This window comes from Pristiophorus japonicus, chromosome 9, assembly GCF_044704955.1.
Source record: "Pristiophorus japonicus isolate sPriJap1 chromosome 9, sPriJap1.hap1, whole genome shotgun sequence".
In the NCBI taxonomy this organism is placed as follows: Eukaryota; Metazoa; Chordata; class Chondrichthyes; family Pristiophoridae; genus Pristiophorus; species Pristiophorus japonicus.
In genome coordinates, this window is record NC_091985.1 from 217,969,626 (window position 1) to 218,257,983 (window position 288,358).

General features: G+C 47.2%; 10 protein-coding genes, 1 long non-coding RNA gene and 3 pseudogenes across 18 annotated transcripts; 7 read left to right on the forward strand and 7 right to left on the reverse strand.

The window, feature by feature from the left end:
* Window positions 1-2,969: 2,969 nt before the first annotated feature.
* On the forward strand, window positions 2,970-3,282 carry LOC139272832 (uncharacterized; annotated as a pseudogene).
* Window positions 3,283-4,161: 879 nt separating this feature from the next.
* LOC139272833 (histone H3) lies at window positions 4,162-4,572 on the forward strand. The gene has a single exon (XM_070888950.1). The coding sequence runs from the start codon at window positions 4,162-4,164 to the stop codon at window positions 4,570-4,572; it is 411 nt and encodes a 136-aa protein (XP_070745051.1).
* A 39,304-nt stretch (window positions 4,573-43,876) lies between these two features.
* Window positions 43,877-44,111, forward strand: LOC139274244 (U2 spliceosomal RNA; annotated as a pseudogene).
* Window positions 44,112-58,361: 14,250 nt separating this feature from the next.
* Window positions 58,362-58,673, reverse strand: LOC139272835 (histone H4-like). The gene has a single exon (XM_070888951.1). The coding sequence runs from the start codon at window positions 58,671-58,673 to the stop codon at window positions 58,362-58,364; it is 312 nt and encodes a 103-aa protein (XP_070745052.1).
* Window positions 58,674-59,502: 829 nt separating this feature from the next.
* Window positions 59,503-60,162, reverse strand: LOC139274140 (histone H1-like). The gene has a single exon (XM_070891183.1). The coding sequence runs from the start codon at window positions 60,160-60,162 to the stop codon at window positions 59,503-59,505; it is 660 nt and encodes a 219-aa protein (XP_070747284.1).
* A 7,571-nt stretch (window positions 60,163-67,733) lies between these two features.
* On the forward strand, window positions 67,734-82,118 carry LOC139273701 (zinc finger protein 436-like). The gene is made up of 4 exons (XM_070890725.1): window positions 67,734-67,816; window positions 68,590-68,679; window positions 74,433-74,609; window positions 77,401-82,118. Exon 4 carries the CDS (start codon window positions 77,865-77,867, stop codon window positions 78,681-78,683), a length of 819 nt encoding a protein of 272 aa, XP_070746826.1. The 5' UTR covers window positions 67,734-67,816; window positions 68,590-68,679; window positions 74,433-74,609; window positions 77,401-77,864; the 3' UTR covers window positions 78,684-82,118.
* Window positions 82,119-84,999: 2,881 nt separating this feature from the next.
* Window positions 85,000-178,952, reverse strand: LOC139273703 (zinc finger protein 436-like). Of its 8 annotated transcripts, none has more exons than XR_011595304.1 (6): window positions 178,884-178,952; window positions 178,033-178,198; window positions 136,534-136,619; window positions 117,799-117,889; window positions 113,579-113,667; window positions 85,000-85,509 (listed from the first exon to the last, which is right to left on the reverse strand). XR_011595304.1 is itself a non-coding variant. In XM_070890732.1 (6 exons), the coding sequence occupies exon 6, from the start codon at window positions 107,146-107,148 to the stop codon at window positions 106,390-106,392; it is 759 nt and encodes a 252-aa protein (XP_070746833.1). In that variant the 5' UTR covers window positions 107,149-107,492; window positions 113,579-113,667; window positions 117,803-117,889; window positions 136,534-136,619; window positions 178,033-178,198; window positions 178,884-178,952; the 3' UTR covers window positions 100,104-106,389. The 8 variants fall into 8 exon arrangements, 6 of the variants coding, with proteins under 6 accessions (XP_070746833.1, XP_070746832.1, XP_070746834.1 ...); XM_070890732.1 differs by lacking the exon at window positions 85,000-85,509 and adding an exon at window positions 100,104-107,492 and having other exon boundaries at window positions 117,803-117,889; XM_070890731.1 differs by lacking the exon at window positions 85,000-85,509 and adding an exon at window positions 100,104-107,492.
* Window positions 120,713-125,139, forward strand: LOC139274142 (histone H1-like). The gene is made up of 4 exons (XM_070891184.1): window positions 120,713-121,156; window positions 121,250-121,434; window positions 124,617-124,734; window positions 124,978-125,139. The coding sequence occupies exons 1-4, from the start codon at window positions 120,713-120,715 to the stop codon at window positions 125,137-125,139; spliced, it is 909 nt and encodes a 302-aa protein (XP_070747285.1).
* Window positions 128,031-128,254, reverse strand: LOC139274339 (U2 spliceosomal RNA; annotated as a pseudogene).
* Window positions 178,953-179,300: 348 nt separating the features above from the next.
* LOC139273709 (zinc finger protein 271-like) lies at window positions 179,301-233,410 on the forward strand. Its single transcript, XM_070890752.1, has 4 exons — window positions 179,301-179,490; window positions 216,051-216,106; window positions 217,044-218,267; window positions 233,133-233,410. Exons 1-4 carry the CDS (start codon window positions 179,467-179,469, stop codon window positions 233,329-233,331), a joined length of 1,503 nt encoding a protein of 500 aa, XP_070746853.1. The 5' UTR covers window positions 179,301-179,466; the 3' UTR covers window positions 233,332-233,410.
* A 15,409-nt stretch (window positions 233,411-248,819) lies between these two features.
* On the reverse strand, window positions 248,820-249,776 carry LOC139274143 (zinc finger protein 235-like). Its single transcript, XM_070891185.1, has 2 exons — window positions 249,624-249,776; window positions 248,820-249,374 (listed from the first exon to the last, which is right to left on the reverse strand). The coding sequence occupies exons 1-2, from the start codon at window positions 249,774-249,776 to the stop codon at window positions 248,820-248,822; spliced, it is 708 nt and encodes a 235-aa protein (XP_070747286.1).
* A 13-nt stretch (window positions 249,777-249,789) lies between these two features.
* On the reverse strand, window positions 249,790-258,283 carry LOC139273713 (uncharacterized). The gene is made up of 4 exons (XR_011595319.1): window positions 258,212-258,283; window positions 257,345-257,435; window positions 255,407-255,521; window positions 249,790-250,416 (listed from the first exon to the last, which is right to left on the reverse strand). It is a non-coding gene; the product is annotated as an uncharacterized lncRNA (long non-coding RNA).
* An 8,637-nt stretch (window positions 258,284-266,920) lies between these two features.
* On the forward strand, window positions 266,921-267,232 carry LOC139273706 (histone H4). Its single transcript, XM_070890749.1, has one exon. The coding sequence runs from the start codon at window positions 266,921-266,923 to the stop codon at window positions 267,230-267,232; it is 312 nt and encodes a 103-aa protein (XP_070746850.1).
* A 9,705-nt stretch (window positions 267,233-276,937) lies between these two features.
* LOC139273707 (histone H4-like) lies at window positions 276,938-277,249 on the reverse strand. Its single transcript, XM_070890751.1, has one exon. It carries the CDS (start codon window positions 277,247-277,249, stop codon window positions 276,938-276,940), a length of 312 nt encoding a protein of 103 aa, XP_070746852.1.
* Window positions 277,250-288,358: the final 11,109 nt, after the last annotated feature.

A 288,358-nucleotide genomic window follows, 5' to 3' on the forward strand; every position in this document is an offset into this window, starting at 1 on the left:
GGCAAGCAGGGTTAAATATGGGACCTTGTTTCTCTCACTCTCTGACACTGTCCCGCAGTGTGGGATTAATAATGTGTTTGTCTGTGGTACAATATCAGTGAGAGAGGGGACTGCATCTTCTGTCTCTCCAATGGGATCTTTCAGGATAAAACCGGACCTCACAGATCAGTCTGGAACTGATACTGTGCATGTTTCTGTGTCTCACCGCCCTGCCTCCCCTGTCTCTCTCTCTCTCAGCCCACTCTCTCTCTGCCGCTATCCCCCTTTCTCTTGAACTGTCTGTTAAGGCGGGATTCTGTTATTTAGCGCGATGTGGAAACACTGTTGGAAGTACAACAGTGAGAATGTTTCTGTTTCTCTCTCTGGTGCAATACATGACGGTGTGGCACTGTGACTGAGCGTAATATGGAGACACTGATATACAATGTAAGACTGATACTGTGCCTGTCTCTCTCTCTTTTCCGCTGATGCTGTACATGAATGTGTGATAGTATCATAGAGCGTAATAAGCAGACACAGTTAGGGAGTTTAAGACTGGTACTGTGTCTCTGTCGCTCTCTCTGATAGCCATCTCTGGATGTTGAGTATGAGATGGATAGGACACCAGTTACAGTTAAATGTCCCTCCGTTTAGGAGGAGAGAGACACACACAAAGAGGCTGGTGCGACGGTGAACACATAATTTATATTTTCACGTTAAGCAAACATATTTCTGCGTGCGAACAATACAACAACTTAACAGCAGATATGGGTTAAGCCAGCCTCTGCTGTGATTGGCTCCTGCCCCTGAATCTGGAACAGGCACTGTGAGGAGCGCTAGTCTCAGAGTGTTTAACACTTAGTGAGCTGGGAAACTACAACTAATCCCGAGAATCGGCAGCACAGGCCGAGCGGAGAGGAAACCCTGTGCTGGGAGCTGTAAATCTGGGACAGTTTGTGTTGTGAATGTGCAGATTGTGAACATTGTGTGAGCGAGAGTGTGTTAAAGGGACGGCCGGGTGAGACTAATTTCACTGTGTTTGTGTGTCCGTCTCATCGCCGGATTCCAGAGTCCCTCTTTTGTAAAATTCAAAGATTTCCCTGTCACAGGATCGCCCTGCTGCCCTGCTCAGGTCTAAAGTGGGAATTAAACGTCAAGTTTGATGTGATTTCAAATTTTAGTCGAAAAACAGAGAAAATGTCCGCGATCGGGTGAGAGAGCGCGATCAGTGCAGCAATGAAACGGGTTTAAATCCAAATTGCTGCCTTCAATTCGGATGAAACTTTTTCGACAACAAACATCCCGGTCTTCGGGACAGAAAGAGACCAGTCTGGGACTCTGGAGGGCCCGGGTTGAATTGGAATCGGACAGTTAATGAGGAGAGAGAAACACAGAGAGGCTGGAGGGGCGGGGAGCTGACAGCAGGATGTCTCCGCCCCGTCCGCTCGCTGCCTTTAAGTTGCTCTGTGCCGCCGCCTCCCGTTTCATTTCTGACCGATCTCTTGACTGTCAGAGAGATTTTCCACAGAGTCGCGGACATGACTGACACTGCAGCCGCCGAAACGGCTCCTCCTGCCGCCGCTGCTCAAACCAAGGCTCCCAGTAAGAAGAAGAAGGCGGCTCCCCGCTCCAAGCCAGCCGGTCCCACGTTGGGCGAACAGATCCTCAAGGTTGTGGCCGATGGCAGCGATCGCAAGGGGATGTCCCTGACCGCGATAAAGAAGGCTCTGGCGGCCAAAGGCGTGGATGTGGAGAAGCGCGGGTCCCAGATCAGGTTCAGTATCAAGAGGAATGTGACAAATGGCTTCCTGGTGCAGACCAAGGGCACGGGCGCCTCGGGCTCCTTCAAAGTCGCTAAGAAGGAAAACCAGGGGAAAGTGGGAAGGAAGGTGAAGAAACCGGCAGCCAAGAAATCTCCAGCCAAGAAACCAGCAGCCAAGAAATCTCCGGCCAAGAAACCAGCAGCCAAGAAATCTTCGGCCAAGAAACCAGCAGCCAAGAAGGCGCTAACAGTAAAAAAGACACCGAAAGCGGCGGCTGGGAAGAAGTTGGTGACGAAGAAGGCCTCAGGCGCAAAGGTAAAGGCGGCCAAAAAGGTGGAAAAACCGAGGGCCAAGGCCAAATCAGCAAAACCCAAGAAAGCAGCGCCCAAAAAGTAAATAAAAAGTGCAATTTGTAAACATCTGAACCCAAAGGCTCTTCTCAGAGCCACACACGCCTCTCAGAAAAGAGCTGATCCCCGAATCAAATGATCCCTGTCCCGGGGCCGGGCTCAGATTTCAGACAGAAATCATTGAACATGAAGCCAGGATACCTGGTGACTCGCTGATATTGGCTGCACCCACCCCTCCCCCCAGTGTCTGCAATAAAACCCACAGAATGGGATGTCCGGCCCGGGCCTCACTGTAACTGGGGATGTGTTCGGCTCCAGTCTCAGTTTCTGGTCATTGTCATTTCACAGATTCAATGGGAGAGTCTGAGACGGTGATACTGGCGGAGATACCCCTCCTCACAACTCAAACCCCAAACACCACATTCTCCAAATCAGCTGGAATAAGGTGTTTGTAAACTGCTGAACCCGTCTCTGAGAGGAAGTGTGGGGAGATGAAATAAGGTCTGAGATTGACAGGGAAGGGGCTGTATATAGGCGGGAATATTCGCGATTGTTAATTGTAACGGGACTTTATTTAAAAGCTTCTGGTTCATGGAAGCCTTGAAGATGAATTCCGAGTCTGTAAGGGTTTGTGCGGAGCGCTGTGTTTCGGTTCTATTGTGGGAAAACGGTTTGAAATTGGCGGCTGCAGAAAGCTGGAGGCGGAGCTGGAAGACCAGAGGCCGCTCTCTGCTCTGTCTGTCAATCTTGACTCTGTCTCCTCCCCTTCCCGCCTCTCTCACTCTGCGCTTTCTCAGTCAGGTCGGCTCCGGCTCTATAAAATGGAGCCGGGAGGAGCTCGCTTCTCATTCAGCGGCTGTCTGAGTGAAGAATCATGATGTCTGGTCGAGGTAAAGGTGGTAAAGGACTGGGTAAAGGCGGAGCAAAGCGGCACCGTAAAGTGCTCCATGATAACATCCAGAGCATCACCAAACCAGCTATCCGCCGCCTGGCTCGCCGTGGCGGTGTCAAGCGGATCTCAGGCCTGATCTACGAGGAGACCCGTGGGGCGCTGAAGGTTTTCCTGGAGAATGTGATCAGGGATGCGGTCACCTACACTGAGCACGCCAGGCGCAAGACGGGTCACTGCCATGGATGTGGTGTACGCTCTGAAGCGGCAGGGCCGCACTCTCTATGGATTCGGCGGCTGATTAACTCGACCCTTCTCCCCCAAACACAACACAAAGGCTCTTCTCAGAACCACCCACCGCCTCACAGAGAGACCAGTGACCTGGGGATGGGAGCGTGGACAATTTGGTTGGGAAATGGTTTTGGCTGTTTAATTAATGGAAAGAAATATTTGGATTTATATAGTGCCTTTCACGACCACCGAACGCCTCAAGACCAATCAAGTACTTTTGGAGTGTAGTCGCTGTAGGAATATGGGAATTATTAAATATTTTACAAGTATTGTAAATGTGAGAGATCAGAAATTTCGGCTGACAGTCACAATTACCGGGTGGGATACACAGTCCCCTTTACCCAGACATTACAGTCTTCCCTCACGGATAATTCCTGTCATGTGAGGTTTCTGTGAGAATCGGTTAAATGGGACGGCACTGGCGGGATCGATGCGGGACTTTATGTTTACAGGAAGCAGTGACCGGGGATTTATTCCCGCCCGGTACAGACCGATTAGGGAATGGAACAGAATTCAAACCGGAATGTTACAGAGAAATGGACTTGGTGACTTATAATGGGGCACAATCGCCGTTATAAAGAGCGGGATTTTTAAATTGCTGGCGGGAAATTAGAGTTTCTTTAATCTCTGTTGGTTGATACTGTGAAATTGGCGGGCTTTTTGAAATTGACCAACTGTCAGTTTCAGTTCAGCCAATCAAGGCCCAGTAATCCCCGCCCTTCATTTTCACTCTCGGTGCTTGGTTCAAACTTGATTGGCGGTCGGGCTGCAGCCAATCACAGCCCTTGGGGCGGACCATCACACACTTTAAAAGGAGGCCCCAGAGGAGGCTCCGCATCAACAGTCCTTGTGTCCCAGATTTTATTTTGTGTTGAGATCCGTTCAGAAAATGGCCAGGACCAAGCAGACAGCGCGCAAATCCACCGGAGGGAAAGCTCCTCGCAAACAGCTAGCGACCAAAGCGGCCCGGAAGAGCGCTCCGGCCACGGGCGGAGTGAAGAAGCCTCATCGCTACAGACCCGGCACCGTGGCTCTGAGGGAGATCCGCCGATACCAAAAATCCACCGAGCTGCTGATCCGCAAACTTCCCTTCCAGCGCCTGGTGCGGGAGATCGCTCAGGACTTCAAGACCGACCTGCGCTTCCAGAGCTCGGCCGTCATGGCCCTGCAGGAGGCCAGCGAGGCTTACCTGGTGGGGCTCTTTGAGGATACCAACCTGTGCGCTATTCACGCCAAGCGAGTCACCATCATGCCCAAAGACATCCAGCTCGCCCGCCGCATCCGCGGGGAGCGCGCCTAGACTCCCCCTGCCTCGGCTCGAAGCTTCAGCACCAAGTGCAACAACGGCTCTTTTCAGAGCCACCAAATCAGCAAAGGAAAGAGCTGCGATTTCCTGTAACCAGAGCTTCGTGTTGTTCATTAACCCATTGTAGGGACGGGCAGAGGGTGAGGGACTGATTACAGATCGTGTGTTTATATACCAGCTCCGTTCACATAGGAGTTATTGACGATTAACTAATGAACCCTTTAATATTTTCAGAAACTGACATCGGCTTTGCGTCGCTCTGACCTCGAGTTCCCCGGGGCAGAGCACAGATTTCCCCATTCGGTGTTGCCGGAGAATGGGAACAGGCAGATCTGGGAAGCACTGCAATTGACCCAGGTCGTGTGTGTACATCGCTCGCTGCTCCAGTGCGGTCTAAACTGACTGGCTTAGTAGAGAAATACACAGCCCAGGAACGGCCGGAGCTCCCGAGAACAGAAGCAGCATTCAAACTATCTCAAACCAGACCAAAATTAAACTAGGCCCTTTTATTACTACATTAATTCATCACCGCCGACTCTCTAATTTTCAGATAGACTAAAGAATATTTAAGGAACCGGTGGCGGTATTTATACAATTGTTGAGTGACAACTGTAGTTCAATTATTCGCTGTTAACTGGAAGAGTGTATCTGTGAGCAGAGAACCGTAATGCAGAGACTGGGAACTGAAAACTCCCCCATACGGATAAGTGGTAAGCCATTTAGGACTGAGATGAGGAGAAACTTCTTCACTCAGAGTTGTTAACCTGTGGAATTCCCTACCGCAGAGTTGTTGATGCCAGTTCGTTACATATATTCAAGAGGGAGTTAGATGCGGCCCTTATAACTAAAGGGATCAAGGGGTATGGAGAGAAAGCAGGAAAGGGGTACTGAGGTGAAAGATCAGCCATGATCTTATTGAATGGTAGTGCAGGCTCGAAGGACCGAATGCCTACTCCTGCATCTATTTTCTATGTTTACAGGTCTAAAACAGACCAATCTCTAGGTACATGAATTAAAGGGCTCTGACTCCATTAAGACAGTAAGCAGCCCTTTCACAGATACTGTGGGTGGCTCTGAAAAGAGCCTTTGGGTTATTAGATTAAATCTTGTCCGCTTTATTTGGTCTTGGACGAAGTGGTGGTTTTCTTGGGCAGCAGCACAGCCTGGATATTCGGCAGCACTCCACCCTGAGCGATGGTCACCTTTCACAGCAGCTTGTTGAGCTCCTCGTCGTTGCGAATGGCCAGCTGCAGGTGTCTGGGACTTTGTGTTGTCGCGGGCCGCATTGCCGGCCAGCTCCAGGATTTCAGCGGTCAGATACTCGAGCACAGCAGCCATGTAGACCGGGGCTCCGGCACCCACACGCTCAGCGTAGTTCCCCTTTCGCAGGAGCCTGTGAACACGGCCCACAGGGAACTGCAGTCCGGCTCGGGAGGAGCGAGACTTGGCCTTGGCCCGAGCTTTAGCGCCGGTTTTTCCTCTTCCAGACATTTCCACAAGTTCAGACAAAGAATGAGAAACTCCTCCCACATCAGCCCTTCTTGTAGCTTCTGGAGGGATGCAGAGAGCAAACCTGTGATTGGTCGCCCTGAAGTGGATTTCATTGGTCTTTTCCGCTGACCAATTACCATCTGTTTAGCCCGCCAATGAAAAGAGGGCGAAAATTACTGTTCGACTTCCAACGAATCTTCAATTTCAAAAACCCCGGCAATAATTTTTACAATGCGGATTATGTTAATAAATTCACCATTAGCCAAAGATTTCCAAACACTTTTTATTTCCTTTTGTCGTATTCCATATTGCTTCCAAATTCCAGGATATTACAATTAAGATGAAATTCGGGCCCAGTTTCAAACGTTCTGTAACGGGACACATTCCAGCTCAATCTTTGTACAATTTGGGAATCACAGATCATGGATCGATCCTCCGCACAGGCGGGAGTGAGACCAGAACTGGGAGTTCTTCTGTGAAAAGAGAAGAGGGACAGAGTGTTCTGGTCTCTGTAAGAACTCCCAGTCTGGGCCGTTGCACTCGGAGTCTCGGATTAATAAGCGGGTTGAGCCGAACTAGATTTTTTTTATATATATATTTAAAAGGGCTTGAGAGAGAATGAGGGGACTAAAGTCTGAGTTTCACCTCCTAAAATATCATAATTCATTGGCAGGCGACCACGGACAGTGTGTGCAGTTTACTGGGAGGGTAATTCATCAGCGAAGTTAAGATTGAACCGGACAGTAAAACCGCTTATCTGAGAATTCAAATCTAAATCTACAGCTGGAACTTTAAATGTTGTCAAACACACTTGCTCAGGAAATAACTACAGTAAATTGAGTTTAAAGGGTGATGTGTTTGTGCAGCTCTTTCAGAGACGTTGTGGGTGGCTCTTAAAAGAGCCGTTGTGTTTGGGGTTTGTTCTGTCAGGACAGCGTGGAGTTTTACTTGGAGCTGGTGTACTTGGTCACCGCCTTTGTCCCTTCCGAAACGGCGTGCTTGGCCAGCTCCCCGGGCAGCAGCAGGCGCACGGCGGTCTGGATCTCCCGAGAGCTGATGGTGGATCGCTTGTTGTAATGGGCCAGGCGGGAAGCCTCACCCGCGATGCGCTCGAAAATATCGTTCACAAAGGAGTTCATGATGCCCATGGCCTTGGAGGAGATGCCGGTGTCGGGGTGAACCTGCTTCATCACTTTGTAGATGTATATGGAGTAACTCTCCTTTCTCGACTTCCTGCGCCTCTTGCCGCCCTTCGGTGGCGTTTTCTTGATCACTTTCTTGGCGCCTTTCTTGGCAGTAACTGATTTCTTCTCTTCAGGCATCGCCTTGTTCAATCCGACCCAGACATGACGTAAACTCAGCTCGGAGCTCGCATTATATAGGCAGCCCCACACTCCGCCCACAGCCCTATGCTAATGAGGGATTGGTGAAGGCAACGATTGTGATTGGTTCATTCGCTGCGTTGTCAATTTCCATTGTTCTGTAATTCTCGGATTGGATATTTAAAGAGACCAATCAGATTTACTGCTCGCCACAATCTCAAATTCTTGAATTAGGTCATCAGTTACATCCCCTCCCGAGCCATATTCTGTTATTTATCGATCTAGATGTCTACATGTTCGACAGACATTGACCGGTTTGTATCCGAGATTGCTTGAGGGTCACTTCTGGTCAGGTCTTGGGAGTCCTTCTGTGAGGGCAAAAAACCCTCACTGTCCTTCCGCCCTGATGCTGCCTTCCTCCCACACCTTTCTTATCTGTCACTGCTGTAACTATATTAGTTGTTTCAGTATTACCTTCACTGGAATATGCCGTACCTTCTGTGCTGTAAACGGCCTATTTCCCTTAGCACAAGGGAATTAAAGTAATTGGCAGGTTTAGAGGGGAAATTTCTTCACGCAGAGGGTGGGGGTCTGGAACTCACTGCCTGAATGGGTGGTCGAGGCAGAAAACCCACCCACCCGAAGACCACCTAATAAGACTGTGTTCTTCTGCCATCTGGGGAGTGCACCCCAGCAAAACACCCACCCAGCACTGTGAGGGGAGACCTGCCCTCACAGCTTCCCTCTTTCCCACCCCCTCACTCTCTCTCTCTCTCTGTCTCTCCCCTCTCTCCGAGAGCACTTTCCTCCTAATTAAAAAATCAAGGCAACTGAGCAGAGGGAGCAAGGTCCCTCCCCAATCGTTAACTAGGGGAGAGGTGTGCCTCATTAAGAGCTCCCTCTGCTCACATATTTAACAAGGCCTATTAAGACAATTAAGGTCTGTGACTCTGGGGTAAGTGTAGCCCTTAAAGGGACCCCGTGATGGCGACCCCATCCACGTCGGTGGCAGGGCCAGTTAAGACTTACGCGCAAGCGGCATCCGTAGCCACGGCGCTTCCTACGCCTCCTGCTGCCCTGCCACCATTTAGATTAATAACTAAAAAACATGGGGTCAAGAGCTACACTCACCCCACTATGAGCATCAAGGAGTGCGTGCGGGCGATGGCTGGGGTAGTCGGCCCCTCGGCCATAGTCGTGGCCTCCATGATGTCCGGGAAGGCTGTGTTCTTCCTGGGGTCGGAGCGGGCGGTGTCCCTGGCCCTGAAAAGGGGCTCATGGTGGGCGGGACATTCCAGCCGGTGGACCCTCTCGAGGCCACCGCGCAGAGTGTCATTCTTTCTAATGTCCCGCCCTTTGTTCCTGCTGAGCTCCTGCTCCCCCACCTACATCAACTGGGTGAGGCAAGGTCGGGGATTAACCCGATACCGCTCGGCCTCAGGGAGACCAGCCTGCGTCACGTGTTCTCCTTCCGCCGCCAGCTTTTTGTCCGGCTGGCGCGGGAGGAGACGACGGAGGGCACCTTCAACGTGGTGCATGAGGGGACTGCCTACCGCGTCTTTTGGATGTCGGACGGCGTGCAGTGCCATGCCTGTAGGGAGGTGGGGCATGTTCGTAAGAACTGCCCCACTTCCAAGGTTGCCAAAACACCAAAGGCGGCCAAGGCTGGCGCCGCCGCCACCCCTCCCCCTAGTAGCCTCCGCGTGGGTGCGCGGACATCGTCGGAGGCCTTTGTCTTCATGGCCTCCGGCGGGGGGTAGGGTGAGCGTCCGGGCGGAAGGAAGGCATGGAGGAAGGTGAAATACCTCGAGACGGGTCCCCTCAGTGCGCCGGACAGCCCGATCACCACGCTCGGCCTACCCGTCGTCACCGGCAAGCGACCAATTCTGCAGAGAGGCTCGGGCGCGGGCAAGAAAAACAAAAGGGGGGAGCAGAGCGGGAGGCCTCGGCACACATGGAGGTCTCCCTGCCTCCGCATCCCCCTCAGACAAAAAAGGAGGCGCCGCTCCAATGAGGCAGAGGGAGAACAACATCCCTCCACGGAGAAGTCGATGCCTGCCGCATGTCCTGCGTCCCCCACCAGCGCCCCCAAACCGCACCGTAGGCGGGGGGAATCTGTCCCCAGGGAGGGTCAGACAGTCGAGGCTGCCCAGCCTCTGCCTCCCAGGGATGGCGAGGAAGATCTACCTGTTGTGGGGGCCTGGGGCCGGCGGAGGGACTGAGGCGGGCGGGGCTGAAAAGGCCGAACCTGAGCCCGCCCAGCCAATATACAACATTTCCCGGGATCTGCTCGATCTGGCAGATAAAGAAAATTTTTATAATTTTAAAGAACCTACACACGCTGGGCTGGGGGCTGGCGGGGGGGAAGGGGGAAGAACACCAACCCTCGCCCCCAACTTTGGAGCTGGGGGACTTGGAGGACCTGGAGCGGTTCTTCAACCAGGTCTCTCCATGTTCCCCGGTGCCTTCTGCTGCCGCTTCCTGACCCAGCATTACAATTAAAAGAGCCCAGTAGGGACTCCTCTGCCGACGATCCTGGGGGTGGGATCGGGGCTGAGCCAGGGGCTGATGGAGTGGCCGGGCCATTTGCTGTACCTTGGGTGGTTGATGGACCAGCTGCTGGCGGCGACCTGCTGGAGGGGGATGGGGACTCGGTGGAGGGCGCGGGTGAAGATCTGGAGTCCATCGCCAATGAGGTGGTGGATCTCCTCGTGCCCGCTGCTGAGTACCCCCTCATTCCTGTAAAGGAGCTCCGGGACTTTATGATCCAGAGCCAGGGTCACCGCAACCGAGCCCACCTGCCCCTGGAAAAATGGTCCGAGCTGGCGCTCCTCATCAGGTCCGTCCGCGCTGCCGCTAAAACCATGGCTGCGGGTGGGCCCTTATCAAAGGCGCAAAGCCTTGAGCTGCGCCAGTTCAAAACGTTCCTCGCTGGGCTGCTGAAGGAGTGGAGGTCAACACATGACTCCATTCCCCCGCCACAATAGATTAAGTAAAGGTTGCACTATGCTTTTGTCATGAAGATAACCATAGCCAGCCTCAACATCAATGGCGGCAGAGAGGCACGCCGTAGATTTAACAAAATTTTGCTCCTGCGGGAGGGGAAATATGCGGTGTGCGTTCTGCAAGAAACCCACACCATTCCGGGAAACAAAGCCACGTGGCTCCTGGAATGGCAAGGAGAGGTCCGCATGAGCCACCTCACTGCCACTTCTTGTGGGGTGGCCAACTTGCTGGCCCCGCATTTTCAGCCGGAGATCTTGGGGTCGAGGAGCACGTACCAGGCCGCTTGCTGCACGTCATGGTTCACCTGGGGGACGTGCCGCTCCATCTCCTGAATGTGTACACCCCTCAGCCTGGCCCGCAGCAAACGTGCTTCTTCGAAGGTTCGCGTACTGGCATTTTAACAACCAGCTGCTGGAGGATGAGCGGTTCCAGGACTCGTTCCATCTTTTCTGGGCCGACTGGAGAAGGAAGCAGGGGGGCTTCCCCTCCTTGAGGTTATGGTGGGACGTGGGCAAGGCTCACGTCCGTGTATTCTGCAAAGAGTATGCGAGGGGGTCGACCAAGGGTCAGGCGCCTAGAAAAAGAGGTGCTCGACCTGGAATCCCGTGTCAGTCACGTCGTCGAGGACCCGGCCCTGCGGACGGTGTACGAAGCGAAGAAGGCCGTGCTGAAGGACCTGCAGTTCCTCGGGTCCCGAGGCGCATTCGTGAGGTCGCGGATCTGGTTCCTGCGGGATCTGGACCGCAACTCCCACCATTTCTACTCACTGGAAAAAAGACAGGGTGTCCGTAAGCAGCTCTTGACGCTGCTGGCCGACGACGGCTCTCTCGTCTCGGATCCGGAGGGCGTCAGCAACAGGGCCCGAGAAAATTGCGGGGCTCTGTTCTCTCCGGAGCCGTCCAATGAGGAAGCGCATCGAGTTTTTTGGGAGGACCTGCCGAAGGTCGGCCCAGAGGAGGGCGAAAATCTGGAAGCTCCGCTCAGCCTGGCAGAGCTGACCGGCGCCCTCGACCAGCTCTCGAGGGGAAAAGCCCTGGGGCTGGACAGGCTGACTGTGGAGTTCCACAGGGCGTTCTGGGATGTCCTGGGGGGCGACAACACGCGGGTCCTGGGGGAAAGTCTGGCGACCGGGGAGATGCCCCTCTCTTGGTGCAGGGCAGTTATCGTCCTGCTGCCTAAGAAGGGTGATCTCCGCCTACTTAAGAACTGGCGCCCAGTCTCCCTTCTCAGCACGGACTACAAAATCTTCACAAGGGTGATGTCTGCTCGCCTTAGCGCCGTGCTGGACCATATGATCCACCCCAACCAGTCCTACACGGTCCTGGGCCGGACAATCCACGATAACATACATATGGTCTGGGACATCATCCATCACTCCCAGGAGGCTGGTCTGTCGGTCGCCTTCCTATCTCGTGACCAAGAGAAGGCGTTCAACAGGGTGGATCATGACTATCTTTTCGGAACTCTGCACGCTTTCGGTTTCGGGACGCATTTTGTCACCCGAATCCGACTTTTGTATGCCGCCACGGAGTATCTGATTAAGGTTAATGGGTCCTTGACGGCACTCCTTCGCTTTAGGAGAGGGGTGCGCTAGGGATGCCCCATGTCCGGCCAGTTATATGCCATCTGCGTGCAGCCTTCCTGCGCCTCCTGCGGACGAGGTTGATGGGACTGGCTCTGCAAGGGCCGGGCATGGAGGCCGTCCTCTTGGCTTATGTCGATGATGTGCTCCTCATGGTAGAGCATCCCGTTGACCTGTGGAGGATGCGTGAGTGCAAGGAGATTTACTCGGCCGCATCCTCCGCCAGGATCAACTGGGAGAAATGTTCCGGACTCCTGGTGGGTCAGTGGTGGGTGGATTTCCTGCTGGAGGAGCTCAGGCCTTTTGCCTGAAGCACGACCCATCTCCTCTATCTGGGAGTCTACCTTAGCCCCGACGAGGAAGCCTGGCCGGCAAATTGGCAAGAGCTGGAGGCCAAGGTCACCGCTCGCCTAGAGCGCTGGACAGGACTTCTCCAAATGCTGTCCTACAGGAGTCGACTGCTAGTCATAAACCAGCTGGTGGCCGCCATGCTGTGGTACCGGCTGGTCACTTTGACCCCTCCCCCTGCGTTTGTCGCCAGGATACAGAAGAAGCTGGTGGACTGTTTCTGGAACAACAGGAAGCACTGCGTCTCTGCGGCGGTCTTGAGTCTCCCGCTTAGGGAGGGCGGTCAGTCGTTGGTGTGCGTCAGCACCCAGCTAGCGACTTTCCATCTTCAGACTCTGCAGAGATACCTTCACGTTGAGCCCCCTCTTAGGTGGTGTGCGCTGGCGACGTATTTCTTCCGCCAGCAGCACAGCCTCAACTACGACATGCATCTCCTGTTTGTGAGCTTGGGGGGCATCAGGACCGGCTTCCAGGGGCTGCCTGTCTTTTACCAGGAACTCATCAGGGTCTGGAACAAAGTCTCCACCAAGCGCAGCTCTCCACCGGCTGGAGTGGCGGCTGTCCTGCAGGAGCCGCTGCTCGGGAATCCGTACCTCCACGACCGAGGTTTCAGGTGGCAGTCCGACAAGAGGGCTGCGGCTGGCGAGGTGACCAGGGTCAGGGACCTGCTCAATGGCGGAGGAGTGGGCTGGATGGCACCAGACATGCTGGTACGGCGCCTAAATTCGGCCGACGTCCACCGCGCGGCCGATGCCATCGAGTCGCTAAAAACAGCTCTGGGCCCTGACTCCGTTTGGTGTGTTGAGGAGGCTCAAGCACGTGAGGAGATCCCGTCCGAACTGACCCCAGTCCGGACGGAATTCCTCATCGGCGCCAAACCCCGGAACCTCCCTCGGGAGCCGGCACCTCACAACTTGAGCCACCTCGGGGAAATCCCCTCCGTTCCTTTCAGTTCTGCATGGAGGGGGTCCTGTACGGGCTGCTCCTGCACACTCTCAACCTTGCCATCCTCGTCTGCTGTCCGGACACGCCATGGCGTACCATCTTGCTGTCCGGAGGAGGCGGGGGTCCCCGATGGAGTGCACTCTATGCGGGAGTCCTCCCATTATTTATCGGGGACTTGGCCTGGAGGGTGGTACACGGAGCAGTCCCATGCAATAAATTTTTAAGTCGGTTCATGGGCTCCCAGGCCGCCTGCAATTTCTGCAGTCTGGAAGAGTCCGTGTTCCACGTTTTTAGTGAATGCACGAGGTTGCAGCCCCTGTTCCATTATTAAAAGGGGCTGCTCCTCAATTTCTGGCTGCACTTCAATTTCACACTCCTGAACTTTGGGCACCCTGTGCGGAGGGGAGCGGGTAGGTCCGAAGGCCTCCTTGTAGGACTGCTCCTGGGCACGGCCAAGGGTGCCATCAGCCGGTCCAGGCAGCGGGCGGTCGTTCAGCCTGACTGGCTGCCTCTCTTCCGTGCTTACATCCGGGCCAGGGTGTCCCTTGAGATGGAGCACGCGGTGTCCACCGGTACACTCGCGGCCTTCCGCGAGAGGTGGGCGCCGGAGGGACTGGAGTGTATTGTCACCCCCGGCACCAAATTTTAATATGATTTTATATGTTTTAAAGTTTAATTTGTTTCAATTGCTGGGTTTTAGAGTCCCCCTCCCCTTTTATAGGGGGCACTTGTAAATTATGGTTTTTCTGCCCAAAAAAAACCCCACAAAAATAACCAAAAAAAAAGGGCACGTGAAAAGTGTTTGGAGTGTCCCCCAGATCAGGGGGCACTTGGATTAATTTATTATGTTTTCCCCAAAAGAGTTGTGCCATAAACGGCCTATTTCCCTTAGCACAGGGGACATAAATTTAAATTAATTGGCAGAAGGTTTAGAGGGGAAATTCTTCACGCAGAGGCTGGGGGTCTGGAACTCACTGCCTGAATGGGTGGTCGAGGCAGAAACCCTCACCACATTTAAAACTACTTGGATGTGCACTTGAAGTGCCATAACCTGCAGGGTTACGGACCTGGAGCTGGAGCTGGAAAGTGGGATTAGGCTGGATAACCTTTTGTTGGCCGGCACGGACACGATGGGCCGAAGTGGCCTCCTTCCATGCTGGAAGCTTCGATGATAAATGTCTATAATTCTGAAACTAAAAGGATACATCATCCATCGTGCATATGCGGATTTAAAACATATAGACCTTGGCGAAAATATCTATCTATACAGAACAAAATATAAATCAACGATATCTCCCTCCACCCCAGCCCCCTCCCCCACTCCCTGTGAGGCGGTGGTTGGCACTGAGACGAGCCTTTGCTTTGTGCTTGGGGGAGAGGGTCGCGTTGAATCCATAGAAAGTGCGGCCCTGCCGTTTCAGAGTGTACACCACATCCATGGCATTGACCGTCTTGCGCTTGGCTGCTCAGTGCAGGTCTAAACTGGCCGGCTAAAGAAGAGAAATACACAGCCCGGGAACGGCCGGAGCTCCCGGGAACAGAGCCAGCATTCAAACTCTCAAACCAGACCAGAATTAAATTAGGCCCTTTTAATAACAGCCGACTCTCTTCATACAGTTTTCATTGATAGACTAAAGAATATTTAAGGAACCGGTTGCGGTATTTATACAAGTTTTGAGTCTCTGACAACTGTAGTTTAATTATTAGCTGCTAACTCGAACAGTTTGGGTGAGCAGAGAACCGTAATGCAGATACCAGGAACTGAAAACTCCCGCATACAGGTCTGAAACAGACCAATTTATCGGTACCTGAACTGAAGGTCTCCAATACTACAGTAAGCAGCCCTTTCAGATACTGTGAGTGGCTCTGAAAAGAGCCTTTGGGTTATTAGATTAAATCTTATCTGCTTTACTTGCTCTTGGAGTGGTGGTTTTCTTGGGCAGCAGCACAGCCTGGATATTAGGCAGCACCCCGCCCTGAGCGATGGTCACCTTTCCAAGCAGCTTGTTGAGCTCCTCGTCGTTGCGGATGGCCAGCTGCAGGTGTCTAGGGATGATGCGGGTCTTTTTGTTGTCGCGGGCCGCATTGCCGGCCAGCTCCAGGATTTCAGCGGTCAGATACTCGAGCACAGCAGCCATGTAGACCGGGGCTCCGGCACCCACACGCTCAGCGTAGTTCCCCTTTCGCAGGAGCCTGTGAACACGGCCCACAGGGAACTGCAGTCCAGCCCGGGAGGAGCGAGACTTGGCCTTGGCCCGAGCTTTACCGCCGGTTTTTCCTCTTCCAGACATTTCCACAATCCGCAGGTTCAGATAAAGAATGAGAAACTTCTCCCACATCTGCCCTTCTTATACCTTCTGGAGGGATGCAGGGAGCGAACTTGGGATTGGTCACTCTGTCGTGGATTTCATTGGCCTTTTCCGATGACCAATCACAGCCTGTTTAGTCCAACAATGAAAGGAGGGCGGAAATTACTGGTTCCCAACAGTCAGAATCTAACGATTTTTAAAATTCAAAAATCCCGCCAATAATTGTTAAAATTGCGGATTATGTTAGTAACTTCACCATTAGCCATATATTTCTAAACAATTTGTTTCCTTTTATCTTATTCCATGTTTGCCTTGCAAATTCCAGCCTGTTACAATCAAGATTAAATTCGGCTTCAGCTTCAAACTGTCTGTAACGGGCGGGACACAGTCCCCACTGATTCTGTAACGGGACACATTCCAGCTCCATCTTTGTAAAAGTGAACTTGTTTTCACAGGAGCTGCTGTGGGAGTGAGACCAGAACGGAGAGTCCTTCTGTGAAAAGAGAAGAGGGACAGAATGTTCAAACTGCCCCTGTTCTAGTCTCTAAGAACTCCCATTCTGGGTTGTTACACTGCGGGGAGTCTCGGGTTAATAAACAGACTGAGCGCAACGGAATAAAACAAAACGTGAAAAGGGCTTGAGTGAGAATGTGACTGAAATCGGAGTTTCCTCGCCCCCCAAAATAAATTCGTCGGCAGGCGCTGTGAATGAACGGGTCTGAGAACAAAGGGAAAGCGACCAGGGACGTGTTTGTAGTTGACTCTGCAGGAAATTCCAGCGACACTAAGGTCGAACGTCAGTGAAGCTGCTTATGAGAATTCAAATCTGCAAAGGTTCTCACACAGTTGTTCGGGAAATAATTACAGTAAATTCAGTCTAAAGGGAGATGTGTTTGTGCAGCTCTTTCAATGATGTTGTGGGTAACTCTTAAAAGAGCCGTTGTGTTTTGGGTTTGTTGTCAGGACAGCGTGTAGTTTTACTTGCAGCTGGTGTACTTGGTCACCGCCTTTGTCCCTTCCGACACGGCGTGCTTGGCCAGCTCCCCGGGCAGCAGCAGGCGCACGGCGGTCTGGATCTCCCGGGAGCTGATGGTGCGGCGTTTGTTGTAATGGGCCAGGCGGGAAGCCTCACCCGCTATGCGCTCGAAAATATCGTTCACAAACGAGTTCATGATGCCCATGGCCTTGGAGGAGATCCCGGTGTCGGGGTGAACCTGCTTCATCACTTTGTAGATGTAGATGGAGTAACTCTCTTTCCTCGACTTTCGGCGCTTCTTGTCGCCCTTTGGTGGTGTTTTCTTGATAACTTTCTTGGCACCCTTTTTCGAAGCTGGTTTCTTTTCTTTTTTTAAAAATTCGTAGCCAATCGTTCCAATTCTTTGTCAAATCACAAACGCCAGAGGTCACCTTGCACACGCCAAGGATCACTCTGCGCCAATGCTCTTAGCCAAAAGGCCGAGAGCCACTGCACCGTTCCTGGAAGTACTGCAATACCAGGTTCGTGCCATGGAGGTGGATGGGTCAGGTCCCCCACACACCTCCGTGGAGGTGGATGGGTCAAGCTGGTTTCTTTTCCTCAGGCATCGTCTTGTTCAGTCGGGCACAGATATGAAGGAAATTCTGCTCCAGGCTCGCATTATATAGGCAGCCCCACACTCCGCCCACAGTCCTATGCTAATGAGGGATTGGTGAAGGCAATGACTGTGATTGGTTCATTGGCTGCGTTGTCAATTTCCATTGTTCTGTATCTCTCTGATTGGTCTCTTTAAACATCCAATCAGATTTATTGCTCACCACAATCTCAAATTCTTAAATGAGGTCATCAATTGCATCCCCTCCCGATTTGTACTCTGTTCTTTATGTTTCTGTTCTGCTCTCAGGTAAAAATGGTTAATGACGGCCGGACTTATGAGCAAGTTTCATTTACGTTTTTTCCTATATATATATCTGAACAGCAAACTCGCTGCTGTGTTTGTCGATCTAGATTTTTATATGTTCGAGACATTGACCGGTTTGTAACCGAGATTGCCTGAGGGTCACTTCTGATCAGGACTTGGGAGTCCTTCTCTGAGGGCAAGGGGCCCTCACTGTCTTTCCGCCCTGATGCTGCCTTCCTCCCATCGTTTAATTCAAAGCCTTTCTTATCTGCCACTGCTGTAACATGGATGTAACAGCATGAATTTATGAAGGGGAAGTCACGTTGGACAAATTTGCTGGAATTCTTTGAGGATGTAACGAACAGGGTGGATAAAGGGGAAGCAGTGGATGTGGTGTATTTGGACTTCCAGAAGGCATTTGACAAGGTGCCACATAAAATGTTACTTACTGCACAAGATAAAAGTTCATGGGGTTGGGGTAATATATTAGCATGGCTAGAGGATTGGCAAACGAACAGAAACCAGAGAGTCGGGATGAATGGTTCATTCTCACGTTGGCAATCAGTACCCAATGGGATGCCACAGGGATCAGTGCTGGGACCCCAACTATTTATGATCTATATTAACGACTTGGAAGAAGGGACCGAGTGTAACACAGCCAAGTTTGCTGACGATACAAAGATGGGAGGAAAAGCAATGTGTGAGGACACAAACATTCTGCAAAAGGACATAGACAGGCTAAGTGAGTGAGCAAGAATTTGGCAGATGGAGTATAATATTGGAAAGTGTGAGGTCATGCACTTTGGCAGAAAAAAATCAAAGAGCAAGTAATTATTTCAATGGCGAAAGATTGCAAAGTGCTGCAGTACAGCAGGATCTGGGGGTACTTGTGCATGAAACACAAAAGGTCAGTATGCAGGTACAGCAAGTGATCAGGAAGGCCAATGGAATCTTGGCTTTTATTGCAAATGGGATGGAGTATAAAAGCAGGGAAGTCTTGCTACAGTTGTACAGGGTATTGGTGAGGCCAAACCTGGAATACTGCATGCAATTTTGCAAAAGGATATACTTGCTTTGGAGGCAGTTCAGAGAAGGTTCACAAGGTTGATTCCAGAATGAAGGAGTTGACTGATGAGGAAAGGTTGAGTAGGTTGGGCCTCGACTCATTGGAATTCAGAAGATTGAGAGGTGATCTTATCGAAACATATGAGATTATGAGGGGGCTTGACAAGGTGAACACAGAGAGGATGTTCCCACTGCTAGGGGAGACTAGAACTAGAGGGCTTAATCTTAGAATAAGAGGCCGCCCATTTAAAACTGAGATGAGGAGAAATTTCTTCTCTGAGGGTTGTGAATCTGTAGAATTCGCTGCCTCAGAGAGCTGTGGAAGCTGGGACATTGAATAAATTTAAGACAGAAACATACAGTTTCTTAAACGATCAGGGAATAAGGGTTTCTGGGGCAGGAAAGTAGACCTGAGTCTGATCGTATTAAATGGCGGAGCAGGTTCGAGGGGCCGTATGGCCTACACCTGCTCCTATTTCTTATGTTTTTATGTTCTTATGTTCTAACTACATTAGTTGTTTCAGTATTACCTTCATCTGGAATGCCCCGTAAATGTCTATGATTCGAAAACTGAAAGGATATTCTGTCCATCGTGTACATGCTGATTTAAAACACCTAACACCACAATATAGATTTTGGCAAAAAACATAACTATGCAGAACAAAATGTAAATCAACTATCTCGCCCCCGTTCCCCAGGTCACTGCTCTCTCTGTGAGGCGGTGGGTGCCTTTGTGTTGTGCTTGGGGGAAAGGTCGCGTTGTTCAGCCGCCGAACCCATAGAGAGTGCGGCCCTGCTGTTTCAGAGCGCAGACCACATCCATGGCAGTGACCGTCTTGCGCTTGGCGTGCTCAGTGTAGGTGACCGCATCCCGGATCACATTCTCCAGGAAAACCTTCAGTATCACCTTCTCGTAGATCAGGCCCGAGATTCGCTTGACTCTGCCTTTACCCAATCCTTTGCCTCCTCATCCAGTCATGGTGATTCTTTACTCAAACCGCCGCTGAATGTTAATCTCTCGCCTTACCCATTGTCAGTTGAGACTACCAATGAAACAAGGGCGGAAATTCCTGTCAATAGTCAGGCCTCGAACGATTTTTAATTTCAAAAGCACCGCCAATAATTTTTTTAAGTGCGGATTATGTTAATAAATTCACCATTAGCCAAAGGTTTACAAACAGGTTTTACTTCCTTTTATTTTATTCCATATTTCCCTTACAAATTCCAGGCTGTTCCAATCAGGATTAAATTCGCGTTCACTGTCAATCTGTCTGTAACGGACGGCAATCAATCCCCACTGACTCTGTAACAGGACACATTCCAGCTCAAACTGTGTAAAAGTTGGGAATCACAGATCATGGATCGATCCTCCGCACAGGGGGAAGTGAGACCAGAACTGGAAGTCCTTCTGTGAAAAGGGAAGAGGGACAGAGTGTTCACACTGCTCCCGTTCTGGTCTCTGTACGAACTCCCATTCTCGGTTTTTACACTGCGGGGAGTCCCGGGTCAATAAACGAATTGACCCGCAACAGGAATTGAAAAATAAACTCGAAAAGGGCTTGCGAGAGAATGAGGTGACTGAAATGTGAGTCTCATCCCCTAAACAAGCTCCTAATTCCTCGACAGGCGCTGTAAATGGGAACGAGCGACAAGGAACCGTGTTTGTAGCTTGAATGGCGGGAAATTCAACAGCGGCCTAACGTCGAACCGGACAGTGAAGCTGCTTATGAGAAATCAAAACTAAATCCACAGCTGGAACTGCAAAGGTTCTCAAACACACATGTTCAGGAACTAATTACAGTAAATTGAGTCTAAAGGGTGATGCGCTTGTGCAGCTCTTTCAGAGAGATTGTGGGTGGCTCTTAAAAAAGCCGTTGTGTTTGGGGTTTGTTGTCAGGACAGCGAGGAGTTTTACTTGGAGCTGGTGTACTTGGTCACCGCCTTTGTCCCTTCCGACACGGCGTGCTTGGCCAGCTCCCTGAGCAGCAGCAGCAGGCGCACGGCGGTCTGGATCTCCCGGGAACTGATGGTGTCAGATTCTGGTATGTGAGTGTGTATTTAATTCTGTACCTATCTATCTCTGGTATATGAGTGTGGCGTTTAATCTGTACCCGTCTGTTACTGGTATACGATTGTGGCGGTTATTCTGTACCTCTCAGTTTCGGTTATGTGATTGTGGGTTTTAATCGGTACCTGTCACTCTCTAATATGTGAGTGTGGTGTTTATTCTGTACCTTGTACATGGCCTTCTTCGACCTTACAAAGGCCTTTGACACTATCAACCACGAGGGTCTATGGAGCGTTCTCTTTTGTTTCGGATGCCCCCAAAAGTTAGTCACCATCCTCTGTCTGCTCCACGGCGAGATGCAGGCCGTGATCCTTCCCAACTGATCCATCACAGAGCCAATCCATGTCCAAACTGGGGTCAAACAGGGCTGTGACTTCACCCCAACCCTCTTCTCAATCTTTCTCGCTGCCATGCTCCACCTCACAGTCAACAAGCTTACCACTAGAGTGGAACTAAACTACAGAACCAGTGGGAACCTGTTCAACCTTCGTCAACTCCAGGCCAGGTCCAACATAAGAACATAAGAATTAGGAACAGGAGTAGGCCATCTAGCCCCTCAAGCCTGCGCCACCATTCAACAAGATCATGGCTGATCTGGCCGTGGACTCAGCTCCACTTACCCGCCCGCTCCCCGTAACCCTTAATTCCCTTATTGTTTAAAAATCTATCTATCTGTGATTTCAATACATTCAATGAGCTAGCCTCAACTGCTTCCTTGGGCAGAGAATTCCAGAGATTCACAACCCCCTGGGAGAAGAAATTCCTTCTCCCAGAGGGTTGTGAATCTGTGGAATTCTCTGGAGAATTCCTTCTCCCAGAGGGTTGTGAATCTGTGAAATTCTGTGTCTGGCATGCGAATCCAAGATCACCCCAACCTCTGTCATCAAGCTACAGTTCGCAGACGACGCCTGCATCTGCGTACATACAGAGGCTGAACTCCAGGACATAGTCGACATATTCACTGAGGAGTACGAAAGCATGGGTCTTACACTAAACATCCACAAGACAAAAGGTCCTCCACCAACCTGTCCCCACCGCACAGCACTGCCCCTCAGTCATCAAGATCCACGGTGCGACCCTGGACAACATGGACCATTTCCCATACCTCGGAAGCCTCATATCAACAAGAGCAGACATTGATGAGGAGATTCAACACCGCCTCCAGTGCACCCGTGCAGCCTTCGGCCGTCTGAAGAAGAGTGTTCAAAGACCAGGCCCTCAAATCTGCCACAAAGCTCATGGTCGACAGGGCTGTAGTAATACCCGCCCTCCTGTATGGCTCAGAGACATGGACCATGTACAGTAGACACCTCAAGTCGCTGGAGAAATATCACCAACTATGTCTCCACAAGATCCTGCAGGTCCCCTGGGAGGACAGACTCACCAACGTTAATGTCCTTGACTGGGCCAATATCCCCAGCATTGAAGCACTGACCACACTTTATCAGCTCCGCTGGGCAGGCCACATTGTTCGCATGCCAGACACAAGATTCCCAAAGCAAGCACTCTACTCAGAATGTCTTCATGGCAAACGAGCCAAAGGCGGACAAAGGGAATGTTACAAGGACACCCTCAAAGCCTCCCTGATAAAGTGCAACATCCCCACTGACACCTGGGAGTCCCTGGCCAAAGATGGCCCTAAGTGGAGCACCTCGAGTCTCATCGCCGAGAGCATGCAGAAATCAAGCACAGGCAGCGGAAAGAGCGTGCGGCAAACCAGTCCCATCCATCCTTTCCCACAATGACTATCTGTCCCACCTGTGACAGGGACTGTGGTTCTCGTATTGTATTGTTCAGTCACCTAAGGACACATTTTTAGAGTGGAAGCAAGTCTTCTTCGATTCCGAGGGACTGCCTATGAATAAATATTCTGTACCCGTTAGTCTCTGGTATGGCTGTGGGGTTAATCTGCACCTGTCAGCTGCTTTGTGAGTATGGATTTTATTCTGTACCTGTCAGTCTCTGGTATGTGAGTGTGTTCTTTTTTTCTGTAACTGTCAGTTTATGATATGTGAGTGTGCATTTTATTCTATACATTTCAATCTCTGGTATGCGAGTGTGGGGTGTAATCTGTACCTACCAGTTTCTGGTATGCGAGTGTGTATTTTATTCTGTACCTGTCAGTTTCTGGTATATGAGTGTGTATTTTATTACCTGCCCATCTCTGGGATGTGAGTGTGTGTTTAATCTATATCTGTCAGTTTCTGGTATGTGAGTGTGTGTTTTAATTTGGACCCGTCAGTTTCTGGAATATATATGTGTATTTTATTCGATACCTGTCAATTTCTGATATATGAGTGTGCCGATTAATCTGTACCTGTCAGTTTCTGATATGAGTGTGAGGTTTAATCTGTACCTGGCAGTTTCTGGTATGTGAGTGTGCATGATATTCTGTACCTGTCAATTTCTGATATATGAATGTGGGTTTAACCTGTACCTGTCAGTTTCTGGTATATGAGTGTGCGTTTAATCTGTACCTGTTAGTTTCTGGTATATGAGTGTGTGTTTAAAATGTACCTTTCAGTTTTTGGTAAATGAGTGTGTGTTTAATCTGTACCTGTCAGTTTCTGGTATACGAGTGTGGGTTTAATCTGTACCTGTTATTTTCTGGTATTGGAATGTTGGTTTTATCCCATAGCTGTCAGTTTCTGGTATATGAGTGTGGGTTTAATATGTAACCATCAGTTTCTGCTAAAAAGTGTGTGGTTTAATCTGTACCTGACAGTTGCTGGTCTATGAGTGTGGGTTTTAATCTATACCTATCAGCTTCTGGTGTGCAAGTGTGGGTTTTATTCTGTATATTTCAGTATCTCGTATGAATCTGATCTGTTTCAATGGTGAAACAGCATAGGATCCTACCGCTCCAGTGGCCGTAAGATTCACAATGTAACTCAGCCACTTCGGATCACTGTTGGAGTGACAGCTTCTGCTGTCTGTGATAATAGGATTGAGGCCAGTTCTGTGTCTCTGTGCTCTGTGAGTGATAATGCACTCACTGTGAGAAGGAGCTGCTTGCACTTTTCCTTGTATTCCAGGTGAAGGAAATATCAGATTTATACTGGCTCAATGAAGTATTTTGCTTTGAGAATAATACCAGAAAAATATTAGTTATGATATGGACAACTGAGGCAGAGAATATAAAATAAAGTTGTAATGAATGGAAATGTTTATAATAAAGTAAAGTATCTGGAGAGAGGAAACCATGATACAAACAGTGTCCTTGTCACAGTTAACTCAGAGACTAGGGTCCTGAACTTAAAGATAGGTAACTTCGATGGTATGAGACGTGAATTGGCTAGGATAGACTGGCAAATGATACTTAAAGGGTTGACGGTGGATAGGCAATGGCACACTTAAAGATCGCATGGATGACCTTCAACAATTGTACATCCCTGTCTAGCGTAAAGATAAAATGGGGAAGGTGGCTCAACCGTGGCTAACAAGGGAAATTGGGGATAGTTTTAAAACCAAGGAAGAGGCATATAAATTGGCCAGAAAAAGCAGCAAACCGAAGGACTGGGAGAAATTTAGAATTCAGCAGAGGAGGACAAAGGGTTTAATTAGGAGGGGGAAAATAGAGTATGAGAGTAAGCTTGCTGGGAACATAAAAAGTGACTGAAAAAGCGTCTATAGATATGTGAAGAGAAAAAGATTAATGAAGACAAATGTAAGTCCCTTGCAGTCAGAATCAGGTGAATTTATAATGGGGAACAAAGAAATGGCAAAACAATTGACCAAATACTTTGGTTCTGTCTTCACGAAGGAAGACACAAATAACCTTTCGGAAATAGTAGGGGACCGAGGGTCTAGCAAGAAAGAGGAACTGAAATAAATCCTTATTAGTCAGGAAATTGTGTTAGGGAAATTGATGGGATTGAAGGCCGATAAATCCCCAGGGCCTGATAATCTGCATCCCAGAGTACTGAAGGAAGTAGCCCTAGAAATAGTGGATACATTGGTGGTCATTTTTCCAACATTCTATTGACTCTCAATCAGTTCCTATGGATTGGAGGGTAGCTAATGTAACCCCAATTTTTAAAAAAGGAGGGAGAGAGAAAACACGGAATTATAGACCGGTTAGCCTGACATCGGTAGTGGGGAAAATGTTGGAATCAATTATTAAAGACGTAATAGCAGCGCATTTGGAAAGCAGTGACAGGATCGGTCCAAGACAGCATGGATTTATGAAAAGGAAATCATGCTTGACAAATCTTCTATAATTTTTTGAGGATGTAACTAGTGGAGTGGTCAAGGGAGAACCAGTGGATATGGTGTATTTGGACTTTCAAAAAGCTTTTGACAAGGTCCCATACAAGAGATTAGTGTGCAAAATTAAAGCACATCGTATTGGGGCTAATATATTGACATGATAGAGAACTGTTTGCAGACAGGAAGCAAAGAGTAGGAATGAACGGGTCCTTTTCAGAATGGCAGGCAGTGACAAGTGGGGTACCGCAAAGTTCAGTGCTGGGACCCCAGCTATTTACAATATACATTAATGATTTGGACGAAGGAATTGAATGTAATATCTCCAAGTTTCCAGAGGACACTAAGCTGGGTGGCAGTGTGAGCTGTGAGGAGGAAGCTAAGAGGCTGCAGGGTGACTTGGACAGGTTAGGTGAGTGGGCAAAAGCATGGCAAATGCAGTATAATGTAGATAAATATGAAGTTATCCACTTTGGTGGCAAAAACAGGAAGGCAGAATATTATTTGAATGGTGACAGATTAGGAAAAGGGGAGGTGCAACGAGACCCGAGTGTCATGGTGCATCAGTCATTGAAAGTTGGCATGCAGGTACAGCAGGCAGTGAAGAAGGCAAATGGCATGTTAGCCTTCATAGCGAGAGGATTTGAGTATAGGAGAGAGGTCTTACTGCAGTTGTACAGGGCCTTGGTGAGGCCACACCTTGGGGGGGGGGCATCAAACAGGAAATTAGGGGTGCGTGCAATAAAGGTGCAGCAGTTATTATGGGTGACTTTGATATGCATATAGATTGGGCTAACCAAACTGGAAGCAATACGATGGAGAAAGATTTCCTGGAGTGCATAAGGGATGGTTTTCTAGACCAATATGTCGAGGAACCAACTCGGGGGGAGGCCATCTTAGACTGGATGTTATGCAATGAGAGAGGATTAATTAGCAATCTCGTTGTGCGAGGCCCCTCGGGGAAGAGTGACCATAATACGGTGGAATTCTACATTAGGATGGAGAATGAAACAGTTAATTCAGAGACCATGGTCCAGAACTTAAAGAAGGGTAACTTTGAAGGTATGAGGTGTGAATTGTATAGGATAGATTGGCGAATGATACTTAAGAGGTTGACAGTGGATGGGCAATGGCAGACATTTAGAGACCGCATGGATGAACTACAACAATTGTACAGCCCTGTCTGGCGTAAAAATAAAAAAGGGAAGGTGGCTCAACCGTGGCTATCAAGGGAAATCAGGGATAGTATGAAAGCCAAGGAAGTGGCATACAAATTGGCCAGAAATAGCAACGAACCCGGGGAATGGGAGAAATTTAGAACTCAGCAGAGGAGGACAAAGGGTTTGATTAGGGCAGGGAAAATAGATACGAGAGGAAGCTTGCAGGGAACATTAAAACGGACTGCAAAAGCTTCTATAGATATGTAAAGAGAAAAAGGTTAGTAAAGACAAATGTAGGTTCCCTGTAGTCAGAATCAGGGGAAGTCATAACGGGGAACAAAGAAATGGCAGACCAACTGAACAAGTACTTTGGTTCGGTATTCACTAAGGAGGACACAAACAACCTTACGGATATAAAAGGGGTCAGAGGGTCTAGTAAGAAGGATTTCCCTCAGTTCCTCCTTATTAGTCGGGAAATTTGGTTGGGGAAATTGATGGGATTGAAGGTCGATAAATCCCCAGGGCCTGATGGTCTGCATCCCAGATACTTAAGGAGGTGGCCTTGGAAATAGCAGATGTATTGACAACCATTTTCCAATATTCCATAGAGTCTGGATCAGTTCCGATGGAGTGGAGGGTAGCCAATGTAACCCCACTTTTTAAAAAAAGGAGGGAGAGAGAAAACAGAGATTTATAGACCGGTCAGCCTGACATCGGTAGAGGATAAAATGATGGAATCAATTATTAAGGATGTCATAGCAGCGCATTTGGAAAGAGGTGACATGATAGGCCCAAGTCAACATGGATTTGTGAAAGGGAAATCATGCTTGACAAATCTTCTGGAATTTTTTGAGGATGTTTCCAGTAGAGTGGACAAGGGAGAACCAGTTGATGTGGTGTATTTGGACTTTCAGAAGGCTTTCGACAAGGTCCCACACAAGAGATTAATGTGCAAAGTTAAAGCACATGGGATTGGGGGTAGTATGCTGACGTGGATTGAGAACTGATTGGCAGACAGGAAGCAAAGAGTAGGAGTAAATGGGTACTTTTCAGAATGACAGGCAGTGACGAGTGGGGTACCGCAAGATTCTGTGCTGGAGCCCCAGCTGTTTACATTGTACATTAATGATTTAGACGAGGGGATTAAATGTAGTATCTCCAAATTTGCGGATGACACTAAGTTGGGTGGCAGTGTGAGCTGCGAGGAGGATGCTATGAGGCTGCAGAGTGACTTGGATAGGTTAGGTGAGTGGGCAAATGCATGGTAGATGAAGTATAATGTGGATAAATGTTTATTTTTACCACCAAAGTGGATAACCTAAGAGATAGATTATTATCTGAATGGTGACAGATTAGGAAAAGGGGAGGTGCAACGAGACCTGGGTGTCATGGTACATCAGTCATTGAAGGTTGGCATGCAGGTACAGCAGGCAGTTAAGAAAGCAAATGGCATGTTGGCCTTCTTAGCGAGGGGATTTGAGTACGGGGCAGGGAGGTGTTACTACAGTTGTACAGGGCCTTGCTGAGACCACACCTGGTGTATTGTGTACAGTTTTGGTCTCCTAACTTAAGGAAGGACATTCTTGCTATTGAGGGAGTGTAGCGAAGGTTCACCAAACTGATTCCCGGGATGGCTGAACTGACATATGAAGAAAGACTGGACCGACTAGGTATTCACTGGAATTTAAAGAATGAGAGGGGATCTCATAGAAACATATAAAATTCTGACAGGATTGGACAGGTTAGATGCAGGAAGAATATTTCTGATGTTGGGGAAGTCCAGAAGCAGGAGTCACAGTCTCAGGATAAGGGCTAAGCCATTTAGGACCGAGAAGAGAACTTCTTCACTCAGAGAATTGTGAACCTGTGGAATTCTCTACCACAGAAAATTGTTGAGGCCAGTTTGTTAGATATATTCAAAAGGGAGTTAGATGTGGCCCTTACGGCTAAAGGGATCAAGGGGTATGGAGAGAAAGCAGGAATGGGGCACTGAAGTTGCATGATCAGACTTGATCATATTGAATGGTGGTGCAGGCTCGAAGGACCGTATGGCCTACTCCTGCACCTATTTTCTATGTTTCTATGTTTCTGACCTCACTGCAGTACAGCGGCACTCAGATTTTCCACACCAGGTGTGTAGGATGGTTTTATAGAAAGTTATCAGCATCCAGACACAATACAAATCCGGCACTGGTTCATGAATGGGATTACCCGATTGATACAGTCGAGATTTATAACTTCCTCTCCCACAGGACTACCTGTAAAATTCTGAATCGCTTTCTGGATTATAACTACAGGTACCTGGGCTGTACCACAATTGTTCTCAGTCTATTGGAACCAAGTTAAGGGCCTGTGCAGTCAACAGAATGTATCTTAGGGAGCGACAATGTATCTCTCGATCACCTTCAACACGGTTCTGGAGAACTCAACGCACCGAAACAAAATTACCAAATTTGAAATGTCCACTTTCACACTTCTGTCTTGGTGCCTTCAATAGATGCACTTTGTGATACTCCTCACATCCTCACTGTCAAGCTGTGTTTCCACTGTTCAATGTCCAAGAAGAGCAGACACGTTGAGATTGGGAATCAGGAACATTTACTACTGATTTGGTGAAAGAAAGCAGCAATGACTTGAAAGAGTGCGGCAATTAACTTTCTCTGTTGCCTTACACTGTACACACACAACCCGGGATATCTCCGCTCCCTTCCCCCACTCACTCCATATTCCCAAACTACTTCCTGCTCCACTCTGCCTCTTACAAACAGCCCCCGATACCCCGACACAAAGCCCATTTACGGACACAGTCTCTATGGATTCGGCGGCTGAACAACGTGACCCTGGGGCAGTTTGACTATTTTTCTGATCATTTTCTCACCAGATTGACAATCATAGAATCGTGGAAATTTACAGCACGGAAGGAGGCCATGTCCATGCCAGCCAACAGGAGACTATCCGACCTAATCCCACTTCCCAGCTCTAGGTCCGCAGGTTACAGCGCCTCAAGTGCACATCCAAGTACTTTTTTAAAACGTGGTGAGGGTTTCTGCCTCAGCCACCCTTTCAGGCAGTGAGCTCCAGGCCCCCAATACCGTCTGGGTGGAGAAATCTCCCCTCAAATCACCTCTAAACCTTCTACCAATTACTTTAAATTTATGCACCTAGTTGTTAACCCCTCTGCTCGGAAATAGGCCCTTTCTATTCACTATATCTAGGCCCCTCATAATTTTATACACCTCAGTCTCCTCTGTTTCAAGGAAAACAAACCCAGCCTATCCAATCTGTTCTCATAGCTAAGATTCTCCACTCCTGGCAACATCCTCGTAAATCTCCTCTGTACCCTCTCCAGTGCAATCACATCCTTCCTGTAATGCGGTGACCAGAACTGTGGCCTAACTAGTATTTTATACAGTTCAAGCATAATCACCCCTGCTCTTGTATTCTATGCCTCAGCTAATAAAAACAAGCATTCCGTATGCCTTCTTATCCACCTTATCTACCTGGCCTGCCAGCTTCAGGGATTTGTGGACATGCACTTGCTTTGTTCTTCTACACTTTTCAGTGACCTACCATTTAATGTGTATTCCCTTTCCTTGTTAGCCCTCCCCAAATGTATTACCTCACACTTCTCTGGATGGAATTCCATTTGCCACTGTTGTGCTCAATAAGATCACCTCACATTCTTCTAAACTCCAATGAATATAGGCCTAAACTGCTCAACCTTTCTTCATAACCCCCTCATCTCACGAATCAACCTCGTGAACCTTCTCTGAACTGCCTCCAATGCAAAGAGACCAAAACTGTATAAAGTACTCCAGGTGTGGTGTCACCAACACCCTGTACAGTTGTAGCAGGTCTTCCCTACTTTTATACTCCATCCCCCCTTGCAAAAGAGGCCAACATTCCATTTGCCTTCTTAATTACTTGCTGTACCTGCATGCTAACTTTTTGTGTTTCATGTACAAGGACCCGCAGATCCCTCTGTACTGCAGCATTTTCTAATCTTTCCCCATTTAAATAATTTGCTTTTATATTTTTCATACCAAAGTGGATAACCTCACATTTTCCCACATTATACTCCATCTCCCAAATTTTTGCTCACTCACTTAGCTTATCCATATCCCTTTGTAGATTCTTTGCGTCTTCCTCACAAATTGCTTTTCCACCTATCTTTGTATCATCAACAAATTAAACTACATTACTCTTGGTCCCTTCATCCAAGTCATTAATATAGATTGTAAATAGTTGAGTTCCCAGCACTGATCCCTGTGGCACCCCACTAGTTAGTTTGTCAACCTGAAAATGACCTATTTATCCCAATTCTGTTTTCTGTTAGTTAGCCAATCCTCTATCCATGTCAATATATTACTCCCAATTCTGTGAGCTCTTATCTTGTGCAGTAACCTTTTATGTGGCACCTTATCGAATGCCTTCTAGAAATCCAAATACATGACACCTACTGGTTCCCCTTTATCCACCCTGCTCATTACATCCTCAAAGAACACCAATAAATTTGTCAAGCATGATTTCCCTTTCATAAAACCAAGCTGACTCTGCTTGACTGTACCATGATCTTCTAAATGTCCTGCTGCTACTTCATCAATAATGGACTCCAGCATTTTCCCAATGACTGATGTTAGGCTAACAGTTTCCTGCTTTCTGTCTCCCTCCTTCTTAAATAAGGGAATTACATTTGCTGTTTTCCAATCAAAAATCCAGGATCCAGGGATTTTTGGCAGATTACAACCAATGTAGCCACCATCTCTGTAGCCACTTCTTTTAATACCAGAGAGAGAAACAGTGTCTGACCTATCAAGAAAGACTGGATCAACTGGGCTTGTATTCACTGGAGTTCAGAAGAATGAGAGGGGACCTCATAGAAACGTTTAAAATTCTGACAGGGTTAGACAGGTTAGATACAGGAAGAATGTTCCCAATGTTGGGGAAGTCCAGAACCAGGGGTCACAGTCTAAGGATAAGGGGGAAGCCATTTAGGACCGAGATGAGGAATTTCTTCACCCAGAGAGTGGTGAACCTGTGGAATTCTCTACCACAGAAAGTTGTTGAGGCCAATTCACTAAATATATTCAAAAAGGAGTTAGATGAAGTCCTTACTACTAGGGGAATCAAGGGGTATGGTGAGAAAGCAGGAATGGGGTACTGAAGTTGCATGTTCAGCCATGAACTCATTGAATGGCGGTGCAGGCTAGAAGGGCCGAATGGCCTACTCCTGCACCTATTTTCTATGTTTCTATGTATTGCTTCCAGCTTGGTTAGCCCAATCTATATGCATATCAAAGTCACCCATAATAACTGCTGCACCTTTATTGCATGCACCCCTAATTTCCTGTTTGATGCCCTCCCCAAGGTGTGGCCTCACCAAGGCCCTGTACAACTGCAGTAAGACCTCCCTGCTCCTATACTCAAATCCTCTCGCTATGAAGGCTAACATGCCATTTGCCTTCTTCATCGCCTGCTGTACCTGCATGCCAACTTTCAATGACTGATGCACCATGACACTCAGGTCTTGTTGCACCTCCCCTTTTCCTAATCTATCACCATTCAAATAATATTCTGCCTTTCTGTTTTTGCCACCAAAGTGGATAACTTCACATTTATCTACATTCTACTGCATTTGCCATGCTTTTGCCCACTCACCTAACCTGTCCAAGTCACCCTGCAGCCTCTTAGCTTCCGCCTCAAAGCTCACACTGCCACCCAGCTTAGTGTCATCTGGAAACGTGGAGATATTACATTCAATTCCTTCGTCCAAATCATTAATGTATATTGTAAATAGCTGGGGTCCCAGCACTGAACTTTGCGGTACCCCACTTGTCACTGCCTGCCATTCTGAAAAGGACCCGTTCATTCCTACTCTTTGCTTCCTGTCTGCAAACCAGTTCTCTATCATGTCAATATATTAGCCCCAATACAATGTGCTTTAATTTTGCACACTAATCTCTTGTATGGGACCTTGTCAAAAGCTTTTTGAAAGTCCAAATACACCATATCCACTGGTTCTCCCTTGTCCACTCTACTAGTTACATCCTCAAAAAATTCTAGAAGATTTGTCAAGCCTGATTTCCCTTTCATAAATCCATGCTGTCTTGGACCGATCCTGTCACTGCTTTCCAAATGCGCTGCTATTACGTCTTTAATAATTGATTTCAACATTTTCCCCACTACCGATGTCAGGCTAACCGGTCTATAATTCCGTGTTTTCTCTCCCTACTTTTTTAAAAATTGGGGTTACATTAGCTACCCTCCAATCCATGGGAACTGATTGAGAGTCTATAAAATGTTGGAAAATGACCACCAATGCATCCACTATTTCTAGGGCCACTTCCTTCAGTACTCTGGGATGCAGATTGTCAGGCCCTGGGGATTTCTCGGCCTTCAATCCCATCAATTTCCCTAACACAATTTCCTGACTAGAAACATAGAAACATAGAAAATAGGTGCAGGAGCTGAATGTAATGGCTGAACCTGAAACTTCAGGACCTGCCTCCTGCTTTCTCGCCATACCCCTTGATCCCTCGAGTAGTAAGGACTTCATCTAACTCCCTTTTGAATACATTTAGTGAATTGGCCTCAACTACTTTCTGTGGTAGAGAATTCCACAGGTTCACCACTCTCTGGGTGAAGAAGTTTCTCCTCATCTCGGTCCTAAATGGCTTACCCCTTATCCTCAGACTGTGACCCCTGGGTCTGGACTTCCCCAACATTGGGAACATTCTTTCTGCTTCTAACCTGTCTAAACCCGTCAGAATTTTAAACATTTCTATGAGGTCCCCTCTCATTCTTCTGAACTCCAGTGAATACAAGCCCAGTTGATCCAGTCTTTCTTGATAGGTCAGTCCCACCATCCCGGGAATCAGTCTGGTGAATCTTCGCTGCGCTCCCTCAATAGCAAGAATGTCCTTCCTCAAGTTAGGAGACCAAAACTGTACACAATACTCCAGGTGTGGCCTCACCAAGGCCCTGTACAACTGTAGTAACACCTCCCTGCCTCTGTACTCAAATCCCCTCGCTATGAAGGCCATCATGCCATTTGCTTTCTTAACCGCCTGCTGTACCTGCATGCCAACCTTCAATGACTGATGTACCATGACACCCAGGTCTCGTTGCACCTTCCCTTTTCCTAATCTGTCACCATTCAGATAATAGTCTGTCTCTCTGTTTTTACCACCAAAGTGGATAACCTCACATTTATCCACATTATACTTCATCTGCCATGCATTTGCCCACTCACCTAACCTATCCAAGTCACTCTGCAGCCTCATAGCATCCTCCTCGCAGCTCACACTGCCACCCAACTTAGTGTCATCCGCAAATTTGGAGATACTACTTTAATCCCCTCGTCTAAATCATTAATGTACAATGTAAACAGTTGGGGCCCCAGCACAGAACCTTGCGGTACCCCACTAGTCACTGCCTGCCATTCTGAAAAGTACCCATTTACTCCTACTCTTTGCTTCCTGTCTGACAACCAGTTCTCAATCCACATCAGCACACTACCCCCAATCCCATGTGCTTTAACTTTGCACATTAATCTCTTGTGTGGGACCTTGTCGAAAGCCTTCTGAAAGTCCAAATATACAACATCAACTGGTTCTCCTTTGTCTACTTTACTGGAAACATCCTCAAAAAATTCCAGAAGATTTGTCAAGCATGATTTCCCTTTCACAAATCCATGCTGACTTGGACCTATCATGTCACCATTTTCCAAATGCGCTGCTATGACATCCTTAATAATTGATTCCATCATTTTACCCACTACTGAGGTCAGGCTGACCGGTCTATAATTCCCTGTTTTCTCTCTCCCTCCTTTTTTTAAAAAGTGGGGTTACATTGGCTACCCTCCACTCGATAGGAACTGATCCAGAGTCAATGGAGTGTTGGAAAATGACTGTCAATGCATCCGCTATTTCCAAGGCCACCTCCTTAAGTACTCTGGGATGCAGTCCATCAGGCCCTGGGGATTTCTCGGCCTTCAATCCCATCAATTTCCCCAACACAATTTCCCGACTAATAAAGATTTCCCTCAGTTCCTCCTCCTTATTAGACCCTCTGACCCCTTTTATATCCGGAAGGTTGTTTGTGTCCTCCTTAGTGAATACTGAACCAAAGTACTTGTTCGATTGGTCTGCCATTTCTTTGTTCCCCGTTATGACTTCCCCTGATTCTGACTGCAGGGGACCTACGTTTGTCTTTACTAACCTTTTTCTCTTTACATACCTATAGAAACTTTTGCAATCCGCCTTAATGTTCCCTGCAAGCTTCTTCTCGTACTCCATTTTCCCTGCCCTAATCAAACCCTTTGTCCTCCTCTGCTGAGTTCTAAATTTCTCCCAGTCCCCGGGTTCGCTGCTATTTCTGGCCAATTTGTATGCCACTTCCTTGGCTTTAATACTATCCCTGATTTCCCTTGATAGCCACGGTTGAGCCACCTTCCCTTTTTTTATTTTTACGCCAGACAGGAACGTACAATTGTTGTAATTCATCCATGCGGTCTCTAAATGTCTGCCATTGCCCATCCACAGTCAACCCCTTAAGTATCATTCGCCAATCTATCCTAGTCAATTCACGCCTCATACCTTCAAAGTTACCCTTCTTTAAGTTCTGGACCATGGTCTCTGAATTAACTGTTTCATTCTCCATCCTAATGCAGAATTCCACCATATTATGGTCACTCTTCCCCAAGGGGCCTCGCACAATGAGATTGCTAATTAATCCTCTCTCATTACACAACACCCAGTCTAAGATGGCCTCCCCCCTAGTTGGTTCCTCGACATATTGGTCTAGGAAACCATCCCTGATGCACTCCAGGAAAGCCTCCTCCACCGTATTGCTTCCAGTTTGGCTAGCCCAATCTATGTGCATATTAAAGTCACCCATTATAACTGCTACACCTTTATTGCATGCACCCCTAATTTCCTGTTTGATGCCCTCCCCAACATCACTACTACTGTTTGGAGATCTGTACACAACTCCCACTAACGTTTTTTGCCCTTTGGTGTTCTGCAGCTCTACCCATATAGATTCCACATCATCCAAGCTAATCCTAACTATTGCATTAATCTCCTCTTTAGCCAGCAATGCTACCCCACCTCCTGTTCCTTTTATTCTATCCTTCCTGAATGTTGAATACCCCTGGATGTTGAGTTCCCAGCCCTGATCATCCTGGAGCCACGTCTCCGTAATCCCAATCACATCATATTTGTTAACGTCTATTTGCACAGTTAATTCATCCACCTTATTGCGGATACTCCTTGCATTAAGACACAAAGCCTTCAGGCTTGTTTTTTTAACACCCTTTGTCCTTTTAGAATTTTGCTGTACAGTGGCCCTTTTTGTTCTTTGCCTTAGGCTTTTCTGCCCTCCACTTTTCCTCATCTCCTTTCTGTCTTTTGCTTTTGCCTCCTTTTTGTCTCCCTGCATTGGTTCCCATCCCCCTGCCATATTAGTTTAACTCCTCCCCAACAGCACTAGCAAACACTCCCCCTAGGACATTGGTTCCGGTCCTGCCCAGGTGCAGACCGTCCGGTTTGTACTGGTCCCACCTCCCCCAGAACCGGTTCCAATGCCCCAGGAATTTGAATCTCTCCTTGCTGCACCACTGCTCAAGCCACATATTCATCTGCGCTATCCTGCGATTCCTACTCTGACTAGCACGTGGCACTGGTAGCAATCCCGAGATTACTACTTTTGAGGTCATACTTTTTAATTTAGCTCCTAGCTCCTTAAATTCGTTTCATAGGACCTCATCCCTTTTTTTTTACCTATGTCGTTGGTACCAATGTGCACCACGACAACTGGCTGTTCTCCTTCCCATTTCAGAATGTCCTGCACCCGCTCCAAGACATCCTTGACCCTTGCACCAGGGAGGCAACATACCATCCTGGAGTCTCGGTTGCGGCCGCAGAAACATCTATCTATTCCCCTCACCATTGAATCCCCTATCACTATCGTGCTCCCACTCTTTTTCCTGCCTTCCTGTGCAGCAGAGCCAGCCACGGTGCCATGAACTTGGCTGCTGCTGCCCTCCCCTGATGAGTCATCCCCCCCAACAGTACTCAAAGCGGTGTATCTGTTTTGCAGGGGGATGACCACAGGGGACCCCTGCACTACCTTCCTTGCACTACTCTTCCTGCTGGTCTTCCATTCCCTATCTGGCTGTTGACCCTTCTCCTGCGGTAAGACCAACTCACTACACGTGATACTCACGTCATTCTCAGCATCGTGGATGCTCCAGAGTGAATCCACCCTCAGCTCCAATTCCGCAACGCGGACTGTCAGGAGCTCGAGGCGGATACACTTCCTGCACACGTAGTCGCCAGGGACACCGGAAGTGTCCCTGAGTTCCCACATGGTACAGGATTTACTTCAGTTCCTCTTTCTTGCTAGACCCTCGGTCCCCCAGTATTTCCGAAAGGTTATTTGTGTCTTCCTCAGTGAAGACAGAACCGAAGTATTTGGTCAATTGTTCTGCCATTTCTTTGTTCCCCATTATAAATTCACCTGATTCTGACTGCAAGGGACTTACATTTGTCTTCATTAATCTTTTTCTCTTCACATATCTATAGAAGCTTTTTCAGTCACTTTTTATGTTCCCAGCAAGCTTACTCTCATACTCTATTTTCCCCCTCCTAATTAAACCCTTTGTCCTTCTCTGCTGAATTCTAAATTTCTCCCAGTCCTTAGGTTTGCTGCTTTTTCTGGCCAATTTATATGCCTCTTCCTTGGTTTTAAAACTATCCCTAATTTCCCTTGTTAGCCACGGTTGAGCCACCTTCCCCATTTTATATTTATGCTAGACAGGGATGTACAATTGTTGAAGGTCATCCATGTGATCTTTAAGTGTCTGCCATTGCCTATCCACCGTCAACCCTTTAAGTATCATTTGCCAGTCTATCCTAGCCAATTCACGTGTCATACCATCGAAGTTACCTTTCTTTCAGTTCAGGACCCTAGTCTCTGAGTTAACTGTGACAAGGACACTGTTTGTATCATGGTTTCCTCTCTCCAGATACTTTACTTTATTATAAACATTTCCATTCATTACAACTTTATTTTATATTCTCTGTCTCAGTCGTCCATATCATAACTAATATTTTTCTGGTATTATTATTCACAAAGCAAAATACTTCATTGAGCCAGTATAAATCTGATATTTCCTTCATCTGGAATACAAGGAAAAGTGCAAGCAGCTCCTTCTCACAGTGAGTGCATTATCACTCACAGAGCGCAGAGACACAGAACTGGCCTCAATCCTATTATCACAGACAGCAGAAGCTGTCACTCCAACAGTGATCCGAAGTGGCTGAGTTACATTGTGAATCTTACGGCCACACAGAGCGGTAGGATCCGATGCTGTTTCACCATTGAAACAGATCAGATTCATATACGAGATACTGAAATATACAGAATAAAACCCACACTTGCACACCAGAAGCTGATAGGTATAGATTAAAACCCACACTCATAGACCAGAAACTGTCAGGTACAGATTAAACCACACACCTTTTAGCAGAAACTGATGGTTACATATTAAACCCACACTCATACCAGAAACTGACAGCTATGGGATAAAACCAACACTCCAATACCAGAAACTAACAGGTACAGATTAATCCCACATTTTTTTTTTACCAGAAACTGACAGATACAGAATAAAACCCACACTCATATACAGAAATGACAGTTACAGATTAAACCCACACTCGTATACCAGAAACTGACAGGTACAGGTTAGACCCACACTCATATACCAGAAACTGACAGGTACAGATTAAACACACACTCATATACCAGAAACTGACAGGTACAGATTAAACACACACTCATTTACCAAAAACTGACAGGTACAATTTAAACACACACTCATATACCAGAAACTAACAGGTACAGATTAAACGCACACTCATATACCAGAAACTGACAGGTACAGAATATCATGCACACTCACATACCAGAAACTGACAGATATAGATTAAACACACACTCACATCCCAGAGATGGGCAGGTAATAAAATACACACTCATATACCAGAAACTGACAGGTACAGAATAAAATACACACTCGCATACCAGAAACTGGTAGGTACAGATTAAACCCCACACTCCCATACCAGAGATTGAAATGTATAGAATAAAATGCACACTCACATATCATAAACTGACAGTTACAGAAAAAAAGAACACACTCACATACCAGAGACTGACAGGTACAGAATAAAATACACATTAATATATCAGAAACTGACAGGTACAGAACAAACACGCACTCATATACCAGAAACTGACGGGTACAGAATAGTAACCCACACTCATATAGCAGATACTGACAGGTACAGATTACACCCTACACTCATATACCAGAAACTGACAGGTACAGATTAAAATACCCACTCGCATATTAGAATCTGATATGTACAGATTACACCCCACACTCACATACCAGACACTGACAAGTACAGGTTAAAACCTATACTCACACATCAGATACTGACAGGTACAGATTAAACCCACACACATATGGCAGAAACCGACAGTTGCAGAATAGAAACCCACACTCACATACCAGAAACTGACAGTTCCAGATTAACCCCACAGTCATACATCAGAAATTGACAGGTACAGATTAAAGACCACACTCGCATACCAGAAACTGATATGTATAGATTAAATCTCACATTCACATATCAAAAACTGACAGTTAGATATTAAACCCACATTCATATACCAGAACCAAGAGGAACAGAATAAAATCCACACTCACAAAGCAGCTGACAGGTGCAGATTAACCCCACAGCCATACCAGAGACTAACAGGTACAGAATATTTATTCATAGGCAGTCCCTCGGAATCGAAGAAGACTTGCTTCCACTCTAAAAATGTGTCCTTAGGTGACTGAACAATACAATACGAGAACCACAGTCCCTGTCACAGGTGGGACAGATAGTCATTGTGGGAAAGGATGGATGGAACTGGTTTGCCACATGCTCTTTCCGCTGCCTGCGCTTGATTTCTGCATGCTCTCGGCGATGAGACTCGAGGTGCTCCACTTAGGGCTGTCTTTGGCCAGGGACTCCCAGGTGTCAGTGGGGATGTTGCACTTTATCAGGGAGGCTTTGAGGGTGTCCTTGTAACGTTCCCTTTGTCCGCCTTTGGCTCGTTTGCCATGAAGACGTTCTGAGTAGAGCGCTTGCTTTGGGAATCTTGTATCTGGCATGCGAACAATGTGGCCTGCCCAGCGGAGCTGGTAAAGTGTGGTCAGTGCTTCAATGCTGGGGATATTGGCCCGGTCAAGGACATTAACGTTGGTGAGTCTGTCCTCCCAGGGGACCTGCAGGATCTTGTGGAGACATAGTTGGTGATATTTCTCCAGCGACTTGAGGTGTCTACTGTACATGGTCCATGTCTCTGAGCCATACAGGAGGGCGGGTATTACTACAGCCCTGTAGACCATGAGCTTTGTGGCAGATTTGAGGGCCTGGTCTTTGACCACTCTTCTTCAGACAGCCGAAGGCTGCATGGGTGCACTGGAGGCGGTGTTGAATCTCCTCATCAATGTCTACTCTTGTTGATATGAGGCTTCCGAGGTATGGGAAATGGTCCATGTTGTCCAGGGTCACACCGTAGATCTTGATGACTGAGGGGCAGTGATGTGCAGTGGGGACAGGTTGGTGGAGGACCTTTTGTCTTACGGATGTTTAGTGTAAGGCCCATACTTTCGTACTCCTCAGTGAATACGTCGACTATGTCCTGGAGTTCAGCCTCTGTATGTACGCAGCTGCAGGCGTCGTCTGCGTACTGTAGCTTGATGACAGAGGTTGGGGTGATCTTGGATTCGCATGCCAGACACAGAATTCCACAGATTCACAACCCTCTGGGAGAAGGAATTTCTTCTCCCAGAGGGTTGTGAATCTGTGGAATTCTTTGCCCAACGAAGCAGTTGAGGCTAGCTCATTGAATGTATTCAAATCACAGATAGATAGATAGATTTTTAAACAATAAGGGAATTAAGGGTTACGGGAAGCGGGCGGGTAAGTGGAGCTGAGTCCACGGCCAGATCAGCCATGATCTTGTTGAATGGCGGAGCAGGCTCGAAGGGCTAGATGGCCGACTCCTGTTCCTAATTCTTATGTTGGACCTGACCTGGAGTCGACGAAGGTTGAACAGGTTCCCACTGGTTCTGTAGTTTAGTTCCACTCTAGTGGTAAGCTTGTTGACTGTGAGGTGGAGCATGGCAGCGAGAAAGATTGAGAAGAGGGTTGGGGTGAAGTCCCAGCCCTGTTTGACCCCAGTTTGGACATGGATTGGCTCTGTGATGGATCTGTTGGTAAGGATCACGGCCTGCATCTCGCCGTGGAGCAGACAGAGGATGGTGACTAACTTTTGGGGGCATCCGAAACAAAGGAGGACGCTCCATAGACCCTCGTGGACCCTCGTGGTTGATATTGTCAAAGGCCTTTGTAAGGTCGAAGAAGGCCATGTACAAGGTACAGAATAAACACCACACTCACATATTAGAGAGTGACAGGTACCGATTAAAACCCACAATCACATAACCGAAACTGAGAGGTACAGAATAACCCCCACAATCATATACCAGTAACTGACGGGTACAGATTAAACGCCACACTCATATACCAGAGATAGATAGGTACAGAATTAAATACACACTCACATACCAGAATCTGACACCATCAGTTCCCGGGTGATCCAGACCGCCGTGCGCCTGCTGCTGCCCGGGGAGCTGGCCAAGCACGCCGTGTCGGAAGGGACAAAGGCGGTGACCAAGTACACCAGCTCCAAGTAAAACTCCACGCTGTCCTGACAGAACAAACCCCAAACACAACGGCTCTTTTAAGAGCCACCCACAGCCTCTCTGAAAGAGCTGCACAAGCGCATCACCCTTTAGACTCAATTTACTGTAATTATTTCCTGAACATGTGTGTTTGAGAACCTTTGCATTTCCAGCCGTGGATTTAGTTTTGATTTCTCATAAGCAGCTTCACTGTCCGGTTCGACGTTAGGCCGCTGTTGAATTTCCCGCCATTCAAGCTGCAAACACGGTTCCTTGTCGCTCGTTCCCATTTACAGCGCCTGTCGAGGAATTAGGAGCTTGTTTAGGGGATGAGACTCACATTTCAGTCACCTCATTCGCAAGCCCCTTTCGAGTTTATTTTTCAATTCCTGTTGCAGGTCAATCCGTGTATTAACCCGGGACTCCCCGCAGTGTAAAAACCGAGAATGGGAGTTCGTACAGAGACCAGAACGGGAGCAGTGTGAACACTCTGTCCCTCTTCCCTTTTCACAGAAGGACTTCCAGTTCTGGTCTCACTTCCCCCTGTGCGGAGGATCGATCCATGATCTGTGATTCCCAACTTTTACACAGTTTGAGCTGGAATGTGTCCCGTTACAGAGTCAGTGGGGATTGATTGCCGTCCGTTACAGACAGATTGACAGTGAACGCGAATTTAATCCTGATTTTAACAGTCTGGAATTTGTAAGGGAAATATGGAATAAAATAAAAGGAAGTAAAACCTGTTTGTAAACCTTTGGCTAATGGTGAATTTATTAACATAATCCGCACTTAAAACATTTATTGGCGGTGTTTTTGAAATTAAAAATCGTTCGAGGTCTGACTGTTGACAGGAATTTCCGCCCTCGTTTCATTGGTGGTCTCAACAGACAATGGGTAAGGCGAGAGATTAACATTCAGTGGCGATTTGAGTAAAGAATCACCATGACTGGATGAGGAGGCAAAGGATTGGGTAAAGGCAAAGTCAAGCGAATCTCGGGCCTGATCTACGAGAAGACCCGCGTGATACTGAAGGTTTTCCTGGAGAATGTGATCCGCGATGCGGTCACCGACACTGAGCACGCCAAGCGCAAGACGGTCACTGCCATGGATGTGGTCTACGCTCTGAAACAGCAGGGCCGCACTCTCGATGGGTTCGGCGGCTGAACAACGCGACCTTTCCCCCAAGCACAACACAAAGGCTCTTCTCAGAGCCACCCACCGCCTCACAGAGAGAGCAGTGACCCGGGGAACGGAGGCGAGATAGTTGATTTACATTTTGTTCTGCATAGATATGTTTTTTTGCCAAAATCGATATTGTGGTGTTAGGTGTTTTAAATCAGCATATACACGATGGACAGAATGTCCTTTTAGTTTTCGAATCATAGACATTTACGGAGCATTCCAGATGAAGGTAATACTGAAACAACAAATGTAGTTAGAACATAAGAACATAAAAACATAAGAAATAGGAGCAGGTGTAGGCCATACGGCCCCTCGAACCTGCTCTGTCATTTAATACGATCATGGACTACTTCCCTGCCCCATAAACCCTTATTCACTTATCGTTTAAGAAACTGTCTGTTTCTGTCTTAAATTTATTCAATGTTCCAGCTTCCACAGCTCTCTGAGGCAGCGAATTCCACAGATTCACAACCCTCAGAGAAGAAATTTCTCCTCATCTCAGTTTTAAATGGGCGGCCTCTTATTCTAAGATTAAGACCTCTAGTTCTAGTCTCCCCTAGCAGTGGGAACATCCTCTCTCGTTCACCTTGTCAAGCCCCCTCATAATCTTATATGTTTCGATAAGATCACCTCTCAATCTTCTGAATTCCAATGAGTCGAGGCCCAACCTACTCAACCTTTCCCCATAAGTCAACTCCCTCATTCCGGAATCAACCTTGTGAACCTTCTCTGAACTGCCTCCAAAGCAAGTATATCCTTTTGTAAATATGGAAACCAAAATTGCATGCAGTATTCCAGGTGTAGCCTCACCAATACTCTGTACAACTGTAGCAAGATTTCCCTGCTTTTATACTCCATCCCATTTGCAATAAAAGCCAAGATTCCATTGGCCTTCCTGATCACTTGCTGTACCTGCATACTGACCTTTTGTGTTTCATGCACAAGTACCCCCAGATCCCGCTGTACTGCAGCACTTTGCAATCTTTTGCCATTGAAATAATAACTTGCTCTTTGATTTTTTTCTGCCAAAGTGCATGACCTCACACTTTCCAATATTATACTCCATCTGCCAAATTCTTGCTCACTCACTTAGCCTGTCTATGTCCTTTTGCAGAATGTTTGTGTCCTCACACATTGCTTTTCCTCCCATCTATGTATCGTCAGCAAACTTGGCTGTGTTACACTCGGTCCCTTCTTCCAAGTCGTTAATATAGATCATAAATAGATGGGGTCCCAGCACTGATCCCTGTGGCATCCCATTGGGTACTGATTGCCAACGTGAGAATGAACCATTTAGCCCGACTCTCTGGTTTCTGTTCGTTAGCCAATCCTCTATCCATGCTAATATATTACCCCCAACCCCATGAACTTTTATCTTGTGCAGTGAGTAACCTTTTATGTGGCACCTTGAAAATGCCTTCTGGAAGTCCAAATACACTACATCTACTGCTTCCCCTTTATCCACCCTGTTCGTTACATCCTCAAAGAATTGCAGCAAATTTGTCCAACATGACTTCCCCTTCATAAATTCGTGCTGTTACATCCATGTTACAGCAGTGGCAGATAAGAAAGGTGTTGAATTAAACGATGGGAGAAAGGCAGCATCAGGGCGGAAAGACAGTGAGGGCCCCTTGCCCTCAGAGAAGGACTCCCAAGTCCTGATCAGAAGTGACCCTCAGGCAATCTCGGTTACAAACCGGTCAATGTCTCGAACATAGAAAAATCTAGATCGACAAACACAGCAGCGAGTTTGCTGTTCAGATATATATATAGGAAAAAATGTGAATGAAACTTGCTCATAAGTCCGGCCGTCATTAACCATTTTTACCTGAGAGCAGAACAGAAACATAAAGAACAGAGTACAAATCGGGAGGGGATGCAATTGATGACCTCATTTAAGAATTTGAGATTGTGGCGAGCAATAAATCGCTTCTCGGCCTTTTGGCTAAGATCAAGTGTAGTACCGTTTCTGACCAGCCACCATGACCTCATGGTGGTTCCTCCCTGGTCAGGAAGGTACATGCTTGCATTTTTGGAAACAGGAGGTGGGTGGGGAGGGTTGACCCATCCACCTCCACGGAGGTGTGTGGGGGACCTGACCCATCCACCTCCATGGCACGAACCTGGTATTGCAGTACTTCCAGGAACGGTGCAGTGGCTCTAGGCCTTTTGGCTAAGAGCATTGGCGCAGAGTGATCCTTGACAGGTGCAAGGTGACCTCTGGCGTTTGTGATTTGACAAAGAATTGGAACGATTGGCTACGTATTAAAAAAAAAAAAAAAATCTGATTGGATGTTTAAAGAGACCAATCAGAGAGATACAGAACAATGGAAATTGACAACGCAGCCAATGAACCAATCATAGTCATTGCCTTCACCAATTCCTCATTAGCATAGGGCTGTGGGCGGAGTGTGGGGCTGCCTATATAATGCGAGCCTGGAGCAGAATTTGCTTCATATCTATGCCCGACTGAACAAGACAATGCCTGAGGAAAAGAAACCAGCTTCGAAAAAGGGTGCCAAGAAAGTTATCAAGAAAACACCACCAAAGGGCGGTAAGAAGCGCCGAAAGTCGAGGAAGGAGAGTTACTCCATCTACATCTACAAAGTGATGAAGCAGGTTCACCCCGACACCGGGATCTCCTCCAAGGCCATGGGCATTATGAACTCGTTTGTGAACGATATTTTCGAGCGCATCGCGGGTGAGGCTTCCCGCCTAGCCCATTACAACAAGCGCCGCACCATCAGCTCCCGGGAGATCCAGACCGCCGTGCGCCTGCTACTGCCCGGTGAGCTGGCCAAGCACGCCGTGTCGGAAGGGACAAAGGCGGTGACCAAATACACCAGCTCCAAGTAAAACTCCACGCTGTCCTGACAGAACAAACCCCAAACACAACGGCTCTTTTAAGAGCCACCCACAACATCATTAAAAGAGCTGCACAAATACATCTCCCTTTAGACTGAATTTACTATAATTATTTCCCGAACAACTGTGTATGAGAACCTTTACAGTTCCAGCTGTAGATTTAGTTTTGAATTCTCATAAGCAGCTTCACTGAGTGGTTCGACCTTGGTGTCGCTGGAATTTCCTGCAGAGTCAACTACAAACACGTCCCTGGTCGCTTTCACTTTGTTCTCAGACCCGTTCATTAACAGCGCCTGCCGACGAATTTATTTTGGGGGGCGAGGAAACTCCGATTTCAGTCACATTTTCACTCAAGCCCTTTTCACGTTTTGTTTTATTCCATTGCGCTCAGTCTGTTTATTAACCCGAGACTCCCCGCAGTGTAACAACCCAGAATGGGAGTTCTTAGAGACTAGAACAGGGGCAGTTTGAACACTCGGTCCCACTTTTTTCACAGAAGGACTCTCCGTTCTGGTCTCACCCCCACAGCAGCTCCTGTGAAAACAAGTTCACTTTTACAAAGCTGGAGCTGGAATGTGTCCCGTTACAGAATCAGTGGGGACTGAGTCCCGCCCGTTACAGACAGTTTGAAGCTGAAGCCGAATTTAATCTTGATTGTAACAGGCTGGAATTTGCAAGGCAAACATGGAATAAGACAAAAGGAAACAAATTATTTAGAAATATATGGCTAACTGTGAAGTTACTAACATAATCCGCAATTTTAACAATTATTGGCGGGATTTTTGAATTTTAAAAATCGTTAGATTCTGATTGTTGGAAACCAGTAATTTCCGCCCTCCTTTCTTTGGTGGACTAAACAGGCTGTGATTGGTCATCGGAAACGGCCAATGAAATCCACCACAGAGTGACCAATCACAAGTTGGCTCCCTGCATCCCTCCAGAAGGTATAAGAAGGGCAGATATGGGAGGAGTTTCTCATTCCTTGTCTGAACCTGCGGATTGTGGAAATGTCTGGAAGAGGAAAAACCGGCGGTAAAGCTCGGGCCAAGGCCAAGTCTCGCTCCTCCCGGGCTGGACTGCAGTTCCCTGTGGGCCGTGTTCACAGGCTCCTGCGAAAGGGGAACTACGCTGAGCGTGTGGGTGCCGGAGCCCCGGTCTACATGGCTGCTGTGCTCGAGTATCTGACCGCTGAAATCCTGGAGCTGGCCGGCAACGCGGCCCGCGACAACAAGAAGACCCGCATCATCCCCAGACACCTGCAGCTGGCCATCCGCAACGACGAGGAGCTCAACAAGCTGCTGGGAAAGGTGACCATCGCTCAGGGTGGAGTGCTGCCTAGTATCCAGGCTGTGCTGCTGCCCAAGAAAACCACCACTTCGTCCAAGAGCAAGTAAAGCGGATAAGATTTAATCTAATAACCCAAAGGCTTTTTTCAGAGCCACTCACAGTATCTGAAAGGGCTGCTTACTGTATTATTGGAGACCTTCAGTTCAGGTACCGATAAATTGGTCTGTTTCAGACCTGTATGCGGGAGTTTTCAGTTCCTGGTATCTGTATTACGGTTCTCTGCTCACCCAAACTGTTCGAGTTAGCAGCTAATAATTAAACTACAGTTGTCAGAGCCTCAAAACTTGTATAAATACTGCAACCGGTTCCTTAAATATTCTTTAGTCTATCAATGAAAGCTGTATGAAGAGAGTCGGCTGTTATTAAAAGGGCCTAGTTTAATTATGGTCTGGTTTGAGAGTTTGAATGCTGGTTCTGTTCCTGGGAGCTCCGGCCGTTCCCGGGCTGTGTATTTCTCTTCCTTAGCCGGCCAGTTTAGACCTACACTGAGCAGCCAAGCGCAAGACGGTCACTGCCATGGATGTGGTGTACACTCTGAAACGGCAGGGCCGCACTTTCTATGGATTCAACGCGACCCTCTCCCCCAAGCACAAAGCAAAGGCTCGTCTCAGTGCCAACCACCGCCTCACAGGGAGTGGGGGAGGGGAGGAGGGGCGGGGAGCTGGAGGGAGATATCGTTGATTTATATTTTGTTCTGTATAGATAGATATTTTCGCCAAGGTCTATATGTTTGAAATCAGCATATGCACGATGGATGGTATATCCTTTTAGTTTCAGAATTATAGACATTTATCATCGAAGCTTCCAGGACGGAAGGATGCCACTTCGGCCCATCGTGTCCGTGCCAGCCAACAAAAGGTTATCCAGCCTAATCCCACTTTCCAGCTCTAGGTCCGTAACCCTGCAGGTTATGGCACTTCAAGTGCACATCCAAGTAGTTTTAAATGTGGTGAGGGTTTCTGCCTCGACCACCCATTCAGGCAGTGAGTTCCAGATCCCCACCCTCTGCGTGAAGAAATTTCCCCTCTAAACCTTCTGCCAATTAATTTAAATTTCTGTCCCCTGTGCTAAGGGAAATAGGCCCTTTACAGCACAACTCTTTTGGGGAAAACATCATAAATTAATCCAAGTGCCCCCAGATCTGGGGTAGACTCCAAACACTTTTCTGTGCCCTTTTTCTTTTGGTTATTTTTGTGGGGTTTTTTTGGGGCAGAAAAACCATAATTTACAAGTGTCCCCTATAAAAGGGAAGGGGGACACTAAAACCCAGCAATTAAAACAAATCAAACTTCAAAACATATAAAATCATATTAAAATTTGGTGCCGGGGGTGACAATGCACTCCAGTCCCTCCGGCACCTACCTCTCGCAGAAGGCCGCGAGCGTACCGGTGGACACCGCGTGCTCCATCTCTAGGGACACCCTGGCCCGGATGTAAGCACGGAAGAAAGGCAGGCAGTCAGGCTGAACGACCCCCTCGACCGCCCGCTGCCTGGACCGGCTGATGGCACCCTTGACCGTGCCCAGGAGCAGTCCTACAAGAAGGCCTTCGGACCTACCCGCTCCCCTCCGCACAGGGTGCCCAAAGATCAGGAATGTGGGACTGAAGTGCAGCCAGAAATTGAGGAGCAGCCCCTTTAAATAATGGAACAGGGGGTGCAACCTTGTGCATTCACTAAAAACGTGGAACACGGACTCTTCCAGACCGCAGAAATTGCAGGCGGCCTGGGAGCCCGTGAACGAACTTAAACATTTATTGCATGGGACTGCTCCGTGTACCACCTTCCAGGCCAAGTCCCCGATAAATAATGGGAGGACTCCCGCATAGAGTGCATTCCATCGGGGACCCCTGCCTCCTCCAGATGGCAAGATGGTACGCCATGGCGTGTCCGGATGGCAGACGAGGATGGCAAAGTTGAGAGTGTGCAGGAGCAGCCTGTACAGGAAACCCCTCCATGCAGAACTGAAAGGCACGGAGGGGATTTCCCCGAGGTGGCTCAAGTTGTGAGGCGCCGGCTCCCAAGGGAGGTTCCGCGGTTTGGCACCGATGAGGAATTCTGTCCGGACGGGGGGCAGTTCGGACGGGATCTCCTCACGTGCTTGAGCCTCCTCGACACACCTAATGGAGTCAGGGCCCAGAGCTGTTTTTAGCGACTCAATGGTATTGGCCATGCGGCGGACTTCGGCCGAATTTAGGTGCCAAGCCAGCATGTCTGGCGTCATCCAGCCTGCGCCTCCATCATTGAGCAGGTCCCTGACCCTGGTCACCTCGCCAGCCGCAGCCCTCTTGTTCGACTGCCACCTGAAACCTCGGTCGTGGAGGTACGGATTCCCGAGCAGCGGCTCCTGCAGGACAGCTGCCACTCCAGCCGGTGGAGAGCTGCGCTTGGTGGAGACTTTGTCCAGACCCTGATGAGTTCCTGGTAAAAGACAGGCAGCCCCTCGACGGTGGTCCTGATGCCCCCCAAGCTCACAAACAGGAGCTGCATGTCGTAGTTGAGGCTGTGCTGCTGGCGGAAGAAATGCGTCACCAGTGCACGCCACCTAGGAGGGGGCTCAACGTAAAGGTATCTCTGCAGGGTCTGAAGACGGAAAGTCGCTAGCTGGGTGCTGACGCACACCAACAACTGACCGCCCTCCCTAAGCGGGAGACTCAAGACCGCCGCAGAGACCCAGTGCTTCCTGTTGTTCCAGAAGAAGTCCACCAGCTTCTTCTGTATCTTGGCGACAAACGCAGGGGGAAGGGGTCAAAGTGACCAGCCGGTACCACAGCATAGCGGCCACCAGCTGGCACTCGACCCCTGTAGGACAGCACTTCGAGCAGTCCTGTCCAGCGCCCGAGGCGAACGGCGACCTTGGCCTCCAGCTCTTGCCAGTTCGCCGGTCAGGCTTCCTCGTCAGGGCTCAGGTAGACTTCCAGATAGAGGAGATGGGTCGTGCTCCAGGCAAAAGGCCTGAGCTCCTCTGGCAGGGAGTCCACTCACCACTGACCCACCAGGAGTCCGGAACATTTCTCCCAGTTGATACTGGCGAAGGATGCGGCTGAGTAAATCTGCTGGCACTCACGCATCCTCCGCAGGTCAGTGGGATCCTCTACCGTGAGGAGCACATCATCGGCGTAAGCTGAGAGGACGACCTCCATGCCCAGCCCTTGCAGAGCCAGTCCTGTCAACCTCGTCCGCAGGAGGCACAGAAAAGGCTCCACGCAGATGGCATATAACTGGCTGGACATGGGGCATCCCTGGCGCACCCCACTCCTAAAGCGAAGGGGCACCATCAAGGACCCATTAACCTTAATCAGACACTCCGCGGTGGCATACAAAAGTCGGATCCGGGTGACGAAATGCGTCCCGAACCCGAAAGCGCGCAGAGTTCCGAACAGATAGTCGTGATCCACCCTGTCGAACGCCTTCTCTTGGTCGAGGGATAGGAAGGTGACCGACAGACCAGCCTCCTGGGAATGATGGATGAGGTCCCGAACCAGATGGATGTTATCGTGGATTGTCCGGCCCGGGACTGTGTAGGACTGGTCGGGGTGGATCATGTGGTCCAGCACAGTGCCAAGGCGAGCAGACATCACCCTGCCAAAGATTTTGTAGTCCGTGCTGAGGAGGGAGACTGAGCGCCAGTTCTTAAGTAGGCGGAGATCGCCCTTCTTAGGCAGCAGGACGATGACTGCCCTGCATCTCCCCAGTTGCCAGACTTTCCCCCAGGACCCGCACGTTATCACCCCCCAGGACGTCCCAGAACGCCCTGTGGAACTCCATGGGTCAGCCCGTCCAGCCCTGGGGCTTTTCCCCTCGATAGCCAGTGGAGGGCGCCAGGCTTAGCGGAGCTTCCAGATTTTCGGCGCCCTCCGGGCCGACCTTCGGTAGGTCCTCCCACAAAACTCTACGCACTTCCTAGCTGGACGGCTCCGGAGAGAACAGAGCCCCATAATATCCTCGGGCCCTGTTGCTGACGCCCTCCAGATCTGAGACAGAGAGCCATCATCGGCCAGCAACGTCAAGAGCTGCTTACGGACACCCTGTCTTTTTTCCAGCGAGTAGAAGAAGGGGGAGCCGCGGTCCAGATCCCGCAGGAACCGGATCCGCGACGTCACGAACGCGCCTCGGGACCTGACGAACTGCAGTCCTTCAGCGCTGCCTTCTGCGCTTCGTACACCATCCGCAGGGCCGGGTCCTCGACGACCTGACTGAGACGGGATTCCAGGTCGAGCACCTCTTTTTCTAGGCCCGCACCTTGGTCGACCCCCTCGCATACTCTTGATAGAAGACACGGACGTGAATCTTGCCCATGTCCCACCATAACCTCAAGGAGGGGAAGTCCCCCTGCTTCCTTCTCCAGTCGGCCCAGAAATGACGGAACAAGTCCTGGAACCGCTCGTCCTCCAGCAGCTGGTTGTTAAAATGCCAGTACGCGGATCCCGTCCTCGCGTGGAGCGAAGCGAGCTCCACCCACACCAGGTGGTGGTCTGAACACGGCACCAGCCGCATGGAGGCCGCCGGAACACAGGAAACGTATGCCCGAGACACGTAAAGGCAGTCGATTCTGGACCATCCTCTTCCAGGCCTCACCCAAGTAAAGGCGCTGGAGTCGGGATGGTGATTTCGCCAGACGTCCACCAAGTCGAAGGACCCGACCAGGTCCCTCAACTTCTCGATCACCGTCATGCTCTGCGGGGCACCGGAGCGGTCCCTCACCTCGAGGGTGCAGTTGAAATCCCCTCTGAGGACAATGCAGTTGCCGACAGCGACAGAGCCAAGAAGAGCGGACACTTCATCGAAGAAGCGCGTTTGCTGCGGGCCGGGCTGAGGTGCGTACACATTCATGAGATGGAGCGGCACGTCCCCCAGGTGAACCGTGACGTGCAGCAAGCGGCAAAATGGCCACCCCACAAGAAGTGGCAGTGTGGTGACTCATGCGGACCTCTCCTTGCCATTCCAGGAGCCACGTTCGTCTCCCGGAACGATGTGGGTTTCTTGCAGGAAGCACACCGCGTATTTCCCCTCCCGCAGGAGCAAAAAATTGTTAAATCTACGGCGTGCCTCTCTGCCGCCGTTGATGTTGAGCCTGGCTATGGTTATCTTCATGACAACCTCTACTTAACCTATTGTGGTGGGGGGGTGTGGAGTCGTTTGTTGACCTCCACTCCCTCAGCAGCCCAGCGAGCAATGTTTTGAGCCGACGCAGCTCAAGGCTTTACGCCTTTGATAAGGGACCACCCGCGGCCATGGTTTTAGCGGCAGCGCAGATGGACCTGATGAGGAGCGCCGGCTCGGACCATTTTTCCAGGGCCAGATGGGCTCAGTTGTGGCGATCCTGGCTCTGGACCATAAAGTCCCGGAGTTCCTTTACAGGAATGAGGGGGGACTCAGCAGCGGGCACGAGGAGATCCACCACCTCACTGGCGATGGACTCCAGATCTTCTCCCGCACCCTCCACCGAGTCCCCATCCCCCTCCGGGAGTTCACCGCTAGCAGCCGGTCCATCGACCACCCGAGGTGCGACAAACGGCCCGGCCACTCCATCCGGCCCTGGCTCTGCCCCGATCCCACCACCATGATCGTCGGCAGACGAGTCCCCACTGGGCTATTTTAATTGTGGTGCTGGGTCAGGAAGCAGCAGCGGAAGGGGTTCCTCCTCAGCCCCAGGCACCGGGGAACATGGAGAGACCTGGTCGAAGAACTGCTCCAGGTCCTCCAAGTCCCCCACCTCCAAAGTTGGGGGCGAGGGTTGGTGTTCTTCCCCATTCCCGCCGCCACCCCCCAGCCCAGTGTGTGTCGGTTCTTTAAAATTATTAAAATTTTATTTATCTGCCAGATCGAGCAGATCCCGGGAGATGTTGTATATTGGCTGAGCGGGCTCAGGTTCGCCCTTTTCAGCCCTGCCCACCTCAGTCCCTGGGATGCCCGACCCAGCGGCGACGCATTCCTCCGCCGGCCCCACGCCCCCCACAACAGGCAGATCTTCCTCGCCATCCCCGGGAGGCAGAGGCTGGGCAGCCTCGACTGTCTGACTCTCCCCGGGGACAGATTCTCCCCCACCTATGGCGCGGTTTGGGGGTGCTGGTGGGGGACGCGGGACATGTGGCAGGCACCAACTCCTCCGTGGAGGGATATTGTTCCCCCTCCACCTCATTGGAGCGGTGCCTCCTTTTTTGTCTGGGGGAGGGGGCGCGGAGACAGGGAGACCTCAATGACTGCCGAGGCCTCCCGCTCCACTCCCCCCTTTTATTTTTCTTGCCCACGCCCAAGCCCCTCTGCGGTATTGGTCGAGGGCTTGGGCACGGGCTCAGGGCAGGTGACAGAGGTAGGCCGGGTGCGGTGATGAGGCTGTCCGGTGCTCAGGGGACCCGCCTCGAGGTATTTCACCTTCTTCCATGCCTTCCTTCCACCCGGACGCTCTCCCTCACCGCCGGAGGCCATGAAGACAAAGGCCTCCAACGATGTCCGCGCATCCACGCGGATGCTACTAGGGGGAGGGGTGGCGATGGCGCCAGCCTTGGCTGCCTTTGGTGTTTTGGTGGCCTTGGAGGTGGGGCAGTTCTTACGAACATGCCCCACCTCCCTACAGGCATGGCACCGCACGCCGTCCAACGTCCCCTCGTGCACCACGTTAAAGGTGCCCTCTGTCATCTCCTCCCGCGCCAGCCGGACAAAAAGCTGGCGCTGGAAGGAGAACACATGATGCAGGCTGGTCTCCCTGAGACCGAGCGGTATCGGGTTAATCCCCGACCCCAGTTGATGTAGGTGGGGGAGCAGGAGCTCAGCGGGAACAAAGGGCGGGACATTCGAAAGAATGATCCTCTGCGTGGTGGCCTCGAGAGGGTCCACCGGCTGGAATGTCTGACCCACCGTGAGCCCCTTTTCAAGGGCCAGGGACACCACCCGCTCCGACCCCAGGAAGAACACAGCCTTCCTGGACATCTTGAAGGCCACGACAATAGCCGAGGGGCCGACTACCCCAGCCATCGCCCACACGCAGTCCTTGATGCTCATAGTGAGGTGAGTGTAGCTCTTGACCCCATGTTTTTTAGTTATTAATCTAAATGGTAGCAGTGCAGCTGGATGCGCAGTGGCTGTGGAAGCCGCCTGCGCGTAAGTCTTAACTGGCCCTGCCACCGACATAGATGGGGTTGCCATCACGGGGTCCCTTTAAGGGTTACACTCACCCCAAGGTCACAGGCCTTAATGGTCTTAATAGGCCTCGTTAAATGTGGGAGCAGAGGGAGCTCTTAATGAGGCACACCTCTCCCCTAGTTAACGATTAGGGAGGGGCCTTGCTCCCTCTGCTCATTGTCTTGATTTTTTAATTAGGAGGAAAGAGCTCTCAGGGAGAGAGGGGAGAGACAGAGAGAGTGACAGAGTGACAGAGAGAGAGAGAGGGGGGGTGGGAAAGAGGGAAGCTGTGAGGGCAGGTCTCCCCTCACAGTGCTGGGTGGGTGTTTTGCTGGGGTGCACTCCCCAGATGGCAAAATAACAGTCTTATTAGGTGGTCTTCGGGGGGGAGGGGTTCTGCTTCGACTACCCATTCAGGCAGTGAGTTCCAGACCCCCACCCTCTGCGTGAAGAAATTTCCCCTCTAAACCTGCTAATTACTTTAAATTTATGTCCCCTGTGCTAAGGGAAATAGGCCGTTTACGGCACAGAAGGTACAGCATATTCCAGTGAAGGTAACACTGAAACAACTAATATAGTTACAGCAGTGACAGATAAGAAAGATGTTGAATTAAACGGTGGGAGGAAGGCAGCATCAGGGCGGAAGGTCAGTGAGGGTCTTTTGCCCTCACAGAAGGACTCCCAAGTCCTGACCAGAAGTGACCCTCAGGCAATCTCGGATACAAACCGGTCAATGTCTGTCGAACATGTAGATATCTCGATCGATAAAGAACAGAGTATGGCTTGGGAGGGGATGTAACTGATAAACTAATTCAAGAATTTGAGATTGTGGCGAGCAGTAAATCTGATTGGTCTTTTTAAATATCCAATCAGAGAATTACAGAACAATGGAAATTGACAACGCAGCGAATGCACCAATCACAATCGTTGCCTTCACCCATCCCTCATTAGCATAGGGCTGTGGGCGGAGTGTGGGGCTGCCTATATAATACGAGCTCCGAGCTAAGTTTACGTCATGTCTGGGTCGGATTGAACAAGACGATGCCTGAAGAGAAGAAATCAGTTACTGCCAAGAAAGGCGCCAAGAAAGTGATCAAGAAAACGCCACCGAAGGGCGGCAAGAGGCGCAGAAAGTCGAGGAAGGAGAGTTACTCCATCTACATCTACAAAGTGATGAAGCAGGTTCATCCCGACACCGGCATCTCCTCCAAGGCTATGGGCATCATGAACTCGTTTGTGAACGATATTTTCGAGCGCATCGCGGGTGAGGCTTCCCGCCTGGCCCATTATAATAAGCGATCCACCATCAGCTCCCGGGAGATCCAGACCGCCGTGCGCCTGCTGCTGCCCGGGGAGCTGGCCAAGCACGCCGTGTCGGAAGGGACAAAGGCGGTGACCAAGTACACCAGCTCCAAGTAAAACGCTGACGAAACAAACCCCAAACACAACGGCTCTTTTAAGAGCCACCCACAACCTCTCTGAAAGAGCTGCACAAACGCGTCATCCTTTAATCTCAATTTACTGTAATTATTTCCTGAGCAAGTGTTTTTGACAACATTTAAAGATCCAGGGTAGATTTAGATACGAATTTTCAGATAATCGGTTTTACTGTCCGGTTCAGCCTTAGCTTCGTTGATGAAGTTCCCTCCCAGTAAAATATAAACACTCCCTGGTCGCCTGCCGACGAATTATGGTCTTGTTTTAGACTTTACTCACCTCATTCTCTCTCAAGCCCTTTTTCAAAAAAAAAATCTAGTTAGTCAACCCGCTTATTACCCGGAGCCTGCGTGTGCAACAACTCAGAATGGAAGTTCTTACAGAGACCAGAACGGGGCAGTTGGAACACTCTGTCCCTCTTCTCTTTTCACAGAAGGACTTCCAGTTCTGGTCTCACTCCCGCCTGTGCGGAGGATTATCCATGATCTGTGATTCCCAAATTGTACAAAGAATGAGCTGGAATGTGTCCCGTAACAGAATGTTTGAAAGTGAACCCTAATTTAATCCTGATTGTAACATCCTGGAATTTGGAAGGCAATATGGAATAAAATGTGTTTGGAAATCTTTGGCTAATGATGAATTTATTAACATAATCCGCATTGTAAAAATTACGGGCGGGGTTTTTGAAATTGAAGATTCGTTGGAAGTCGAACAATAATTTTCGCCCTCTTTTCAGTGGCAGGCTAAGCAGATGGTGATTGGTCATCGGAAAAGACCAATGAAATGCACCGCAGAGCGACCAATCACAAGTTCACTCCCTGTATCCCTCCAGAATGTATAAGAAGAGCAGATGAGGGAGGAGTTTTGCATTCTTTTTCTGAACCTGTGGATTGTGGAAATGTCTGGAAGAGGAAAAACCGGCGGTAAAGCTCGGGCCAAGGCTCGTTCCTCCCGGGCCGGACTGCAGTTCCCTGTGGGCCGTGTTCACAGGCTCCTGCGAAAGGGGAACTACTCTCAGCGTGTGGGTGCCGGAGCTTTGGTCTACATGGCTGTTGTGCTCGAGTATCTGACCGCTGAAATCCTGGAGCTGGCCGGCAATGCGGCCCGCGACAACAAGAAGACCCGCATCATCCCCAGACACCTGCAGCTGGCCATCCGCAACGACGAGGAGCTCAATAAGCTGCTGGGAAAGGTGACCATCGCTCAGGGCGGGGTGCTGCCGAATATCCAGGCTGTGCTGCTGCCCAAGAAAACCACCACTTCGTCCAAGAGCAAGTAAAGCGGACAAGATTTAATCTAATAACCGAAAGGCTCTTTTCAGAGCCGACCACAGTATCTGTGGAAGGGCTGCTTACTGACTTAATTGAGTCAGAGCCCTTTAATTCATGTACCGATAGATTGGCTTATTTCAGACCTGTAAACATAGAAAATAGGTGCAGGAGTAAGCCATTCGGCCCTTCGAGCCTGCACCACCATTCAGTAAGATCATGGCTGATCTTTCACCTCAGTACCCTTTTCCTGCTTTCTCTCCACACCCCTTGATCTCTTTAGCCATAAGGGCCACATCGAACTCCCTCTTGAATATATCTAACGAACTGGCATCAACAACTCTGCCGTAGGGAATGCCACAGGTTAACAACTCTTGAGTGAAGAAGTTTCTCCTCATCTCAGTCCCAAATGGCTTACCCCTTATCCGTATGGGGGAGTTTTCAGTTCCCGTTCTCTGCATTACGGTTCTCTGCTCACACATACACTCTTCCAGTTAACAGCGAATAACTGAACTACAGTTGTCACTCAACAATTGTATAAATACCGCCACCGGTTCTTTAAATATTCTTTAGTCTGTCTATGAAAACTAGAGAGTTGGCGGCGATGAATTAATATAGTAATCAAAGAGCCTAGTTTAATTCTGGTCTGGTTTGAGATAATTTGAATGCTGCTTCTGTTCCCAGGCTGTATATTTCTCTGCTAAGCCAGCCAGTTCAGACCGCATTGCATCAGCGAGCGATGTGCACACACAGGACCCGGATCCATTGCAGTGCTTCCCAGATCTGCCTGCCCCCATTCTCCGGCAACACCGAATGGGGAAATCTGTGCTTTGCCCCGGGGAACTTGGGGTCAGAGCGACGCAAAGCCGATGTCAGTTTCTGAAAATATTAAAGGGCTCATTAGTTATTAGTCAATAACTCCCATATGAACCGAGCTGGTATATAAATACACGATCAGTAATCAGGAACCACATACCTGCCCGTCCCTACAATGGGTTAATGAACAACACGAAGCTCTGGTTACAGGAGATCGTAGCTCTTTCCTTTGCTGATTTGGTGGCTCTGAAAAGAGCCGTTGTTGCACTTGGTGCTGAAGCTTCGAGCCGAGGCAGGGGAAGTCTAGGCGCGCTCCCCGCGGATGCGGCGGGCCAGCTGGATGTCTTTGGGCATGATGGTGACTCGCTTGGCGTGGATGGCGCACAGGTTGGTGTCCTCAAAGAGCCCCACCAGGTAAGCCTTGCTGGCCTCCTGCAGGGCCATGACGGCGGAGCTCTGGAAGCGCAGGTCGGTCTTGAAGTCCTGAGCGATCTCCCGCACCAGGCGCTGGAAGGGCAGTTTGTGGATCAGCAGCTCGGTGGATTTCTGGTACCGGCGGATCTCCCTCAGAGCCACGGTGCTGGGTCGGTAGCGATGAGGCTTCTTCACTCCGCCCGTGGCCGGAGCGCTCTTCCGTGCCGCTTTGGTCGCCAGCTGTTTGCGAGGAGCTTTCCCTCCGGTGGATTTACGCGCTGTCTGTTTGGTCCTGGCTATTATCTCAACACAATCTTGGACACACTTTAATGCGGAGACTCCTCTGGGGCCTCCTTTTAAAGTGTGTGAGGATCCGCCCCGGGGCTGTGATTGGCTGCAGCCCGGCGCCAATCAAGTTTGAACCAAGCACCGAGAGTGAAAATGAAGGGCAGGGATTACTGGCCCCTGATTGGCTGAACTGAAACTGACAGTTGGTCAATTTCAAAAAGCCCGCCAATTTCAGAATATCAACCAACAGAGATTAAAGAAACTCTAATTTCCCGCCAGCAATTTAAGAATCCGCTCTTTATAACGGCGATTGTGCCCCATTATAAGTCACCAATCCCACTCTCTGCAACATTCCGGTTTGAATTCTGTTCCATTCCCTGATCGGTCTGTACCAGGCGGGAATAAATCCCCGGTCACTGCTTCCTGTAAACACAAATTCCCGCATTGATCCCGCCAGAGTCCCGTTTAACCGAATCTCACAACATGACAGGAATTATCTGTGAGGGGAGACTGTAATGTTTGGGTAAAGGGGACGGTGTATCCCGCCCGGTGGTAATTGTGACTGTCAGCCGGAGTTTTTGATCTCTCATATTTACAATAGTTGTAAAATATTTAATAATTCCCATATTCCTACAGCGACTACACTCCAAAAGTACTTCATTGGTCTTGAGACGTTCGGTGGTCGTGAAAGGCGCTATATAAATCCAAATATTTCTTTCCATGAATTAAACAGCCGAAACCATTTCCCAACCAAACTGTACGCGCTCCCATCCCCAGGTCGCTGCTCTCTCTGTGAGGCGGTGGGTGGCTCTTAGAAGAGCCTTTGTGTTGTGTTTGGGGGAAGGGTCGCGTTATTCAGCCGCCGAATCCATAGAGTGTGCGGCCCTGCCGTTTCAGAGCGTACACCACATCCATGGCAATGACCGTCTTGCGCTTGGCGTGCTCAGTGTAGGTGACCGCATCCCTGATCACATTCTCCAGGAAAACTTTTAACACCCCGCGGGTCTCCTCGTAGATCAGGCCTGAGATCCGCTTGACACCGCCACGGCGAGCCAGGCGGCGGATGGCTGGTTTGGTGATGCCCTGGATGTTATCACGGAGCACTTTACGGTGCCGTTTGGCTCCGCCTTTACCCAGTCCTTTGCCTCCTTTACCTCGACCAGACATAATGATTATTCACTTAAACAGCCGCTGAATAAGACGGAGCTGCTCCCGGCTCTTTTTTTTTAGAGCCGGAGCGGATCTGACTGAGAACGCGCAGAGTGAGAGAGGCGGGAAGGGGAGGAGACAGAGTTAAGATTGACAGACAGAGCAGAGAGCAGCCTCTGATCTTCCAGCTCCGCCTCCAGCTTTCTGCAGCCGCCAATTTCAATCCGTTTTCCGACAATAGAACCGAAACACAGCGCTCCGCACAAACTCTTACAGACTCGGAATTCATCTTCAAGGCTTCCAGGAATCAGAAGCTTTTAAATGTCCAGTTACAATTAACAATCACGAATATTCCCGCCTATATACAGCCCCTTCCCTGTCAATCTCAAACCTTGTATCATCTCCCCACACTTCCTCTCACAGACAGGTTCAGCAATTTACAAACACCTTATTCCAGCTGATTTGGAGAATGTGGTGTTTGGGGTTTGAGTTGTGAGGCGGGGTATCTCCGCCAGTATCACCGTCTCAGACTCTCCCCCTAAATCTGTGAAATAACAATGACCAGGAACTGAGACTGGAGCCGAACACATCCCCAGTTATAGTGAGGCCCGGGCCGGACATCCCATTCTCTGTGTGTTTTATTGCAGACACTGGGGGAGGGGTGGGTGCAGCCAATGTCAGCGGGTCAAAAGGGATCCTGGCTTCATGTTCAATGACTTCTGTCTGAAATCTGAGCCCGGCCCCGGGACAGGGAGCATTTGATTCGGGGATCAACTCTTTTCTGAGAGGCGTGGGTGGCTCTGAGAAGAGCCATTGGGTCCAGGTGTTTACAAGTTGCACTTTTTATTTACTTTTTGGATGCTGCTTTCTTGGGTTTTGCTGATTTGGCCTTGGCCCTCGCTTTTTCCACCTCTTTGGCCGCCTTCACCTTTGCGCCTGAGGCCTTCTTGGGGCCCTTGGGCTTCTGCGCCGCTGCCTTCTTCCCAGCCGCAGCTTTCGCTGTCTTTTTTACTGTTGGCGCCTTCTTGGTGCTCGTTTTCTTGGCGGGAGATTTCTTGGCTGCTGGTTTCTTGGTCAGAGATGTCTTGGCTGCTGGTTTCTTGCCTGGAGATTTCTTGACTGCTGGTTTCTTCACCTCGCTTCCCACTTTCCCCTGGTTTTCCTTCTTAGCGACTTTGAAGGAGCCCGAGGCGCCCGTGCCCTTGGTCTGCACCAGGAAGCCATTTGTCACATTCCTCTTGATACTGAACCTGATCTGGGACCTGCGCTTCTCCACATCCACGCCTTTGGCCGCCAGAGCCTTCTTTATCGCGGCCAGAGACATCCCCTTGCGATCGCTGCCATCGGCCACAACCTTGAGGATATATTCGCCCAACGTGGGGCCGACTGGCTTGGAGCGGGGAGCCGCCGCCTTCTTCTTACTGTGAGCCTTGGTTTGAACGGCGGCGGCAGGAGGAGCCGTTTCGGCGGCAGCAGGAGCCGTTTCGGCGGCTGCAGTGTCAGTCATGTCGGTGACTCTGGAAAATCTCTGACAGTCAGAGCTCGGTCAGATATGAAACAGGAGGCGGCGGCACAGAGCAACTTAAAGGCAGCGAGCGGACGGGGCGGAGACATCCTGCTGTCAGCTCCCCGCCCCTCCAGCCTCTCTGTGTTTCTCTCTCCTCATTAACTGTCCGATTCCAATTCAATCCGGGCCCTCCAGATTCCCAGACTGGCCTCTTTCTGTCCCGAAGACCGGGATGTTTGTTGTCGAGAAGGTTGCATCGGAATTGAAGGCAGCAATTTGGATTTAAACCGGTTTCATTGCTGCACTGATCGCGCTCTCTCACCCGATCGCGGACATTTTCTCTGTTTTTCGACTAAAATTTGAAATCACATCAAACTTGACGTTTAATTCCCACTTTAGACCTGAGCAGGGGAGCAGGGCGATCCTGTGACAGGGAAATCTTTGAATTTTACACAAGAGGGACTCTGGAATCCGGGGATGAGACGGACACACAAACACAGTGATATTAGTCTCACCGGCCCGCCCCTTTAACACACTCTCATCACACTCTGAAAGTGAGTTGTTAGGTGACTGAACAGTCCAATACGGGAATTACAGTCTCTGTCACAGGTGGGACAGTTAGTCTTTGACGGTAAGGGAGGGTGGGACTAGTTTGCCGCACGCTCTTTCCGCTGCCTGCGCTTATTTTCTGCATGCTCTCGGCGATGAGACTCGACCGCTCAGCGCCCTCCCGGATGCACTTCCTCAACTTCGGGCGGTCTTTGGCCAGGGACTCCCAGGTGTCGGTGGGGATGTTGCACTTTATCAGAGAGGTTTTGAGGGTGTTCTTGTAACGTTTCCTCTGCCCACCTTGGGCTTGCTTGCCGTGTAGGAGTTCTGAGTAGAGCGCTTGCTTTGGGAGTCTTGTGTCAGGCATGCGAACAATGTGGCCTCTGTCATGTATCTCACATTACTGTATATAACTGTATCTTACCATGCTATACATGACTGTAACTGGATATGACCTGTAACAATAAGCATACCTTACCACCAGGGGTGCACTTGCAGGAGACACTCCATACCTGTCCCACTGAGGTATATAAAGGGAGGTCTCAGGCATGTGCAGCACTGGAGAGCTGTGAATTAAAGGTGCAGGTCCTGAGTGACCTTGACTTCAGCATGCGTCTCGTGCAAGTCAGTACATTAGAGTCAGGACTTAACAGTGGCGACGAGTTACGGGATCACAGAATCCACAGAATGGCTACCAACAGCTCAGATGAGAAATACAATGCTGGAGACAATTGGGATGACTTTATAGAAAGGCTCCAGCAAAGCTTTGTGACCAAAGACTGGCTGGGCGATGATAAGGCAGACAAGAGAAGAGCCCACCTCTTGACCAGCTGTGGCTCGAAAACATATGCTTTAATGAAAAACCTGCTGGCACCCAAGAAACCAGCAAGCAAGTTGTTTGAGGAGTTGAGCACACTGGTGCAAGACCACCTGAAGCCAGCGAGCAGCCTACACATGGCCAGACACAGGTTCTACAACTACAGATGCTGTGTGGACCAAAGCATACCCGACTTGGTGGCGGAACTTCGGAGGCTGGCTAGTTCATGTGAGTTCCCTGATGAACTAAGGAGAGAAGTACTGAGAGACTTTTTTATTGAAGGAATAGGCCATGCAGGCATATTCCGAAAGCTTATAGAGACTAAGAGCTTGACTCTAGAGGCAGCAACACTGGTCTCATAGACATTCTTGACAGGCGAAGAAGAAACAAAGCTGATCTATACTTCGGGTAGTACAACCAACGAGGCATCGGAACAAGGGATTCACATTGTGAAACAAACTGCTACCCCCACACACAGACAAAGGCATGAGAGCAGGCCTTCAACAGCAGACAGTGGCGCCAGAAGCCATCAAAATCAAGGGCCACTTGAACGGCCGATCACACCTCATCAACCCACAATGCAAGCAATCAACAACAGATTGAGAGAAGCTCAAGGGAGATCAGTCAGACGCAGCTCATCCTTCGGAAACAATGGAAACGTCTGTGTTGGAGATGTGGGGGAAGGCACTCAACCAGGGTGTGTCGATTTCAGCATGCCGTTTTCAGAAACTGCAACTACATTGGCTTGCATGTCAGAAAAACAGCAGCTCAGCTGGTATGCAAATTGGAAAGGTCGAAAAGCGGACCAGAAGATGGTTGGAAAAGTGCACATGATGCCGAGATACAGCGGGTTAACATGATCAATGTCCACTGTTCTTACACCAAGTTGCCTCCAATTATGATGAGGGTTCTACTCAATGGGATACCCGTCAACATGGAGCTGGACACAGGGGCCAGTCAATCCCTCATGAGCGTTCAACAATTTGAACAGCTGTGGCCGCACAAAAGCAACAGACCAAAACTCACAAAGATCGACACCAAACTAAGGACCTATAGTAAAGAAATCATCCCAGTCCTTTCCAGCGCCATGCTCTCGGTCACACACAAAGGGATGGTGAACCGACTTTCCCAGTGGATTGTCCCCGGGGATCTCCCAGCCTTGTTAGGGAGAAGCTGGCTAGCAGAACTTAATTGGAAATGGGATGATGTTCATGCCATGTCGTCAGAGGAACGAACCTCCTGCTCAACAGTTCTAAGCCGTTTTGAACATCTCTTTCAGCAGGTGTGGGCACCTTCAAAGGGGTAAAGTTAAAATTTACATCACACAGAATGCCAGACTGGTCCATCACAAGGCTAGAACTGTACCTTATGTGATGAGGGAAAAGATTGAAAATGACCTGGACCAGCTTCTGCGGGAAGGCATAATTTCTCCCGTGGAATTCAGTGACTGGGCAAGCCCCATCATCCCCGTCATGAAGCCTGATGGATCCGTGTGAATCTGTGGGGATTACAAGTCTACCATCAACAAAGTCTCCCTACAGGACCAATACCCGCTTCCCAGAGCGGAGGACCTATTTGCCACGTTGGCTGGAGGAAAACTTTTCTCGAAACTTGCCCTCACATCTGTGTATATGACGCAAGAACTGACCGAAGAGTCTAGGTTACTCACCACCATCAACACACATCGAGGCCTTTTTGGGTACAATCGATGCCCATTCGGCATCAGGTCGGCAGCTGCTATATTCCAGCGCAACATGGAGAGTCTGCGCAAGTCCATTCCGGGGATGGTTGTGTTTCAAGATGACATACTCATCACGGGCAGGGACACCGACTCTCATCTCCGCAATCTTGAGGAAGTACTAAGTCGATTGGATCGGCTAGGCCTAAGAGTTAAGAAACCCAAGTGTCTGTTTCTCACATCTGAGGTTGAATTTTTGGGCAGAAGGATTGCCGCTGATGGAATCCGCCCAACCGAATCCAAAACTGAAGCGATTCACCTAGTACCCAGGCCCCGGAATATCTCAGAACTGCGCGCCTTTCTGGGCTACTCAATTACTTTGGGAACTTTATGCAGAACTTGAGCACACTGCTGGAGCCTCTCCATGTGCTACTCAGAAAGGGGTGCGATTGGTTTTGGCGGGACACCCAAGAACGTGCCTTCAATAAGGCACACAACCTTCTATGTTCCAAGAGTGTTTTAGCTTTTTTTGACCCAGGTAAAAAGTTAGTCCTTACTTGTGATGCATCAGCATACGGGGTCGGGTACATTTTACAGCACGTCAATGATGCGGGTAAATTGCAGCCCGTTGCTTATGCCTCCAGGTTACTTTCGCGGGCGGAGCGCGGGTATGGTATGGTTGAGAAGGAGGTGCTCGCGTGCATGTACGGTGTCAAAAAGATACACCAATACCTTTTCAGGGCCAAGTTTGCATTAGAAACCGACCACAAACCCTTCAAGTCCCTACTATCGGAGTGCAAGGCAATCAACGGCAATGCCTCGGTGCGCATTCAGCGGTGGGCACTCATGCTGGCAGCTTACGACTACACGATAAGGCACAGACGAGGCACAGACAACTGTGCCGACGCGCTTAGCAGGCTACCCCTGGCAACCATAGAAGGGTCCGACGAACAGGACTGTGAGATGGTCATGGCATCAATGCCTTTGAATCCACAGGTTCGCCCATGATGGCTCGCCAAATCAGAGCCTGGACGACCAGCGACCTCACGTTATGTCTAGTTAAAAGATGCGTTTTAATTGGTGACTGGGCAGAGGCTCGCGATGCCTGCCCTGAGGAGGTCAAACCCTTAGGCGCATGCATGAACTCTCAATACAGGCAGACTGCCTGATGTGGGGCAGCTGAGTAGTTATACCCTTACGAGGCAGGGAGGCATTTGTCCAGGAGCTTCATCGTGAACACCCGGGGATCGTCCTTATGAAGGCCATAGCCAGATCTCATGTCTGGTGGCCTGGCATTGATGCAGACTTGGAGCTCTGCGTCCGTTGGTGCACCATTTGTGCCCAACACAGTAATGCCCCCAAGGAGGCCCCCCTTAGCCCCTGGCCCACCAAACCATGGCCACGGGTGCATGTGGACTATGCAGGCCCATTCATGGGCAAAATGTTCCTTGTAGTCGTTGATGCATTTTCAAAATGGATCGAGTGCACCATTTTAAACTCGAGCACCAACTCCACCACTGTGGAGAGCCTTAGAACCATGTTTGCAACGCACGGCATTCCTGACATATTGGTCAGTGATAATGGTCCGTGCTTCACCAGTGCAGAATTTCACAATTTTATAGTTGACCACGGTATAAATCACGTTAAGATGGCACCTTTTAAGCCAGCCTCCAATGGCTAGGTGGAGTGCGCAGTGCAGATCATTAAACAAGGCATGCTCAGAATCCAAAGTGCCATGCTGCAGAGCCACCTGTCGTGACTGCTGCTGGCATACAGATCTCGTCCGCATTCATTGACTGGGGTTCCCCTCGTGCAACTATTGATGAAATGAACCTTAAAGATCAGGCTCTCGTTAGTCCTCCCAGACGTGCATGAAATTGTTGAGGCTGAGCATCAAAAGCTAACTGAGTACCATGACCGAAATTCGAGGGGGAGGTGGAATGAGATAGGGGACAAAGTGTTTGTGCTAAACTATGGCCGGGGTCCCAAATGGCTTGCAGGGACAGTAACAGACAAAGAGGGAAACAGGCTGCTGGTTATACAAATGGACAATGGCCAAACCTGCCAGAGGCATGTTGACCAAGTAACAAGTAGATTCACTGATAACACTGAAGAACCAGAGGCAGACTACAATGTGGAACTCACACCACACCTAGTGGACAGACAGGTGGAACAACCTGAGGAAAGGGCAGTCTGAACAGACAGCCCAGACGAGATACCAGCAATCACGCCGAATGAAACAGACAGCCCAGGCGAGATACCAGCAATCGCACCTAACGAACACAGGCACCAAGGCAAACAACTGAACCACAACTAAGACGCTCCATGCGAGAGTGCAGACCACCTGAGAGACTGAATCTATAAAGGCAATAAGACCTTGGGGGAGGGTGATGTCATGTATCTCACATTACTGTATATAACTGTATCTTACCATGCTATACATGACTGTAACTGGATATGACCTGTAACAATAAGCATACCTTATCACTAGGGGTGCACTTGCAGGAGACACTCCATACCTGTCCCACTGAGGTATATAAAGGGAGGTCTCAGGCAAGCGCAGCACTGGAGAGCTGTGAATTAAAGGTGCAGGTTATTGAGTGACCTTGACTTCAGCATATGTCTTGTGCAAGTCAGTACATTAGAGTCAGGACTTAACAGCCTGCCCAGCGGAGCTGGTCGAGTGTGGTCATTGCTTCGATGCTGGGGATGTTGGCCTGGTTGAGGACGCTAACACTGATGCGTCTGTCCTCCCAGGGGATTTGCAGGATCTTGTGGAGACATTGGTGGCATTTCTCCAGCGATTTCCATCAAGATCAACGGTCCGGCACTGGACAATGTGGACCACTTTCCATACCTTGGGAGCCTATTATCAGCAAGGGCAGACATTGACAACAAGATTCAACACCGCCTGCAGTGCGCCAGTGCAGCCTTCAGCCACCTGAGGGAAAGAGTGTTCAAAGATCAGGCCCTCAAATCTGCCACCAAGCTCATGGTCTACAGGACTGTAGTGATACCCGCCCTCCTGTGTGGCTCAGAGACGTGGACCATATACAGTAGACACACATTATCACTCACACAATGTTCACATCTGCGCATTCACAACACAAACTGTCCCAGATTTACAGCTCCCAGCACAGGGTTTCCTCTCCGCTCAGCTTGTGCTGCCGATTCTCGGGGTTAGTTGTAGTTTCCCAGCTCAGTAAATGTTAAACACTCTGAGGCTTGCATTCCTTACAGTGTTTGGTTCCTGCCCCTGAATCTGGGGAACACTCACCACAGAGGCTGGCTAAACTCATATCTGCTTTAAGTTGTTATAGTGTTCGCATGCAGAAATATGTTTGATTTTTCTGAAAATATATATTATGTGCTCACTGCCCCACCAGCCTCTCTTTGTCTCTCTCTCCTCCTAAACTGAGAGACATTTAACAGTAACTGGTGCCCTATCCATCCCATCCTTATCACCCAGAGATTGCTATCTGAGAGATCGGCAGATATAGACACCCTAAATACGCGAACTGTGTCTCCATATTACGCTCAATACTTGTATCACGCATTCATGTACCGTATCAGCGAAAGATAGAGAGAGACAGGCACAGTATCAGTCTTACACTTTGTATTGGTATCCCCGTCTTACACTCAGTAACAGTGCCACACTGTCATGTATAGCACCAGGGAGAGAATAGAGACAGTATCAGGGTTGTACTTCCAATAGTGTTTCCACATCACGCTAAATAACAATATCCCGCCTTTCCAAACAGTACAAGAGAAAGGGGGATAGCAACACAGAGAGAGATGGGGAGAGGGGGGAGTGGGGAGAGCGGGGAGTGGGGCAGAGGACTGAGTGAGAGACAGGGGAGCCCGAGGCAGGGCGGTGAGACACAGAAACATGCACAGTATCAGTTCCAGACTGACCTGTGAGGTCCGGTTTTATCCTGAAAGATCCCATTGGAGAGACAGAAGATGCAGTCCCCTCTCTCACTAATATTGTACCACAGACAGACACATTATTAATCCCACACTGCGGGACAGTGTCAGAGAGTGAGAGAAACAAGGTCCCACATTTAACCCTCGCTCGCCTGTTGTACTCTCTGTAATCTTGCAGCTCAGGGCCGTTCGGTATTACTCTCAGTGACCGAGTGTTTCACTCTGATTAAATTAAACTGGGACTGTTTCTGTCAGATATTAACTCCTGCACAGTCCCAGCAAACACTCCTACTCCGCCGTCCCTCCGATGTTTCTGCAGGATTGCTTTGTGAGGACGGGCTCACGAAGAGAAAAAAACCCTGCACGGAATGATCCCAAATTGAGCATCTCAAAGGGGCAAGGCCCCCAGCTTTAAACATTCTCTGTCCTTGCCCCCCAGGCCCAGTTCCTTTGCTCAGACTCTGATAAAAGTAAATCGGGAAAAGTTCACGTTGATTTTTAAAGGCTGAATTATTGCAGAGAGCTGCGCATGCGCGGTTAAGCCCCGCCCCCGTGTCGATTTCCAGTGAGCAGAAGAGCACATGCGCCCTCCCCTCCCCCAGCCCTGCCTGTGAGCGCCATTCACTCAGTGAGCGGAAGAAGATGGTTTAAACAGCCGGGAATGAAGACACCGCGGCCCCGGGGTAAGGCAGCGAGCAGCAGCCTCCTTACAGCAGCACATCGCTTTGGGAGCGTGTCCGCAGATGGGCTCAGAGATCGGCACTGAGTCCGGGGGAAGTTCAGGGGGAGTCGGAGTCTGTGTGTAACAGGCGGAGTGGAGCAAGAACTGGTCTCAGTGCGTGGAGTGAATGGGGGAAGGGAGAGGCCATTCTTGGGCTGTGTGTGGACAGCGTGTGTCCCGGGTAAGAGAGACAGAATGGGAAGGATCTGCTGTTTACAGTCATTGCTGCTTTCTCCCTGTAAACCAGTAGTGAACGTTCCTGCTTTAGTTCCAGTCTCACCGTGTTTGTTGTCATTGGACAGTGAGCGGTGGAAGCAGAGCCGGACACTGAGGATTTATACAAGGAGCATCTATTGCAGGCACCGGGTGAGAAATGTGAAAGACACGTTTTAAACAGCGGCTCTTTGTTTCTGGTTGAACGGTTAGTGCCCTGGGAGAGGGGAGTAGCAATCTGAGCTGTGTAAAAGTCCGTGCCCCATCGGGTCGTCCCATTCCTGAAGCAGGGCAGGGGTTGGGTTGTGTCTGGATGTCAGTAAATTGCTGTAAATCTGCCCAACACACTTGGTGTGCAGAAGCTGAGTACTGCAGTGGAGTCAGACACTGACATTGTTTGTATCGCTGGCTTTTCTTTGTGAATGTTCATAACGAATATTAATTGAACAATTACATTCATTACTTTAGTATTTTCTCCTTCTCCTGTTCTTGAATGATCAGAGATACCATTTCTTCCTACAGGCAAGGAATTGAAGGTACAGGAACAAATGTGAAGTTTCTGCCACCTGAGACATAAGGAACAGTGCAACTGGCTCCTTGTACACACAGTAGGTACGGTATTACTCAGAGAGGACGAAACCAGGGAATTGGTGATGGGGTACATGGAGATGGCAGAAACTCTGACCAAATATTTTGAATCAGTCTTTACGGGAGAGGAGACTAAAAATATCCCACCAGTGGATAGTCAAGGGGTTATGGGGGGTGGGGGCTATATCACAATCACTAATGAGGTGGTAAATGTCCTGGACCTGATGGCTTGCATCCTAGGGTCTTGAGAGAAGTAGTGGCAGGGATAGTGTATTCATTGGTTGTAATTTACCAAAATTCCCTGGATTCTGGGGAGGTCCCAGCAGATTGGAAAACTGAAAATGTAACACCCTTTTTTGAAAAAGGAGGCAGACAAAAAGCAGGAAACTATAGACCAGTTAGCCTAATATCTGTGGTTGGGAAAATGTTGGAGTCTATTATTAAAGCAGTACCAGGACATTTGGAAAAGCATAATTCAGTCAGGCAGAGTCAGCATGGATTTATGAAGGGGAAGTCATGTTTGAAAAATTTGTTGGAGTTCTTTGAGGATGCAACGAAGAGGGTGGATAAAGGGAAACCAGTGGATGTGGTGTATTTGGACTTCCAGAAGGCACTTGACAAGATGCCACATAAAAGGTTACTGCACAAGATAAAAGTTCATGGGATTGAGGGAAATATATTAGCATGGATAGAGGACTGGCTAACTAACAGAAAAGTGAGAGTCGGGGTAAGTGGTCATTCTCTGGTTGGCAACCCGTAACTAGTGGGGTGCCGCAGGGATCAGTGCTGGGACCCCAACTTTTTACAATCTATATTAACGACTTGGAAGAAGGGACTGGATGTAACATAGCCAAGTTTGATGATGATACAAAGATGGGAGGAAAAGCAATGCATGAGGAGGACATAGACAGGCTATGTGAGTGGGCAAAAATTTGGCAGATGGAGTATAATGTTGGAAAATGTGAAGTTATGCACTTTAGCAAAAAAAAAATCAAACAGCAAGTTATTATTTAAATGGGGAACAATTGCAAAGTGCTGCAGTACAGCAGGATCTGGTGCATGAAACACAAGGTTAGTATGCAGGTACAGCAAGTGATCAGGAAGGCCAATGGGATCTTGGCCTTTATTGAAAAGGGGATGGAGTATAAATGCAGGGAAGTTTTGCTGCAGTTATACAGGGTAGTGGTGAGGCCATACCTGGAATACTGTGTACAATTTTGGTTTCCATATCTAAGAAAGAATATACTTGCTTTGGAGGCAGTTCAGAGAAGGTTCACTAGGTTGATTCCGGAGATGAGGGCGTTGACTTATGAGGATAGTTCAGTAGGTTTGCCTCTACTCATTGGAATTTAGGTGATCTTATCAAAACATATAAGATTATGAGGGGGCAGAGAAGATGGTTCCACTGATAGGGGAGACTAGAACTAGGGGGCATAATCTTAGAATAAGGGGCCACCCATTTAAAACTGAGATGAGGAGAAATTTCTTCTCTGAGGGTTATAAATCTATGGAATTTGCTGCCTCAGAGAGCTGTGGAAGCTGGGTCATTGAATACATTTAAGACAGAGATGGACAGTTACTTAACCGATAAGGAAATAAGGGGTTATAGGGCACGGGCAGGGAAGTGGACCTGAGTCCATGTTCGGATCAGCCATGATCGTATTAAATGGCGGAGCAGGCTCGAGGGGCCGTATGGCCTACTCCTGCTCCTATTTCTTATGTTCTTAATATCAATTCCACACTCATAGACAGCAGAAGTAGTCAGTCCCGCAATGATCCAAATTTCCAGATATACATTTTCAATCTAGCAATCAAACAGAGCAGGAGAGACAGAAGTTGTTAACATTTCACCATAACTCAGTACTGTTCACAGGTAGATACATCAATCCCAGTCAAAATACACACCCATTATCAGCCTGAAAGGCACAATGTTAATCTCACAATAGTGCAGCCATAGTGACAAATTAACTATCAGAGATAATAGACAAATAGTATCTGAAAGGTATAGAATAAATCCACATCATAAGGTTCAGACTGAAAGATATAGAATGTATCCCGCAATCACTAACAGTACCAGAGACTGAGAGATACAGAGTGAATCCCACACTCACTGTACCAGAGACTGAGAGATACAGAGTGAATCCCACACTCACTGTACCAGAGACTGATAGATACAGAGTGAATCCCACACTCACTGTACCAGAGACTGATAGATACAGAGTGAATCCCACACTCACTGTACCAGAGACTGATAGATACAGAGTGAATCCCACACTCACTGTACCAGAGACTGATAGATACAGAGTGAATCTCACACTCACTGTACCAGAGACTGATAGATATAGAGTGAATCCCACACTCACTGTACCAGAGACTGATAGATACAGAGTGAATCCCACACTCACTGTACCAGAGACTGAGAGATACAGAGTGAATCCCACACTCACTGTACCAGAGACTGAGAGATACAGAGTGAATCCCAGACTCACTCACTGTACCAGAGACTGAGAGATAGAGAGTGAATCCCAGACTCACTCACTGTACCAGAGACTGAGAAATACAGAATGAATCCCGCACTCACCGTACCAGAGACTGAGAGATACAGAATGAATCCCAGACTCACTCCCTGTACCAGAGAATGAGAGATACAGAATGAATTCCATACTCACTGTATCAGAGACTGAGAGCTACAGAATCAATACCACCGCCATAAACTGTACCAGAGACTGAGAGATACAGAGTGAATCCCACACTCACTCACTGTACCAGAGACTGAGAAATACAGAATGAATCCCACACTCACTGTACCAGATACTGAGAGATACAGAGTGACTCCCACACTCACTCACCATACCAGAGACTGAGAGATACAGAATGAATCCCAGACTCTCAAACTATACCAGAAGCTGACAGACATTGAACGAAGTCAACACTTGCATTAAGTGGCAAATACCGATTAAAGCACGATTAATCCCACACTCAACTATTTTCAATCTATATTAATGACTTGGATAAAGGGACCGAGTGCAATGTAGCCAAGTTTGCTGATGATGATATAAAGATGGGTGGGAAAGCAAGTTGTGAGGAGTACACATAAAATCTGCAAAGGGATATGGACAGGCTAAGTGAGTAGGCAAAAATTTGGCAGATGGAGTATAATGTGGGAAAATGTGAGGTTATCCATTTTGGCAGAAAAAATAGAAAAGCAAATTATAATTTAAATGGAGAAAAATTGCAAAGTGCTGCAGTACAGAAAGACCTAGGGATCCTTGTGCATGAAACACAAAAATTAGTATGCAGGTACAGCAAGTAATCAGGAAGGCAAATGGAATGTTGGCATTTATTGCAAGGGGAATATAGTATTCCCCTTGCATTAAATGTACACCAGAGAATTCCTGCTACATCTGTACAGGGTATTGGTGAGGCCACACCTGGAGTACTGTGTACAGTTTTGGTCTCCATATTGAAGCAAGGATATACTTGCAATGGAGGCAGTTCAGAGAAGGTTCACTAGGTTGATTCTGGAGCTGAGGGGGTTGACTTATGAAGATAGGTTGAGTAGGTTGGGCCTGTACTCATTGGAGTTCAGACGGATGAGAGGTGATCTTATTGAAACTTATAAGAGCTTGACAAGGTGGATGCAGTGAGGATAATTCTACTCACAATTTCAGAATAAGAGGCCACCCATTTAAAACTGAGATAAGGAGGGATTTCTTGTCTGAGGGTTGCAAATCTGTGGAATTCTTTGCCCCAGAGAGCTGTGGAAGCTGGGTCATTGAATATATTTAAGGCGGAGATAGACAGATTTTAGAGTGATAAGGGAATAAAGGGTTATGGGGAGCTGGCAGGGAAGTGGAGCTGAGTCCATGATCAGAAAAGCCTTGATCTTATTAAATGGCAGAGCAGGCTCAAGGGGCCAAATGGCCTACTCCTGCTCCTATTTTGTATCTTGTTCTTATGTTGTTAATGTGATAATTACCAGATAAACTGTTTTTGTTATGTTGATTGATGGATAAATATTGCCAGGACAACAGGGATACCTCCCTTGCTCTTCTTCAAAATAGTGCCATAGGATCTTTTACATCCACCAGAGATAACAGGCGGTGCCTTGGTTTAATGTCTCATCGGAAAGATAGCATCTCCCTCAGCACTGCACTGGAGTGTCAGCCTAGATTTTGTGCTCAAGTCCCTGGAGCGGGACTTGAACTCACAACCTTCTGACTCAGAGGTGAGAGTGCTACCCATTGAGCCATGGCTGAATCCTCTGCTAAGGGAAATAGGTCCTTGCTATCCACTCTATCCAGGCCCCTCATAATTTTATACACCTCAATGAGGTTCCACCTCTACATCCTGTGTTCCAAAGAAAACAACCCCAGCCTATCCAATCTTTCCTCATAGCTAAAATTCTCCAGTCCAGGCAACATCCTCGTAAATGTTTTTACCCTCTCTGGTGCAATCACATCTTTCCTGTAATGTGGTGACTTGAACTGCACGCAGTACTCTTGCTGTAGCCTAAATAGTATTTTATACAGTTCAAGCATAACCTCCCTGCTCTTACATTCTGTGCCTAGGCTAATAAAGGCAAGTATCGCAAATGCCTTCTTAACCAGCTTATCCACCTGTGCTGCTACCTTCAGGGATCTGTGGACATGCACTCCAAAGTCCCTCTGTTCCTCTACACTTCTCAATGTCCTACCATTTAATGTGAATTCCCTTGTCTTGTTAGCCCTCCCCAAATGCACTACCTCACACTTCTCCGGATTAAGTTCCATTTGTAACTGTTCTGCCCACCTGACCAGTCCATTGATATCTTCCTGCAGCCCATTACCCTTTGCTTTCTACCTCTGAGCCAATTTTGGATCCAACTTTGCCTTGGATCCCATGGGCTTTTATTTTGGTGACCAGTCTGGCATGTGGGACCTCATCAAAAGCCTTGTTAAAATACATATACACTCCATCAAATGCACTACCCCCATCGACCCTCCCAGTTACCTCTATGGCAGATCTATCCAGTTAGTTCCACTCCCCTGATCTTTCCCAATAGCTCTGCAAATATTGTCCCTTTAGTATTTATCCAATTCACTTTTGAAAGTTACTATTGAATCTGCGTCCACCACCCTTTCAGGCAGTGCATTCCAGATTGCAACAACTCGCTGCTTATAAAATGTTTCCTCATGTCGCCTCTGCTTCTTTTGCCAATCACCTTATTCTGTCTCCTCAGGTTACCAACCCTTCTGCCACTGGAAAAGTTTCTCCTTGTTAAAATTGTTCATGATTTTGAACACTTTAATGAAATCTCCTCTTAAACTTTTCTGCTCCGAGGAGAATAACTGCAGCTTCTCCAGTATTGCCACATAACTGAGGTCCCTCATCCTTGGTACCATTCTAGTAAATCTCTTCTGCACCCTCTCTAAAGTGTATACATCCTTCTGAAAGTGTGGTGCCCACAATTGAACACAATGTGCCAGCTGAGGCCTAACCAGTGTTTTATAAAGGTTTAGTATAACTAAACATCAAATGCTGATATTTCTGTGATGGAGTTTAGACGGGCGAGGTTTATCCAGTCAGTTGGATGTGAGCTGAAACATGTGTATTTGGAGCGATGAGACAGGGACACACTGTGTAACTGGGCACAGACACTCTGCACAGCCCACACATCACTTGTTTCCCACTTGGTGCAAAAGGAATATATTAATGGTAACAATTCATTTGACTTGACTTTAAATCGTTAAATTTATAAATGTAGTCATGCTTCTCTAATTTATTTATTAACTCAGATTCACGGCCTCGTTTTATTTCTTCCTCTGAGCCCCTCAACTTCATCTGGCGGCGTAATGTTGGCGAGGGGTGATTGATTTCCCTGGGAACCAACAGGAAGAGAGCTCAGAGGCCAGAGGGCTCAGGGAGCGGTGTGTTCTGCAACCAATCGTGGTGCTCGAGGGGCGGCCTGACAGGTGAGTCAGTGTGAACCCCTGTTAAACAATTTATCTTTTAATAGTTAAATTGAGATTTCTTTTGTGAACAAAACAGTTTAACATTTGTCAGTATTTTGTTTTCCTGGAGTTCCTATCATGAGTTTCAGACACTTCAGTGCCATGTGGACCAGGTGTTTAAAAGTCATTTATTTCCTTTTTAGTTCAGTTAACAGGGTAGATAGAGAAACGATTTCCTCTGGTGAAAGGGACAGAACCTTAAAATTAGAGCTAGGCCGATCAAGGGTGATGCCATGAAGCACTTCCTCACACAAATGTTTCTCCTGACTGAAGAGTCTCGAACTAGGGGGTCATAGTCTCAGGATAAGGAGTCGGTCATTTAAGATTGAGATGAGGAGGAATTTCTTCACTGTGAATCTTTGGAATTCTCTATCCCAGAGGGCTGTGGATGCTCAGTCTTTGAGTATTAACAGGGCTGAGATCAATAGACATTTTGACACTTTGATAAGGTCCCACATGGCAGACTAGTCATGAAAGTAAAAGCCCATGGGATTCAGGGAAAAGTGGCAAGTTGGATCCAAATTGGCTCAGAGGCAGGAAGCAAAGGGTAATGGTTGATGGGAGTTTTTGTGACTGGAAGGATGTTTCATGTGGGACTCCCAGGGCTCAGCACTAGATCCCTTCCTTTTTGTGGTATACATCAATGATCTAGACTTGAATATAGGGGATATGATTAAGAAGTTTGCAGATGATACTAAAATCGGCTGTGTGGCTGATAATGAAGAAGAAAGCTGCAGACTGCAGGAAGATATCAATCAACTGGTCAGGTGGGCAGAACAGTGGCAAATGGAATTTAATCCAGAGAAGTGTGAGGTAATACATTTGGGGAGGGCTAGCAAGGAAAGGGAATACGCATTAAATGGTAGGACACTGAGAAGTGTAGAGGAACAAAGAGACCTGGGAGTGCATGTCCACAGATCCCTGAAAGTAGCAGGCCAGGTAGATAAGGCAGTTAAGAAGGCATACGGAATGCTTGCCTTTATTAGCCGAGGCACAGAGTACAAGAACGGGGTTATGCTTGAACTGTATAAAACACTAGTTAGGCCACAGTTGGAGTACTGCGTGCAGTTCTGGTCACCACATTACAGGAAGGATGTGATTGCACTGGAGAGGGTACAGAGGAGATTTACGAGGATGTTGCTGGGAGTGGAGAATCTTAGCTATGAGGACAGATTGGATAGGCTGGATTTGTTTTCCTTGGAACAGAGGATGCTGAGGGGAGACCTCATTGAGATGTATAAAATTATGAGGGGACTCGATATAGTGCATAAAAAGGGCCTATTTCCCTTAGCAGTGGTCAACATCCAGGGGGCATAAATTTAACGTAATTGCTAGAAGGTTTAGAGGGGATTTGAGGGTAAATTTCTTCCCGCAGAGGGTTGTGGGGGTCTGGAACTCACTGCCTGAAAGAATGGTAGAGGCAGAAACCCTCACCACATTTAAAAAGTACTTGGATGTGCACTTGAAGTGCCGTAACCTGCAGACCTCGAGCTGGAAAGTGAGATTAGGCTGGATAGCCTCTTGTTGGCCAGCACAAACACGATGGGCCGAAATGGCCTCGTTCCATGCTCTAAGGTTCTATGATTTTAAAGGAATCAAGGGATCTGGGAATAGTGCGGGAAAGTAGAGTTGAGGTCGAAGGTCGGCCTTGATCTTATTGACTGGTAGAGTTGGCTCGAGGGGCCATATTGCCTACTCTTTCCCTTATTTCTTATGTTCTTAAAGGGTAGTGGAAATCCGGAACTCTGTTCCCCTAAAATTGAGGCTGGGGGCCAGTTGAAAATTCCAAAACTGAGATTGATGAATTCTTCTTAGGCAAGGGTATTAAGGGCGATGGAACCAAGGCAGGTAGACGGAGTTAAAATACTGATCAGTCACGATCGAATTGAATGGTGGAACATGCTCCAGGGGCTGAATGGCCTATTCCTGTTCCTATGTTCCTACTTACAGTGATGACTTTTGTAAACAGCTTTTTGGAAGGGGAGGATATGCAGACAGGATTAAACCTGGGTCCTTCCTGTTCCTAGGACTCAGTCACATTGGGCGGTGCCTTTACCCACTGAGTCATTGGGAGTAGGCTCCAGTTACCCTGCTGGAAAATGCACGTGTGAGGCCTCGGGTGAGGACAGTGGAATAGCCCGTCGACACTCACTGTCGAGGTTCACGCGTAGAGATTGGGCACATGGGTCACATATTTGAGAGAAACTGGTGAGTGTAAAACTGAACCCAGCCAGAGTCAGCGCCTTCAGGGGAGGAGAGGGAGGGGAATCAGTGAGTGTAGAACTGAGCCCAGCCACAGTCAGCACCTTCAGGGGAGGGGAACCAGTGAGTGTAGAACTGAACCCAGCCAGAGTCAGCACCTTCAGGGGAGGAGAGGGAGGGGAACCAGTGAGTGTAGAACTGAACCCAGCCAGAGTCAGCACCTTCAGGGGAGGAGAGGGAGGGGAACCAGTGAGTGTAGAACTGAACCCAGTCAGAGTCAGCACTTTCAAGGGAGGAGAGGGCGATGGAGGGGAACCAGTGAGTGTAGAACTGAACCCAGCCAGAGTCAGCATCTTCAGTGAGAAGGAAAAAATGTTGGAGGTGGTATAATGGGTTTGAATTTTAGCACAGGGAGTAGGGAGAGTGTGTGAGACGGTGATTTACAGCTGTGGAGAAACCAGAGAGGAATGTGTGTACCATAGAAACTAGAATTGTCCGATCTGAATTTCTATCCTGTCCTTAGTGATGATTTTGGAAACTCCTTTTACAGGGTATTAGAAGGGGAGGGTTTGCAGATGGGAAACTCGAACCAAGCATCACATCAAGATGTAACAGTCACTCGATTCACCACAACCTGAATATCATCATCCTTTGAATGTGGAAGGAGAAATGTTTGTCTGTTCTGTCTGTGGGAAAAGATTTCAAACATCAGTGTGACTGGAAAAGCACCGAGACGCACACAACCGAGTGAGAGTGTTCCAGTGCACTGACTGTAGAGCTTTAACTAGTTACACAGCCTGAAAAAATATCACACCATTCATAGCGGGAAGAAACCGTACACGTGTTCTGTGTGTGAAAGGCTTCAACTGATCATCCAACCTGGAGAGACACAAGGTCATCCGCACCACGGAGAAACTGTGGAAATGTAGGGATTGTGGGAAGGAATTCCATTACCCATCTCAACTGGAAATTCATCGACGCAGTCACACTGGGGAGAGGCCGTTCACCTGCTCCATGTGTGGGAAAGGATTTACTCACTCATCCAACCTCACTGTACACCAGCGGGTTCACACTGGGGAGAGGCCGTTCACCTGCTCCATGTGTGGGAAGGGATTCACTTGTTCATCTCACCTCACTGATCACCAGCGAGATCACGCCAGAGAGAGACCGTTCGTCTGCTCTGTGTGTAGGAAAGGATTCATGAAATCATCTCACCACCTGAGACACCAGCGCACTCACACTGTTGAGAGGCCATTCACCTGCTCCGTGTGTGGAAAGGGATTCACTAATTCACCCCACCTTCTGGCTCACCAGCGAGTTCACACTGTCGAGAGGCCGTTTACCTGCTCTGAGTGTGGGAAGGGATTCACTCAGTCATCCCACTTCACTGCACACCAACTTGTTCACACCAATAAGAGACCGTTTAAATGTTCTGTCTGTGAGAAGAGCTTTAAAAGCAGAAATGATCTGATGGTACACCAACGCATTCACACTGGGGAGAGGCCGTTCACCTGCTCCATGTGTGGGAAGGGATTTACTAGTTCATCCAACCTGCTGACCCACCAACGCACTCACACTGGGGAGAGGCCGTTCACCTGCTCTGTGTGTGGGAAGGGATTCTCTGTGGCAGCCAGCCTCACTGCACACCAAGTTGTTCACACCAATGAGAGACCGTTTAAATGTTCTGATTGTGAGAAGAGATTTAAAAGCAGAAATGATCTGATGAGACACAAACGCACTCACACTGGAGAGAGGCCATTCACCTGCTCCATGTGTGGGAAGGGATTCGCTCGATCGTCCCACCTGCTGAGACACCAGCGAGTTCACAAGTGACTGCAGGGGTTGGATTCTGCTCTTATTGCAGCTGTTAATCACATCCAGGACTGAACCATGTTCATTCTGATTGTTGGGCTTTGTTTTCCCTGTAACTGAGCTGGAGGTTAATTTTATGGATATCTGACAAATAAATCAGCTTTGGTTCAAGCACACATTGTGCTGATTCCTTGATGTCTCCAAGATAAGAGGAGACTAATCGATATCCTGTTACCGACTGTTCCATTTTTGGGCCTTATCTCCTTTGTTCAATAAAGACTTGTCCTTATGTAGCACCTCACATGACCTCAGGACTTCGTGCTTTACAGCCAATAGGATACAACAACATCAAAGTACATTTGAAGTGCGTTCACTGTTGCACTGTAGGAAGTGCAGCAGACAATTTGCACACAGCAAGCTGCCACGACCAGCGATGTGATACTGGCCAGATAATCTGTTTTAGTGATATTGGTTGAGGGATGATGGAGCCTCAATTGAGCGATTCATCTAAAAGATGGCAACACTGACAGTGCAGCAATCCCTCAGTACTGCATTGGAATGTCAGCCTAGATTTTGTGCTCAAGTATCTACAGGTGGACTTGAACCCACAACCTACTGACTCAGAGACGAGAGTGCTACCACTGAGCCACAACTGACACCCGATCATTACTCACGATTATTTCAGTTCTCATTCCTTCGGTTACTCTCATGGACAAACCCTAGGTTTCTATATCTTTCAGATTGTCACTCCTAGCCTTGGTATCCAGGGAAGGTATCGGTAACACATCCAGGTACCTGCCCTGGGAGTGTTTGATGGGACAGTGTGGAGGGATCTTTACTCTGTATCTAACCCGTGCTGTACCTGCCCTGGGAGTGTTTGATGGGACAGTATAGAGGGAACTTTACTCTGTATCTAACCCATGCTATACCTGCCCTGGGAGTATTTGATGGGACAGTGTTGAGGGAGCTTTACTCTGTATCTAACCCTTGCTGTACCTGCCCTGGGAGTGTTTGATGAGACAGTGTGAAGGGAGCTTTACTATGTATCTAACCCGTGCTGTACCTGCCCTGGGAGTGTTTGATGAGACAGTGTAAAGGGAGCTTTAATCTGTATCTACCCCATGCTCTACCTGACTGGAGAGTGCCTCAGGCAGACACTAGGTGCTCAGAATACCCCAATCTCCAATGCTGATATCCACCACCTCGATGAGAACATCATTTAACCCAAAGATAAGAGAAACCCATCAGTTCCTCCCCCGGACACAGATCCGGAGGAACAGTGAGTGTCCCGAACATTGTTGTACAGTGTGCTCGATAGTTCCTCCCTGGGTCTGAGCCTTTTGGTGATGATTTGAATTTGATGCCCTCGAGTTACTGACTCACCGACTGGTGGAAATAGTTTTTCCTCATTTACCTGATTACATCTTGAACACCTCCCTCAGATCACAAATTAAGTTATTTAGTTATCAGGGACTTGTTACCAATACCTTTCCTGGATACCAAGGCTAGGAGGGGCACTCTGGGAAGGTATGGGGAGCTGGGCTTTGTACATGAGAGCAACCTTTGTTCTAATGAAAAGATCCCAGTTTCTCCAATCTCTCCCGATAACTAAAGCCTCTCTTCCCTGGTAACATCTCAGTGAATCTCTCGGCATCCTCTCCATGGCCTCGTCATCCCTCTGGTATAAGATGTCCAAAAGCTAACACAATATTCCAACTGCAGCCTAACCAATGATTTGTTCAGGTTTACATATCCTCTGCCCATTTATACACTACACCCTTATGTATAAAACCTAGGATCATGTGCTTTTTTAACCACTTTATCAACATAAAATGGCTAAAATACATTGACTTAAATATGTATTATAGGAAAGAGAAGTTTAGTCTAAGTTAGAAACTCAAACAATCGATTCACTGCAGACAGGTCACCATGGCAACACTGATAAGACATTCCATTTACTGAACCCATTTGTTGGAATCTGTAATCAGATCAGGGGAAAGAACAGGTCTGTCTGTTAGTAACCACAATATAAGCTTAAGCCAGAGTGAGGAATAGAATAGGTTAGATTAGAATGTGTGATGTGTAGATCTATAATTGTGAAACTATAAGAAATAACAACTAACAGCAGGCAGAGTAGTTTAGGGTTAATGAGAAAATTACTGAAGAAAAGTAACTGCTGGGAACCAGGGAAATGTCCTTGCAAATCACAGATTAGAGAAGTTCCAGCTGTCCTTTCCCAGCTTCCTGCCAAAACCCAGCAGAGAAGACACAGAAGAGTCCGGTGCCAGAGATGGATCACTGCAGGGTATAAAAGTGAGGGGAGACTGATGTAAGGGAGCAGTCAGGACTGGAGACACCAGAGATCAAGCTCAGGGCGCCCGAGGTTCCATCCAGTGGGCTGACCTCGTGTCAGTTACTGTGGACATGCGGGACTTGCATGTTTACTCTGATTGATGGATCAATATAAGATATGGAAGAGGACAGAGAATCTGTTCATCTTATATTTCTTAATAAGGTATTAATGTTGCTGACAGTCTCAAACCTACTAATTAACTAAACATGGTATGAGCTACAATCAAACCAAACATCACGTCAAGATCTGACAGTCACTCCATTCAGCAGGACCTGAACATTATCGGTCTTTGAATGTGGAAGGAGAAATGTTTGCCTGTTCTGTCCATGGCAAAAAATTTCAAACATCAGTGTGACTGGAAAAGCACCGAGTGAGATTGTTCCAATGCACTGACTGTGGAAAGAGCTTTAACCAGTTACGCAGCCTGACAAAAATGAGGCTTCAACTGATCATCCAATCTGGAGACAAGGACTTCCGTACCACAGGGAAACCGTGGGAATGTGGAAAGGGATTTAATTACCCATCCCAGCTGGATATTCAGTGACGTATTCACACTGGGGAGAGGCCACTCACTTGGTCCATGTGCAGGAAGGGATTCACTCTGTTATCCAAGCTCCAGACGCACAAGCGAGTTCACATGGGGGAGAGACCGATCACATGCATTGAGTGTGGGAAGGGATGACTTCAATCATCCCATCTTCTGACACACCAACTTATTCACACTGTTGAGACTTCATTTCAATGTTCTGACTGTGAGAAGAGCTTTAAAAGCACAAAGGATCAGCTGACGCACCACGTACTCACACTGAAGAGACCATTCACCTGCAGAGTGTGGGAAAGGATTCACTCAGTCATGCTCTCTGTTCAGACACCAGCGAATTCACGCGGAGGAGACTGTTCACCTGCACTGAGTGTGGGAAGGGATTCACTCAAACATGCTCTCTGCTGAGACACCAGCGAGTTCACAACTAACTGCAGCGTTTTGGATTCTGCTGTTTTTGCTGCTGTTAACCACATCCTGGACTGAATCATGTTCACTATGGAAATCATGCTTTATTTCTGCTGATATTAATAACCCCTATAACTGGGCTTGAGTTTAATATTCTGGATAAATATTAAATAAATCAGCTTTTTTTCAAACACAGTGTGTTGAATATTTGATTTCTCCATGATAAGAGACTAATTGATGTTCTGTTACCCACTGTTCCATTTTTGGGCCTTTTCTTACTCTAGATTATTTCAGTTCTCATCTAGTTCTCATTCTACCACATCAAATCCCAAGCTTGTTGTGGGTGTGATGTAGTGTCTCACTTTACACTTCTCTGAAGTTCTGTTGACCCATCCTTTATAGACCTATCTTGCATAAGATTTTAAATCTGTTATTTTCTGTACCATTTAACCCTTTTTGGATCTGATTTTTTTTTTAAACTCCTCCACACATATTGCATGTGAGACCCTTTGAAATGTTCTGATCTTTGTAACTCTCATTGCTGATCTCGTTGATTGAATCTCTTGTTGCTAACATACCTTGCACTATTTCTTTAATCAAGATCATTGTTTCAAATACTTCCTTTATCAGTTCATTAGATCCTCCATTGACCCATGTCAATAAACTTTGGTTCAGGCTGGGGTTTGGGTGTAGGTTTAGGGTTAGTGGTTGGGGCTATTTGTGGATAGTCAATACGATGTTCGGTTTACGAGTTAGTGATTAAGGTTAGAAACCACAATTGACAACACCGTGTTACTAGACGCGTCGATTTTAATTTCATTTTTTTTAAACCTCACGCAGACAAGTCACAAAACAGCCTCATGAATTGTTCATTCCAGGAACCTTCTTTCTGACCGAGTCCACTTTCCTCCAATTCTTTCACATCTCGACATTTCCGACAGAAAAAAACATCAGGGATATTAGACTTCGGGATTTTGGGACAAGAACAGTCAGATCCAGATGTTGTGCTGGTTACATCCAATTATTGGCCTGTCTGAAAAGGGCTTCTGACAATAACCTGTCACCAGGCCCCACCAGTCCCCGTCTAATTCCACCGTCACAACTTCGTCCATTACCCACCTTCCGCCCTCACTACAGCTGGATTCACAACCACAACCATTCCCCATACTGAGGCTCTCCCATTCCCATTTTGTAGTCTGTGTAAGTGGTCCCTGGATTTGGTTTCTCTGTGTAAGTGGTCCCTGGATTTGGTGTCTCAGTGTAAGTGGTCCCTGGATTTGGTGTCTCACTGTAAGTGGTCCTGGATTTGGTGTCTGTGTAAGTGGTCCCTGGATTTGGTGTCTCAGTGTAAGTGGTCCCTGGATTTGGTGTCTCAGTTAAGTGGTCCTCGATTTGGTGTCTCAGTTAAGTGGTCCTCGATTTGGTGTCTCAGTGTAAGTGGTCCTCGATTTGGTGTCTCAGTGTAAGTGGTCCTCGATTTGGTGTCTCAGTGTAAGTGGTCCTCGATTTGGTGTCTCAGTTAAGTGGTCCTCGATTTGGTGTCTCAGTGTAAGTGGTCCCTGGATTTGGTGTCTCAGTGTAAGTGGTCCCTGGATTTTGTGTCTCAATGTAAGTGGTCCCTGGATGTTGTGTCTCAGTGTAAGTGGTCCTAGACAGACTAGAAGGAATCTTTCCCCCAGCCACAATGACGTCACACAGATTGACCATAGGGTTTAAATCTCTGGCGGGTTTGTGATTCAACAGCACTTCTTCACTGGGACTGAGGCAAACCCACAGCCCAGCAAAGCGTTTAGCACAGAATGATCCCACACAAATCTATTCCCCACTAACACTGTCCACATTCATTCACCAGAAACAGCCCAGTGCCCGCGGGTAACTGCACTCAACGTCTGACTTCAGTTAAACACACAATTCAAAACACTGTAAAGAGTAAACAAACCTCATTATAGTTAGCAGAATCTATTCGTGGTCAGTGTACCCCCTCACCCCAGAATAGTCCAGATAAATGGGTCATTTTCAGATGGGCAAATTGTAACTCGTGGAGTGCCACAGGGATCACTGCTGGGAGCTCAACTATTTACACTTTATATTAATGACTTGAATGAAGGGACCGTGTGTAATGTAGCCAAATTTGACGATGATACAAAGACAGGTGGGAAAGCAAGTTGTGAAGAGGACACAAGGAATCTGCAAAGGGATATAGATAGGTTAAGTGAGTGGGCAAAAATTTGGCAGCTGGGGTATAATGTGGGAAAATGTGAAGTTATCCACTTTGGTCGGAAGAATAAAAATTATTATTTTAATGGAGACTACAAAATGCAGCGGTACAGAGGGATCTGGAGGTCCTTCTACATGAAACACAAAAAGCTCACCTGCAGATACAGCAATTAATTCGGAAGGCAAATGGAATGTTCACCTTTATTGCAAGGGGATGGAGTATAAAAGCACGGAAGTCCTGCTACAACTGTATAGGGCATTGGTGAGACCACACCTGCAGTACTGTGTACGGTTTTGGTCTCCTTATTTAAGGAGGGATATACTTGCATTGGAGGCAATTCAGACAAGGTTCACTAGGTTAATTCCCGAGATGAAGGGATTGTCTTATGATGAAATGTTGGGCAGGTTGGGTTTATACTCATTGAAGATTAGAAGAATGAGAGGTGATCTTATTGAACCATATAAGATTCTGAGGGGGCTTCACAAAATGTTTTCCCTCGTAGGGAATCTAGAACTAAGGGGCATAGTTTCAGAGTAAGGGGTCGGATATTTGAAACAGAGATGGGGAGGAATTTCTTCTCTGAGGGTCTTGAATCTTTGGAATTCTCTGCCCCAGAGAACTGTGGAGGCTGGGTCATTGAATATATTTAAGATTGAGATAGACATATTTCTGAACGATAGAGGAATCAAGGGTTATGAGGAGCAGGCAGGAAAGTGGAGTGCCCACAGTCAGAACATTTAAAAGGTCTCTCATCAGTGTGATCAAGTTGGTCTGTAGTGAGTTGGGATGAACAAGTGAATCTCTTCCCACACACGGAGCAGGTAAATGGTCTTTATTGCGAGCTCGCTGGCATGTCAGCATGCTAGACAATTGAATCACATTCAACATAAGGGCAGTTGAACAGCCTCTCCCTAGTTTTCAGCGTTTTGTTAATTGAATCCCTTCCCACGGTCCCCACATTTCCACGGTTTCTCCGTGGTGCGGGTGTCCTTGTGTCTCAGGTTGGACGATCAGTTGAAGCCTCGTCCACACACACAACACGTGTACAGTTTCTCCCGCTGTAAATGGTGCGCTGTTTTTCAGGCTGTGTAACTGGTAAAAGCTCCTTCCACAGTCAGTGCACTGGAACACTCTCACTCGGGTATGTGTGTCTCGGTGCTTTTCCAGTCACACTGATCTTTGAAATCTTTTCCCACAGACAACCATTTATTCTTCCACATGCAAAGTCTGATGATAGTCAGGTCTTGATGAATCGAGTGACTCGGTCAGAACATGAGGTGATGTTTGGTTTGTGTTTCTCGTTTGCAAATCATCCCGTTCTGATTCTCTGTAAAGGGAGTTTACAAAATACATCACTGTAATTATTGATAGAAATTCAGAACAGATAATTTTAGTTTCTATAGAACATTTTTTACTCTCTTGTTCCCCCAAAGCTGTAAATCCCCATCCCACACACTCTCCCTCCTCCCTGTGCTAAACTCCACACCCATCGCACCATCTCCATCATTTTATCCTCCGCTCCCAGTTTTCTCCCTCCCTCTACTCTGGCTGGGTTCAGCTCTACAGCCCCTGTGTGCAGAATGAGAATAAAAGCAATGAACTGATGATTTTCTCTCCTGGACACTGGGCTTATTTTGATGGACCAATAGGGTGATACTGTGTTGCCCCAGGGTCACCAGACAAGAATCAGAACAAGGCTTCCTTTCAGGGGCCACTAATATGGGGAGAAACATGTCGTCCAATCAAAGTGACAGAGACCCTGAAGCCCCGCCCACTCTTTGTTCCTGCCCAAAGTACTGCGCAGTCGCAGTGAGCCTCGCCCTGTCCAAGCTGGCGGCCTGTGAGCCCGCTCCCCCGGGCGGTCACTCACAGGGCCCGTCACCGGGGGGCAAACACGGGGCCTGTGGGCTCTTATTTGGCACCTCAGGCCCACACCAGGTGTTTATAAAGCTTCTAAACCCACCCACAGGACCAATCCATCCCCTGCACCCACAATCTGATAATTTTTATCCCAAGTAATATCGATACTATCTTGTTTACTGCTACATTGGCAGAATCCTCTTCTGTAGTGAAGACAGAAGCAATGTACTCATTTAAAACCTCAACCATGCCCTCTGCCTCCACACGAATATCTTCTTTTTAATCCCTAACCAGCCCTTGATTAAGGGGATAGATCAGACAGCGGTTCTGAAACAAACACTGCGGCCCGATAAGCCAATCAGCTATTTATGCAGAATGTTAAACCCCAGCCTGGAACAGCAGTTTACAAAAGCCCTGACTGTGAGTCCAGGATACAGACTCTCAACATTCTCTCCTCCTGGTTCCTGGCCCAGGGAAAGGCCGCGCATGCGCCCTGCTGCCCCCCCGGAGCCTGTCACCGGGAGAAAGCCCCGCAACTGCCGGGGACCCCGCTCGGGGAAAGGCCGGAGCCGCAGGTTCTTGTTCGGGGCCTGAGGCCAGCACCGGGTGTGTGTGAAGCGGATAATGCAGAGTGTTGTCTCTCGGGCCTGGGCCCACACTCGGTGTATGTGAAGCCCGTGGAGTTTATTAACCTGCTCCCTCCCTCCGCCCATCTCTCACCCGCTGTCGCCACTCCACCTCCCGCAGCCCGCACATGCTCAACTCACACTGCCCGGGTGATTGACGGCAGCTCCCAACCAATGGGAAGAGCGGGGATGGGACTGGAGGACCGAGCGCGCGGGTGGTCCTCCAACCAATCGGAGTGTGTGAGGGGCGGAGCTTGGAGCTCCCAGTGGGCAGGGCTGAGCCGGATCTCCCTCACTGTCTGAGCATGCGCGGGCGGGGAAGACATTGTTGTTGCGCACAGATGGACGCGCATGCGCGGTACGTCTCGATGTGTCACACTGGCACCATACAGACCCGGAGCTTTCCTTTCATCATCATCATAGGCGGTCCCTTGAACCAGGATAACTTGCTTCCACACGAGGTCACAGATGTTTCAACGAAGGACCCGATGTTCCAGTCCTGAAATCCAATTGAGGGGGTGGAAGATGCCTGTGTGTGGATTAACGTGTGTTGAACGTTGCACACCAGCCACCACACGGGCTTGACAGAGCTAGGTCTTGGTCCAGTGGCAAAGGGTAATGATTGATGGATGTTTTTGTGACTGGAAGGATGTTTCCAGTGGGGTTTCGCAAGGCTCAGTACTGGGTCCCTTGCTTTTTGTGCTTTATATATCAACGATTTAGATTTGAATATAGGGAGTATGATTAAGAAGTTTGCGGACAACACTAAAATTGGCTGTGTGGTTATAATGAAGAGGAATGTCATGGGCTGCAGGAGGATATCAATCTACTGGTCAGGTGGGCAGAGCAGTGGCAAATGGAATTTAATTCAGAGAAGTGTGAGGTGATGTACTTTTGGAGGGCTAATAAGGAAACATAGAAACATAGAAAATAGGTGCAAAAGTAGGCCATTCGGCCCTTCTAGCCTGCACCGCCATTCAATGAGTTCATGGCTGAACATGCAACTTCAGTACCCCATTCCTGCTTTCTCGCCATACCCCTTGATCCCCCTAGTGGTAAGGACTTCATCCAACTCCTTTTTGAATATATTTAGTGAATTGGCCTCAACAACTTTCTGTGGTAGAGAATTCCACAGGTTCACCACTCTCTGGATGAAGAAATTCCTCCTCATCTCGGTCCTAAATGGCTTACCCCTTATCCTTAGACTGTGTCCCCTGGTTCTGGACTTCCCCAACATTGGGAACATTCTTCCTGCATCTAACCTGTCTAACCCCGTCAGAATTTTAAACGTTTCTATGAGGTCCCCTCTCATTCTTCTGAACTCCAGTGAATACAAGCCCAGTTGATCCAGTCTTTCTTGATAGGTCAGTCCCACCATCCTGGGAATCAGTCTGGTGAACCTTCGCTGCACTCCCTCAATAGCAAGAATGTCCTTCCTCAGGTTAGGAGACCAAAACTGTATACAATACTGCAGGTGTGGCCTCACCAAGGCCCTGTACAACTGTAGCAACACCTCCCTGCCCCTGTACTCAAATCCCCTCGATATGAAGGCCAACATGCCATTTGCTTTCTTAACCGCCTGCTGTACCTGCATACCAACCTTCAATGACTGATGTACCATGACACCCAGGTCTCTTTGCACCTCCCCTTTTCCTAATCTGTCACCATTCAGATAATAGTCTGTCTCTCTGTTTTTACCACCAAAGTGGATAACCTCACATTTATCCACATTATACTTCATCTGCCATGCATTTGCCCACTCACCTAACCTATCCAAGTCACTCTGCAGCCTCATAGCATCCTCCTCGCAGCTCACACTGCCACCCAACTTAGTGTCATCCGCAAATTTGGAGATACTACATTTAATCCCCTCATCTAAATCATTAATGTACAGTGTAAACAGCTGGGGCCCCAGCACAGAACCTTGCGGTACCCCACTAGTCACCGCCTGCCATTCTGAAAAGTCCCCATTTACTCCTACTCTTTGCTTCCTGTCTGACAACCAGTTCTCAATCCATGTCAGTACACTACCCCCAATCCTATGTGCTTTAACTTTGCACATTAATCTCTTGTTTGGGAACTTGTCGAAAGCCTTCTGAAAGTCCAAATATACCACATCAACTGGTTCTCCCTTGTCCACTCTATTGGAAACATCATCAAAAATTTCCAGAAGATTTGTCAAGCATGATTTCCCTTTCACAAATCCATGCTGACTTGGACCTTTCATGTCACCTCTTTCCAAATGCACTGCTATGACATCCTTAATAATTGATTCCATCATTTTACCCACTACCGATGTCAGGCTGACCGGTCTATAATTCCCTGTTATTTCTCTCCCTCCTTTTTTAAAAAGTGGGGTTACATTGGCTACCCTCCACTCCATAGGAACTGATCCAGAGTCAATAGAATGTTGGAAAATGACTGTCAATGCATCCACTATTTCCAAGGCCACCTCCTTAAGTACCCTGGGATGCAGTCCATCAGGCCCTGGGGATTTATCGGCCTTCAATCCCATCAATTTCCCCAACACAATTTCCCGACTAATAAGGATTTCCCTCAGTTCCTCCTCCTTACTAGACCCTCTGACCTCTTTTCTATCCGGAAGGTTGTTTGTGTCCTCCTTAGTGAATACCGAACCAAAGTACTTGTTCAATTGGTCCGCCATTTCTTTGTTCCCCGTTATGACTTCCCCTGATTCTGACTGCAGGGTACCTATGTTTGTCTTTACTAACCTTTTTCTCTTTACATATCTATAGAAACTTTTGCAATCCGCCTTAATGTTCCCTGCAAGCTTCTTCTCGTACTCCATTTTCCCTGCCCTAATCAAACCCTTTGTCCTCCTCTGCTGAGTTCTAAATTTCTCCCAGTCCCCGGGTTCGCTGCTATTTCTGGCCAATTTGTATGCCACTTCCTTGGCTTTAATACTATCCCTGATTTCCCTTGATAGCCACGGTTGAGCCACCTTCCCTTTTTTATTTTTACGCCAGGCAGGAATGTACAATTGTTGTAGTTCATCCATGTGGTCTCTAAATGTCTGCCATTGCCCATCCACAGTCAACCCCTTAAGTATCATTCGCCAATCTATCCTAGCCAATTCACACCTCATACCTTCAAAGTTACCCTTCTTTAAGTTCTGGACCATGGTCTCTGAATTAACTGTTTCATTCTCCATCCTAATGCAGAATTCCACCATATTATGGTCACTCTTCCCCAAGGGGCCTCGCACAACGAGATTGCTAATTAATCGTCTCTCATTACACAACACCCAGTCTAAGATGGCCTCCCCCCTAGTTGGTTCCTCGACATATTGGTCTAAAAAACCATCCCTTATGTACTCCAGGAAATCCTCCTCCACCGTATTGCTTCCAGTTTGGTTAACCCAATCTATGTGCATATTAAAGTCACCCATTATAACTGCTGCACCTTTATGCATGCACCCCTAATTTCATGTTTGATGCCCTCCCCAACATCACTACTACTGTTTGGAGGTCTGTACACAACTCCCACTAACATTTTTTGCCCTTTGGTGTTCTGCAGCTCTACCCATATCGATTCCACATCATCCATGCTAATGTCCTTCCGAACTATTGCCTTAATTTCCTCCTTAACCAGCAATGCTACCCCACCTCCTTTTCCTTTTATTCTATAAACAGGCTATAAACATTAAGCGGTAGGCCACTTAATAGTGTAGATGAACAAAGGGACCTTGGAGTGCTTGTCCACAGAACTCTTTTTTGGGGGAAACGAAAACAGTAAATCGTGGCCCCCCGATCTGGGGGACGCACCAGACATTTACAAGGTCCTTCTTTTTTGTTTTTTGTATTTTTTTTTGTTTCTTTGTTTTTTTTTAAAGTTTTTTTTTGGGCACTAAAATCATATATATTTTTCCCTACAAGTGCCCCCTACAAAAGGGGAGGGGACACTAAAAACACCGGCAATTAAAACAAATTAAACTTTAAAACATAAAGTCAAATTAAAATTTGGTTGCCGGGCGTGATGATGCACTCCAGTCCCTCCGGTGCCCACCTCTCGCGGAAGGCCGCGAGCGTACCGGTGGACACCGCGTGCTCCATCTCCAAGGACACCCTGGCGCGGATGTACGCGCGGAAGAGAGGCAGGCAGTCAGGTTGAACGACCCTCTCGACCGCCCGCTGCCTGGACCGGCTGATGGCACCCTTGGCCGTGCCCAGAAGCAGTCCTACGAGGAGGCCCTCGGACCTACCCGCTCCCCTCCGCACAGGGTGGCCAAAGATCAGGAGTGTGGGACTGAAGTGCAGCCAAAATTTCAGGAGCAGCCCCTTTAAATAAGAAAACAGGGGCTGCAACCTCATGCATTCAATAAAAACATGGAACACGGACTCTTCCAGACCGCAGAAATTGCAGGCGGCCTGGGAGCCTGTGAACCGGCTTAAAAATTTATTGCACGGCACTGCTCCGTGCACCACCCTCCAGGCCAAGTCCCCGATAAATACTGGGAGGACTCCCGCGTAGAGTGCCCTTCATCGGGGACCCCCGCCTCCTCCGGACGGCAAGATGGTATGCCATGGCGTGTCCGGACGGCAGGCGAGGATTTCAAAGGTGAGAGTGTGCAGGAGCAGCCCGTACAGGAAACCCCTCCGCGCGGAACTGAAAGGCACGGAGGGGATTTCCTCGAGGCGGCTCAAGTTGTGAGGTGCCGGCTCCCGAGGGAGGTTCCGGGGTTTGGCGCCGATGAGGAATTCCGTCCGGACGGGGGTCAGTTCCGACGGGATCTCCCCACGTGCATGAGCCTCCTCGATGCACCTAATGGAGTCAGGGCCCAGAGCTGTTTTTAGCGACTCGATGGCATCGGCCGCGCGACGGACGTTGGCGGAATTTAGGCGCTGCGCCAGCGTGTCTGGCGCCATCCAGCCCGCTCCTCCGCCATCGAGCAGGTCCCTGACTCTGGTCACCTCACCAGCCACAGCCCTCTCGTCCGACCGCCACCTAAAACCTCGGTCGTGGAGGTACGGATTCCCGAGCAGCGGCTCCTGCAGGACAGCCGCCATTCCAGCCGGTGGAGAGCTGCGCTTGGTGGAGACTTTGTTCCAGACCCTGGTGAGTTCCTGGTAAAAGACAGGCAGCTCCTGGAAGGCGGTCCTGATGCCCCCCAAGCTCACAAACAGGAGCTGCGTGTCGTAGTTGAGACCGTGCTGCTGGCGGAAGAAATACGTCGCCAGAGCACGCCACCTAGGAGGGGGCTCAACGTAAAGGTATCTCTGCAGGGTCTGAAGATGGAATATCGCGAGCTGGGTGCTGACGCACACCAACGACTAACCGCCCTCCCCAAGCGGGAGACTCAAGACGGTGGCAGAGACCCAGTGCTTCCTGTTGTTCCAGAAGAAGTCCACCAGCTTCTTCTGTATCTTGGTGACAAACGCAGGGGGAGGGGTCAAAGTGACCAGCTGGTACCACAACATGGTGGCCACCAGCTGGTTTATGACTCGCGCTCGACCCCTGCAGGACAGCACTCGGAGCAGTCCTGTCCAGCGCCCTAGGCGAGCGGCGACCTTGGCCTCCAGCTCTTGCCAGTTCGCTGGCCAGGCTTCCTCGTCGGGGCTAAGGTAGACTCCCAGATAGAGGAGATGGGTCATGCTCCAGGCAAAAGGCCTGAGATCCTCCGGCAGGGAGTCCACCCGCCACTGACCCACCAGGAGTCCGGAACATTTCTCCCAGTTGATCCTGGCAGAGGATGCGGCCGAGTAAATCTCCTGGCACTCACGCATCCTCCGCAGGTCAGCGGGAACGTCTACCGCGAGGAGCACGTCATCGGCGTAAGCCGAGAGGACGACCTCCACGCCCGGCCCTTGCAGAGCCAGTCCCGTCAACCTCATCCGCAGGAGGCGCAGGAAAGGCTCCACGCAGATGGCATATAACTGGCCGGACATGGGGTAGCCCTGGCGCACCCCTCTCCCAAAGTGAAGGGGCGCCGTCAATGACCCGTTAACCTTTATCAGACACTCCGCGGCGGTGTACAAAAGTCGGATCCGGGCGACGAAATGCATCCCGAACCCGAAAGCGCGCAGATTTCCGAACAGATAGTCGTGATCCACCCTGTCAAACGCCTTCTCTTGGTCGAGAGATAGGAAGGCGGCCGACAGACTAGCCTCCTGGGAATGATGGATAAGGTCCCGGACCAGATGGATGTTATCATGGATTGTCCGGCCCGGGACCGTGTAGGACTGGTCGGGGTGGATCATGTGGTCCAGCACGGCGCCAATGCGAGCAGACATCGCCCTGGCGAAAATTTTGTAGTCCGTGCTGAGGAGGGAGACCGGGCGCCAGTTCTTAAGGAGGCGGAGATCGCCCTTCTTAGGCAGCAGGACGATGACTGCCCTGCGCCAAGAGAGGGGCATCTCCCCGGTCGCCAGACTTTCCCCCAGGACCCACGCGTAGTCGCCCCCCAGGACATCCCAGAACGCCCTGTGGAACTCCACGGTCAGCCCGTCCAGCCCCCGGGCTTTTCCCCTCGAGAGCCGGGCGAGGGCGCCGGTCAGCTCCGCCAGGCTTAGCGGAGCTTCCAGATTTTCGGCGCCCTCCGGGCTGACCTTCGGCAGGTCCTCCCACAAAACTCTACGCGCTTCCTCGCTGGACGGCTCCGGAGAGAACAGAGCCCCGTAATATTCATGGGCCCTGTTGTTGACGCCCTCCGGATCCGAGACGAGAGAGCCGTCGTCGGCCAGCAGCATCAAGAGCTGCTTACGGACACTCTGTCTTTTTTCCAGCTGGTAGAAGAAGGGGGAGCCGCGGTCCAGATCCCGCAGGGACCGGAACCGCGACCTCACGAACGCGCCTCGGGACCCGACGAGCTGCAGGTCCTTCAGCGCGGCCTTCTTCGCTTTGTACACCATCCACAGGGCCGGGTCCTCGACGACTTGACTGAGACGGGACTCCAGTTCGAGCACCTCTTTTTCTAGGCGCCCGACCCTGGCTGCCCGCCTCTTGGTCGACCCCCTCGCATACTCTTGACAGAAGACGCGGACGTGAGCCTTGCCCACGTCCCACCATAGCCTCAAGGAGGGGAAGCCCCCCTGCTTCCTACTCCAGTCGGCCCAGAAACGATGGAACGAGTCCTGGAACCGTACGTGCTCCAGCAGCTGGTTGTTAAAATGCCAGTACGCGGACCCCGTCCTCACGCGGAGCGAAGCGAGCTCCGCCCACACCAGGTGGTGGTCCGAACACGGCACCGGCCGCATGGAGGCCGCTGGGACGCAGGAAACGTACGCCCGAGACACGTAAATGCGGTCGACTCTGGACCATCCTACTCCAGGCCTCACCCAAGTAAAGGCGCTGCAGTCGGGATGGAGATTTCGCCAGACGTCCACCAAGTCGAAGGACCCGACCAGGTCCCTCAACTTCTCCATCGCCGTCATGCTCTGCGGGGCACCGGAGCGGTCCCTCGCCTCGAGGGTGCAGTTAAAATCCCCCCCGACGACAAAGCAGTCGCCGACGTCGACGGAGCCAAGAAAAGCGGACACCTCTTCGAAGAAGCGCATTTGCTGCGGTCCGGGCTGAGGGGCACACACGTTCATGAGATGGAGCGGCACGTCCCCCAGGTGAACCATTACGTGCAGCAAGCGGCCTGGCATGGGCTCCTCGACCCCCAAGATCTCCGGCTGAAAATGCGGGGCCAACAAGATGGCCACCCCACAAGAAGTGGTAGTGAGGTGGCTCATGCGGACCTCTCCTTGCCATTCCAGGAGCCACGTGGCTTCGTCTCCCGGAACGGTGTGGGTTTCTTGCAGGAAGCACACCGCATATTTCCCCTCCCGCAGGAGCGAAAAATTGTTAAATCTACGGCGTGCCTCTCTGCCGCCGTTGATGTTGAGGCTGGCTATGGTTATCTTCATGACTAGAGCATAGTGCAACCTCTACCTAACCTATTGTGGGGGGTGGAGTGGAGTCGTTTGTTGACCTCCACTCCTTCAGCAGCCCAGCGAGGAACTTTTTGAGCCGGCGCAGCTCAAGGCCTTGTGCCTTTGATAAGGGCCCGCCCGCGGCCATGGTTTTAGCGGCGACGCGGACGGAAGCGATGAGCAGCCCCGGCTCGGACCATCTTTCCCGGGCCAGATGGGTTCGGTTGCAGCTACCCTGGCTCTGGACCAGAAAGTCCCGGAGTTCCTCTACGGGAATGAGGGGGGACTCAGCGGCGGGCACGAGGAGATCCACCGCCTCACTGGTGATGGACTCGAGATCTTCACCCGCGTCCTCCACCGAGTCCCCGTCCTCCTCCGGGAGGTCGCCGCTAGCAGCCGGCCCGTCGACCGCACGAGGTACAGCAAACAGCCCGGCCACTCCATCCGGCCCTGGCTCTGCCCCGATCCCAACCCCCAGGATCGTCGACAGAGGAGTCCCCACTGGGCTCTTTTAAAAATGGTGCTGGGTCAGGAAGTGACAGCGGAAGGGGTTCCTCCTCCGCCCCAGGAGCCGGGGAACACGGAGAGACCTGGCCAAAGTAATGTTCCAGGTCCTCCAAGTACCCCAGCTCCAAAGTCGGCGGCGAGGGTTGTGGTTCTTCCCCCTCCCCGCCGCCACCTCCCGGCCCAGCGTGTACAGATTCATTAAAATTGTTAATACTGTTTATTTCTGCCAAGTCGAGCAAATCCCGGGGGAAGTTGGATAAAGGCTGGGCGGGCTCAGGTTCGGCCTTTTCGGCCCCGCCCACCTCAGTCCCCGGGACGCTCGACCCGGCGGCAACGCATTCCTCCGCTGGCCCCACGCCCCCCACGACAGGCAGATCCTCCACGCCATCCCCGGGAGGCAGAGGCTGGGCAGCCTCGACTGCCTCACCCTCCCCGGGGACAGATTCCTCCCGTCTATGGCGCAGTTTGGGTGCGCTGGTGGGGGACGCGGGACACGCGGCGGGCACCGACTCCTCCGTGGAGGGATGTTGTTCCCCCTCCGCCTCATTGGAGCGGTGCCTCCTTTTGTTCCTGGGGGTGCGCAGAGGCAGGGAGGCCTCCATGTCTGCCGAGGCCTCCCGCTCCGCCACCCCCCTTTTTCTTATCTTGCCCGCGCCAGAGCCCCTCTGCGGTATTGGTCAAGGGCTCGGGCACGGGCTCAGGGCTCCCCGCGCTCGCCGATGACTGGGTTGGGCTGAGCGCGGTGGTCAAACTTTCTGGCGCGCCTCGAGATGTTTCGCCTTCCTCCGTGCCTTCCTTCCGATCGGACGCTCTCCCTCCCCCCCGCCAGAGGCCGTGAAAACAAAGGCCCCCGACGATGCCCGCGCTCCTACGGCTCCAGGCATGCGGACGCTACTAGGGGGAGGGGTGGCGGCGGCGCCAGCCTTGGCCGCCTTCGGTGATTTGGCGGCCTTGGAGGCGGGGCAGTTCTTGCGAACGTGCCCCACCTCCCTACAGGCATGGCACCGCACGCTGTCTGACGTCCAGAAGACACGGTAGGCAGTCCCCTCATGCACCACATTAAATGATCCCTCTGTTGTCTCGTCCCGCACCAGCCGGACAAAGAGCTGGCGGCGGAAGGAGAAGATGTGGCGCAGGCTGTTCTCCCTGAGGCCGAGCGGTATGGGGTTGATCCCTAACCTTACCTCCCCCAGTTGGTGCAGGTGAGGGAGGAGGAGCTCAGCGGGAACAAAGGGCGGGACGTTTGAAATGATGACCCTCTGCACGGTGGCCTCGAGAGGGTCCACCGGCAGGAATGTCCCGCCCACCGTGAGCCCCTTTTCAAGGGCCAGGGACACCGCCTGCTCCGACCCCAGGAAGAATACAGCCTTCCCAGACATCTTGGAGGCTGCGACAATGGCCGAGGGGCCGACTATCCCAGCCATCGCCCGCACGCACTCCTCAATGCTCATTGTGGGGTGAGTGTAGCTCTTGACCCTGTGTTTCTTAGTAATTAGTCTGAATGGTGGCAGGGCAGCAGGAGGCGCAGGGGATGTGGACGCCGCCTGCGCATAAGTCTTAGCTGGCCCTGCCACCAGCGTGGATGGAGTTGCCATCACGGGGTCCCTTTAAGGGCTACACCCACCCCAGAGTCACAGGCCTTAATGGTCTTAAATTGGCCTTGTTTGAATTTCTGAGCAGAGGAGCTCTCAATGAGGCACACCTCTCCCCTAGTTGACAATTGGGGAGGGGCTTTGCTCCCTCTGCTCAGTTGTCTTAATTGTTTTTCCAATTAAGGAGGAAAGGGCTCTCAGAGAGAGAGGGGAGAGACAGAGAGAGTGACAGAGAGAGAGGGAAGCTGTGAGGGCAGGTCTCCCCTCACAGCGATGGGTGGGTGTTTTTCTGGGGCGCACTCCCTAGATGATGGAAAAACAAAGCAAGGCACAGTCTTATGGGATGGTTTTCGGGTGGGAGGAGAAGATGTCTTCACCTGGGACAGCTGGAGCCACCCAGGCACACACTCCCAACGATGTTTAATAGGGTGATTAGTAAATCTTCAGCCAGGTAGCTCCAGCTATCCCAGGCTAGGCAATGGGGGAGGGGTGCTTCAGTGGTGTGTGGGGCCTAGCTGTAAGCAAGACCCCCACACACTTCCACACACACACCCCCGCGATGTTCCGGGCCTCGAAGAAAATCTTCTTTTCTCCCCCCACCAATAAAGCAATGTCTTTCGGGGAATGCACCAACACCCACCTGTAGAATGTTGTAGAATCTCCCTCCTTTCATACAGGTTGTTGCTCTTTTCCCCCTCTCTCCAACTCTTTGTAGCAGTAATAAAGTTGATAATTTTTTCTGCTCTCCTCCTCTCCCTCTGGATGTTGAACTGCAGTAAGCCAGCCCTTTCCTCCTCTTCCTGGGCTGGTCTCAGGGCTCACTCCAGGCCTTCCAGACAGGAGCTTCAGCAGGGAGTTCCTTCTCTCACTACAGCAGAGCTCCAACTGAATAGGCCGCACCTCCAAAGCTCCACCATTGGTCCACAGATCCCTGAAAGTAGCAGGCCAGGTGGATAAGGTGGTTAAGAAGGCATATGGAATACTTGCCTTTATTGGTCGAGGCACAGAATATAAGAGCAGGGAGGTTATGTTTAAATTGTATAATACTTTGATTAGGCCACAGCTGGAGTATTGCGTGCAGTTCTGGTTGCCGTGTTATAGAAAGGATGTGATTGCACTAGAGAGGGAGCAGAGGAGATTTACTAGGATGCTGCCTAGAATGGAGAATCTTAGTTATGAGGACAGATTGGATAGGCTGGGTTGGTTTGTTCTCATTGGAACAGAGGAGATTGAGAGCAGACCTCATTGAGGTGTACAAAATATTGAGAGGCCTGGACATAGTGGATAGTAAGAGCCTATTTCCATTGGTGGAGGAGTCTATAACGAGAGGGTAAAGTTTTAAGGTGGTTAGTGGAAGCTTTAGGAGGGGATTTGAGAGGGGGCTTCTTTACACAGAGGGTTGTGGGGATCTGGAACTCGTTGCCTGGAAGAATGGTGGATGCAGAAACCCTCACCACTTTTAAGAGATGGTTGGATAGGCACTTAAAGTGCAGTAACCTGCAGGGTTACGGACCTAGAGCTGGTAATTGGGATTACACTGGATGACCTTTTGTTGGATGGTGCAGATATAATGGTAAGTACTGCAGGGAATAGAATACTGCCAGGGTGATGATCTGGACTAGTTTCGATCGCCTGGATCAGTCGGAGAGGAATTTTCTCATTTTTTTCCCCTAAATTGGCCTGGATTTTTATCTGGTTTTCACCTCTCCCAGGAGATCGCATGGCTCCGGTTGGGGGTGGAGTGTGGAATGTTTCAGTATAAGAGATAGCGCAGTTGTGTGAGGTGTACTGATTGGGCTGGGTACTCTTTGCCTTTCTGTCATTGTTCATAGGTTTATATGTAACCTTTAGGGCTGCTGCCCAAGGGCTGTGCGGCTCTTTGTCGGCCGGGGTGGCCAATTTTGGATCCAACTTGCTTCTTTGTCCTGGATCCCATGGACTTTAACCTTCATGACCAGTATACCATGTGGGACCTTATTAAATGCCTTGCTAAAGTCCATATGTACTACATCGTATGCACTACCCTCATCAACCCTCTTGGTTACCTCCTCAAAAAATCCAATCAGCGACAAGGAGAAAGGAAACAAAACAGGCTCTGGCTGGGTGGGGGGTGGGGCACGGGGGGAGGTGGGAGGGAGCCAAAAATTGGCAGCGGTTACACTGTGAAATTGTTAAACTCGATGTTAAGTCCAGAGGGCTGTAAAGTGCCTAAACGAAAGATGAGGTGCTGTTCCTCGAGCTTGCGTTGAGCTTTGCTGGAGACCAAGGATGGAGAGGTCAGAGTGGGAGTGGAGTGGAGAATTGAAGTGACAGGCGACTGGAAGCTCGGTCACACTTGCGGACTGTAAGTTCATTTTGTATGTTGTTTACCCTGTCAAACCCTGTAAGAATTTTGTATGTTTCAATGAAATCACCTCTCATACTTCTGAGCTCTAGATAATATCGGCCGAATCCACTTAATCTCTCGTGATAGGACGATCGGTCGGGGCGAGGGGGAGTGGGTGTCGGGTCTCGGGTCAGGGTGGGGGGGGGGTTAGCGGGTCTCGGGTCGGGGCGGGGGGGGGAGCGGGTGTCGGGTCGGGTCTGATCGGCGGGGGGGATCGGGTGCCTGGTCGGCGGGGGGGCGGGGAGCGGGTGTCGGGTCGGGTCTGGTCGGCGGGGGGGGGAGTGGGTGTCGGGTCTGGTCGGGGGAGGAGCAGGAGCTGGCCGTGGGAGGAGCCTCATTCACGCAGCCCCAGTGCGGCCATTCAGCCAGGGCTAGGGGCTGCGTGCTTTGGGCCCCTCCCACACAGTTCGGCGCCTGGTGCTACTGCACTTGCGTGCCGACTGTAGCGTGCAAATGCAGAGGTCCCGGCACTGTTTTCAGCGCCGGGACCTGGCTCCGCCCCCCCCACAGCTCGTGCTGGCTGCGCCGAGGGCCAGAGGACCTGTAAGTAGGTGGAGAATACCGGGGATTTTTTTAGGCGCCGTTTTAGGCGCGAAAAACAGGCGCCCAGCTCGAAACTTGGGCCCCATATTACAGGAAAGATGTGAGTGCACTGGAAAGGATGTGGAGAAGATTTACAAGAATGTTGCCTGGACTGGAAAATTTTGGCTATGAGGAAATATTGGAGGTGCTGGGTCTGTTTTCTTTGCAACAGAGGAGGCTGAGGGGAGACCTGATTGAGGTTTATAAAGTTATCTGGAGCCTGGATAGAGTGGATAGGAAGGATCTGTTTCCCTTGGCAGAGGTGGTCAACAACCAGGGGGCATAGATTTAAAGTAATTGGTATGAGGTTTAGAGGAAATATGAGGGGAAATTGATTTGCCCAGAGGGTGGTGGGGCTCTGGAACTCACTGCCTGAAAGGGTGGTAGAGGCAGGAACACTCACCACATTTAAAAAATACTTCGATGTGCACTTAAACATTTCCTAACATAGATGAGACTGCACACAGGGAGGTTAAAGTAACAGTGACCTCAGTCTTTATTAAGACACTCCAGATTCAGGAACAGGCCTTAGGGGCCGGCTTATATACAGTGCTCCGAAGGGATGCTGGGATCCCTTGGGATTTCAGGGGATGCACTCCCTGGTGGCGGACATGGGAGTGCATGCTTTACAGATACACAACATCACTCCTCCCCAAAGTCAAAGTGAAAACTATTTACAAGGTGAGGCGGTCGGGAGCCTTTCTTTCCCTGGTGGACCGCCTCGGTACAAATGTCTGTTCTGGTGTGTTGGCTGTGCCCTCGCTGGGCTGGCATGTTGTTGGCCCTGCAGGGCTGCTGGGTGAGCCTGGCCTTGCTGGGCTGTTGGGCATGATGGGTTCAATTTCCTGGTCCGGGGTGGTGTCGTTGATCCTTTGGGTGTGTGTTGTGGGCTCGAAAAAGGTGGTGCCTGCTGTGGGCTGTTCAGAGCAGTCTGTGAACCGCAGCCTCGTTTGGTCCAGGTGCTTTCTGCAAATTTATCCATTGTCTAAGTTGACTACAAACACCCTGCTCCCTTCTTTGGCTATCACTGTGCCCGCGATCCACTTGGGACCATGTCCATAGTTTAGCACATACACAGGGTCATTCAGATCAATTTCCCGTGACACAATGGCGTGACCATCTTTTACATTTAGTTGCTGCCGTCTGCTCTCTACCTGATCATGCAGGTTGGGGTGAACCAGCGAGAGTCTGGTTTTAAGTATCCTTTTCTTGAGTAGCTCAGCCGGGGGCACCCCCGTGAGCGAGTGGGGTCTCGTGCGGTAGCTGAGCAGTACTTGGGACAGGCGGGTTTGGAGTGAGCCTTCTGTGACTCGTTTAAGGCTCTGTTTGATTGTTTGTACTGCCCGCTCTGCCTGCCCATTGGAGGCTGGTTTAAACGGGGCCCAGGTGACATGTTTGATCCCATTGCAGGTCATGAATTCTTTAAATTCGGCACTGGTGAAACATGGCCCGCTGTAGATGGCAAACATGGGCCTCAGGCTTTCAATGGTGGCGGTGGCAGTGCTTCCCGACATTATTTCACATTCAATCCATTTTAAAAAGCATCCACCACCACCAGGAACGTTTTACCGAGAAACGGGCCCGCATAGTCGACATGGATCCTCGACCATGGCCTGGAGGGTCAGGACCACAAACTTAGTGGTGCCTCTCTGGGCACGTTGTTCAACTGAGTACACATGCGGCATTGCCATACACAGTTCTCTAAGTCAGAGTCGATACCGGGCCACCACACGTGGGATCTGGCTATCGCTTTCATCATTACTATACCCGGGTGTGTGCTGTGGAGATCCGAGATGAACGTCTCCCTGCCCTTTTTGGGTAGCACTACGCGGTTACCCCACAACAGGCAGTCTGCCTGAATGGGCAGCTTGTCCTTTTGTTGCTGGAATGGCTTGATTAGCTCTTGCATTTCAACGGGGATGCTGGCCCAGCTCCCATGCAGTACACAGTTTTTTTTACTAGGGACAGCAGAGGATCTTGGCTGGTCCAAGTCCTAATCTGGCGGGATGTGACAGGTGATTCATCATTTTCAAACGCTTCCATGACCATCAACAAGTCTGCGGGCTGTGCCACCATCAACAAGTTTGCAGGTTGCGCCATTTTCACCCCCGTGGTGGACAATGGTAGCCAACCGAGAGCACCTGCACAGTTCTCGATGCCTGGCCTGTGGTGGATGGTATAGTTATACGCTGATAGTGTGAGTGCCCACCTTTGTATGTGGGCTGAGGCATTAGTATTTATCTCCTTGTTTTCAGCGAACAGGGATATGAGGGGCTTGTGATTGGTTTCCAGCTCAAATTTGAGGCCAAACTGCCACTGATGCATTTTCTTTACCTCGAACACACACGCTAATTCCTCTTTCTCAATCATGCTGTAGGCCCTCTCGTCCTTAGACAAGCTCCTGGAGGCATATGCGACTGTTTGCAATTTGCCCGCAACGTTAGCTTGTTGTAATACACACCCGACTCCGTACGATGACCCATCACATGCTAGCACAAGTCTTTTACACGGGTTATACAGTACAAGCAGCTTGTTGGAGCATAAAATGTTTCTGGCTTTCTCAAAAGCAATTACTTGTTTTTTCCCCATATCCAATTCTCACCTTTATGCAATAACACATGTAGGGGTTCTAAGAGGATGCTTAACACCGGTAGGAAGTTACCAAAATAGTTGAGGAGCCCCAGGAACGACCGCAGCTCTGTGACGTTCTGATAGCCTCTGTCTTGGCATATGTGGGCCGAATGCCATCCGCCGCAATCTTTCTCCCCAAAAACTGCACTTCTGTTGCCATGAAGATGCATTTTGACCTCTTCAGCTGCAGCCCTACGCGATCCAGTCGCTGGAGGACCTCCTCCAGGTTTTGTAGGTGCTCGACGGTGTCCTGACCCATGACCAATATTTCGTCCTGAAAAACCACCGTGCTTGGTACCGACTTGAGTAGGCTCTCCATGTTTCTCTGGAAGATCGCTGCAGCCTACCGAATTGTTGACTCTGCCCAATCTTATTATTCTCTAAGTGCATGTTACCATGTTGTTAATAATAGAATCGAGCATTTTCCCTACTACTGATGTCAGGTTAACTGCTCTGTAGTTCCCCGCTTTCTCTCTTCCCTCCTTTCTTAAATAGCTCAGTTACATTTGCTATCTTCCAAACCACAGGAACCATTCTAGACTCTGGAATTTTGGAAGATGACAACCAATGCATCCACTAGTTCTATAGCTACCCTTTTCAATACCCTAGGATGTAGGCTATCAGGTCCAGGGATTTTATCGGCTTCCAGTCCCATTAATTTCTCCAGTACCATTTTTTGATGAATATTAATTTCTTTCAGTTCCTCATTCTCGCTAGACCCTGGGTTCTCCAGTAGATCCAGCAAGTTTTTTGCACCACTTTCCATGAAGACAGACATAAAATATGCATTTAATTTCTCTGCCATTTCCTTGTTCACATTATAATTTCTCCTGTCTCCTGTAGGGGAAACACATTTACTTTTACTAAACTTTTCCTTTTTACATACCCATAGAAGCATTTGAAGTCTGTTATTTTGTCTCTCACTAGTTTACTTTCATATTCTATTTGCCCTTTCTTAACAATTTCCTGGTCCTCCTTTGCTGAATTCCAAAATCTTCCCAATCCTCAGGCTTACTGCTCTTTTTGGCAACATTCTAAGCATCTTTCTGTCATCTAATACTATCTTTAACTTCTCTTGTTGGCCACGGTTGGACCACTATTCTTGTGGGATTTTTGTGCCAAAAAGGAATGTGTGTTTGTTGTAAATTATGTATTAATTCTTCAAGTGATAGCCATTGCTTTTCTACCATCATACCTTTTAATGTAGTTTCCCAATCTACCTTAACCAACTCTCCCCTCATACCTACATAGTTTCCTTTGTTTAGATTTAAGACCCAAGTTTCAGATTTAACTAAATCACTTTCAAACTTAATGTAAAATTCTATCATATTATAGTCACTCTTCCCTAAGGGCCCCTTTACTATAACGTTATTAATTAACCCTTTCTTATTGAACAATACTAGATCTAAAATAACCTGTTCTCTAGTTGGTTCCTCAACATACTGATCTAGAAAACCATCTTGTATACTTTTCATGAATTCGTCCTCCACACTATTACTGCAAATTTGGTTTCCCCAGTCTATATGCAGATTAAAGTCCCCCATGATTATTGTATTACCTTTGTTACATGCACCTCTAATTTCCTGATTTATACTGTGCCCTACATTACCACTACGGTTTAGGGGCCGACAAACAACTCCGACCAATGTTTTCTGCCCCTTGCTGTTTCTTAGCTCCACCCAAACTGATTCTTGATTTTCTGAGCTAAGATCCTTTCCCTCTACTGTCTTTATCCCATCCTTTACTATCAGGGCTTCCTCTTCTCCTTTTCTATTTTGCCATCTCTTCTAAAAGTTATGTATCCTGAAATATTTAGTTCCCAACCGTGGTCACTTTGCAACCACATCTCCGTAATGGCTATTAGATCAAACCTATTAATTTCTATCTGTTCTACTAATTCATCTATTCTGTTGAGAATTCTTTGTCCATTAAAATATAGTGCTTTTAGCTTTGACTTTCTTCTATTTTTCCTTGATGTCTCCTTAGTCCGTAATGCCCTATTACCTTTGTTACTCTCTCTGTCTCTTCCTGACCCACTCTGCTTATTGTTATCCAAAACTCTGCTTTAGATCCTTGACATGTCTCTTTTGCTTTTTCTCTGAATCTAAACCGTGCTGTACTTTCCTGGATCTCCCCACCCCGCCTTCAATAGTTTAAAACCCTGTTTACTGCCTTAGTTATTCAATTCGCCAGGACACTGGTTCCTGCCCAGCTCAAGTGAAACCCATGGCAAGGGAACAGCTCCCTCTTTGCCCAGTGCTGGTGCCAGTGTCTGTAAAGCATAACCCCTGCCTCCCACACCACTCTTTGAACCATGCATTTAATGTTCGAATCTGCTTCTCCCTGTAACAATTGGTGTGGGGTTCAAGTAACAATCCAGAGATTATTACCTTTGCGGTTCAGCTTTTTCATTTGAACCCCAACTCCTCCATCTCTTTCAGCAGAACCTAGCCCTACCTATGCATTAGTCCCTACATGGTCCACGACAACTGCATCCTCCCTTTCCCACTCCAAGTTCTGACTCTGATCTGCCCCAGGGAGGGGGCAATGTGTGATGTCCCTGTGGGGTGCAGTGTCTGACCCTGAGCTGCCCCAGGGAGGAGGCAATGTGTGATGTCCCTGTGGGGTGCAGTGTCTGACCCTGAGCTGCCCCAGGGAGGGGGCAATGTGTGATGTCCCTGTGGGATGCAGTGTCTGACCCTGAGCTGCCCCAGGGAGGGGGGCAGTGAGTGATGTCCCTGTGGGGTGCAGTGTGTTCAGTGTCTGACCCTGAGCTGCCCCAGGGAGGGGGCAATGTGTGATGTCCCTGTGGGGTGCAGTGTGTTCAGTGTCTGACCCTGAGCTGCCCCAGGGAGGGGGGCAGTGAGTGATGTCCCTGTGGGGTGCAGTGTGTTCAGTGTCTGACCCTGAGCTGCCCCAGGGAGGGGGGCAGTGAGTGATGTCCCTGTGGGGTGCAGTGTATTCAGTGTCTGACCCTGAGCTGCCCCAGGGAGGGGGCAATGTGTGATGACCCTGAGCTGCCCCAGGGAGGGGGGCAGTGTGTGATGTCCCTGTGGGGTGCAGTGTCTGACCCTGAGCTGCCCCAGGGAGGGGGCAATGTGTGATGTCCCTGTGGGGTGCAGTGTCTGACCCTGAGCTGCCCCAGGGAGGGGGCAATGTGTGATGTCCCTGTGGGGTGCAGTGTCTAACCTGAGCTGCCCTCGTTCCTCCTGCTTGAGTCACGCACCTCTCAGTCGGAGTTAATTGGAGGGACAGCGTCATCTACTGGACACAGGAGGTATTTCAAGGCACATCATGTCCAGCGCCATCCCAAAGAAATTCAAAGCCAAACTGCAGATTCCATTAATTTTATCAATTGTTGAACAAAGTTTAGCTCAATTTGTTGCAGCTTTCAGTACTTGAAGAAATCCCTTTAAAGAGTGAAGTATAGATGTCTCCACAAGATCCTGCAAATCCCCTGGGAGGACAGACGCACCAACAGCCGTGTCCTTGACCAGGCTAACATCCCCAGTATTGAAGCACTGACCACACTCGATCAGCTTCGCTGGGCAGGCCACATAGTGCGCATGCCAGATACGAGACTCCCTAAGCAAATGCTTTATGCCGAGCTCCTTCATGGTAAACGAGCCAAAGGAGGACAGCAGAAACGTTATAAGGACACCCTCAAAGCCTCGTTGTTAAAGTGCGACATCACCACTGACACCTGGGAGACCCCGGCGGCAGACCACCGAGGTGGAGAAAGTACATCCGGGAGGTCGTTGAGCTCTTCGAGTCTCAACGCAAAGAGCATGAAGAGGCCAAGCACAGGCAGTGGCAAACCAGCCCCACCGAACCCTTCTCTCGACGAATGTCTGTCCCACCTGTAACAGGGTCTGTGGCTCTCATATTGGACTGTTCAGCCATCAAAGAACTCACTTTGGGAGTGGAAGCAAGTCCTCCTCGATTCCGAGGGACTGCCTATGATGATGAGATGCAAACACAATTAGTATTATTTTTATCTGACCCATTTCCCATTGATTAATTGGTCAAATATCCAGAATATTAAACTCCAGCCCAGTTATAGGGTAATCAATATCAGCAGAAAGAAACCCCAACGGTCAGAATGAACACGATTCAGTCTGGGATAACAGTAGTAGCCAAACCCTGCAGTCACTTGTGAACTCGCTGGTGTCTCAGCAGGTGGAATGATCGAGTGAATCGCTTCCCACACACAGAGCAGGTGAACGGTCTCTCCCCAGTGTGAATGCGCTGGTGTGTCAGCAGGTGGGATGACTGAGTGAATCCTTTCCCACACTCAGTGCAGGTGAATGGCCTTTCCCCAGTGTGAATGCGCTGGTGTGTCAGCAGGTGGGATGACTGAGTGAATCCCTTCCAACACAGTGAGCAGATGAACGGCCTCTCCACAGCGTGAACTCGCTGATGCACCAGCAGGTGGGATGACCAAGCGAATCGCTCCCCACAAACGGAGCAGGTGAACGACTTCTCCTCAGTGTGAACTCGCTGGTGTATCAGCAGGATGGATGAGATAGTGAATCCCTTCCCACATACAGAGCAGATGAACGGTCTCTCCCCAGTGTGAACTCGTTGGTGTGTCAGCAGGCGGGATGACACAGTGAATCCTTTCCCACATTCAGAGCAGGTGAACGGTCTCTCCCCAGTGTGAAATCGCTGGTGAGTTAGAAGGTTGGATGAACAAGTGAATCCCTTCCCACACTCAGAGCAGGTGAATGGTCTCTCCCCTGTGTGAATTCGCTGGTGAGTTAGAAGGTGGGATAACCGACTGAATCCCTTCCCACAATCAGAGCAGGTGAATGGCCTCTCCCCGGTGTGACTGCGTCGATGAATTTCCAGATCAGACGGGGAAATGAATCTCTTCCCACAGTCCCCACATTCCCATGGTTTCTCCATGGTGCAGGTGTCCTTGTGTCTCTCCAGGTTGGATGATCAGTTGAAGCCTTGCCACAAACAGAACACATGTACGGTTTCTCCCCGCTGTGAATGGTGCAATGTTTTTTCAGGCTGTGTAACTGGTTAAAGCTCTTTCCACAGTCAATGCACTGGAACACTCTCACTCGGGTGTGTGTGTCTTGGTGCTTTTCCAGTCACACTGATGTTTGAAATCTATTCCCACAGAAAGAACAGACAAACATTTCTCCTTCCACATGCAAAGGCCGATGATATTCAGGTCCGGAGGAATCGAGTGATTCCGTTTGGTTTGAGTTTCTCATCTGCAAATCCTCCCCTTCCAATACCTTGGAAAAGGAGTTTACAAAAATCATTACTGCAAGTACAGGGCAGAAATTCAGAACACACAATTCTAGATTCCATGGAACATTTTTTCCTCTCTTGTTACATAGAAAGATAGAAAATAGGTGCAGGAGTAGGCCATTCGGCCCTTCGAGCCTGCACCACCATTCAATAAGATCATGGCTGATCATTCACCTCAGTACCCCTTTCCTGCTTTCTCTCCATACCCCTTGATCCCTTTAGCCTTAAGAGCCATATCTAACTCCCTCTTGAATATATCTAATGAACTGGCATCAACAACTCTCTGCAATAGAGAATTCCACAGGTTAACAACTCTCTGAGTGAAGAAGTTTCTCCTCATCTCAGTCCTAAATGGCTTACCCCTTATTCTTCCTCCAAAGCTGTAAATCACTGTCCTATGCACTCTCCGTCCTCCCTGTGCTGAAATTCAAACACATCGCACGTCTGAAGACAGCGTATCCTCTGCTCCCAGTTTTCACCACCAACTCTGTCTGGGTTCAGTCCCACACTCACTGGTACCCCTCCCCTGAAAGTGCTGACTCTGGCTGGGTTCAGTTCTACACTCACTGGTTCCCCTCCCTCTCCTCCCCTGAAGGTGCTGACTCTGGCTGGGTCCAGTTCTACACTCACTGGTTCCCCTCCCCTGAAGGTGCTGACTCTGGCTGGGTTCAGTTCTACACTCACTGGTTCCTCTCCCTCTCCTCCCCTGAAGGTGCTGACTCTGGCTGGGTTCACTGGGATCCTGTAGCCCCGCCCATACTTTGCTCTTTTGCAAAGATCGCCACACATGCGCTCTACGTCTCGATGAATCTCGGTGGCGACGCATAAACCTGCAGCTTTCCTATAATAATAACTTTGATTTATATAGCACCTTTAACGTAGTACAATGTCCCAAGGCACTTCACAACAGTGTCACAAGACCAGTTCACCTAACATTTGTCCCAGGACATTTGGAAAAGCATAATTCAGTCAAGCAGAGTTAGCATGGTTTTTATCCTGCTATGGCCCCAGCTTCTGATACACGTTTATGTTTATAGATTCTGTCCCTTCCTGTTCCGTTTTTGTTTCCCCCAATGCTACACTGCTCTATTGCCTTCACCTTATTCTTTGAGCTTTTAGGTTTCTGCTCACCTGAACCCTACCCACCACTGATTGCTAAAGCTCTCTCTGCAGCCCTAGTTATTCGGTTCGCCAGGACCCTAACCCCAGCACATTCCAAGTGGAGTCCGTCCCAAGTATAATGTGGGAAAGTGTGAGGTTGTCCGCTTTGGCAGAAAAAATAAAAAAGCAAATTATTATTTAAATGGAGAAAAATTGCAAAGTGCTGCAGTACAGAGGGATCTGGGGGTCCTTGTGCATGAAACACAAAAAGTTAGTATGGGGTACAGCAAGTCATCAGGAAGGCAAATGGAATGTTGGCCTTTATTGCAAGGGGGATGGAGTATAAAAACAGAGAAGTCCTGCTACAACTTTACAGGGTATTGGTGAGGCCACACCTGGAGTACTGCATGCAGTTTTGGTCTCCTTATTTAAGAAAGGATATACTTGCACTGGATAAGATAAGATTCACTCGGTTGATTCCGGAGATGACTTATGATGAGAGGTTGAGTAGGTTGGGCCAATACTCATTGGAGTTCAGAAGAATGTGAGGTGGTCTTATTGAAACATATAAAATAATGAGGGGGCTCGACAAGGTGGATGCAATGAGGATATTTCCACTCATAGGGGAAACTAGAACTAGGGGACATAGTCTCAGAATTAGGGGTCACTCATTTAAAACTGAGATGAGGAGGAATTTATTCTCTCAGGTGGTTGTAAATCTGTGGAATTCTCTGCCCCAGAGAGCTGTGGTGGCTGGGCCATTAAATATAATTAAGACGGAGATAGACCGATTTTTTGAGCGATAAGGGAATTAAGGGTTATGAGGAGCGGGCAGGGAAGTGGAGCTGAGTCCATGATCAGATCAGACATGTGCTTACTAAATGGCAGAGCAGGCTCGAGGGGCCAAGTAGCCTACTCCTGCTCCTATTTCTTATGTTCTTATGTTCTCATTACATAGTGCCAGATCTAAGATAGCTTGCTCCCTGGTTGTTTCCACAAAGTACTGTCAAGGAAACTATCCCAGATACACTCTGAATTCTTCGTCAAGACTATCTTGGCCAATTTGATTTGTTCAATCAATATGAAGATTAAAATTGTCCATGATTATTCCGGTTCCTTTTTTTACAAGCCTCCATTATTTCTTGATTTATACTCCATCCAACAGTTTAGATACTATTAGGGGGCCTATAGACTACGCCCACCAGTGAGTGTAGTATTTATTCTGTATCTGTCAGTCTCTGGTTAGCGAATGTGGCTTTTCCTTTATACATGTAAGTTTATGGTATGGAAGGGAGGTTTTCACTCTGTACCTATCAATTACTGGTAAGTGAGTGTGGGTTTCATTCTGTATCTTTCATTCTCTGGTATGTGAGTGTTGGATTAACACAGTCCTTGTCATTTTCTGATATGTGAGTGTGGGTTTTACCTGTGTCTGTTTCTGATATTTGTGTGTGGGTATTACTCTATCTCTCAGACTATGGTATGTGAGTGTGAATTTTACTCTGTATATAACAGTTTTCGGAGTGTGAGTTTGGATTTCACACTATACTTGTCAGTCTCTGTTATATGTGTGGATTGTATCGGTAAATTTCAATCTCTGGTAGGTGAGTGTGGGTTTTACTCTCGGTCAGTTTCAGGTAATGTGTGCTTCTGTCTGTACCTGTCTGTTTCTGGTATTTGAATGGGGCTTCATTCTGCACCTTTCAGTTTTTCTGATGTGAATATGGGCTTTAATCTGTACCTGTCAGTTTCTGGTATGTGAGTGTGGGTTTTATTCTGTATCCATCAGTCTATGGTATGTGAGTGTGTATTTTACTCTGTATTTGTCAGTCTATGGTATGTGAGAGTGGGTTTTACTCCATCTGTCAGTCTCTGGGATTTGAGTGTGAATTTTTCTCTGTATCTGTCAGTTTCTGGTATATGGGTTTGGGTATTATGTGCAAGTGTCAATCTCAGTAACATAAATGTGTATTTTTGTCTGTATCTTTCACTCTCTGGGATGTGAGTGTGCGTTTTATTCTTTATCTGTCAGTCACTTTTATGAGAATGTGGATTTTACTCTACAGCTGTCAGTCTCTGGGATGTGTATGTGGGTTTTACTCCTGTCAGTTGCTGTTATGCGAATGTGTGTTTTATTCAAGTGGGTGAATGTGGATTTCACTCTGTATCTGTCAGTCTCTTGTGTGTGAATGTGGCACTTTTTATCTGTACCTGTCTGTTTCTGTTATGAATGGGGTTATATTCTATAGGTCACAGTTTCTGTTATGCGAGTGTGGAGTTTACCACATTCTACCTGTCTGTCACTGGTATGTTAATGTGTGTATGTTTTCTGTACCCATCAGTTGCTATTATATGAATGTTGATTTCATTCTGTGCCTTTAAGTATCTGGTACAGCTGTGGTATTGGGGGTTTGACATTGAATCAGTCAGTCACTTTCAGGTCAGTGTTGATTTTACTATCTATCTGTCACTCTCTGGTGTTTTATTCTGTATCTGTCCATCACTGGGAAGTGAGTGTGCGTTTCATTCTGTAGCTATCTGTTTCTGATATTTGAGTAAGGGTTTTAATCAGTACCTGTAGGTTTCTGTTATGGGAGTGTGGTTTTTAATTTGTATTTGTCAGTCTCTGGAATGTGAGTGTCCGTATTACTCGATCTATCGGTCTCTGTAATGTGAGTGTGGGTATTACTCTGTATCTATCAGTCTCTGGAATGTGAGTGTGGGTATTACTTTGTATCTATCAGTCTCTGGAATGTGAGTGTGGGTATTACTCTGTATCTATCAGTCTCTGGAATGTGAGTGTGGGTATTACTCTGTATCTATCAGTCTCTGGAATGTGAGTGTGGGTATTACTTTGTATCTATCAGTCTCTGGAATGTGAGTGTGGGTATTACTCTGTATCTATCAGTCTCTGGAATGTGAGCATGGGAATTACTCTGTAACTAGCAGTCTCTGGAATGAGAGTGTGGGTATTACTCTGTATCTATCAGTCTCTGGAATGTGAGTGTGGGTATTACTCTGTATCTATCAGTCTCTGGAATGTGAGCGTGGGTATTACTCTGTAACTAGCAGTCTCTGGAATGTGAGCGTGGGTATTACTCTGTAACTAGCAGTCTCTGGAATGAGAGTGTGGGTATTACTCTGTAACTATTGGTCTCTGGAATGTGAGTGTGGGTATTACTCTATCTATCAGTATCTGGAATGTGAGTGTGGATATTACTCTGTATCTATTGGTCTCTGAAATGTGAGTGTGGGTATTACTCTGTATCTATCAGTCTCTGGAATGTGAGTGTGGGTATTACTCTATCTATCAGTCTCTGGAATGTGAGTGTGGGTATTACGCTGTATCTATCATTCTCTGGAATGTGAGTGTGGGTATTACTCTGTATCTATTGGTCTCTGGAATGGGAGTGTGGGTATTACTCTATCTATCAGTCTCTGGAATGTGAGTGTGGGTATTACTCTGTATCTATCAGTCTCTGGAATGTGAGTGTGGGTATTACTCTATCTATCAGTCTCTGGAATGTGAGTGTGGGTATTACTCTGTATCAATCAGTCTCTGGAATGTGAGTGTGGATATTACTCTGTATCTATCAGTCTCTGGAATGTGAGTGTGGGTATTTATCTATCAGTCTCTGGAAAGCGAGTGTGGGTATTACTCTGTATCTATCGGTCTCTGGAATGCAGAAGTGTTTTTTTTCTGTACCTCTCAGTTTCTGGTGAGTGACTGGAGTTCACTCTCTAACTATCTGTCCCTGGTATGTGAGTGTGAGTATTTGTCTGTAGCTGTAAGGGCCTGGTAGGGGAGTGTGGGTTTCACTCTCAATCAGTCAGTCAATCTCAGGTATTGGAGGTGATTGTGATTCTTTCTCAATCTGTCATTCAATGTGTCTGAGTGTATGAATCATTATGTTAATCCCAGTCTCTGGTACTGTTTGAGAGTGTGGGATTAATTCTGTAGCTGTCAGTTTCTGTTACTGTTTGAGAGTGTGGGATTGATTATGTATCTGTTAGACTGGTGATGTGTGTGAGTGAGAGATTGATTATGTATCTGTTAGACTGGTGATGTGTGAGAGTGTGGGATTGATTATGTATCTGTTAGATTGGTGATGTGTGAGAGTGTGGGATTTATTATGTATCTGTTAGACTGGTGATGTGTGTGAGTGTGGGATTGATTATGTATCTGTTAGACTGGTGATGTGTGCGAGTGTGGGATTGATTATGTATCTGTTAGACTGGTGATGTGTGCGAGTGTGGGATTGATTATGTATCTGTTAGACTGCTGACGTGTGAGAGTGTGGGATTGATTATGTATCTGTTAGACTGGTGATGTGTGAATGTGTGGGATTGATTATGTATCTGTTAGACTGGTGATGTGTGAGAGTGTGGGATTGATTATGTATCTGTTAGACTGGTGATGTGTGTGAGTGTGGGATTAATTATGTATCTGTTAGACTGGTGATGTGTGTGAGTGTGGGATTGATTATGTATCTGTTCGACTGGTGATGTGTGAGTGTGGGATTGATTATGTAATTGACAGTCTCTTGTACTGAGCTATTCTTGCTCTTTGTGACTGTTGGATTTGGTTCCTTCTCCACCTGCTGTAGGCGGATGATAGTTTGCGATTACCGATGACTGTCTCAGGAGGAGGTTTGGTTCAGGCCATTACCTCTGTTTCTCTGCTCTTGTATGACAGCAGTTGGGTTTGAGAGTCAGTGTACAGACACCAGTGTGGATTGACACCGTGTCAGTGTCTATCTGTTCATGTGTCTGAGTAAAGGATCTGCCTTTCAATGCAATATGATTGGACTTTGGAACAACATATTATTGTACTGCTCCAAGTGACTGTGGGATTCATAGCATAACTCTGGGAATTTGGATCACTGTGGGACTGACAGCTTCTGCTATCTGTGGCAATATGATTGCGGTCAGTTCTGTGTCTCTGCGCTCTGAGTGATAATGTACTTACTGTGTGTGAGAAGGAGCTGCCTGCACTGTTTCTTGTGTTCCGGGTTGAGGAAAGATCAAATTTATTCTGGCTTGGTGAAGTATTTTGCTCTGAGAATAATAATAGAACACTATTAGTTATGATATGGACAGGCAATGGAGAGAATAAATTTATAATTCATGTGTTTGTGCATAATAAAGTAAAGTATCTGGAGAGAGGAAACCGTGATACAAACAGAGTCCTTGTCTGACCTCACTGCAGTACAGCGACACTCAGATTTTCCACACCAGGTGTGTAGGACAGTTCTATAGAAAGTTATCAGCATCCAGACACAACCCAAAACCAGCACTGGTCCATGAATGGGACACCCGATTGGCACAGTCCAGGTTTATATCTCCCACTCCCATGGGACTACCTGTACAATTCTGAATCGCTTCCTGGAATATAACCACAGGTACCTGGGTTGTACAACAATTGTTCTCAGTCTATTGAAACCGAGCTGAGGGCCTGTGTCATTAACAGAATGTCACAGTTACCAGATGCTGATGTATCTGAGGGAGCGACAATGTATCTCTCGATCACCAGCAACATGGTTTTGGAGAATTCAACGCACCGAAACAAAATAACCCATTTTTGAAATGTCTCCTATCACATTCCTCTTTTGGTATCTGCAGTAGATGCACTTTGTGACACTCCTCACATCCAGGCTCTGTTTACACTGTTTAATGTCCAAGAACAACAGACACTGAGATTGGAACTGAATCAGGAACATTCACTACTGATTTGGGGAAAGAAAGCAGCAATGATTTGAAAGAGCGAGGTGATTTACTTTCTCTGTTACCTTACACGGAACACACACAGCCAGAGAATGGCCTCTCCCTTCCCCCACTCACTCCATGTTCTGGAACGACTTCCTGCTCCACTCTGCCTCTTACAGACAGCCCCCGACTGCCGCTGAACTTACCCCGACTCAAAGCCCATCTGCGGACACAGTCCCAATGCGATGAGCTGCTGTAAGGAGGCTGCTGTTTGCTCCCTTACTCGGGCCTGGGATATTTCCGCTCCCTGATGTGTTCAACGATCATCAGCCCAGCACAGAGGAAACGGCAGCCGCTGACAGAGCTGGGGGAGGGGAGCTCACATGAGCCCTTCCCGTTGGTTTAAACACTGTGGGGAGGGGAGGAGCAGCGTGTATTTAGCGCATGTTCAGACCATCTTTTTGTCACAAATTAAATTAGCAAAAATGGGATTATTTCACAAGTTGCTTTTATCACTAATTAAATGGGCCACATTGCGAGCATATTAGTTATCATCCGAATTACTGAAAAAATGATTGTGTGAGCCTGACACTGGAGTACGAGTGCCTAAACTGTTTTACTCATTCCGTCAGCCTCTGGCATGTGTTTCCCTGTCAGTTTCTGACAGGCGTGTATGGGTTTTACTTGCATATTATTGCTCAGATACATGGGTGTGGGTTTCATACTGTACCCGTCCATTTCTGCGATGTGAATGTGGGATTTATACTGTACCTCTTTGTTTCTGGTATCTGAGTGTGTGTTTTATTCTGTACCTGTCAGTTGTTGTGAAGTGAATGTGAGATTTATTCTGTACCTGTCAGTCTCTGCTATGTGAGTTGGGATTTATTGTGTACCTGTCAAATTTTGAGATGTGAGTTTGGGTTTTGTTGTCTACCTGTCAATTTCTTATATGTGAGTGTGGGTTTTATTGTGTACCTATCAGTTTCTGATATGTGTGAGTGTGCGTTTTATTCTATATCTATCAGTTTCTGATGAGTGTGGTCTTTATCTGTATCGGTCAGTTTCGGTTATGTCTGTGTGTGTTTTATCATGTACCTGTCAGTTTCTGATATGAGTGTGTGTACTTTAACCTGTATCGTCAGCTTCTGGTATGTGAGTGTGGATATTGACCAGTATCCATCAGTTTTTCAGATTGGAGTATGGATTTTATTCTGTACCTGTCAGATTCCGGTATGGGAGTATGGGGTTTAATCGATACCTGTCATTTTCTGATGAGTGACTGTGGTTTTAATCTGTAGCGGTCACTTTCTGGTATCTAAGTGTGGATTGCATTCTGTACCTGTCAGTTTCTGCTATGTGAATGTGGGTTTTATTCTGTACTTGTCAGTTACTGCTGTGTGAGTGTAGGAATTAATATGTACCTGTCAGTTTCTGAGATTCATTGTGTTTTTTTCTGTACCTGTCAGTTTGTGGCAGAAGTGTGGGGTGTCAGTTTCTGGTATCTGCGTGTGAATTTTTACCTTTATATGTCAGTTTGTGCAATGTGAATGTGGGATTCATTCTGCATCTCTCATTCTGGGGTGTGTGAGTGTGTGTTTCCTCTATACCTGCCGGTTTCTGGTATGTGAGTGTGGGATTTATTCTGCACCTGTCAGTTTTTGTATCTGTGTGTTAGTTTTATTCTGTATCTGTCAGTTTCTGGTATGTGAGAGTGTGTTTTATCCTATATCTGTGAAATTTACAGATCAGAGATGAACCCAACAGACAAAAGTTTTTCATTATATTGGACAAATGCGATTCAGAAATATTTGGAGTAGAGACTAGCTATTAGTACATTATATAAACCATAACTGTCAGTGGTACAGTGTGTAAGTGTGGTATTCATTCTGTATCTATCAGTCTGTGGTACAGTGAGCGAGTGTGGGATTAATTCTGTGTCTGTCAGTGAGTGGTACAGTGAATGAGTGTGGGATTCACTCTGTATGTGACAGTCTGTGGTACAGTGAGTGAGTGTGGGATTCACTCTGTATCTGTTAGTCTCTGGTACAGTGAGTGAGTGTGGGATTCACTCTGTATCTGTCAGTCTCTGGTACAGTGAGTGAGTGTGGGATTCATTCTGCATCTGTCAGTCAGGGGTACAGTGAGTGAATGTGAGAATTATTCTGTATCTGTCATAAATGCAAGTGTTTGTTGTTGGTATAGAAATGAAGCTTTTCAGTTACTTACGGTGGTTAACATTTACGCAGAAGAAAATGTCAGAAGCAGCCTCGTGGATAACCGTCGGCAAAGTGCTGTTACTGGTGAGATCACGATTTGCTCGATGAAAACTTGGCTAATAACTCGAGAGGTGATGGAAAAGAAAGCAACATTTGGGGATGTTTGAGCGAGGAGCCTGATCAGAGAGCTGGCGGGCAAGAAGCATTGAGCTCCTGTTTACTGCCCGATGCTATTTCCAAAACAACGGGGAAGAACAGTCCTTGGATCTGGGAACTTGAGGAGGCCTTTCAGCACATGGAACTTGGAGGCAAATCATCCCTTCGAGCCTGTTACATAAGGAACAGGAGGAGGCCATTCAGTCCCTCGAGTCTGTTACAGTGGAATTGAAGGAGGCCTTTCAGCCCCTCCTGCATGTTATATAGGAACTGGAGGAGGACATTCAGCCTCTCAAGCATGTTAAATTAGGATCATAAGCAGGCCATTCAGCCCTTTGGCCCTGTGACATGGGAGCAGGAGAAAGCCAGTCAACCCTTCGAGAATGTTATATAGGAACAGGAGGAGGCCATTCAGCTCCTCGAGCCTATTACATTAGGAACTGGAGAGGGCCATTCAGCTCCTTGAGCCTATTACATTTGGAACTGGAGAGGGTCATTCAGCTCCTTGAGCCTATTACATTTGGAACTGGAGAAGGCCATTCAGCTCCTCGAGCATATTACATTAAGAACTGGAGAGGGCCATTCAGCAATTGGAGTTAGAAAGCAATAGGATGACACAATTCTGCCCCTCAGGTCTGTTACATTAGGAATAGGACAAGGACATTCATCCCCACGGGACTGTTTATGGGAACGGGAGGAGGACATTCAGATCCGCGAGCTTGTTATATCGGAACTGGAGGAGGCCATTCAGTCCCTGGAGTCTGTTACACTGGAATAGAAGTGGCTATTCAGCCCCTGGAACCTGTTACATAAGAACTAAAGGAGGCCATTCATCCCATTCTAGCCTGATACATAGGCACAGGGGAAAGTCATTCTGCCCCTAGAGCTTGTTACATATGAACAGGAGGAGGCCATTAAGCCCCTCATGTTTATTACATTAGGAACAGGAGAAGGCCACTCAGTATCTCCAGTCTGTTAAATTGGAACAGGAGGTGGCCATCAGCCCCCTCAGGCCTGTTGCACAGGAATAGGAGGAAGCCATTCAGCACCACAAACATGTTTAATTCGGATAACCTGTCTGCGTACCCGCACACTGTGATAGGTACCGTACCTACTGTGTGTGAGAAGGAGCTGGTTACACTGTTCCTTATGTCTCAGGTGGAGGAAACTTCACATTTGTTCCGGTTCCTTCAATTCCTTGCCTGTAGGAGAAGGTATCTCTGATCATTCAAGAATAGGAGAGGTAGAAAAAAGACGAAAGTGATGAATGTAATCGTTCAATTAATATTCATTATGAACATTCGCAAAGGGAAGCCAGCGATACAAACAGTGTCAGTGTCTGACTCCACTGCAGTACTGCAGCACTCGGCTTCTGCACACCAAGTGTGTTGGGCAGATTTACAGCAATTTACTGACATCCAGACACAACCCAACCCCTGCCCTGCTTCAGGAATGGGACTACCCGATGGAGCACGGACTTTTACACAGCTCAGATTGCTGCTCCCCTCTCCCAGGGCACTAACCGTTCAACCAGAAACAAAGAGCCGCTGTTTAAAACGTGTCTTTCACATTTCTCACCCGGTGCCTGCAATAGATGCGCCTTGTATAAATCCTCACTGTCCGGCTCTGCTTCCACTGCTCACTGTCCAATGACAACAAACACGGTGAGACTGGAACTAAAGCAGGAACGTTCACTACTGGCTTGCAGGAAGAAAGTAGCAATGATTGTAAACAGCAGATCCTTCCCATTCTGTCTCCCTTACCCGGGACACACGCTGTCCACACACAGCCCGAGAATGGCCTCTCCCTTCCCCCACTCACTCCACGCACTGAGACCAGTTCTTGCTCCACTCCACCTGTTACACACAGACCCCGACTCCCCTTGAACTTCCCCCGGACTCAGTGCCGATCTCTGAGCCCATCTGCGGACACGCTCCCAAAGCGATGTGCTGCTGTAAGGAGGCTACTGCTCGCTGCCTTACCCCGGGGCTGTGGTGTCTCAATTCCCGGTTGTTTAAACCATCTTCTTCCGCTCACTGAGTGAATAGCGCTCACAGGCAGGGCTGGGGGAGGGGAGAGCGCATGCGCTCTTCTGCTCACTGGAAATCGACACGGGGGCGGGGCTTATCCCCGCATGCGCAGCTCGCTGTAATAATTCAGCCTTTAAAAATCAAAGTGCACTTTTCCCGATTTACTTTTATCAGAATCTGAGCAAAGGAACTGGGCCTGGGGGGCAAGGGCAGAAAATGTTTAAAGATGGGGGCCTTGCCCCTTTGAGATGCTCAATTTGGGATCATTCCGTGCAGTGTGTTTTTCACTTCGTGAGCCCGTCTTCACAAAGCAATCCTGCAGAAACATCGGAGGGACGGGGGAGTAGGAGTGTTTGTTGGGACTGTGCAGGAGTTAATATCTGACAGAAACTGTCCCAGATTAATTTAATCAGAGTGAGACATTCGGTCACTGAGTGTAATACCGAACGGCCCTGAGCTGCAAGATTACAGAGAGTACAACAGACAAGCGAGGGTTAAATATGGGACCTTGTTTCTCTCACTCTCTGACACTGTCCCGCAGTGTGGGATTAATAATGTGTTTGTCTGTGGTACAATATCAGTGAGAGAGGGGACTGCATCTTATGTCTCTCCAATGGGATCTTTCAGGATAAAACCGGACCTCACAGGTCAGTCTGGAACTGATACTGTGCATGTTTCTGTGTCTCACCGCCCTGCCTCCCCTGTCTCTCTCTCTCTCAGTCCACTCTCTCTCTGCCGCTATCCCCCTTTCTCTTGAACTGTCTGTGAAGGCGGGATTCTGTTATTTAGCGCGATGTGGAAACACTGTTGGAAGTACAACACTGAGAATGTTTCTGTTTCTCTCTCTGGTGCAATACATGACGGTGTGGCACTGTGACTGAGTGTAATATGGAGACACTGATATACAATGTAAGACTGATACTGTGCCTGTCTCTCTCTCTTTTCCGCTGATGCTGTACATGAATATGTGATAGTATCATAGAGCGTAATAAGCAGACACAGTTAGGGAGTTTAAGACTGGTACTGTGTCTCTGTCGCTCTCTGATAGCCATCTCTGGGTGTTGAGTATGAGATGGATAGGACACCAGTTACAGTTAAATGTCCCTCCGTTTAGGAGGAGAGAGAGATACAAAGAGGCTGGTGCGACGGTGAACACATAATTTATATTTTCACGTTAAGCAAACATATTTCTGCGTGCGAACAATATAACAACTTAACAGCAGATATGGGTTAAGCCAGCCTCTGCTGTGATTGGCTCCTGCCCCTGAATCTGGAACTGGCACTGTGAGGGGCGCCGGTCTCAGAGTGTTTAACACTTACTGAGCTGGGAAACTACAACTAATCCCGAGAATCGGCAGCACAGGCCGAGCGGAGAGGAAACCCTGTGCTGGGAGCTGTAAATCTGGGACAGTTTGTGCTGTGAATGTGCAGATTGTGAACATTGTGTGAGCGAGAGTGTGTTAAAGGGGCGGCCGGGTGAGACTAATGTCACTGTGTTTGTGTGTCCGTCTCATTGCCGGATTCCAGAGTCCCTCTTGTGTAAAATTCAAAGATTTCCCTGTCACAGGATCGCCCTGCTGCCCTGCTCAGGTCTAAAGTGGGAATTAAACGTCAAGTTTGAAGTGATTTCAAATTTCAGTCGAAAAACAGAGAAAATGTCCGCGATCGCGTGAGAGAGCGCGATCAGTGCAGCAATGAAACGGGTTTAAATCCAAATTGCTGCCTTCAGTTCGGATGAAACTTTCTCGACAACAAACAGCCCGGTGTTCGGGACAGAAAGAGGCCAGTCTGGGAATCTGGAGGGCCCGGGTTGAATTGGAATCGGACAGTTAATGAGGAGAGAGAAACACAGAGAGGCTGGAGGGGCGGGGAGCTGACAGCAGGAAGTCTCCGCCCCGTCCGCTCGCTACCTTTAAGTTGCTCTGTGCCGCCGCCTCCCGTTTCATTTCTGACCGAGCTCTGACTGTCAGAGAGATTTTCTACAGAGCCGCCGACATGACTGACACTGCAGCCGCCGAAACCGCTCCTCCTGCCGCCGCCGCTCAAACCAACGCTCCCAGTAAGAAGAAGAAGGCGGCTCCCCGCTCCAAGCCAGCCGGTCCCACGATGGGCGAACAGATCCTCAAGGTTGTGGCCGATGGCAGCGATCGCAAGGGGATGTCCCTGGCCGCGATAAAGAAGGCTCTGGCGGCCAAAGGCGTGGATGTGGAGAAGCGCGGGTCCCAGATCAGGTTCAGTATCAAGAGGAATGTGACAAATGGCTTCCTGGTGCAGACCAAGGGCACGGGCGCCTCGGGCTCCTTCAAAGTCGCTAAGAAGGAAAACCAGGGGAAAGTGGGAAGGAAGGTGAAGAAACCAGCAGCCAAGAAATCTCCAGTCAAGAAACCAGCAGCCAAGAAATCTCCAGTCAAGAAACCAGCAGCCAAGAAATCTCCAGCCAAGAAACCAGCAGCCAAGAAATCTCTGACCAAGAAACCAGCAGCCAAGAAATCTCCAGCCAAGAAACCAGCAGCCAAGAAATCTCCAACCAAGAAACCAGCAGCCAAGAAGGCGCCAACAGTAAAAAAGACAGCGAAAGCAGCGGCTGGGAAGAAGGCGGCGGCGAAGCCCAAGAGCCCCGAGAAGGCCTCAGGCGCAAAGGTAAAGGCGGCCAAAAAGGTGAAAAAACTGAGGGCCATAGCCAAATCAGCAAAACCCAAGAAAGCAGCGCCCAAAAAGTAAATAAAAAGTGCAACTTGTAAACATCTGAACCCAAAGGCTCTTCTCAGAGCCACCCACGCCTCTCAGAAAAGAGCTGATCCCCGAATCAAATGATCCCTGTCCCGGGGCCGGGCTCAGATTTCAGACAGAAATAATTGAACATGAAGCCAGGATCCCTGGTGACATTGGCTGCACTCACCCATCCCCCAGTGTCTGCAATAAAACACACAGAGAATGGGATGTCCGGCCCGGGCCTCACTGTAACTGGGAATGTGTTCGGTTCCAGTCTCAGTTCCCGGTCATTGTCATTTCACAGATTCTGTGAGACGGTGATACTGGCGGAGATACCTCGCCTCACAACTCAAACCCCAAGCACCACATTCTCCAAATCAGCTGGAATAAGGTGTTTGTAAACTGCTAAACCCGTCTGTGAGAGGAAGTGTGGGGAGATGGAACAAGGTCTGAGATTGACAGGGAAGGGGCTGTATATCGGCGGGAATATTCGCGATTGTTAATAGAAACATAGAAAATAGGTGCAGGAGTAGGCCATTCGGCCCTTCTAGCCTGCACCGCCATTCAATGAGTTCATGGCTGAACATGCAACTTCAGTACCCCATTCCTGCTTTCTCACCATATCCCTTGATTCCCCTAGTAGCAAGGACTTCATCTAACTCCTTTTTGAATATATTCAGTGAACTGGCCTCAACAACTTTCTGTGGTAGAGAATTCCACAGGTTCACCACTCTCTGGGTGAAGAAATTCCTCCTCATCTCGGTCCTAAATGGCTTCCCCCTTATCCTTAGACTGTGTCCCCTGGTTTTGGACTTCCCCAACATTGGGAACATTCTTCCTGCATCTAACCTGTCTAACCCTATCAGAATTTTAAACGTTTCTATGAGGTCCCCTCTCATTCTTCTGAACTCCAGTGAATACAAGCCCAGTTGATCCAGTCTTTCTTGATAGGTCAGTCCCGCCATCCCGGGAATCAGTCTGGTGAACCTTCGCTGCACTCCCTCAATAGCAAGAATGTCCTTCCTCAGGTTAGGAGACCAAAACTGTACACAATACTCCAGGTGTGGCCTCACCAAGGCCCTGTACAACTGTAGCAACACCTCCCTGCCCCTGTACTCAAATCCCCTCGCTATGAAGGCCAACATGCCATTTGCTTTCTTAACCGCCTGCTGTACCTGCATGCCAACCTTCAATGACTGATGTACCATGACACCCAGGTCTCTTTGCACCTCCCCTTTTCCTAATCTGTCACCATTCAGATAATAGTCTGTTTCTCTGTTTTTACCACCAAAGTGGATAACCTCACATTTATCCACATGATACTTCATCTGCGATGCATTTGCCCACTCACCTAACCTATCCAAGTCGCTCTGCAGCCTCATAGCATCCTCCTCGCAGCTTACACTGCCACCCAACTTAGTGTCATCCACAAATTTGGAGATATTACATTTAATCCCCTCGTCTAAATCATTAATGTACAGTGTAAACAGCTGGGGCCCGAGCACAGAACCTTGCGGTACCTCACTAGTCACTGCCTGCCATTCTGAAAAGTCCCCATTTACATTGTAACGGGACTTTATTTAAAAGCTTCTGGTTCATGGAAGCCTTGAAGATGAATTCCGAGTCTTTAAGGGTTTGTGCAGAGCGCTGTGTCTCGGTTCTATTGTGGGAAAACAGTTTGAAATTGGCGGCTGCAGAAAGCTGGAGGCGGAGCTGGAAGACCAGAGGCCGCTCTCTGCTCTGTCTGTCAATCTTGACTCTGTCTCCTCCCCTTCCCGCCTCTCTCACTCTGCACTTTCTCAGTCAGGTCGGCTCCAGCTCTATAAAAAGGAGCCGGGAGGAGCTCCTTCTCATTCAGCGGCTGTTTCAGTGAGTAACCGTCATCATGTCTGGTCGAGGTAAAGGAGGCAAAGGACTGGGTAAAGGCGGAGCCAAGCGGCACCGTAAAGTGCTCCGTGATAACATCCAGGGCATCACCAAACCAGCTATCCGCCGCCTGGCTCGCCGTGGTGGTGTCAAGCGGATCTCAGGCTTGATCTACGAGGAGACCCGCGGGGTGCTTAAGGTTTTCCTGGAGAATGTGATCAGGGATGCAGTCACCTACACTGAGCACGCCAAGCGCAAGACGGTCACTGCCATGGATGTGGTGTACGCTCTGAAGCGGCAGGGCCGCACTCTCTATGGATTCGGCGGCTGAATAACTTGACCCTTTCCCCCCGAAACACAACACAAAGGCTCTTCTAAGAGCCACCCACCGCCTCACAGAGAGAGCAGCGACCTGGGGTTGGGAAATGATTTCGGCTGTTTAATTAATGGAAAGAAATATTTGGATTTATATAGCGCCTTTCACGACCACCGAACCCCTCAAGACCAATCAAGTACTTTTGGAGTGTAGTCGCTGTAGGAATATGGGAATTATTAAATATTTTACAACTATTGTAAATTGAGAGATCAGAAACTTCGGCTGACAGTCACAATTAGCGGGTGGGATACACAGTCCCCTTTACCCAGACATTACAGTCTCCCCTCACAGATAATTCCTGTCATGTGAGGTTTCTGTGAGAATCGGTTAAACGGGACGGCACTGGCGGGATCGATGCGGGACTTTATGTTTACAGGAAGCAGTGACCGGGGATTTATTCCCGCCCGGTACAGACCGATCAGGGAATGGAACAGAATTTAAACCGGAATGTTACAGAGAAATGGACTTGGTGACTTATAATGGGGCACAATCGCCGTTATAAAGAGCGGGATTCTTAAACTGCTGGCGCGAAATTAGAGGTTATTTAATCTCTTGGTTGATACTGTGAAATTGGCGGGCTTTTTGAAATTGACCAACTGTCAGTTTCAGTTCAGCCATTCAAGGCCCAGAAAAAATTGTGATTTTAGTGCCCAAAAAAAAAACACAAAAAAAAAACACAAAAAAGGGGGAAAAAAAAAAAGGGCCTTGTAAATGTCTGGAGTGTCACCCAGGTCGGGTGGCACCGTTTAATGTTTTATGTTTTCACAGATAAACTCAAAAGAGTTTCAAGGCCCAGAAATCCCCGCCCTTCATTTTCACTCTCGGTGCTTGGTTCAAACTTGATTGGCGCCGGGCTGCACCCAATCACAGCCCCGGGGCGGACCCTCACACACTTTAAAAGGAGGCCCCAGAGGAGGCTCCGCATTAATAATCCTTGTGTCCCAGATTCGTTCAGAAAATGGCCAGGACCAAGCAGACAGCGCGCAAATCTACCGGAGGGAAAGTTCCTCGCAAACAGCTGGCGACCAAAGCGGCCCGGAAGAGCGCTCCGGCCACAGGCGGAGTGAAGAAGCCTCATCGCTACAGACCCGGCACCGTGGCTCTGAGGGAGATCCGCCGCTACCAGAAATCCACCGAGCTGCTGATCCGCAAACTGCCCTTCCAGCGCCTGGTGCGGGAGATCGCTCAGGACTTCAAGACCGACCTGCGCTTCCAGAGCTCGGCCGTCATGGCCCTGCAGGAGGCCAGCGAGGCTTACCTGGTGGGGCTGTTTGAGGACACCAACCTGTGCGCCATTCACGCCAAGCGAGTCACCATCATGCCCAAAGACATCCAGCTTGCCCGCCGCATTCGCGGGGAGCGCGCCTCGACTCCCCCTGCCTCGGCTCCAAGATTCACCACCAAGTGCAACAACGGCTCTTTTCAGAGCCACCAAATCAGCAAAGGAAAGAGCTGCCATCTCCTGTAACCAGAGCTTCGTGTTGTTCATTAACCCATTGTAGGGACGGGGCAGAGGGTGTGGGACTGATTACTGATCGTGTGTTCATATACCAACTCCGTTCACATGGGAGTTATTGACGATTAACTAATTAGCCCTTTAATATTTTCAGAAACTGACATCGGCTTTGCGTCGCTCTGACCTCGAGTTCCCCGGGGCAGAACACAGATTTCCCCATTCGGTGTTGCCGGAGAATGGGGACAGGCAGATCTGGGAAGCACTGCAATTGACCCGGGTTCTGTGTGTGTACATCGCTCGCTGCTCCAGTGCGGTCTAAACTGACTGGCTTAGCAGAGAAATACACAGCCCGGGAACGGCCGGAGCTCCCGAGAACAGAAGCAGCATTCAAACTATCTCAAACCAGACCAAAATTAAACTAGACCCTTTTATTACTACATTAATTCATCACCGCCGACTCTAGTTTTCAGACAGATTAAAGAACATTTAAGGAACCTGTGGCGGTATTTATACAATTGTTGAGTGACAACTGTAGTTCAATTATTCGCTGTTAACTGGAAGAGTGTATCTGTGAGCAGAGAACCGTAATGCAGTGACTGGGAACTGAAAACTCCCCCATTCGGATATGGGGTAAGCCATTTAGGACTGAGATGAGGAGAAACTTATTCACTCAGAGTTGTTAACCTGTGGAATTCCCTACCGCAGAGTTGTTGATGCCAGTTCGTTAGATATATTCAAGAGGGAGTTAGATGCGGCCCTTATAACTAAAGAGATCAAGGGGTATGGAGAGAAAGCAGGAAAGGGGTACTGAGGTGAAAGATCAGCCATGATCTTATTGAATGGTGGTGCAGGCTCGAAGGACCGAATGGCCTACTCCTGCACCTATTTTCTATGTTTACAGGTCTAAAACAGGCCAATCTATCGGTACATGACTCTATTAAGACAGTAAGCAGCCCTTTCACAGATCCTGTGGGTGGCTCTGAAAAGAGCCTTTGGGTTATTAGATTAAATCTTGTCCGCTTTACTTGGTCTTGGACGAAGTGGTGGTTTTCTTGGGCAGCAGCACAGCCTGGATATTCGGCAGCACTCCACCCTGAGCGATGGTCACCTTTCCCAGCAGCTTGTTGAGCTCCTCGTCGTTGCGGATGGCCAACTGCAGGTGTCTGGGGATGATGCGGGTCTTTTTGTTGTCGCGGGCCGCATTGCCGGCCAGCTCCAGGATTTCAGCGGTCAGATACTCGAGCACAGCAGCCATATAGACCGGGGCTCCGGCACCCACACGCTCAGCATAGTTCCCCTTTCGCAGGAGCCTGTGAACACGGCCCACAGGGAACTGCAGTCCGGCTCGGGAGGAGCGAGACTTGGCCTTGGCCCGAGCTTTACCGCTGGTTTTTCCTCTTCCAGACATTTCCACAATTCACAAGCTCAGAGAAAGAATGAGAAACTCCTCCCACATCTGCCCTTCTTATACATTCTGGAGGGATGCAGGGAGCGACCTTGTGATTGGTCACTCTGTGGTGAATTTCATTGGTCGGTTCCCATGACCAATCACAGCCTGTTTAGTCCACCAATGAAAGTAGGGCGAAAATGATTGGTTCTCAAAGTCAGAACCAAACGATTTTTTAAATTCAAAAATCCCGCCAATAATTGTTAAAATTGTGAATTATGTTAGTAACTTCACCATTAGCCAAATACTTCAAAATACTTTTTGTTTCCTTTTGTCTGATTCCATGTTTCCTTTGCAAATTCCAGCCTGTTACAATCAGCATTAAATTCGGCTTCAGGTTCAAATTGTCTGTAACGGGCGGGACTCAGTCCCCACTGATTGTGCACGGGACACATTCCAGCTCCATCGTTGTAAAAGTGAACTTTTTTTCATAGGAGCTGCTGTGGGAGTGAGACCAGAACTGAGAGTCCTTCTGTAAAAATAGAGGTGTTCAAACTGCCCCTGTTCTAGTCTCTAAGAACTCCCATTCTGGGTTGTTACACTGCGGGGAGTCTCGGGTTAATAAACGGACTGAGCCGCAACGGAATAAAAACAAAACGTGAAAAGGGCTTGAGTGAGAACGTGTGACTGAAATCGGAGTTTCCCCGCCCTCCCAAAATAAATTCGTCGGCAGGCGCTGTGAATGAACGGGTCTGGAAGCAAAGGGAAAGCGACCAGGGACCGTGTTTGTAGTTTACTCACTGCGGGAAATTCCAGCGACGCCAAGGTCGAACCCGTCAGTGAAGCTGCTTATAAGAATTCAAAACTAAATCTACAGCTGGAATTGTAAAGGGTCTCAAACACAATTGTTCGGGAAATAATTACAGTAAATTCAGTCTAAAGGGTGATGTGTTTGTGCAGCTCTTTCAATGATGTTGTGGGTGGCTCTTAAAAGAGCCATTGTGTTTGGGATTTGTTCCGTCAGGACAGCGTGGAGTTTTACTTGGAGCTGGTGTACTTGGTCACCGCCTTTGTCCCTTCCGACACAGCATGCTTGGCCAGCTCCCCGGATAGCAGCAGGCGCACGGCGGTCTGGATCTCCCGGGAACTGATGGTGCGACGCTTGTTGTAATGGGCCAGGCGGGAAGCCTCACCCGCAATGTGCTCGGAAATATCGTTCACAAACGAGTTCATGATGCCCATGGCCTTGGAGGAGATGCCGGTGTCGGGGTGAACTTGCTTCATCACTTTGTAGATGTAAATGGAGTAACTCTCCTTCCTCGACTTTCTGCGCTTCTTGCCACCCTTCGGTGGTGTTTTCTTGATTACTTTCTTGGCACCCTTTTTCGAAGCTGGTTTCTTTTTTTTTTGAATCGTAGCCAATCTTTCCAATTCTTTGTCAGATCACAAACGCCAGAGGTCACCTTGCACACATCAAGGATCACCCTGCGCTAATGCTCTTAGCCAAAAGGCCTAGAGCCCAAGCACCGTTCCTGGAAGTACTGCAATACCAGGTTCGTGCCATGGAGGTGGATGGGTCAGCAACCCCATCCACTTCCGTCAAGCCACCCCACCCACCTCCTATTTCCAAAAAGCATAGGAAAGCTACCTTCCTGATCCAGGGAGAACCACTTTGGGGTCATGGTTACTCCCCTGTCAGGTCAGTTACGCATGATCTTAACCAAAAGGCCAAGAAGCGATTTCTTTTCCTCAGGCATCGTCTTGTTCAGTCAGGTACAACTATAAAGGAAATTCTGCTCCGGGCTCGCATTATATAGGCAGCCCCACACTCCGCCCACAGCCCTATGCTAATGAGGGATGGGTGAAGGCAATGACTGTAATTGGTTCATTGGCCACGTTGTCAATTTCCATTGTTCTGCATCTCTCTGATTGGTCTCTTTAAACATCCAATCAGATTTATTGCTCGCCAAAATCTCAAATTCTTGAATTAGGTCATCAATGACATCCCCTTCCGATTTATAATCTGTTCTTTATGTTTCATTCTGCTCTCAGGCAAAAATGGTTAATGATGGCCGGACTTATGAGGAAGGTTCACTCACGTTTTTTCCTGTATATATTCAATAATCTGAACAGCTATGTTTGTCGATCTACATTTCTACATGTTCGAGTCATTAACCGGTTTGTAACCGAGATTGCCTGAGGGTCACTTCTGATCAGGACATGGGAGTCCTTCTGTGAAGGCAAGAGCCCCTCACTGTCCTTCCGCCCTGATGCTAGCTTCCACCCATCGTTTAATTCAACACCTTTCTTATCTGTCACTGCTATAACATGGATGTAACAGCATGGATTTATGAAGGGGAAGTCATGTTTGACAAATTTGCTGGAATTCTTTGAGGATGTAATGAACAGGGTGGATAAAGAGGAACCAGTGGATGTGGTGTATTTGGAATTCCAGAAGGCATTTAACAAGGTGCCACCTAAAAGGTTACTGACAAGACAAAAGTTCACAGGGTTGGGGGTAATATATTAGCATGGATAGGGGATTGGTTAACGAACAGAAACCAGAGAGTCGGGATAAATGGTTCATTCTCGGGTTGGCAATCAGTAACCAGTGGGGTGCCGCAGGGATCAGTGCTGGGACCCCAACTCTTTACTGTTATTTATGTATACTTGTATTTACTCTGTACACCCACCAAAGGGCTCATCCCCTGGAGTCCCAAGGGAGCACAGATATTTAAGGAGGCTTCACAGGTTGGAGAGGCACTCTGGAGACTTGCAACAAAAGACTACGGTCACACTTTGCTTTGAGTTCACAGTGTTCAATCTGACTCGTTCTCCATCTACTACAACTGGCAATGAGATACAGATAGCGAACCCAAAGATGCAGAGCACAGTGTGCATCCTGGAGAAATTCTCGGAGGGAGATGATTGGGAAACTTTTGCGGAGTGACTCGACCAATACTTTGTGGCCAATGAGTTAGATGGGGAAGAAAGCATTGCCAAATGAAGGGCGATCCTCCTCACTGTCTGTGGGGCACCAACGTATGTCCTCATGAAGAAACTGCTCACTCCAGCAAAACCCACAGAGAAATCATACCATGATTTGTGCACACTTGTCTGAGAGCATTTGAACCCGAAGGAAAGCATTCTGATGGCGAGGTACCGGTTCTGCACCTACAAAATGTCTGACGGCCAGTAAGTGGCGAGTTATGTCGCCAAGCTAAGATGCCTTACAGGACATTACGAATTTGAAGAACATTTGGAGCACATGCTCAGACACTTTTTCGTACTTGGCATTGGCCACGAAACCATACTTCGCAAACTTTTGACTGTAGAGACTCCAACCTTGAGTAAGGCCATAGCAATAGCCCAGGCATTCATTGCCACCAGTGACAATATAAAGCAAATCTCTCAGCACACAAGTGCTGCTACAAGTACTGTGAACAAAGTGATGTTGTTTTTGAATCGTAATGCAAAGGGCTGATCACATAAAACTGCAAATACACGTCTGCAGATGTCTCAGAGTCCACCATCAAGGGTGATGAATGCAAGGCCATTAACACCTTGTTGACGCTGTGGGGGTGATCATTGTTTCCATTCATGCCGATTCAAAGAGTACATTTGCAAGGGCTGTGGAACAATGGGACACCTCCAACGACTGTGCAGGCGAGCTGCAAAGAATATTAAACCTAAAACCACCATGTTGCAGAAGAGGACAGATCCACAGAGGATCACGACGAACCAGAGCCTCAGATCGAGGAGAAAGAGGTACATGGAGTGCAGACATTCACCACAAATTGTCCCCCGATAATGCTAAATGTTGAACTAAATGGACACCCAGTGTTAATGGAGCTGGACACAGGTGCAAGCCAGTCCATCATGGGCAAAAATACTTTTGAAATATTGTGGTGCAACAAGACCTCAAGGCCAGTCTTAACTCCAGTTCGTAAGAAACTAAGAACTTACACGAAAGAACCGATTCCTGTAATCGGCAGTGCTACCATAAAGGTCTCCTACGATGGAGCGATGCACAAGCTACCACTCTGGGTGGTACCGAGCGATGGTCCCACGCTGCTCAGCAGGAGCTGGCTGGGAAAGATACACTGGAACGGGGACGACGTCTGAGCGCTATCGCCCGCTGACGACACTTCGTGTGCTCTGGTCTTAAACAAATTTCCTTTGCTGTTCGAATCAGGCATCGGGAAATTCCAAGGAGCAAAAGTGCAGATCCATCTAATTCCGGGGGCATGATCCATCCATCACAAGACGATAGCAGTACCGTACATGATGAGAGTAAGGGTAGAGATCAAGCTAGATCGGCTGCAAGGAGAGGGCATCATTTCACCGATCGAGTTTAATGAATGGGCCAGTCCTATCGTCCCAGTCCTCAAGGGAGATGGCACAGTCAAAATCTGAGGCGACTACAAAGTAACTATCAATCGTTTCTCCCTGCAGGACCAATACCCACTACCAAAGACCGATGACCTCTTTGCAACGCTGGCGGGAGGAAAGACGTTCACAAAGCTGGATCTGACTTCAGCCTACATGACGCAGGAACTGGAGGAATCATCAAACGCCCTCACCTGCATCAACACACACACACACAAAGGCCTTTTTGTTTATAACAGATGCCCGTTTGGAATCCGATCGGCGGCGGCGATATTCCAGTTTATTCCGACTCTCTGCTTCCTGTCTACAAACCAGTTCTCTATCCACATCAGTACATTACCCCCAATACCATGTGCTTTGATTTTGAACACCAATCTCTTGTGCGGGACCTTGTCAAAAGCCTTTTGAAAGTCCAAATACACCACATCCACTGGTTCTCCCTTGTCCACTCTGCTAGTTACATCCTCAAAAAATTCCAGAAGATTCGTCAAGCATGATTGCCCTTTCATAAATCCATGCTGACTTGGACCGATCCTGTCCCTGCTTTCCAAATGTGCTGCTATTTCATCCTTAATAATTGATTCCAACATTTTCCCCACTACTGATATCAGGCTAACTGGTCTATAATTACCCGCTTTCTCTCTCTCTCCTTTTTTTCAAAAGTGGTGTTACATTAGCTACCCTCCAGTCCATAGGAACTGATCCAGAGTCGATAGACTGTTGGAAAATGATCACCAATGCAATTTCTAGGGCCACTTCCTGAAGTAATTTGGGATGCAGACTATCAGGCCCCGGAGATTTATCGGCCTTCAATCCCATCAATTTCCCGAATACACTTTCCCCCTAATAAGGATATCCTTCAGTAGTAATGAATGTTTATGTTTATAATAAAGTAAAGTATCTGAAGAGAGGAAACCGTATACAAACAGGGTCCTTGTCTGAGCTCACTGCAGTACAGCGGCACTCAGATTTTCCACACCAGGTGTGTATGACGGTTCTACAGAAAGTTATCAGCATCCAGACACAATACAAATCCGGCACTGGTCCATGAATGGGATCACCTGATTGATACAGTCGCGGTGTATATCTTCCACTCCCATAGGACTACCTGTAAAATTCTGAATCGCTTTCTGGATTATAACCACAGGTACCTGGGCTGTACAACAATTGTTCTCAGTCTATTGGAACCGAGTTAAGTGCCTGTGCAGGCAACAGAATGTCACAGAGCCCAGATCCTGATGTATCTGAGGGAGCGACAATGTATCTCTCGATCACCTTCTACATGGTTCTGGAGAACTCAACGCACTGAAACAAAATTACCAAATTTGAAATGTCTACTTTCTGTCCTGCTGCCTGCAATAGATGCACTTTGTGACACTCCTCACATCCTCACTGTAAGGCTGTGTTTCCATGTTCATGTCCAAGAACAGCAGACACAGTGAGATTGGGACTGAATCAGGAACATTCACTACTGATTTGGTGAAAGAAAGCAGCAATGATTTGAAAGAGTGCGGTGATTAACTTTCTCTGTTACCTTACACTGTACACATGCTCTCCCTTCCCCCACTCACTCCATGTTCCCAAACTACTTCCTGCTCCAATCTGCCTCTTACAAACAGCCCCCGATACCCCGACACAAAGCCCATTTACAGACACATTCCCAATGCGATGTACTGCTGTAAGGAGGCTGCTGTTTGCTCCCTTACTTGGGCCCGGGATATCTCCGCTCCCTGATGTGTTCAACGATCATCAGCCCAGCACAGAGGAAATGGCTGCTGCTGACAAAGCTGGGGGTGGGGAGCTCGCATGGGCCCTTCCCATCGGTTTAAATACTGGGCGGGGAGAGGGGGGAGGGGTGGCGGGGGCAGGCAAGTATTTCAATGCTGGAGCGTGAAGCCTGGAGGTAGATCTGGAAGCTCAGAAGCCACGGTCTCTGCTCAACCTGTCACCCTGTATTGTTCAGACTATGGGATGCGAGTGTGTGTTTTACACTGTATAGTTCAGACTATGGGATGTGAGTGTGTGTTTTACACTGTATTGTTCAGACTATGGGATGTGAGTGTGGGATTTACACTGTATAGTTCAGACTATGGGATGTGAGTGTGGGTTTTACACTGTATAGTTCAGACTATGGGATGTGAGTGTGTGTTTTACACTGTATAGTTCAGACTATGGGATGTGAGTGTGTGTTTTACACTGTATAGTTCAGACTATGGGATGTGAGTGTGTGTTTTACACTGTATTGTTGACTATGGGATGTGAGTGTGTGTTTTACACTGTATAGTTCAGAGTATGGGATGTGAGTGTGTGTTTTACACTGTATAGTTCAGACTATGGGATGTGAGTGTGGGTTTTACACTGTATTGTTCAGACTTTGGGATGTGAGTGTGTGTTCATTTTTATATGAATGGAAAAGCAGAATGTTTAAAAGAGAGACTAGTAAATGTAGTTATTCAGCGGGATAAGAGTGTCATTGTACACGGATCACATATAGTTAACTTGCAGCTACTGCAAGCAATTAGGAAGGTAAAGTATATGTTGGCCTTTATTACAAGGGGTTTGGAGTATAAGAGTAAAGAAGTGTGGCTGCAATTATGTAGGGCTTTGGTGAGACCACACCTGGATTACTGGGCACAGTTTTGGTCTCATTGCCCAAGGAAGGATATTAGAGGGGGTGCAACATTGAATCCTGGGATAGGGAGATTGAGTGAAATGCACCTATACACTCTGGAGTTTAGAAGAATGAGAGCTGAACTCATTGAAACCTAAAAAAAAATCTTAGAAGGCTTGGCAGGGTAGATGCTGTGAGGATGTTTCCCTTTGCTGGATAGTCTGGATCTAGGGATCATAGTCTCAGGATAAGGGATCAGACACTTCGGACTGAGATGAGGAGAAATGTATTCACTTAGAGGGATGTGAATCTTTGGAATTCTATACACATAGGTCTGAGACACTCAGTCAATGAGTATATTCAAGACAGAGAACAAAGGGAATCAAGGGAAATGGGTATCAGGCAGGAGTTCAGGGTGAAGTTCAGCCATGAATGTAATGAATTGTGGAGCAGGCTCAAGGGGCCTTACTGCCTGCTTCTATTTCTTATTCTCTTACAGCTGTCAGTATCTGATACGTGAGTGTTGTTCTTTCTTCAGTTTTTGGTGGGCGAAAGTGGGTTTTATTATACACTATGTCAGCTTCTAGAATGTGACTGCGAGTTCCACTCTGTTTTTGCCTGTCTCCGGGATGTGAGTGTGGATTTTACTCTGTATCTGTCTGTCTCTGGTATGTCAATGTGGGTATTACCCTGTACCTGTCAGTTTCTCGTATGTGATTGGGGATTTATTCTGAACCTGTCAGTTTCTGTTATGAGAGTTTTATTCTGTACCTGTCATTTTCTAAATTTGTAACATGGGTTTTCCTCTGTATCTGCCAGTTTCTGGGATGTGAGTGTGATTTTTTTTGCATGTACCTGTCTGTTTCCAGTATGGGAATGTAGGTAAAACTCTGTAGTTCTCAGTCTCTGGGATGTGAGTGTGCGTTTTACTCTGTATCTGTCAGACTCTGGTATGTGAGTGGGGTTTTATTCTGTATCTGTCATTTTCTGGTATGTTAATGTGGGCTTTAATCAGTACCAACCAGTTTCTGATATGCGAGAGTGGATTTTAGCCTGTATCTGTCAGTTTATGATATGAGAGAGTGAGTATCTCTATTTGTCTTTTATGTAAGTGTCAGTTTTACTCTGTATAGCTTAGTCTCTGGTATGGGAGTGTGGATTTTGCTCTATAGCTGTCTGTCGGTGTGATGCAAGTGTGGATTTTACTCTGTATCTGTTAGTCTCTGATGTGAGAGTGTGAGTTTTACTCTGTATCTGTCAGTTTCTGGTATGCAAGTGTGGTTTTCCTCTATCATTCAGGCTCTGGGATGAAAGTGTGAGTTTTACTCTGTATGTTAATATCTGCGACGCGAGTCTGGGTTGTACTCTGTAACTTTCATTTTCTCAAATCTGAGTTGGGTTTTATTTTGTACCCGTCAGTTTCTAGTATATGAATAGGGGTTTTAATCTATACCTGTCAGTTTCTGCTGTGATAGATACAGCACAAATGCAGCACTATCAGTTTCTGATGTGTGAGTCTGTTTTAATCAGTACCTGTTAGGCTGTGGGATGTGAGCGTTCGTTTGACTCTGCATCGGTCAGTGTCTTTTATGTGGCTGTTGATTTTACTCTGTAGCTGTCGCTCTCTGGGATGTGAACGTGGGTTTGACTCTGTAGCTGTCATTTTCTCATGTGTGAGTGTGTTATAGACTGTATGTGTCACTCTCTGTGGTGTCAGTGTGGGCTTTACTCTGTATCTGTCAGTCTTTGGAAAGTGAGTTTGGTTTTAATCTTTACCTGTCAGTTTCTGGTATTTGTCTGTTGTTGTTACTCTCCAATTGTTAGTTTCCAGTATGTGATTGTGTATTTTAATCAGTACCTGCCAGTTTCTTGTACAGGAGTGTGGATATTAGTCATATCTTCCAGTCTCTGGTATGTGAGTGTGTGTTTTACTTTATAGCTGTCTGACTCTGGAATGCAAGTGTGTATTTTATTCTGTATCTATTGGTTTACAGAATGTGTTAACAAAAACTGAGAGGTACAGAATAAAAGTTATGTGAATATCCATTTTACTCTGTATCAGTCACTTTCTAATATGTGAGTGTGGATTTTAACCTATATCTGCCAGTCAGTCAGTCTGTTACCATATGTGATTGTGATTCAATCTCAATCTGTCATTCACTGTGCCCGAGAGTATGTATCATTCTGTCTCTCTCAGTCCTGGCACTGCGTGTGGGTGTGGGGCCCATTCTGTGTGTCTCAGTCCCTGGCACTGCGTGTGGGTGTGGGGTCCATTCTGTGTCTCTCAGTCCATGGCACTGTTTGTGGGTGTGGGGTCCATTCTGTGTCTCTCAGTCCCTGGCACTGTTTGTGGGTGTGGGGTCCATTCTGTGTCTCTCAGTCCCTGGCACTGTTTGTGGGTGTGGGGTCCATTCTGTGTCTCTCAGTCCCTGGCACTGTTTGTAGGTGTGGGGTCCATTCTGTGTCTCTCAGTCTCTGGCACTGTTGGTGGGTGTGTGGTTCATTCTGTAGCTGTCAGTTTTTGCTACTGTTTGAGAGTGAGAGATTCACTCTGCCTCTGTTAGAATGGTGATGTGTGAGAGTGCAAGATTCATTATGTAATTGACAGTCTCTTGTACGTGCTATTCTTGCTCTGTGTGACTGTTGGATTCGGTTCCTTCTTTAGGCCTATGCTAGTTTGCGATTATCTGTGATTGTCTCAGGAGGAGGTTTGGTTCAGTCCATTACCTCCGTTTCTCTGCTCTTATATGTTAGTTGCTGGGTTTGAGAGTCAGTGTACAGACACCAGTGTGGATTGACACCGTGTCAGTCAGTCCTTGTGTGTGAGTAAGGGGGTGAAAATGGATCTGTCTCTCAGAGCGATATGTTTGGACTTATTGTACTGTTCCAAGTGACTGTAGGATTCATAATGTACCTTTGGGATTTGGATCACTGTGGGACTGACAGCTTCTGCTGCCTGTGACAATATGATTGAGGTCAGTTCTGTATCTCTGCACGCTGTGAGTGATAATGTACTTACTGTGTGAGAAGGAGCTGCCTGCACTGTTCCTTGTGTTCCAGGTGGAGGAAAGATCACATTTATCCTGGGGGTGAAGTATTTTGCTCCTAGAATAATATGAGAAAAATATTAGGTACAAGTCATGGATAGGTGCCCGTAGACTATAACAATAAAGTTATAATTAATGTGTATTTTTATAATAAAGTAAAGTATCTGGAGAAAGGAATGCGCGATACAAACAGTGACATTGTCTGACCTCACTGCAATACAGCGGCATTCAGATTCTCTCATCATCATCATCATAGGCGGTCCCTCGAACCAGGATGAATTGCTTCCACGTGAGTTCACAGATGTTTCAATGAAGGACCTGATATTCCAGTCCTGAACTCCAATTGAAAGGGTGGAAGATGCCTGTGCGTGGATTTTTTTTAACGTGTGGTGACCGTTGCACATCAGCCACCACACAGGCTTGACAGAGCTAGGACTTTATCCAGTGGCAAGGATTGACCAGGACTGGAGACCTGCTCGGCTGCACGGACCTAGTGCGCACAGACCCAGTGTGGGCTGGCCTGTGCTGCCCCTGGGCCATCGGCTCTTCTGGGCCCTGTACCCTCATTCGCCACGATCTCTCAGCGCTCCTCCACCACAAAACACTCGCCGCACCTCCGCCATGATCTCCCACCGCACATCCACACCAAACATTCGCCGAACCTCCGCCACGATCACCCACCGAATCTCAGCCATGATCCTTCAATGCTCCTCCGCCTCGATCACTCACCACACCTCTGCCACGACCATGAGCAGAGGAGCGGGACGGTCGTGGCGGAGGTGTGGTGAGTGATCAGATTCCCCACACCAGCTGTGTCAGACGGTTCTATAGTAAGTTATCAGCATCCAGACACAACCCAAACCCAGCACTGGTCCATGAATGGGAACACCCGATTGGCACAGTCCAGGTTTATATCTCCCACTTCCATGGAACTACCTGTACAATTCTGAATCGCTTCCTGGATTATAACCACAGGTATCTGGGCTGTACAACAATTGTTTTCAGTCTAATGAAACAGAGCTGAGAGCCTGTACAGTTAACAGAATGTCACAGATGTATCTGAGGGAGCGACAATGTATCTCTCGATCACCAGCAACACGGTTCTAGAGAATTCAACGCACCGAAACAAAATAACCGATTATTGAAATGTCTCCTGTCACACTCCTCTCCTGGTGCCTGCAATAGCTGCACTTTGTGACACTCCTCAAATCCTCACTGTCAGGCTGTGTTTCCACTGTTCACTGTCCAAGAACAGACACTGTGAGATTGGAACTGAATCAGGAACATTCACTACTGATTTGGGGAAAGAAAGCAGCACTGATTTGAAAGAGCGAGGTGATTTACTTTCTCTGTTACCTTACACCGTACACACACAGCCCGAGAATGGCCTCTCCCTTCCCCCACTCACTCTATGTTCCAAAACTAGTTCCTGCTGCACTCTGCCCCTCACAGACAACCCCCGACCGAAGCTGAACTTACCCCGACTCAAAGCCCATCTGCGGACACAGTGCCAATGCGATGAGCTGCTGGAAGGAGGCTGCTGTTTGCTCCCTTACTCGGGCCCGGGATATCTCCGCTCCCTGATGTGTTCAACGATCATCAGCCGAGCACAGAGGAAACGGCAGCCGCTGACAGAGCTGGGGGAGCGGAGCTCGTCTGGGCCCTTCCCGTCGGTTTAAACACTGTGTGGGGAGGGGAGGAGCAGCATGTATTTAGCACATGCTTAGACCATCTTTTTGTCACAAATTAAATGTGCAAAAATGGGATTGTTTCATAAGTTGATTTTATCTCTAATTAAATAGGCCACATTGAGAGGATTTTAATTATAATCCGAATTACCAACAAAATGATTCAGTGAGCCGGACACTGGAGTGGGATTTCCTGAAGAGTTTTACTCTTTCCGTCAGTCTCTGGTGTGTGAGTGTGCCCCTGTCATTTCTGATAGGGGACTATGGGTTTTACTTGCTGCATATTATTGTTCTGATAACTGGGTGTGTGTTTTATTCTGTACCTGTCAGTCTCTGCTATGGGAATGTGGGTTTTATTCTGTACCTGTCAGTCTCTGCTCTGTGAGTGTGGGTTTTATTCTGTACCTGTCAGCCTCTGCGATGCGAGTGCGGGTTTTACTGAACCTGTCAGTTTCCAGTATGCGAGTGTGGGTTTTTATCCTCAGTTTATGGTGGGAGAGTGTAGGTTTTATTCTGTACCTGTCAGTCTATGTTGTGAAAGTGTGCATTTTACTCTGTACCTGTCAGTTTCTAATTTGTGAGTGTAGGTTTTTTTCTGTACCTGTCAATCTCTGGAATGTGAGTTTGGGTTTATTCTATTTTAACCTGGCTATGAACCCTGCTCCCTCGCGGCATAGGTGTCCTCTGGAAATACACTCAGCAGATCAGTACGAATCTATTGCCAATTAGTCAAAAGTTTCAGATAAATGCACAAAATGCACAAACTGCTTCAAAAACAGACACAGGCTGTCAAAAATAATGAAAAACAAGGCCCAGTAGATTTAGAGAGAGAGCTCGGGCTGGTGGGAATCCATCACTGGATCGTTCACACAAGCCGAGTGGATTAATTTGGTGATAGTACGAATTCACTGGTAGGTATTCGGTGAGTAAGGTAAATAATCACCAGATTGGAATTTAGCTTTTGTCTTGTAACATCACAGATAAGTGGATCACAAGCAGGGTGGAGGAATGTGGTGATAGTAGGAATTCATTGCAAATTATTGACCTGGTTAGGAAATTGACTGAGCTGTAGGAGACAGAGGGTAGGGACAAAGGTTGGTTCTCAAGTTGGCAGGATGTGGTGTCCCACAGGGATCTATTTTGGGGCTTCAACTATCCTCAGTATTTATTGATGACTTAGTTGATGGCATAGAAAGACATATATCGAAATTTGCCGCTGACACAAAAGATAGCCGGCATTGCAGGCAGTGTAGTTGAAAGCATCAAATTACAAAGGGATAGCGATAGATTAAGTTAATGGGCAAAACTGCGTCAAATCGATTTCAATGTAGACACTTTGGACATAAAAAAGATACAAGAGGGTACATTGTAAATGGTGGAAAGCTAAAAACAATGGAGGTCCACAGAGACTTGGGAGTCGAGGTACATAGATCATTAAAATGTCATGAACAAGTACAGAAAATAATCAGAAAGGCTAATGGAATGCTGGCTTTTACATCTCGAGCACTAGAATACTAGGGGGTAGAAGTTATGCTGCAGCTATACAAAGCCCTGGTTAGCCAACACCTGGAGCACTGAGAGCAGTTCTGGGCACCATGCCTTAGGAAGGTTATATTGGCCTTGGAGCGAGTGCAGCGTAGATTTACCAGAATGATACTCACTCCAAGGTTTAAGGTATGAGGAAAAATTACACAAATTAGGACTGTATTCACTAGAATTTAGGTTAAGGGCTGATCTGATCGAAGTTTAAGATATTAAGCGGAACAGATGGGGTAGATCGAGAGAAACTATTTCCGCTGGTTGGGGATTCTCGGACTCGGGGCATAGTCTAAAAATTAGAGCCAGAACTTTTAGCAGTGAAATGAGGAAACACATTTATATATAATGGCTGGTAGAAGTTTGGAACTTGCTTCCTCAAACACCAATTGATGCTAGGTCAGTTGTTAATTTTAAATTGGAGATTGATAGCTGTTTGTTAACTAAAGGTATTAAAGGATCTGGTCAAAGGCGGGTATATAGAGTAAGGTCGCAGATCAGCCATCATCTCATTGAATGGGGGAACAGGCTCGAGGAGCTGAATGGCCTGTTCCTGTTCCAATGTTCGTTCCTCCACTTTATCTCCAGTGTCACCATCAAGCACTCCAAGGGCACATACAATACTGAGCACCCTCTACATTACCTTGGCATTACTACTGTCACTCTGTCCCCAGCCCTACTCCAAACCATTTCTGTTCCTGAATTTATAAACTAGGAAAACGTAGAAACGATAAATCCTCAGGACTGGATGAATTGCATCCGCGCAAAATAAACCATGCAAAGGAAGAGCCCATCGAGAGAATTGTGTTCAGTTCTGGACCTCACGAATTATGTATTAGCTTTGGCGGGGGTGCAGCACAGATTCAGCAGATTGATACCGGGGCAAAAAGGGTTAATTTATGAGGACAGGTGGCATAGACAAGTCTTTTACTTCCTTGAGAATAGAAAATGAAGAATGATATCATTGACATGTTTAAGATGATAGAGAGATACTATTTCATCTGGTGGGAGATCCAGAACAAGGGGAATAAACTTAAAAGTTAAAGCTAGGCCGTTCAGGGGTGAGGCCAGGAGGCACTTTTTCACACAAAGGTTAGTAGAAATCTGGAAATCTCTCCCCCAAAAAGCTGGAGCTCAACTGAAACGTTCAAGACTCAGACTGACTGATTTTTGTTAGGTTAGGTTCTGTGTGTCTGTGTATTGACACACAAAGACAAACACACACACACACACACACAGACATGCTGAAACACACACATGGGTTAAGGGTGTAGGTGGACTGAAAGGGTTTAAGCAGACTTTTAAAGGCACTTGTTCATCAGTCCGTCAGCCGATTTTGGGCCTGGTTTGGTACAAATCTGACCTCTCACCAAGGACTGTGTTTGAACTCCCCACATTCATTTTACACAAGTCCTTCAGATTGGTAGGAGTGAAAGCTCAGCGTTTTGACCCTCTGTGACACCCAGCCCATTGCTGAAGATTGTTTCGAGTGCTGTACCATGTCTTTTCAGAATTCACTACAGAATTACATAGTATTTACTGCACAGAAACAGGCCATTCGGCCCAACATGTTCATGACTCTGTTTATACACACAAGCATTCTCTCACCTTAGTTCACCTCACCCTATCATATCCTTCTATTCCTTTCTCCCTCATGTACGTATCTAGCTTCCCCTTAAAGGCGCTCAGCTATTCACCTTAACTCCATGTGCTAGCAAGCTCTACATTCTAACCACTCTCTGGGTAAAGAGGTTTCTCCTGAATTCCTTATTGGATTTATTAGTGACTATCTTATATTTATGTCCCTAGTTTTGGACTCCCCACAAGTGATAACATCTTCTCTACATCGACCCCAACAAACAGCTACATAATTATAAAGATCTCTATAAGCCTTCTCTTTTCTAGAGAAAGAGCCCCAGCATATTCAGCCATTCTGGATACTTATAACCTCTCACTTCTGGTGTCATCCTTGAAAATCTTTTTTGCAACAGCCACAGTGCCTGTATATCTTTTTCATAATATGGAGACCAAAACTGAACACAGTATTCCAAGTGTGGTCTAAACAAGGTTCCATATACGTTTCACAAAACTTCTCTGCTTTGCAATTATCTTACTCGAGAAATGAGACCCAGTGCTTTATTTACATTTCCATTGCTTTTAATGATTTGTGCATCTGTCCCCCTAGATCACTGGTGGGCAAAATATGGCCCATGGACCATATTCGGCCTGCCAAGACATTCTAACCGGCCCGCTGGATGGGACAGAAATCGAACGCGAGCCGGAGCTCGAGCTGCACATTCGTCTTTCCACTTTCACTTCTCATGAGTCAGTGATAGAACCGAACTGCAGACAAGGAAAAAACATAGTAATAAATTCAAATTAATAAATCGCCAAAGCGATTCTCTCTGGCCCGATCTTAACAGGATCCGTTCCGTAATTCTAGACTCCAATGGCAGATGTCGGTACCCAGAATGCAGTGCGTACTAGAATATGCCCTATCCAATTTAGAGCGGAGTCATGGCTGCTCATCTCCACAAATCTTTTACCGAAGAGGGTGACTGGTGCTGCATCTTTCCTCTCCCGGTACAATGGCAGGGGAGTTCTCATCTCGCACCAATTGGGACGGCATTAGTAATCTTTGCAGAGGGACATAATGATGACTGAGGTGGGACATTGATGCTGACACAGGCTCTGAAGAGGGTACAGTTCTATTTCACAGCACTGATTTACAGAGACCAGAAGATACCACAACATTTTCAACATTTATCTTTGATTCATTTCTAAGCAGTATCAGATACATGTTGTGTATGTAAGATAGCATGACTACTACATGAATTTATGTTTATGCAATGTTCTAAAATTTTTGCGCACGGTCCCTTTAAATTTGCTGCACAGCCGGGCACGATGCAGCTGCACATGCGCAGTGTCTCTTCCAGTGGCAGGAGCTGGGGATCGGTCTGTGTGGGACCCAGCGATTGGTGGAATATTGGTGGGCGGCACTCAACAGCTCACCAAAACTTTGTTAAGTGGTCCTCCAGCCCAAATAATTGCCCCCCCTGCCCAAGCTCTCTTTGCTCCTCAACAGCATTTAGACACTTTTTTTCCAAAAATGGGAGACTTGCATTTATATTGCACCTTTCACGACCACCAAACATTTCAAAACGCTTTAAAGCAAATGAAGTACTTTTGGAGTGTAGACACTGTTGGAATGTGGGAAATGCAACAGCCAATTTGCACACAACAAGCTCCCACAAACAGCAATGTGATAAGAACATAAGAAATAGGAGCAGGAGAGGACCATTTAATAAGATCATGGTTGATCTGATCATGGACTCAGTTCCACTTCCCTGCCAACTCCCCATCACCTTGTATTCCCTTATCACTCAAAAATCTGTCTATCTCCGCCTTAAATATATTCAAAGACCCAACCTCCACAGCTCACTGGGGCAGAGAATTCCATAGATTTATAACCCTCAGAGAAGAAATTTCTCACCTCAGTTTTAAATGGGCGGCCCTTTATTCTAAGACTATGTCCCCTAGTTTTAATTTCCTCAATGAGTGGAAATATCCTCTCTGCATCCACCTTGTCGAGCCCCCTCATTATCTTATATGTTTCAATAAGATCACCTCTCATTCTTCTGAACTCCAATGAGTATAGGCCCAACCTATCTTCATAAGTCAATCTCTCATCTCCAGAATCAACCTAGTGTACCTTCTCTGAACTTCCTCCAATGCAAGTATATCCTTACTTAAATACGGAGACCAAAACTGTACGCAGTACTCCAGGTGTGGCCTCATCAATACCCTGTACAGTTGGAGCAGGACTTCTCTGCTTTTATACTCTATCCCCCTTGTAATAAAGGCCAACATTTCATTAGACTTCCCGATTACTGGCTGTACATGCATGTTAACATTTTGTGTTTCATGCACAAGGACCCCCAGGTCCCTCTGTACTGTAACACTTTGCAATTTTTCTCCATTTAAATTGTAATTTCCTTTTCTATTTTTACTGCCAAAGTGGATAACCTCACATTTTCCCACATTATACTCCATCTGCCAGATTTTATGCCCATTCACTTAGCCTGTCTATATCCCTCTGCAGATTTTTTGTGTTCTCCTCACAATTTGCTTTCCCATCCATCTATGTATCATCAGCAAACTTGGCTACCTTACACTCGGTCCCTTTATCCAAGTCATTAATATAGATTGTAAATAGTTGAGGACCTAGCACCAATTCCTGTGGCACCTCACTAGTCACTGTTTGCCAACCGGAAAATTATCCATTTATCCCGACCCTCTGTTTTCTGTTAATTAGCTAATCCTCTTTCCATGCTAATATATTACCCCCTATCCAGTGAACATTTATCTTGTGCAGTAATCTTTTATCTGGCACCTTATCGAATGCCTTCTGGAAATCCAAATAAACCACATCCACTGCTTCCCCCTTATCCAACCTGCTCGTTACATCCTCAAAGAATTCCAGCAAATTTGTCAAACATGATTTTCCTTTCATAAAACCATGCTGACTCTGTTTGATTGAATTATGCTTTACCAAATATCCCACTACTGCTTCCTGAATAATGGACTCGAGCATTTTCCCAACGACAGATGTTAGGCTAACTGGTCTATAGTTTCCTGCTTTTTGTCTGTCTCTTTTTTTAAATAGGGGCATTACAGTTGCGGTTTTCCAATCTACTGGGACCACCCCAGAATCCAGGGAATGTTGGTAGATTACAAACAATGCATCCACTATCTCTGCAGTCACCTCTTTTAAGACCCCAGGATGTAAGACATCAGGTCCTGGGGACTTGTCCACCTTTAGTCCCATTATTTTATTGAGCACTACTTCATTAGTGATAGTGATTGTATTAAGTTCCTCCCTCCCTATAGCCCTTTGATTATCCACTATTGGGATGTTTTTCGTGTCTTCTACCGTGAAGACCGATACAAAATATTTGTTCAATGTCTCTGCGATTTCCCTGTTCTCCATTATTAATTCCTCAGTCTCATCCTCTAGGGATAACGACCAGACAATCTGTTTTTGTAATGTTGAAGGATAAATATTAGCCAGGAGACTGGGAATAACTCCTCTGCTCTTCCTCGAAATAGTGTTATGGGACCTTTTACATACACCTGAGGGAGCAGACGGGGCTGCGGTTTATCACTTCTGAAAGACGGCACTCCCTCAGCACTGCACCGGATTGTCAGCCGAGGTTTTGTGCTCAAATCCCTGGTGTGGGAATTGAACCCACAATTTTATAACTCAGGTGAGAGTGCTACTCACTGAGCCACAGCTGACACTGAGTACGTGGCCTCCTTATTCCACCTACCAAAATGCACCACGTCACAGCTATTTATATTGGAAATATAATCATAGAAGTTTACAGCACGGAAGCACATTTTGGCCCATCGTTTCCATGCCAGCCAACAAGAGGCTATCCAGCCTAATCCCACTTTTCAGCTCTAGGTCCATAACCCTGCAGGTTATGACACTTCAAGTGCACATCCAAGTACTTTTTTTTTTTAATGTGGTGAGGGTTTCTGGCTCTTCCACCCTTTCAGGCAGAGTTCCAGACTCCCACAACACTCTGCGTGAAGAAATTTCCCCTCAAATCCCCTCCAAACCTTCTACCAATTACTTTAAATTTATGCCCCCGGGTTGTTGACCACCCTGCTAATGGAACTAGACCCTTTCTATCCACTATATCTAGGCCCCTCATAATTTTATACACCTCAATGAGGTCTCCTCTCAGTCTCTGTTCCAATGAAAACAAATCCAGCCTATCCAATCTGTCCTCATAGCTAAGATTCTCCACTCCCAGCAACATCCTCGTAAATCTCCATTGTACCCTCTCCAGTGCAATCACGTCCTTCCTGTAATACTGTGACCAGAACTGCATGCAGTGCTCCAGCTGTGGCCTAACCAGGTTTTTTTTTAAAAAACAGTTCAAGTATAAACCCCTGCTCTTGTATTCTGTGCTTTAGCGAATAAAGGCAAGCATTCCGTACGCATTCTTAACCACCTTATCTACCTGTACTGAGACATGCATTCCAAGGTCTCTTTGTTCCTCTACACTTCTCAGTGTCCTACCATTTAATGTGTATTCCCTTTCCTTGTCAGCCCTCCCCACATGCATTTCCTCACACCTCTCTGGATTAAATTCCATTTGCCAGTGTTTTGACCAGTTGATTGATATCTTCCTGCAGCCCGCAGCTTTCTTCATTATCAAACACACAGCCGATTTTAGTATCATCTGCAAACTTCCTAATCATACCCCCGATATTCAAGTCTAGATCATTAACGAATATCACAAAAAGCAAGGGACCTGGTACTGAGCCCTGCGGAACCCCACTGGTAACATCCTTCCAGTCACAAAAACATCCATCAACCATTACCCTTTGCGTCCTGCCTCTGAGCCAATTTTGGATCCAACTTACCACTTTGCCCTGGATCCCATGGGTTTTTACTTTTGTGACCAGTCTGCCATGTGGGACCTTATCAAAAGCTTTGCTAAAAGATATATACACAACATCATATGCTTGGCCCTTAGCAACCCTATTACCTCCTCGAAAAATTCAATCAAGTTAGTTAGACACGGCCTTCCCTTAACAAATCCGTGCTGACTGTCCTTGATTAATCTGTGTCTTTCTAAGTGAAGATTTATCCTGTCCTTCAGGATTTTTTCCAATAATTTTCCCACCACTGAGGTTGGGCTGACTGGTTTGTAATTACTCGGTCTATCCCTTTCTCCCTTCTTAAACAAAAGTACCACATTAGTAGTCCTCCAGCACCATATCTAAAGCCAGAGAGGATTGGAAAATGGTGGTTGAGCAGTTATAATGAGGGATGTTCAAGAGGCCAGAATTTGAGGAGCAAGACATCTTGTGGGGTTGTGAGGCAGAAAAAGATTACAGAGATAGGGAGGAGCAAGACCACGGAATGATTTGTAAACAAGGATGAGAATTTTGAAATCGAGGCTTTGTTTAACTGGGAGCCAATGTAGGTCAGAAAGCACAGGAGTGACGGGTGATCTTGACTTGATGCGGGTTAGTACATGGGCTGCTGAGATTTGGATGACTTCAAGTTTACATAGTGAGGAATGTGGGAGACCGGCCAGGAGTGAATTGGAGTAGTCAAGTCTAGAGGTAACAAAGGCATGAAGTGAGGGTTTCAGCAGCACAAGAGCTGAGGCAGGAGCGGAGGTGGGTAATGTTACGGAGGTGGAAAAAGGCGGTTTCAGTTATGCCACGGATATGTGGCTGGAAACTCATTTCAGGGTCAAATATGACACCTAGGTTGTGAGCAATCTTGTTCTCCCTCAGATTGATGCTAGGGAGAGGGATGGAGTCTGTGGTTAGGGACCGCAATTTATGGCGGGGACCAAAGATATTGGCTTCGGTCTTCCCAATATTTAATTGGAGAAAATTTCTGCTCATCCAGTACTGGATGTTGGACAAGCAATCTGACAATTTAGATACCAAGCATGGGTCGAGACAAGTGGGGGAGAGGTGGAGCTGGGTGTCGTCAGTGTACATGTAGAAACTGACTCCGGGTTTTTAGATGATATCGCCAAGGGGCAGCATATAGATGAGAAATAAGAGGGAAACAAGGACACCAGAGGTAACAATGCAGGAGTGGGAAGAGAAGCCATTGCACGATATTTTCTGGCTACGATTAGATAGGTAAGAATGGAACCAGGCGAGTGCAGTCCCACCGAGCTGGACACTGGTGGAGAGGTGTTGGAGGAGGATGGAGTAGTCAACTGTGTCAGAGGTGCAGCAGAGGTTAGAACCTAAAGCAAGTTTTCCACTAGATTAACAGTGACTCCAATCCACTTATGTTGCGTTATAAGAACACGAGAAATAGGAGCAGGCCATTCGACCCCTCGAGCCTGATCCGCCATTCAATATCATAGCTGATCTTCTACCTCAACTCCACTTTCCTCATATTCCTTCATCCCTTAATATTCAAAAAAGTGTATCAACTTCTGTCTTGAATATGCTCAAAGATTGAGCATCCATAGCCCTTTGGGGTAGAGACTTCCAAAGATTCACCACCCTATTTATTTTCATCTCAGTCCTAAATGGCCGACCACTTATTCTGAGACTGTGACTCCTGGTTCTAGACTCCCAGCCAGAGAAAATATCCTTCCTGCATCAACCCTGTCAAGCCCTGTAAGGATTGTGCATGTTTCAATTAGATCACCTTTCATTCTTCTAAACTACAGAGAATATAGACCTCGTCTACTCAATCTCTCCTCATAGGACAGTCCTACTACCCCAGGAATCAGTCTGGTGAACCTTCGTTTCTCAATGGCAAGTATGTCCTTTCTTAGCCAAGGAGACCAAAACTGTACACATACTCCAAATGTGGTCTCACCAGGGCAGTATGTAATTGCAGTCAGACATCTTTACTCTTATATTCAAATCCTCTTATAATAAAGGTCAACAAACCATTTTCTTTAATTGCTTCCTGTACCTGCAGGTTAATTTTCAGTGATTCATATACATGGACACCCAGGACTCTCTGAACAACAGCATTTTCCAATTTGTCAGCATTTACAAACTACTCTGCTTTTCTATTTTTCCTACCAAAGTGGATAACTTCACATTATATTCCATTTTCCATCTTCTTACCCACTCACTTAGCCCTTTGAAGTTTCTTTGCATTTTGCATCATCCTCACAACTTACATTCCCACCTAGCTTTGTATCATCAGCAAATGTGGATATCATCCAAATCATTGATATAGATTGTGAATAGCTAGGGCCCAAGCCCTGATGCTTACGGTATCACTCCACGAGTTACAGCCTGCCAACCCAAAAATTACCCGTTTATTCCTACTCTGTTTTCTGTCCGTTAACCAATCCTTAATCCATGCTCGTGTCCACAGTAAATGACACAAGGTCAGCCCGCTGGATGGAACCTCAGGCACCCTGAGCTTGATCTCCAGTGTCTCCAGTCCCGATTACCCCCTTACATCAGTCTCCCCTCACTTTTATACCCTGCAGTGATCCACCTCTGGCACCTGACTCTTCTTTGTCTTCTCTGCTGGGTTTGGGCAGGAAGCTGGGAAAAGACAGCTGGAACTTCTCTAATCTGTGATTTACAAGGACACTTTCCCTGGTTCCCAGCAGTTACTTTTCTTCAGTAATTTTCCCATTATCCTTAACTCCCCTGCCTGCTGTTGGTTGTTATTTCTTATAGTTTCATAATTATAGGTATAAACATCACACATTACAATCTAACCTATTCTATTACTCACTCTGGTTTAAGCTTATATTGTCCTCTACTATTTTATGCTTTGAGAACCAATCCTCAATCCATGTGAGTATATTACCCCCAATCCTATGAGCTCTAATTTTGTTTAATTATCTCTTATCGAATGCCTTCTGAAAATCCAAATACACCATATCCACTGGTACCCCCCTTATCTATTCTGCTAGTTACCACCTCAAAACACACTAACAGATTTGTCAAACATGATTTCAGTTTTATAAATCCGTATTGACTCTGCCCAATCCTATTATTATTTTTAATAGTGCCCTGTTACCACATCCTTATAATAGATTCTAGCATTTTTCTTACTACTGATGTCAGGCTAACTGGTCTGTGGTTCTTTGTTTTCTCTCCCCTCCTTTCTTAAATAGTGGGGTTATATTTGGTACCTTCCAATTCGCATGTAGGGAGAGAGAGCGAATGAGTGAGAGGAAGATTGACACAGAAGGGAGAGAGAGCTGTATAGAGTGAGATCAAACAGACAGCAAAGTAAGTAAGACAGAGAGAGACTTAAATCCAAAAGGGGGAGTGGGAGAGACAGAATGAGGCAGAGAAAGAGAGGAAAGGAAGAGAAGGTATTGGCCGGGATGGCAAGAGAGAAGAGAATGAGGTAGAGAGAAGAGAGATGGGTGAAAGAGGCAGAGAGAGGTAGACTGAGAGCATAGCAGAAAGAGGGACAGAGAAGCAGAGATTAGAAAGGTGGAAAGAGTGAGAGACAGTGAGGCAGAGAGAAATGAGAGAGGTCGAGCTCTTATTGAATGGCGGAGCAGGCTCGAGGGGCAAAATGGCCTACTCCTGCTCCTATTTCTTATGTTCTTAATAGAGCAAATGTGAATTAGAGAGAGACAGACAGAGAGAGAGAGAGAACAAGGTGGGGGGAGAGAGAAATTGAGAAAGAAACAGGTGGAGATATGAGAGTGCTTCTTCGGCAGCCCCTCCCAAACCCTCGACCTCTACCATCTAGAAGGACAAGGGCAGCAAGCACATGGGAACACCACCACCAGCACGTTCCCCTCCAAGTCACACACCATCCTGATATGTAAGAATATCACCGTTCCTTCGTCGCTGGGTCAAAATCCTGGCACTTCCTCCCTCATCATCATCACAGGCAGTCCCTCGAATCGAGGATGACTTGCTTCCACGTCAAAAAGTTCACAGGTGTTTCAATGAAGGACCTAAAATTCCAGGTCCCGTACTACATGTTGAAGGGTGGAAGATGCCGGTGCGTGGATTTTTTTTAACATGTGGTGACCGTTGCACACCAGCCACCACACGGGCTTGACAGAGCCAGGTCTTGGTCCAGTGGCAAGGATTAACCAAAACGACTGGAGACCAGCTCTGCTGCACGGACCTAATGCGCACATATGTCGCAGTGTGGACGGCCCTTGCTGCCACTGGGGCCTAAACTCACGCCTCTCCTGGGCCTCGGTGATATCCCTCGCCGCTCCACCACACGGACTGCAGCGGTTCAAGAAGGTGGCTCACGACCATCTTCTCAAGGGCAATTAAGAGATGGGTAATAAATGCTGGCCTTGCCAGCAAGGCCCACATCCCATGAACGAATTAAAAAAAACGTCACATTCTCTTTTCAAGAGGAAGAGACTCAGCCTGTTCCTCATTTCCTAATAGGCATAACCTCGCATTTCTGGTATCATAATTGTAAATCTAAATTCCACTCTCGCCAATCCCTCTATATCCTTTTTATAATATGGAGATCACAATTGTACACAGTACTCCAAATGTGGTCTAACCGAGGTTCGATACAAGTTCAGCATAACTTAGCTACTTTTCAATTCAATCCCCCTGGAAATAAACCCGAGTGCTTGGTTTGCTTCTTTTTAACGGCCTTATTAACCTACGTCGCTACTTTTGGTGATTTTTGCATTTGTATTCCGAGATCACTTTGCTCTTCTGCCCTATTTAGATTCTGGTTTTCCAACTAATATGTGACCTCCTTATTTCTGTTACCAAAATGCAATACCTCATTTATCAGTGTTGAAATTCATTATATGCCAATTCGGCAAGTATATTAATGTAATAAGACATGTAGTACAGCATGGATTAGATACAGAGTAAAGCTCCTTCCACACTGACCCATCAATCACTCCCAGGGCATAGACAACACGGGTTAGTGACAGAGTAATGCTCCCTCTGCACTGTCCCATCAAACATTCCCAGGTCATATATAGCACGGGCAAGGTACAGAATTAAGTTCCCTCTACATATATAGAGTAAAGCTCCCGTTATACTCCCCATCAAACACTCCCAGCCAACTACAGCCTGGCTTAGATATATAGAGGAAATGTCCTTCTACACCCTCCCAGGGCAGTTTCCAGTGGGCTTCTGCAGGGCTCAGTAGCTGGTCCCTTGCTTTTTGTGATATATATATATGATATATATATAATCAATGATTTGGACTTGAATGTAGAAGGTATGATTAAGAAGTTTGCAGAGGATACAAAAATTGGCCCTGTGCTTGATAATGAAGAAGCGGTAGACTTCAGGAAGGTATCAATGGACTGGTCAGGTGGGCAGAACAGTGCCAAATGGAACTCAATCCGGAGAAGTGTGAGGTAATGCATTTGGGGAGGGCTAACAAGGAAATGGAATACATAATAAATGGTAGGACACTGAGAAGTGGAGAGGGACAAAGGGACCTTGGAGTGCATGTCCACAGATTCCAGAAGGTAGCAGAACAGGTAGATAAGGTGGTGAAGAAGGCATACGGGATACTTGCCTTTATTAGCCGAGGCATAGAATAGAAGATTAGGGAGGTTATGCTTGAACTATGTAAAAAACTACTTAGGCCACAGTTAAGAGTGCTGCGTGCAGTTCTGGTCACCACAGTACAGGAAAGATGTGACTGCCCCAGAGAGGGTAGAGGAAATTTACGAGGATGTTGCCTGGACTGGAGAATTTTAGCTATGAGGAAAGATTGGGATAGGCTGGGGTTGTTTTCTTTGGAACAGAGGAGGCTTAGGAGACCTAATTGAGGTGTATAAAATTATGAGGGGCCTAGATAGAGCAGATAGGAAGGACCTATTTCCCTCAAGGGGCATAGATTTAAAGTAAGTGGTAGGAGATTTATTAGGGATTTGAGGAGAAATATTTTCACCAAGGTTGGTGGGGGTCTGAAACTCACTGGCTGAAAGGGTAGTAGAGGCAGAAACCCTCATAGCATTTAAAAAGTACTTGGATATGCACTTGAAGTGCCGTAACCTACAAGTCTACGATCCAAGAGCTGGAAAGTGGGATCAGGCTGGAAAGCTCTGTCAGCAAGCACGGACATGATGGGCCGAATGGCCTCCTTCCGTGCTGTAAATTTAATCATAGTGAAACACTCGGTCACTGAGAGTAATACCGAACGGCCCTGAGCTGCAAGATTACAGAGAGTACAACAGGCAAGCGAGGGTTAAATGTGGGACGTTGTTTCTCTCATTCTCTGACACTGTCCCGCAGTGTGGGATTAATAGTGTGTCTGTCTGTGGTACAATATCAGAGAGAGACTTTAACTTCTGTCCCCCACAAGGATAAAAGCAGACTTCACAGGTCAGTCTGGAACTGATACTGTGCATGGCTCTCTCTCGCGCTCGTACTGTTTGTGAAGGCGGGATACTGTTATTTCACGTGATGTGGACACACTTGTGAGTACAACACTGGCACATAGAAACATAGAAAATAGGTGCAGGAGTAGGCCATTCGGCCCTTCAAGCCTGCACCGCCATTCAATGAGTTCATGACTGAACATGCAACTTCAGTACCCCATTCCTGTTTTCTCGCCATACCCCTTGATCCCCCGAGTAGTAAGGACTACATCTAACTCCTTTTTGAATATATTTAGTGAATTGGCCTCAACAACTTTCTGTGGTAGAGAATTCCACAGGTTCACCACTCTCTGGGTGAAGAAGTTTCTCCTCATCTCGGTCCTAAATGGCTTACCCCTTATCCTTAGACTGTAACCCCTGGTTATGGGCTTCCCCAACATTGGGAACATTCTTCCTGCATCTAACCTGTCTAAACCCATCAGAATTTTAAACGTTTCTAGGAGATCCCCTCTCAATCTTCTGAATTCCAGTGAATACAAGCCCAGTTGATCCAGTCTTTCTTGATATGTCAGACACTGTTTCTCTCTCTGGTGCTACACATGACAGTGTGGCACTGTTACTGAGCGTAATATGGAGACACTGATGCCAAGTGTAAGACTGATAATGTGTGTGTCTCTCTCCCCCCACTGGTGTTATACATGAATGTGTGATACTAGTATTGACCCTAATATGCAGACAGTTAGGGTGTTTAAGACTGATACTATGCCTGTCTCTCTGCCGCTCACTCTGATAGCCATCTCTGGGTGATGAGGATGGGATGGATAGATCACTGTTAAATGTCCCTCAGTTTAGGAGGAGAGAGAGACAGACAAAGAGAGGTTGGTGGGGCGGTGAACACAATTTATATTTTCACGTTAATCAAACATATTTGCACATATGAAGGGAATGTAATGTTTGACAAATTTGCTAGAATTCTTTGAGGATGTAACGAGAAGGGTGGATTAAGGGGAACCAGTGGATGTGATGTATTTGGACTTCCAGAAGGCATTTGACAAGGTGCCACATAAAACATTACTGCATAAGATAAAAGTTCACAGGGTTGGGGTAATATATTAGCACGGATAGAGGCTTGGCTAACTAACAGAAAACAGAGAGTCGGGATAAATGGTTCATGCTCTGGTTGCCAATCAGTAACCAGTGGCGTGCCGCAGGGATCAGTGCTGGGACCCCAACTATTTATAATCTATATTAACAACTTGGAAGAAAGGACCAAGTGTAACGTAGCCAAGTTTGCTGATGATACAAAGATGGGAGGAAAAGCAACGTGTGAGGAGGACACAAAAAATCTGCAAAAGGACATAGACAGGCTAAGTAAGTGGGCAAAAATTTGGCAGATGGAGTATAATGTTGGAAATTGTGAAGTCATGCACTTTGGCAGAAAAAAAAAATCAAAGAGCAAGTTATTTTATAAATGGAGAACAATTGCAAAGTGCTGCAGTACAGCAGGACCTGGGGATACTTGTTCATGAAAAACAAAAGGTTAGTATGCAGGTACAGCAAGTAATCAGGAAGGCCAATGGAATCTTGGCCTTTATTGCAAAGGGGATGGAGTATAAAAGTAGAGAAGTCTTGCTACAGTTATACAGGGTATTGGTGAGGCCACACCTGGAATACTGCATATAGTTTTGGTTTCCTTATTTATAAAAGGATATACTTGCTTTGGAAGCTGTTCAGAGAAGATTCACGAGGTTGATTCCGGAGATGAGGGGGTTGACTTATGAGGAAAGAATGAGTAGGTTGAGCCTCGACTCATTGGAAGTCAGAAGATTGAGAGGTGATCTTATCGAAACGTATAAGATTATGAGGGGGCTTGACAAGATGGATGCAGAGAGGATGTTTCCACTGATAGGGGAGACTAGAACTAGGGGGCATAATCTTAGAATAAGGGGCCACCCATTTAAAACAGAGATGAGGAGAAATTTCTTCTCTGAGGGTTGTAAATCTGTGGAATTCACTGCCTCAGAGGGCTGTGAAAGCTGGGACATTGAATAAATTTAAAACAGAGATCGACAGTTTCTTAACCGAGAAGGGAATAAGGGGTTATGGGGAGCGGGCAGGGAATTGGACTGGAGTCCATGATCAGATCAGCCATGATCGTATTAAATGGCGGAGCAGGCTCGAGGGGCCCTATGGCCATACTTTTGCTCCTATTTCTTATGTTCTTATGTAAATTTGAGGTCATCCAAAACTCGGCAGTCCATGTCCTAACTTGCACCAAGTCCCGATCACCCATCACCCCTGTGCTCGCTGACCTACATTGGCTCCCAGTTAAGCAATGCCTCGATTTCAAAATTCTCATCCTTGTTTACAAATCCCTCTATGGTCTCACCCCTTCCAATCTCTAATCTCTTTCAGCCTCACAATGCCACGTGATGTCTGCGTTCCTCAAAATTGGCCCTCTTGAGCATTCCTGATTAGAACTGTTCAACATCGGTGGCTATGCCTTCAGCTGCCTGGGCCCCAAGCTCTGGAACTCCCTCCCTAAACCTCTCTGCCTCTGGACATTTCTTTCCCCCTTTAAGATGCCCCTTAAAGCTACTCTTTGACCAGATTTTGGTCATCTGCTGTAATTTCTTCTTATGTGGCTCGGTGTCAAATTTATTTGCTTTGTCTTATAACACTGAAGTGCCTTGGGACATTTTACTACGTTAAAAGCACTATATAAATAAAGTTGTTGTTGTTGAAAGCAATGGGAGCTCATACAACCAGAGCTCCCATTATTATCAATGAGAATACTCGATGTCCATTGATGGTTCAGGCCCACGTGATCCTAGGATACAAATACATACCTGGAAGACATGTTCCTGTACACTGCACTAGGAAACTCGGACTCCGACCACAAACTATGTTCCTCTGAGACTACCAGGCAATTTTTTTTTAAATTCTGGTCAGATGCGTTCACCCAAAAGAAGCTTCCAACCACAATTTTCCGCCCAAAGTATTTGTTTAATTTCTTTGCCATTTCCTTGTTCCGCATTATAATTTCTCAGCCTGTAGAGGACTCACATTTACTTTTGCTAATTTTTCCTTTTTAACATACCTACAAAAGGATTTAGAAACATAGACATAGAAAATAGGTGCAGGAGCAGGCCATTCAGCCCTTCTAGCCTGCACCGCCATTCAATGAGTTCATGGCTGAACATGAAACTTCAGTACCCCATTCCTGCTTTCTGGCCATAACCCTTGATCCCCCGAGTAGTAAGGACTTCATCTAACTCCCTTTTGAATATATTTAGTGAATTGGCCTCAACTACTTTCTGTGGTAGAGAATTCCACAGGTTCACCACTTTCTGGGTGAAGAAGTTTCTCCTCATCTCGGTCCTAAATAGCTTACCCCTTATCCTCAGACTGTGACCCCTGGTTCTGGACTTTCCCAACATTGGGAACATTCTTCCTGCATCTAACCTGTCTAAACCCGTCAGAATTTTAAACGTTTCCATGAGGTCCCCTCTCATTCTTCTGAACTCCAGTGAATACAAGCCCAGTTGATCCAGTCTTTCTTGATAGGTCAGTCCCGCCATCCCGGGAATCAGTCTGGTGAATCTTCGCTGCACTCCCTCAATAGCAAGAATGTCCTTCCTCAAGTTAGGAGACCAAAACTGTACACAATACTCCAGGTGTGGCCTCACCAAGGCTCTGTACAACTGTAGCAACACCTCCCTGCCCCAGTATTCAAATCCCCTCGCTATGAAGGCCAACATGCCATTTGCTTTCTTAACCGCCTGCTGCACCTGCATGCTAACCTTCAATGACTGGTGTACCATGACACCCAGGTCTCGTTGCACCTTCCCTTTTCCTAATCTGTCACCATTCAGATAATAGTCTGTCTCTCTGTTTTTACCACCAAAGTGGATAACCTCACATTTATCCACATTATACTTCATCTGCCATGCATTTACCCACTCACCTAACCTATCCAAGTCACTCTGCAGCCCAATAGCATCCTCCTCGCAGCTCACACTGCCACCCAACTTAGTGTCATCCGCAAATTTGGAGATACTGCATTTAATCTCCTCGTCTAAATCATTAATGTACAATGTAAACAGCTGGGGCCCCAGCACAGAACCTTGCGGCACCCCAATAGTCACTGCCTGCCATTCTGAAAAGTACCCGTTTACTCCTACTCTTTGCTTCCTGTCTGACAACCAGTTCTCAATCCACGTCAGCACACTACCCCCAATACCATGTGCTTTAACTTTGCACATTAATCTCTTGTGTGGGACCTTGTCGAAAGCCTTCTGAAAGTCCAAATATACCACATCAACTGGTTCTCCTTTGTCCACTTTATTGGAAACATCCTCAAAAAATTCCAGAAGATTTGTCAAGCATGATTTCCCTTTCACAAATCCATGCTGACTTGGACCTATCATGTCACCATTTTCCAAATGCGCTGCTATGACATCCTTAATAATTGATTCCATCATTTTACCCACTACCGATGTCAGGCTGACTGGTCTATAATTCCCTGTTTTCTCTCTCCCTCCTTTTTTAAAAAGTGGGGTTACATTGGCTACCCTCCACTCCATAGGAACTGATCCAGAGTCAATGGAATGTTGGAAAATGACTGTCAATGCATCCGCTATTTCCAAGGCCACCTCCTTAAGTACTCTGGGATGCAGTCCATCAGGCCCTGGGGATTTATCGGCCTTCAATCCCATCAATTTCCCCAACACAATTTCCCGACTAATAAAGATTTCCCTCAGTTCCCCCTCCTTACTAGACCCTCTGACCCCTTTTATATCCGGAAGGTTGTTTGTATCCTCCTTAGTGAATACCGAACCAAAGTACTTGTTCAATTGGTCTGCCATTTCTTTGTTCCCCGTTATGACTTCCCCTGATTCTGACTGCAGGGGACCTACGTTTGTCTTTACTAACCTTTTTCTCTTTACATACCTATAGAAACTTTTACAATCCGCCTTAATGTTCCCTGCAAGCTTCTTCTCGTACTCCATTTTCCCTGCCCAAATCAAACCCTTTGTCCTCCTCTGCTGAGTTCTAAATTTCTCCCAGTCCCCAGGTTCGCTGCTATTTCTGGCCAATTTGTATGCCACTTCCTTGGCTTTAATACTATCCCTGATTTCCCTTGATAGCCACGGTTGAGCCACCTTCCCTTTTTTATTTTTACGCCAGACAGAAATGTACAATTGTTGTAATTGATCCATGCGGTCTCTAAATGTCTGCCATTGCCCATCCACAGTCAACCCCCTAAGTATCATTCGTCAATCTATCCTAGCCAATTCACGTCTCATACCTTCAAAGTTACCCTTCTTTAAGTTCTGGACCATGGTCTCTGAATTTACTGTTTCATTCTCCATCCTAATGCAGAATTCCACCATATTATGGTCACTCTTCCCCAAGGGACCTCGCACAATGAGATTGCTAATTAATCCTCTCTCATTACACTACACCCAGTCTAAGATGGCCTCCCCTCTAGTTGGTTCCTCAACATATTGGTCTAGAAAACCATCCCTTATGTACTCCAGGAAATCCTCCTCCACCGTATTGCTTCTAGTTTGGCTAGCCCAATCTATGTGCATATTAAAGTCACCCATTATAACAGATACACCTTTATTGCATGCACCCCTAATTTCCTGTTTGATTCCCTCCCCAACATCCCTATTACTGTTTGGAGGTCTGTACACAACTCCCACTAACGTTTTTTGCCCTTTGGTGTTCTGCAGCTCTACCCATATAGATTCCACATCATCCAAGCTAATGTCTTTCCTAACTATTGCATTAATCTCCTCTTTAACCAGCAATGCAACCCCACCTCCTTTTCCTTTTATTCTATCCTTCCTGAATGTTGAATACCTCTAAATGTTGAGTTCCCAGCCCTGATCATCCTGGAGCCACGTCTCCGTAATCCCAATCACATCATATTTGTTAACATCTATTTGCACAATTAATTCATCCACCTTATTGCGGATACTCCTTGCATTAAGACACAAAGCCTTCAGGCTTGTTTTTTTAACACCCTTTGTCCTTTTAGAATTTTGCTGTACAGTGGCCCTTTTTGTTCTTTGCCTTGGGTTTCTCCGCCCTCCACTTTTCCTCATCTCCTTTCTGTCTTTTGCTTTTGCCTCCTTTTTGTTTCCCTCTGTCTCCCTGCATTGGTTCCCATCCCCCTGCCATATTAGTTTAAATCCTCCCCAACAGCACTAGCAAACACTCCCCCTAGGACATTGGTTCCGGTCCTGCCCAGGTGCAGACCGTCCGGTTTGTACTGGTCCCACCTCCCCCAGAACCGGTCCCAATGCCCCAGGAATTTGAATCCCTCCCTACTGCACCACTGCTCAAGCCACGTATTCATCTGCGCTATCCTGCGATTCCTACTCTGACTATCACGTGGCACTGGTAGCAATCCCGAGATTACTAATTTTGAGGTCCAACTTTTTAATTTAGCTCCTAGCTCCTTAAATTCGTTTCATAGGACCTCATCCCTTTTTTTACCTATGTCGTTGGTACCAATGTGCACCACGACAACTGGCTGTTCTCCCTCCCATTTCAGAATGTCCTGCACCCGCTCCGAGACATCCTTGACCCTTGCACCAGGGAGGCAACATACCATCCTGGAGTCTCGGTCGCGGCCGCAGAAACACCTGTCTATTCCCCTCACCATTGAATCCCCTATCACTATTGCTCTCCCACTCTTTTTCTTGCCCTCCTGTGCAGCAGAGCCAGCCACGGTGCCATGAACTTGGCTGCTGCTGCCCTCCCCTGATGAGTCATTCCCCTCAACAGTACTCAAAACGGTGTATCTGTTTTGCAGGGGGATGACCACAGGGGACCCCTGCACTACCTTCCTTGCACTACTCTTCCTGCTGGTCTTCCATTCCCTATCTGGCTGTGGACCCTTTCCCTGCGGTAAGACCAACTCACTACACGTGATACTCACGTCATTCTCAGCATCGTGGATGCTCCAGAGTGAATCTACCCTCAGCTCCAATTCCGTAACCCGGACCGTCAGGAGCTTGAGGTGGATACACTTCCCGCACACGTAGTCGTCATGGACACCAGAAGCGTCCCTGAGTTCCCACATGGTACAGGAGGAGCATAACACCCGACCGAGCTCTCCTGCCATGACTGAACCCTTAGATACACTTAAATTGGCAACAACAATGTTAAAAGTTACTGACTAATATAAGAAGAAAAAGAACTCACCAATCACCAGCCAATCACTTACCCCCTAGGCTGTGACGTCACCTTTGTTTCTTTCTTTGCCTTCTCCCTGTAGCTGCACCGGCACGCCTCTCGCCGACCCCGGACTCGCGCTGCTCCGAGCTCCCGCCTCCTCGACTGACTGCTCGAACTGCTCGACTCCCGCTGGCCTTTATAGGCCTCTCGCCGACCCCGGACTCGCGCTGCTCCGAGCTCCCGCCTCCTCGACTGACTTTACAGTCTGTTGTTATGTCTCTCGCTAGTTTACGCTCATTTTCTATTTCCCCTTTCTTGATCAGTTTCTTGGTCCTCCTTTGCTGAATTCTAAAATGCTCCCAATCCCCAGGCTTACTGCTCTTTTTGGCAACATTATAAGCTTCTTCGTTTGTTCTAAAACTATCTTTAACTTCACTTCTTAGTCACGGTTGGACCACCTTTCCTGTGGGGGTCTTGTGCCTTAAAAGGAATGTAATTATTGTAAATTATGTATTAATTCTTCAAAGCGAGCCATTGCTTATCTATCTTGATACCTCTTAATGTAGTTTCCGAATCTACCTTAGCCAACTCACCCCTCATACCTAAATTTGTTTAAATTTAAGACCTCAGTTTCGGATTTAACAAAATCACTTTCAAACTTAATGTAACATTCTATCATATTATGGTCATTCTTCCGTTGCCAGCATGTCCCATGTACAAACGACTGGAGACCAGCTCTGCTACACGGACCTAATGCTCACGTATGTCGCAGTGTGGACTGCCCGTGCTGCCCCTGGGCCCTCGCCTCTTCTGGTCCCCAAACTCACGCCTCACCTAGGTCCCGATCATATCCCGCTACAATCTCTCGCCACTCCTTCGCCCTGACCTCACCACTCCACCACACGGACTGCAGCGGTTCAAGAAGGTGGCTCACAACCATCTTCTCAAGGGCAATTAGAGATGGGTAATAAATGCTGGCCTTGCCAGCGAAGCCCACATCCCATGAACGAATTAAAACAAAAGTCATCTTCTCTTTTCAAGAGGAAGAGACACAGCCTGTTCATCCTTTCCTAATAGGCATAACCTCGCATTTCTGGTATCATAATTGTAAATCTAATTTCCATCCTCGCCAATGCCTCTATATCCTTTTTATAATATTGAGATCACAATTGTACACAGTACTCCAAATGTGATCTAACCGAGGTTCGATACAAGTTCAGCATAATTTAGCTACTTTTCAATTCAATCCCCCTGGAAATAAACCCGAGTACTTGGTTTGCTCTTTTTAACGGCCTTATTAACCTGCGTTGCTACTCTTGGTGATTTTTGCATTTGTATTCCGAGATCACTTTGCTCTTCTGCCCCATTTAGATTCTTGGTTTTCCAACTAATATGTGACCTCCTTATTTCTGTTACCAAAATGCAATACCTCACATTTATCAGTGTTGAAATTCATTATATGCCAATTCTGCAAGTATATTAATGTAATAAGACATGTAGTACAGCACGGATTAGATACAGAGTAAAGCTCCCTCCATACTGACCCTTCAAACACTCCCAGGGCATAGACAACACGGGTTAGTGACAGAGTAATGCTCCCTCTGCATTGTCCCATCAAACATTCCCAGGTTATATATAGCACGGGCAAGGTACAGAGTTAAGTTCCCTCTACATATATAGAGTAAAGCTCCCTCTATACTCCCCATCAAACACTCCCAGGCCAACTACAGCCTGGTTTAGATACAGAGTAAATGTCCTTCTACACCCTCCCAGGGCAGTTTCCAGTGGGCTGCCGCAGGGTTCAGTAGCTGGTCCCTTGCTTTTTGTGATATATATATATATATATATAAAATCAATGATTTGGACTTGAATGTAGGAGGTATGATTCAGAAGTTTGCAGATGATACAAAAATTGGCCCTGTGCTTGATAATGAAGAAGCGGTAGACTGCAGGAAGATATCAATGGACTGGTCAGGTGGGCAGAACAGTGCCAAATGGAACTCAATACTGAGAAGTGTGAGGTAATTGGGGGGGGGGGGGGGCTAACAAGGAAATGGAATAAACAATAAATGGTAGGACAATGAGAAGTGTAGAGGGACAAAGGGACCTTGGAGTGCATGTCCACAGATTCCAGAAGTAGCAGGACAGGTAGATAAGGTAGTTAAGAAGGCATACGGGATACTTACCTTTATTAGCCGAGGCATAGAATAGAAGATTAGGGAGGTTATGCTTGAACTGTATAAAAAACTACTTAGGCCACAGTTAGAGTACTGCGTGCAGTTCTGGTCACCACAGTACAGGAAAGATGTGACTGCCTCTGAGAGGGTAGAGGAAATTTACGAGGATGTTGCCTGGACTGGAGAATTTTAGCTATGAGGAAAGATTGGATAAGCTGGAGTTGTTTTCTTTGGAACAGAGGAGGCTTAGGAGACCTAATTGAGGTGTATAAAATTATGAGGGGCCTAGATAGAGCATGTAGGAAAGACCTATTTCCCTCAGCAGAGGGTTGAATAACCAGGGAGCATAGATTTCAAGTAAGTGGTAGGAGATTTAGAGGGGATTTGAGGAGAAATATTTTCACCAAGGTTGGTGGGGGTCTGAAACTCACTGCCTGAAAGAATGGAAGAGGCAGAAACCCTCATAGCATTTAAAAAGTACTTGAATATGCACTTGAAGTGCCGCAACCTACAAGGCTACGATCCAAGAGCTGGAAAGTGGGATCAGGCTGGAAAGCTCTGTCAGCAAGCACGGACATGATGGCCTCCTTCTGTGCTGTAAATTTCTATGATTCTCTGATCGCAAGGCTAGGAGAGGCGCTCTTGAAGGTATGGGGAGCTCGGACTTGTCTGTGGGAGTAACAGACGGCAAGATAACTCAAATAATCCCGAGCAATGCGGTGTTAGTCGTGGCTCAGTGGTAGTCTCTGAGTCAGTAGGTTGTGGGTTCAAGTCCACTCCCAGAGCATGGAGCATAAAATCTAGGCCGACATTCCAATGTAGTGCAGAGGGAGCGCTGCACTGTCAGGGGTGCCGTCTTTCACATGAGGCCCCATAAGAGCATTTGAAATAGGAGCAGGAGTAGGCCATATGGCCCCTTGAGTCTGCTCCATCATTCAATAAGATCATGGCTGATCTGATCTGATCTTGCCTTCAACTCCACTTCCCTGCCCACTCCTAATAACCCACGACTCACTTATCGTTCAAAAATCTGTCTATCTCCACCTTAAATATATTGAATGACCCAGCTTCCACAGCTCTCTGGGGCAGAGAATTCCAAAGGTTCATGTTCCTCGGAGAGAAGAAATTCCTCCTCATCTCCATTTTAAATAGGCTATGACCCCTAGTGTTAGATTCCTCCACAGGGGGAAACATCCTCTCTGCGTCTATCCTGTCAAGCCCCCTCAGAATCTTATACATTTCAATAAGATCACCTCTCATTCTTCTAAACTCCAATGAATATAGGCCCAACCTTTCTTCATAAGACAACCCTTTCATCTCAGGAATCAACCCTGTGAACCTTCTCTGAACTGCCCCCAATGCAAGTATATCCCTCCTTAAATAAGGAGACCAAAACTGTATGTAGTACTCCAGGTGTGGTCTCACCAACAGTGTAGTTGTAGCAGGACTTCCCTACTTTTATACTCCATTCCCCTTGCAATAAAGGTCAAAATTCCATTTGCCTTCTTAATTATGCTGTACCTGCATGCTAACTTTTTGTGTATCATGTACAAGGACCCCTCTGTATTGCAGCATTTTCTAATCTCTCCCCATTTAAATAATAATTTGCTTTTTTATTTTTCCTACCAAAGTGGATTACCTCACATTTTCCCACATTATACTCCATCTGCCAAACTTTTGCCCACTCACTGAGCTGATCTATATCCCTTTGTAGATTATTTGCGTCTTCCTCACAACTTGCTTTCCCACTTATCTTTGTATCATCAGCAAGTTTAGCTACATTCACTTGGTCCCTTCATCCAAGTCATTAATATAGATTGTAAATAGTTGAGGCCCCAGCACTGATCCCTGTGGCACCCCACTAGTTACAGTTTGCCAGCCTGAAAATGACCCATTTATCCCTACTCTCTGTTTTCTGTTTGTTAGCCAATCCTCTATCCATGCTAATATATTACCCCCAATCCCGTGAGTTCTTATCTTGTGCAGTAACCTTTTATGTGGCACCTTATCAAATGCCTTCTGGAAATCCAAATACAAGACATCTACTGGTTCCCCTTTATCTACCCTGTTCGTTACATCCTCAAAGAACTCCAGCAAATTTTTCAAACATGATTTCCCTTTCATAAAACCATGCTGACTCTGCTTGACTGCATTATGATTTTCTAAATAATGACTCCAGCATTTTCCCAATGACATGTTAGTCTAACTGGTCTACAGTTTCCCGCTTTCTGTCTCCCTCCATTCTTAAATAGGGGAATTACATCTGCTGGGATCTCTCCAGAATCCAGGGATTTTTGGTAGATTACAACCAATGTGGCCACCATCTCTGCAGCCATTTCTTTTAAGACCCGAGGATTCAGGCTATTAGGGATCAGGGGACTTGTCCACCTTTAGTCCCATTAGTTTGCCGAGTACCTTTTCTCCCTAGCAATAGTGATTGTTTTAAGTTCTCCCCTCCCAATAGCCCCTTGATTATCAATTATTGAGATGCTTTCAGTGTCTTCTACAGTGAAGACCGATACAAAATATTTATTCAAATTCTCTGCCATTTCCTTGTTTCCCATTATTAATTCCCCAGTCTCATCTTCTAAGGGACCAACTTAGCTACTCTCTTCCTTTTTATATACCTGTAGAAGCTCTTACTGTCTGTTTTTATATTTCTTGCTAGTTTAATCTCAATCTATACCCTTTTTTTTTCCGTTGTCCTTTGCTATTTTCTAAATAGTTCCCTCTTCTGGCCTTTCATTAATCTTCGCAACATTGTATGCCTTTGTTTTCAATTTGATACCACCCATTACTTCTTAGTTAGCCACGGATGGTTCATCCTTCTTAGAGTCTTTCTTTCTCACTGGAATTTTTTTTGCTGAGTTATGAAATAACTCCTTAAATGTCTGCCACTCCTGATCTACTGTCTTACCCTTCCTTTGTAATTGCCTTTATTTTTCAGGGCTCTATTTTGAGACCCAAGTTTCTCACCCTCAAACCGAATTTGGAATTCTACCATGCTATGATCACTCTTCCCAAGAGGATCCTTTACTATGAGATCATGAATTAATCCCAGTCTCATTACACATTACCAATTCTAAAATAGTCTGCTCCCTGGTTGGTTCCACAGCGCATTGTTCTAAGAAAACATCCCGAATACACTCTATGAACTCTTCCTCAAGGCTACCTAATCTTTATATTGATATATCCAATCAATATAAAGATTTAAATCATCAATGCTTATTGCAGTACCTTTCTTATAAGCCTCCATTATTTCTTGATTTATATGCTGTCCTGCAGTGCAGCTATTGATAGGGAGCCCATAGACTATTCCCACCAGTGACTTATTTCCCTTATTATTTCTTATCTCCACCCAAACTGATTCTACATCTTGATCTTCTGAGAATCAGAACCATCTGACCTCTCAAGTGGGCATAAAAGATTCCATGACGTTATTTCGAAGAAATCTCTCTGGTGTCCTGGCTAACATTTATCCCTCAACCAACATCACTAAAACAGAGGCCGTGAAAGGCACTTTATAAATACAAAGGAGAAAAGGAACAGTCGATAACAGGACATCAATTAGTCTCCTCTTGGAGAAATCAAGGAATCGACTCGCTGTATGTAGGAAACAAAGCTGATTTATTTGAACGTTGTTTGACAGAGGATGCAGAAAAGATTTACAAGAATGATTCCAGGGATGAGGGACTTCAGTTACATGGATAGACTGGTGAAGCTGGGTTGTTCGTCTTAGAACAGAGAAGGTTGAGAGGAGATTTGATGGAGGTGCTCTAAAATCATGAGGGGTCTGGACAGAGTAGAGAGAAAATATTCCCGTTGGTGGAAGGGTTGAGAACCAGAGGACACAGATTCAAGGTGATTGGCAAAAGAACCAAAGGCGACATGAGAAAAAACTTTTCTTTAAGCAGCGAGTGGTTAGGATCTGGAATGCACTGCCTGAAAGGCTGGTGGAGGCAGATTCAATCGTGGCTTTCAAAAAGGGAATTGGATGAGTACCTGAAATAAAACATTTGCAGGGCTACAGCGAAAGGGCGGGGAGTGGGACTAGCTGAAGTGTTCTTGCAGAGAGCCGGCACAGGCTCGATGGTCCGAAAGGCCTCCTTCTGTGCTGTAACCATTCTATGATTCTATGATATCCAGAAAATTAAACTCCAGCCCAGTTATAGGGATTAATTACACCAGCAGCAACAAACTCCAACTGTCCGAGTGAACATGGTTCAGTCCTGGATGTGATTAATGGCAACAATAAAAGCAGAATCCAACCCCTGCAGTCACTTGTGAACTCGCTGATGTGACTGAAGGTTGGATAAACGAGTGAAGCCCTTCCCACACTCGAAGCAGATGAATGGCCTCTCCCCAGTGTGAATGCGCTGGTGTGTTAGCAGGTTGGATGAAAGAGGGAAGCCCTTCCCACACTCGGAGCAGATGAACGGCCTCTCCCCAGTGTGAGTGCGTTGGTGTTTCATCAGATCATTTCTGCTTTTATAGCTCTTTTCACAGTCAGAACATTTAAACGGTCTCTTACTGGTGTGAACAAGTTGGTGTTCAGTGAGGTGGGATGAACGACTGAATGCCTTCCCACACACAGAACAGGTAAAAGGTCTCTCCCCGGTATGAATACGCTGGTGAGCATGAAGCTCGAATGAATTAGTGAATCCCTTTCCACACACAGAGCAGATGAACAGCCTCTCTCCTGTGTGAGCTCGCTGGTGACTCAGATGATGAGATGATTTAGCAAACTGTTTCCCACATACGGAACAGACGAACGGTCTCTCCCCAGTGTGAACTCGCTTGTGTTCAATGAGCTGTGAAGATGCAGTGAATTTCTTCCCACACACAGGACAGGTAAACGGCCTCTCCCCGGTGTGACTGCGCAGAGGAGCAATTGAATCCCTTCCCGCAGTCTCCACATTTCCACAGATTCTCCATGGTGCAGGTGTCCTTGTGTCTCTCCAGGTTTGACGATCAGTTGAAGCCTCGTCCACACACAGAACACTTGTATGGTTTCTCCCCGCTGTGAATAGTGCGATGTTTTTTCAGGCTGTGTAACTAGTTAAAGCTCTTTCCACAGTCAGTGCACTGGAACACTCTCACTCGGGTGTGTGTGTCCTGGTGCTTTTCCAGTCACACTGATGTTTGAAATCTTTTCCCACAGACAGAGCAGACAAACATTTCTCCTTTCACATTCAAAGGCCTATGATATTCAAGTGAATCGAGTGACTCTGTCAGGTCTTGATTGGTTCGAGTTTCCTGTCTGTAAATCCTCCTCTTCTAATATCCTGTAAAAGGTGTTTACGAAAGTCAGCACTGGAAGTGCAGGATAGAAATTGAGGGCAGACAATCCTACTTTTTATGGAACATTCTTTCGTCTCTTGTTTCCCAAAGCTGTAAATTCCCATCCCACACACTCTCCCTCCACCCTGTGCTGAAATCCAAACTCATCGCACCACCTCCATCATTTCTTTCTTCCATCTGCAGTTTTCTCACTCCCTCTTCTCTGGTTGGGTTCAGTTCTACATCCCTAGTGTGCAGACTGAGAATAAATAAGGAAATGATTTTCTCTCGAGTTCACTGGGACCCTAAAGCCCTGCCCGCCCTCTGCTCCTGTACCAAGATGGCCGCCCAGGCACGCTGATCGTGTCTAAGAATTCGGCTAGTTACCCCGAGCGGTCGGGTCTATCACCGCGGGTCAAACATGGGTCCTGCCGGCTCATATTAGGTGCCTGGGGCCTACACCAGGTGTTTATGAAGCTGCCCAGCCCACCCAGGGGTCTAATTGCTCCGCTGAGCCCACAAACTCCTACCGACTCGCGGAATGTCTCTTCCACCTCAGACCACCTCCACCACTGCGCCTACTCAGAGCACAGCCCGGTCCTGTGTCTGGGCTCCTGGTGTCATTGATAGAGCACTTTACCCCTGCGCGCGGGATTCTGGCTACAGAAGTAAATGTCGCAATATTTGGTCGTGAAATGGATTGATTCAGGATAGACAGCAGGGATTATTGCAGGAAATAACACAGTGCAGTGAGAAAAGAAATGCAGTGGATGTTGTGTCGATGGATTGTCAAAAGGTGTTTGATAAGGTGCCGGACAGGAGGCTTGTTGATCAAATTAAGGCTCATGGTATTAAAGGGAGTGGGGCCGCGTGGAGAGGAAGTTGGGTAAAGGGCAGAAAACAGAGAGTAGTGGTTAATGGATGTTCTTCAGACTGGAGGGATGTAAACAGTGGTGTCCCCCAGGGTCAGTGTTGGGACCATTGCTCTTAATATAGAGACAGGGTCTGGGCTAGGGAATAAGCACATAAGAATTAGAAGCAGGAGTAGGCCCTTTGGTCCTCGAGCCTGCTCCACCATTCAATAAGATCATATTGATTCATCAATTGATCCACCGCTACGAAAAACAATAATAAGAATAAAACCGGACGGACCACCCGGCATCGACCTCCGCACCGGCTACGGACCCGACAACGGCCCACCCAGCCCAGTCTTTCTCACCAACATCTGGGGACTTGTGCCAAAATTGGAAGAGATGTCCCAGACTAGTCAAGCAGCAGACTGACATCGTCATACTCACAGAATCATACCTTTCAGCCAATGTCCCAGACTCCTCCATCACCATCCCTGGGTGTGTCCTGTCCCACCGGTGGCGGTACAGTAGTATACAGTCGGAAGGGTGTGGCCCGGAGTCCTCAACATTGACTCCGGACCCCATGAAGTCTCGTGGCTTCAGGTCAAGCATGGACAAGGAAACCTCCTGCTGATGACCACCCACCGCCCTCCCTCAGCTGATAAATCAGTACTCCTCCATGTTGAACACCACTCGAAAGAAGCACTGAGAGTAGCAAGCTGCACAGAATGTACTCTGGGTGGGGGACTTCAATGTCCATCAAGACTGTCTCGGTAGCACCACTACTGACCGAGCTGGCCGAGTCCTGAAGGACATAACTGCCAGACTGGGCCAGCAGCAGGGGGTGAGAGAACCAACACGAGGGGAAAACCCAACTTATGCCCATCCCTTCGTGAAGGGCGCGAGAGCAGGAGCAGCGGTAAGCCTACAATGGGTGTGAGTCAGCCGAGCAGCGGGACTTCGGAAAGGGCGCGAGAGCGGGAGCAGCGGTAAGCCTACAAAGGGCGTGAGTCAGCCGAGCAGACAGCCGAAACAGCACCAAGTGACCTGGGAGGATAAGAAGTAAAAAGATTCAAAATGTGACATCATAGGAAAGCAGGGAAGTGATTGGTTGGTCAGTTTTTCTCTCTTTTCTTGGGCATGGGATTAAAAATCTAAACTTTCAAAATGTGAAAACTTAACTAAATACATTCGAGATGGCAGGGCAGGCAATGTGTTACTGCTGCTGCATGTGGGAACTGGTTGACCCCATTGAGGTCCACGGCGACCACATCTGCAGTAAGTGTTGGCTGCTCGAGGAACTTCAGCTCCACGTTGATGAGCTGGAGTCTGAGCTGCAGACACTGCGACACATCAGGGGGGGAGAGTTACCTGGACCCTGTGTTCCAGGAGGCAGTCACACCCCTTAGATTAATTAATTCAAATTTGGTCCGTGGTTAGAGACAGAATGGTGTGACTACGAGCGAGGCAGCTGTGGGGACCCAGGAGGTAGTGATGGAGGAGCCTCAGTCCTTGCAATTGTCCAACAGGTACGAGATTCTTGCTCCCTGTTTGGATGAGGGCAGGGACTGCAGGGAGGATGAGCAAACTGACCACAGCGCAGTGGTACAGGAGGCCATTCAAGTGGGGGGGGGGGGAGTAAAAAGAAATGTTGTAGTGTTCGGAAACAGTATAGTTTCAGAGATAGATACTGTTCTCTGCAGCCGAGTGTGTGAGTCCCGAAGGCTGTGATGCCTGCGCAGTGCCAAGGTTAAGGACATCAAAAAGGAGTTAGATGTAGTCCTTACTACTAGGGGGATCAAGGGGTATGGTAAGAAAGCAGGAATGGGGTACTGAAGTTGCATGTTCAGCCATGAACTCATTGAATGGCGGTGCAGGCTTGAAGGGCCGAATGGCCTACTCCTGCACCTATTTTCTATGTTTCTATCTCCTCTGGGCTGAAGAGGGATTGGAGTACGAGGGGGAAGATCCAGTTGTCGTGGTCCACGTAGGTACCAATGACATAGCTAGAACAAAGAAAGGGGTTCTGCTGAAGAATTTTGAGCAGCTAGGGGCTAAATTAAAAAGCAGAACCACAAAGGCAATAATCTCTGGATTACTACCTGAGCCACGAGCAAATATATTTCGGTGAGAAGAAAAGACTTTAAGCGACGGGAGAACTATCCGCGGTTAATGAAGGAAGCAAAGGATGGTATCAAACTGAAAACAATGGCACACAAAGTGACCAAGATTAGTGGGAGGCAAATGTTTTTAAAAACAGCAAATGATGACTAAAGAAATAATAAAGAGAGGGAAGGTGGATTGTGAGAGTAAACTAGCAAGCAATATAAAAAGAGCTTCCACAGGTATGTAAAAAGGATAGGGTAGTTAAAGTAAATGTTGGTCCTTAGAGGATGAGACTGGGAAATTAATAATGGGGACCGGGGAAATGGCAGAGACTTTGAACAAATATTTTGTATCAGTCTTCACGGTAGAAGACATTAAAAACACCCCAATAATAGATAATCAAGGGGCTGTAGTGAGGGAGGAACTTAAAGCAATCACTAAAGAAAAAGTGCTCAGTAAAATAATGGGACGAAAGGTGGAAAAGTCCCCTGGACCCGATGGCTTGCAACCTCGGGACTTAGTAAAGCTCCCTCTACATTGTCCCATCAAATATTCCCAGGGCCGGCACAGCACAGATTGGATAGAGAGTAAAGCTCCCTCTATACTGACCCATCAAACAATGCCAGAGCAGATACAGCACAGGTTAGATACAAAGTAAAAATCCCTCTACACTCCCATATCAAACACTCCCAGGGGAGGTACAGCACAGGTTAGATACAGAGTAAAGCTTCCTCTACACCGGCCAACAAACACTCCAAGGGCAGGTAAAGCATGGGTTAGGCAGAGGGTAAAGCCCCCTCTATACTCCCCTATCAAATAATGCCAGGGCAGGTACAGCCCGGATTCGATATAGCAGAAAGCTCCCACTACACTGTCCCATCAAACACTCACAAAGCAGGTACAGCAATGGGTTAGGCAGAGAGTCAAGCTCCCTCTACACTGTCCCATCAAACACTCCCAGGGCAGGTACAGCAATGGGTTAGACAGAGAGTCAAGCTCCCTCTATACTGTCCCATCAAACACTCCCAGGGCAGGTACAACACGGATTAGATACAGAGCAAATCTCTCTCTCCACTGTCCCATCAAAACCTCAAAGGGCGGATATAGAACATAAGAAATAGGAGCAGGAGTAGGCCATTTGGCCCCTCGAGCTTGCTCTGCCATTCAATAAGATCATGCCTGATCTGATCCTGGCCTCAACTCCACTTTCCCTCCCGCTCTCCATAACCCTAGACTCCCTTATCATTCAAAAATCTGTCTATCCCCACCTTAAATACATTCAATGACCCAGCCTCCACAGCTCTCTGAGGTAGAGAATTCCAAAGATTCACAACACTCAGATAAGAAATTCCTCCGCATTTTCAGTTTTAAACAGTCTTATTCTGAAACTATGCCCCCTAGTTCTACATTCCCCCAAGAAGGGAAACATCCTCTCTGCATCTACCCTGTCAAGCCCCCTTAAAATCTTATACGTTTCAATAAGATCACCTCTAAGTCTTCTAAACTCCAATGTGAATAGGCCCAACCTGCTTTACCTTCCTTCATATGACAATCCCTTCATCTCAGTAATCAATCTCGGGAACCTCTCTGAACTGCCTCCAGTGCAAATATACCCCTCCTTAAATAAGGAGACCAAAACTGTACGCAGTTCTCCAGGTGTGGTCTTACCAACGACCTGTACAGTTGTAGAAGGACTTTCTTACTTTTATACTCCATCCCCCTTGCAATAAAGGACAACATTCCATTTGCGTTCCTAATTACTTGCTGTAACTGCATGCTAACTTTTTGTGTTTAATGTACAAGGACCCACAGATCCCTCTGCACCACCGCATTTTGTAATCTCTCCCCATTTAAATAATAATTTGCTTTTTTATTTTTCCTACCAAAGTGGATAACCTCACATTTTCCCACATTATACTCCATCTGCCAATTTTTTGCCCACTCACTTAGCCCCTCCATATCTCTTTGTAGATTCTTTGCATCCTCCTCACAACTTCCTAGGTTAGCACAGGTTCAGTACACGGCAAATCTCTGTCTACATTAGCCCATCAAACACGCCCAGGACAGGTACAGCATGGATTAGATACATTGTAAAGTTGCCTCTACATTGTCACATCAAATACTCTCAGGGCAGATACAGCATGGGTTAGGTACTGATTAAAGCTCCCTCTGCACTGTCCCAAAAACACTGCCAGGGCAGGTACAGTAGAGGTCAGATACCGAGTAAAGCTCCCTCTACACTGTCCCATCAAACAATGCCAGGGCAGGTATAGCCCGTGTTAGATACAGAATAAACATCTATCTACACTGTCCCATCCAAAACGCACAGGGCAGGTATAGCATGGGCCAGATATAGAGTAAAGCTCCCTCTACACTGCCCCATCAAACACTCGCAGGGCATGTAATAGCATGGGTCAGATACAGAGTATAGTTCCCTCTACACTGTCCCATCAAACACTCCCGCAACAGGTACAGCACGGGTCATAAACAGAGTAAGGCTTCATCTACACTGTCCCATCAAATATTTGCAGGGTAGGTACAGCACGGATTAGATAGAATAAACCTCCCTCTATATTGTCCCATCAGACACTCCCAAGGGCAAGTACAGCAAGGATTAGAGTAAACCTCATTTTACACTGTTCCAACAAACACTCCCAGGATAGGTACAGCACAGATTATATACAGCCTAAAGCTCCCTCTACACTGTCCCATCAAACATAACTAGGGCAGGTAGAGTATGGGTTAGATACAGAGGAAAGCTTCCCCTACACCAACCCATCAAAGCTCACAGGTCAGGTAGAGCATGGATTAGATACAGAGCAAAAGCTCCCTCTGCAGTGTCCCATCAATCACTCACAAGGCAGGTACAGCACGGGTTATGCAGAGAGTAAAGCTCTCTCTACACTGTCCCATCAGACACTACCAGGGCAGGTACAGCACTGATTAGATACAGCGTAACGCTCTCTGTACACTGTCCTGTCAAAAACTCCTGGGGCATGTACAGCATGGGTTAGATACAGAGCAAATCTCCCTCTACACTGTCCCATCAAACATGCAAAGGGCAGGTATGGAACATAAGAAATAGGAGCAGGATTGGCCATTTGGCCCCTCGAGCCTGCTCCGCCACTCAATAAGATCATGGCTGATCAGATCCAGGCCTTAACTCCACTTCCCTGCCCACTCCCCATAACCCTTGACTCCCTTATCTTTCAAAAATCTGTCTATCCCCACCTTAAATACATTCAATGACCCAGCCACCACAGCTCTCTGAGGTAGCGAATTCCAAAGATTCACAACCCTCAGAGAAGAAATTCTTCTTGATTTCCGTTTTAAATGAGCGACCACTTATTCTGAAACTATGCCCCCTAGTGTTAGATTCCTCCATGAGGGGAAACATCCTCTCTTCATCTGCCCTGTCAAGCCCCCTCAGAATCTTACACGTTTCAATAAGATCACCTCTACGTCTTCTAAACTCCAATGAGTACAGGCCCAACCTGCTCAACGTCTCTCATTATGACAACCTTTTCATCTCAGCAATCAACCTCGTGAACCTTCTCTGAACTGCCTCCAGTGCAAGTATATCCTTCCTGAAATAAGGAGACCAAAACAGTACGCAGTACTCCAGTTGTGGTCTTACCAATGCCATGTACAGTTGGAGCAGGACTTCCCTACTTTTATACTCCATCCCCCTTGCAATAAAGGCCAACATTCCATTTGCCTTCCTAATCAATTGCAGTAACTGCATGCTAAATGTTTGTGTTTCATGTACAAGGACCCCCAGATCCCTCTGTACCACCGCATTTTGTAATCTCTCACAATTTAAATAATTTGCTTTTTTATTATTCCTACTAACGTGGATACCCTCACATTTTTCCACATTATATTCCATCTGCCAAAGCTTTGCCCACTCACTTAGCCTATCTATATTTGTTTGTAGATTCTTTGCGTCCTCCTCACAACTTGCTAGGTTAGCACAGGTTAGATACACAGTAAACCTCTCTCTACATTATCCCATCAAACACTCCCAGTGCAGGTACAACACGGGTTAGATACAGCGTAAAGTTCCCTCGACACTGTCCCATCAAATACTTCCAAGGCAGGTACAGTACACGTTAGATACAGCATAAAGCCCAATTTACACTGTCCCGTCAAACACTCCTAAGGCAGGTACAGTACAGGTTAGATACAGAGTAAACCTCCATCTACACTGTCCTATCAGACACTCCCAGGGCAGGTACAGCTTTGGATAAATACAGAGTAAAACTCCCTCTACACTATCCCATCAAACAATGCCAGGGCAGGCACAGCACAGATTAGATACTGAGTTTCCCATGTGGTGGCTGGCGTGCAACGGCCACCACACGTTAAAAAAAGCCACGCACAGGCATCTTCCACCCTTCAGGATGTAGTTCAGGATCTGGAATATTAGGTCCTTCATTGAAGCACCTGTGAATTCATCCTTTTTTGGCGTGGAAGCAAGTCATCCTCGTTTGCAGATGACACTAAGCTGGGTGGCAGTGAGAGCTGTGAGGAGGATGTTAAGAGGCTGCAGGGTGACTTGGACAGGTTAGGTGAGTGGGCAAATGCAAGGCAGATGCAGTATAATGTAGATAAATGTGAGGTTATCCACTTTGGAAAAACAGGAAGGCAGGATATTATCTAAATGGTGACAGATTAGGAAAAGGGGAGGTGCAACGAGACCTGGGTGTCATGGTACATCAGTCATTGAAAGTTGACATGCAGGTACAGTATGCGGTGAAGAAGGTAAATGGCATGTTGGCCTTCATAGCGAGAGGATTTGAGTATAGGAGCAGGGAGGTCTTACTGCGGTTCTACAGGGCCTTGGTGAGGCAACACCTTGAATATTGTGTACAGTTTTGGTCTCCTAATCTGAGGAAGGACATTCTTGCAATTGAGGGAGTGCAGTGAAGGTTCACCAGACTGATTCCTGGGATGGCAGGACTGACATATGAAGAAAGACTGGATCGACTAGGCTTATATTCACTGGAATTTAGAAGAATGAGAGGGGATCTCATAGAAAAATATAACATTCTGACGGGATTGGACAGGTTAGATGCAGAAATGTTTCCGATGTTGGGGAAGTCTAGAACCAGGGAGCACAGTCAAAGGATAAGGGGTAAGCCATTTAGGACCGAGAAACTTCTTCACTCAGAGAATTGTGAACCTGTGGAATTCTTCACCACAGAAAGTTGTTGAGGCCAGTTCATTAGATATATTCAAAAGGGAGTTAGATGTTACCCTTATGGCTAAAGGGATCAAGGGGTATGGAGAGAAAGCAGGAATGGGGTACTGAAGTTGCATGATCAGCCATGATCATATTGAATGGTGTTGCAGGCTCGAAGGGCCGAATGGCCTACTCCTGCACCTATTTCCTATGTTCCAAGGGACTGCCAATGATGATGGAGATACAGAGTAAACCTCCCTCTACACTGTCCCATCAGATACAACTCGGACAGGTAGAGTACAGGTTAGATTCAGAGGAAAGCTTCTCCTACAGCGACCCATCAAAGCTCACAGGGCAGGCAGAGCACGGGTTAGATACAGAGCAAATCTCTTTCTACACTGTCCCAACAATCCCATGACAGGTACAGCACGGGTTCGGTAAAGAGCGAAGCTCCCTTTATACTGTCCCATCAAGCACTCCCAGGGCAGGGGCAGCACGAATTAGATACACAGTAAATCTGTGCCAGAGGAAACTGTACTCCAGTGAGTTCAGTGCCAGAGGAAACTGTACCCCAGTGAGAGTCAGTGCCAGAGGAAACTGTACCCCCGTGAGAGTCAGTGCCAGAGGAGACTGTATCCCAGTGAGAGTCAGAGAAAACTGTACCCCAGTGAGAGTCAGAGCCAGAGGAAACTGTATCCCAGTGAGGGACAGTGCCAGAGGAAACTGTACCCCAGTGAGAGTCAGTGCCAGAGGAAACTGTACCCCAGTGAGAGTCAGAGGAAACTGTACCCCAGTGAGAGTCAGTGCCAGAGGAAACTGTATCCCAGTGAGGGACAGTGCCAGAGGAAACTGTACCCCAGTGAGTGTCAGTGCCAGAGGAAACATGCAGCAGAGCCTGGTGTCCAGTCGTCTTGGATCCCCTTGCCATTGGACCAAGACCTTGCTTTGCCAAGCTCGTGTGGTAGCTAATGTGCAAGGGCCACCTCACATTAAAATAATTCACGCTGTTAGCAATACATAACAATCCTCTTCCTCTGCAGTTATCAATCTATTGCAATTCCCCATGCCTGTTATCAGCAACAAATTGCATTAATATCACGCCTTAAACATCGTAAAATATCCCAAGGCACTTCACAGGACCGTTAGCAAACAGAATTTGATACCCAGTCACGTAAGGAAATACTACAACAGGATTAAAAGCTTGTTCAAAAGGGTAGGTATTAAGGAGCATTTTGAAGGTGCAGAGGTTTAATGAGGGAATTCCAGAGCTTATGGCCTCGGCAGCTGAAGGTATTGCCACCAATATTGGATCGATGAAAATTGGACTGCTCAAGAGGCTAGAATTGGAGGAATGCAAAGATCTCTGAGGGTTGTAGGGCTGGAGGAGGTTACAGCAATAGGGAGGGGCAAGGTCCTTGATGGATTTCAAAACAAGGAAGAGCATTTTGAAATCGATGGAGCAGGAGCCAATGTAGTTCAGTGAGCACAGGGGTGATGGGTGAACGGAAATTGGTACAAGTTGGGATGAGAGGGCTGAGGACAGATTGAGTAGAATAGGCCTATATTCTCTGGAGTTTAGAAGAATGGAAGGTGATATCATTGAAACATAGAATTGTCACGGGCTGGATAGTCTAAAATTAGGGGTCCTAGCATTAGGATAAGAGATCGGCCATTGAAGACTGAGATGAGATATTTCTTCACTTAAGAGTTGTGCATCTTTGAAATTCTCTATCGAATAGAGATCTTACTGAATGGCGGAGCAGATGGGAGGGGCCGTATGGCCAACACCTGCTGCTACTTCTTGTGTTCTTGAGTAAGGATACGGTCAGGAGTGTTTTTGATAAGCTTAAGTTTGCGGAGAGTGCGAGGTGTGAGGCCGATCAGGAGAGCAATGGAATAGTCCAAAGTCGTGGTAACAGAGGCATGGATGAGGGTTTGAGCAGATGAGCTGAGGAAGGGGCAGAGACCGGCGATGTTATGGAGCTGGAAGTAAACGTACTTGGTGATTGAGGGAATATGGGTTCGGAAACTCATCTCGGAGTCAAGTACGACGCCAATCAATAAATTGCAACTCTCCTCATCTGTGTTTCACTTTATTAGAATACTACATACCTCGAGTGATCAATGCTTCAATAGTAGTACTTATCAATATATTTTCTGTTAATTCCAAATGTTCATGAATGAATAACTGATTCTGTCAGTGATAGGCCGTGCTGGTCTTTCAGATTGGTCTGTGCATCGTGATCAATGAATTGACGACATGCTTCCAGTTCAATCTTTCCAATGGCTTTCTCACCAGATGGGAAATATTTGAACATTGAGATCTGATGGTGTCGGTGTGAGTTCAGCCCCACCGAATGTACAGAGACGGGTCCATCTGCTGGGCTCTGCCTCAAACTGGAGTCACCTCTTAGATCAAAGCCCTTTACTCTAAAACACACAAGATTCACTGTGACTGTGTGTTTAGAGACAGAAAGTGATCTCACTTCACATCCCATTGCACGGCCTCATGCTGGATAATTGTGCTCGGTGGTCAGACTCTCCCAGTCTCATTTCCTGCCTTACCTTGTAACCTGTGTGTACTGTCTACAGGACCGGTGTGTATCTGAGTAAATGGCACTTTCTCTTACCTTCCTCCCCAGTCGATCTATTGAAGCGCTTTCAATCGGAAGGGGCTCACTGGTTGGTGCTCTCACAATCCTGTGCTGGTTCACCTGCTGTTGTTCCTCAGTCCACAATCCCTGTTTCCTTCCAGCTGTGGAACTTTCTCAATCACTCCGCCATTCACCGGGAGATCTAATTATGAAAGGGCAGAAAATTAGAAGAATATTAATGTTGTGAAGTGGAATGTAGTGTAAAGTGTTTTTCCAATGTTTCAGAAAAGTATATGTCCAGTATTTCTGTTTGATTTTATCCTATTCTTCAGATTCCTGTCCCGCCCGTCTGGACTTACAGAAAATCACCAGAATTCTCCCCGGGTTACACACTGACTGATCTCACTGGGCCCATCCTCCCCGCGTTACACACTGTCTGATCTCTCCGGGCCCCCGGGTTAGACACTGTCTGATCTCACCGGGATCCCGGGTTACACACTGTCTGATCTCACCGGGCCCCCGGGTTACACACTGTCTGATCTCACCGGGCCCCCGGGTTACACACTGTCTGATCTCACCGGGCCCCCGGGTTACACACTGTCTGATCTCACTGGGCCCCCGGGTTACACACTGTCTGAGCTCACTGGGCCCCCGGGTTACACACTGTCTTCTGAGCTCACTGGGCCCCCGGGTTACACACTGTCTGAGCTCACTGGGCCCCCGGGTTACACACTGTCTGATCTCACTGGAAGTTTCAGTCTATCTCCCGCATGTCCCCAAACCCTGAGCTCCGGGGCTGTGTGTTCAGTCCGGTGTTTTCCCTCACAGATTCACCGCACCCTCCCTGCCCGCCGGCCGAGCGCTCTGCCCCGGCCCCAGCCACCCACCATCAGTCCGGTTCCCTGCGGCCCCCGGTTCCCCACATTGTCCAACTGCTGGTTATAGCAAACTGCTTGGCATCCGGGGACTGGGGGTGGAGAGGGCGGCACCAAGCATGGGCAGTGCCGCCACGGAGCGCCTTCGCTGCATAAATTAATGACCCTTAGAGAGTCCGGACCGTCTATTGGCTGAACGCAGCAGATTGTCAGCCACGCCCACCAATAGGAGTCGGCAGCGCCACAGAGCCCCGCCCACTGTGTTGAAGGCGCGCTGGGCAGCTCGGGGGTCACGTGGCTCCTGATTTGAAAACCGTTAAACCGCCTCAACGCACGCCGAGCGGGTGACGTAACAGCCCCGCCCATATCGCCCTCGACGTTCCTGGTCGCGTCGGTGCTGAGGGGCGGTACCACTCGCAGTGCGCCTGCGCCGGACTCCCAACTCACTGAATCCCTCACTCCTGCACTATTAATAATAACTTTTCTTTATAGAGCGCCTTTAACGTAGTAAAACGTCCCAAGCCGCTTCACAGCAGTGTTACAGGACACAACACATACATTTGACATCGAGCTACAAACGAAGAAATTACGGCAGATGACCAAAAGCTGGGTCAAAGAGGTAGGTTTTAAGGAGGGTCTGAAAGTAGGAAAGAGGCGGAGAGGTTTAGGGAGGGAGCTCCAGAGCTCGGGGCCCAGGCAGCTGAAGGGCCGGACACCGATGGTGGAGCGATTATAATCAGGGATGGTCAAAAGGGCAGAATTTGAGGAGTGCAGACATCTTGTGGGCTGCAACAGATTCCCGAGATCGGGAGGGGCGAGGCTATGGAGTGATTTGTAAAAAATGATTTGTGATTATTAACAGCAACAACTTTTAACAGTGAGTCTTGTTTATTTGTACATGGGATGTGCTGGTAACGGAAGAATGACCATAATATGATAGAATGTTACATTAAGTTTGAAAGTGATTTCATTAAATCCAAAACTAGGGTCTTAAATTTAAACAAAGCAAACTTTTTAGCTATGAGGGGTGAGTTACCTAAGATAGATTGGGAAACTACATTAAAAGGTATGAAAGTAGATAAGCAATGCCTCGCATTAAAGAATTAATACATAATTTACAGCAAACATACATTCCTTTAAGGCACACAAACCCCACAGGAAAGGTGGTCCAACTGTGACTAACAAGAGAAGTTAAAGATAGTTGTAGATCAAAGGAAGAGGCTTATAATGTTGCCAAAAAGAGCAGTAAGTCTGGGGATTGGGAGCATTTTAGAATTCAGCAAAGGAGGACCAAGAAACTGAAATGGGAAAATAGAATGAGAGTAAACTAACGAGAGACATAAAAACAGATTGTAAAAGCTTCTATAGTATTGTTAAAAAGGAAAAGATTAGCAAAAGTAAATGTGGGTCCCCTACAGGCTGAGACAGGAGAAATTATAATATGGAATAAGAAAATGGCAGAGAAATTAAACAAATACTTTGGGGAGGAAATTGCGGTCGGAGGCTTCTTTCGGGCGAATGCCTCCGACTGGAATTTTTTAATCAAAATTAACTGGTGGACTCGGAGGAACATAGGATTGTGATCGGAGTCCTATTTTCGCAGTGCAATGTACAGGAACATGGTCTTCCAGGTATATATTCATATCCTGGGATAACGTGGACCTGGACCACCAATGAACATTTAGTATTCTCATTGATAATAATGGGAGCTCCGGTTGTACGAGCTCCCATTGCTATCAACAACATCAACAACTTTATTTTTATAGCACTTTTAACATAGTAAAATGTCCCAAGGTGCTTGCAGTGTTACAAGACAAAGCAAATAAATTTGACACCGAGGCACATAAGAACAAATTACAGCAGATGACCAAAAGCTTGGTCAAAGAGGTAGATTTTAAGCAAAGTCTTTAAAGGAGGAAAGAAATGTCCAGAGGCAGAGAGGTTTAGGGAGGGAGTTCCAGAGCTTCGGGCCCAGGCAGCTGAAGGCCCGGACACCGATGGTGGAACAGTTCTGATCAGGAATGCTCAAGAGGGCAGAGTTTGAGGAACACAGATATCACGTGGCGTTGTGAGGCTAAAAGAGATAAGCGATTGGGAGGGGCGAGGCCATGGAGGGATTTGTAAACAAGGATGTGAATTTTGAAATCGAGGCGTTGCTTAACCGGGAGCCAATGTAGGTCAGCGAGCACATGGATGATCAGTGATCGGGACTTGGAGCGAGTTAGGACACGGGCAGTCGAGTTGTGGATTACCTCAAGTTTACGTAGGGTAGAATGTGCGTTGGAGTAGTCAAGGTAAGTAGAGGTAACAAAGGCATGGATGAGAGTTTCAGCAGGAGGTGAGCTGAGGCAGGGCAGATGCGGGCAATGTTACGGAGGTGGAAATAGATGGGATTTAGTTATGCCGCGGATGTGGCCATATGCTCATTTCAGGGTCAAATATGATGCCTAGGTTGTGAACTGTCTGGTTTAGCCTCAGGTAGATGCTAGGGAAAGGGATGGAGTCAGTGGCTGGGGAACGCAGTTCGTGGCGTGGACCAAAGACAATGGATTCAGTCTTCCCAATATTTAATTGCAGAACATTTATGCTCATCCAGTACTGGATGTCAGCCAAGCAGTCTGACAATTTAGAGACCATGGAGGGGTCGAGAGAAATGATGAAGAGGTAGAGCTAGGTGTCATCAGCATACATGTGGAACCTGACTCCGTGTTTTCAGTTTTGGTCTCCTAATCTGAGGAAGGACGTTCTTTCTATTGAGGGAGTGCAGCGAAGGTTCACCAGACTGATTCCCGGAATGGCAGAACTGACATATGAGGAGAGACTGGATTGACTCGGCCTGTATTCACTGGAGTTTAGAAGGATGAGAGGGGATCTCATAGAAACATATAAAATTCTGACGGGACTGGACAGGTTAGATGCAGGAAGAATGTTCCAATGTTGGGGAAGTCCAGAACCAGGGGTCACAGTCTAAGGATAAGGGGTAAGCCATTTAGGATCGAGATGAGGAGAAACTTCTTCACTCAGAGGATTGTTAACCTGTGGAATTCCCTGCCGCAGAGAGTTGTTGATGCCAGTTCATTGGATATATCAAGAGGGAGTTAGATATGGCCCTTATGGCTAAGGGGATCAAGGGGTATGGAGAGAAAGCAGGAAAGGGGTATGAGGGAATGATCAGCCATGATCTTATTGAATGGAGGTGCAGGCTCGAAGGACTGAATGGCCTACTCCTGCACTTATTTTCTATGTTTCGGATGACATCGCCAAGAGGCAGCATATAGATGAGAGATCGGAGGGGACCAAGGATAGATCTTTGGGGGACACCAGAGGTAATGATGCGGGGGTGGGAAGAGAAGCCATTGCAGGAGATTTTCTGGTTATGATTAGATAGATAGGAATGGAACTAAGCGAGTGCAGTCCACCCAGCTGGATGATGGTGGAGAGGCGTTGAAGAAGTATGGAGTGGTTAACTGTGTCAAAGATTGCAGACAGGTTGAGGGGGATGAGGAGAGTTAGTTTACCTTCGTCACATTTACAAAGAATGTAATTTGTGACTTTGATGAGAGAAGTTTCAGTACTGTGGCAAGGGCGGAAACCAGATTGAAGGGATTCATACATGGAATTCTGGGAAAGGTGGGCATGAATTTGGGAGGAGGCAACACATTCAAGGACTTTGGAGAGGAAAGGGAGTTGGAGATGGGGTGGAAGCTAACAAACACAGTGGAGTCAAGAGCTATTTTTTTTTTGAGGAGAGGGGTGATGACAGCAGATTTGAAGGAGAGGGGGACAGTTCTTTTTAGGCAGTCCCTCGGAGTCGAGGATGACTTGCTTCCACATTAATATGAGTTCTCAGGTGAATGAAGTCGAATGCGGGACCTACAGTCTCTGTCACAGGTGGGGCAGATAGTGGTTGAAGGGACGGGTGGGTGGAGTGCTTGGGTTGCCGCGCGCTCCTTCTGCTGTTGGCATTTGATCTCCGCTTGCTCCCGGCGAAGAGACTCGAGGTGTTCGGCGCCTTTTCAGTTGTTTCTCCTCCACTTTGAGTAGTCTTGGGCCAGGGATTCCCAGTTGTCAATGGGGATGTTGCACTTTTTCAAGGAGGTTTTGAGGAAATTTCTAAGTTAAATTAACTCAGGCGGAGGCTTTCAGAGTCGTGCTTCGAGAGAATTTTATTTTTAAAAAGCGAGATATTTCGGAGAGCCTGCTTGGACTGTAGCAAGGCAGAAAACTCTCCTGTACAAGCAAATTGTCCCTATCTTTATACAGAAATAGAAAAGGAATCTTATTCATTAGTTCCGTGAGTACAAAGGTCGTCTCGGGAGGCACACACTCTATCTGTCCTGGCATAGTTTCTCCCTGTTCACAGTCTGATAAGCAGAATATCAGGAGACTCCATTTTAATACCGGATAGTCATTTAATTACATTTCTAAGTTTCAAGGCTAAAAAGTGTGGGTGTTGTTCTAGTCCTATTATTTCTTCAAATATAGCAAAAACAGAATTTAACCCTTCCCTTTACCATAAGCCATAGATTCATAGATTCTTTCTTCCACAGAGGGTGTCCTTGCAGTGTTTCCTCTGCCCACCTGGGGCTCACATGCCGTGTTGGAACTCCGAGTAGAGCACTTGTTTTGGAGTCTAGTATCGGGCATGTGGACAATGTGGCCCATCCATTAGAGCTGATTGAGTGTGGTCAATGCCTCAATGCTGGGGATGTTGGCTTGAGCGAGAACACTGACGTTGGTGCACCTTTCCTGCCAATGGATTTGCAGGATCTTACGGAGGCAGCATTGGTCCTTCTCCAGTGCTTTGAGGTGCCTGCTGTACATGGTCCATTCTCTGAAGCATATAGGAAGGCGGCTTTCACTACTGCTCTGTAGACCATGAAGGGGACAGTACCTGAGGAGAGAGAACCGTTAACAATGTCAACTAACATGGGAGCTAGAAAAGGAAGTTGTGTGGTCATCAGTTTAGTGGGAATAGGGTCAAGGGAGCAGGAAGTGGGTCTCACGGACAAGATGAGTGTGGAGAGATCAGAGAGAAACTAGAGAAAGATGCGAGTTTAGAATTAGGGCAAGGGGGCACCTCAGAGGAACATTGCCCCCATGGGCGAGGGGAAGGAAGGGAACTGGAAGAGGCAGATGATCGGATGGTCTCAATCTTTGAGACAAAGAAGTCCATGAGTTTGTTGGAGGTGAGTGTGGTGGAGACAGGGGAGAAGGGTTTAAGGAGACGGTTAGCAGTAGAGAATAGTAGCTGGGGGTTAGCTTTGCATTCCAGAATGATCCTGGAACAGTGAGCAGTTTTTACAGACAAGAGTAGGACCTGAAAATGCTTTATGTGGTCGAGCCAGATCTCGTGATGAATGGCTAAACAACTTGTCTGCCACATCTGTTCAAGTCTGCGCTCTTTGGACTTGGAGCAAAGGTAAGAGCTGTACCGGGGGGAATGGCCAGGGTGAGAGAGAGAGTAATAACAGGGACTAGGGCATCAAAGGTGGTAGTGAGGGTGTGGGTGAGCAGATCGGTGGCTACAGAAATGTCATGGTGAAAGGAGGGCCAAAGGCTGGACAGTTGGAGTTGATAAGTGCAGTTGTAAGAGAGTTTGAAGAAAGTATTTTCCCGGGGAGGATGCAGAAGGAAGTAGATTTGGGTGGGGGACGGGGGATGTGGGTGGAGAGCGATACAAGGAAATGGTCAGAGATGGCCTTATCTGTAATTGACACGGTAGGAATATCGAGGCCACGAGAAATGGCAAGGTCAAGGGGGAGGCCGTGAGTATGGGTTGAGGAGTTCACTTGAATTGAGATGGAGGTTGAAATCACCGAGGATGAGAAGTCACTTGGTGCTGAGGGAGGAGAGCAGTGAGGATATATCCGCGATAATATTTTAATCTTACTTGGGAGGGCGATAGAGAACGAGAAATTTAAATGAGGTGAGAGGGGTGGAATAAGGTGAGATGTTCAAAGGAGGAGAAAATGCCGGAGGAGTAGGGGGACAGACCAAGGTGGGATTTGATGATGAGAGCCACACCACCGAAGGGAGGGGCGGCTTCATTTAAAGATAATGTGTCATCATCCCTCAGCCAAGTTTCAGTCAGGGCCATGATGTCGATGCAATCATCCACGATAAGCTCATGGATGACAAGGGCCTTGTCCGCAAGTGAACGGACATTCTGCAAGGAGATGCAGAGAGAATCGGTGATGGCTGATCCACTGCTAGCATCCACAGGGTCAGGGATTGGAGGGGTGAGTTGGACGGGGAGGAGATTGGCAAGGTTAGCCCCCCCCCCCCCTCCCCAAGCTGGGTGGCAAGGTCGGTGAGAGGAGGATGGGACAGTTGGGGTTGCTGCTCGTGAGGAGACAGCGACGAGAGCCACGTTGGGCCCTTCGGCGGATGCCAAGAGAGGCACAGAGGGAAGCTGCAGGCTTGTCTCAAAGGGAGTCGAGCCTGGGACGGTGGCAGGAGAGTAGGGAGGTCGGAGAGTAATGAAGGGTTAGGGGAGGGATTTGGGAGGGCAGATTTTCCTAGAGAGGAGAGATGAAAGGCGACATGACGACAGAAGAGATTGGTCAGGGAGGGATAGAGAGAAAAGAAAAAGCGGGAGAAGGAAGTGGAAATAGAAGGGAATGGCTCGGGTCTGAAGCGGCAGCAAATAGACACAGGAAAAACTCAGTTTACACAGTGAATAGGGAATACTAGAATAGGGATTCTATGATAGTACTCTCAGTATAATCAAGATCAATTATATTGAAACAAAATTGATTCATATATAGATTAATTATAAGTAAACTTAAAATCAGAACTTGAGTAATTGAAAAGTTAAATCAGTCTCTAGCTGTCTCAGTAAATCATTAAATCAATTCTTGGGTAGATCAAAAGGCACAATGAGAAGTAATCATTTCAAAGACCAATGATCCAACTTCTGTCCTGTGATTGTATGAACTGGTGCTCTCCACTCTCTGTCCTGTGATTGTATGAACTGATGCTCTCCACTCTCTGTCCTGTGATTGTATGAACTGGTGCTCTCCACTTTCTGATCTGTGATTTGTATCAACTGATGCTCTCCACTCTCTGTCCTGTGATTGTATGAACTGGTGCTCTCCACTCTCTGTCCTGTGATTGTATGAACTGGTGCTCTCCACTCTCTGTCCTGTGATTGTATGAACTGGTGCTCTCCACTCTCTGTCCTGTGATTGTATGAACTGGTGCTCTCCACTCTCTGTCCTGTGATTGTATGAACTGGTGCTCTCCACTCTCTGTCCTGTGATTGTATGAACTGATGCTCTCCACTCTCTGTCCTGTGATTGTATGAACCAGTGCTCTCCACTGTTGCGCAAATGGCAATTTCGCTAGTCATGTGACTAGTAGTGCCTGAGTTAAATATCAAATTACACACTAGACAAATGACAGTATCGTTAATGTTTGTTTAATACTTGAAAAGTACAACACTCTGCTTAACTCAACTCTGCAGACAAAGCATTACAAAAGGTGTTCCTTGCCACTCAAAATACACTGTTATCCAATACATCCCGGGTGATCAATCCGGTCCTGACACTGTTCCTTCAAGGGTCGCTCCCTGGTCTGTGCTTCTGTTGAGTGTTGTTCCCGGATTCTTGCTCTGGACTGTCCGAACTTGTCTATCTTTATACCTTTTTTGTCCCTCAGTTAACCATGTGTGTTGCTACTAATTGCCTGCTTGTTTCTACAAGACACAGAGACATTCTGCTGTTATCTCAACTTGTCTCTTGCTTCCAAGAGTTATTACCAAGTGGAGTCTTCCTTACTATGTGCGAACCTTATCTTGATCAATTAAGTCCTTTCTTACCACCCCCTGCCGTGGCCACAACTGGTCTACATTGTAAGATTTATCTGCTTCGTCTCTCTCTCTCTTTGCTGCTTAAAAAAAAAGTTTTAAAATTGATACTGCGGCTGTGTGTCTGCTGAACTGGTTCCAGTGGTTTTTCAGCGCTGTTGGCCTATAACTAAGCTGTTTCACTCGCTGTCCGGTGACTCGTTCTACTGGTTTCCAGCTTTGCTGCTCGCTGGCTTGTGGTTTTATTTTTTCTCCACCACTTTGATCTACAGTGACCTGCAACTTGCGTCTATTTCGCCATCAGCTTCCTTTCCCGCCACCGACTCTTGTTCCTACAGTAACAACCTCCCTCCTCAAACTCTGGACTTCACTCGCCTGCTACACCTGTCTCTGAATTTGGACAGCGGTCTGGCAATGCTCCCTGCCGGCCCCATCCTACTTACACCAGCTTTGTCCCTCCATGGGACCTCGGACTTTGACCCTGGTCTCCCCACTATTGTCTCCAACCTGCTGCCAGGAAATATGTATCCCATTAATTATCACATGTAACAAGGCCGATGTAACCTGAGCTTTTCCCGTGTCCATTCATGTGTGCACTTTGGCTGCTGCTCGGGCAGAGTCATTCAATACTTTTCAACTTTTTCCCCTTTTCCTTTTCTCTCTATCCCTGCCTGACCGCGCTCTCCTATTGTCGCACCTCCTTTCATGTCCTCTCTTTTGGATACTCTGCCCTCCCAAATCCCTACCCAATCCTTCATTACTCTTTGACCTTCCTACTCTCCTGCCGCTGTCCCAGGCTTGACTCCCTCCTAAACAAGCCTGCAGCTTCCCTTGGTGCCCCTCTCAGCATCCTCCAAAGGGCCCATCGAGACACTCATCGCTGCCTCCTCAGGAGCAGCAAGACCAACAGTCCCATCCTACTCTCTTGCCGACCTTCCCACCCAGTGGGCCACTGGGGGCTAATCTTGCCAATCTCCTCCCCGTCCAACTCCCCCTTCACCCCCCGCCCCCAGCGCTGACCCTGTGGACGTAGATAGTGGGGCAGCCATCACCGAACCCTTCCACATCTCCCTCCAGAATGTCCGTTGGCTTGCAAACAAGGCCCTTCCCACCCATGAGCTTATCGTGGATGATTGCATCGAGGCCCTGATGGAAACTTTGTTCAGGGGTAATGAAACCTTAAATGAAGCCTCCATGTGAATTCCTCAACCCATATTCACGGCCAGGTTCACCAGACTGATTCCTGGGATGGGGGGATTGTCCTATGCGGAGAGATTGAGTAGACAAGGCATATATTCTCAAGAGTTTAGAAGAATGAGGTGTGATTTCATTGAAACATAAAAAAATTCTTACAGGGCTTGACAGGGTAGATACAGGGGGAGGATCTTTCCTCTTGCTGGGTAGTCTTGAACCCAAAGGGTCATAGTCTCAGAATGAGGGGTCAGCCATTTAGGACAGAGAAGAGGAGAAACTTTTTCACTGGTGAATCTCTGGTATTCTCTACACCGAAGGCTGTGGATGCTTAGTTGTTGAGTACATTCAAGGCAGAGATCGCTAGATTTTTGGATATTAAGCGAATCAATGGATATGGAGATAGTGCAAGAACGTGGAGTTAAGGTAGATCAGCCATGATCTCATTGAATGGCAGAGCAGGCTCGAGGGGCCGAATGGCCTACTCCTGCTCCGAGTTCTTATGTAAACACTCGCAGGGCAGGGACTGAACAGGTTAGATACAGAATAAAACTCCCTCTACACTGTCCCATCAAACACTCCCAGGGCTAGTACAGCATGATTTATATACAGAGTAAAGCTCCCTCTACACTGTCCCATCAAACATTCCCAGGGACGCTACAGCACGGGTTAGATATGGAGTAAAGCCCCCTCTACACTCTCCCAGGGCAGACACTGCACTGGTTAAATACAGAATAAAGATGCCTCTACTCTGTCTCAAAAAAACCCCAGTGTAGGTACAGCAGGGGTTCGATACAGAGAAAGCTTCCCTCTACACTGTCCCATTGAACACACCCAGGGCAGGAACAGCACAGGTTAAATACAAAATAAAGATCTCCCTACACTGTCCCATCAAACACTCCCAGGGCAGGTACACAGGTATGTTACCAATACCTTCCCGGGATCCTAAGGCTGGGAGAGGTACTGTGGAAGGTATGGGAAGCTCGGACTTGTCCAGGAGAGTAACCGATGGTAAGAGAACTGAAATATTCCAGAGCAATGAGCTGTTAGTCATGGCTCAGGCGTAGCACACTAGTCTCTGAGTCAGTCGGTTCAAGTCCACCTCCAGAGCCTGGAGCATAAAATTTAGGCCGACATTCCAATACAGTAGAGGGGGAGCGCTGCACTGTCAGAGGTGCCGTCTTTCACATGAGACATTCAACCCCATCTGACCCCTCAAGTGGGCGTAAAATATCTCATGACATTATTTCCAAGTAAGTGGGAATTTTCCCTGGTGTCCTGGCTAACATTTATCGCTCGACCAACATCATTAAAACAGATTATCTGGTCATTATCACATTGCTGTGTGTGGGAGCCTGCTGTGTGCAAATTTGTTGCTGCATCTCCGACACTACAGCAGCAACTGCATTTAAAAGTTACTTCATTGGTTGTAAAGGGCTTTGGGAATTCCTGAGGTGGTGAAAGGCACTTTATAAATACAAGTCTTCCTTTAACAAAGGAGAAAAGGTTCAAAAATGGAACAGTCGGTAACAGGACATCAATTAGTCTCCTCTTGGAGAAATCAAGGAATCGACTCACTGTATGTAGGAAACAAAGCTGATTTATTTAACAGTTGTTTGACAGAGGGTGCAGAAAAGATTGACAAGAATGATTCCAGGGATGAGGGACTTCAGTTACATGGATAGACTGGTGAAGCTGGGGTTGTTCTTCTTAGAACAGAAGGTTGAGAGGGGATTTGATCGAGGTGTTCAAAATTATGAGGGGTCTGGACCGAGTAGAGAGAAACTGTTCCGATTGGCGGAAGGGTCGAGAACCAGAGGACACGGCTTCAAGATAATTGACAAAAGAACCAAAGGCGACATGAGAAAATTTGTGCAGCGAGTGGTTAGGATCTGGAAAGCACTGATTGCAAGGGTGGTGGAGCTAGACGCAATCATGGCTTTCAAAAAGGGAATTGGATAAGTCCCTGAAACTGGGCTACGGGGTAAGGGCGGGGGACTAGCTGAAGTGCCCTTGCAGAGAGCCGGCATGGGCCGAAAGGCCTCCTTCTGTGCTGTAACCATTCTATGATTCTGTGATATCCAGAAAATTAAACTCCAGCCCAGTTATAAGGATTAATTACATCAGCAGCAACAAACCCCAATGGTCCGAGTGAACATGGTTCAGTCCTGGATGTGATTAATGGCAAAAATAACAGCAGAATCCAACCCCTGCCATCACTTGTGAACTCGCTGGTGTCTCAGCAGGTTGGACAACTGAGTGAATCCCTTCCCACTCTCAGAGCAGGTGAATGGCCTCTCCCCGGTGTGTACTCGTTGGTGTTTCATCAGATCATTTCTGCTTTTAAAGCCCTTTTCACAATCAGAACATTTAAATGGCCTCTTATTGGTGTGAACTTGCTGGTGTGAAGTAAGGTGGGATGAACGAGTGAATCTCTTCCCACACACGGAGCAGATCAACGGCCTCTCCCCACTGTGAATTTGCTGGTGTATCAGCAGGTTGGATGAACGAGTGAATCCCTTCCCACACATGGGGCAGGTGAACGACCTCTACCCAGTGTGAATGCGCCGATGAGTTTCCAGCCGGGAGGGGGATCTGAATCGCTTCCCGCAGTCCCCACATTCCCACAGTTTCTCTGTGGTGCGGGTGTCCTTGTGTCTCTCCAGGTTAAACGATCAGTTAAAGCCTCGTCCACACACTGAACATGTGTACGGTTTCTCCCTGCTGTGAATGGTTTTTCAGGCTGTGTAACTGGTTCAAGCTCTTTCCAGAGTCAGTGCACTGGAACACACTCACTCGGGTTTGTGTGTCTCGGTGCTTTTCCAGTCACACTGATGTTTGAAATCTTTTCCCACAGACAGAACAAACAAACATTTCTCCTACTTTGAAAGGCCAATAATATTCAAGTCCTGATGAATGGAGTGACTCTGTCAGATCTTGACATCATGTTTGGTTCGAGTTTCCCATCTGCAAATGCTCATCTAATATCCTGTAAAATGGGTTTACAAAAGTCAGCACTGGAAGTGTAGGATAGAAATTGAGGATAGACAATTCTAATTGCTATGGAACATTCTTTCCTCTCTTGTTCCCCCAAAGCTGTAAATCCCCATCCCACACACTCTCCCTCCTCCCTGTGCTGAAATCCAAACCCATCACACCATCTCCAACATTTATTTCCTCCATCCTCAGTTTTCTCCCTCCCTCTGCTCTAGTTGGGTTCAGTTCTTCACCCGCTGTGTGCAAAGTGAGAATAAAATCAATGAGGCAATGATTTTCTCTCCTGGTCACTGGGACGTTGAAGCCCCACTCACTCGCTGCTCCTGTACCAAGATGGCCGTGGAGGTGCTGTAACCCAAGCCTGTCGGGGAGAAAGCCACGAGCAAGATGGCCGCGCAGGCACCCTGATCCCTCTCTGTCCAAGATGGCGGCCAGTTACCCCGGGCAAACACGAGACTTGCGGACTGTTATTGACTGTGGGCTTTTATTCCATCAGATAGGCAGGTCATGCAGGTGTTCCCTAAGTGCATCTCACTCTCCAACCAATATTCTGTTGAGTACCAGTGAGGGTGATGATTCCTCTGGGGAGTAAAGCCAGAGCCAAATCCACAGCACCACAGGTGGCTCAGCTGTACTGAGGGGGCGGGGGTAAAGAAGAGTGGGAGAGCAATAGTGGTAGGGGATTCGATAGTTAGGGGAACCAACAGGCATTTCTGCGGCCGCATACGTGACTCCAGGATGTTGTGTTGTCTCCCTGGTGCCTGAGTTAAGGATGTCACTGAGCGGCTGCAGAACATTCTGAGGGATGAACAGCCAGAGGTCATGGTCCATATTGGTACCAACGACATAGGTACAAAGAGGGATGAGGTCCTATAGGCAGATTTTAGGGAGTTAGAAAAGAGATTTTTATAAAAAAAAGGACCTCGGAGGGGAAAAAGGAATAGGCCGAGTAATTACAGGCCTGTCAGCCTAACCTCAGTGGTGGGAAAATTATTGGAAAAAATCCTGAAAGATAGGATAAATCTGCATTTGGAAAGGCAATTATTAATTAGGGACAGTCAGCACGGATTTGTTAAGGGAAGATCGTGTTTGACTAAACTGATTGAATTTTTTTGAGGAGGTAACCAAGAAAGTTGATGAGGGTAGTGCATACGACGTAGTATATATGGACTTTAGCAAGGCTTTTGATAAGGTCCCACATGGTAGACTGATCATGAAGGTTAAAGCCCATGGGATACAGGGCAAAGTGTCAAGTTGTATCCAAAATTGGCTTGGAGGTAGGAAGCAAAGGGTAATGATTGATGGATGTTTTTGTGACTGGAAGGATGTTTCCAGTGGGGTTCCACAGAGTTCAGTACTAGGTCTCTTACTTTTTGTGGTATATATCAATTATCTAGATTTGAATATAGGGAGTATGATTAAGAAGTTTGCAGACAACAATAAAATTGGCTGTGTGGTTGATAATGAAGAGGAAAGTCATGGGCTGCAGGAGGATATCAATCTACTGGTCAGGTGGGCAGACAGTGACAAATGGAATTTAATTCAGTGAAGTGTGAGGTGATGCACTTTGGGAGGGCTAATAAGGAACGGGCATACACATTAAACGGTAGGCCATTTAATAGTGTAGATGAACAAAGGAACCTTGGAGTGCTTGTCCACAGATCCCTGAAAGTAGCAGGCCAGGTGGATAAGGTGGTTAAGGCGGCATACGGAATCTTTGCCTTTATTGGCCGAGGCATAGAATATAAAAGGGAGGTTATGCTTAAATTGTATAATACTTTGGTTAGGCTACATCTGGAGTACTGCGTACAGTTCTGCCCACCATATTATGGGAAGGACGTAATTGCACTAGAGAGGAAGCAGAGGAGATTTACGAGGATGCTGCCTGGAATGTAGAATCTTAGTTATGAGGACAGATTGGATAGGCTGGGTTTGTTCTCATTGGAACGGAGGAGGTTGAGAGGAGACTTCATTAGGTGTACAAAATATTGAGGGGGGACATAGTGGATAGTAAGGGTCTATTTCCACTGGTCGATGGGATCTATTATGAGGGGCATTGTTTTAAGGTTGTTGGTGGAAGATTTAAAGGAGATTTGAGGAGAGGGGGGGCTTCTTTACGCATAGGGTTGTGGGGATCTGGAACGCGCTGCCTAGAAGAGTGATGGATGCAGAAACCCTCACCACTTTTAAGAGATGGTTGGATGGGCACTTGAAGTGCAGTAACCTGCAGGGTTACGGATCGAGAGCTGGTAATTGGGATCAGACAGACTGACCTTTTGTTGGACGATGCAGATATAATGGTAAGTACTGCAGGGAATAGAATACGGCCAGGGTGATCTCCTGAACTAGTTTCGATCACCTGGAGGGTCAGAGAGGAATTTTCCCAGATTTTTTCTCCCAAAATTAGCCTGAGTTTTTATCTGGTTTTTGCCTCTCCCAGGAGATCACATGGCTCGGGTTGGGGTGAAGTGTAGATGTTTTCAGTATAAGGGGTGTTGCAGTGGTGTGAGGCGGACTGGTTGGCCTAGGTGCTCTTTGCCTTTCCGTCATTGTTCATAGGTTTACATGTAACCTTTAGGATTGCTGACCAAGGGCAATACGGCTCTTTGTCGACCGATGCGGATACGATGGGCTGAAATGGTCTCCTTCTGTGTTGTAAATTTCTATGTTTCTATTCTCCGAATTACTCCCGCGCGAGTGAGTACAAAAATGGGAGGATAGAGCAGATGAATGCGTGGCTGGAGAGATGGTGCAGGAGGAAGGGCTTTAGATTCCTGGGGCATTGGAACCGGTTATAAGAACGGAACAAATAGGAACTGGAGTAGGCCATACGGCACTTTGAACCTGATCCGCCATTCAGTAAGATCATGGCTGATCTGATCATCGACTCAACTCCATAACCCCATATCATTTAAGAAATTGTCCATTTCTGTCTTAAATTTATTCAATGTCCCAGCTTCCACAGCTCTCTGAGGTAGCGAATTCCACAGATTTACAACCCTCAGAAGAGATTTCTCCTCATCTCTGTTTTAAATGGGCGGCCCCTTATTCTAAGATCATGCCCTATAGTTCTTGTCTTCCCCCATCAGTGGAAACATCCTCTCTGCATCTGCCTTGTCAAGCTCCCTCATAATCTTACACATTTCAATAAGATCACCTCTCATTCTTCTGAACTCCAATGAGTAGAGACCCAAACTACTCAACTGTTCCTCAAAAGGCAACCCCCTCATCCCCGGAATCAACCTAATTAACCTTCTCTGAACTGCCTCCAAAGCAAGTATATCCTTTCTTAAATATGGAAGCCAAAACAGCACGCAGTATTCCAGGTGTGGCCTCACCAAAACCTTGTATAGCTGTAGCAAGACTTCCCTGCTTTTATACTCCATCCCCTTTGCAATAAAGGCCAAGATTCCATTGGCCTTCCTGATCACTTGCTGTACCTGCATACTATCCATTTGTGTTTCATGCACAAGTACCCCCAGGTCCCGCTGTACTACAGCACTTTGCAATCTTTCTCCATTTAAATAATAACTTGCTCTTTGATTTTTTTCTGCCAAAGTGCATGATCTCACACTTTCCAACATTATACTCCATCTGTCAAATTTTTGCCCTCTCACTTAGCCTGTCTGTCTTTTTGCAGATTTGTATTGTGCCCTCCTTACAGATTGCTTTTCTTCCCATCTTTGTATCATCAGCAAACTTGGCTATGTTACACTCAGTCCCTTTTTCCAAGTCGTTAATATAGATTGTAAATAATTGGGGTCCCAGCACTGATCCCTGCGGCACCCCACTACTTACTGGTTGCCAACCAGAGAATGAACCATTCACCCCAACTCTCTTCTGTTAGTTAGCCAATCCTCTATCCATACTAATATATTACCTCCAACCCCGTGAACTTTTATCTTGTGCAGTAACCTTTTATGTGGCACCTTGTCAAATGCCTTCTGGAAGTCCAAATATACCACACCCACTGGTTCCCCTTTATCCACCCTGTTCATTACATCCTCAAAGAACTCCAGCAAATTTGTCAAACATGACTTCCCCTTCATAAATCCATGCTGACTCTACCTGACCGAATTTTGCTTATCCAAATGTCCTGCTACTGCTTCTTTAATAATGGACTCCAACATTTTCCCAACCACAGATGTTAGGCTAACTGGTCGATAGTTTCCTGCTTTTTGTCTGCCTCCTTATTTAAATAGGGGCGTCACATTTGCAGTTTTCCAATCTGCTGGGACCTCCCCAGAATCCAGGGAATTTTTGGTAAATTACAACCAATGCATCCACTATCCCTTCCGCTACTTCTCTTAAGACTCTAGGATGCAAGCCATGAGGTCCAGGGATTTATCTGCCTTTAGTCCCATTATCTTACTGAGTACCACCTCCTTATTGTGATTGTGTTAAGTTCCTCCCCACCCGATAGCCCCTTGACTATCCACTGTTGGAATATTGTTTTGTCCTCTACCGTAAAGACTGATACAAAATATTTGTTCAGAGTTTCTGCCATCTCCATGTTCCCCATTACTAATTCCCCGGTCTCGTCCTCTAAGGGACCAACATTTACTTTAGCCACTCTTTTCCTTTTTATATACCTATAGAAACTCTTGCTATCTGTTTTTATATTTTGTGCTAGTTTACTTTCATAGTCTATCTTCCCTTTCTTAATCATTTTTTTAATCGTTCTTTGCTGACTTTTAAAAGCTTCCCAGTCTTCTGTCCTCCCACTAATTTTGGCCACTTTGTATGCTCTTGTTTTTAATTGGATACCGTCCTTTATTTCTTTAGTTAGCCACGGATGGCTATCTTTTTTCTTACACCCTTTCCTCATCACTGGAATATATTTTTCTTGAGAGATGTGAAATATCTCCTTAAATATACACCACTGTTCATCAACCGTCCTAAACTTTAATCAATTTTCCCAGTCCACTTTACCCAACTCTGCCCTCATACATAGAAACATAGAAAATAGGTGCAGGAGTAGGCCATTCAGCCCTTCGAGCCTGCACCACCATTCAGTAAGATCATAGCTGATCATCCACCTCAGTACACCTTTCCTGCTTTCTCTCCATACCTCTTGAGACCTTTAGCCATAAGGGCCATATCTAACTCCCTCTTGAATATATCCAATGAACTGGCATCAACAACTCTCTGCGGTAGGGAATTCCAGAAGTTAACAACTCTGAGTGAAGAAGTTTCTCCTCATCTCAGTCCTAAATGGCTTACCCCTTATCCTTAGACTGTGTCCCCTAGTTCTGGACTTCCCCAACATCGGGAACATTCTTCCTGCATCTAACCTGTCCAGTCCCATCAGAATTTTATGTTTCTACGAGATCCCCTCTCATCCTTCTAAACTCCAGTGAATACAGGCCTAGTCGATCCAGTCTCTCCTCATATGTCAGTCCTGCCATCCCGGGAATCAGTCTGGTGAACCTTCGCTGCACTCCCTCAATAGCAAGAACGTCCTTCCTCAGATTAGGAGATCTTAACTGAACACAATAATCCAGGTGAGGCCTCACCAAGGCCCTGTACAACTGCAGTAAGACCTCCCTGCTGCTATACTCAAAACCCCTAGCTATGAAGTCCAACATACCATTTGCCTTCTTCACCGCCTGCTGTACCTGCATGCCAACTTTCAATGACTGATGTACCATGACACCCAGGTCTCGTTGCACCTCCCCTTTTCCAAATCTGCCGCCATTCAGATGATATTCTGCCCTCGTGTTTTTGCCCCCAAAGTGGATAACCTCACATTTATCCACATTATACTGCATCTGCCATGCATTTGCCCACTCCCCTAACCTGTCCAAGTCACTCTGCAGCCTCTTAGCATCCTCCTCACAGCTCACACCGCCACCCAGTTTAGTGTCATCTGCAAACTTGGAGATATTACACTCAATTCCTTCATCTCAATCATTATTGTATATTGTAAATAGCTGGGGTCCCAGCACTGAACCCCACTAGTCACTGCCTGCCATTCTGAAAAGGACCCGTTTATCCTGACTCTCTGCTTCCTGTTTTCCAACCAGTTCTCGATCCACGTCAGTACATTACCCCCAATACCATGTGCTTTAATTTTGCACACCAATCTCTTGTGTGAGACCTTGTCAAAAGCCTTTTGAAAGTCCAAATACACCACATCCACTGGTTCTCCCTTGTCCACTCTATTAGTTACATCCTCAAAAAATTCCAGAAGATTTGTCAAGCATGATTTCCCTTTCATAAATCCATGTTGACTTGGACCGATCCTGTCACTGCTTTCCAAATGCGCTTCATAGTCCAAATACCTTCATAGTCTCCTTTATTTAAGTTTAGTATGCTGGTTAGAGATCCAACTTTCTTACCCTCCTTCTGAATTTGAAATTCAATCATGTTATGATCAGTCATTCCAGGGGGATTCTTTACTTGGAGATTGTTTATTAATCCTGTCTCATTACATAGGACCAGATCTAAGATAGCCTGCCCCCTGGTTGGTTCCATTACATACTGTTCAAGGAACACGTCCCTTATGCACTGTATGAACTCCTCCTCAAGGCTACCCTGACCAATTTGATTTGTCCAATCAATATTGAGGTTAAAATCACCCATGATTATTGCTGTTCCCTTTTTACAAACCCCCACTATTTCCTGGTTTATGCTCCGACCAACAGAGTTGCTACTGTTAAGGGACCTATAGACTATGCCCACCAGTGACTTTTTCCCCTTATTATTCCTTATCTCCACCAAAACTGTTTCAACACCCTTATCATTTGAGCCAATATCGTTTACTATTGCAGTGATTCCATCCTTTACCAATAGAGGTACCCCACCTCCTTTTCCTGTCTGTCTATCCTTCCGGATTGTCAAGTACCCCTGAATATTTAATTCCCAGTCCTGGTCACCTTGCAACCACGTCTCTGTCATGGCTATCAGATCGTACCCATTTGTCTCAATTTGTGTCGTCAACTCATCTATTTTGTTACAAATATTACGTGCATTTAGACAAAGTGCCTTTAAGTTTGTTTTTTTACCCTTTTTTCCTGCTTGTTTCCTCTCTTTCAAACTCACTTTCTTTATTTTTGCTTTCTAACTACAGCTTTACTCCTCTCCTACTGAATCTATTTTCAGGTTCTCATCCTCCTGCCAAGCTAGTTTAAACCTGTAATGAAACAGTGGTCTGCCTTTAAAGAAGAAATAGTTGAGGTACAGTTGAGTACATTCCCACTGGTGGGAAAGGTAGGGCAACTAAAGTCAAGGCTCCCCGGATGACGAAACACCTAGAGAACATGATCAAGCAGAAAAAGAGCATGTATGACAGATGTGAGGTTGCTAATACATCTGAGAATAGGCTATAGAAAGATCAGAAGGGAAGTGAAGAAGAAAATAAGAGGGGCAAAGAGAGGGTATGAGAATAGAATGGCAACCAACATCAAAGGTAATCCAAAAGTCTGGAGTTTAGAAGAATGAGAGGTGATCTCATTGAAACATTCAAAATTCTGAAGGGTATTGACTGGGTGGCTGCTGAGAGGTTGTTTCCCCCGGCTGGAGTGTCTGGAACTAGGGGGCACAGTCTCAGGATAAGGGGTAGGCCATTTAAGACTGAGATGAGGAGGAATTCCTTCACTCAGAGGGTTGTGAATCTTTGGAATTTGCGGTCCCAGAGGGCTGTGGATGCTGAATCTCTGAATATATTCAAAGCTGAGATATAGATTTTTGGAGTCTAGTGGAATCAAGGAATATGGAGATCAGGCAGGAAAGTAGAGTTGAGGTCGATGATCAGCCATGATATTGAATGGCGGAGCAGGCTCGAGGGGGTGTTGGGCCTACTCCTGCTCCTACTTCTTATGTTCTTTTTCAGGCATATAAATAGTAAAAGGGTGGGGCTGATTAAGGACCAAAAAGGAGACCTATGCATGGAGGCAAAGGGTATGGCTGAGGTACTAAATAAGTACTTTGCATCTGTCTTCACCAAGGAAGAGGATGCTGCCATAGACAGTGAAGGAGGAAGTTGTGGAGAGTGGAATACACTCAACTGTACCTCAACTATTTCTTCTTTAAAGGCAGACCACTGTTCCATTACAGGTTTAAACCTGAATGGATAGAAATTGATAGAGGTATTAAAAAGGCTGGCTGAACTTAAAGTAGATCAATCACCAGGAGCGGATGGGATGCATCCTAGGACGCCGAGGGAATTGAGGGTGGAAATTGCAGAAATATTGGCCATAATCCAAACCTCCATAGATACGGGGGTGGTACCAGAGGACTGGAGAATTGTAAATGTTACACCATTGTTCAAAAAAGGTGTAAAATTAAACCCAGCAACTCCAGGCCAGTCAGATTAACCTCAGTAGTGGGGAAGCTTTTAGAAACAGCGATCAGAGTCAAAATTAATATAGTCACTTGGATAGGTGTGGATTAATTAAGGAAAACCAGCACAGATTTGTTAGAAGGCAAATCGTGATTAATCAACTTAATTTGAGTTTTTTGATGAGGTAACCGAGAGGGTTGATGAGGGTGATGAGGGTAATGCGGTTGATGTGGTGTACACGGGTTTCCAAAAGGTGTTCAACAAAGTTCCACATAAAAGGCTTGCCAGCAAAGTTGAAGCCCATGGAATAAAAAGGACAGTGGCAGCATGGATACAAAATAGTCTAAGTGACAGGAAACAGAATAGTGGTGAATGGTTGTTTTTTAGACTGGGGGAAGGTATACAGTGGTGTTTGCCAGGGTCCTGTTCTAGGACCACTGTTTTTCTTGATATATATTAATGACTTGGGGCACAATTTCAAAATTTGCACATGACACAAAACTTGGAAGTATAGTGAACAGTGACGAGGAGAGTGATAAACTTCTGGAAGATATAGATGGGCTGGTAAAATGGGTGGACATGTGGCAGGGGAAATTTAACCCAGAAAAGTGTGAAGTGATACATTTTGGTAGAAAGAATGAGAGAAAATACAAACTAAATGGTACAATCCTAAAGGGGTTGTATGAACAGAGAGGCCTGGGGGTATGTATGCAAAAATTGTTGAAGGTGGCAGGGCAGCTGGAAAAAGCAGTTTAAAAAGGCTGACAGGATCCTGAGCTTCATAAATAGAGGTAGAGTACAAAAGTGTGGAAATTATGATGAACCTGTATAAAACACTGGTTCAGCCCCAACTGGAGTATTGTGTCCAATTCTGGGCAACGCACTTTAGGATGTGAAGGCCTTAGAGAGGGTGCAGAAAAGATTTATGAGAATGACTCCATGGATGGGGGACTTCAGTTATGTGAATACTTGTTCTCATTGGAGCGGAGACGATTGAGAGATTTGATAGAGATGTTCAAAATCATGAGCGATCTGGACACAGTATATAGAGAGACACTGTTCCCATTGGTTGAAAGGTCGAGAACCAGAGGACAGAGTTAAGGTGATGGCAAAAGGACCAAAGGCGACACAGAAACTTTTTTTATGCGGCGAGTGGTTAAGATCTGGAATGCACGGCCTGAAAAGGTGGTGGAGGCAGACTCAATCTTTTCTTTCAAAAGGAGTTGGATAAATATCTGAAGAGATAAAGTTTGTAGGCAGGGGAGAGGGACTAGCTGAGAGCCCACATGGGCTTCATGGGCCGAATGGTCTTTTGTGTTGTAACCATTCTATGATTCTAAGTTCTTTCTCTGCTGGTCACTGGGATCCTGAAGCCCAGGAGATGTTGGGACAGATGACCAAAAGATTGGGCAAGGAAACATAAGAAATAGGGGCAGGAAGGCCATTCGGTCCCTCGAGCCTGCTCTGCCATTCAATGAGATCATGGCTGATCTTCTACTTCAACTCCACTTTCACATCCAATCCCCATATCCCTTGATTCCCTTATTATCTGAAAATCTATCCATCTCTGTCTTGAATATACTCAAAGATTGAGCCTCCACAGCCCTCTGGGGTAGAGAATTCCAAAGAATCACCACCCTCTGAGTAAAGAAATTTTGCCTCTTCTCAGTCCTAAATGGCCAACCCCTTATTCTGAGACTGTGACCCCTGGTTCTAGATGCCACAGCCAGGGGGAACATGCTCTCTGCATCTACCCTGTCAAGCCCTATGAGAATTTTACACGTTTCAAGGAGATCACCTCTCATTTTCTAAACTCTTGAGTGTGTAGGACAATCCCCCCCCATCCCAGGAATCCATCTGGTGAACCTTTGTTGCACTTCCTCTATGGCAAGTATATCCTTCCTTAGGTAAGGAAACCAAAACATAGAAAATAGGTGCAGGAGTAGGCCATTTGAGCCTGCACCGCCATTCAATGAGTTCATGGCTGAACATGCAGCTTCAGTACCCCATTCCTGCTTTCTCGCCATACCCCTTGATCCCCCGAGTAGTAAGGACTTCATCTAACTCCTTTTTGAATATATTTAGTGAATTGGCCTCAACAACTTTCTGTGGTAGAGAATTCCACAGGTTCACCAGTCTCTGGGTGAAGAGGTTTCTCCTCATCTCGGTCCTAAATGGCTTACCCCTTATCCTTAGACTGTGACCCCTGGTTCTGGACTTCCCCAACATTGGGAACATTCTTCCTGCATCTAACCTGTCTAAACCCGTCAGAATTTTAAACGTTTCTATGAGATCCCCTCTCATTCTTCTGAACTCCAGTGAATACAAGCCCAGTTGATCCAGTCTTTCTTGATATGTCAGTCCTGCCATCCCGGGAATCAGTCTGGTGAACCTTCGCTGCACTCCCTCAATAGCAAGAATGTCCTTCCTCAAGTTAGGAGACCAAAACTGTACACAATACTCCAGGTGTGGCCTCACCAAGGCCCTGTACAACTGTAGTAACAAGCTCGGGATCTTTTACATCCACCTGAGAGAGCAGACACGACCTCTCAGTTTAACGTCTCATCTAAAAGACGACACCTCTAACAGAATGGCATTCCCTCAGCACTGTGCTGGAGTGTCAGCCTAGATTTTGTAAAGCTCCCTCTACACTGTTCCATCAAACACTCCCAGGGCAGATACAGCACAGGTTAGATTCAGAGTAAAGTTCCATCAAACATGTAGAAAGTGAGTTTGAAGGACAGAGGAAACAAGCAGGAAAAAGGGTAAAAAAAACAAATTTAAAAGCTCTTTGTCTAAATTCACGTAGCATTCGTAACAAAATAGATGAGTTGACGGCACAAATAGATACAAATGGGTATGATCTGATCGCCATTACAGAGACGTGGTTGCAAGGTGACCAGGACTGGGAACACAATATTCAGGGGTATTTGACAATTCGGAAGGACAGACAGAAAGGAAAAGGAGGTGGAGTAGCATTGTTAATAAAGGATGGGATCAGTGCGTTCGTGAGAAACGATATTGGCTCAGAGTATCAAGAGGTTGAATTAGTTTGGGTAGTGATAAGGAATAATAAAGGGAAAAAGTTGCTGGTGGGCGTAGTCTGTAGGCCCCCTAATAGTAGCTACATGATTGGATGGAGCATAAATCAAGAAATAATGGAGACTTGTAAAAAAGGAATGACAATAATCATGGGTGATTTTAACCTTCACATGTTTTGGTCTCTGTAACTAAGGAAGGAAATACTTGCATTGGAGGCTGTTCAGAGAAGGTTCACTAGGTTGATTCTGGAGATGAGGGAGTTGACTCATGAGAATAGGTTGAGTAGGTTGGGCCTATACACGTTGGAGTTCAGAAGAATGAGAGGTGATCTTATTGAAACTTATAAGATAATGAGGGAACTCGACAAGGTGGATGCCGAGAGATTATTTCCACTCATGGGGGGGAAACTAAAACTAGGGGACATAGTCTGAAAATAAGGGGCCGCTCATTTAAAACTGAGATGAGGAGAAATTTCTTCTCTGAGGGTTGTAAATCTGTGGAATTCTCTGCCCCAGAGACTAACCTCTGCTGTACATGCCCTGGAAGTGTTTGATGGGACAGTGTAGAGGGAGCTTAAATCTGTATCTATCCCAGGCTGCATCTGCCCCCGGGAGTCTTGGAAGCGACAATGTAGAGGGAGCTTAAATCTGTATCTAATCTGTACTGCACCTGCACTGGGAGTGTTTGATGGGACAGTGTACGGCGAAACAAAGAGATCAAACAGTTTCCTCTACAATGTGTCTTGCTTTCTCTCCCTGTCTCGCTCCCTCTCCCAGTGTATCTCCATCTGTCTCTTTTCTTTGATTTTGATCTCACTGTCTCCCTCATTCTCCCTCTCTCTCTCTGTCTCCCTCTCTCTCTGTCTCGCTTACTTCAACTGTATCGCTCCCAGTCTCTGCCCCATTCTCTGCCAGTCATTTGAACATAAAAGCAAAAAAGCATAAGACCCCCTGGGGTAGAGCATTCCAAAGAGCCACAATCCTTTGAGTGAAGAAATTTCTCCTCATCTCAGTCCTAAATGGCTGACCCCTTATTCTGAGACTGAGTCCTAGTTCTAGACTCTCCAGTCTGTCCACAATACTCCAGGTGTGGTCTCACCAGGGCCCTATATAATTGCAGTAGGACATCTTTATTCTTGTACTCAAATCCTCTTGTAGTAAAGGCCAATATACCATTTGCTTTCCTAATTGCTTGCTGTACCTGCATGTTAACTTTGTGATTCTTGTACAAGGACACCCAGGTCCCTCTGAACACCAACATTTCCCAATCTCTCTCCATTTAAAAAATACTCTGCTTTTCTATTTTGCTGACCAAAGTGGGTAACTTCACATTTCTCCACATTACATTCCATCTGCCATGTTCTTGGCCACTACTTTAACCTGTCTGTGTCCCTTTGCAGCCTCTTTGCATTAACCTCACACATTACTTTCCCACCGAGCTTTGTATCATCAGTCAACTTGGATACAGCACACTCGGCCCCCTCATCTAAGTTATTGATACAGATTGTGAATAGCTGAGGCCCAAGCATCCATCCTTGCGGTACCCCACTGGTTACAGCCTGACAACCTGAAAATGACTGTCAATCCGTGTAATATATTGCCCCCAATCCTATGGGTCCCAACTTAGTGTCTCGCTGTGTCCCCGCCCCCACCCTCTCTCAGTCTCTCTGTCTGTCTGCCTCTCTCGGTCAGTCACTCTCTCTCTCTCTCCCAGTGTATCTCCATCTGTCTCTTTTCCTCTATTTTGATCTCACTGTCTCCCTTGGTCGAGCTCCCCCTCTCCCTCGCTGTCTCTCACACTATCTCTCTCCTACATCTATCTCTCTGTCTCTCTCGTCTCCCGCTGTCTCTCTCCTTCTGTCTCCCTACATCTATCTCTCTGTCTGTCTCTAGTCTCCCACTGTCGCTCTCTCTCTCTCTCTGTCACTCACTCCATCTGTCTTGCTGTCTCTGTCTCTATGTCTGTCTCCCTCTGTCTTTCCCTCTGTCCATATCTCTCTCCCTCTCTAGCATAACTAAAACCACCTCCGTAACATCGCCCGGCTTTTGGTGTTTCGGACAGGGGGGTAATACCCCTTTGGAATTTTGTATTCCTTACTGTCACTTTTGATTAGCTCACGCTTTTCGAAGTTTACTACTCAGCCATTCTTGCCCTTGTCCATTGGCTTGTCCTTTAGATTTTTGGTGTTATGGACAGAGGGGTAATGTCCCCTTGGAGTTTTGTATTCCTTACTGTCCCCTGTAAATTGGTTTAGCTGTTTTTTTAGAAATTATGCTACTCGATCTTTCTTGTTCTTAGTCTTATCACTTCCTTTATTTGGGTTATCTCTTGTTCCTTATGTTCTGGTGTTCTATGTTATAATCTCTGTGTCGTTCTGGACCCTGGGGCATGTTGTTCCTTTGGAATTGTTTGTGTGTCGGTGGGGGGGAGGGCGGTTTATTCTTGGATTTTCTAGGGATTGGTGTTTTGTCTCTCATTTCTAAGTTAAGATTTTTTATTTTATTATTCCTACCTTGCTGTGCATATGTGTTTCGTTCTAGACACTGATGCAATTTAGTATCTTTAGGTTTTAGGTCTGTGTTGGGTTTGGTCTTGGGCTCTGACGGCTTAGGTTTTGTGGTGTTTGGGTCTTGACTAATCCTTGTGGGGTTATGTTTTAGATTAGGGTTGATTGGCTGTTTGGTTCTGGGTTAGGGTTTGGTATTGGGGCTCCAATTTGGTTAATATGTTTCCAGGTAGGGATCTGTTTTAGAAACATAGAAACATAGAAAAATAGGTGCAGGAGTAGGCCATTCGGCCCTTCGAGCCTGCACCGACATTCAATAAGATTATGGCTGATCATTCCTTCAGTACCCCTTTCCTGCTTTCTCCCTATACCCCTTGATCCCCTGAACCGTAAGAGCCATATCTAACTCCCTCTTGAATATATCCAGTGAACTGGCATCAACAACTCTCTGCGGCAGGGAATTCCACAGGTTAACAACTCTCTGAGTGAAGAAGTTTCTCCTCATCTCAGTCCTAAATGGCCTACCCCTTATCCTAAGACTATGTCCCCTGGTTCTGGACTTCCCCAACATCGGGAACATTCTTCCTGCATCTAACCTGTCCAGTCCTGTCAGAATCTTATATGTTTCTATGAGATCCCCTCTCATTATTCTAAACTCCAGTGAATAAAGGCCCAGTTGATCCAGTCTCTCCTCATCCCTGGAATCAGTCTGGTGAACCTTCGCTGCACTCCCTCAGTAGCAAAAACGTCCTTCCTCAGACTAGGAGACAAAAACTGAACACAATATTCCAGGTGAGGCCTCACTAAGGCCCTGTACAACTGCAGCAAGACCTTCTTGCTTCTATATTCAAATCCCCTAGCTATGAAGGCCAACATACCATTTGCTTTCTTTACCGCCTGCTGTACCTGCGTGCCCACTTCCAGTGACTGATGAACCATGACACCCAGGTCTCGTTGCACCTCCCCTTTTTCTAGTCTGCCGCCATTCAGATAATATGCTGCCTTTGTGTTTTTGCCCCCAAAATGGATAATCCCACATTTATCCACATTATACTGCATCTGTCATGCATTTGCCCACTCACCTAACCTGTCCAAGTCACCCTGCAGCCTCTTAGTGTCCTTCTCACAGCTTACACCGCCACCCAGTTTAGTGTCATCTGCAAACTTGGAGATATTACACTCTATTCCTTCATCCAAATCGTTAATGTATATTGTAAAGAGCTGGGGTCCCAGCTCTCCACTAGTCACTGCCTGCCATTCTGAAAAAGATCCGTTTATCCCGACTCTCTGCTTCCTGTCTGCCAACCAGTTCCTTATCCATGTCAGTATATTACCCCCAATACCATGTGCTTTGATTTTGCACAACAATCTCTTGTGCGGGACCTTGTCAAAAGCCTTCTGAAAATTCCAAATACACCACATCCACTGGTTCTCCCTTGTCCACTCTGCTAGTTATATCCTCAAAAAATTCCAGAAGATTCGTCAAGCATGATTTCCCTTTCATAAATCCATGCTGACTTGATCCGATCCTGTCACCGCTTTCCAAATGCGCTGCTATTTCGTCCTTAATGATCGATTCCAACATTTTCCCCACTACTGATGTCAAGCTAACTGGTCTATAATTACCCGTTTTCTCTCTCCATCCTTTTTTAAAAAGTGGTGTTACATTAGCTACCCTCCAGTCCATGGGAACTGATCCAGAGTCAATAGACTGTTGGAAAATGATCACCAATGCATCCACTATTTCTAGGGCCACTTCCTTGAGCACCCTGGGATGCAGACTATCAGGCCCCGGGGATTTATCGGCCTTCAATCCCATCAATTTCCCTAACACAATTTCCCGCCTAATAAGGATATTCTTCAGTTCCTCCTTCTCATTAGACCCACTGACCCCTACTACCTTCGGAAGGTTATTTGTATCTTCCTTAGTGAAGACAGAACCGAAGTATTGGTTTAATTGTTCTGCCATTTCTTTGTTCCCAATTATAATTTCACCTGAATCCGACTGGAAGGGACCTACATTTGTCTTTACTAATCTTTTTCTCTTCACATATTTATCGAAGCTTTTGCAATCAGTTTTTATGTTCCCTGCAAGCTTCCTCTCGTACTCTATTTTCCCCCTCTTAATTAAACCCTTAGTCCTCCTCTGTTGAATTCTAAATTTCTCCCAATCCTCAGGTTTGTTACTTTTTCTAGCCAATTTATATGTCTCTTCCTTGGCTTTAACACCACCCTTAATTTCCTTTGTTAGCCATGGTTGAGCCACCTTCCCAGTTTTATTTTTACTCCAGACAGGGTTGTACATTTGCTGACGTTTATCCATGTAATCTTTAAATGTTTGCCATTGCTTATTCACCGTCAACCCTTTAAGTATCGTTTGCCAGTCTATTCTAGCCACGTCACACCTCATACCGTTGAAGTTACATTTCCTTAAGTTCAGGACCCTAGTTTCCGAATTAACTTTGTCACTCTCCATTTTAATAAGGAATTCCACCATATTATGGTCACTTTTTCCCAAGGGGCCTCGCACAACAAGATTGCTAATTAGTCCCTTCTCATTACACAATACCCAGTCTAGGATGGCCAGCTCCCTGGTTGGTCCTCGACATATTGGTCTAGAAAACCATCCCTAATACACTCCAGGAAATCCTCCTCCACCTCATTGCTACCAGTTAGGTTAGCCCAATCAATGTGTAGATTAAAGTCGCCCATGATTACTGCTGTACCTTTATTGCACACCTCCCTTATTTCTTGTTTGATGCTGTCCCCAACCTCACTACTACTATTTGGTGGTCTGTACACAACTCCCACTAGCGTTTTCTGCCCTTTGGAATTCCGCAGCTCCACCCATACCGTTTCCACATCATCCAGGCTAATGTCCTTCCTTACAATTGCATTGATTTCATCTTTAACCAGCAACGCCATCCCGCCTCCTTTTCCTTTCTGTCTATCCTTCCTCAATGCTGAATACCCTTGGATGTTGAGTTCCCAGCCTTGGTCCACCTGCCTCGGGCCATGTCTCCATGATGCCAATCACATCGTATCCGTTAACTGCTATCTGTGCAGTTAATTCATCCACCTTATTCCGAAACTTCTCGCATTGAGGCACAGAGCCTTCAGGCTTGTTTTTTTAACACACTTTGCCCCTTTAGAATTTTGCTGTAATGTAGCCCTTTTTGTTTTTTGCCTTGGGTTTCTCTGCCCTCCACTTTTACTTTTCTCCTTTCTATATTTTGCTTCTGCCTCCTTTTTATTTCCCTCTGTCTCCCTGCATAGATTTCCATCCCCCTGCCATATTAGTTTAACTCCTCCCCAACAGCACTACCAAACACTCCCCCTAGGATATTGGTTCCGGTCCTGCCCAGGTGCAGATCGTCCGGTTTGTACTGGTCTCACCAACCCCAGAGGTGGGACCAGTACAAAGTTCAGTTCAGGGTTGGGTTTTAGGGCTTGGTTTTCATTCATCGGTTGTTTGGGTTGTGCTTAAGTTTTTAGGGGTGGGTGTTACCGTGTTTTGGGCAGTGGCGGAAGTGGGGGGGGTGTTGTTACCATGTTTTCGGCAGTGAGGGGTGGGGTTACCGTGTTTTGGGCAGTGGGGGTGTAAATGTGGATTCTTTTCCCTCAATCTGGTACAGCGAAATCACTGAGTCAAATACCGATTCTGCTTTAAACAAAGCGAGCATTTATTTCAAAAGCAAATCCCGATCGGGGACTTTATCAGACAGAAGGAATGCAACTCTGATAGATCGCACTCACTTCCTACGGACAAAGTGATGTTACATTGTAAAGGCACGACGGTTATACATTTTCGGAAAAAGATAACAAGATACAATATGAGTGACATCCTAGTTCAGCCTATCCTCTTTGATCCCTCTTTCCCTTTGTCCACTCATAAGCCGATCTAAGAATGGTCTGATTTTACACAGGCCCATTATTCTCTTACTGTTAATGTTTCAGGTTAGCAATGTGAGTTAGTACGACCTTGAGGTTTGTTTTGCAAGCTGTGGGTTTTGTTTCAAAATGTGTTAGTGTTGTAACATTTTGCAGTCTCGAGTCTGAGATGTCATGGCTATTCCTCCATGAATTCTTTGTTAGCTTACACTGTCCCTATACAATTCCCACGTTCTCAACTTAAATGTCTCTATACATTTTTAAATATTCACAGGGGGGTGGTGTTACCATGTTTTGAGAGTGGAGGGGGGATGTTACCGTGTTTTGGGCAGTGGTGGGGGGGCGTTGGTGGCTGGGGTTAATTGTTGTGATTGGTGGGATGGTGTCTTGGGTCAATCGGTGGTTTGTGTGTTTGGGCCTAGTGCTGATGATCAGCCTCGGCTGGATTTCTGTGTGGCTCGGGAGGGAGGCGGGTTGGAGCAGAGGTCCTGTTGTTCCCGGGGAAGGGATCAGTCTCTGGGTTTTTTAGGGGGTTGATTTTAAGTCGTTGTTACGTTCTTTGTGGAGATTTAGTTTTGTACTTTGGTGGACTGATTTTTATTTTTGGATTTTTAATTTAATTATTTAATAATAAAAAAAATTACATTGTTGTAACTATTTTTAGGTGAGGGTTCTTTTTATGAATGATTGGGCTGTAGGGTGGGGAAGGGGATTATGGGCCTTAAATTGTGAATGGTTTTGGTGGGTTGATCAGGATCCGTGCCGTGTTGACTGACCACGTGGGGAGGTGGGGGGGGGGGTGGGGAATTTAGGAAGCATTTTTTTTCTTGTTTTTCAATTTATTTTCGTATGTGTACACTACGGTTCGACGGCAATAATTATCGGTTGGTGGTGGGTGAGGTCAGGGGGACAACAAGGGGGAACAGAGAAATCACGGTACCACAGCAGACAATTATCTTATTTAGTTCTAGTTAGTAGTACAATTAGAGCTGGTACAGGAAAGATTTTTTTAGAAGCGGAGAAAAATGAGAGAGGTTTTTTTAAAGACAGCACCGTGGATCTGAAATCTGGATAGAGTGAGAGAGAAATCCACCAGGGAGGGGGGAGAAAAAGGTCAGGGGGATTTTTTGGGGGAGGATTTATAAAACTCACTTCACGATCCGTCGTCTAGGTGGCTGATTGTAGTCTATAGACCTAACGTTTCACATTTACTGGGGCTTCATCTGAGGCCAGGAAAAGCAAACGGGTGCGGGGGTGGGGGGGGTTAGTGTGGTGGGGGTTCAAGAGTCACGCGAGTTTTCGATCGAAAAACGTACAGTGAGAGGTTATGGAGAATTTAGAGCTCCTTACCTTCCACTAGGTCAGTCAAAACGAGAAGGGCTGTGAGGAGGGAAAAGAACTATTTAAACCTTTGTTTCTCTCAATGATCAGGTGTCAATTGTTTGCTTTGTCTGGTCTTCTGGTTCTTCTTTCTCCTTCTGATGTATTCTCTCTGTGTGGTCTGTTGTCCTACCTGTTTGTTAGGTGAAAATGTAGAGTCCGCCTTCTCTTTGTTAGTGTGTAGTATGTGATGCCTCACCTAGTTGAATGTCCATGGTTTGGAGTGGGGATTTTTTGTTAGGCGGGGTCTAATGTTTTAATTTCTTAGTGGTTTGTTTGTTTCCTTTCTGCCGTATATCTCATTTTCCCTTACTTTTCATAAATATTTGTTTTTTTGATTTAAATAATTTTTAAAAATGTATAAAAAAAATTTTTGTTATTGTTTAGGGGTTGGTTCTGTTATTTTTATTACTGTCTTAGTTTTGCTATCTGTTTTTATATTTCGAGCTAGTTTACTTTCATAGTCTATCTTCCCTTTCTTAATCATTTTTTTAGTCATTCTTTGCTGGTTTTTAAAAGCTTCCCAATCTTCTGTCCTCCCATTAGTTTTGGCCACGTTGCATGCCCTTGTTTTTAATTGGATACCATCCTTTATTTCTTTAGTTAGCCACGGATGGCTATTTTTCCTTTTAACCCTTTCCTCCTCACTGGAATATATTTTTCTTGAGAGTTATGAAATAGCTCCTTAAATGTACACCACTGTTCATCAACCGTCCGACACTTTAATCTATTTTCCCAGTCCACTTTAGGCAACTCTGCCCTCATACCTTTGTAGTCTCCTTTATTTAAGCTTCCTACGCTGGTTTGAGATCCAACTTTCTCACCCTCCATCTGAATTTGAAATTCAACCATGCTATGGTCACTCATTCCAAGGGGATCCTTTACTAGGAGATTGTTTATTAATCCTGTCTCATTACACAGGACTAGATCTAAGATAGCCTGCCCCCTGGTTGGTTCTGTTACATACTGCTCAAGGAACCTGTCCCTTATGCACTCTATGAACTCTTCCTTAAGGCTACCCTGACCAATTTGATTTGTCCAATCAATACGGAGGTTATAATCACCCATGGTTATTGCTGTTCCCTTTTTACAAGCACACACTATTGGTTTATACTCCGACCAACAGAGTTGCTACTGTTAGGGGGCCTATAGACTACGGCCACCAGTGACTTTTTTCCCCTTATTATTCCTTATCTCCACCCAAACTGTTTCAACATCCTGATCATTTGAGCCAATGTTGTCTCTCACTATTGCAGTGATTCCATCCTTTATCAACACAGCTATTTTGTTTTCCTGGAGTTCCTATTATGAATTTCAGAAACTTCGGTGCCAAGTGGACCAGGTGTTTAAAGGTCATTCATTTCCCTCTTTCCATGTTGCTGTTAGTTAAAGGTACAGAGATTGATTTCCCCCTCATTATGCATCTTTAGTAGTTAAACAAAAATCCTTCCTATTCGTAGTGAGTCACTCTGCACTGGGAGAGATGGCTGGTGACTTCAGCCTTTAAAATACTCCTCTTGTTCAAATCCCTGTGTAAAGAATGTAAAGCCCTTACTCTACAGCATGAAACCATACGAGGCACATTCTGGGACAAGGTCACTCTGTGATCTGCTCTCTTTATTTACAGGACTCCAAAGACGATGACCCTGTGTAGGACCTCCCTTTTTATACCTGTGTGATCAGGTAAGGAGTGTCTCTCACAAGTTCACCCCATGTGGTCAAGATGTGCATCTAGGTTGAATGTATACAGTAATACAGTGGTGTTACATTGTGGTTACATACATGACATCACCTCCGCCCCCCCCCCCCCCCCCAAAAGTCATATCGGGATCATAGGTCTAGTCTTTCAGGTGGTCTACGCTCCCTCGTGGAGCGCTGCAGTTGGGGCTCTGGTTGTTGGACACTCACGTGAGTGTCTGTCACCTGTGGTGATTCCGGCCTCTCCGGGCTGACCGCAGGGACTGTGCATTCTTCTGATTGCTCTTGTTGCTCGTTCACTGGCGGTGTTGTGAAATCCATCTCATGGTCTTCTTCAGGTTCCTCCGTGTCGGTGCTGAACATTTTTTTTTACTTGGTCCAGATGCTTACGGCATATCTGACCATTGTTGAGTTTTACCACGATGACCATATTCCTCTCTTTGTCAATTACAGTGCCCTCAAGCCATTTGGGCCCCACGGCGTGATTGAGGATGAATACAGGATCATTTATTTCTATACACCTCCCCCCTCGAATTACAGTCATGGTACTCATTTTGAGACTTGCGCTTGCCCTCAACTATGTCGGTCAGGACTGGGTGAATGAGGGACAGCCGAGTTTTGTGTCCGTTTCATTAGTAGCTCTGCGGACGGGACCCCCGTGAGCGAGTGCGGACGGGATCTATAGGCCAGCAGGAGGCGCGACAGGCGGCATTGTAGGGAGGGTCCTTGAATCCTGAGCAACTCTTGCTTAATGATTTGGACCGCACGTTCCGCCTAGCCATTGGAGGCCGGCTTGAACGGCGCAGTCCTGACGTGGTTGATGCCATTGCCCGACATAAACTCTCGGAATTCGTAGCTTGTGAAACATGGTCCGTTATCACTAACCAGGATGTCTGGCAAGCCATGGGTTGCAAAGATCGCATATAGGCTTTCCACAGTGGTGGATGACATGCATGAATTCAGAATGACGCACTCGAACCATTTCGAATACGCATCTACCACAATAAGGAACATCTTACCCATGAATGGGCCCGCATAGTCAACATGAATGCTTGACCATGGCCTGGTGGGCCAGGGCCACGGGCTGGGCGGGGCCTCCCTGGGGGCATTGCCCGGCTGGGCACACGTGTGCCTGCGAACACAATGTTCCAGGCCACCAAACGTGTGACCGGCAATAGCCTTCATCAGCACAATGCCTGGGTGCTCGCTGTGGAGTTCCCTGATGAATGCCTCCCTGCCCTTCTGGGGCATAACTACCTGGAGAGCTCATCCATCCGTCTGTGGAACGGTCTGACCTCCTCAGGGCATGCTCCGTGTGCGGGCGCCCAATCCCCAGTCAGGACACATTTCTTAATCAGGGATAGGAGGGGATCTCTGTTCGTCCAGATTTTGATCTGGCAGGCTGTGATGGGGGAGCCTGCGCTGTCAAAGGCATCGACAGCCATGACCATCTCGGCACTTTGCTCCGCTGTCCCCTCAGTGGTGGCCAGTGGAAGCCTGCTGAGCGCGTCAGTGCAATTTTCAGTGCTGGGCCGGTGCCGGATGGAGTAGTCATAGGCAGCCAGCGTGAGAGCCCATCGCTGTATGCGAGCTGATGTGTTGGCATTGGTGGCCTTGCTGTCTGACAATAGGGATGTTAATGGCTTGTGGTCCGTCTCTAATTCAAACTTCCTACCAAAGAGGTACTGATGCATTTTTTTTACACCATAGATACACGCAAGCGCTTCCTTCTCGACCATCCCATATCCCCGTTCTGCTTGAGAGAGCGACCTGGAGGCATAAGCCACAGGTTGTAGTTGACCCTCAGCATTGCCCTGCTGCAACACGCACCCAACCCCATAGGACGATGCATCACATGTCAGAACCAATTTTTTTACAGGGGTCGTACAGGGTCAACAACTTGTTTGAACAAAGTAGGTTTCGCGCCTGATCAAAAGCCCGTTCCTGACAGTCCCCCCAAAACCAATCGCAACCTTTATGCAGGAGCACGTGTAGCGGCTCCAACAACATGCTCAAGTTCGACAGAAAGTTCCCGAAATAGTTCGAGTCCCAGGAATGAACGCAACTCCGATGTGTTGCAGGGCCTGGGTGCTCGTCGAATCGCCTCTGTTTTGGATTCGGTGGGCCGAATCCCATCTGCAGCAACCCTCGTGCCCAGAAACTCAACCTCAGGAGCTAAGAACAGACATTTAGACTTCTTGAGTCGCAGGCCTACCTGGTCCAGTCGTCATAGCACCTCCTCCAGGTTGTGGAGATGTTCCTCGGTGTCTCGATCCGTGATGAGGATGTCGTCCTGGAATACGATCATTCCAGGAATGGATTTAAGTAGGCTTTCCATGAATCATTGAAAAATTGCGGCCGTTGATCTAATGCCAAACAGGCACCTGTTATAAACGAACAGTCCCTTGTGCGTGGTGATGGTGGTCAGTAGTTTAGATTCGTCGGCCAGTTCCTTGGTCATATAGGCTGAAGTGAGGTCAAACTTGGTGAACAGCTTGCAGCCTGCCAGCGTGGCGAAGAGGTCCTCTGCTGTCGGGAGCGGGTATTGATCTTGTAGGGACACCAGATTGATGGTGGCCTTGTAGTCTCCACAGATCCTGACAGAGCCATCCTCTTTTAGGACGGGCATGATGGGGCTCGTCCAGTCGCTGAATTCAACAGGCGAGATGATGCCCTCTCTCAACAACCGGTCCAATTCGCTCTCGATCTTTTCCCGCATCACATATGGCACCGCTCTGGCTTTGTGGTGCACTGGCCTGGCGTCTGGGGTGATGTGTATCACTACCTTAGTGCCTTTGAAAGTCCCGACGCCCGGTTGGAATAGTGAATCGAATTGTTGTAGGACTTGTGAGCACGAACTTCGCTCCACAGACGACATTGCGTGAACATCCCCCCATTTCCAGTTCATCTCGGCTAACCAGCTCCTCCCCAACAGTGCTGGACCATTGCCCGGGACAATCCAGAGTGGCAGCCGATTCACTATCCCATTGGGTGTGACAGCCAACATTGCACTGCCTAGTACCGGAATGATTTCTTTGGTGTAAGTCCGTAATTGTGTCTCTATGTGCTAATTTGGGTCTGTTGGCTTTAAGTGGCCATAGCTTCTCAAATTGCTGAACGCCCATGAGTGACAGGCTGGCCCCAGTGTCCAGCTCCATGCGTACAGGGATGCCGTTTAATAAAACGCTCATCATCATTGATGGCGTTCTGGTGTATGAGCTGTGAATATTCGCCACATGGACCCGCTAAGCTTCGGCATCCATCGATTCGCCCCAAAAGTCATCCTGCTTCAAAGAACCCTCTCCTGATCCATCCGCCTCATATATTAGTCTGGTTGCAGGCTTCCTGCACATTTGAGCTAAATGGCCACTGAGATTACAGTTCCTGCAGACAAACTGTTGAAATCTGCAAGATCTAGCTGAGTGTTTTCCCCCACACCTCCAGCATGAGTTAAAGTTTCTATTGTTGGGAACAAAGGGACTATGGCCAGGCATTCCTCGCTGACTGTCCCTTTGACTGCTCTTAAGTACCCTATTAGTGGGTGTCAATGGCCCCGTCCCGAGCCACATTGTCCACTGTGATGGCGTGAATGTCCGTTCAGCCTGCCATTGTCTGTTACAGTCCTACTCTGGGGTCTATTGCTGCCTGGGGAATGTTGGACTGCCCCTGCCTGCCTGAGTCACATTGATGATGTTGACTCCCTGATCCATCACCGCGTTAGAGGCAGAGTTGCGCGCGTATATTATTTTCGTGTCTTCCTCCCCCGCCATGAAAGTTTGAGCCATCAACGCCGCCGCTTCTAAGGTCAAATCCTTGGTCTCAATTAATTTGTGGAAATTCCCGCATGACCGATGCCCTCGATAAAGAAATCCCTTAGCAAATCCCCGTGCAGGCGTCTGTGAACTTAGAGGCTGGCCAAACGCCAGAGGTCCGCTACGAAGTCCGGTATGCTCTGTCCTTCATGACGTCAGTGGGTGTAGAATCTGTGTCAGGCTATATGTATGCTACTCGCCGGTTTGAGGTGCTTCCCAATCAATTCAGTAAGTTCTTCAAAGGTTTTGTCCGCCGGCTTTTCGGGTGCTAGTAAGTCCTTCATGAGCATGAAAGTCTTTGGTCCGCAGCCGATCAAAAGATGAGCCCTTCGCTTGTCAGCCGCTGCATCATCTAGCCATTCTTTCGTAATGAAGCTTTGCTGAAGCCTCTCGACAGAATCGTCCCAGTCTTCCCCAGCACAGTACCGTTCCTCTGTGCTACCGGTGGCCATTCTCGTGAATTCCCGTTTCTTGTCGCCAATGTAAAGTCCTTACTCTACAGCATGAAACCACACGAGGCACATTCTGGGGACAAGGTCACTCTGTGACCTGCTCTCTTTATTTGCAGGACTCCAAAGATGATGACCCTGTGTGGGACCTCTCTTTTTACACCTGTGTGATCAGGTAAGGAGTGTCTCCCACAAGTTCACCCCTTGTCAAGGTGTGCATCTAGGTTGAGTGTATACAGTAATACAGTGGTGTTACATTGTGGTTACATACATGACACCCTCCAAGGCCTTGCCCCTCCCTATCTCTGTAATCTCCTCCAGCCCGCCAACCCTCTTAATAAGGAGAAATAATTTTCAGTGTCAGAAGGGTCGGTAACCAGAGTGGAGTTGAGGTAGAAGATCAGCCATGATATTACTGAATGGTGGAGCAGGCTCGAGGGGCCAATGGGCCTAATCCTGCTCCAATTTCTTGTGTTCTTAAAGGGTAATGGAAATGCAGAACTCGATGTTTCCCATATAACTGAGGCTGGGGGCCAATTGATCAGGCTCAAGGGGCCGAATGGCCTATTCCTGTTTCTATGTTCCTACTTACAGTGACGACTTTTGTAAACAGCTTTTACAGGGGTTTAGAAGGAGAGGATACGCCGAGGGGATTAAACCTGGGCCCCTCCTGTTAATGTGACTCAGTCACACTGGTCGGTGCCTTTACCCACTGAGCCATTGGGAGGAGGCTCCAGTGACCCTGCTGGAAAATGCACGTGTGAGGCCTCAGGTGAGGACAGGGGAATAGCTTGTCGACACTCACTGTCGAGGTTCACACGTGGACATTGGGCACATGGGTCACATATTGGAGAGAAACTGGTGAGTGTAGAACTGAACCCAGCCAGAGTCAGCACCTTCAGGGGAGGAGAACCAGTGAGTGTAGAACTGAACCCAGCCAGAATCAGACATTAGTGAACCAGTTGGGTTTTTACGACAATTCGGTCGCTTTCATGGTCACTTTGTTCTAGTGCCAGCCCCACAAATTAGCAGGCTCATTAAGTTCAAATTACTAATCTGCCTCTGTTTTCTCTCTCTCACTCCCTTTTTCCTGTTTTAAATTAATTTTACAGGGTATTAGAAGGGGAGGATTTGCAGACGGGAAACTCAAATCGCAGACCGCATCAAGATCTGACAGCGTCACTCGATTCATCGGGACCCGAATATCATCGGCCTCTCAATATGGAAGCAAAAAGCACCGTTGACAGTGGGGAGAAAGTGTACACGTGTTCTGTGTGTGGACAAGGCTTCAGCCAAATCTCTGGCCTATTGAGACACAAGTGCAGTCACACCGGGGAGAGGCCGTTCACCTGCTCCGAGTGTGGGAAGGGATTCGCTCGTTCATCCCACCTTCTGATACACCAGCGAGTTCACACTGACGAGAGACTTTTTAAGTGCCCGGACTGTGGGAAGAGCTATAAACATTCCGGGGAACTGACGTACCATCAACGTGTTCACACCGGGGAGAGCCCATTCAGGTGCTCTCACTGCGGGACTGGGTTCAGTCGATCATCTAAACTCGCTATACACCAGCGCACTCACACTGGGGAGAGGCCGTTCACCTGCTCTGTGTGTGGGAAAGGATTCAGTCGGTCAGGTAGCCTGCTGAGACACCAGCGAGTTCACACTGGGGAGAGGCCGTTCACCTGCTCTGAGTGTGGGAAGGGATTCACTGATTCATGCAACCTGCTGAGACACCAACGAGTTCACACTGGGGAGAGACCGTTCACCTGCTCGGAGTGTGGGAAGGGATTCACTCGGTCATCTGACCTGCTGAAACACCGAGTGCACACCGTGGAGAGGCCCTTCACCTGCTCTGATTGTGGGATGGGATTCACTCAGTCATCCAACCTTCTGAGACACCAGCGTATTCACACTGACGAGAGACCTTTTAAATGCCCGGACTGCAGGAAGTGCTATAAAAATTCAGCAGAACTGAGCTGCCATCAACGTGTTCACACTGGGGAGAGACCGTTCAGGTGCTCCGTGTGTGGGAAGGGATTCATTCGGTCATCCGACCTTCTGAGACATCAGCGAGTTCACACTGCAGAGAGGCTGTTCACCTGCTCCGAGTGTGGGAAGGGATTCGTTCAGTCATCCGACCTTCTGAGACACCAGCGCACTCACACTGGGGAGAGACCGTTCACCTGCTCAGAGTGTGGGAAGGGATTCACTCGGTCATCCTTCCTCACTGAACACCAGCGCATTCACACTGGGGAGAGGCCGTTCACCTGCTCAGAGTGTGGGAAGGGATTCACTCAGTCTTCGATCCTGCTGAAACACCAGCGAGTTCACAAGTGACTGCAGAGGTGGGATTCTGCTGTTCTTGCTACTGTTAATCACATCCCGGACTGAACCATGTTCATTCTGACAGTTGGTTTATTTTTCTGCTGATGACTCCTATAACTGGGCTGGAGTTTAATATTCTGGATGAATGGGAAATAAATCAGCTTTGCTTTTCACACATTGCTGTGGATTTTTGTCTTTCTCACCTGAGTGTTTAGCATCACCTGGCGAACTCAGAGAGGACAATCTGGGGGGAGGATTGTACGGTGGGAACAGAACTTCAGCCTGGACACAGTCCTTCAGGGCCACACTGAGGGGGCCAAACGGCACTTTGGTCTTTCTCGTCTATCATCACCGACAACAAAGTCGCCGTGCGGGTTAATCTTGAGCTGTGTCAGAAATGTGTCCCAGCCGCTCTCTTCCATGGTTTGGCAATGCTAAATAGTATATACTTCAATGCAAGGAAGATGATACAAAAGTTGACTGTGTGGTTGATAGTGAAAAAGAAAGCTATAGACTGCCGGAAGATATCAATGGACTGGTCAGGTGGACAGAACAGTGGCAAATGGAACTCAATCCGGAAAAGTGTGAGGTAATGCATTTGTGGAGGGCTAACAAGGCAAGGGAATACACAATAAATCGTAGGACAATGAGGTGTAAAAGAACAAAGGGACCTTAGAGGGCATGTCCACAGATTTCTGAAGGTCGCAGGAAGTAGATAAGGTGGTTAAGAAGGCATGCAGAATACTTGCCTTTATTAGCCGCGGCACAGAATACAAGAGTAGGGAGGTTATGCTTGAACTGTATAAAACACTACTTGGGTCACAGCGAGAGTACTGTATGCAGTTCTGGTCACCACATTATAAGAAAGATGTCATTGCACTAGAGAGGGTACAGAGGAGATTTAGGAGGATGTTACCTGGACTGGAGAATTTAGCTATGAGGAAAGATGGGATAGGCTGGGGTTTTTTTATGGAATAGAGGAGGCTGAGGGGAGACCTAATTGAGGTGTATAAAATTATGAGGGGCCTAGATAGAGTGGATAGGAAGGACCTATTTCCCTCAGCAGAGGGTCAACAACCATGGGGGCGTAGATTATAAAGTGGTAGGAGGTTTAGAGGGGAGATCTCTTCACCCAGAGGTGGTAGGTGTCTGGAGACCACTGCCTGAAAGGGTGGTAGAGGCAGAAACCCTTGTAGCATTTAAAACGAACTTGGATGTGCACTTGAAGTGCCGTGATCTACAAGGCCACGGACCAAGAGCTGAAAAGTGGGATTTGGCTGGATAGCTCTTTGTCGGCCAGCACGGACACGATGGGCTGAATGGCCTCTCAGTGCTGTAAACTTCTGTGATTCTATGATCCTGTACTTAGTGATGAAGTTTGTAAATTATGAGAAATATAGAAGATTAAGGGGTGATTTAATTGAGGTGTTTAAGATGATTAAAGGAGTTGATGGGGTGGATGGAGAGAAACTATTTCCTCTGGTGAGGGAGTCCACAACAAGGGGACACAACCTTAAAATCAGAGCTCGGCCATTCAGGACTAATGTCAGGAAGCACTTCCTCACACAAATGCTGATTGGCTGTTTCTCTTGTCTGGAGAGTCTAGAACTAGGGGTCATAGTCGCAGGATAACGGACGGCCATTTAGGACTGAGATGTGGAGAAATGTCTTCACTCAAAGGGTTGTGAATCTTTGGAATTCTCTGCCCCAAAGAGCTGTGGATGCTCAGTCATTGAGTGTATTCAGGGCCGAGATCGATAGATGTTTGGACACTGAAGGAATCCAGGGATACGGGGAAAGTGGAGTTGAAGTACAAGATCAACCTTGATCTTATTGAATGGCGCGGCAGGCGAGAGGGGCCGTACGATCTACTCTTGCTCCTATTTCTTATGCTCTTACAGCGTAGTGGAAATCCGGAACTCTGTTCCCCATAAAATTGAGGCTGGGGCTAATTGAAAATTCCAAAACTGAGATTGATAAATTATTCTTCGGCAAGGGTATTAAGGGCGATGGAACCAAGGCAGGTAGATGGAGTTAAAATACTGATCAGCCACGATCTAACTGAATGGCACAACAGGCTCAAGGGGCTGAATGGCCTTTTTCTGTTCCTCTGTTCCTACACAGTGATGACTTTTGTAAACAGCTGTTACAGGGGATTAGAAGGGGAGGATATGCAGACAGGATTAAACCTGGGCCCCTCCTGTTCCTATGATTCAGTCACACTGGGTGTTACCTTTACCCATTGGGAGGAGGCTCCAGTGACCCTGCTGGAAAATGCACGTGTGAGGCCTCAGGTGAGGACATAGAAACATAGAAACTAGGTGCAGGAGTAGGCCATTCGGTCTTTCGAACATTCAATAAGATAATAGCTGATCATTCACCTCAGTACCCCTTTCCTGCTTTCTCTCCATACCCCTTGATCCCTTTAGCCGTAAGGGCCATATCTAACTCCCTCTTGAATATATCCAATGAACTGGCATTAACAATTCTCTGCGGTAGGGAATTCCACAGATTAACAACTCTCTGAGTGAAGAAGTTTCTCTTCATCTCAGTCCTAAATGGCTTACCCTTATCCTTAGACTGTGTCTCCTGGTTCTGGACTTTCCCAACATCGGGAACATTCTTCCTGCATCTAACCTGTCCAGTCCCGTCAGAATTTTAGATGTTTCTATGAGATCCCCTCTCATCCTTCTAAACTCCAGTGAATACAGGCCCAGTCAATCCAGTCTCTCCTCATATGTCAGTCCTGCCATCCTCGGAATCAGCCAGGTGAACATAGAAACATAGAAAATAGGTGCAGGAGTAGGCCATTCGGCCCTTCTAGCCTGCAGCGCCATTCAATGAGTTCATGGCTGAACATGCAACTTCAGTACTCCATTCCTGCTTTCTCACCATACCCCTTGATTCCCCTAGTAGTAAGGACTTCATCTAACTCCTTTTTGAATATATTTAGTGAATTGGCCTCAACAATAGAACCTTCGCAGCACTCAATAGCAAAAATGTCCTTCCTCAGATTAGGAGACCAAAACTGAACACAATATTCCAGGTGAGGCCTCACCTGTACAACGGCAGTAAGACCTCCCTGCTCCTGTACTCAAATCTCCTAGCTGTGAAGGTCAAAATACCATTTGCCGCCTTCACTGCCCTGCTGTACCTGCATGCCTACTTTCAATGACTGATGTATGTACCATGACACCCAGGTCTCGTTGCACCTCCCCTTTTCCTAATCTGCCGCCATTCAGATAATATTCTGCCTTCGTGATTTTGCCCCCAAAGTGGATAACCTCACATTTATCCACATTATACTGCATCTGCCATGCATTTCCCCACTCACCGAACCTGTCCAAGTCAACCTGCAGCCTCTTAGTATCCTCCTCACAGCTCATACTGCCACCCAGCTTAGTGTCATCTGCAAACTTGGAGATATTACACTCAATTCCTTCATATAAATCATTAATGTATATTGTAAGTAGCTGGGGTCCCAGCACCGAGCTCTGCGGCATTCCTCTAGTCACTGCCTGCCATTCTGAAAAGGACCCATTCATCCCGACTCTCTGCTTCCTGTCTGCCAACAAGTTCTCTATCCACGTCAGCACATTACCCCCAATACCATGTGCTTTAATTTTGCACACCAATCACTGTCGAGGTTCACACATGGAGATTGGGCACATGGGTCACATAGTGGAAAGAAACTGGTGAGTGTAGAACTGAACCCAGCCAGAGTCAGCACCTTCAGGGGAGTAAAGGGAGGGGAACCAGTGACTGTAGAACTGAACCCAGCCAGAATTGGTAGTGAAAACTGGGAGTGGAGGAGAAACAGTCTAGGAGATGTGCGATGTGCTTGGATTTCAGCACAGCAGGAGGGACAATGTGTGGGACAGGGATTTACAGCTTTATGGGAACAAGAAAGGAAAGAATCTTCCATGGAAAGTACATATGCCTATTCTGAATTTCTGTCCTGTACTTTCAATGATGAGTTTTGAAATCTCCTTTCACAGTGTATTAGAAGGTGAGATTTGCAGACAGGAAACTCAAATGAAACATCACGTCAAGATCTGATGTAGTTATTCGATTTCTCAGGACTTGAATATCATCAGCCTTTGAATGTGGAAGGAGAAATGTTTCTCTGTTCTGTCTGTGGGAACAGATTTCAAACATCAGTGTGACTGGAAAAGCACCGAGACACACACACCCGTGTGAGAGTGTTCCAGTGCACTGCCTGTGGAAAGAGCTTTAACCAGTTACACAGCCTGAAAAAAACATCGCACCATTCACAGCAGGGAGAAACCATACATGTGTTCTGTGTGTGGACGAGGCTTCAACTGATCATTCTACCGGTTTCCAGCTTTGCTGCTCGCTGGCTTGTGGTTTTAATTTTCTCTGCCGCTTCTCTGGACTCTGGGGAGGTACCAGCGGATTGGAAAGCAGCTAATGTAATGCCTCTGTTTGTTTAAAAAAAGGGGGCAGACAAAAGGCAGGTAACTATAGGCCGGTTAGTTTAACATCTGTAGTGGGGAAAATGCTTGAAACTATCATTAAGGAAGAAATAGCAGGGCATCTAGATAGGAATAGTGCAATCAAGCAGACGCAGCATGGATTCATGAAGGGGAAATCATGTTTAACTAATTTACTAGAATTCTTTGAGGATATAACGCGCATGGTGGATAGAGGTGTACCGATGGATGTGGTGTATTTAGATTTCCAAAAGACATTCGATAAGGTGCCACACAAAAGGTTACTGCAGAAGATAGAGGTACGCGGAGTCAGAGGAAATGTATTAGCATGGATAGAGAATTGGCTGGCGAACAGAAAGCAGAGAGTCGGGATAAATGGGTCCTTTTCGGGTTGGAAATCGGTGGTTAGTGGTGTGCCACAGGGATCAGTGCTGGGACCACAACTGTTTGCAATATACATAGATGACCTGGAAGAGGGGACAGAGTGTAGTGTAACAAAATTTGTAGATGACACTAAGATTAGTGGGAAAGCGAGTTGTGTAGAGGACACAGAGAGGCTGCAAAGAGATTTGGATAGGTTAAGCGAATGGGCTAAGGTTTGGCAGATGGAATACAATGTCGGAAAGTGTGAAGTCATCCACCTTGGGGGAAAAAAAACAGTAAAAGGGAATGTTATTTGAATGGGGAGAAATTACAATATGCTGAGGTGCAGAGGGACCTGGGGGTCCTTGTGCATGAATCCCAAAAAGTTAGTTTGCAGGTGCAGCAGGTAATCAGGAAGGTGAATAGAATGTTAGCCTTCATTGTGAGAGGAATGGAGTACAAAAGCAGGGAGGTCCTGCTGCAACTATACAGGGTATTGGTGAGGCCGCACCTGGAGTACTGCGTGCAGTTTTGGTCACCTTACTTAAAGAAGGATATACTAGCTTTGGAGGGGGTATAGAGACGATTCACTAGGCTGATTCCGGAGATGAGGGGGTTACCTTATGATGATAGATTGAGTAGACTGGGTCTTTACTCCTTGGAGTTCAGAAGGATGAGGGGTGATCTTATAGAAACGTTTAAAATAATGAAAGGGATAGACAAGATAGAGGCAGAGAGGTTGTTTCCACTGGTAGGGGAGACGAGAACTAGGGGGCACAGCCTTAAAATACGGGGGAGCCAATTTAAAACCGAGTTGAGAAGGAATTTCCCAGAGGGTTGTGAATCTGGAATTCTCTGCCCAAGGAAGCAGTCGAGGCTAGCTCATTGAATGTTTTCAAGTCACAGATAGATAGATTTTTAACCAATAAGGGAATTGAGGGTTATGGGGAGAGGGCGGGTAAGTGGAGCTGAGTCCACAGCCAGATCAGCCATTATCTTATTGAATGGCGGAGCAGGCTCAAGGGTCTAGATGGCCTACTCCTGTTCCTAATTCTTATATTCTTATTGACCTACGGTGACCTCCAACTTGCAAATGTTTCGCCATCAGCTTCCTTTCCCGCCACCGACTCTGATTCCTATGGCAACAACCTCCCTCCTCGAACTCTCTGCCCCTCAAATAGCCTCTGGACTTCACTCGCCTGCTCCACCTGTCTCTGAATTTGGACAGCGGTTCGTCGATGCTCCGTGTCGGCCCCATCCTGCTGACACCGGCTTTGTCCCTCCATGGGACCTCGGACTTTGACCCTGGTTCTAGCCTCTAGCCCGTTTTAAGTTGGGCCTGTCCCAATGGAACAGCTCCGTCTTTCCCTAGTACTGGTGCCAGTGTCCATGAAGCAAAACCCTTGCCTCCCACACCACTCTTTGAGTCACACTTTTAACTTTCCAATCTGCTTCTCCCTGTACCAATTGCCGCGTGGCTCACGTAACAATCCAGAGATTATTACCTTTGAGGTTCTGCTTTTTAATTTGGACCCCGACTCCTTCAGCAGAACCTCATTTCTAGTTCTACCTATGTTGTTGGTTCCTACATGGACCACGACAACTGGATCCCCCCCTTCTCACTCCAAGTTCTTCTCCAGCTGTGAGGAGATTCTTTAGCCCTGGCACCGGGCAGGCAACACAACCTTCGAAACTTCCGGTCGCGTCTGCAGAGAACAGTATCTATCTCTCTGACTATACTGTCCCCCAACACAACTACATTCCCTTTCAAAGTGTCCAGATAACTCCCCCCTCCCTGATGCCCCACAATGTCTGCACCTCAGACTCCAGCTCAACAACTCTGAGCTGAAGCTCCTCAGCATGCATGCACTTACTGCAAAGGTGTTTGTCCGGGATCACAATGCTCCCCACAAACTCCCACATGCTGCATTTGTGACACACCACCTGCACTGCCAGCCCTATATCACCATGTTCTATTTAATTAAATGTTATTACATTTGTATTTAAGTAACTTATTTTACAGTTTAGTTCTTTGACTTCTTACTTGATCTGCATTGAGTAATGGATAATGACATTAAATATCTACCTGTAACACAAAGCATTACAAACAGTGTGGCAAAAAGCTGCAACTCCTTCCCCCTCTTCTCCCAATTCCCACTCTTTCCAAGTTCCCAAATAAACCATTCTGTTTAAGTACACTCCGTTTAAGACCGCACTGTGCAGACCACTCAAGGAGTGGTGAGGGAGTCCACAACAAGGGGAAATAACCTTCAAGTCAGAGCTAGGCCATTCAGGGGTGATGTCAGGAAGCACTTCCTCACACAAATGCTGAGAGGCTGTTTCTCTTGGCTCGAGAGTCTAGAAATAGGGGTCACAGTCTTGGGATAAGGGGTCGGCTATTTAGGACTGAGATGAGAAATGTCTTCACTCAGGGATGTGAATCTTTGGAATTCTCTACTCCAGAGGACTGTGGATGCTCAGTCATTGAGTATATTCAGGGCGGAGATCGATAGATTTTTGGGCACGAAAGGAATCAAGGGATACGGGGATAGTGAGGGAAAGTGGAGTTGAGGGAGAAGATCAGCCATGATCTTATTGAATGGCGGAGCAGGCTCGAGGGACCGCATGGCCCACTCCTCCGATTTCTTATCCTCATATGTTCTTCAAGGGTAGTGGAAATCAAGAACTCTGTTCCCAATAAAACTGAGGATGGGGGATAATTGAAAATTACAAAACTGAGGTTGATAGATTCTTCTTCGGCAAAGGTATTAAGGGCGATGGAACCAAGGCAGGTAGACGGAGTTAAAATACTGATCAGCCATGATTTAATTGAATGGCGGAACAGGCTCAAGGGGCCGAATGGTCTTTTCCTGTTCCTATGTTCCTGATGATATTTGTAAACAGCTTTTACAGGGGATTAGAAGGAGAGGATATGCAGACAGGATTAAACCTGGGTCCCTCCTGTTCCTATGATTCAGTCACACTGGGCGTTACCTTTACCCACTGAGCCATTGGGAGGAGGGTCCAGTGACCCTGCTGGAAAATACACGTGTGAGGCCTCAGGTGAGGACAGTGGAATAGCCTGTTGACACTCGCTGTCGAGGTTCATACAGGGAAATTGGGCACATGGGTCATGTATTGGTGAATGCAGAATGGAACCCAGCCAGAGTCAGCACCTTTTAAGGGTGGAGAGGGAGAGGAACCAGTGAGTGTAGTACTGAACCCAGCCAGAGTCAGCACCATCAGGGGTGGAGAGGAAGAGAAGGGTAAAATAGTAGCAATTTGTGCAATATGCCTTGTTCTCTCCCTGGATCTTAAACTACTGAACTCACTCTTCCTCTAAAACTTCAGCTTGGTGTCCCTCAGTCCCTACTCCTTGATTTACCACACCTTCTCTCTCTTTCCCCCTGGATGTGTTCCACACTCTGGACCTTGGGCCTTCCCCAGGGATTCTCAGTATGAAGAGGGGGAATGTGTGTTGAGACAGGATGTCCCAGCTCTCCACCTTTAAAGGGACATGGAGAGGACCAGCTGGGCTGAATGGCCTGCTTTATGACATCACTGCAGTGCCTCGCAACCAACCTCACTGAGCCCTGCTCATTGTGGACTGGCAGTGTTTGATGGGACAGTGTAGAAGGAGCTTTACTCTGTATCTAACCCGTGCTGTACCTGCCCTGGGAGTGGTTGATGGGACAGTGTAGAGGGAGCTTTACTCTGTATCTAACCCGTGCTGTACCTGCCCTGGGAGTGGCTGATGGGACAGTGTAGAGGGAGCTTTACTCTGTATCTAACCCATGCTGTAGCTGACTGCAGAGTGCTTCAGGCAGACAATATGATCTCAGAATATCCCATTCCCCAGCACTGACATCCATCACCTCGATGAGAACATCATTTAACCCAAAGATAAGAGAAACCCATCACCTGGACACAGATGCAGAGGGACAGTGAGTGTCCCGAACATTGTTGTGCAGTGTGCTCGATAGTTCCTCCCTGGGTCTGAGCCTTTTGGTGATGATTTGAATTTGATGTCCTCGAGTTACTGACTCACCGACTGGTGGAAATAGTTTTTCCTCATTTACCTGATCACATTCTGACCACCTCCCTCAGATCTCCAATTCTCCTTTGTTCTAATGAAAAGAGCCCCAGTTTCTCCAATCTCCCCTGATAACTAAAGGCTCTTGTCCCTGGTATCGTCTCAGTGAATCTCTCTGCACCCTCTCCATGGCCTCGACATCCTTCCTGGTGTAAGATCCCCAAAACCTGACACAATATTCGAACTGAAGTCGAACCAATGATTAGTACAGGTTTACATGACCTCTGCCCTTTTGTACTCCACACCCCTATTTATAAAACTTAGGATCACATGTGCTTTTTAACCACTTCATCAACTTGTCCTCCCACTTTTAAAGGTTTGTGTATCTGAAGCCCTTCTAGGTTTTAGAGATATTAACATAACATGGCTAAAATACATCTCATGGGATTAAGGGTAATATATTAGCATGGATTGATGATTGGTTAATGGACAGAAAACAGAGTAGGAATGAACGGGACTTTTTCATAGAATCAAAAAAATGTACAGTATGGAAGGAGGCCATTTCGGCCCATCGTGTCTGCACCTGCCGACCAAGACCTTTGCTTAAAAAGGGAGAAAGGGATAGACCGAGTTATTACAGGCCAGTATGCTAACCTCAGTGGTGGGAAAAGTATTGCAAAAAATCCTGACGGAAAGAAATCTTCATTTGGAAAGACATGGATTAATCAAGGACAGTCAGCATGGATTTATTAAGGGAAGGTCATGCCTGACTAACTTGATTGAATTTTTCAAGGAGGTAAACAGGAGGGTCGATAAGATCAGTGCGTATATTGTAGTGCAAATTAATCTTAGCAAATCTTTTGATAAGGTCCCACATGGCAGATTGGTTATGAAAGTAAAAGCCCATGGGATCCAAGGTAAAGGGGCAAGTTGGATCCAAAATTGGCTCAGAGGAAGGAAGCAAAGGGTAATGGTTGATGGGTGTTTTGTGACTGGAAGTCTGTATCCAGTGGGGTTCTGCAGGGCTCAGTGCAGGGTCCCTTGCTTTTTATGGTATGTATCAATGACTTGCACCTAAATGTTGGGGGTATGATTAAGAAGTTTGCAGATGACACTAAAATAGGCTGTGTAGTTGATAATGAAGAAAGCTGAAGAACAGTGACAAATGGAATTCAATCCGGAGAAGTGTGAGGTAATGCATTTGGGGAGGTCTAATAAGACAAAGGAATACACATTAACTGGTACGGCATTGAAAGGTGTAGAGGCACAAATGGACCTTGGAGTGTAGGTTCACAGATCCCTGAAGGTAGCAGGCCAGGTAGATAAGGTGATTAAGAAGGCATGTGGAATACTTGCCTTTATTAGTCGAGACATGGAATATAAGAGCCAAGGACATTATGCTTGAACTGCATAAAACACTGGTTAGGCCGCAGCTGGAGTACTGTGTGCAGTTCTGGTCACCATATTACAGGAAAGATGTGATTGCACTGGAAAGGGTGTAGAGGAGATTTACAAGAATGTTGCCTGGTCTGTAGAACTTTGGCTATGAGGAAAGATTGGATAGTCTAGGTCTGTTTTCTTCAGAACAGAGGAGGCTGAGGGGAGACCTGATTGAAGTGTATAAGATTATGAGGGGCCTGGATAGAGTAGATAGGAAAGACCTGTTTCCCTTGGCAGAGGGGTCAACAACCAGAGGGTCTAGATTTAAAGTAATTGGATGGAGGTATAGAGGAGACATGAGGGGAAATGTATTTACCCAAAGGGTGGTGGGAGTCTGGAACTCACTGCCTGAAAAGGTGGTAGAGGCACAAACCCTCACCACATTTAAAAATACTTGGATGTGCACTTGAAGTGCCGTAACCTGCAGGGCTACGGACCTGGAGCTGGAAGATGGGATTAGGCTGGATAGCTCTTAGTCGGCCGGTATGGACACGATGGGCCGAAATGGCCTCCCTCCGTGCTGTAAATTTCTATGGATTCTATGACATAAACTGGCTGATATAATGTGTATAGCGTGAAAGAGAAGTTTAGTCTGAGTTAGAAACTCGACAATCGATTCGGTGCAGACAGGTTGCCATGGCAACACTGATAAGACATTCCATTCACTGAATCCACTGTTGGAATCTGTAATCAGATCAGGGGAATGAACAGGGTTTGTCTGTCAGTAACCACAATGCAAGCTGAAACCAGAGTGAATGTCACAATAGATTAGATTTATAATGTGTGATGTTTATCCCTATAATTGTGAAACTATAAGAAATAACAACTATCAGCAGGCAGGGTAGTTTAGAGATAATGAGAAAATTACTGAAGAAAAGTAACTGCTGGGAACCAGGGAAAGTGTCCTTGTAAATCACAGATTAGAGAAATTCCAGCTGTCTTTTCCCAGCTTCCTGCCCAAACCCAGCAGAGAAGACACAGAAGAGTCAGGTGCCAGAGGTGGATCACTGCAGTGTATAAAAGTGAGGGGAGACTGATGTAAGGGGACAGTCAGGACTGGAGACACCGGAGATCAAGCTCAGGGCGCTCGAGGTTCCATCCAGCGGGCTGACCTTGTGTCAGTTACTGTGGGCACGCGGGACTTGCATGTTTACTCTGATTGATGGGTCAATATAAGTTACGGTGGAGGACAGAGAATCTGCTCATCTTACATTTATTTGCTAAGGTAATAGTTTCTGACACTGGACTTGCTAATTAACAGGACAAGGCATTAGCTAGAATCTAACACCTCTTTCCTATTCTGCTTCTCTACTGCTTTTACATTTTTACCATTTAATGTACTTTTCTTAAAATTTCCTTGTCCCAAAATGTATCACCTCACATTTCTCTCTGTTACATTTCAGCTGACATCTACCTGCCCCATTTACTAACCTGTGTATTCACACTGAAACTATGTACAGTCCTTTCAGTTGGCCATGGGCCCTTTTTTGGTCTCCTCTGGAGATTTTGATCGTGTGCCCAATATACCCAAGCCCAAATCATTTCTCTATATTGAGCAGAGCAATGGTCCCAACACTGACCCTGGGGACACCACTGTTTACATTTCTCGGATCTGAAGAGCATCCATTAACCACTATTCTCTGTTTTCTGTCCTATACCCAACTTCCTCTCCACGCTGCCCCACTCCCTTTAATAACATGAGCCTTAATTTGATCAACAAGCCTCCTGTCCAGCACCTTATCAAACACCTTTTGACAATCCATCTACACAACATCCACTGCATTTCCTTTCTCACTGCACTGTTATTTCCTCAAATAATCCCTGCTGTCTGTCCTGAACTAATCCATTTCACTACCAAACATTGCAATGTTTGCCCCACCCAACAGGGTTTCTTCTGTTGAAAGCCACAACAGAAAGATCCACAAAGCGGCGACTCGTCAGGGAGCGTCTGCAAATGAAGCAGAAACATGGAGTGGTCAGGGGGTGCCTGTAAATGAAGGAGAAATGGTGACAGGCCAGGGAGGGTCTGTAAATGAAGGAGAATTGGTGATTGGTCAGGGAGGGTCTGTAAATGAAGGAGAATTGGTGATTGGTCAGGGAGTGTCTGTCAGTGAGGGAGAAATGGCGAATGGTCAGAGAGGGTCTGTAAATGAAGGAGAATTGGTGATTGGTCAGGGAGCGTCGTAAATGAAGGAGAATTGGTGACAGACCAGGGAGGGTCTGTAAATGAAGGAGAAATAGAGACTGGTTTCCCTCTCTCTCTTGTCCCCTGTCATATGCAATATATGTGGAGGATTTTTATGAAAACTGATCAAAAAAGAATTTTACAGAAAATAACTGATTTCACATCTTATGTAATATAGTTATAAATTGGGATGGTTCAAAGGAACTTCTTTGTCCATATTTGTAAAACAACAAAGAGTGGGCGGGAGAGAAAATCATTGACTCATTGATTTTGTTCTCACTCTGCACACAGGGGCTTTCTCAGCATCTCTTCTGAAGGTGCTGGTAATTGCCGGGGAGACGGTTTACAGCCCATAGAATTGTAACAGGTGGGCCCAGATTTAGATCACCCTGTTCTCTGAACTGCTCAAGTCCCACTCCAGAGACTTGAGCACAAAAGTCCAGGCTGGCACTCCAGTGCAGCACTGAGGGAGCACTGCACTGTCAGATGTCGTCTCTTGTGATGCGACGTTAAACCGAGAACCCGGCTGTAACTCGAGTGGATTTAAAAGATCCCATGGAACTATATCGAAGAAGAGCAGGGGAGTTACCTCGGCGACCTGGCCAATATATATCCCTCAATCAACATCACGAAAATACGTTATCTGTTCATTGCTGTTTGTGGGAGCTTTCTGTGCACAAATTAACTGCCACATTTCCTACATTAAAATAGGAAATACAACACCTGCCCTTTCACCTCCTCCCTTCCCACCATCCAGGGCCACAGACACTCCTTCCAGGTGAAACAACGATTTATTGTACTACTTTGAATTTAGTATACTGTATTCGCTGCTCACGATGCAGTGTCCTCTACATTGGAGAGACCAAATGCAGATTGGATGATCGCATCGCGGAACACCTTCGTTCAGTCGCAAGCGTGACTCTGAGTTTCTGATCGCTTGTTATTGAAATTCTCCCGACCACTCCCTCTCTGACCTCTCTCTCCTCGGCCTCCTCCACTGTTCTAATAACGCTCGAGGCACAGAATTTCACCTTCCGGACTCAACATTGAGTTCCACAATTTCACCATAACCACCGCTCCCATTGTTTAGTACAGCAGCTGTTGGTAATGATCTCCATTTACACCTCCTCCAGACCCATCTTTTGTTTCTTGTCCCATCACCATCTCCTTTTGCCTTGCTGCATCATCCCTTTTGTCATTTAATCACTCCTGTCTTTCCTCCCCTCTTTCCCTGCCTCTGCACTAATTTAAAACTTATATTCAAGACTGAGATAGATAGATTTTTGGAGTCTCGGGGAATCAAGAGATAGGGAGATGGGGCGGGAAAGTGGAATTGAGGTTGATGATCAGCCATGATCTTATTGAATGGCGGAGCAGGCTCGAGGGGCCGGAGGGCCGACCCCTGCTCCTATTTTCCAGTTCTGATGAAAGGAAAGTGACCTGATACGCTAACTCTATTTCTATCTCTACAGATGTTGCCTGAGTATTTCCATTATTTTCTTTTATATTTCAGGTGACCAGTGAGTGTAGAACTGAAACCTGCCAGAGTCAGCACCTTCAGGGGAGGAGAGGGAGAGGAACCAGTGAGTGTAGAACTGAACCCAGCCAGAATCAGCACCTTCAGGGGAGGAGAACCAGTGAGTGTAGAACTGAACCCAGCCAGAGTCAGCACCTTCAGGGGAGGGGAACCAGTGAGTGTAGAACTGAACCCAGCCAGAGTCAGCGCCTTCAGGGAAGGGAGAGGGAGGGGAACCAGTGAGTGTAGAATTGCACCCAGCCAGAGTTGGTGGTGAAAACTGGGAGCGGAGGACAAACTGTCTTGAGACGTGCGATGTGTTTGGCTTTCAGCACAGGGAGGAGGGAGAGAGTCGGATGGGGATTTACAGCTTTGGGGGAACAAGAGAGGAAAGAATGTTCCATAGAATCTAGAATTGTCTGTTCTATACTTAGTGATGAGTTCTGTAATCTCCTTTTACAGGATATTAGAAGGGGAGATTTTCAGACTGGAAACAGAAACCAAACATCACGTCAAGATCTGACAGTTACTTGATTCCTCAGGCCTTTGAATGTGGCAGGAGAATTATTTGCTTGTTCTGTCTTTGAGAAAATATTTCACAAATCGGCATGACTGGAAAAGCACTGAGACACACACATCCGCGTGAGTGTTCCAGTGCACTGACTGGAAGGAGCTTTAACCAGTTACACAACCTGAAAAAACATTGCACCATTCACAGCACGGAGAAACCATTACACGTGTTGTGTGTGTGGACGAGGCTTCAACTGATCATCCAAACATGGAGAGTCACAAGGACACCTGCACCATGGAGAAACCGTGGAAATGTGGGGACTGTGGAAAGGGATTCAGTTACCCGTCTGAGCTGGAAACTCATCGATGCAGTCACACCGGGGAGAGGCCATTCACCTGCCCCATGTGTGGGAAGCATTTCACTCAGTCATCCAACCTTCTGACACACCAACAAGTTCACACTGGGGCGAGCCCATTCACTTGCTCCATGTGTGGAAAGGGATTCCCTTCATCATCAACCCTGCTGACACACCAGCGAGTTCACACTGGGGAGAGGCTATTCACCTGCTGAGTGTGGGAAGGGATTCACTCAGTCATCCAACCTGCTGACACACCAGCAAGTTCACACTGGGGAGAGACTGTTGATCTGCTCTGAGTGTGGGAAGGGATCCACTAGTTCATTTAACCTTCTAACACACCAGCAAGTTCACACCAGGGAGAGCCTATTCACCTGTTTGGAGTGTGGGAAGCGATTCACTCAGTCATCCAGACTTCTTACTCACCAGCAAATTCACACTGGGGAGAGGCCGTTCACCTGCTCAGAGTGTGGGAAGGGATTCACTCATTCATCCATCCTGCTGACACACCAGCATGTTCACAAGTGACTGCAGGGGTGGGAGTCTACTGTTATTGCTGATGTTAAGCACATCCTGGCTGAACCATGTTCATTCTGACAGTTGGGGTTTGTTTCTGCTGATGTTAATGACCCCTGTAACTGGGCTGTTGTTTAATATTTTGATATTTCAAATAAAACAGTGTGTCGATATTTAATGTCTCCAAGATAAGAGGAAACTAATTGATGTCCTGTTTCTGACTGCTCTATTTTGGGCCTTTTTTCAATTCTAACTCTACATTATTTCAGTTCTCAAACCTGTTCGTTACTCTCAGGGACAAGTCCCAGCTCCCCCTACCTTCCAGAGTGCCTCTCCTTGCCTTGGTATCCAGGGACGGTCTCGGTAACATGCCCGGGATCACTAAACACAAAACACAGTTTGTTAATCATGTTCAGCTACTGGACTTAGCGTGTGCCTCACAGCATCTCTCTCACCATCGCTGTGTGAATAGAGCAGCATGCCTGCAAACCTCGTCTTGAATTTAAATCCACTCAGCAAATGTATTTAACAAAATATGAACAAGTAAATACATCACGGCCCAATAATCCAACTCCTTATTGACAGCAGGAAGTCTGTTGTCTAACTCCTCGAGTGAACAAAATAAAGAGCCCCTCGAATCCTTTAATACCTTTCAAATCGTGACCAGTTCCTTATTGTAGAATTCTCTGTCCCTGTGGGAGTCAATATCGGTCAAAAACTGCTGATTGAAAACTTATAAAAAATGTTCTCTTTTTCAGCGTTTCAAGCTGACCTGTTCCTTCTCTGAGAATCTCCAAGGAGACTCTTTGATTTGAACACATCTCTCTTTTATATCCACCATTAGAGTTACGGGGAATTCGAATACATGACCACTCAAATTTAAAAGAGCCCATCAGTCATATACAGACTGAACCAAACACACAGCTCGGTGTCAGTATGAACTATTCCTCTCACCAGCCTGTAAATGAAACCTGTAATACTGAGGCTAAAATTCCCCCTCCGTGTGCTGGGGGTGCAGGCAGTGCTGGGCAGAAGGAGCAGCAAACTGGCTTCAGAGCTGACTTTTTCCTTTGCCGGGGTTTTGCGATGAGCATATGCTGGGGCCCATTGAGCTTTCACTGCTCCTGACAGGGTAGATGAGAGAGGATGTTTCCCCTCATGGGGGAACCGAGGGGCCATAGTTTCAGAATAAGGGGTTGCCCATTTAAAACAGAAATTAGGAGGAATTTCTTCTCTGAGGGTGGTGAATCTTTGGAATTCTCTACCCCAGAGAGCTGTGTAGGATGGGTCTTTGAACATATTTAAGTGATGATACAGATTTTTGAAGGAGAACGGAGTCAAGGGCTTTGGGGAGCGGGCAGTGAAGTGGAGTTGAGGCCAGGATCCCATCAGCCATGATCTTATTGAATGGCGGAGCAGGCTCAATGGGCCAAATGGCCTACTCCTGCTCCTATTTCTTATGTTCTCTGGGATATTTCCAAGCATGTTCTCACTGCCCCTGGAATTCTAATGCATTGACCCCCTGGGTGTGAGGCCAGCACTCTGTGCCATTAAACACTGGAGTGAAGCCGAGTCCTGCAGCCACACAGTCACTAGGAGCAGTTGCTAACTGTCTTGAGTGACCTTGGGGCGATTAGTCCCACTTTTGGGCTGGTTGTGGTTTCTTCCCGCTTCCCTTGGATTGCATTTTTATTTGTTCCCTCTGGTTTGGTTTAACTTTCATTGCTGGACACACCACTCAAAGCACTTTGTCCGATCTGCCCCTCATTTCCCACACTGCACCGTCTCGCCTCCTCTTTCCCCCTTAGTTGTGTTACACACTCTGGGCCCTGGCCCTTCCCCGGGGATTCTCAGTATGAACAGGGGGGATGTGTGTTGAGACAGGATGTCCCAGCTCTCCACCTTTAAAGGGACAAGGAGAGGACCCGCTGGGCTGAATGGCCCTGCTTTATGACATCACTGCAGTGCCTAGCAACCAACCTCCCTGAGCCGGAGCCGCAGGTTGTTGTTCGGGGCCTGAGGCCCACAGCGGGTGTGTGTGAAGCGGATAATGCGGAATGTTGTCTCTTGGACGGGCGGGGCCTGTGCACGCACTCGGTGTGTGTGAAGTCCGCGGCCGGCCCCCCGGGGTTTATTAACCCGTTCCCTCCCTCCGCCCATCTCTCACCTGCTGCCTCAGACACAGCCGCCCCACCGCGCATGCTCAGCTCACATTGCCCGGGTGATTGACAGCAGCTCCGGACCAATAGAAAGAGCGGGGGCGGGGCTGGAGGATCGAGCGGGCAGTTGGTCCTCCAACCAATCGGAGTGTGCGAGAGGCGGGGCTGAGCCTGGTTGTGGGCGGGGCCGAGCCCGGGTGTTGCTGCCAATGACCAGACTGACGGACCTGGGCGGCGCCACAAGATGTTCCCCCGGGATCGCAGCAGCTTCTCAACCCCCGGCCGCAGGCCCTCAATAAGCTGCTAATCGGCCCAATGATTCAGGCCTGAACAGCAGAAGCTGCGGGATCCTTGTCCCATCCGTCAATCACACCATCCTGCTGAAGGAAAGTTCCAGAACAAACCGCCTCAAACTGCCCGCCCAGCACCACGTGTGCTCGGCCTGACTGACGGGAGCTCGGACCAATAGGAAGAGCCCCGGCAGAGATGGGCGGAGCGAGCTGGCGGCGGGTCCTCCAACCAATGGCGGCGCAGCAAGGGGGCGGGGCCTGGTGCCCAGCTCAGGTGTGCGGGGGCCGATTGTGACGCGCTGTCCCCAGGTGAGAGCAGCTGAGTGAGCCCAGAGCTGGGACTGGAATCTGGGTGAGGGGCCACAGTGAGCACAGAGCTGGGGCTGGAATCTGGGAGAGGAGCCACAGTGAGCACAGAGCTGGGGGTGGAATCTGGGAGAGGGGCCACAGTGAGCACAGAGCTGGGGGTGGAATCTGGGAGAGGGGCCACAGTGAGCACAGAGCTGGGCTCGAATCTGGGAGAGGAGAGCTGGGACTGGAATCTGGGAGAGGGGCCACAGGCAGCACAGAGCTGGGGCTGGAATCTGGGAGAGGGGCCACAGTGAGCACAGAGCTGGGACTGGAATTTGGGAGAGGGGCCACAGTGAGCACAGAGCTGGGGCTGGTATCTGGGAGAGGGGCCACAGTGAGCACAGAGCTGGGGCTGGAATCTGGGAGAGGGGCCACAGTGAGCACAGAGCTGGGACTGGAATTTGGGAGAGGGGCCACAGTGAGCACAGAGCTGGAGCTGGTATCTGGGAGAGGGGCCACAGTGAGCACAGAGCTGGGGCTGGAATCTGGGAGAGGGGCCACAGTGAGCACAGAGCTGGGGCTGGTATCTGGGAGAGGGGCCACAGTGAGCACAGAACTGGGGCTGGAATCTGGGAGAGGGGGCCACAGTGAGCACAGAGCTGGGATTGGAATCTAGGAGAGGCCACAGTGAGCACAGAGCTGGGGCTGGTATCTGGGAGAGGGGCCACAGCGAACACAGAGCTGGGGCTGGAATCTGGGAGAGGAGCCACAGTGAGCGGCCTTTCAAAGGGCCAGAGGGACATCAGCATCACCTGATAAGTTATTCAAATACACATTTCCTGCAGTATCAGAGACAGCCTCTGTCACTTTGCAAAAACTGTTTAATAATGGCCCGGAATTTGTGGTCAGCAGTGAAGCAAATACTTTCACCCCCGGCCCCAAAGTAAGCTTCCCACAAAGATGTGGCAATCTCTGTGTCGAGATGTTCGTGTTTTCCAACGTGTTATTCAAATCAACAGAGTGCAGTGGGAATCCCCGAGCGCGAGTTGCTGTGATGTCAACAAGCTGCCGAAACAGCCAATCAAAACACAGAATTCTCAACACGAACAAAGAAGTGGATAAGCTCTATAAATGTTTACTTCTTAGAAAAATGTTACAACAAAACAAAGATTGGGGCTCCCATATGGGGAAACAGCGAACCTGAAATAAAGATGAACAAACTTTAAAAAAAGGCTTCTTAAATTTAATGTTTATTATAATGGATAAATTTAACACTGCACAATTTTATTCTTAAAACTGACTGATTTGACATTATCGCACTCACCAGGTGTCATGTCAGTTGATTCAACAAACTCACAAAGACACTTCAGTTGGGTGTAAAACTTTATTTGTCCAAAGTCCATCCGAATTTAACCAAGCATCACAGTCTTAGCTAGACATCAATCCTACGACACCTGCTCTACCACAAGCCGTCAGTGATTACACCCTCATGACCCGGGTAGAACCTCGGCTGAGTCAAGGAGCTGGGCTCCGTTCTCCCAATATGATGGGTAACTAATTACATAGAATATACGGCACAGAAACAGGCCCTTCAGCCCAACCAATCCATGCTGGCATTTATGCTCTACTCGAACCTCCTCCCATCCTTCGATATCTGACACTATCAGCATAATCCTCTATTCCCTTCTCCCTCATGGTCTTGTCTAGCCTCCCCTGAAATGCATCTATATTATTTGCTTAAACCACTCCCTGTGGTAGCGAGTTCCACATTTTCACCATTCTTTGGGTAATGAAGTTACTTCTAAATTCTCTATTGGATTTCTTGGTGGCTATCTTATATTGATGGCCTCTAGTTATGCCCTTTGCCACAAGTGGGAACATTCTCTCTGTATCTACTCTATCAAAACCTTTCATAATTTAAAAATACCTCTATTCGGTCACCCCCCCCTCAGCTATCACCTTTCAAGAAAAAAGAAACCCAGCCTGTTCATCCTTTACTGATAAATATAACCTCACATTTCTGGTATCATCCTTGTAAATCTTTGTTGCACCCTCTCTATGCCTCTATAAACCTTTTTATAATATGCTGACCAGAATTATACACAAGCATGCTCCAACGAAGGTTCGATACAAGTTTAGCATTACTTCTCTACTTTTCAATTCTATCCCTCTATAAATAAACCCTCGTGCTTGGTTTGCTTTTTTATGGCCTTATCAACCTGCGTCGCTACTTTTAGTGGTTTGTGTACTTGTATTTTTAAGTTCCCTTTGCTTTGCAACCCCATTTAGATACATATTTTCCATGCAATATGTGACCTCCTTATTTTTCTTAACAAAATCTTACACTTATCTGTATTGAAATCATTTACCAATTATATGTCCATTCTGCAAGTTTATTAAAGTCTTCTTGTAACGTGTTGCTGTCATCCTCAGTATTGACTATTCCCTACACCCACCCCCCCAATTTTGTGGCATCCGCAAATTTATTCCCCTCCCCCACTTATATAATTGTTCCTGTGTATAACTCGGGTCAGTGAACATGAGAACACGGCAGTAGAACCACAGCTGCTTCAGAGACCCCTCTCTTATTTCCACTGTCTCAAAGCTGCAGACTGTTCACTCCTTTCTTTCTCCAGTGCCTTCTATCACCTCTCTGTCTCTGTCTTCACCTGATCTTCCTCTTCTGGCCGCTTTGCTCAGAAACATGTTTTCCCGAGGCTTTTGTGTCAGCAAAGCACTTGTGGGGCCACGAGACTGGCTGCATGTTCGACCTCAGGCTAACTTTGCTTACCCATGATGCTAGTGTTAGCCACTTTCTCATTGTTTAGCACGAAATTCCGGCATAAAAGGAGCATTTATCTTCCAACAGACGTATATACAGAATATTAAACTCCAGTCTAATTATTCTGGGTTATTATCAGCATCAACAAACCCCCTAAAATACCATAATTAACATGGGTCAGGCCTGAGTGTGATTAATTGCAGAATCAGACCACTGCAGTGAAGTGTGAACTCGCTGGTGTCTCAGCAGGTCAGATGGACTGGTGAATCACTTTTCACTCAGGGCGCAGGGGAACGGCCTCTCCCCGGTGTGAAGCCACTCATGTTTCAGAAGGCCGGATGATTGTGTACACGTCTTACCTCAATGAGAGGATTTGAACGGGCTCTCGTCAACGGTCTTTGGAGCTCCTGAAGCTCTTCTCACTGTCGGAACATTTAAACGGTGCCTCCTCGCTGTGAACTCACCAGGGTCGCTGACCTCCCAAACCTCTTCCCGCAGTGAGAGCAGCTGAACGGCCTCTCCCCGGTTGATGCATCTTTAGTTCCTCAGTGCTTTTAAAGCTCCTCTTGCATTCGGGGCATTTATAGGGTCTCTCGTCAGTGTGAACTCGCTGGTGCACATGCAGGTAGGATAAATGAGTGAATGCCCTCCCACACACGGAGCAGGAGAACGGTCTCTCCCTGGTGTGAATCTGCTGGTGTGTCAGCAGATTGAATGACTGAGTAATCGCTTCCCACATACTGAGCAGGTGAACGGCCTCTCCCCAGTGTGAATTCGTTGGTGTACCAGCAGGGTGGATGAACAAGTGAATCGCTTCCCACACACGGAGCAGGTGAACGGCCTCTCCCCAGTGTGAACTCGCTGGTGTACCAGCAGGGCGGATGAACACGTGAATCGCTTCCCACACACTGAGCAGATGAACGGCCTCTCTGCAGTGTGAACTCGCAGGGTGTACCAGCAGGGCGGATGAATGAGTGAATCGTTTCCCACACACTGAGCAGATGAATGGCCAGTGTGACAGCGCTGGTGCTGTATCGGGTTGCTGGACCATTTAAAGCTCTGCTCACAGTCAGAGCATTGAAAAGGTCTCTCCTCGCTGTGAACCAACTCGTGTGACAACAGATTGTAAGACTGTGTAAACCTCTTCTCACAGTGAGAGCAGGCGAACGGTCTCTCCCTGGTGTCTCAGCAGTTTCCACGAGTGGTTAAATCCCTTCACACACACGGAGCAGATGAATGGCCATTTTCTGGTGTAACTGTGTTGATGAGTTTTTAGCTGAGACACAGAGTTTACTCTCGTCCCACAGTCCCCACATTGATGGGGTCTCTCCACAGTACGGCTGCACTTGTGTCTCCCCATGCTGGATGGTCGGCTGAAGGAGTGTCCACAAAGGGATCACGCGTAAGGTTTGTCCGTTCTCAGATTGCTGCTTTCCACTTCCATATGCCGACAATATTCAGGCCCTGACTCTGTCAGATCTTGACGTGATCTTTGCTTCAATCTTCCCTTCTGCACGTCCTCTCCATGTAATGCCCTGACATTACTAATGACTGTAAGTGCAGGAGAGAATTTCAGAATACACAATTTTCAATCTTACATTTTCTTTATGTTTTGCCCAAAATTGCTCTCCCTCCTCTCTGCACTGAAATCAAGATGTATCACAATCCCACTGTCCCTTTAACAACAACAACTTGTATTTATATAGTGCCTTCAATGTAGTAAATTGTCCCAAGGCATTTTACAGGAGTATTGCAACACAAACAATTTGACACTGAGCCACACAAGGAGAAATTAGGATATTTGATGTAGGTTTTAAGAATCATCTTAAAGCAGGAAAGAGAGGTAGAGAAGCAGAAGTTTAGGGAGGGAGTTCCAGAGCTTAGGGCCCAGGCAGCTGAAGGCACGGCCACCAATGGTTGAGTGATTATAATCAGGGATGCTCAAAAGGGCAGAATTAGAGGAGCAGAGACATCTCAGGAGGTTGTGGGGCTGGAGGAGATTACAAAGATAGGGAGGGGCGAGGCCATGGAGAGATTTGAAAATGAGGAGAATTTTGAAATCAAGGTGTTGTTTAACCGGGAGCCAATGTCGGTCAGCGAGCACAGGGGAGATAGGTGAATTGGACTTGGTGCGAGTTCGGACATGGGCAGCCGAGTTTTGGATGACCACAAGTTTACGTTGGGTAGAAAGTGGGAGGCCAGCCAAGAGTGAATTGGAATAGTCAAGTCCTGAGGTACCAAAAGCATGCATGTAGGGTTCAGCAGCGGATGAGCTGAAGAAGGCGGAGACGGGCGATGTTACAGAGATGGAAATAGGCAGTCCTAGTTAGACTGCGGATATGTGGTCGGAAGCTCATTTCGGGGATAAGTATGGCACCAAGGTTGCGAACAGTGTGGTTCAGCCTCAGACAGATGCCAGGGAGAGGGATGGAGTCAGTGGCTAGGGAACGGAGTTTGTGACGGGGACCGAAAACAATGGCTTTGGTCTTCCCAATATTTAATTGGAGAAAATTTGTGCTCATCCAGGACAAGCAATCTGCCAATTTAGAGGCCATGGAGGGATTGAGAGAAGTGGTAGTGAGGTAGAGCTGGATGTCATCAGTGTACATATGGAAACTGTTGCTTTGGTTTTGGATAATATCACCAAGGGGCAGTATATAAATGAGAATTAGGGGGCCAAGGATAGATCCTTGGGGGACACCATAGGTAACGATGCGGGAGCAGGAATTACATAGGATTACATCGGATATACGACACAGAAGCAGGTCATTTGGCCCCACTAGACCCGGCAGCGTTAATGCTCCACTCGAGAATCCTCCCATCTTTCCTCATCTAAATCTATCTGCATAACCCTCGATTCCCTTCTCCCTCATATGCTTGTCTCGTCTCTCCTTAAATGTATCTATACTATTCACTTCAACCACTCCCTGTGGTAGTGAGTTCCACATTCTCACCACTCTTTGGGTAAAGAAGTTTCTTCTGAATTCCCTATTGGATTTCTTGTTGACTATCTTATATTGATAGCCTCTAGTTATGCTCTTCCCCAGTAATAGAAACATTCTCTCTCTATCCACTCTATCAAAACCTTTCATAATTTAAAAGACCTCTATTAGGTCACTCCTTGGCCTTTTTCAATAGAAAAGAGACCCAGCCTGTTCATCCTTTCCTGATATGTATACCCTCACATTTCTTGTATCATCCTTGTAAATCTTTTCTGCACCCTCTCCAATGCCTCTATATCCTTTTTATATGGTGACCAGAACTGTATACAGTATTCTAAGTGTGGTCTGACTTCCCTACATTTCAACTCTATACCTCTAGAAATAAACCCGAGTGCTCAGTTTGCCTTTTTATGGCCTTGCTAACCTGTGTCGTAACTTTTAGTGATTGGTGTATTTGTACTCTGAGATCTCTTTGTTCCTCTACCTCACCCAGACTCGCTCCCTTCCAGTAATAAGTGACCTCCCTATTCTTCCCACCAAAATGTAATACCTCACAGTTATCTGTGTTGAACTACATTTACCAATTATATTCCCATTCTGCAAGTTTATTAATGTCCTCCTCTAATTTGTTGAAGGCATCCCCAGTATTGACTATTGCTCCCAATTTGGTGTCATCCGCAAATTTAGAAATTGTGTTTTTGATTCCAAAGTCTAAATTGTTAATGTAAATTGCGAACATGTGGTCCCAGCACTGATCCTTGTGTAACACCACTGCCCACCTTCTCCCACTGTGGATAGCTACCCTTTACCCCTACTCTCTGCTTTCTGTCTTGAAGCCAGCGAGCTATCCATTCTGCTACTTGTCACCTGACTCTGAAGAGAAGCCATTGCAGGTGATTCTCTGGCTACAATTAGATAAGAATGGAACCAGGCGAGTGCACACCCACCCAGCAGGATGATGGTGGAGAGGCATTGGAGGAGGATGCAGTGGTCAACCGTATCAAAGGCTGCAGACAAGTCAAGAAGGATGAGAAGGGATAGTTTACCTTAGTCACAGTCACAAACAATGTCAGTTGTGACTTTGATGAGAGCTGTTTCAGTACTATGGCAGGGTTGGAAACCTAATTTGATGGATTCAAACATGGAGTTGCGGGAAAGATGGGAATGGTTTGGGAGGTGACAACATGTTGACGATCTTTGGAGAGGAATGGAAGGTTGGAGATGGGGTGGTAGTTTGCAAGAATGGAGGAGTCAAGGGTTGTTTTTTTGTGGAGCGGGGTGATGACAGATGTGAGGGAAAAGGGGACTGTACGTGAGGGGAGAGAACCATTAACAATGGCAGCGGACATTGGAGCCAGAAAAGGAAGTTGGGTAGTCAGCATATTGGTGGGAATAGGGTCGAGGCAGCAGGAAGTGGGTCTCATGGACAAGATGAGCGTGGAGAAGTCATGAGGGGAAATTGGAGAGAAACTAGAAAAAGATATGAGTTTAGGGCTAGGGTAGGAGGGAAGTTCAGAGGAAGTTTGGCCCAGTGGGCTAGGGGGAGGAAGGGAAGTGGCAGAGGCGGCTGAACGGATGGTCTCAATCTTTGAGACAAAGAAGGCCATGAGCTCCTCTCACATTGTCGGAGGAGAGGGTGGAGACTGAGGAGAGTGGTTTAAGAAGATGGTTAGCCATGGACAATAGAAGCCGGAGTTTATTTTTACATTCCAGAATGACTCTGGAATAGTGTTCCTGGAATTAAACACAAGACAGAGACAGAGACAGGGTCAATGAGTGCAGTACATTTGATGTAGTCTATGTAGATTTCAGCAAGGCTTTTGATAAGGTCCCACATGGCTGACTGGTCATGGTAGTAAAAGCTCGTCGGATCCAGGGCAAAGTGTCAAGTTGGATCCAAAATTGGCTCAGAGGCAGGAAGCAGAGGGTAATGATTGATGGGTGTTTTTGTGACTGGAAGACTGTTTCCAGTGGGGTTCCGCAAAGCTCAGTACTGGAACCTTGCTTTTTGTGGTATATATCAATGATTTAGAATTGAATGTAGGGGGTATGATTAAGAAGTTTGCAGATGATACAAAAAATTGGCTGTGTGGTTGATAATGAAAAAGAGCGTTGTAGACTGCAGGAAGGTATCAATGGACTGGTCAGGTGGGCAGAATAGTGGCAAATGGAATTCAATCCAGAGAAGTGTGAGGTGATGCATTTGGGGAAGGCTAACAAGGCAAGGAAATACATAATAAATGGTAGGACACTGAGAAGCGTAGAGGGACTTTGGAGGGCATGTCCACAAATCCCTGAAGGTAGCAGGACAGATAGATAAGGCATACAGGGTACTTGCTTTTATTAGCCAAGGTAGCATACAAGAGCCAGGGAGGTTACACTTGAACTGTATAAAACACTAGTTAGGCCACAGCTAGAGTACTGTGTGCAGTTCTGGTCACCACATTACAGGAACGATGTGATTGCACTAGATAGGGTACAGAGGAGATTTCTGAGGATGTTGCCTGGACTGCAGAATTTTAGCTACGAGGAAAGATTGGATAGGCTGGGGTTGTTTTCTTTGGACCAGAGGAGGCTGAGGGGAGACCTTATTGAGGTGTATAAAATTATGAGGGGCCTAGATAGAGTGGATAGGAAGGACCTATTTCCCTTAGCAGAGGCGTCAACAACCAGGGGGCATAGATTTAAAGTAATTGGTAGGAGGTTTAGAGGAGTTTAGAGGGGAAGTGTTTTCACCCAGAGGATGGTGGGGGTCTGGAACTCACTGCCTGAAAGGGTGGTAGAGGCAGAAACCCTCTCCACTTCTAAATAGTGCTTGGATGTGCACTTGAAGTGCAGTAATATGGACCAAGAGCTGGAAAGTGGGATTAGGCTGGATAACTGCTTGTCGGCCGGCACGGACATGATGGGCTGAATGGCCTCCTTCCGTGCCGTAAATTTCTATACAATGATCATGAGGCAGTTTAAAAAAACAGTCCCTGACCAGAGATTGCTGGATGCTGACACTCGTTGCTCACAAAGATAGCATGTCCCATTCCTCAGGCTGTAGGAATTCACAGAACAATGGCAATGTATCTTGGAGCAGAGACGGTTAAGTGGAGATGTGATAGAGGTGCTTTTTTTTTTTAAGAGCAAACAAGGAGAAAATATTGTCAGTGGAAGGATGGCTGGTAATGAGAAGACACAGATTTTAGATAATTGGCAAAAGAATCCAGAGGGGGAATGAAGAGACAGTTTTTACGCAGTGAGTTTTTATGTTTTGGAATGCACTGCCTGAATGGTTGGCAGAAGCAGATTCAATATTAACTTTCAAAAGGAAATTGGATATATAGTTGAAAGCAGAAATTTGCGGGGCTGTGGGGAAAGAGCAGGGGAGCGGGACTAATTGCGTAGCTCTTTCAGAGAGCTGGCATTAGCATGATGGGCCGAAAGGCATCCTACTGTGCTCTGATTCTGTAACATCAGCTCCTCTCTGCACACTAGCACGGAGAGAACATGGAAGAATCTTTAAATCCAGCCCACTTATTGGGGATTCTTAACATTAACAAGCCCCAGTTGCCTGAATGTGTTCAGTCCTGGATGTGTTTAAAAGCATTGGAAATAATGCAATTGAACCACTGCAGTCATGATGTGGAAATTCTGGTGTGTCAGCAGGTGAGATACCCCAGTGAATCCCTTTCCACACACTGAGGTTGACTTAAATGATCCAGAGTCCAAGGGTTTTGGACATCAGGTAATCAAGCTTACAAGAACATAGATTGTGATAATTCCCTCAGTCTGCAGAATAGAAGTACAGTGGCTTCACAGGCGATCTTCTGGAGTCTGTTCCAACTGACAATGACTTAAATTCAGGGAATGGGATTGTTTGGACCTATCCATTGACCGTCTCCTGAACTCCTGTTAATTCCGGGAGTTTTGTCCATCTGTGACCAGACTATAACCACAAGCCCGTCTGGTTATCGCACCTATACGGTCCCTGAGGTTATTATTAGATTCACACCCAGACACTGGGCCTTTACTGTCTAGCACTTCATCCCATAACATGGGGCTCAGTAATGTTTCATTCCTCAGAAAATCATCATCATAAGCAGTCCCTCGGGGTCGATGATGACTTGCTTCCAGACCAAAGATGAGCACCCAGGTGACCGATGAACTCATTTTAAACGGTTTAAACATTTTAAAATGCCTGTGCCTGAATTATTTTAATGTGAGCTGGCCGTTGCACACCAGCCACCACACGGACTGGACGGAGCAAGGTCTTGGTCCAGTGGTAAGGGGATCCAAGACAACTGGAGACCAGGCTCTGCCACATGTGCCAATACATACACACAATCTCAAACATACTCCTACTGTCCTCCTTCCTCCCTCCTTCCACAGGGCCCCTCTCTATCTCTATATCCCTGGATCCTTCCACAGGGCCCCTCTCTATCTCTATATCCCTGGATCCTTCCACAGGGCCCCTCTCTATCTCTATATCCCTGAATCTTTCCACAGGGTCCCTCTCTATCTCTATATCCATGGATCTTTCCACAGGACCCCTCTCTATCTCTATATTCCTGGATCATTCCACAGGACCCCTCTCTATCTCTATATCTCTGGATCTTTCCACAGGGCCCCTCTCTCTCTATATCCCGGGATCCTTCCACAGGGCCCCTCTCTATCTCTATATCCCTGGATCTTTCCACAGGACCCCTCTCTATCTCTATATCCCTGGATCATTCCACAGGACCCCTCTCTATCTCTATATCCCTGGATCTTTCCACAGGACCCCTCTCTATCTCTATATCCCTGGATCCTTCCACAGGGCCCCTCTCTATCTCTATATCCTGGGATCATTCCACAGGGCCCCTCTCTATCTCTATATCCCTGGATCTTTCCACAGGACCCCTCTCTATCTCTATATCCCTGGATCCTCACACAGGGCCCCTCTCTATCTCTATATCCCTGGATCTTTCCACAGGACCCCTCTCTATCTCTATATCCCTGGATCTTTCCACAGGACCCCTCTCTATCTCTATATCCCTGGATCCTTCCACAGGGCCCCTCTCTATCTCTATATCCCTGGATCCTTCCACAGGACCCATCTCTATCTCTATATCCCTGGATACCATTAACTAACAATATTATCGATCTCAGTCTTGAAAGCTCCAATTATCCCAGCATTCACAGCCATTTGGGGAGATAATTCCAGTTTTGTTTACAGCCTTTTATATGAAAAAGTGTTTCCTGATTTCCCTCCTAAATGGCCTAGCTCTAATTTTAAGATTATTTCCCTTCATGATAAAATAGTTTCTCCATATCTAACCTATCGAATCCTTTGAACATTTAAACACGCTAATCTGTAGCTCAATGTTTTTATTTACTTGATATTGGCACTAATGTGGATCAGAACTGTGCCCCCTATATTCTAGGAAAAAGCAAGGTTTCTGGGAGATATGACTATGTTGAACTGAGGACTGTACACAGCTGGGTTATATCATTGTGTTGTAATCAATGCTCCTATCACAGTGTCCTGACCTAACTCTCATTACTTTCCACAACTTCAAACCATTAGCTTCCTCTTACAACCAGGCTTTAAAAAACCCAAGCTCGGTGGCACCAATTACTTCCTGATTTATTTTGCTTTCTAATGTTTTTAACCATCCTTTGTTCCTGTGTATCTCAAACCATTAATTTCTCAACAAGAAAAAATGAGCTTGTTAGCTGTAGTTAAAGCTTTGATACTTAACTCACTCCAACTGTTTTTTTTTAAACTTTGTTTTAAAATGAGAGGACCTGCTCATACTTTTTTTTTTTAAAGTGAAAATTAGTGGCGATAATTAACCTCTGCGTTTGTAATCATGGGTCAGATATTTGAAGTGTTTTACGTCTCTTGTTTTCTCATCCCTATAAATAGTTTCAGAACTTGTTAACGTGAAGTATTACCATGAAGGAACACAGTGCTAAGTTGTTTATACTGTTGGTTGCTAATCCAAAGCTGCAATTATCTTGCAGCTCCGATAACTTCATTTATTTAATATCATCAGAACAAGTAAAGCACAACGACATACTGCTCAGCTTAACAGAAGCTCAACATATTTCTGGTGCCATAAATATAAGATAGTCACTAATAAATCCAGGAGGAAACTCAGGAGAAACTTCTTTACTCAGAGAGTGGTTAGAATGTGGAACTCACTACCACAAAGAGTCGTTGAGGTGAATAGCACAGATGCATTTAAGGGGAAGCCAGATAAACACAAGGGACAAAGCTATACAAAGTTATTTTCATCGGGTTAATTAAAGTAGGGTCAAAAGAGGTTCGAATGGAGCATAAACACCAGTATAGACTGGTTGGGCCGAATGGCCTGTTTCTGTGCTGTATATTCTATGTAATAGCATGAAAAGTCAAATAAAGGGAATTATCAGCACAACAGTTTGAAAGATTATCAGCAGTACAAGAATTTATAAAACATTCATCCGTTCCATGTTCATGTGGGCCCAGCTTTCTGCAGGGCCCTGTGTTACAGAACAGTGTGAACTCGCTGGTGTGTCAGCAGAGTCAAGGACCGAGGGAATTCTTTCTCACACACAGAGCAGGTGAACAGTCTCTTTCCCGCTCTCTCCAGCTGGTGTCTCTTCAGCTCCTGGGACCGTTTAAACTTGTTTCCCAATGCCCGAACGTTTCACTGGCCTGTTCCCAGTGTGAACTCACTGGTGTGTCCGCAGGTGGGTCAGCCGAGTGAATCACTTCCCACACACAGAGCAGATGAACGGCCTCTCCCCAGTGTGAACTCGCTGGTCTGTCAGCAGAGTCGAGGACTGAGTGAAGCTCTTCCCACACACAGAGCAGGTGAACGGCCTCTCCTCAGTGTGAACTCGCTGGTGTGTCAGCAGAGTCGAGGATCGAGTAAATCCCTTCCCACACACGGAGCAGTGAAATAGTCTGTCCCCACTGTGATCACGCTTGTGTGCCATCAGATTCCCGAAGCTTTTAAAGCTCTTCCCACAGTCAGAACATTTAAAAGGTCTCTCATCGGTGTGAACAAGCTGGTGTCCTTTCAGATTCCCGGAGCATTTAAAGCTCTCCCCACAAACAGAACATGTGAACGACCCCTCATCAGTGTGAACTCGCTGGTGTCCCTTCAGATCCCCAGAGCTTTTAAAGCTCTTCCCACAGTCAGAACATGTAAATGGTCTCTTATCAGTATGAGTTCGCCGGTGTGTCATCAGGTGGGATGTCCGAGTGAATCTCTTCTCACACACGAAGCAGGTGAACGGCCTTTCCCCAGTGTGAGCACGCTGGTGTGTCAGCAGGGTGGAGGAGAGACTGAATCTCTTCTCACACACGGAGCAGGTGAATGGCCTCTCCCCAGTGTGAGCACGCTGGTGTGTCAGCAGGGTGGAGGAGAGACTGAATCTCTTCTCACACACGGAGCAGGTGAATGGCCTCTCCCCAGTGTGAGCACGCTGGTGTGTCAGCAGGTTCCCGAAGCTTTTAAAGCTCTTCACACAGTCAGAACATTTAAATGGTCTCTCGTCAGTGTGAACATTCTGGTGTGTCAGCAGGCTGGATGACTGTTTGAATCCCTTCCCGCACATGGAGCAGGTGAACAGTCTCTGTCCAGCTCCCTCCAGCTGGAATTGCTTCAGCTCCTGAGACCTTTTAAAGCTTTTCCCACGGTCAGAATGTTTCACCAGCATGTCCCCCCCCATGAACTCACTGGTGCCTCAGCAGGTGGGATGACTGAATGAACTCCTTCCCGCACACGGAGCAGGTGAACAGAATCTCTCCTATTCTCTCCAGCTGATGTCCCTTCAGATCCTGGGAACTTTTAAATCTCGTTCCAAAGTCAGACCATTTAATTGGTTTCTCATCACTGTGCATAAACTGGTGTCTCAGGAGGGTGGAAGAATAAGTGAATCGCTTCAAAAACACGAAGCAGGTCAACCGACCCTCATCAGAGTGGACATGCTGGTGTCTCAGCAGCACGGATGGTGCAATTAATCCCTTCCCACTAATGGAGCGGGTGAACGGTCCCTCCCTACTGCAAATTCACTGGTGTTAATCGCAGCGGATGATCGAGTGAATCCCATCCCTCACACAAGCAGGTGAATAGGCTCCCTCAGTGTCTCGGCGCTGGTGTCTCTTTGGGTACTTGTAGATTTTGAAGGCCTTCCCACACTCAGATTGAAAAGGTCTGTCATGAGTGTGAACTCGCTAATATGCCAGATGATTCGAGGACCGATTGAATTAGGTCCTGATGAATCGTGTGACTCTGTCAGATCTTGACGTGATGTTTGTTTTGAGTTTACAGTTGGTAAATGCTCCTCTTCTAAAACCCTGTAAAAGGAGTGCAGATAAAATTCAATACAGTGAGGTGGTCCATTTTGGTCGGAAGAATGAGAGACAATACATTCCAAATGGTACAATGTTAACAGGATGGAAGAAGAGAGAGACCTGCGGATGCCTGTGCAAAATTCTTTGGAGGTGGCAGGACAGGTTAACAAAGCCAGGAATTGATGCTAAATCTATATAAAACACTACTGCATCTCGCTCTCCAACCAGTATTCCGTTCTGAGTACTGGTGAGGGTGAGGAATATAGCCAGGGCCAAATCCATGTCACCACGAGTGGCTCAGCTGTACAGCGGGGGAGGGAGGAAGGAGGAAGATAGGAAAAGCAATAGTGGTAGGGACTTCGATAGTCAGGGGAGCAGACAGGTGTTTCTGCGGCCACAGATGTGACTCCAGGATGGTATGTTGCCTCCCTGGTGTTAGGGTTAAGTATGTCACTGAATGGTTGCAGAACATTGTGAGGAGGGAGGGTGAACAGCCAGAGGTCGTGGTCCAAGTTGGTACCAACGACAGAGGTAGAAACTGGATGAGATCCTGCAGGCATTATAGGGAGTTAGGAAAGAGATTAAAAAGCAGGACCTCAAAAGTAGTAATCTCCAGATTACTCCCGGTGCCATGCGCGAGCGAGTATTGAAATAGTAGGATAGAGCCGATGAATGCATGGCTGGAGAGATGCTTCAGATTCCTGGGGCATTAGGACCGTTTATGTGGGAGGTGGGACCTGTACAGGCCAGACGGGTTGCACCTCAACAGAGCCGGCACCAATATCCCTGCGGGGAGGTTTGGTAGTGCTATTGGGGAGGGTTTAAACTAAGTTGGCAGGAGGATGGACACCAGGATGTAAAATTATAAAGGAAAAACAAAGGGCACAAAGGATTGGGAGAGACGGATAGCACCAAAGCAAGAAATAGTAAGGTATTAGGTGGGGTCAGACTAAGAGAGAACACAGAATGGTCTAAGATGGGTTTATGGTGTATGTATGTAAACACATGAAGCATAGTAAACAAGGCTGGTGAGCTGCAGGGAATATGATGTCATGGCAATAACGGAGACCTGGCTCAAAAAGGGCAGGATTGGGTATTAAATATTCCTGGATATAGGAGTTCAGGAAAGATAGGGAAGGACAGATAGGAGGTGATGTGGCAGTATTGGTTAAGGAGAATGTTACAATGCTGGAGAGAGAGGATGTCCTGGAGGGGTCAAGGACAGAATCTATATGGCTATGGTTAAGAAATAATAGAGGTTACACAATAGGTGTATTGTAAAGGCCACCAACTAGAGGGAAAAATATGGGACATGATGTACACCAGCACGGACACGATGGGACAGATAGCCCCATTCTGTGTCGTCATTTTTCTATGATTCTAAGGTTTATAAAAACATAAGAAATAGGAGCAGGAGTAGGCCATAGGGCCTCTCGAACCTGCTCCGCCATTTAATACAAACATGGCTGATCTGATCAAGGACTCGGGTCCACTTCCCTGCCCGTTCTCCATAACCCCTTATCATTTAAGAAACTGTCTATTTCTGTCTTAAATTTATTCAATGCCCCAGCTTCCACAGCTCTCTGAGGCAGAGAATTCCACAGATCCACAACCCTCTGAGAAGAAATTTCTCCTCATCTCAGGTTTAAATGGGCAGCCCCTTATTCTAAGATTATGCCCTCTAGTTCTAGTTCCCCCTATCAGTGGAAACATCCTCTCTGCATCCACCTTGTCAAGCTCCCTCATAATTTTATATGTTTCGATAAGATCACCTCTCATTCTTCTGAACTCCAATGAGTAGAGGCCCAACCTACTCAACCTTTCCTCATAAGTCAACCCCCTCTTCTCCAGAATCAACCTTGTGAACCTTCTCTGAACTGCCTCCAAAGCAAGTATATCCTTTTATAAATATGGAAGCCAAAACTGCACGCAGTATTCCAGGTGTGGCCTCACCAATACTCTGTACAACTGTAGCAAGGCTTCCCTGCTTTTATACTCCATCCCCTTTGCAATAAAGGCCAAGATTCCATTGGCTTTCCTGATCACTTGCTGTACCTACATATTAACCTTTTGTGTTTCATGCACAAGTGCCCCCAGGTCCCGCTGTTGCAGCACTTTGCAATCTTTCTCCATTTAAATCATAACTTGCTCTTTGATTTTTCCTGCCAAAGTGCATGATCTCACACTTTCCAACATTATGGGGGAGCAAATTTGCAGAGAGATGCAAGAACTACAGCGACACTCAGATTCCCCACACCAGGTGTGTAGGACGATTCTATAGTAAGTTATCAGCATCCAGACACAACCCAAACCCAGCACTGGTCCATGAATGGGAACACCCGATTGGCACAGTCCTCCCATGGGACTACCTGTAAAACTCTGAATCGCGTCCTGGAATCTAACCACAGGTACCTGGGCTGTACAACAATTGTTCTCAGTCCATTGAAACCGAGTTGAGGGCCTGTGTCATTAACAGAATGTCACAGTGACCAGATGCTGATGTATCTGAGCGAGCGACAATGTATCTCTCGATCACCAGCCACAGGATTCTGGAGAATTCAACACATCGAAACAAAATAACCCATTTTTGAAATGTCTCCTTTCACACTCCTCCCCCGCTGCCTGCAATAGATACACTTTGCGACACTCCTCAGTCAGGCTGTGTTTCCACTGTTCACTGTCCAAGAACAGACACTGTGAGATTGGAACTGAATCAGGAACATTCACTACTAATTTGGGGGAAGAAAGCAGCACTGATTTGAAAGAGCGAGGTGATTTACTTTCTCTGTTACCTTACACTGTACACTCAGCCCAAGAATGGCCTCCCCCTTCCACCACTCACTCCATGTTCCACAACTAGTTCCTGCTCCACTCTGCCCCTTACAAACAGCCCCCGACTGCCGCTGAACTTACCCCGACACAAAGCCCATCTGTGGACACAGTCCCAATGCGATGAGCTGCTGGAAGGAGGCTGCTGTTTGCTCCCTTACTCGGGCCCGGGATATCTGCACTCCCTGATGTGTTCAACGATCATCAGCCGAGCACAGAGGAAACGGCAGCCGCTGACAGAGCTGAAGGAGGGGAGCTCGCCTGGGCCCTTCCCGTCGGTTTAAACACTGTGTGGGGAGGGGAGGAGCAGCATGTATTTAGCGCATGCTCAGACCATCTTTTTGTCACAAATTAAATTAGAAAAAATGGGATTGTTTCACAAGTTGCTTTTATCACTCATAGGGCCCAAGTTTCCACATGATTTGCACCTGATTTTTAGGAGCAACTGGTGGAGAACGGACTATCTTAGAAATCGCAATTCTCCACATTTTTTTTTCTGCAGTTCTAGTCAGGTAGAACAGTTCTACTTTGGAACAGAATTTTTTTCTTCAAAAGGGGGCATGTCCCGCCACTGATGCCTGATTTCAAAGTTTCCACAGTGAAAACGTACTCCAAACTAAGTTAGAATGGAGCAAGTGAAGATTTTTGTAGAACTGAAAAAATCTGTTCTACACATTAAAAAATCAGGCGCAGGTTACAAATTAGGCGTCCAGAACGAGGTTGGGGGGGGGGGGGGGGGAAGGGAAGTCATTAAATTCTACAATAAATCCTTATTTATACTTCTACAAATATTATACAAATAAATCCAACCTGAATAAACATTTATAAGCAAAGAAAAGATTAAATAAACCATCTTCCTACCTGTGTGAAGGCACGGAGAATGCTGCAGTCAGCCTGAGGCGCCCGTTCTTCCCGCGGGGGGGGGGGGGAGGAGAGGAGGCGCCCGTTCTTTCCCACGGGGGGGCGGGGGGAGGAGGCGCCCGTTCTTCCCGCAGGGGGCGAGGAGGCGCCCGTTCTTCCCGCGGGGGGGGGGGGAGAGGAGGCGCCCGTTCTTTCCCACGGGGGGGCGGGGGGAGGAGGCGCCCGTTCTTCCCGCAGGGGGCGAGGAGGCGCCCGTTCTTCCCGTGGGGGGGGGGGGGGAGGAGGCGGCGCCCGTTCTTCCCGCGGGTGGGGGGGGAGGCAGTGAGAAGGCTGCAAGTGCTGATGTGCTGATGGCAATGTGCGTTTATTAAAAAAAATTTCAAAAATTAAACAGCGACAAAGAACTACAAAAATGGCCGAGTGCCAATGTTTTTTTCACACTGCGCGTGCGCGAACGCTCCAACACACAGCATTGCCGGCAGGGAAAAAACTAATTGAAATAGTACCCGCCCCCTCCCACTTACAAAATCGGCGCGAGTGTAGGCTCCGCCCCCCTGGGCACCGCGCCAGGCAGACAAAGAGCTGCAGAACGCTCCAGAATCGCGATTTTTTTTTTAGGCACCGTTTTAGGCGCGAAAAACGGGCGCCCAGCTCGGAGGGGCCCCCGTTTTTTATCGTGTGGAAACTTGGGCCCATTAAATGGGCCACATTGAGAGCATGTTAGTTATCATCCGAATTACTGAATAAACAATTGTGTGAGCCTGACACTGGAGTAAGAGTGACTAACCTGTTCTATTTGTTCCGTCAGTCTCTGGTGTGAGTGTTTCCCTGTCAGTTTCTAATAGGCGGATGTGGGTTTTACTTGCATATTATTGTTCAGATACGTGGATGTGGGTTTCATACTGTACCGGTCAGTTTCTGTGATGTGAATGTGGGTTTTACTCTGTACCTGTCAGTTTCTGGTATGTGAGTGTGGGTTTTATTCTGAACCTGTCATTTTCTAGTATCTGAGTGGGATTTATTCTGTATCTGTCAGTTTCTGGTATGTGTGCATTGGTTTTATTCTGTATCTGTCAGCTTCTGGTATGTGAGAGTGTGTTTTATCCTATATCTGTGATTTTTTTTCTCTCATTATATTGGATGAATGCGATTCAGAAATATTTTGAGTAGAGACGAGCTATTAGTACATAATATAAACCATATGTGTCTGTGGTACAGTGAGTGAGTGTGGGATTCACTCTGTATCTGTCATAAATGCAAGTGTTTGTTGTTGCTGTAGAAATGAAGCTTTTCAGTTACTTACGGTGGCTAACATTTACGCAGAAGAAAATGTCAGAAGCAGCCTCGTGGATAACCATCAGGAAAGTGCTGTTACTGGTGAGATCACGATGTGCTCGATACAAACTTGGCTAATAACTCTAGAGGTGATGGAAAAGAAAGCAACATTTGAGCGAGATGAGAAAACATAATCAGCACAAGGAGCCCAATCAGAGAGCTGGTGGGCAAGAAGCAGTGAGCTCCTGTTTACTGCCCGATGCTATTTCCAAAACAATGGGGAAGAACAGTCCCTGGATCTGTGAACTTGAGGAGGCCTTTCAGCACATGGAACCTGGAGGCAAATCATACCTTCGAGCCTGTTACATAAGGAACAGGAGGAGGCCATTCAGTCCCTTCGAGCCTGTTACATAAGGAACAAGAGGAGGCCATTCAGTCCCTCGAGCCTGTTACATAAGTAACAGGAGGTGGGCATTCAGCACCTCAGCCTTGCTAATAAAGGAATTGGTGGAGGCGATGCATCGACTGGATACTGTTACACAGGAATAGGGAGGCCATCTATCCTCTGGAGCCTTTCACATCGGAACAGGGGTAGGCCATTCAGACCCTCAAGCATGTTATGTAGGAACTGGAGGAGGCCATTCAGCCCACCGACAATGTTATAGGAACTGGAAGAGGCCAATAAGCCAGTCGCACATGTTATATTGGAACTGGAAGAGGCCACTCATCCCATCTAACTTATTACACAGGAACAGGAGGTGGCTGTTCAGCACCGAATGTTGTTAGACAGGAACAGGATGAGGCCATTCGTCCCCTTGAGCCTGTTACATTGGATCAGGAGGATGCCATTCAGCCCTTCCATTCTGTGATGTGGGAAGAAGAGTCCATTCAGCCTCTCTAACATTAGAAACACAAGAAAACCACTCAGCCTTTGATTCTGTGACATGGGAACAGCAGGACGTTTTTCATCCCCTCGAGCTTCTTACATTAGGAACAGGAGAAGACCACTCAGTCCCTCGGGTCTGTTACATAGGAATAGGAGTAGGCCAATTCCACCCCTCGGAACTGTTAACCAGGAACAGGAGGTGACCATTCATCCCCTCAAGCCTGTTACAGAGGAATTGGAGGAGGCCATTCAGCCCCTCCTGCATGTTATATAGGAGCAGGAGGAGGCCATTCAGCTCTTCGAGCTTATTATATTAGGAACTGGAGAAAGCCATTCAGCTCCTCAAGCCTATTACATTAGGAACTGGAGAGGGTCATTCAGCTCCTCGAGCCTATTACATTAGGAACTGGAGCGGGTCATTCAGTTGCTCGAGCCTATTACATTAGGAACTGGAGAGGGCCATTCAGCTCCTCGAGCCTATTACATTAGGAACTGGAGAGGGCCATTCAGCTCCTTGAGCCTATTACATTAGGAACTGGAGAGGGCCATTCAGCTCCTCGAGCCGATTATATTAGGAACTGGAGAGGGCTATTCAGCAACTGGATTTAAAAAGCAATAGGATGATGCAATTCTGCCCCTTGGGTCTGTTACATTAGGAATAGGACAAAGGCAATCATCCCCATGGGATTGTTTCATGGGAACAGGAGGAGGCCATTCAGCCCCTCAAGCTTGTTACATAGGAACTGGAGGAGGCTATTCAGCCCCTGGAACCTGTTACATCAGAACTAAAGGAGGCCATTCATCCCATTCTAGCCTGATACATAGGTACAGGAGGAGGTCATTCTGCCCCTAGAGGTGGTACATATGAACAGGAGGAGGCCAATAAGCCCCTCGTGTTTATAACATTAGGAACACGAGAAGGCCACTCAGTATCTCCAGTCTGTTAAATTAGGAACAGGAGACGGTTATCAGCCCCCTCGGGCCTGTTACACAGGAATAGGAGGCGGCCATTCAGCACCACAAACATGTTTAATTCGGATAACCTGTCTGTGTACCCGCACACTGTGATCGGTACCGTACCTACTGTGTGTGAGAAGGAGCTGGTTGCACTGTTCCTTATGTCTCAGGTGGAGGAAACTTCACATTTGTTCCGGTTCCTTCAATTCCTTGCCTGTAGGAGGATAAGGTACCTCTGATCATTCAAGAACAGGAGAGGTAGAAAAGACTAAAGTGATGAATGTAATCGTTCAATTAATATTCATTATGAACATTCACAAAGGGAAGCCAGCGATACAAACAGTGTCAGTGTCTGACTCCACTGCAGTACTGCAGTACTGAGCTTCTGCACACCAAGTGTGTTGGGCAGATTTACAGCAATTTACTGACATCCAGACACAACCCAACCCCTGCTTCAGGAATGGGACTACCCGATGGAGCACGGACTTTTACACAGCTCAGATTGCTACTCCCTTCTCCCAGGGCACTAACCGTTCAACCAGAAACAAAGAGCCGCTGTTTAAAACGTGTCCTTCACATTTCTCACCCGGTGCCTGCAATAGATGCTCCTTGTATAAATCCTCACTGTCCGGCTCTGCTTCCACCGCTCGTTGTCCAATGACAACAAACATGGTGAGACTGGAACTAAAGCAGGAACGTTCACTACTGGTTTACAGGGAGAAAGCAGCAATGACTGTAAACAGCAGATCCTTCCCATTCTGTCTCCCTTACCCGGGACACACGCTGTCCACACACAGCCCGAGAATGGCCTCTCCCTTCCCCCACTCACTCCACGCACTGAGACCAGTTCTTGCTCCACTCCGCCTGTTACACACATCCCCCGACTCCCCCTGAACTTCCCCCGGACTCAGTGCCGATCTCTGAGCCCATCTGCGGACACGCTCCCAAAGCGATGTGCTGCTGTAAGGAGGCTGCTGCTCGCTGCCTTACCCCGAGACCGCGGTGTGTCCATTCCCGGCTGTTTAAACCATCTTCTTCCGTTCACTGACTAAATGGCGCGCACAGGCTGGGCTGGGGGAGGGGAAGGCGCATGCGCTCTTCTGCTCACTGGAAATCGACTCAAGGTTCGGGGCTTAATCGCGCATGCGCAGCTCTGCAATAATTCAGCCTTCAAAAAGCAAAGTGCACTTTTCTCGATTTACTTTTATCAGAATCTGAGCTAAGGAACTGGGCCTGGGGGGCAAGGACAGAGAATGTTTAAAGCTGGGGGCCTTGCCCCTTTGAGATGCTCAATTTGTGATCATTCCGTGCAGGGTTTTTTTCTCTTCGTGAGCCTGTCCTCACAAAGCTATCCTGCAGAAACATCGGAGGGACGGCAGAGTAGGAGTGTTTGCTGGAACTGTGCAGGAGTTAATATCTGACAGAAACTGTCCCAGTTTAATTTAATCAGAGTGAAACATTCGGTCACTGAGAGTAATACCGAACGGCCCTGAGCTGCAAGATTACAGAGAGTACAACAGGCAAGCGAGGGTTAAATGTGGGACCTTGTTTCTCTCACTCTCTGACACTGTCCCGCAGTGTGGGACTAATAATGTGTCTGTCTGTGGTACAATATCAGTGAGAGAGGGGACTGCATCTTCTGTCCCTCCAATGGGATCTTTCAGGATAAAACCGGACCTCACAGGTCAGTCTAGAACTGATACTGTGCACGTTTCTGTGTCTCACCGTCCTGCCTCGCACTCCCCTGTCTCTCTCTCTCAGCCCACTCTTTCTCTCTCTGTCGCTTTCCCCTTTCTCTTGTACTGTCTGTGAAGGCGGGATTCTGTTATTTCGCGTGATGTGGAAACACTTATGAGTACAACACAATAGGAGCAGGGAGGTCTTACTGCAGTTGCACAGGGCCTTGGTGAGGTCACACCTTGAATGTTGTGTACAGTTTTGGTCTTCTAATCTGAGGAAGGATATTCTTGTTATTGAGAGAGTGCAGCAAAGGTTCACCAGACTGATTCCCGGGATGGCAGGACTGACATATGAAGAAAGACTGGATAGAATAGACTTATATTCTCTGGAATTTAGAAGAATGAGAGGGAATCTCATAGAAACATATAAAATTATGACGGGATTGGACAGGTTAGATGCAGGAAGAATGTTCCCGATGTTGGGGATGTCCAGAACCAGAGGTCACAGTCTAAGGATAAGGGGTAAGCCATTTAGGACCGAGATGAGGAGAAACTTCTTCACTCAGAGAATTGTTAACCTGTGGAATTTTCTACCACAGAAAGTTGTTGAGGCCAGTTCGTTAGATATATTCAAAAGGGAGTTAGATATGGCCCTGATGGCGTCGGCGAGAGGTGCGTGGAGAGACAGTCGGGACTTCGGTGAGAGGCCTATAAAAGGCACAGCAGGGAGTCCAGGGCCCAGAGTCGGTGAGAGGGATGTGGAGAGGCGTCGGGAGTTCATTGGTGAGGCCTATAAAAGGCACAGCAGGGAGTCCGGGGCCCAGCGTCGGCGAGAGGTGCATGGAGAGGCGTCGGGAGTTCGTTGATGAGGCCTATAAAAGGCACAGCAGGGAGTCCAGGGCCCAGCGTCGGCGAGAGGTGCATGGAGAGGCAGTCGGGACTTCGGTGAGAGGCCTATAAAAGGCACAGCAGGGAGTCCGGGGCCCAGAGTCCGCGAGAGGTGCGTGGAGAGGCGTGCCGGTGCAGCTATAGGGAGAAGGCAAAAAAGAAGTAGAAAGAAACAGAAAGGTGACATCACAGCCAAGGGGGTAAGTGATTGGCTGGTGATTGGGAGTAGTTTTTCGTTTTTCTTTTTTCTCTTCAAAAACAGTGAGTAAACTTTACCATTGTTGTTGCCTATCTAAGGGTTAAGTCATGGCAGGACAGCTCGGTCACATGTTATGCTCCTCCTGTACCATGTGGGAACTCAGGGACGACTCCAGTGTCCCTGACGACTACGTGTGCGGGAAGTGTATCCGCCTCCAGCTCCTGACGGACCGCGTTGTGGAGTTGGAGCTAAGGGTGGATTCACTCTGGAGCATCCACGATGCTGAGAATGACGTGAGTAGCACGTGTAGCGAGTTGGTCTTACCGCGGGTGAAGGGTCCACAGTCATATAGGGAATGGAAGACCAGCAGGAAGAGCAGTGCAAGGAAGGTAGTGCAGGGGTCCCCTGTGGTCATCTCCCTGCAAAACAGATACACTGCTTTGAGTACTGTTGAGAGGGATGACTCATCAGGGGAGGGCAGCAGCAGCCAAGTTCATGGCACTGTGGCTGGCTCTGTTGCACAGGAGGACAGGAAAAAGAGTGGGAGAGCGATAGTGATAGGGGATTCAATTGTAAGGGGAATAGATAGACGTTTCTGCGGCCGCAACCGAGACTCCAGGATGGTATGTTGCCTCCCTGGTGCAAGGGTCAAGGATGTCTCGGAGCGGATGCAGGACATTCTAAAAAGGGAGGGAGAACAGCCAGTTGTCGTGGTGCACATTAGTACCAATGACATAGGTAAAAAAAAGGGATGAGGTCCTACAAAACGAATTTAAGGAGCTAGGAGCTAAATTAAAAAGTAGGACCTCAAAAGTAGTAATCTCGGGATTGCTACCAGTGCCACGTGCTAGTCAGAGTAGGAATCGCAGGCTAGCGCAGATGAATACGTGGCTTGAGCAGTGGTGCAGCAGGGAGGGATTCAAATTCCTGGGGCATTGGAACCGGTTCTGGGGGAGGTGGGACCAGTACAAACCGGACGGTCTGCACCTGGGCAGGACCGGAACCAATGTCCTAGGGGGAGTGTTTGCTAGTGCTGTTGGGGAGGAGTTCAACTAATATGGCAGGGGGATGGGAACCAATGCAGGGAGACAGAGGGAAACAAAAAGGAGACAAAAGCAAAAGACAGAAAGGAGATTAGTACACGTGGAGGGCAGAGAAACCCAAGGCAAAGAACAAAAAGGGCCACTGCACAGCAAAATTCTAAAAGGACAAAGGGTGTTAAAAAAACAAGCCTGAAGGCTTTGTGTCTTAATGCAAGGAGTATCCGTAATAAGGTGGATGAATTAACTGTGCAAATAGATGTTAACAAATATGATGTGATTGGGATTACGGAGACATGGCTCCAGGATGATCAGGGCTGGGAACTCAACATCCAGGGGTACTCAACATTCAGGAAGGATAGAATAAAAGGAAAAGGAGGTGGGGTAGCATTGCTGGTTAAAGAGGAGATTAATGCAATAGTTAGGAAGGACATTAGCTTGGATGATGTGGAATCTATATGGGTAGAGTTGCAGAACACCAAAGGGCAAAAAACGTTAGTGGGAGTTGTGTACAGACCTCCAAACAGTTGTAGTGATGTTGGGGAGGGCATCAAACAGGAAATTAGGGGTGCATGCAATAAGGGTGCAGCAGTTATAATGGGTGACTTTAATATGCACATAGATTGGGCTAACCAAATTGGAAGCAATACGGTGGAGGAGGATTTCCTGGAGTGCATAAGGGATGGTTTTCTAGACCAATATGTCGAGGAACCAACTAGGGGGGAGGCCATCTTAGACTGGGTGTTGTGTAATGAGAGAGGATTAATTAGCAATCTCGTTGTGCGAGGCCCCTTGGGGAAGAGTGACCATAATATGGTGGAATTCTGCATTAGGATGGAGAATGAAACAGTTAATTCAGAGACCATGGTCCAGAACTTAAAGAAGGGTAACTTTGAAGGTATGAGGTGTGAATTGACTAGGATAGATTGGCGAATGATACTTAAGGGGTTGCCTGTGGATGGGCAATGGCAGACATTTAGAGACCGCATGGATGAACTACAACAATTGTACATTCCTGTCTGGCATAAAAATAAAAAAGGGAAGGTGGCTCAACCGTGGCTATCAAGGGAAATCAGGAATAGTATTAAAGCCAAGGAAGTGGCATACAAATTGGCCAGAAATAGCAGCAAACCCGGAATCTGGGAGAAATTTAGAACTCAGCAGAGGAGGATAAAGGGTTTGATTAGGGCAGGGAAAATGGAGTATGAGAAGAAGCTTGCAGGGAACATTAAGACGGTTTGCAAAAGTTTCTATAGATATGTAAAGAGAAAAAGGTTAGTAAAGACAAACGTAGGTCCCCTGCAGTCAGAATCAGGGGAAGTCATAACGGGGAACAAAGAAATGGCAGACCAATTGAACAAGTACTTTGGTTCAGTATTCTCTAAGGAGGACACTAACAACCTTCCAGATATAAAAGGGGTCAGAGGGTCTAGTAAGGAGGAGGAACTGAGGGAAATCCTTATTAGTCGGGAAATTGTGTTGGGGAAATTGATGGGATTGAAGGCCGATAAATCCCCAGGGCCTGATGGACTGCATCCCAGAGTACTTAAGGAGGTGGCCTTGGAAATAGCGGATGCATTGACAGTCATTTTCCAACTTTCCATTGATTCCGGATCAGTTTCTATCGAGTGGAGGGTAGCCAATGTAACCCCACTTTTTAAAAAAAGAGGGAGAGAGAAAACAGGGAATTATAGACCGGTCAGCCTTACATCGGTAGTGGGTAAAATGATGGAATCAATTATTAAGGATGTCATAACAGCGCATCTGGAAAGAGGTGACATGATAGGTCCAAGTCAGCATGGATTTGTGAAAGGGAAATCATGCTTGACAAATCTTCTGGAATTTTTTGAGGATGTTTCCAGTAGAGTGGACAAGGGAGAACCAGTTGATGTGGTATATTTCGACTTTCATAAGGCTTTCGACAAGGTCTCACACAAGAGATTAATGTGCAAAGTTAAAGCATATGGGATTGGGGGTAGTGTGCTGACATGGATTGAGAACTGGTTGATAGACAGGAAGCAAAGAGTAGGAGTAAATGGGTACTTTTCAGAATGGCAGGCGGTGACTAGTGGGGTTCTGTGCTGGGGCCCCAGCTATTTACATTGTACATTAATGATTTGGACGAGGGGATTAAATGTAGTATCTCCAAATTTGCGGATGACACTAAGTTGGGTGGCAGTGTGAGCTGTGAGGAGGATGCTATGAGGCTGCAGAGCGACTTGGATAGGTTAGGTGAGTGGGCAAATGCATGGCAGATGAAATATAATGTGGATAAATGTGAGGTTATCCACTTTGGTGGTAAAAACAGAGAGACATTATCTGAATGGTGACAGATTAGGAAAAGGAGAGGTGCAATGAGACCTGGGTGTCATGGTACACCAGTCATTGAAGGTTGGCATGCAGGAACAGCAGGCGGTTAAGAAAGCAAATGGCATGTTGGCCTTCATAGCGAGGGGATTTGAGTACAGGGACAGGGAGGTGTTGCTACAGTTGTACAGGGCCTTGGTGAGGCCACACCTGGAGTATTGTGTACAGTTTTGGTCTCCTAACCTGAGGAAGGACATTTTTGCTATTGAGGGAGTGCAGCGAAGGTTCACCAGACTGATTCCCGGGATGGCGGGACTGACCTATCAAGAAAGACTGGATCAACTGGGCTTGTATTCACTGGAGTTCAGAAGAATGAGAGGGGACCTCATAGAAACGTTTAAAATTCTGATGGGTTTAGACAGGTTAGATGCAGGAAGAAGGTTCCCAACGTTGGGGAAGTCCAGAACTAGTGGTCACAGTCTAAGGATAAGTTGTAAGTCATTTAGGACCGAGATGAGGAGAAACTTCTTCACCCAGAGAGTGGTGAACCTGTGGAATTCTCTACCACAGAAAGTTGTTGAGGCCAATTCACTAAATATATTCAAAAAGGAGTTAGATGTAGTCCTTACTACTAGGGGGATCAAGGGGTATGGCGAGAAAGCAGGAATGGGGTACTGAAGTTGCATGTTCAGCCATGAACTCATTGAATGGCGGTGCAGGCTAGAAGGGCCGAATGGCCTACTCCTGCACCTATTTTCTATGTTTCTATGAAAGGGATCAAGGGGTATGGAGAGAAAGCAGGAATGGGGTACTGAAGTTGCATGATCAGCTATGATCATATTGAATGGTGGTGCAGGCTTGAAGGGCCGAATGGCCTACTCCTGCACCTATTTTCTATGTTTCTATGATACTGTTTCTGTTTCTCTCTCTGTTGCTACACATGACGGTGTGGCACTGTTACTGAGCGTAATATAGAGACACTGATACCAAGTGTAAGACTAATAATGTGTCTGTTTCCCTCTCTTTCGGTGGTGCTGTACATGAATGTGTGATACTATTATTGAGCGTAATATGGAGACACAGTTAGGGAGTTTAAGACTGATTCTGTGTCTGTCTCTCTGTCGCTCCCTCTGATAGCCATCTCTGGGTGGTGAGCATGGTATGGATAGTTCACCAGTTACTGTGATATGTCCCTCATTTTCGGAGGATAGAGAGAGACAAAGAGAGGGTGGAGGGGCGGTGAACTCATAATTTCTATTTTCACGTTAATCAAACATATTTCTGCGTACAAACAATGTAACAAATTAACAGCATATATGGGTTAAGCCAGCCACAGCTGTGATTGGCTCCTGCCCCTGAATCTGGGGAACAGACACTGAGGAGCGCCGACCTCAGAGTGTTTAACACTTACTGAGCTGGGAAACTTCAACTAACCCCGAGAATCGGCAGCACAGGCCGAGCGGAGAGGAAACCCTGTGCTGGGAGCTGTAAATCTGGGATAGTTTGTGCTGTGAATGTACAGATGTGAACATTGTGTGAGCGAGAGTGTGTTAAAGGGGCGGGCCGGTGAGACGAACGTCACTGTGTTTGTGTGTCCGTCTCATCGCCGGATTCCAGAGTCCCTCTTGTGTAAAATTCAAAGATTTCCCTGTCACAGGATCGCCCTGCTGCCCTGCTCAGGTCTAAAGTGGGAATTAAACGTTAAGTTTGATGTGATTTCAAATTTCAATCGAAAAACGAAGAAAATGTCCGCAATCGGGTGAGAGAGCGCGATCAGTGCAGCAATGAAACGGGTTTAAATCTAAATTGCTGCCTTCAATTCGGAGGAAGCTTTCTCGACAACAAACATCCCGGTCTTCGGGACAGAAAGAGGCCAGTCTGGGAATCTGGAGGGCCCGGGTTGAATTGGAATCGGACAGTTAATGAGGAGAGAGAAACACAGAGAGGCTGGAGGGGCGGGGAGCTGACAGCAGGATGTCTCCGCCCCGTCCGCTCGCTGCCTTTAAGTTGCTCTGTGCCGCCGCCTCCCGTTTCATTTCTGACCGAGCTCTGACTGTCAGAGAGATTTTCCACAGAGTCGCGGACATGACTGACACTGCAGCCGCCGAAACGGCCCCTCCTGCCGTCGCCGCTCAAACCAAGGCTCCCAGCAAGAAGAAGAAGGCAGCTCCCCGCTCCAAGCCAGCCGGTCCCACGTTGGGCGAACAGATCCTCAAGGTTGTGGCCGATGGCGGCGATCGCAAGGGGATGTCCCTGTCCGCGATAAAGAAGGCTCTGGCGGCCAAAGGCGTGAATGTGGACAAGCGCGGGTCCCAGATCAGGTTCAGTATCAAGAGGAATGTGACAAATGGCTTCCTGGTGCAGACCAAGGGCACGGGCGCCTCGGGCTCCTTCAGAGTCGCTAAGAAGGAAAACCAGGGGAAAGTGGGAAGGAACGTGAAGAAACCAGCAGCCAAGAAATCTCCAGGCAAAAAACCAGTAGCCAAGAAATCTCCGACCAAGAAACCAGCAGCCAAGAAATCTCCGGCCAAGAAACCAGCAGCCAAGAAATCTCCGGCCAAGAAACCAGCAGCCAAGAAATCTCCGGCCAAGAAAACGAACACCAAGAAGGCGCCAACAGTAAAAAAGACAGCGAAAGCTGCGGCTGGGAAGAAGGCGGCAGCGGCGAAGCCCAAGAGCCCCAAGAAGGCCTCGGGCGCAAAGGTGAAGGTGGCCAAAAAGGTGGAAAAACCGAGGGCCAAGGCCAAATCAGCAAAACCCAAGAAAGCAGCGCTCAAAAAGTAAATAAAAAGTGCAACTTGTAAGCATCTGAACCCAAAGGCTCTTCTCAGAGCCACCCACGCCTCTCAGAAAAGAGTTGATCCCCGAATCAAATGATCCCTGTCCCGGGGCCGGGCTCAGATTTCAGACAGAAATCATTGAACATGAAGCCAGGATCCCTGGTGACTCGCTGACATTGGCTGCTCTCACCCCTCCCCCAGTGTCTGCAATAAAACACACATTGAGAATGGGATGTCCGGCCCGGGCCTCACTGTAACTGGGGATGTGTTCAGCTCCAGTCTCAGTTCCTGCTCATTGTCATTTTCAGGGGGAAGAGTCTGTGAGACGGTGATACTGGCGGAGATACCCCGCCTCACAACTCAAACCCCAAACACCACATTCTCCAAATCAGCTGGAATAAGGTGTTTGTAAACTGTTGAACCCGGAGAGAAAATGTGGGGAGATGGAACAAGGTCTGAGATTGACAGGGAAAGGGCTGTATATAGGCGGGAATATTCGCGATTGTTAATTGTAACGGGACCTTATTTAAAAGCTTCTGGTTCCTGGAAGCTTTGAATATAAATTCCGAGTCTGTTTCGGTTCTATTGTCGGAAAACGGTTTGAAATTGGCGGCTGCAGAAAGCTGGAGGCGGAGCTGGAAGATCAGAGGCCGCTCTCTGCTCTGTCTGTCAATCTTGACTGTCTCCTCCCCTTCCCGCCTCTCTCACACTGCGCTTTCTCAGTCAGGTCGGCTCCGGCTCGATAAAAAGGAGCCGGCAGCAGTTCACTTCTCATTCAGCAGCTGTTTGAGTGAAGAGTCGTTATCATGTCTGGTCGAGGGAAAGGAGGCAAAGGATTGGGTAAAGGCGGAGCCAAGCGGCACCGTAAAGTGCTCCGTGATAACATCCAGGGCATCACCAAACCAGCCATTCGCCGCCTGGCTCGCCGTGGCGGTGTCAAGCGGATCTCGGGCCTGATCTACGAGGAGACCCGCGGGGTGCTGAAAGTTTTCCTGGAGAATGTGATCAGGGATGCAGTCACCTACACTGAGCACGCCAAACGCAAGACGGTCACTGCCATGGATGTGGTGTACGCTCTGAAAAGGCAGGGCCGTACTCTCTATGGATTCGGCGGCTGAATAACTCGACCCTTTTCCCCCAATCACAACACAAAGGCTCTTCTAAGAGCCACCCACCGGTTCACAGAGAGAGCAGCGACCTGGGGATCGGAGTGCGGACAGTTGGGTTGGGAAATGGTTTCGGCTGTTTAATTAATGGAAAGAAAGGTTTGGATTTATATAGCGCCTTTCACGACCACCGAACGTCTCAAGACATAGAAACTGAAAATATGTGCAGGAGTAGAATAGGCCATTCGGCCCTTCGAGCCTGCACCGCCATTCAACAAGATCACAGCTGATTACCCACTCCAGCACCTCCACTCCCCCACCCCCGCCCCCCCTCAGCCGCAAGGACCACATCCAACTCCCTCCCGAACACATCCAATGAACAAGACCAATGAAGTACTTTCGCTGTAGGAATATGGGAATTATTAAATATTTTACAACTGTTGTAAATATGAGAGATCAAAAACTCCGGCAGACAGTCACAACTACCGAGCAGGATACACAGTCCCAGACATTACAGTCTCCCCTCACAGATAATTCCTGTCATGTGCGGTTTCTGTGTGAGAATCGGTTAAATGGGACGGCACTGGCGGGATTGATGCGGGACTTTATGTTTACAGGAAGCAGTGACCGGGGATTTATTCCCGCCCGGTACAGACGGATCACGGAATGGAACAGAATTCAAACCGGAATGTGACAGAATGGGATTGGTGACTTATAATGGGGCACAATCGCCGTTATAAAGAGCGGGATTCTTAAATTGCTGGCGGGAAATTAGATTTTATTTAATCTCTGTTGGTTGATATTCTGAAATTGGCGGGCTTTTTGAAATTGACCAACTGTCAGTTTCAGTTCAGCCAATCAGGATCCAGTAATCCCCACCTTTCATTTTCACTCGGTGCTTGGTTCAAACTTGATTGGCGGTCAGGCTGCAGCCAATCACAGCCCCGGGGCCGACCCTCACACACTTTAAAAGGAGGCACAAGAGGAGGCTCTGCATTACCAGTCCCTGTGTCCCAGATTGTGTTGAGATCCGTTCAGAAAATGGCCAGGACCAAGCAGACAGCGCGCAAATCCACCGGAGGGAAAGCTCCTCGCAAACAGTTGGCGACCAAAGCGGCCCGGAAGAGTGCTCCGGCCACGGGCGGAGTGAAGAAGCCTCATCGCTACCGACCCGGCACCGTGGCTCTGAGGGAGATCCGCCGCTACCAGAAATCCACCGAGCTGCTGATTCGCAAACTGCCCTTCCAGCGCCTGGTGCGGGAGATCGCTCAGGACTTCAAGACCGACTTGCGCTTCCAGAGCTCGGCCGTCATGGCCCTGCAGGAGGCCAGCGAGGCTTACTTGGTGGGGCTCTTTGAGGACACCAACCTGTGCGCCATCCACGCCAAGCGAGTCACCATCATGCCCAAAGACATCCAGTTGGCCCGCCGCATCCGCGGGGAGCGCGCCTAGACTCCCCCTGCCTCGGCTCGAAGCTTCAGCACCAAGTGAAACAACGGCTCTTTTCAGAGCCACCAAATCAGCAAAGGAAAGAGCTGCGATCTCCTGTAACCAGAGCTTCGTGTTGTTCATTAACCCATTGTAGGGACGGGCAGAGGGTGTGGGACTGATTACTGATCGTGTGTTCATATACCAGCTCGGTTCACATGGGAGTTATTGACGATTAACTGATGAGCCCTTTAATATTTTCGGAAACTGACATCGGCTTTACGTCGCTCTGACCCCAAGTTCCCCGGGGCAGAGCACAGATTTCCCCATTCGGTGTTGCCGGAGAATGGGGGCAGGCAGATCTGGGAAGCACTGCAATGGACCCGGGTTCTGTATGTGTTGTGCAGTGCGGTCTAAACTGACCGGCTTAGCAGAGAAATACAAAGCCCGGGAACGGCCGGAGCTCCCGAGAACGAAACCAGCATTCAAACTATCTCAAACCAGACCAGAATTAAACTAGGCCCTTTTATTACTACATTAATTCATCATCGCCGACTCTCTCGTTTTCAGACAGATTAAAGAATATTTAAAGAACCGGTGGCGGTATTTATACAATTGTTGAGTGACAACTGTAGTTCAATTATTCGCTGTTAACGGGAAGAGTGTATCTGTGAGCAGAGAACCGTACTGCAGAGACCGTGAACTGAAAACTCCCGCATACGGATAAAGGGTAAGCCATTTAGGACTGAGATGAGGAGAGAGTTGTTAACCTGTGGAATTCCCTACCGCAGAAAGTTGTTGATGCCAGTTCGTTAGATATATTCAAGAGGGAGTTAGATGTGGCCCTTATGGCTAAAGGGATTTTGAAAGAAAGCAGAAAAGGGGTACTGAGGGAATAATCAGCCATGATCTTGAATGGTGGTGCAGGCTCGAATGGCCGCCTCCTGCACCTATTTTCTATGTTTACAGGTCTAAAACAGGCCAATCTATCGGTACATGAACTAAAGGTCTCTGACTCCATTAAGACAGTAAGCAGCCCTTTCACAGATACTGTGGGTGGCTCTGAAAAGAGCCTTTGGGTTATTAGATTAAATCTTGTCCGCTTTACTTGGTCTTGGACGAAGTGGTGGTTTTCTTGGGCAGCAGCACAGCCTGGATATTCGGCAGCACCCCGCCCTGAGCGATGGTCACCTTTCCCAGCAGCTTGTTGAGTTCCTCGTCGTTGCGGATGGCCAGCTGCAGGTGTCTGGGGATGATGCGGGTCTTCTTGTTGTCGCGGGCCGCGTTGCCGGCCAGCTCCAGGATTTCAGCGGTCAGATACTCGAGCACAGCAGCCATGTAGACCGGGGCTCCGGCACCCACACGCTGAGCGTAGTTCCCCTTTCGCAGGAGCCTGTGAACACGGCCCACAGGGAACTGCAGTCCGGCCCGGGAGGAACGAGACTTGGCCTTGGCGCGAGCTTTACCGCCGGTTTTTCCTCTTCCAGACATTTCCACGATCCACAAGTTCAGAAAAAAGAATGAGAAACTCCTCCCATATCTGCCCTTCTTATAGCTTCTGGAGGGATGCAGGGAGCGAACTTGTGATTGGTCGCTCTGAGGTGGATTTCATTGGTCTTTTCCGCTGACCAATCACCGTCTGTTTAGCCCGCCAATGAAAAGAGGGCGAAAATTACTGTTCGACTTCCAACGAATCTTCAATTTCAAAAACCCCGCCAATAATTTTTACAATGCGGATTATGTTAATAAATTCACCATTAGCCAAAGATTTCCAAACACTTTTTATTTCCTTTTGCCGTATTCCATATTACCTTCCAAATTCCAGGATGTTACAATCAGGTTTAAATTCGGGTTCAGTTTCATACGTTCTGTAACGGGACATATTCCCGCTCAATCTTTGTACAATTTGGGAATCACAGATCATGGATCGATCCTCCGCACAGGCGGGATTGAGACCAGAACTGGGAGTTCTTCTGTGAAAAGAGAAGAGGGACACAGGATTCAAACTCCCTGTTCTGGTCTCTGTAAGAACTCCCAGTCTGGGCCGTTGCACTCGGAATCTCGGATTAATAAGCGGGTTGACCCGAACTAGAATTTTTTTTATATTGTAAAGGGCTTGAGAGAGAATGAGGTGACTAAAGTCTGAATTTCACCTCCTAAAACAAGATCATAATTCATTGGCAGGCGGCCAGGGACAGTGTGTGCACTTTACTGGGAGGGAAATTCATCAGAGAAGCTAAGGTTGAACCGGACAGTAAAACCGTTTATCTGAGAATTCAAATCTAAATCTACAGCTGGAACTTTAAATGTTGTCAAACACTTGCTCAGGAAATAACTACAGTAAATTGAGTTTAAAGGGTGATGTGTTTGTGCAGCTCTTTCAGAGACGTTGTGGGTGGCTCTTAAAAGAGCCGTTGTGTTTCTGGTTTGTTGTATCAGGACAGAGTGGAGTTTTACTTGGAGCTGGTGTACTTGGTCACCGCCTTTGTCCCTTCCGACACGGCGTGCTTGGCCAGCTCCCCGGGCAGCAGCAGGCGCACGGCGGTCTGGATCTCCCGGGAGCTGATGGTGGATCGCTTGTTGTAATGGGCCAGGCGGGAAGCCTCACCCGCGATGCGCTCAAAAATATCGTTCACAAAAGAGTTCATGATGCCCATGGCCTTGGAGGAGATGCCGGTGTCGGGGTGAACCTGCTTCATCACTTTGTAGATGTAGATGGAGTAACTCTCCTTCCTCGACTTCCTGCGCTTCTTACCGCCCTTCGGTGGTGTTTTCTTGATCACTTTCTTGGCGCCTTTCTTGGCAGTAACTGATTTCTTCTCTTCAGGCATCGTCTTGTTCAATCCGACCCAGACATGACGTAAACTTAGCTCGGAGCTCTCATTATTTCGGCAGCCCCACACTCCGCCTACAGCCCTATGCTAATGAGGGATGGGTGAAGGCAACGATTGTGATTGGTTCACTCGCTGCGTTGTCAATTTCTATTGTTCTGTAATTCTCTGATTGGTCTCTTTAAACATCCAATCAGATTTACTGCTCGCCACAATCTCAAATTCTTGAATTAGGTCATCAGTTACATCCCCTCCCGAGCCATATTCTGTTCTTTATCGATCTAGATGTCTACATGTTCGACAGACATTGACCGGTTTGTAACCGAGATTGCCTGAGGGTCACTTCTGGTCAGGACTTGGGAGTCCTTCTATGAGGCAAAAGGCCCTCACTGTCCTTCCGCTCTCCTCCCACCGTTTAATTCAACACCTTTCTTATCTGTCACTGCTGTAACTACATTAGTTGTTTCAGTGTTACCTTCACCTGGAATATGCCGTACCTTCTGTGCCGTAAAGGGCCTATTTCCCTTAGCACAGGAGGCATAAATGTAAAGTAATTGGTAGAGGATTTAGAGGGGAAATATCTTCACGCAGGCTGCGGTCTGAAACTCACTGCCTGAAAGGGTGGTAGAGGCAGAAACCCTCACCACATTTAAAACTACTTGGACGTGCACTTGAAGTGCCGTAACCTGCAGGGTTACGGACCGAGAGCTGGAAAGTGGGATTCGGCTGGATAGCCTTTTGTTGGCCGGCACGGACACGATGGGCCGAAGTGGCCTCATTCCGTGTTGTAAGCTTCTATGATAAATGTCTATAATTCTGAAACTAAAAGGATATTCCGTCCATCGTGCATATGCTGATTTAAAACATATAGACCTTGGCGAAAAATATATATCTATACCGAACAAAATGTAAATGAACTGTATCTCCCTCCCTCCCCTCCTCTCCCCCCGTGAGGCGGTGGGTGGCACTTAGACGAGCCTTTGCTTTCTGCTTGGGGGAGAGGGTCGCGTTGAATCCATAGAAAGTGCGGCCCTGCCGTTTCAGAGTGTACAGCACATCCATGACAGTGACTGTCTTGTGCTTGGCTGCTTAGTGTCGGCCTAAATTGACCGGCTTAGGAGAGAAATACACAGCCCGGAACGACCGGAGATCCCGGGAACAGAACCAGCATTCAAACTCTCAAACCAGACCAGAATTAAACTAGGCCCTTTTAATAACCGCCGACTTTCTTCATACAGCTTTCATTGATAGATTAAATAATATTTAGGGAACCGGTTGCGGTATTTATACAATTTTTGAGTCTCTGACAACTGTAGATTAATTATTAGTTGCTAACTAGAACAGTTTGTGAGCAGAAAACCATAATGCAGATACCAGGAACTGAAAACTCCCGCATACAGGTCTGAAATAGACCAATTTATTGGTACCTGAAAACAAGGTCTCCATTAATACAGTAAGCAGCCCTTTCACATATATTGTGAGTGGCTCTGAAAAGAGCCTTTGGGTTATAAGTTTAAATCTTGTCCGCTTTACTTGGTCTTGGACGAAGTGGTGGTTTTCTTGGGCAGCAACACAGCCTGGATATTAGGCAGCACCCCGCCCTGAGCGATGGTCACCTTTCCCAGCAGCTTGTTGAGCTCCTCGTCGTTGCGGATGGCCAGCTGCAGGTGTCTGGGGATGATGCGGGTCTTTTTGTTGTCGCGGGCCGCATTGCCGGCCAGCTCCAGGATTTCAGCGGTCAGATACTCGAACACAGCAGCCATGTAGACCGGGGCTCCGGCACCCACACGCTGAGCGTAGTTCCCCTTTCGCAGGAGCCTGTGAACACGGCCCACAGGGAACTGCAGTCCGGCCCGGGAGGAGCGAGACTTGGCCTTGGCCCGAGCTTTACCGCTGGTTTTTCCTCTTCCAGACATTTTCACAATCCACAGGTTCAGACAAGGAATGAGAAACTCCTCCCACATCTGCCCTTCTTATACCTTCTGGAGGGATGCAGGGAGCGAACTTGTGATTGGTCACTCTATCATGGATTTCATTGGCTGTTTCCGATGACCAATCACAGTCTGTCTAGTCCACCAATGAAAGGAGGGCGGAAATTACTGGTTCTCAACAGCCAGAACCGAACGATTTTTTAAATTCAAAAATCCCGCCAATAATTGTTAAAATTGCGGATTATGTTAGCAACTTCACCATTAGCCAAATACTTTAAAACACTTTGTTTCCTTTTGTCTTATTCCATGTTCCCCTTGCAAATTCCAGCCTGTTACAATCAGGATTAAATTCGGCTTCAGTTTCAAACTGTCTGCAACGGGCGGGACTCAGTCCCCACTGATTCTGTAACGGGACACATTCCAGCTCCATCTTTGTAAAAGTGAACTTCTTTTCACAGGAGCTGCTGTGGGAGTGAGACCAGAACTGAGAGTCCTTCTGTAAAAATTGAAAAGGGACAGAGTGTTCAAACTGCCCCTGTTCTAGTCTCGAAGAACTCCCATTCTGGGTTGTTAACACTGCGGGGAGTCTCGGGTTAATAAACGGACTGAGCGCAACGGAATAAAAAAAACATGTAAAAAGGGCTTGAGTGAGAATGCGACTGAAATCGGAGTTTCCCCACCCCCCAAAATAAATTCGTGGCAGGCGCTGTGAATGAACGAGTGTGAGAACAAAGGGAAAGCGACCAGGGCCCGTGTTTGTAGTTTACTCACTGCAGCAAATTCCAGAGACACCAAGGTCACGCCGGTCAGTGAAGCTTTTTATGAGAATTCAAAACTAAATCTGCAGCTGGAACTACAAAGGTTCTCACACACACTTGTTCGGGAAATAATTACAGTAAATTCAGTCTAAAGGGTGATGTGTTTGTGCAGGTCTTTCAATGATGTTGTGGGTGGCTCTTAAAAGAGCCGTTGTGTTTGTGGGTTTGTTGTCAGGACAGCGTGGAGTTTTACTTGGAGCTGGTGTACTTGGTCACCGCCTTTGTCCCTTCCGACACGGCGTGCTTGGCCAGCTCTCCGGGCAGCAGCAGGCGCACGGCGGTCTGGATCTCCCGGGAGCTGATGGTGCGGCGCTTGTTGTAATGGGCCAGGCGGGAAGCCTCACCCGCGATGCGCTCGAAAATATCGTTCACAAACGAGTTCATGATGCCCATTGCCTTGGAGGAGATGCCGGTGTCGGGGTGAACCTGCTTCATCACTTTGTAGATGTAGATGGAGTAACTTTCCTTCCTCGATTTTCTGCGCTTCTTGCCGCCCTTCGGTGGTGTTTTCTTGATGACTTTCTTGGCACCCTTTTTCGAAGCTGGTTTCTTTTCCTCAGGCATCGTCTTGTTCAGTCAGTTACAGATATGAAGGAAAGTCTGCTCCGGGCTCGTATTATATAGGCAGCCCCACACTCCGCCCACATCCCTATGCTAATAAGGGATGGGTAAAGGTAACGATTGTGATTGGTTCATTAGCTGCGTTGTCAATTTCCATTGTTCTGTATCTCTCTGATTCGATGTTTAAAGGGACCAATCAGATTTATTGCTCGCCACAATCTCAAATTCTTGAATTGAGTCATCAATGACATCCCCTCCCGATTTATACTCCGTTCTTTATGTTTCTGTTCTGCTCTCAGGCAAAAATGGTTAATGACGGCCAAACTTATAAGGAAGGTTAATTCACGTTTTTTCCTATATATACATTCAATAATCTGAACAGCAAACTCGCTGCTGTGTATGTCGATCTAGATTTCTACATGTTCGAGACATTGACCGGTTTATAACTGAGATTGCCTGAGGGTCACTTCTGATCAGGACTTGGGAGTCCTTCTATGAGGGCAAGGGACCCTCACTGTCCTTCCGCCCTGATGCTGCCTTCATCCCATCGTTTAATTCAACACCTTTCTTATCTGTCACTGCTGTAACATGGATGTAACAGCATGGATTTATGAAGGGGAGTCATGTTTGACAAATTTGCTGGAATTCTTTGAGGATGTCATGAACAGGGTGGATAATGGGGAAGCCGTGGATGTGGTATATTTGGACTTCCAGAACGCATTTGACAAAGTGCCACATAAAAGGTTACTGACTGCACAAGATAAAAGTTCACGGGGTTGGGGTTAATATATTAGCATGGATAGCAGATTGGCAAACAAACAGAAACCAGAGAGTGGGGATAAATGGTTCATTCCCGGGTTGGCAATCAGTAACCAATGGGATGCCACAGGGATCAGTGCTAGGACCCCAACTATTTATGATCTATATTAACGACTTGGAAGAAGGGACCGAGTGTAATGCAGCCAAGTTTGCTGACGATACAAAGATGGGAGGAAAAGCAATGGGTGAGGAGGACACTAAAATTCTGCAAAAGGATATAGACAGGCTAAGAGAGTGAGCAAGGATTTGGCAGATGGAGTATAATATTGGAAAGTGTGAGGTCATGCACTTTGGCAGAAAAAAATCAAAGAGCAAGTTATTATTTCAATGGTGAAAGATTGCAAAGTGCTGCAATGCAGCGGGACCTGGGGGTACTTGTGCATGAAACACAAAAGGTTAGTATGCAGCTACAGCAAGTGATCAGGAAGGCCAATGGAATCTGGCCTTTATTGCAAAGGGGATGGAGTATAAAAGCAGGGAAGTCTTGCTACAGTTGTACAGGGTATTGGTGAGGCCACACCTGGAATACTGCATGCAGTTTTGGTTTCCATATTTACAAAAGGATATACTTGCTTTGGAGGCAGTTCAGAGAAGTTTCACAAGGTTGATTCCGGAATGAGGGGGTTGACTTGAGGAAAGGTTGAGTAGGTTGGGCCTTTACTCATTGGAATTCAGAAGAATGAGAGGTGATCTTATCGAAACTAAGATTATGAGGGGGCTTAACAAGGTGGATGCAGAGAGGATGTTTCCACTGCTAGGGGAAACTAGAACTAGAGGGCTTAATCTTAGAATAAGAGGCCGCCCATTTAAAACTGAGATGAGGAGAAATTTCTTCTCTGAGGATTGTGAATCTGTGGAATTCGCTGCCTCAGAGAGCTGGGACATTGAATAAATTTAAGACAGAAACAGACAGTTTCTTAATGATAAGGGAATAAGGGAATATGGGGCAGGGAAGTAGACCCGAGTCCATGATCGTATTAAATGGCGGAGCAGGCTCGAGGGGCCGTATGGCCTACATTTGCTCCTATTTCTTATGTTTTTATGTTCTTATGTTCTAACTACATTAGTTTTTTCAGTATTACCTTCATCTGGAATGCCCCGTAAATGTCTATGATTTGAAGACTAAAAGGACATTCTGTCCATCGTGTATATGCTGATTTAAAACACCTAACACCACAATATAGATCTTGGCAAAAAACATATCTATACAGAACAAAGTGTAAAGCAACTATCTCGCCCCCGTTCCCCAGGTCACTGCTCTCTCTGTGAGGAGGTGGGTGGCTCTGAGAAGAGCCTTTGTGTTGTGTTTGGGGGAAAGGGTCACGTTATTCAGCCGCCGAATCCATAGAGAGTGCGGCTCTGCTGTTTCAGAGCGTACACCAGATCCATGGCAGTGACCGTCTTGCGCTTGGCGTGTTCAGTGTAGATGACCGCATCCCTGATCACATTCTCCAGGAAAATCTTCAGCACCCCGCGGGCCTCCTCATAGATCAGGCCCGAGATCCGCTTGACACGGCCACGGCGAGCCAGGCGGCGGATGGCTGGTTTGGTGATGCCCTGGATGTTATTACGGAGCACTTTATGGTGCCGTTTGGCTCTGCCTTTACCCAGTCCTTTGCCTCCTTTACCTCCTCCAGTCATGATGATTCTTTACTGAAATCGCCGCTGAATGTTAATCTCTCGCCTTACCCATTGTCTGTTGAGACCACCAATGAAACGAGGGTGGAAATTCCTGTCCTCAACAGTCACACCTCGAAAGATTTTTAATTTAAAAAATACCGCCAATAATTTTTTAAAGTGCGGATTATGTTAATAAATGCACCATTAGCCAAAGGTTTACAAACAGGTTTTACTTCCTTTTATTTTATTCCATATTTCCCTTACTAATTCCAGGCTGTTACAATCAAAATTAAATTTGCGTTCACTGTTTCCAGGCTGTTACAATCAAAATTAAATTTGCGTTCACTGTCAATCTGTCTGTAACGGACGGCAATCAATCCCCACTGATTCTGTAACAGGACACATTCCAGCTCAAACTGTGTAAAAGTTGGGAATCACAAATCATGGATTGATCTTCCGCACAGGCGGGAGTGAGACCAGAACTGGGAGCCCTTCTGTGAAAAGGGAAGAGGGATAGAGTGTTCACACTGCTTCCCATTCTGGTCTCTGTACAAACTCCCATTCTGGGTTTTTACACTGCAGGGAGTCCCGGGTTAATAAACGGATTGACCGTAACAGGAATTGAAAAATAAACTTATAAAGGGCTTGCGAGAGAATGAGGTGCAGGACATTCTAAAAAGGGAGGGAGAACAGCCAGTTGTCGTGGTGCACATTGGTACCAACGACATAGGTAAAAAAAAGGGATGAGGTCCTACGAAATGAATTTAAGGAGCTAGGAGCTAAATTAAAAAGTAGGACCTCAAAAGTAGTAATCTCGGGATTGCTACCAGTGCCACGTGCTAGTCAGAGTAGGAATCGCAGGATAGCTCAGATGAATACGTGGCTTGAGCAATGGTGCAGCAGGGAGGGATTCAAATTCCTGGGGGATTGGAACCGGTTCTGGGGGAGGTGGGACCAGTACAATCCGGACGGTTTGCACCTGGGCAGAATCGGAACCAATGTCCTCGGGGGAGTGTTTGCTAGTGCTGTTGGGGAGGAGTTAAACTAATATGGCAGGGGGATGGGAACCAATGCAGGGAGATAGAGGGAAACATAAAGGAGGCAAAAGCAAAAGACAGAAAGGAGATGAGGAAAAGTGGAGGGCAGAGAAACCCAAGGCTAAGAACAAAAAGGACCATTGTACAGCAAAATTCTAAAAGGACAGAGGGTGTTAAAAAAACAAGCCTAAAGGCTTTGTGTCTTAATGCAAGGAGTATCCGCAATAAGGTGGATGAATTAATTGTGCAAATAGATGTTAACAAATATGATGTGATTGGGATTACAGAGACGTGGCTCCAGGATGATCAGGGCTGGGAACTCAACATCCAGGGGTATTCAACATTCAGGAAGGATAGAATAAAAGGAAAAGGAGGTGGGGTAGCATTGCTGGTTAAGGAGGAGATTAAGGCAATAGTTAGGAAGGACATTAGCTTGGATGATATGGAATCTATATGGGTAGAGCTACAGAACACCAAAGGGCAAAAAACGTTAGTGGGAGTTGTGTATAGACCTCCAAACAGTAGTTAGGGGTGCATGCAATAAAGGTGCAGCAGTTATAATGGGTGACTTTAGTATGCACATAGATTGGGCTAACCAAACTGGAAGCAATACGGTGGAGGAGGATTTCCTGGAGTGCATAAGGGATGGTTTTTTAGAACAATATGTCGAGGAACCAACTAGGGGGGAGGCCATCTTAGACTGGGTGTTATGTAATGAGAGAGGATTAATTAGCAATCTCGTTGTGCGAGGCCCCTTGGGGAAGAGTGACCATAATATGGTGGAATTCTGCATTAGGATGGAGAATGAAACAGTTAATTCAGAGACCATGGTCCAGAACTTAAAGAAGGCTAACTTTGAAGGTATGAGGCGTGAATTGGCTGGGATGGATTGGCGAATTATACTTAAGGGGTTGACTGTGGATGGGCAATGGCAGACATTTAGAGACCGCATGGATGAACTACAACAATTGTACATTCCTGTCTGGCATAAAAATAAAAAAGGGAAGGTGGCTCAACCGTGGCTATCAAGGGAAATCAGAGATAGTATTAAAGCCAAGGAAGTGGCATACAAATTGGCCAGAAATAGCAGCGAACCTGGGGACTGGGAGAAATTTAGAACTCAGCAGAGGAGGACAAAGGGTTTGATGAGGGCAGGGAAAATAGAGTACGAGTGGAAGCTTGCAGGGAACATTGAAACGGACTGCAAAAGCTTCTATAGATATGTAAAGAGAAAAAGGTTAGTAAAGACAAACGTAGGTCCCCTGCAGTCAGAATCAGGGGAAGTCATCACGGGAAACAAAGAAATGGCAGACCAATTGAACAAGTACTTTGGTTCGGTATTCACGAAGGAGGACACAAACAACCTTCCGGTTATAAAAGGGGTCGGGGGGTCGAGTAAGGAGGAGGAACTGAGGGAAATCCTTATTAGCCGGGAAATGTGTTGAGGAAATTGATGGGATTGAAGGCCGATAAATCCCCAGGGCCTGATGGACTGCATCCCAGAGTACTTAAGGAGGTGGCCTTGGAAATAGTGGATGCATTGACAGTCATTTTCCAACATTCCATTGACTCTGGATCAGTTCCTATAGAGTGGAGAGTAGCCAATGTAACCCCACTTTTTAAAAAAGGAGGGAGAGAGAAAACAGGGAATTATAGACCGGTCAGCCTGACATCGGTAGTGGGTAAAATGATGGAATCAATTATTAAGGATGTCATAGCAGTGCATTTGGAAAGAGGTGACATGATAGGTCCAAGTCAGCATGGATTTGTGAAAGGGAAATCATGCTTGACAAATCTTCTGGAATTTTTTGAGGATGTTTCCAGTAGAGTGGTCAAGGGAGAACCAGTTGATGTGGTATATTTGGACTTTCAGAAGGCTTTCGACAAGGTCCCACACAAGAGATTGATGTGCAAAGTTAAAGCACATGGGATTGGGGGTAGTGTGCTGACATGGATTGAGAACTGGTTGTCAGACAGGAAGCAAAGAGTAGGAGTAAATGGGTACTTTTCAGAATGGCAGGCAGTGACTAGTGGGGTACCGCAAGGTTCTGTGCTGGGGCCCCAGCTGTTTACACTGTACATTAATGATTTAGATGAGGGGATTAAATGTAGTATCTCCAAATTTGCGGATGACACTAAGTTGGGTGGCAGTGTGAGCTGCGAGGAGGATGCTGTGAGGCTGCAGAGCGACTTGGATAGGTTAGGTGAGTGGGCAAATACATGGCAGATGAAGTATAATGTGGATAAATGTGAGGTTATCCACTTTGGTGGTAAAAACAGAGATACAGACTATTATCTGAATGGTGACAGATTAGGAAAAGGGGAGGTGCAAAGAGACCTGGGTGTCATGGTACATCAGTCATTGAAGGTTGGCATGCAGGTGCAGCAGGCGGTTAAGAAAGCAAATGGCATGTTGGCCTTCATAGCAAGGGGATTTGAGTACAGGGGCAGGGAGGTGTTGCTACAGTTGTACAGGGCCTTGGTGAGGCCACACCTGGAGTATTGTGTACAGTTTTGGTCTCCTAACCCGAGGAAGGACATTCTTGCTATTGAGGGAGTGCAGCGAAGGTTCACCAGACTGATTCCCGGGATGGCGGGACTGACCTATCAAGAAAGACTGGATCAACTGGGCTTGTATTCACTGGAGTTCAGAAGAATGAGAGGGGACCTCATAGAAACATTTAAAATTCTGACGGGGTTAGACAGGTTAGATGCAGGAAGAATGTTCCCAATGTTGGGGAAGTCCAGAACCAGAGGTCACAGTCTAAGGATAAGGGGTAAGCCATTTAGGACCGAGATGCGGAGGAACTTCTTCACCCAGAGAGTGGTGAACCTGTGGAATTCTCTACCACAGAAAGTTGTTGAGGCCAATTCACTAAATATATTCAAAAAGGAGTTAGATGAGGTCCTTACTATTAGGGGGATCAAGGGGTATGGTGAGAAAGCAGGAATGTGGTACTGAAGTTGAATGTTCAGCCATGAACTCATTGAATGGCGGTGCAGGCTATGTTTCTATGAAATCTGAGCCTCATTCCCTAAACAAGCTCTTAATTCCTCGGCAGGCGCTGTAAATGGGAACGAGCGACAAGGAATCGTGTTTGTAGCATGAATGGCGGGAAATTCAACAGCGGCCCCAACGTCGAACCAGACAGTGAAGCTGCTTATGAGAATTCAAAACTAATTCCACAGCTGGAACTGCAAAGGTTCCCAAACACACTTGTTCAGGAAATAATTACAGTAAATTGAGTCTAAAGGGTGATGCGCTTTCGGTCTTTCAGAGAGGTTGTGGTTGGCTCTTAAAAGAGCCATTGTGTTTGGGGTGTTCCCTCAGGACAGTGTGGAGTTTTACTTGGAGCTGGTGTACTTGGTCACCGCCTTTGTCCCTTCCGACACGGCGTGCTTGGTCAGCTCCCCGGGCAGCAGCAGGCGCACGGCGGTCTGGATCTCACCGGAACTGATGGTGTCAGATTATGGTATGAGAGTGTGTATTTTATTCTGTACTTGTCTATCTCTGGTATATGAATGTGGCGTTTAGTCTGTACCTGTCAGTTACTGGTATATGATTGTTGGGGTTACTCTCTACCTCTCAGTTTCGGTTATGTGATTGTGGGTTTTAATCTGTACCTGTCACTCTCTAGTATTTGAGTGTGGTGTTTATTCTGTATCCATTTGTCTCTGGTATGTTAGTGTGGGTTAATCTGCACCTGTCAGCTTGCTATGTGAGTGTGGGTTTATTCTGTACCTCTCGGTTCTGGTATATGACTGTGGGGTTAATCTGTACCTGTCAGTTTCTGGTATGTGAGTGTGGTCTTTAATCTGTACCTGTCAGTCTCTGGTATGTGACTGTGTATTTTTTCTGTAACTGTCAGTTTATATGTGAGTGTGTATTTTATTCTATACATTTCAATCTCTGGTATGCGAATGTGGGGTTTAACCTGTACCTGTCAGTTTCTGGTATGTGAGTGTGGGTTTAATCTGTACGTATCAGTTTCTGGTATATGAGTGTGTGGTTAATCTGTACCTATCAATTTCTGGTCTATTATTGTGGGCTTTAATCTGTACCTATTAGTTTCTGGTATGTGAGTGTGGGTGATATTCTATACCTGTCTGTTTCTGGTATGAGAGAGTGGTTTTAAGATGTACCTTTCAGTCTTTGATATGTGAAAGTGGGGATTAATCTGTACCTGTCAGTTTCTGGTATTTGAGTGTTGGTTTTATCCCATAGCTGTCAGTTTCTGGTCTATGTGTGGGGTTTAATCTGTAACCATCAGTTTCTGGTAAAAAGTGTGTGGTTTAATCTGTATCTGTCAGTTTCTGATCTATGAGTGTGGGTTTAATCTATACCCATCAGTTTCTGGTGTGCAAGTGTGGGTTTTATTCTGTATATTTCAGTATCTGGTATATGAATGTGATATGTTTCAATAGTGAAACTGCATTTGATCCTACCGCTCTGTGTGGCTGTAAGATTCACAATGAAACTCAGCCACTTCGGATCACTGTTGGACTGACAGCTTCTGCTGCCTGTGATAACAGGATTGAGGTCAGTTCTGTGTCTCTGCGCTCTGTGAGTGATAATGTACTTACTGTATGCGAGAAGGAGCTGCCTGCACTTTGTCTTGTGTTCTGGGTGGAAGAAATATCATATTTATACTGGCTCAATGAAGTATTTTGCTTTGAGAATAATAATACCAGAAAAATATTAGTTATGATATGGACAACTGATGGGGAAAATATAAAATAAAGTTGTAATGAATGTATATGTTTATAATAAAGTAAAGTATCTGGAGAGAGGAAACCGTGATACAAACAGTGTTCTTGTCTGACCTCACTGCAGTACAGCAGCACTCAGATTTTCCACACCAGGTGTGTAGGACTGTTCTATAGAAAGTTATCAGCATCTAGACACAACTCAAACCCAGCACTGGTCCATGAATGGGATCACCCGATTAATACAATCGAGGTTTATATCCTCCACTCCCATAGGACTACCTGTAAAATTCTGAATCGCTTTCTGGATTATAACCACAGGTACCTGGGCTGTACAACAATTGTTCTCAGTCTATTGGAACCGAGTTAAGTGCCTGTGCAGTCAACAGAATGTCACAGAGCCTGGATCATGATGTATCTGAGGGAGCGACAATGTATCTCTCGATCACCTTCAACACGGATCTGGAGAACTCAATGCACCGAAACAAAATTACCAAATTTGAAATGTCTACTTTCTGTCCTGGTGCCTGCAATAGATACACTTTGTGACACTCCTCACATCCTCACTGTCAGGCTGTGTTTCCACTGTTCAATGTCCAAGAAGGGCAGACACGGTGAGATTGGGACTGAATCAGGAACATTCACGACTGGTTTGGTGACAGAAACCAGCAATGATTTGAAAGAGTGTGGTGATTAACTTTCTCTGTTACCTTACACTGTACACACACAGCCCGGGATATCTCCGCTCCCTTCCCCCACTCACTCCATGTTCCCAAACTACTTCCTGCTCCATTCTGCCTCTTACAAACAGCCCCCGATTCCCCGACACAAAGCCCATTTGCGGAAACAGTCTCAATGCGATGAGCTGCTGTAAAGAGTCTGCTGTTTGCTCCCTTACTCTGGCCCGGGATATCTCCGCTCCCTGATGTGTTCAACGATCATCAGCCCAGCACAGAGGAAATGGCAGCCACTGGCAGAGCTGGGGAAGGGGAGCTCGCATGTGTCCTTCCTGTCAGTTTAAATACTGGGCGGGAGACAAGTCGGGGGGGGGGGCGGTGTTGGGGGGGAGCAGGCAAGTATTTCAATGCTGGAGCGTGAAGCTTGGAGGTGAATCTGGAAGCTCAGAGGCCGCTGTCTCTGCTCAATCTGTCACCCTGTATTGTTCAGACTATGGGATGTGAGTGTGTGTTTTACACTGTATCGTTCAGACTATGGGCTGTGAGTGTGTGTTTTACACTGTATAGTTCAGACTATGGGATGTGAGTGTGTGTTTTACACTGTATAGTTCAGACTATGGGATATGAGTGTGTGTTTTACACTGTTTCGTTCAGACTATGGGATGTGAGTGTGTGTTTTACACTGTATAGTTCAGACTATGGGATGTGAGTGTGTGTTTTACACTGTATTATTCAGACTATGGGATGAGAGTGTGGGTTTTACACTATATAGTTCAGACGATGGGATGTGAGTGTGTGTTTTACACTGTATAGTTCAGACTATGGGATGTGAGTGTGTGTTTTACACTGTTTCGTTCAGACTATGGGATGTGAGTGTGTGTTTTACACTGTATAGTTCAGACTATGGGATTTGAGTGTGTGTTTTACACTGTATTGTTCAGACTATGGGATGTGAGTGTGTGTTTTACACTGTATTGTTCAGACTATGGGATGGGAGTGTGGGTTTTACACTATATAGTTCAGACTATGGGATGTGAGTGTGTGTTTTACACTGTATAGTTCAGACTATGGGATGTGAGTGTGTGTTTTACACTGTTTCGTTCAGACTATGGGATGTGAGTGTGTGTTTTACACTGTATAGTTCAGACTATGGGATTTGAGTGTGTGTTTTACACTGTATTGTTCAGACTATGGGATGTGAGTGTGTGTTTTACACTGTATCGTTCAGACTATGGGATGTGAGTGTGGGTTTTACACTGTATAGTTCAGACTATGGGATGTGAGTGTGTGTTTTACACTGTATAGTTCAGACTATGGGATGTGAGTGTGGGTTTTACACTGTATAGTTCAGACTATGGGATGTGAGTGTTTGTTTTACACTGTATAGTTCAGACTATGGGATGTGAGTGTGTGTTTTACACTGTATAGTTCAGACTATGGGATGTGAGTGTGTGTTTTACACTGTATAGTTCAGACTATGGGATGTGAGTGAGTGTTTTACACTGTAATGTTCAGACTATGGGATGTGAGTGTGTGTTTTACACTGTATAGTTCAGACTATGGGATGTGAATGTGTGTTTTACACTGTATAGTTCAGACTATGGGATGTGAGTGTGTGTTTTACACTGTATAGTTCAGACTATGGGATGTGAGTGTGTGTTTTACACTGTATAGTTCAGACTATGGGATGTGAGTGTGGGTTTTACACTGTATAGTTCAGACTATGGGATGTGAGTGTGGGTTTTACACTGTATAGTTCAGACTATGGGATGTGAGTGTGTGTTAAATTTTATATGAATCAAAAAGCAGAATGTTTAAAAGAGGAGAGACTTGTAAATGTCGTTATTCAGGGGGATTTGAGTGTCATTGTGCACGAATCACATATCGTTAACTTGCAGCTACTGCAAGCAATTAGGAAGGTAAAGGATATGTTGGCCTTTATTACAAGGCGTTTGGAGTATAAGAGTAAAGAAATGTGGCTGCAATTATGTAGGGCTTTGGTGAGACCACACCTGGATTACTGGGCACAGTTTTGGTCTCATTGCCTAATGAAGGATATTAGAGGGGGTGCAACATTGAATCCTGGGATAGGGAGATTGAGTGAAGTGCACCTATACACTCTGGAGTTTAGAAGAATGAGAGCTGAGCTCATTGAAATCTAAAAAAAAATCTTAGAAGTCTTGGCAGGGTAGATGCTGTGAGGATGTTTCCCTTTGCTGGATAGTCTAAATCTAGGGGTCATAGTCTCAGGATAAGGGATCGGACACTTAGGACTGAGATGAGGAGCAATGTGTTCACTCAGAGGGATGTGAATCTTTGGAATTCTATACACATAGGTCTGAGACACTCAGTCATTGAGTATATTCAAGACAGAGAACAAAGGGAATCAAGGGAAATGGGTATCAGGCAGGAGTTCAGGGTGAAGTTCAGCCATGAATGTAATGAATTGCGGAGCAGGCTCGAGCGGCCTTACCGCCTGCTATTTCTTATTCTCTTATAGCTGTCAGTATCTGGTACATGAGTGTTGTTCTTTCTTCAGTTTTTGGTGGGCAAAAGTGGGTTTTATTATACACCATGTCAGCTTCTGGAATGTGACTGCGAGTTCCACTCTGTTTTTGCCTGTCTCCGGGATGTGAGTGTGGATTTTACTCCGTACCTGTCGGTCTCTGGTATGTCAATGTGGGTATTACCCTGTACCTGTCAGTTTCTCATATGTGATTGGGAATTTATTCTGTACTTGTCAGTTTCTGTTATGTGAGTTTTATTCTGTACCTGTTATTTTCTGAATTTGTAACATGGGTTTTCCTCTGTACCTGCCAGTTTCTGGGATGTGAGTGTAATTTTTTGTCTGTACCTGTCTGTTTCCGGTATCGGAATGTAGGTAAAACTATGTAGTTCTCAGTCTCTGGGATGTGAGTGTGCGTTTTACTCTGTATCAGTCACGTCTTTGGTATGTGAGTGGGTTTTATTCTATAGCTGTCTTTCTCTGCTATGCGAGTGTGATTTTACACTTTATCATTCAGACTCTGGTATGTGAGTGGGGTTTTATTCTGTACCTGTCATTTTCTCATTTGTTAACGTGGGCTTCAATCAGTACCTGGCAGTTTCTGATATGCGAGAGTGGATTTTAGCCTGTATCTGTCAGTTTATGATATCTGAGAGTGGGTATCTCTCATTGTCTTTTATGTAAGTGTAAGTTTTACTCTGTATAGCTTAGTCTCGGATATGGGAGTGCAGAATTTACTCTATAGCTGTGTGTGTGTGATGCAAGTGTGGATTTTACTCTGTATCTGTTAGTCTCTGATGTGAGAGTGAGAGTTTTACTCTGTATCTATTAGTCTCTGATGTGAGAGTGTGAGTTTTACTCTGTATCTGTTAGTCTCTGATGTGAGTGTGTGAGTTTTACTCTGTATCTGTCAGTTTTTGGTATGCAAGTGTGGTTTTCCTCTATCATTCAGGCTCTGGGATGAAAGTGAGAGTTTTACTCTGTATGTTAATATCTGTGATGTGAGTCTGGGTTGTACTCTGCAACTTTCATTTTCTCAAATTTGAGTTGGGTTTTATTTTGTACCTGTCAGTTTCTAGTATATGAATAGGGGTTTTAATCTGTACCTGTCAGTTTCTGCTGTGATAGTGCTGCTTTTGTGCTGTATCTGTCAGTTTCTGATGTGTGAGTCTGTTTTAATCTATACCTGTTAGGCTGTGGGATGTGAGCATGTGTTTGACTCTGCATCGATCAGTATCTTTTATGTGGCTGTTGATTTTGCTCTGTAGCTGTCACTCTCTGGGATGTGAATGTGGGTTTGACTCTGTAGGTGTCATTTTCTCATGTGTGAGTGTGTTATAGACTGTATGTGTCATTCTCTGTGGTGTGAGTGTGGGCTTTACTCTGTATCTGTCAGTCTTTGGAATGTGAGTATGGTTTTAATCTTTATCTGTCAATTTCTGGTATTTGTCTGTTGTTGTTACTCTCCAATTGTTAGTTTCCAGGATGTGATTGTGTATTTTAATCAGTACCTGCCAGTTTCTTGTACCGGAGTGTGGATATTAGTCATATCTTCCAGTCTCTGGTATGTGAGTGTGTGTTTTACTTTATAACTGTCTGACTCTGGGATGCAAGTGTATTTTATTCTGTATCTGCTGGTTTACAGAATGTATTAACAAAAACTGAGAGGTACAGAATAAAAGTTATGTGAATATCCATTTTACTCTGCACCAGTCACTTTCCGATATGTGAGTGTGGATTTTAACCTATATCTGCCAGTCAGTCAGTGTGTTACCATATGTGATTGTGATTCAATCACAATCCGTCATTCACTGTGCCCGAGAGTATGTATCATTCTGTCTCTCTCAGTCCCTGGTACTGTTTGTAGATTGGGATCCATTCTGTGTCTCTCAGTCCCTGGCACTGTGTGTAGGTGTGGGGTTCATTCTGTCTCTCTGTCCCTGGTACTGTTTGTAGATTGGGATCCATTCTGTGTCTCTCAGTCCCTGGCACTGTGTGTAGGTGTGGGGTCCATTCTGTGTCTCTCAGTCCCTGGCACTGTTTGTAGGTGTGGGGTCCATTCTGTGTCTCTCAGTCCCTGACACTGTTTGTAGGTGTGGGGTCCATTCTGTGTCTCTCAATCCCTGGCACAGTTTGTGGGTGTGGGATCCATTCTGTGTCTCTCAGTCCCCGGCACTGTTTGTGGGTGTGGGGTTCACTATGT

Excerpts from the sequence above, each read along its gene's own strand:
- LOC139272833 (XM_070888950.1), top strand. The coding sequence starts at position 4,162 with ATGGCCAGGACCAAGCAGACAGCGCGCAAATCCACCGGAGGGAAAGCT.
- LOC139272835 (XM_070888951.1), bottom strand. The coding sequence starts at position 58,673 with ATGTCTGGTCGAGGTAAAGGAGGCAAAGGACTGGGTAAAGGCGGAGCC.
- LOC139274140 (XM_070891183.1), bottom strand. The coding sequence starts at position 60,162 with ATGACTGACACTGCAGCCGCCGAAACGGCTCCTGCTGCCGCCGAAACG.
- LOC139273701 (XM_070890725.1), top strand. The coding sequence starts at position 77,865 with ATGTGTGGGAAAGGATTTACTCACTCATCCAACCTCACTGTACACCAG.
- LOC139273703 (XM_070890733.1), bottom strand. The coding sequence starts at position 107,148 with ATGGAGAAACCATGGGAATGTGGGGACTGTGGGAAGAGATTCATTTCC.
- LOC139274142 (XM_070891184.1), top strand. The coding sequence starts at position 120,713 with ATGACTGACACTGCAGCCGCCGAAACCGCTCCTCCTGCCGCCGCCGCT. Across the intron at positions 121,157-121,249 it reads CAGCCAAGAAATCTCCAGCC|AAACCAGCAGCCAAGAAGGC; the intron begins AAGAAACCAGCA and ends TCTCCAACCAAG. Across the intron at positions 124,735-124,977 it reads GCGCTCCGGCCACAGGCGGA|CGAGTCACCATCATGCCCAA; the intron begins GTGAAGAAGCCT and ends ATTCACGCCAAG.
- LOC139273709 (XM_070890752.1), top strand. The coding sequence starts at position 179,467 with ATGACCAAAAGCTGGGTCAAAGAG. Across the intron at positions 179,491-216,050 it reads CCAAAAGCTGGGTCAAAGAG|GACTCCAAAGATGATGACCC; the intron begins GTAGGTTTTAAG and ends CTTTATTTGCAG. Across the intron at positions 216,107-217,043 it reads TTTTACACCTGTGTGATCAG|GGTATTAGAAGGGGAGGATT; the intron begins GTAAGGAGTGTC and ends TTAATTTTACAG.
- LOC139274143 (XM_070891185.1), bottom strand. The coding sequence starts at position 249,776 with ATGCTGGTGAAACATTCTGACCGTGGGAAAAGCTTTAAAAGGTCTCAG. Across the intron at positions 249,375-249,623 it reads GCCTGCTGACACACCAGAAT|CGTGCTCACACTGGGGAAAG; the intron begins GTTCACACTGAC and ends CTGACACACCAG.
- LOC139273706 (XM_070890749.1), top strand. The coding sequence starts at position 266,921 with ATGTCTGGTCGAGGGAAAGGAGGCAAAGGATTGGGTAAAGGCGGAGCC.
- LOC139273707 (XM_070890751.1), bottom strand. The coding sequence starts at position 277,249 with ATGACTGGAGGAGGTAAAGGAGGCAAAGGACTGGGTAAAGGCAGAGCC.